Genomic DNA, 288,358 nt, shown 5'->3' with positions numbered 1-288,358 from the left:
AAGTATTTTGGTTTTTTTGTTTTTTTTAGTACATGCCCCTAGCGGGAACCGAACCCAGGACTCTCTGGTCTGCAGGCCGATGCTCAGTCGTTGAGCCAAACTGGTCAGGGCTAAGTAAGTTTTGATACAGAATTCCATTTTAAATATACATGTACAAAAGATCAAAATTGTCAAATTTCACTTAATAATATATCATACAGCTGAGTCAGTGTGGCTCAGTGGCAGGGCATAGACCCATGCACCAAGAGGTCACTGGTTCGATTCCCGGTCAGGGCACATGCCCAGGTTGTGGGCCCAATCCCCAGTGGGGGACGTACAGGAGGAGGCCAATCAATGTTCTCGCTCATGTTTCTAGCTCTCTCTCTCCCTCTCCCTTCCTCTCTCTCTAAAATCAATAAAGAAAAAAATTTTTTTTTATTTTTTTAAATAATATATCATACAATTATAAGAGCAACACAATTCAATATTTGCCCTTTGCATGTCTCTGCTTTAAGAACCAAGTTAATTATACTTTTGATTTACACAAATTAAATATACAAACAATATCTCTTCTTTAGTGCTTTCAAATAAGTTACAGCTAGCAATTTCAATATTCTTAAAAAATACCTTAAAATTGAATTCTGTCTATACCCTATTTTCCCCTTCTATTCTCTTTCCACAGGTTGGCATAGAAATGAGGTATGGAGAGTGTTGCATCCTAAACTTTGAAAAAAGGTAATAATCCAATTTTAGAAGGTAAACTTATTAGAATTTTGTCAGGTAATGAAAGAATTATACCCAGAAGGAAGAGAACTGAATTATTAACTATATATGAAAAATATGACCTTCCCCTTTACTTATTTTATTAAATTTTTATTGATTTTGAGAGAGAGAAGAAGGGGGAAGAGGAAAGGAGGGAGGGACAGGCAGAAGGGAGAGCGATAGAGGAAGAGGGAGAAAGGAGAATGGAGAAGAGGAAGGGAGGGAGAGAGAGGGTGAAAGAAACATCAATTTGTTGTTCCACTTATTTATGCATTTACTGGTTGATTCTTGTATGTATTCTGACCAAGGATCAAACTCACAACCTTGGCATATAGGATTGATGCTCTAATCAACTGAGTTACAGGGTCAGGGTGATCTTCCCCTTGATTTAAATTAACATACAGCATTGTCTTTGTAAGCCCAGTACACTATTTAACTGGTTAGACTTGATGGAAAGGTTTATCACCAAAATAAAATTCATAGAATTTTTGTTCACATTTTTTTGTTGTTGTTGTTAATCCTCACCCGAGGACATTTTTCCATTGATTTTTTTTTTTTTAGAGAGGCAGGGAGGGAGCGAGGGAGGAAGAGAAAGAAAGAAAAACTCTAATGTGAGAGAGACACATGGATTGGCTGCCTTGCACAGGACCCCAACCAGGGCTCAGGATCAAACCTGCAACCCAGGTATGTGCCCTTGACCAGAACCCAAACCAAGACCCCTTGGGTCCAAGGGCCAAGGCTCTAACCACTGAGCAAAACAGGACAGGGCTTGTTCATATTTTTAAATTATATTTTTGGCTCTGTGGTAAGAGTGGTAAATACTAACACACGACTTTTAGAAACTGAACTATTCCTGGCAATTTAAATATCTCATGTTTAACAAAATGAAATGAACAGTCTTAAGAAACCTGATCGTGCTATATTCAAATCATTATTTTTCTCAGGCAGTGTTTTCCAACTCACGCACATATACAAATTGACAGTACTTAGCTAATTTCACCTACTACTTGCTCAAAGCAAGGGGTCACATCTTTTTTTTTTTTTTTATCCTCACCTGAGGACATTTTTCCATTTTTTGTTCAGATAGAGTGGGAGGGAGAGAGAGGAAGAGAGAGAAACATCGATGTGAAAGGGACACATCGAGTGGCTGCCACCCGCACAACCAACCAGGGCCGGGGACAAACTACAACCGAGGTATGTGCCCTTAGCGGGAACCGAACCGAGGTCTCTCTGGACCGCAGGCTGAAGCTCTAACAGCTAAGCCAAACTGGCCAGGGCAAGGGGGTCACATCTAAATTCTCTTCATTCATAGCACAGAACTTTGCACTTAGTGGCTCAAATATGTACTAGATAAGACAGTTTTCATGCTTATATTTTATTATTGTTTCATCTACCATTAATAAACTTTTCATTTGTGGTCAGTCTGATCCAGCTATAAAAACAATTTTAAGTACGCTAAACAGATTAAAATATAATATTTTTTAACCCAATACTATTCCTATCTAACTAAAATATATGAAACTACAGCCCTGGCCAATGTGGCTTAGTTGGTAGGAGCATCACAGGATTGCAGGTTTGATTCCAGTCAACATATCCAGGTTCCAGTCAGGGCACCTAGAGAAGGCAACTAATCAATGTTTCTTTCTCTCCCACTCCTGTCCTCTAAAATCAATAAAAAATAAAATATAAAAAAATCCTCAGGAGAGGATTAAATATATAAAATACAAAACTATAATATTCTGCAGGGATACTTGTACCTTCTCCACCAAAATTGATTATAAGTTGGCACAAATCATGTTTTTATTTTGTTTTGAAAATGTACTGAAGCATAGCATCACAACTTGTAATTTGCATTTTGTTACTGTACCCTATTTAATCTCAATAGAAATTGTAACAAATTACATATTTAAGCCCTCAGAAGTATTCGTTTAAATTATACGTTAAAAAAATGTCTCTAGAAAGTCGGGTTCAATTTTCAATATGTTATCACTTAATCTAACTTATAAACTAGACTAAGACTGTAGCATTATTTATCTAAAGTCGTATAGTTTACCCAACCTACAAGACTCTCATTGTATTATTAAACAGATAACACAGTCAAAATACATGCAAATGATTTTTAGGCCTTTATATAACTGCTTTATGGGACAGGAAATATTTTCTAAGCAAGTTATTTTTCAAAAACTGTAATATATTTTTTAATTTATGTATAATATGCAACTAAGTAAGGGGAAGTTCAAGAATTGGAAGTTAATATAAATGTTTTTTAGTAAGTCAAATACTTTCTTAAAAATTTCTAAATTGGAATAATTGGCTAATCAAATACAGCCAAGTTTCATACTGTTTATCAAATCTTAAAGACAATTTTCTTGGTAAGCCGTATGTAATCAAACATAATTTATAATAAATGGCTACAAAATTTTAAAGGGGAAGAGAGTAACTAATATTGTGTTCATGTGATTCTTTTATTATCTATCCTAAACAATTTTCTCATATTAGAAAAGGTGCATTAACAATTATATGAAATAAAAAAGAATTTCTCTGACCCCCCCATCAATCCTTTATTTTCAAGGCAACCAAGAGTTATACTCTAAAGGATCCAGCTTTTACAATTAAGGTCTTTACCTAAAAGAAAAAGCACAGTTCAAATGAACAGAGTACTACAGTTCCCTTATTATTAGTCTCTAAATCTCCACTTCTTTCCTGTGTTTTTTTTTGTTTTGTTTTTTTCAATCCTCACCACTGGACATTTTTTTTCTATTTATCTTCAGATGGAGTCGGAGGGAGAGAGGGAGAAAGAAACATCAATGTGAGACGGACACATAGTCTAGTTGCCTCCTGCACAACCCTGACCAGGGCCGGTGAGGAACTGCAACCGAGGTATATGCCCTTGACCAAAATTGAACTCGAGACTCATTGGTTTGCAGGCCAACGCTCTAACCATGGAGCCACACCAGCCAGAGCTCAAACTCATTTTAATAGCAATAATATGTTCTATGCTCTTCACACTTTCAATTTCAAGTCAGGCCTATAACATAAAATTTTTTTAAATTGGACAGAAAGTTTATATTCTCTAAATTCTAATTTAAGGGGAAGTCTTTCAGATTGAAAAACAAAAGACACAAAGACAAAGGGGACAGGATTTTTAAAAACTGGTCGAGGATGATGAGCAGATACTATTTCACAAGACTGATCACTTAGCAGGTGTCACAGCATACTCAATTTTTTTTTTTTTAATGCTCACTGGAGGATATGTTGTTGTTATTTTTTAAATTTATTTTAGAGAGAGAGAGAGTGGGGAGAGAAACATCGATGTAAGAGAAAAACATCAGTTGGTAGCTTCCAGTACACGCCTGGACCAGGGATCAAACTTGAAACCTAGGTATGTGCCCTGACTGGAATTGAACCTGCCACCTTTTTGGTGTACTGGATGATGCTCCAACTGGCTGAGGCACCTGACCAGGGTGTCACAGCATATTCTTAATCTTTCCCCCAAGGTACCACAATATTAAATTACTATAACTAAGCGAATGTTGGTCTCTAGTAACTTCAACATTTAAGTCAAAACAGATCTCTGAGTCTCCCAAATCTAATTAAACCAATCTCTGCTGCCCACTATGGCCCAGCTTCCTCTACCTTACCTGCCCCACTGGTCATTCTCACTCTCCCACAGGGGAAAAAAAAAAAAAAACTCTGCCTTTTAGAAAATTAGAGAAATTGTTTGGGTCAAAGTAACAAAATACATTTAAGGTAAAACTATTGTCTTTAGTTTGTTTCATTTCAAATCCTTCCTGTTTGAAAAAGACAGATTTCAAAAGTACTGATTTTGGGGCCATGGCCAGATAGCTCAGTTAGAGGGTAGTCCCAATACACCAAGGCTGTGGGTTTCATCCCCACTCAGAGCGAGCGCATACAAGAATCAACCAATGAATGCACAAATAAGTGGAACAACAAATCGTTTTTCTTTCTATCTCTCTCTCAAATCAAGAAATAAAAAATTTTAATAAAAATATAAAATATTTGTTAAAGTACCGGCTTTGTATTAATCACTAAACATAAAAGATAAAGTAAATCAGTTAAATGTTTCAACTGTCCCAAACCACAAATGGCAGCCTAAAGATACAGTATCTTCAATATTCATCCAGTTCTTTTCATTTCCACTCAAGTAGTAAGAGTAGAGACTCTAAGTCCCTTAGCACAACAGCGGTGTGCCTCAGAATCAAGGCAATATGTTGCCTTTATGTAGTGACATATGGCCCAAGTATGAACTGAGGAGAACAACCTGAACTGCTAAATAGGTCAAGGTCTAATTTGACAAATAGTTGGGTAAAATACATAACATACATCCTCCACCTCTATTCTAGCTTGGTCCCAACAGTGATTAAGATAAGTTCCAAATAAACAGTCAAGCCCTGGCCGGTTTGGCTCAGCAGTTGGAGCATCAGCCTGTAGGCCAGAGAGTCCCGGGTTCGGTTCCCGCTAGGGGTACATACCAAAAAATAAAAATAAAATAAAAAAATAAGCAGCCAAGGCAAAGCTACATAATCAGCATGCTAATGTTAAGGTTGTTTTTTTTTCCACCAAACCACTCTTAATTATACCAAGCCAACCAAGAGAAGTGGACTGTATTTCCTAAAGTCGGTCACATTAAGTGCTCTGGCTGTTCTAAAAACCTCCCCTGGTTTAAAACTTCTACTCCAAATATATATCCCTATTCAACTCTAGGTGCTTAAAGGTACTAGGCAAGATATACTTTTTAAGCAGTTGGATCCAAAGCCAGTAAGGGCATTTAAAATGACTTATTTAGGCTTATACAGAAAGGGTTACCCATGACACAAAGTTTTCATCAAATTATGTGGGGAGAGGCAATTTTTTAACATTTTAGCAAAATTCTAGTAGTTTGTCTGGAAGTAACTTCCAAGTTAAACATACCACATTAGAAGTCTCAACTTCAGACACTAGGAAATTAGGACAGCTGCAAACCCAGAAATTTTACATGAACATTTCTTTTAGCAGCAACAATATAGTCACATATAGCAAGTTACTTTGTATCCTGTAACAGTTAAGAGACAAAAATAACTCTAAAGAGGTATTTTAAATATGGAGAATTTCAAAGTTCCTAGAACAAATGCCCTTAAGTCTAAATATTGCCATCTCCAAACTCAAATGTAAACCTGCCATGGAAACATTTTAAGCCTTTAAATTAACCACCAATAATGCAATTCTAACCTACCATGTCATCACCCTTAGTGAACTGCCAGACTGAGAACAGCATCTTAAGAAAGATAACTCCTTTTACCTAGCAAAATTAAGTTAACTTCGAAAGTTACCAAAATAAATCTTTCTAACATTCAAATGGGAAATAACATGCAAAGAAGTATACCGTTCAATAGATGGGAAACTGTATCTCAGCAATCTGAAATTTACATTTGCCCCTTACTCATATATCTTCAGTGTTCATGTATCAAATATTGAAAACAAAAGTTTAATAAAGAAGTTCATTTGACAACTGTTGCTATTTTAAGTTGCAAGGGGGCTTTCAATGCCTTGCATTAAAAAAATACTTACGTGCCCTGCCATACCAGCTACAGCAACCTACCTCTGTAATTTGTACCTTATTTTATGGTATTCCATGACAGAACATCCAAAAAATTAAAATAGTATGATCTGAAGCTTCTTTGCAAGCATGTTTACAAGAAGAGTTATCTCATAAAAACCATCCACTTTTATGTGACTCTAAAACTCCATGCCTAGAAGCCAATGACTGGTTTACAAGCAAGATAATGACTAGTTCAATGGAAAAGGTATTATGACAATAAACTAAGACTGGCTCACCATGTTATCATCTGCTTGCCTAATATGTATGTTTAGCTACTGTAGTCAGCAATGTCCAAATATAAAATTGAAACATTTAATGGCTGGTTCTGTTCTAGATTTCAAGCTTGTCTTGCCTGGTTTTATTTATTTTTTATATATTGTTAATCCTCACCTGAGGATCTTTTTCCATTGATTGATTTTTAGAGAGAGTGGAAGGGAGAGAGAGAGAAGCACAGATGTGAGGGAGACACATCAACTGGTTGCCTCCCACATGATCCGAAGTGGGGGAGCTGGGAATGGAACCTGCAACCCAGGTACAAGCCTGAGTGAGACCCTTTTGTCCACAGGCCGAGGCTCCAACCGCTGAGCCAAACCAGCCAGGGCTTTAACAATAAAAGCATAATCTTTAAAGAGATTAAACATTATATTCCATAAATAAAAGCTCCCAAAAATGTATGAATGCACTCATAAATATACCAAGAAATGCCTTGTTGATTTAAAAGTAAAGGACTTTATGTGGTTGGTTACATTTCAATTACTGTTAAGTGGCATGGAGGCATAAGGTAACAAATAAAGCTATAAAAATTATTTTTTATAAAAAGGCCAGTCATTTTGTTTACTTAAATTCTGTTTAATCATGACCTATCAAAACCTTATCATGGCTCACTGTATAAAATTAGCACTGTGCTTGCAAACATAAGCAAAATCTAGACTTATCAAACAGGCTTGCCCATCTTCTGAAAAATTAAACGAGAATGCAGGATTAGACTGTTTTAGTTGGGAACAAACAAAACCCACCGATCCCGTTCAGAAGTTTTCAACAAAAATTTGAGCAAAGGTGGAATCTCTTAAAATTTTAAAGCGCCCAGCAGTTAAAACTTTGGGGGAGAGGAACCTGAAATGCTTTGAATAGTACTTCCACCACTTCAGAAGCTACAGATAACAAGCAAATACCTTAAAAAAAAAATTTTTTTTTTTTTTTTTTTAAGAATTCAGCCGATTTTCAAACTGTCAGAAGGTACACACACATAAGCACAAGCACAGACTGGTTTACCAGCTTACTTTCCCAGCCCTGTACCAGAGAGACATCAAAGTTGACAACAGAATTAACCATTAAGACTTCCCGGTAAACTGGCTGATAATCTGAAAAACTTCACTGCTGCTAACAGAAGCTCTTTATAATTAGAAGCAGCGAACTGACAGGTGGAAAAATAAATTCTAACCAGGGCAGCAAGAGGTTGTGAAAACACGGTTCAAGGACTGAACATGCTATGACTACTTTGTAACAGGTCCAAGGTAATTTACACACACACACCCTTCGCAGCAATTATTCAAACAGAAATAAGACTAGGCAACAACAGGCTCCGCTGAGAAACGTACCATTTTAAAACAGCCTTCTCCCTCCCGAAGGGAAAACAGCCATTCTCATCCCAAATCCTTCCGCGACTTCTCCTAGCGTCGCGAAGGGACGCGGGCAGCAGCCACCGTAACGAGAAGCCGGCAACAGCCCCGCCGCGCGGCCGCCACGCCTTCCTCGGGCCGCGGCAGAGGACGCGCCGCGGCGGATCACATTTCTCCTCCCCAACAATCACACGCACTCACGTCCCCAGAGTTGACACGCTCCAAGCCCGCCGCTCGGCGACGCTGGCGACTGGGCCACAAAGCCAGGGACGCAGCCATCGGCCGGGGCGCTCGAGTTGCGCGCGCGCGCGCGTGTTTGTGTTTGTTCCCCTTAACGAAAGGCAAGAGGTATCCGTAGTGACGGCCTAGGGCAGCGGTGGGGGGAGAGGCACCGTGAGACCAAACAAAACTTCGGTTGCTGGGAAGGGCCGTTGCGCAACCTTGGCAAGGGGAGGCTCGGCCCCAGCGCGGCTTCCCGGAGGCTGCGCCACCGCGCGCAGGAACCACGCGCGGCCCCCACGTCCGGCGGCCTCCAGTCTGGGGCGGCCCCCGCCTCGAGGGAGACGCCTGGACCCGCGGGGGGCGGGCGGAAACGCGCAGCACGAGAGCGCAGGAGATGCATATGGGGGTTGCAGAACGCTGACGGGTACGCGCCCCGCTTCGGGGTGTCGGGCCCAGCGGGGTCCCCGCGGAGGGGCCCCTGGCCCCGCGAACGATCTAGTCGCCCCCACCCCACGCCCTGCTCCCTTACCTTCCTAGAGGCCTGCGCTCTCCCCTCTTCGGGCGGCCGCAGCCCTGAGCATGTCCGGGGTGGGGTGCGGGGCCGTGCCGGGGACAGGGAGCCAGGCGCTTCAGCAGGCGGCACCACCCAGCCCGGGCTCAGCCCCTCTCCGCGGCCGCTGCCATCTTGTCCTGGCGGCTGAGAGGAAACGGCGAAACACCCTCCCTCGACCGCTGCTGCTGCTCTGGCTGCTGAGCGCCGGGCCCGTCTCCCTCATCTTCTTCCCGGGGGTTTGGGTTGGGGACGGCTTGGCGGGGTTTGGCTGGGGCGAGGGGTGCTGAGGCCGGCCGGTCGGCCTCCGACTGCTGGGGCCTACGGCAGGCGCGGGGTGCGGGGCCCACGGCGGGTGGGGCCCATTCTGGACGCCCCTGCCGAGAGGAGGGGGAGGAAGGCAGCCGCGAGAGGCGAAGTCGGCGGGGCCGCCGCTCGGTCTCCTCAGGTCGCCGCGCTGCCGGCAGTCGTCACCGAGGCAGCTGCGGCCGGCCGCCCCAGTCTCGCGCCCCTCCTCCGCGCTCGCCGGCCTCCGCAGCGCCACCACCCGCCCGGCCGCGCTGCGCGCTGAGCCCGGGCGGCCCTGCCGGCTCCGGCCGCGGCGCCTCCGCGAAGCCCCTCCCCGGGCCCGCCCGCTCGCTCGCTCGCAGCCGCGCCCTTGTACCTCCGAGCCCGCCTGGCGGCCCGCGTGGACCCGATCCGGGCTCCGTCACGGCAGCCCCTCTGCCCTTCTGAACCTCAATTCCCTAGGCCCACTCCGCCAAAAATATGTATTTTAAAAAAGCTCCTAACCCCCAAAGAAAGGATGAAAATGCGGAAGCAGGATTTTAACAGGCCTTTCGAGATCCTGGGATCATAGTTTCCCCCTCCACCTCTTCAGGGTTTGTTTTTTGAAGTCGTTTTGTTTGTTTGTTTTTGTTTGTTTGTTTAAGGTCCAAAAATAAGGAAAGGGGAAATGCTTGGTAAAGTGAACACTCCCAATCTAACATAGGCCCTTCCCGCTTCCCTATCCCAAAAAGTCAAGAAAATTGTAAAATCAGGTTAAAGAACGGGGGAAGGGCCCTCTTGGAAATTTCCCAAGAACATCCCTAAATTCTAAACGCCAGTAATGTGGAGTTCACCCGCCTCTGCATGGATATTTCCCCACCAAGTTGTCAATTCCACTCCCAGAGATTAGTTACCTCCCTCCCGGAGACTGGGGAATCGACAGAATGGCCCATCTCAAACAACGCAGTTATAGAACTATAGAATTTTAGAGTTGAAGGAACCTTAGTGGTCTTTGCTCCAAACTCTTAAACTAGGACAGGGGTTCGAAGAAGTTTAGGTGAACTGCCCAAGGTTATACAGCAGAGCCCTGGTCTGCACTCCCTCTTTCCTTTTCCATAGGCAACAACTGACCTAAATACCTATCATCCCGAAGGATTTTTTATTTTTAATAGTTTCCTTCTGTTCTGAATTAATGATTAACTTTGGGGGGATGGAACACCTTTCTCTGAACGTTGAAAATGCCCTTTGTTCCCTACATAATCTTCATTAGGAGGATTGAATATATACCACATACCTATTTATCCTACACATCCCCCACCCCCACCCCCATTTTCCGTTGCAGAACTGGGCAGGGCAAAGGGAGTGGCAAATTGCTGCATATTTAATACTACTGTTTTATTCTCTGCTGCTTTGCAATCCGGGAGACGAGTGTTTTGGAGGATGCCTTTAAAAGAGAAAAGTATGCCCTGAGGCAGTTGCAAATAAGATTTTCAAATGACAGTTGTTTTCTTCAAGTTAGGGAGGATAACCAGTTGAAAAGTCTTCCAAAATAGAAAAGCAATGAGTGTCTCTCAGAGCCACAGCTGCATATTAGCCATTCCTTTTCACTTAGTATTATTTACTTTTGATTTTTTAAAAAGCAATAGTTAAAAGAACCAAAAAAGGATAAAAACATTCCTCAAAGGACAAAGTTACAGTAATAGAAAATAAGTTAAACAGGAAAAACATTCCACTAGAACTTTAAATTTTCAGAAATTTTACAAAACATTTCTCTAGTTCAGCTCTAATGGAAGGCTTCCTTTCTGCTGTTTTGTGGCATTGCTACATCTATGAAGAAGTTGAAAATGAAGATTTTTTTTCCCCTTTCTGTCCCTGACATTAGTACTTGTAAATTCCAGGAAGGGATTCTGTCATCATTTTTTAAACCATTGTATTGCCAATGTCTGATACAGTGACTGATTTATAGTTGTCTTCAGTAGATGTTGCTAAATAAGTAAATGAACACTATTAATTCAAGTCGTCCTCTGTAGCTATTGTCTCCTAACTTAATCTCTTTATCTCCAGGCACTTTCCTCTTTAATCCATTCTGAACAACAACCTCCAGAAAATGTTTTAAAGCTCCCGATTTACCCTTTTATAAAGTTTGTAAAAAAAAAAAAGAGAGAGAGAAGAAGAAATGTTAGTGCTCTCTCCGAGGAGCACACCAGCTCCTTTTCCATGCTTTCTCTTCCCCCCAGGCATTACCTTCACATGTCTGCCTCCTAAGTTCCCAAGGGCTTCCTCCTTCCTTCCTTCCTTCCTTCCTTCCTTCCTTCTAGGGCCTTTCCTTTGCCTCTGTAATTCACTAAGTAAACTTTCTCTTATAGTTTGAAAAAAAATGGAAAAGTTTTCATAATGTTAAATTCTCTTTTAAAATGCAAGATGAAAAAAAATAATAAAATGCAAGATGAGCCCGGCTAGTATGGCTCAGTGGATTGAGTGTCCTCCCATGGACTGAGAAGTCCCGGTTTGATTCCCAGTCAGGGCACATGCCCAGGTTCCAGGCTCTATCCCCAGTGGTGAGGGAGGGGGCGATGCAGGAGGCAGACAATGTTTCTTTCTCACATTGATGTTTCTATCTCTCCCTCTTTCTCTAAAAATTATATATATATATATATATATATAATGAAAGATGAGCCCTAGTAGGTTTGGCTCAGTGGTTACAGCGTAGGCAGGTTCAATTCCCAGTCAAGGGCACATACCTGGGTTGCAGGTTCTATCCCAGGCCCTGGTCGAGGTCCTGCAGTTGTGCCAGATGTAACCAATGGATGGGTCTCTCTCACATTGAAGTTTCTCTCCGCCTCCCTCCCTTCCACTCTAAAGGTCAATGGAATATCTGGGACTCCAGTAACCTGGCTCACACTGTTTGCCTTGCCCTGGTAATTCCCTGAGGTCCTGCTCCACCCAACTTTGTGGCCCACCCAAGCTATGTCCAATGGCTTTTCCATAGGATTGGCTTGTCTTGGCTCTTGCTTCAGATTTTCCTAAATTCTCCCAAACAAGCAACATCTGGCCTCAGTGAGCCCCATACCTCTAGCTAACTGGCCCCAGGACTGGCAATAGTAGCAACCAGCCTTGGTTCACAGCTTGGCTTTGCTGGGGCACCTCCAAGACCAGTGCAAGAAGAAGCCATCTGTAGATTGCTTTGTAGCTTATGCCTGGTGGGCCCAGGTAGATCACAAGCAGAGGCTGACCTTGCCCCAGAGCCAGCACACCCAGTGGACACCTTCAGACCATGTCAAAGCATCACCACCCAACCACCTCCATAAGGGACACACCCAAAGAGTAGATTTAGTGGGTACTAGGGCCCTGCTGAAGTAAGTCTTGCTCTCTGTGGTGGGCCCTGCACAGCTGATCCTCCAAGGTAGTCAGAGGTCAGTGGTCAGTGGGCACAGTCAGTCCTTGCAGCTGAGCAGCCTGAGTAAATCCCTCCCGTTGATGTGCCAACAGCAATTAAGACTCAATTACAACAAAAGAGTGGACAGTCCACACGAGGGATGTACCTAGAGAGCCCAGCTGGGGTGACCAGGGAGGCTGTACCACTGGACCCTATAGGACACCTACTACAACAGGCCACCCTAGGAAGCCTAGGAGACATAGCAACTCTACCTAATACATAGAAACAATCACAGGGAAACAGCCAAAATGAGGAGACAAAGAAACATGTCCCAAATAAAAGAACAAAACTCCAGGAAAAGAACTAAACAAAATGGAAACAAGCAATCTAACAGATGCAGAGTTCAAAACACTAGTTAGAAGGATGCTCAATGAATTTAGTGAGAATTTCAAGGAACTTAGTGATATAATGTCAAGGAACTTAGTGATGACCTCAAGAGCATAAAAAAGGACCACTCAGAAACAAAGGATGCACTAACTGAAATAATGTTCAGCCCTGGCCAGTTTGGCTCAGCGTTTGGAGCATCGGCCTGGGGTCCAGAGAGACCCGGGTTCAGTTCCCGCTAAGGGCATGTACCTCGGTTGCAGTTTGTCACCGGCCCTGGTTGGGTCGTGTGGGTGGCAACCACTTGATGTGTCTCTCCCACGTTGATGTTTCCCTTTCTCTCTCGTCCTCGTTCTCTATTTGAGGATGGATGCAGAAATGTCCTCGGGTGAGGATAGAAAATAATAATAATAATTTATAGGGTATCAATAGTAGAGTAGGTGAAGCCAAGAAGCACACCATTGATTTGGAATATAATGAAGCAAAAAACACCCAATCAGAACAAAGAATACAAAAAAAATAAAATAAAAATGAGGGTAGTGTAAGGAGTCTCTGGGACAACTTCAGGTATACCAACATTCACATCGTTGGGGTGCCAGAAGAAAAGAGAGAGCAAGAAATTAAAAACCTATTTGAAAAAATAATGACAGAAAAATTCCCTGACTTGGTGAAGGAAATAGACATAAAAGTCCAGGAAGCACAGAGATTCCCAAACAAGATGAACCCAAAGAGGTCCACACCAAGATACATCATCATCAAAATGACAAAGGTTAAAGACAAAGAGAGAATCTTAAAAGCAGCAAAAGAAAAGCTTTTAGTTACTTACAAAGGAGTGTCCATAAGGCTGTCAGCTGATTTCTCCAAAGAAGCTTTGCAAGCCAGAAAGAAGTGGCAAGAGATATCAAAGTGATGAAAAGCAACGACCTACAACCAAGATTATTCTATCCTGCAAAGCTGTCATTTAGAATCGATGGACATATCAAGAGTTTCCCAGACAAGAAAAAGCTAAAGGAGTATTATATAAAATGCTGCTGGGTCTTCTTGGAGAAGAACAACAAAAATATGAACAATAAAGTGGCAATAAATACTTTAAATCTACAAACAAAATGAGCAAGCAGAACAGAAATAGACTCATAGATACAGAGAACTTTTTGTTGGTTGCCAGGTGGGAGGGGGCTGGGGGGCTGGGTGAAAAAGATGAAGGAATTAAGAAGTACAAATTGGTTGTTTAGACTGAGGAACCACAAAGGGAAGGGGGGAGGGAGGGCAGGAAGAGATATACCAAAGAACTTATATGCATATATGCATAACCAATGGACATACACTATAGTGTGGGGAAGATAGGAGGTGGGCCAGAGTGGGGAGGAGGGGGTCAATGGGGGGAAAAAACAGGAGTTCTGTAATACATTCAACAACAAAGATAAGTTTAAAAAGGAAAATAATATAAATCAATTGAAAAATATCCTCCCGTGAGGATTAACAAAAATAAATAAGCAATTGCAAGATGACTGAAACACCAATCAAAAAGAATATATGCACCTCTATGTTCATAGCAGTGCTATTTGCACTGGCTAAGATCTGGAAAGAGAGTCCATCAGTAGATGAGTAGATAAAAAAGCTGTGGTACATTTACACAATGGAATACTATGCAACTGCAAGAAAGAAAGATCTCTTACCCTTTGAGAGGATGTGGAGGGACCTGGAGAGTTGTTGTTTTTTTTTAATCCTCACCCATATTTTTCCCTATTTTGTTCAGATAGACTGGGAAGGAGAGAGAGAGAGAGAAACATCAACGTGAAAGGGACAGACACATCAAGTGGCTGCCACCCGCACAACCCAACCAGGGCCGGGGACAAACTGCAAGCGAGGTATTATGCCCTTAGCGGGAACTGAACCCGGGTCTCTCTGGACCACAGGCCGACGCTCTAACCGCTGAGGCAAACTGGCCAGGGCGGGACCTGGAGAGCATTATGCTAAGTGAAATAAGCCAGTCAGAGAAAGACAAGTATCACATGATCTCACTTATTTGTGGAATAGAATGAAAAATATATATCCAGAGACATGAAAGTAGGGAACAGACTCATATCCCTCAGAGGGAAAGGGGTATCGGGGCAGGAAGAGATAAACTAACGAACATATGTGCATACATGCCTAACCAATGAACACAGACAACAGTGCAAGAAGAGGGGAGGGGTGGGAGTGGGGGACAGGGTCTTAATGAGAGGAAAAAGGAGGGACATCTAATACTTTCAACAGTGAAGATAATTTTTAAAAAAATAAAAATAATAAAATGAAAGATGAAAAAAACATGTAGAAAAAGCACAGACCACAGAGAGTAGAAATTCTGAGAAACAGTTTTTAGTCAGAGTGAGGATAAGTCAAAGCAGATGAGGATAGAGGGAAAAGCAAAGGTCACTTTGGGATTTAGGAATTTATTCTACTAGCAAAGGAAGCTACTGATTTAGGAGGGACACAATATGATCAAAGAAGTCATTGGCTTTGGGTGTGAGAACCATCTATTATTCACTTTTTTGTATTTTTAATTTTTTTTTTCCTTTCAGTAACTTCCAATCTAATTCAGAGTAAAAGCTAAAAGCCTTACAATGAACTTGGATGGTCTATGAGACCCTAGACAGAACTGGTCCAAAAGAAACTCACCTACTCTTTGTCTCCTTCCTACACACTTTCCCTTAGTATTTCTTTGATCTCAGGTACCTGGATCATTCTGCCTGGAACATGCCTAAGTATCTATCTGTCTTCTTCTCAGGTCCTTCCTCAAATGTTACCTTCTCAGTGAAGACTTCCTCAGTAACAGCCACTTACACATACACATAAACTCTTATTTTTATCTCTATTTTTATCCCTAGGGCTTACACCATCTAAGGTACTGTGGTATAGATTTTCTGTACCCAGAAGATAAGCTCCCAGAGGGCAGAATTTATTGCCTGTTTTGTTGACTGCTCTATTCCCAGAGCCTAGAGTATTTCCTGGCATACAAAGGAACTCAATAAATATTTGTAAGATGAAAGAATGGATTTTCTATGTAAGCAGCATGAAACCCTTTATAAACTCAGACTGCAAACAACAGCAATTGCACCCAGAAGTGAAATCCAGGACCTCTCTCTCTCTAGGTCTTTCCCCAACCCCCACACCTCAAAATTACTGTGTCCAAAGCCAGTTCTCACATTTACCTTGTGTTCACCACTGCCATTGTTCCTTACTGTACCACATATAGGTGTCAATGTAGAGAAATGGCCCTCCACAGCTTTAGCAGATGATACTTATGCTTCTTCAAAGAAGAATATTGGAATTTTGTCACAGAGCCTCAGTCTGACCTCAGGCTCCCCTTCCTCAAGGAAGTTGGAAGTTTGTTGTTGTCCTCCAGTCTCTAGGTATCCTTTCCTGCCATTGGGGGATGGTGGGGAGGACTTCCTAACTACAGTCTCCAGCAGGAGAGGTTCAGCAGGGGGCTTCTGGTTCCTTCATCCCAGGAGGTACTGCCCTCCTTATGCAAATAATTTACTTTCTCCCTAGAGATCAGCTTTGTGTACCTGGGCCTCAGGGAGGGGAAGCTGGAATGGAAAAAAAAACATTCAGGAGTGTCTCACTCTTACCTACATTTGCATAACTGAAAGACCCACTCAGGTAACTCTTTGTAGCCCAAAGAGCTGTTTCTCTTCTCTAAAAAAAAAAAATTGTTCTCTTTAAATTCATACAGCTAAAAATAATCTCATCTTAATATGGAAATTCATAAATCTTATTCTAAGAGTTTTGTATTACAGTCAGCAGCAAGCAAAATTCTCATACAGTAAAATTCATCCTTGGAAATTATCCAAATTGCCCATGAAGTATAGTGTACACTGTTTTGTGTGTATAACCTTATACAATAATATGTACATATAAATGATCTGCTAGTCAGTAGTCATAGACTACTCTATTTCACCTCTTAGAGCACTTCAGAAATTTTATGAAAAGTATAACTTGCTGGCTTTTCCAGATTCATCATCTTAAGATGGAATCTAGTAATCACTACTCTCTTTGTTAGAGTATTTTTTATTAAATTTATTGCGATGACATTAATAGAGTCATGTAAGTTTCAAGTGTACCTTTCTATGATACATGATCTATATATTACTGCATTATGTGTCCACCACCTTCAGTTAAATCTTTAATTTCTTTCTCTGGGATGATGAAGATGCTGTTGAGGTAAGTAACATCCAAACCTGTAAGATAGATAGATAGATAGATAGATAGATAGATAGATAGATAGATAGATAGATGTATACATATATATATTTGGTATGAATTTTTTATGAGTTTATTTGAGCCAAACTAATAACAACTGCTGAGAAGCAAAAATCTCAAGGGACTGAGAAAATGCTCCAGAGAAGGGCAGTTTTACTACTTATTTTATACATCAGAATCAAAGAAGACTTAAGGAGGTTACATGAAATCCATTGATGATAGATTAGGGAGGCAGCAGAAAAGCAAAGGGAGGTGGATCTCTAGGATTGGATAAAAACTAAAAGGAATAGACACATACTTCTTTTACATCAGTGGGTTTAGGATAGTTAACAGTTAACAATTAACACAATAACAATAACAATGAAGGGTTCTTTGGTCTCTTGCTCTGGTGGGAGATAGTGCCTTGAGGGGTCTGGAAAAAAGAAAGTACCCTGACACTCCAAAGGTAGGTTATAGTAGATGCAAAAAACAATAAGCAGGCCCTGGCCAGTTTGGCTCAGTGCTTAGAGCATCGGGCTGCGGACCAGAGTCCCAGGTTCAGTTCCCATTGCGGCGGTTCTCAACCTGTGGGTTCCTGTGGGTCGTGACTCCTTTGGGGGGTCGAATAAACCTTTCACAGGGGTCGCCTAAGACCATCAGAAAACACATATTTCCTTCCCTGGCCAGTTTGGCTCAACGGTTGAGTGTCGGCCTGCGGACCAGAGTCCCGGGTTCGGTTCCCGCTAGGGGCACATACCACAAAAAAAAAAATTAGAAAACACATATTTCTGATGGCAATTCATAACAGCAGCAAAATTACAGTTATGAAGTAGCAACATTTTATGGTTGGGGATCACCACAACATGAGGAACTGTATTAAAGGGTCACGGCATTAGGAAGGTTGAGAACCACTGCTAAGGGCATGTACCTTGGTTGCGGTTTGTCCCCAGCCCTGGTTGGGGTCGTGTGGGTGGCAGCTACTAGATGTGTCTCTCTCACATCAATGTTTCTCTCTCTCTCTCTCTTCTTCCCTCTCTCCCTCCCGCTCTATCTGAAGATAAATGCAAAAAAAAAAAAAAAAATGTCCCCGAGGATAAAAAAAAAACAATAGGCAGGCTTAGTTAAAGTAAAGATTAACCTTTGTCAAAGAAGATACTGGCCTAGGCCAGTACTACACACCATAACTCACTTTTAGTTAAGAAGTTTTCATTTCAGCCCTGGCCAGTTTGGCTCAGAGGTTGAGTGTCAGCCTATGGACCAGAGAATCCCAGATTTGGTTCCCACTACGGGCAAGTACCACAAAAAAAAAAAAGAGAGAAGTTTTCATTCCAGATCATTCTATGTGGGTAGGTCTCTGCGTTTGTAAGGCCGCCATGCAGGCCTCCCCTGAGCTTGTCAGTTTTAGTAAGTGGCCCCTTTTTTGTCCATAACACTAACATACCCCACTCATCTGACACTCAAATAATGTCACCATGATTGGAGAATCCTTAAAATTTTTGGCACATTATTTTCATAGGTTTTGTCAAAATACAAGACTCTCAGTTTTTTTGCCCATGGGCATCAGCTCAGGGAGTGAAAAGGCCTGCCAGCTCCCACAATGTTTAGGTTGTTCTCTCTCCAGAGCTTCTGGAGTTTAATTCTCAGAAGTTAAATGTACTTACAATGCAATATAACAAACTAGCATAGTTTTTATAATAGAAAAAAATAAACTTGAGGAAATGCAAAACAGGCAAATAAAATAAATCATTCACCTTATTTTTTTTTTATCCTCACCCAAGGACATTTTTGATATTTTGTTCAGATAAAGTGGGAGGGAGAGAGAGAGAGAGAGAAACATCGACGTGAAAGGGACACATCGAGTGGTCGCCACCCACACGACCCAACCAGGGCCGGGGAGAAACTGCAACTGAGGTATGTGCCCTTAGCGGGAACCAAACCCAGGTCTCTCCAGACCGCAGGCCGACGCTCTACCCACTGAGCCAAACTGGCCAGGGCTCATTCATCTTATTTTTATCTTGACATTTCCCTGCTCACACACCTTCAAACTGCTTCACCTACTAAAAATGTCTATATTTCTTAGTTTGGCTATAAAGGCATATTACAGTTGGACTCCATAAAACCTTTTAAACCATTTTTCCTATATACCCTATTAACCCAATAAAGTGTGCTCTTCCATTTCCCAATGATAACTTTTATCTCTCCGTGCCCATACCATTTCTTTCATCAATACTGTCCTCCCTCGTTGAAATCTCACCTATCCTTCAAAGTCCAAAAAGCTTTGATTTAACATATCATCCCTAAGTGATAATCATGCACCCCACAAATATAGTTTAGGCCCTACTATATGCCAGACACTGCTGTAAATGTTTTTATTTAATAACTCAAGGATAACTATTACAACCCTCATTTTAGAGGTGAGGGAATTGAAATACAGAGAGATTAAGAAACTTGTCGAAGGTAACACAATAAATGATGAAACTGGATTTGTAACCAAACTGTGTGGGCTTAAGCATCTACCCCCAAATCAAAGATTTTTACTAAATACATTCTTGAAAGTGTTTTTATAAAACATGTAGTCATATGCCCTGGCCGGTTTGGCTCAGCGGTTAGAGCGTCGGCCCTCGGACCAGAGAGTCCCAGGTTCAGTTCCCACTAAGGGCACATACCTCGGTTGCAGTTTGTCCCCACCTAGGTTGGGGTCATGTGGGTGGCAAGCATTTGATGTGTCTTTCTCTCATTGATGTTTCTCTCTCTTTCATTCTTTGTCTATGACCATACAGGTCTACTTCTCTTACCTCAGTCATGCTATCTGATTCATTAAAATGACTGTATTCCCAAAATAGGAACTCCCTGATTTATCACCAAATCCCTTCTTTCCTTTCTTTATACCTGAACTTGGGAAACAGCCCAGCCACTCCATATTCAATACTGACTGCCTGCCTCCAGATAGTAAATTACCCATCTCTCCTTTCTGAGCTCATGTGTCACAGTAGAGTGTATGAGGAAGTATGCAAGAATCCAGCAGGAGAAGCTGTGCTCACCTAACAAAAATGAGGAGCTTAGTCATGCATAAGCATATAACACTACAACAAAAACCCTGCTTGTCAAGATAGATTCCTCTGGGTTAATGAAATTTTAGGCATTAAGGAAAAATTCTCAGTCCTCCTATCACATCACAGCCTGCTCTGCATAGGTATCATTCCTGCTCTTCCAGAGGACAGAAAATTGGGACCTGTTCCCAGGGCCCAAATGTGAATAAGGCAGGGGAACAACGGAATGATAGCTGTTTTTAAGACTTTCAAAATAGGCAAAAGAGTGGGTCTAGGTGGTTGTGAGATTTGGATTGATTACTCTCCTTTGGACAAAAAAGGGGCTCTATAATACACTTTTTTAAATTTATTGATTTTAGAGAGAGAGGAAGGGAGAAAGAGAAACATCAATTTGTTGTTCCACTTATTTATGGATTATCGATTTGTTGTTCCACTTATTAATGGAATCATTGGTTGATTCTTGTACGTGCACTGACTGGGGATCAAACTCACAACTTTGACATATCAAGCAGATGTCCTAACCAACTGAGCTCTTCCACCAGGGCAAGGGGCTTTATAATAAATCTAACCAAAGTAAGCTCACAGGATGATCTGATGATAAATTTCTAACTGGGCAGATAATGATGGGTATTCACCTTTCAGACCTGTAATTGCCCTAGTAAAAGGTTATCTTTGTCTCAAGCAAGCTCTGTCCATTGTTTCTGTGCATCTAGATTAACACACCTTTAAAATGCCACCCTCAAAAAAGATGAAGGAATTAAGAAGTACAAATTGGTTGTTAGACTGATGAACCTCAAAGGGAAGGAGGGAGGGAGGGCAGGATGAGATAAACCAAAGAACTATGCATATGTGCATAACCAATGGACACTGACAATAGTGGGGGAAGGCAGGAGGGGGGCAGGATTGGGAAGGAGGGGGTCAATAAGGGGAAAAAGAGTGGACATCTGTAATACATTCAACAATAAAGATGAGTTTAGCCCTGGCCAGTTTGGCTCAGCGGTTGAGCGTCGGTCTCCGGACCAGAGAGACCCTTTGTTTGGTTCCTGCTAAGGGCACGTACCTCAGTTGCAGTTTGTCCCCGGCCCTGGTTGAGTCATGCAGGTGGCAACCATTCGATGTGTCCCTTTCACGTCAACGTTTCTCTCTCTCCCTCTCTCTCTCTCTCTCTCTCTCTCTCTCTCTCCTTCCCACTCTATCTGAACAAAAAATGAAAAAATGTCCTTGGGTGAGTGAGGATAAAACAAAAACAAAAAATATAAACAAGATGAGTTTAAATAAATAAATAAATAAAATGCCACCCTCAAGAGAACACATCATCTTGTTAACTGTCCTGTAATGCACTCATAGAGATTTCCCTGTCTTGCTTTTTTCCCTTAATTCCAAATGAATAAAAGAAGCTGCAAAATGTCATTACGGTAAGCATTTTTCTTAGTCCGTTGAGACCTCCCTTCCAGAAGTATTCTCTGTTTGGCTCAAATGAACTCTAATAAACTCTTCTAAACATTTTCTACAGGTTTGGACATTCTTTTTTTGTTTGCTTGTTTTTGTTTTTGGTGGTACGTGCCCCTAGCTGGAACCAAACCTGGGACTCTCTGGTCCGCAGGCCGCCACTCAACCACTGAGCCAAACTGGCCGGGGCTGGACATTCTTATAGCAACATTTCTTTCTTCCTCAGTGCTTTATTCCTACCTACTTATATTACATTCCCCCTGCACACTTAGTCTTCCTCCTCTGTTCAATGACACTTCCTTAGAACTGCTTCAGATTATGCTCTGGCTGCCAAAAGTGCCCTACCCTGTGACGCTCCTATTCCCACCTAGCATCCAGAGATTCTTCACATCAAAATTGCTTCTTTCATTGATCAAAATACCCCCAAAAAATCCCCATTCCCCAAGTAAATTCAAGTTTAATCTTCGAAAAATATGTCATTTAAAATACAATTTTCTTTCAAGATAGCCTAAGTAGCCAATAGCCCTAAGTCTTTGTTGGAATTAGAAAAGGCACTTCTCATGATACTTTGCTTCCATCTGTCAGAAAACTGTCTTAACCCTGGCCAGGTTGAGCGTCGGCCTACAGACCAGAGAGTCCCAGGTTGGGTTCCCGCTAGGGGCACGTACCACAAAAAGAAAGAAAGAAGGAAAGAAAGAAGGAAGGAAGGAAGGAAGGAAGGAAGGAAGGAAGGAAGGAAGGAAGGAAGGAAGGAAGGAAAGAAAGAAAGAAAGAAAGAAAGAAAGAAAGAAAGAAAGAAAGAAAGAAAGAAAGAAAGAAGTCTGTCTTAATATATCACTTTTGTTAAAGCAACGCACTTTTCTGAAAAGTGTCATAATAAACATACAAATCAGTGATTTCTGCAGCGTGACTCACACATGGTCCAAGCAACAACCCTGTTGATACAGCTTTCTCTTCTTTGTCCTTTGATCCTCCCGGGAAGTGCTGGAAGGAGACTGGACAAGGAGGAATAAGCAGAGTGCTCAGTTACTGTGTGATTTGGGGCATATATTACCTCTCCCTAAGTCTCTTTCCTCATCTTTGAACTTGATATAATAATGCCTACCTTGCAAAGAAGCTGAGAATTAAATGAGATAGTTTATGCAACCCGATATATGGTAGGCTCAATGTAAAGGTTAGGTGGATCTAAATGTTTAAGAATGTCTAGTTAGTAAAATTTCAGGCTAATTTGAGAAGATATTTAGGGTCACATTGTTCATTCTGTATCCCCTTTGAGATCAGCCACAGAGAACAGGGAGACAAGGGGAAGTTTTGAGCTACAAAAGGAAACATTTGAGTTTCCTCAAGATTTCCCTTCTCTGTTTCCCTTCCTCTTCTCTTTTTCTACTCAAAGGAGAAATTAGTCACTATCATGCTTAAACCTCTCTTCTTGCTTTTTACTACATTCAGTTTTATGTCTAGACCATCCTTTTTCGTTGTTATTCTACTTTAAAAGGGACAATGTTCCCTGAGAGAATTGTCTTGCCCTAAATGCAAAATTCCAGTCTATCCTGGCAGTATACCCCAAAAAGAAAATGTAGAATCTCAACTATCTGGATTCCTCTCAGCTAACAATCAAATATAAAATGAAATTTCTGCTCAGACCTAGTTCACATTTTTCTTATACCCAACGAATCCCTAAAATGCCTAAATGGACTTCGATAAATACAAGTATAGTTATTTATGTCACCTGCTCACTACCCATATGTCTAAATTACTAGGCAACACAATGATCATGTATGTTAATAGATATGCATGAGATTGATGCTGTGGTGCGTTATTTCTTTTATTTATTTATTTTTCCTTTATTGATTTGAGAGAGAGAAAGGAAGGGAGAGGGAGAGAGAGAGAGAAACATCGATGAGAAAGAACATCAACTGGCCGCCTCTTGCATGCTCCCCACTGGGGATTTGACCCTGTTGTTTCTTTTTTTTAATAATTCTCACCCAAGGATGTTTTTCCATTTATATTCAGATAGAGTGTGTGTGTGTGTGTGTGGGGGGGTATCAGTGTGAGAGAGACACATTGATTGGTTGCCTCCTGCATGACCTGGGCTGGGCGGGGGATGAACCGCAACCAAAGTGCATGCCCTTGACCCGAATCTAACTGAGACTCTTTGGTTCATGGGTCGACGCTCCAACTGCTGAGCCAAACTGGCCAGGGCACATTGTTGTTTCTTAAAACACTAACCCCAGTGAAAGTCTTTTCAGTCTTCATAGTTTGTTTTTTGTATAGCAGACGCACCTGCTCATGCTTGGAAATAAATAATGGAGGTAACTTATTCCTAAAATTGTTATTGGGATTAACACAGCGATACATTTTTATTTTCTAGTAGGGAAAAACATATTTGCAGAAAGAAGAATGAAAACATGGAGGGGAGTAGGTCATTAAAGGGTCTATGAGATTAGGGGAGAAGCAATCAAATTTGAAAGCAAAAAACAGAAATAATATATTCCCCTATGTAGAGTACAATTAGTTCACATTGCAGTAAAATTAAATAAAATATGCAACAAATTCTAAACAAGCATTCTGTTTAAATCAGCATACTAGAATTGCAGTATAAAGGTCATCTGTGGTCTGCAGTCAGACTACAGAATTTCATTTAAAATGAAGAAGGCATTTCATTCATTCTCTGCATGACAAGCAGTAAACTTTCAAAACTGCATAAAGAAAATCTACTTTGTTTATATACAGTTTATTTTATTTAAAATTTAGATTATAGCCTTGACCAGGTGGCTCAGTTGGTAGGAGTATCAGCCCATAGACCAAAAGGTTGCAGGTTCGATCCCTGGTTAGGGTACATACAAGATGTTCCTCTCTTACATCAATGCCCCCCCCCTTTCTGTCTCTCCAAAATCAATTAAAAAAATATCTTTGGGTGAGGATTAACATATATATATTTTATAATGAAGTAAAATAATGGTATGTTAATGTAGTTCTTATGTAATTGATATGATAGGAAATCATATATCATACATGAGCCATTTAGATTTAGAAAAAAATTCATTTGCTTGACAACTATATACTAAGTTCTGAGGCTGAAGATATACTTAATCAAATACCTGAAAAACAGAACTAAATTTGTTTTTTTGTTTTTTTGTTTTTTAATCCTCACCCGAGGACACTTTTTTGTTCAGGTAGAGTGGGAGGGAGAGAGAGGAAGAGAGAGAGAGGGAAACATCGATGTGAAAGGGACACATCGAGTGGCTGCCACCCGCACAACTGACCAGAGCCGGGGACAAACTGCAACCGAGGTACATACCCTTAGCGGGAACCGAACCCGGGTCTCTCGGGACCGCAGGCGGACGCTCTAACCGCTGAGCCAAACCGGCCAGGGCAGAACTAAATTTGTTTAATAAAATTTACGAAAGGGTAAACACACTCATGACTGTCCCTGTGTTTATAAATTTGTTATTTTTTGCTCCAAAAACATTTAAAATAAAAGTTAAAAACTGCATGGTTTTATACTCATAATAACAATGTACTTCTATTACTGGGGGAAAAAAAAACAAAAAACAAAAAGAAAAGAGACATGGACACTATAATATCATTGGAAGAATCTACAGTACATATTTATGAATATATTATCTTGTATATCTGTAGTATTATCGTCAGCCAATTTAGAGTTTCCTGTAATACCTTGTGCCCAGGAGTTTTATGAGTTTGGATCACAAATTAGAGAACATGCAGGCATTTGAAATCTTTCTGGTCAGAGCTGGTATTAACTGGAGCATCAGTTCATCTTTCACTTACACTACTGTTCCTTAAGAGTCTCTATAACTTGTTTCCTCATTTGTAAAATAAATAAAATAGAATGATACATACCTCATAAATTTGTTTCAAGGATTAATGAGTTAATTCTAAAGTACTTGGACCAGTTCCTGGCAGAGAAAATGAATTAACAAATGTTGGTTATCATCATCATCATCATCATCACCATCAATCTTGTTTTTTCTGTTCTTGCTCTCTATAGTCCATTCTCCACACACTATCCAGAAGGATTGTGTAACATATAAACCAATTTACGCATCCCTCCATTCAACAAATATTAGTTGATTACTGTGTTAGTTTTTTAAATATGTCCACAAATTCTTGGACACTTCTCCCTTCGAGAAGTGGACCCTAGTTTCCCTCCTTTGAGTGTGGGCTGGACTTAGGGACTTATTTTTACAAATAGAATGAAGCAGAAATAACCATGTGTAACTTTAGACACTAGGTCATAAAAAGGTACTGTGGCTTCTGCCTTGATCGATCTCTCTCTCTCTCTGTCTCTCTGTCTCTCTCTCTGTCTCTGTCTCTCTCTCTGTCTCTCTCTCCTTTTATTACTTTCCAACTGCTAGGTTGACAGCAGCCCAACGGAGAAACAGAGAAACGAAGGAACTGAGGCCCCTGGCCAGCAGCCATATGGAAAAGCTTGAAAGCAGACCTTCCAGCTTTAGTTAAGGTTTCAGATGATGGAAGCCATGGTCCACACTGACCGCAACACCTTCAAGATCCTGATCCACAACCACCAGCTTAGTCCCTCCTGAATTCCTAATCCATTAAAACTGTGAGATAATAAATGCTTGTTGTTTTAAGCCACTAAGTTTTGGGTAATATGTTCTATGGATAACTAATTAAACCACCCAGTATGTGCTAGACAGTGTCCTAGGCTGTATAATGATGTACAGAACAGACAAAATCATGTCTTCATGTGATATTTACATTCTAGAGAGGCTGACAGAATATAAACGAGTAAAAAAAAATTTTTTAATTCAGGGAGCAATGAATACTTTGAAGAAAAAATAAATCAAAAGAAAGATACAAAGCGTCCTTGGGGACTGGAGAGGAGAGACGTTGAGGGTGCGGTGAAGCATCGTTAGGTAGACTGCACAAGGAGATGGCTTTAAGCAGAGACCTGAATGATGTGAAGGAGGGAGCCACATTATTATGTGGAGGGTCAGTGATTTTGTTTTTGTTTTGCCCAGACTGCTCAAGTAAGAACTGTGAAGACCTAAAGGCAGAAAAGAGCTGACATAATCCAGGAATAGCCAGAAGGCCAGTGTAGCCAGGGAGGAGGAATCAGGGAGATAGGTGTGAGGTAAGGCCAGTGAGTAGCCAGGGAAACCAAGTAGCTTCTCTTCCTGAACCCACCCAAAGCTAACCATTGAAATGGGAGTAAGCCCTGGCTGGTTTGGTTCAGCGGTTAGAGCGTCAGCCTGTGGTCCAGAGAGACCCGGTTTCAGTTCCCACTAAGGGCACGTACCTTGGTTGCAGTTTGTCCCCGGCTATACTTGGTTGTGTGTGTGGCAGCCTCTCAATGTGTCGCTTTCACGTCGATGTTTCCCTCTCTCTCTCTATTCCTCTCTCTCCCTCCCACTCTATCTGAACAAAAAATGGAAAATGTCCTCAGGTGAGGATAAAAAAAAAGAAAAGAAATGGGAGTAAAACCGTGCTTCTTCCCATAGGCCACAAAGGCCACAAACCTGCCTCTCTAACCTCATCCCCTACCAGTTACCCCTCAATTACTGCATTCTGGTCACACTGGCCTTTGGCTAGCATTTAACAGTCTCCAAAAATATCTTGTTCATTTGCTTACTTATTTATTTGGTCTCTTCTTATTAGAGTGTAGCAGTAGACATAAAACCTTGTTGAATGAAAGAAAGGAGTGTCTTCCTTTAAGACCAGCAACAAAATTTCAGCCTGGCATGCTCTACAACAAGGGCTTCCAGTAAGTAACCTTGACACAGAAGAGCAAATCAACTCCTACTTGAAGGTGGGCAAGTTGAGAGCCATAGATAATTGGAACTCAAGCACTCTGAGTAGACACCCACAGGCTTATGGGAATCAATCCAAAAGTTATGTATTTTTGGCTCTAAGCAGATACATTTTCCCCCCTTAGTAAAAAATAAAGATAGAAATTCACGTATCTATCAGTTTATGATCACAGAATTCTTTTTTCTTTTTCTTTTTCTGTATTGATTTTTAGAGACAGAGAAAGGGAGAGGGAGAGAGAGTTGGAAACATCTATGAGAGGGAACATCAATTGGCCACCTCCTGCAGGCCCCCTACCGGGGATTTGGCCCACAACCTGGTCATGTGCCCTGACCAGGAATCCAACCAGCAACCTCTAGGTGCATGGGTCGATGCTCAACCACTGAGCCACAGAGGCTGGGCAATCACAGAATTCTTTTTCTAAAAAGAATATATTATTATTTATTATTTTTATTATTATTATTATCCTCAGTCAAGGATATGTTTCCATTTATTTTCAGACAGAGTGGGAGAAAGAGAGAGAAACATCGACATGAGAGAGACACATCAACTAACTGGTTGCCTCTTGTACAACCCCGACCAGGGCCGTGGACGAACTATAACCAAGGTACATGCCCTTGATGGGAATTGAACCCCCAACTCTTTGGTCCTCCAGCTGACGCTCTAACAGCTAAGCCAAACTGGCTAGGGCTATTTATTAAATAACCGCAGAATATATTAAAAGATATTAAAAATGTTCAGATTGAGCAAAATTCAAACCTGTTATTTACTTCCTATGTGACCTTGGACAAGCTACTTAATCTCATTAAGCCTCAATTTCTTCATCTGTAACTAAGGAGATATTAATGCTTACCTCATAGAATTGTAAAAATTCAACTGGATGCCAGGAAGTAAGAAAGTGCTAAAAACAAACAAACCATCTCTATACTGATGAGAGTATGTCAAAGGGACACAGGAGCCAACTCTAAGAGATTCCGATGGCCAAATCTGGAACATTTTGAGCAACAAAATAAATAAAATAGTATTGGACTATAACCACAAGTATAAAATAAACATCCATAAGTCTATACTGAATTAAGTAAATATTGAGTAAGTAAATTAATGGGAGAGAAGAGACAAGTCTCCCATGCAGAAGAATGTCAAATAATGTAGATACGCTGTTGTGAAGGGGGCAGACTGAACTCCCCACTCCTTAAGTGTGGTTGCACATAGTGACTTCCTCCCAAAGAGGGCAGTATCAAAAGGTAGGAGGTTAAGGGGAGAGTAACTTTACAGTAGAGAAACATAACAAAACATTATCTCAGCCAAGTGAACAAGGTCAATATCAACAGTGATAAATCATGTACTACTATGTACCTTTGATATGAGAAAATGGCGCTTTACATCTGTGGTTTTCCTCCACAAAATCCATAACACCAGCTTAATCATGAGAAAAATATAAGACAAATCCCAACAAAATAATTGACCTGTACTCCTCAAAACTTTCAAGGTCAGAATAAAAAAAGAGAAAAATAAACTTTCAAGGTCATTAAAAACAAGGAAAATCTAAGAAACTATGACAGCCAAGAACAGCCTAAGAAGACATGACAAGTGCACCTGGTATCCTGTAACAGAAAAAGACATTCCGGTAAAAACTAAGGCAATCTGAATAAACTATGGACTTAGTTTAATAATAATATATTAATACTGGTTCATTAATTGTGACAAGTGTAGTATATTAATGTAAAATATTATTAATAAGTGAAGTTTGGTGTAGAATATATGAGAACTTTCCATATTGTGTTCTTAATTTTTTGTAAATCTAAAACAGTTCTAAAAAATAAAGTCTATTTTTATTTTATATATATATATATATAATATATATATATATATATATATATATATATATATATATGTTGTTGTTTTTTATCCTCACCCGAGGACATGTTTTGCATTTATCTTCAGAGAGAGAAGGAGGGAGAGACGGGGGAAGAGAGAGAGAGAAGCATCGATGTGAGAGAGACACATTGACTGGCTGCCACCCACACGACCCCAACCGGGGCCAGGGACAAAATGCAACCAAGGTACATGCCCTTAGAGGGAACCGAACCCGGGACTCTCTGGTCTGAAGGGCGATGCTCTAACTGCTGAGCCAAACTGGCCAGGGCTATTTTTAAATATATATATGTAGGAACATATATGTAGGAAATTTATATAAAGTCTTTGCATGGTGCCAACTATTCATCATAGATACTCCAGTTCCTCTAATCTTAACAATATCATCGATAGTAAGATGATCATGATTATGTCATGGGCCAGTAAGAAAGAAAAACTGCTGCCAATTAAACTATGATACAATGCCTTAAGAACAGTCCTGTGAGCCTGGCCAGTGTGGCTCACTGGACTGAGCATTGTCTCATGGACTGAAAGGTCCCAGTTCAATTCCCGGTCAGGGCACATGCCTGGGTCGTGGGCTTGATCCCTGGTAGGGGGCGTGCAGGAAGCAACCAATCAATGTTTCACTCTCACATTGATGTTTCTATCTCTCTCTCCCTTCCTCTCTGTCTAAAAAATCGATAAAAACATATTGAAAAAAAAGGAAAAAAAAGAATAGTCCTTTGAGATCTACAAATTGGTCATAGCCAGCTTCTCATTGCTCTGAAATATATTGTATCGATTTTGAGTAACTGGGCAAGTTCTCCTGCTCTCACTTGCAATGTTTGGCTTACAATAGGCAATCCTCTTGTACACATCTTAGTAATAAATTCAAACACAACTTCACTATTTATGGGTATCTTACTTTCTCCCTCTCATAAAGATTTTTTTTTTTTTTTTTTTTTTGTATTTATCTTCAGATAGAGCGGGAGGGAAAGAGGGAGGAAGAGAAAGAGAGAAGCATCAATGTGAGAGAGACACATTGACTGGTTGCCACCCACATGACCCTAACCGGGGCCAGGGACAAAATGCAACCAAGGTACATGCCCTTTGCGGGAAATGAACCCAGGACTCTCTGGTCCACAGGCCGACGCTCTAACTGCTAAGCCAAACCGGCCAGGGCTCTCATAAAGAATTTGATCATCTTTTTACAACAACAAAAATATGGAATTACAGTTATTCCCTGAATGACAAATATTCACTTCACTAAATATCAAATGTATGCCCTGCCATTCTCTGTGCCATTGTGTATCCATAAATTTTTGTTTCAGTTAAAAATATTAGTGCTATCTTTTCCCCAAACATTTTTAACAGCAACTACTCAACACTTATAGCACTAACAATTAATTAAAATGAACTTTGCTACTACATTCTGATAGAATTGGAAAATACCTTTTCCTAGGTCCAGGAGTTTCAGGCTCCAAACTCTTAACAGTTAAACCCTTAGAGAAATGCACAAGGATTGGTCCAAGGTAAGAGGCTCTCTGAACATTAATTACTGCCCTGGCTGGTTTGGCTCAGCGGTTAGAGCATCAGCCACAGACCAAAGAATTGCGGGTTCGATTCCGATCGAGGGCATGTACCTTGGTTATTCTTCAGTCCCCGGCCCTGGTTGGGGTCATGTGGGAGGTAATCAGTTGATGTGACCCTCTCACATCAATGTCTCTCTCTCTCTCTCTGTTACCCTCCCTCCCTCTCTATCTGAAGATAAATGGAAAAATATCCTTGGGTGAGGATTTAAGAAAATAAAAATGAAATTTAAAAAAATCTGCAATTACCACAGCAAAATAAAAATAAAATGAACTTTGCCCCTGTCTGGTGTGGCTCAGTTGGTTGGGCCTCATCCTGTGTACTTGAAAGGTTGCCAGTTCAATTCTGGTTGGGGCACATGCTCCGGTTTCAGGCTCAATCCCTGGTAGGGGGCATGTTTTGTTCTCACACCAATGTCTCTCTCTCTCTCTCTCTCTCTCTCTCTCTCCCCTTTTCCCTTTCTCTCTCTAAAAAAAATCATTAAAAAAATGAACTTTGCAATATTATCATAAGAACTTTGTACAGTGATGTGTTTACTAGACATATAGTGGTGAACACATAGTAAAGTCTATAAATGTAGAACCACTATACTGTACATCTGAAACTAATATAATATTGTATGTCAATTATACTTCAATATAAAAACAAACAAGTTGAACAATTATGACCAAGATCACAAAGACAACTAAGCAAAGAAAACCAGGTCACAAATGCTGCCTTGCAGATAGTTGACTCTAAAATATCATGGATTATTAAACAGAAGCATCATCCTGATTTCAGAAATGTTAAAATGTGAAAAATAAAATGGATGTGTTAGAGAGTTTGGATAAGTAACTGTAGAGTAAATATATAATGGAATGCATTGCAAGATTAAAAAGAATAAGATATATCTACTTTTATTTACAGAGAAAAATATCTAAGACTTTAACAAGGTTAAGTTATATATGATCTATTTCTATAAAATAAAAATAATACATTAATGTGTGTATATATATCATTGTTCATAGTAACTACTACTGAGAAATGGAATTATAATACATTTTAACTTTGTTTTGTTTGAATTTATGAAAATATACATGTTTTACTCACATAATTTATAAAATATATAAACAATCAGGAAAAAGACCTAATGGTAAATCTTTGAGTAAAGTTAATAATCATCCATTGGCAAAATTCTTCATTTAAAAAATGATTTTAACCCGGCCGTGTGGATCAATGGATTGCACATCATCCCATGGACTGAGAGGTCCTGTTTCAATTTCTAGTTGGCACATGCCCAAGTTGTGGGCTTGATCCCCAATAAGGGGCATGCAGGAGGCAGACAATTGATGTTTCTCTCTCACATCAATGTTTCTATCTCTCTCACCCTTCCTCTCTCTCTCTAAAAATAAATAAAAACACTAAAAAATATATATATATACTTATTAATGAACCTTAACTCAAGGATAGAAGAGAAAAATACCATCACTTTTTCACCTAAGGGGAATAAGTTAATCAATGGCTAAAAAAAAGGAAATGTGCTTAGTAGAACCAGGTGTGTCCACTTTAAATCAGTCTTTCTCTGTTGGTCACAAATGTTTAAAGAATGAACTGATTTTGCCCTGGCCAGTTTGGCTCAGCGGTTAGAGCGTCGGCCTGCAGTCTGGAGAGACCCGGGTTCGGTTCCCGCTAAGGGCACGTACTTTGGTTGCAGTTTGTCCCCGGCCCTGGTTGGTCGTGCGGGTGGCAGCCGCTCGATGTGTCCCTTCATGTCCCTTCATGTCGATGTTTCTGTCTGTCTCTCCCTTCCTCTCTCTCCCTCCCACTCTATCTGTACAAAAAAATGGAAAAATATCCTCGGGTGAGGATTAAAAAAAAAAAAAAAAAGAATGAACTGATTTTCATACTGTTTTTCTAAAATCTTCCATTACCTTAATTATGCACACTCAGACCACAGACAACCTGTTCAATGACATTGTTGAACAGTACTTAGCTGGAGTTGACATAATTTCAAAATTATGTGAGCACCAATCTAAGCAAATTAGGAAGTGTTGCTTTTCCTGTATTTGCAAAACAAATCCAACATTTAAAAAAATACAGCCTAACACTGTTTCAACTCTTGAAATGAGGAAACAGATGACAAGTTTAAGGAAATCCTAGACTAGATATTTATAAGTTCCAAAGATACCACAGTTGTTGTGTTCCTCTTTAAAACAAACCTTTTCTAAAGAATTATGACTGCCCTGGCCGGTTTGGCTCAGCAGTTAGAGCGTCAGCCTGCAGTCCAGAGAGACCCAGGTTCGGTTCCCACTAAAGGCGAGTACCTTGGTTGCAGTTTGTCCCTGGCCCTGGTTGGTCGTGTGAGTGGCAACCATTTGATATGTCCCTTTCACGTCGATGTTTCTCTCTCTCTCTCCCTCTTACTGTATCTGAACAAAATATCGAAAAATGTCCTCGGGTGAGGATTTAAAAAAAAGAATTACAACTTATAGATGTGAGTGCATGAGTATATATAGGAAATTGTATTAAAATCCTACAAATCAGGGAACAGTCCAGAAAATCTCCTGGTGATCATATTTCTTGCAAGTAGATAAACATCTTTCTAAGTGTTAGTGTTCTTTAAAGAGTTCTGCAAAATGGCATCATAGAAAGATGGCACCATTGAATACGTGACATTTTTTGCTTCCTTTTTTGTCAAAACAAAAAAATATTTTGAAAAGCAAAGGAAATTAATTTATAAACACTAAGTGTATTTTTTTATCTTGAGTCACAAGATCAAAAATAAACTAACTCCTTGGTATTATTTAATTTGCTACAACAAAACTTTGCTTTAAGGTTTTGCAGATCACGACTGTTGTAATGCCAACAAAAGTATCTTATCAAATGTAGGAGAATAGTTCTATTTGCTGCTGAAATACTGGGTTATATTACAGCTTTGTGTCTGTCTCTGGGAATTGTGTTACAAAAGACCCAACTCTGCTTATGTTTCTCTTTGTTTCTATGTTTTCAAGTTCTTAATGTAACATGCTGTTCAGGATGGCATTCAGAAAAAAGATAAACTACTGAAAATGACAAAGTATCCAGCAGAAAAAAAGTTTGCTCACATAGTGGACAAATACTAAAATATTGTTTTATTTCATAGGATCAACACTGTAAAAATTTTAATATGTCCCTACTGATAATAATTCACTGTATTGTAAAGAAAAAATATATATATATATTTATTTTCATCCTCACCCGAGGACTTTTTTCCATTTTTTGTTCAGATAGAGTGGGAGGGAGAGAGAGGAAGAGAGAGAGAAAGAGAAACATCGACATGAAAGGGACACATCGAGTGGCTGCCACCCACACGACCAACCAGGGCCGGGGACAAACTGCAACCGAGGTACGCGCCCTTAGCGGGAACTGAACCCAGGTCTCTCTGGACCGCAGGCCGACGCTCTAACCACTGAGCCAAACCGGCCAGTGCAAAAAAAATATTTTAAATAAAAAACTTCAACTGGTAATCCTCTCCTGAGAGTTACACAATCACTTCTTTCCCTTATACTATGTCCATTCATAATAAGAATTCAAAACGTAGCTCTGGCCAGTCTGGCTCAGCAGTTAGAGCATGGCCAGTGAACCGTAGGGTCCTGGGTTTAATTCCCAGTCAAGGGCACATGCCTGGGTTGCAGGTTCAATCCCCAGCCCTGGTCAAGGTCAAGCTAGAGGCAACCAGTCAATGTGTCTCTCTCACATCAATGTTTCTCTCTCTCTCTCTCTCTCTCTATCTCTCTCTCTCTCCATCCCTCCCTCCAGTTCTATCTAAAAGCAAATGAAAAAAAAATATCCTCAGGTAAGGATCAACAACAAAAGAAAATAATTGAAAACTTAATATAGAAAGAGTCCAACCCACTTTATTTATTTATTTATTTATTTATTTATTTATTTATTTATTTATTTATTTATTTTTATCCTCACCCAAGGACATGTTTGCATTCATCTGCAGATAGAGCGGGAAGGAGAGAGAGAGAGAAACATCGACATGAGAGAGACACATCAACTGGTTGCCACCGACACAACCCCAACCAGGGCTGGGTGCAAACTGCAACCGAGGTACATGCCCTTAGCGGGAACCGAACCTGGGACTCTCTGGTCCATGGGCCAATGCTCTAACGGCTGAGCCAAACCGGCCAGGGCCCAACCCACTTTTAATATGAACTTTTAAACATTAGGGACTCATACATAAAGGTTAGCTTCCTTTATAGGACTACACAGCTTCTACAAATCATTAAGAAAAAGACCAACTTGATTTTAAAAAAAGAAAAAAAAAGACAAAGGTATCCTACAGATAAGCACATACATTTGTGAAATAATGTATATAAGTATATTCTTTGCACCATGCTTTATAATACCAAAAAGATGGCAACAACCTAAATGTTCATCAATAGGAACCCAGTAAGATAAATTATGGCATATCCATATAATGGAAAATTGTGCAGCCATTAAAATAAAAATTAAGCAGATTTCTATGTACTAATATGGAACAATCACCAAACTATACTGTGAAAAAAGCAAGGTCTAAAATGTGGTTAACACGCTCCCATTAGTGTAGAAGATAAAGATTTACAAATGCATGTATATATGCAAATACATAGAATATCTCTGAAAGAATAAACAAGAAACTAATATCTGTGCTGTCTCCAAGAAATGATCTGGGTAAGTAGGGAGCAAAAGAAAAAAGAAGACTTACTTTTCACTGTATATTCTCTTCCATCTTTTGAAGCAATTGCTAAGAAGGACATACTTTTGATTTCTCAAAAGATTGGTGGCATTGATTTAAGGAATGCAGAAGAGACTGTCAGCTGTAATCCCCACTTCCATGAGAATCCCACTGAATTATGATGATGGGTTATGGCAGTAGCTGATGGCTTGGAGAGAACAAGTTTTCAAGAAACTGATCAGTTTCCATTTCACATTTGTGGAGCTCTCCTTCATTTCTCAGTATTTCATTTCCTACCCTCTATCTCACCCGCAAGAAATGCTTTCCCACTCAAGCTGGTGTGGCTCAATTGGTTGGGCATGGTTGTGAACACAGAGAGGTCACTGGTTGGATTCCAATCAGAGCATGTGCTAGGGTTTGGGCTCAATCTCCAGTAGGGGGCATGCGAGAGGCGACCTATTTATGTTTCTCTCTCATTGATGTTTCTGTCTCTCCCTCTCTCTCTAAAATCAATAAAAACATAATTTAAGCCCTGGCCGGTTTGGCTCAGCGGTTGGAGCATCGATCTGCGAACCAGAGAGTCCCGGATTCGGTTCCCGCTAAGGGTAGGTACCTTGGTTGCAGTTAGTCTTCAGCCCCCTTTGGAGTCATGTGGGTGGCGACCAGTCGATGTGTCTCTCTCACGTGGATGTTTCTCTCTCTCTCTCTTCCTCCCTCTCTTCCTCCTGCTCTGTCTGAAGGTAAATGCAAAAAAATGTCCTCGGGTGAAAAATGTCCTCAGGTGAGGATAAAAAAAACCAAAAACATAATTTAAAAATACATTCCTTTAATCTGTAGTGTGAAAGAGGGGTTCCCAAATTTTTTAATTGTAAAAACCCATTTTAAATCAATATATTTTGCAGGATAAATTTAATATTCAATATACATTTATACTGAGTTTATATAGTTATCTACATTTATGTTTACTTTTATCAAGTCAGTCAAAGGGAGTGATGAAGCCATTTTGATGAATGTGAAAAATAGAAATCAGACGTTATGTATAATCATTTATCTTATATCTGCCTCCAATTCATTTTTTTAAATTTATTTTTTATTTTTTAATCCTCACCCGAGGACATTTTTCAATTTTTTGTTCAGATAGAGTGGGAGGGAGGGGGGGAGAGAGAGAGGGAGAGAGAGAAACATCAACGTGAAATGGACACATCGAGTGGCTGCCACCCGCATGACAAACCAGGACCAGGGACAAACTGCAACCGAGGAACGTGTCCTTAGTGGAAACCGAACCCAGGTCTCTCTGGACCACAGGCCGACGTCTAACCACTGAGCCAAACCGGCCAGGCTCCAATTCATTTTTACACTTTGTTTTGGTTGTATAGTATCACAGTACCCATCACAAGGAATAATAGGGTTTTTGTTTTTGTTTTGGTTTTTTATTTTAGAGAGAGAGGAAGGAAGAGAGAGAGAAACATCAATTGGTTGCCTCCGTATGCACCATGACCAGGGATCAAACCACAACCTGAACATGTGCCCTGACCAGGAATCAAACCTTCAACCCTTTGGTGCACTGGACAACGCTCCAACCAACTGAGCCACACTGGCCAGGGCTAGGGTTTTTGTTTTGTATTTTTAACAGTGTACCTTGGAACTTCAAGTTACTCTTTAATTAAACTTATTCAAAGATGCAAGATCTGTGATAAGAAGTTTGTTTCAAAAGTGTATCACTAATAACATCTAACAATTGTTTTATATTATAAATGAGAAACACTCAAAACTTACAATAATCATGGAATCTGTAAGATATTATCATGAGAGCACGGACAACTATGCTTTACATTACAAATTAATTTTTATCCAAATCAAATTAAAAACCAGAACTAGAGTCAGAGAGAATGAAGTAAGACATTTGAATCATAGAGTAGTATGTAGGCTTATAAGACACATATCTTTTGGCAAAGAAAAATTGCAAATTTAGCAAAATAATATTAATGTCTTATTACTTGACAGAAAAAACTTGACTCAGATGGAATTCTATTTTGTTTTTGTTAATTCTCACCCGAGGATATTTTTTCACTGATTTTTTTAGATAGAGTGGAAGGGAGGGAGGGATAGAGAGAGAGAAACATCGATGTAAGAGAGACACATCGATTTGTTGTCTCCTGCACACCCGACTAGGGCCAGGGATTGAACCTGCAACCCAGGTACATGCCCTTGACCTGGAATTGAACCCATGACCCCTGATCCTCTGGCCAACACTCTAACCATTGAACAAAACCAGCCAGGGTTGGAATTCTATTTTCTTAATTGTGTTTGAGATAATACATATTGTGTCACCCATAGAGGTGCACTACTCAGAGATTCTTTCAAAAGAGAACTTGCTGAAGAGTGTATTCAGCTGATAGTTCTTCAGCTGTAGGACCTTCACTATCTCTCAAAGCCTCCAAACCTAGGGCATAGTCTCCCGAGCCAATGACTGAGCAATTTCTGCCCAACACAGAACTTCTCTATTGGCAATCTTTGCATTGCAGCTCTCCATTGGAAGGGCCAAGACTTTCTCAGAGCTGCCCCATTACCCAAAGCTCTTCCTTTTCAATCCTCAGTTCTTTTTTCTTTTTTTTATCTTCATCCAAGGACATTTTTTGTTCAGATGGAGTGGGAGGGAGAGAGAGAGAGAGAGAGAGAAGCATCGATGTGAAAGGGACACATCGAGTGGTTGCCTCCCGCATGACCCAACCAGGGCCGGGGACAAACTGGAACTGAGGTACATGCACTTAGTGGGAACCGAACCCAGGTCTCTCCGGACCGCAGGCCAATGCTTTAACCGCTGAGCCAAACTGGCCAGGGTAATCCCCAGTTCTTCCCTTGCTTCTCTTACAGGTGTCAGACTTTCATCACAGACTGACTTCTCCTGTTCTCTCCCCTTTAACTTTCACAGGCCTTATTCCTAATAAATCTCTTGTACTTCTAACTGTCTTGATGTCTGCTTCCCAGGGGACAGGAACTGACATAGGTATATTAAAAATATAATCACTGTCTTTTTAAAAAATATGTTTTTCATTGATTTTTTTAGAGAGAGTGGAAGGGAGAGAGAGATAGAAACATCGATGTGAGAGAGAAACATCAATCAGCTGCCTCCTACATGCACCTTACTGGGGATCGAGCCCTCAACCCAGGCATGTGCCCTGACTGGGAATCCAACTGGGACCTCTCAGTCCATGGGAGGGTGCTCAATCCACTGAGCCACACTGACCAGGCAATATAATCACTACCTTTATAATACATTTTAATTCATCAATATCAAACACAATATTTTTTATTATTATTATTTTAGAAAGAGAGGAAGGGAGAGGGAGAGGCAGAGAGAAAAACATCAACGTGAGAGAGAAACATCGATTAGCTGCCTCCCACATGTACCCCAACCAAGAATCAAACCCACAACCTGGGTATATGCCCTGACCAGGAATTAAACCCTTGACCTTTTGTTCTACGGGATAACGTTCCAACTGAGCCACATTGGCCAGGGCTCAAACATGTAATCTACACTCATCTCTTTTTTTATTTTCTTGTTTGGCCTTTGCAAATAATATAACTTATATATCCTCAGTGATATGTTGGATTCCTTTTTGCCTCTCAATTCATTAAAAGGATGCTACCTGTAAGTATTTGTAATTTGAAGAATCATTTCCCAAACAGTCCATTCCATCTTAGCATTACTCTGTAGTTCTTTTCTTGGCAAAAGATACCTAAAATAGCCCTGGCCGGTTTGGCTCAGTGGTTGGAGCATCGGCCTGCGGACCAGAGAGTCCTGGGTTCAGTTCCCTCTAGGAGCACGTACAAAGAAAAAAAAAAAGATACCTAAAACACTATACCATTTTTTATCATGAAAGTGATATGGTCAAGATATCCAATTAGCAAAAATCTTCTTACCATTTGAGACAACAGTCCAATTTGTTGAAACAAGTGCTCACTGTAAAGCCAAAGTGTTTATTACTGTTTTTTTAATGCTGGAGAAATTTGCAAAGATGGCTTTTTTGTTTGTTGATTTGAATTCTACATTCTTTTTTTTTAAATCCTCACCCGAGGATATTTTTGTATTTATCTTCAGGTAGAGCGGGAGGGAGAGAGTGGGGAAGAGAGAGAGAAACATTAATGTGAGAGAGACACATCGACTGGCTGCCACCCACATGATCCCAACCAGGGCCGGGGACAAACTGCAACTGAGGTACGTGCCCATAGTGGGAACCAAACTCTGGTCTCTCCGGTCCGCGGGCGGATGCTCTAACCGCTGAGCCAAACTGGCCAGGGCGCGAATTCTACATTCTTAACTGTCAAATATTTAAGATTCAAATCAAAAACAGAATGTGAGCCCGCCGGTGAGGCTCAGTGGTTGAGCATCAACCCATGCACCATCACGTTGCTTATTCGATTCCCGGTCAGGGCACATGCCCAGGTTGTGGGCCAAATCCCCAGTGGGGGGCATGCAGGAGGTGGCCAGTCGATGTTCTCTCTCATCGATGTTTCTGTCTCTCTCCCTCTCCCTTCCTCTCTCTATAAAGTCAATAAAGAAAAAAAAACAGAATGTGAAAATCAGCAGTAATTAAATCAATTTAGTAAACATTTTATCAGGACTGCTTACCAAGCCTCTACTTAAAATAGAAATTTCCAGCTACTTAAAATGCACATTTTCAGACATCGAGGCATCCCTTGAGATCCATCACCCTGCCATGTTCATTCTCACTAAAGTACACATCTCCCGGGAAGTAGCCTCATAGAACTCTAAAAAACAAAAAAGGGCCCTGACCAGTTTGGCTCAGCAATTACAGCATTGGCCTTCAGACCCAAGAGTCTCGGGTTTGATTTCTGGTCAAGGGCACCATTTGATGTCTCACATTTATGTTTCTCTCTCTCCCTTCCTCTCCCTCCCTTCCAGTCTATCTAAAAATCAATGGAAAAATATCCTGGGGCAAGGACTAACCATAAATAAATAAATAAATAAATAAACAAACAAACAAACAAATAAATAATAAATAAATAAATAAAGTAAAAGCACAAGAAAGGAAAAGTTACATCCTCATTTTAGTGGTACCCTAACAAAAACTCAGAGATAAATTTTATTTGAGTTTGTTTTCCTGACTGTTGAAAATAAGCTGATTGCAACAGCGGTGTCAGATTGCTTCTCTCTGTGTCAACTTCAAGTTCAAATTTAGGAAGTCATTCTGCCATCAGAACATTTTGTGCAAATTAACAATAGATTTCTAAGCTGAAAATACATTTTGACAGATCTAAATTTTGCCTCGGTTGTTCTTTTCCCCATCTCATTATAGGTGCTCTGTAAAAGTGATAGTTACTCCCATCATTCACTGGGGATAAAATAACTTACCAGAGTCAACATTTGGAAGAGAATTTTCCAAGAAAGAGTACTCTTGGTTTTCAATGTTTTGAATACTCCTAGCAATAGACAATCTTTCCAGCAAAATACTGGAGGGAAGCAATTATTGATTCCCTATTACAATTATTTTATTAAATTAGGTAACTTATGTAGCGAGACATTAAAGGAACAGGATAAGGGACAGTTTTGAAGAGCAGAAGGTGTGAAGTATGCAGCAGTATTCCAGAGAGAAAGAGTCACAAGAGTGAGTAGTACCCATGGTGGTAGAAAAGCCTGGGAGTGTGAGATGGTTCTGGAAGCTGCATCAACTCACTGGGAAACGTAAATAGGGCAAAGTACATTTTTTTAAAAGCTGGAGCTTTTTTACAGAGGGTGTAGCAATATGCTCTCTCTGTTTCTCAACTTGTGTGGGCCTGATCCCAGGAGTCAAGTTTGAGGACATGTTATTTTCTCACTTTGTATGTGCTTTGGTGATGAAGAAGGCAACAACACCAAATGGTATCCCAGGGGGACTGAAAGAATTAATGCACCTCCCTAGATTACTTAGTTTCCTAATATTAAAAGGCTAAAGTCAGCCTACATGATTCTAAGAGGTCCCTTTCAGCTTTTGGGTTCCTATGTCTCTTTTTGAAATTATAATATATTATGGTCATAGTGTGTTTTGCCTACTGACATTAAACAGAACTTTCTAACAATATCTTCATTGATTTTGAACATCTGAATTCTGATGTGGAGCCTGGTATCAGTGGATCAATTATTCTTTCTTCAGGTGTATAACGCATTCATGAAGATAAATGAAGAAAGACAAATCCATGCTGAGAAGTCATTAGTAGCTAGTAAATTAGTTTGTTCTTCAGATCTGAAAGAACTGCAATTAAGTACTTACCATTTAATTAGATTTTCTCTAATTAAATTATGTGTTATTTATAAAGAAATTAAGCATTTGAAACAAATACAAATATTTTGTATATATATTCAAAATAGTTTTATATGAATGCCTCCTAAAAAAATCCGCAAATAAAAAGTTATTTGTTCAAAGTTGCTTCTATTTTATAAAAGGCCCTACATTATTAACATTACTCATTCTTCTTCTTTTTTTTAATCCTCACCTGAAGATATTCTTCCATTTATCTTCAGATAGAGTGGGAGGTGGGGGCGGGGGATGTTGATGTGAGAGAGACACATCGATTGATTGCTTCCTGCATGACCCTGACCAGGGCCGGGGACCGAACTGCAACTCAGGTCCCCTTGACTGAACTGAACCCGCAACTCTTTGGTCTGCAGGCTGACTCTCTAACCACTGAGCGAAACCGGCCAGGGCTCATTAACCATTCTTCAGAGCCTAGTGTAGGTTTTATTTCCCAATATATCCTCACCAAGGTCCTGGTTGGTATGGCTCAGGTTGGGTGTGGTCCTATGCTCCAAAAGTTTGCCATTTTGATTCCAGGTCAAGGTACATGCCTGGATTTTAGACTCCATTTCAAGTAGGGGGTGTGTAGGAGGCAGCCGATCAATGTTTCACTCACATCAGAATTTCTGTCTCTCTCTCCTTGTCCCTTCCTCTCTCTCTAAATATCCACAAAATATATATTTTTTTATCCTCACCTGAGGACATTTTTCCATTTTAGTTCAGATAAAGTGGGAGGGAGAGAGAGGAAGAGAGGAAGAGAGAAACATCAACGCAAAAGGGGCGCATGGAGTGGCTGCCTCCCACACCACCCCAACCAGGGCCAAGGACGAATAGCAACCAAGGTTTGTGCCCTTGACCAGAATCAAACCCTCAACTCCTTGGTTTGCAGGCCAATGCTCTTAACTGCTGAATCAAACCGGCCAGGGCAATAAAATATCTTTTTTTTTTTTTTTTTAATTCCCACTATGAGCCTCAATCCCAAAGATTTCCCCCTACTCTGAACTCATTCTGAACAGAGATGTTATCTCTCAGTTTAGCACCTAATTATCCTCATGCAAATTGGTTTAGGATTTCAAACTCTTGGATACCAGAACCATTTTACTTGCTCCTCAAAATTTAATACAATGTTAGACACAATTTCATAGGATTTACTTTTTGTCAGAGACACTGTGCTAAGCATTATATAAAACGATTCTCACAATCATTTTCTAATAAATTTAACTATCCTCTCTTTTAGCAATAAGGAAACTGAGGCACACAGAATTGAAGTCACAACACAACGATCAAATAGTAAGGTCAGAGCTTCTAACAAGGCGGTCAGATGCCAGAGTCCATTTTCTTAACTACAATACTGTAAAAATAAATATAAATACTGGTGGCTTGGAAAAATAAATAAATAAACGGTGCTTTGTTCTATTCTGAATGACAAGTTTACCCAAACTAGAAACCTTTATCTTTCAATAATGAATACAAGTAAAATATTCTCTAAATCAATGTATCTATTACATAAAATTTTATTGGAGAGAACATATAAAACTACGCCTAAGTCTTTTGAAAACTTGTATTTATTCATATTAGTAGAGGTTAAAAGTCAAATCCCAGACTCTCCAGAGTATGTTTTTATGAGAAAGCAGTACTAAGTGAGAGAGAAATAACTCTTATGCTCAAATACCGTAAAACAAAATGCCTAAGCCAACCTTTGTTTCCAGAGTGTTAGTGAAAACTTAAATCAGGTGAAATTGCAATTCCATGTATGTAGTTATACTGTGGTTATTGGTAAGAAAAAGTGAAAGAAAAAAAGCATGACCCAGGATTGCATATTTTCAGAAGTTTGTTTCTGCAACACATTTTGGTCATGTTCTATTTTTATACGAGCCTCGGGGAATCAGGACCGGGAAATATGTCTCTAAGGACGCATATCAGAGTAAGTTGCTCTAAAGTCAACAAGTACTTATTGAGTGTTTTGTGAACCCAGCGCTGTACTAGGCACTTTGGGCTTTACAAAAAGCCTAAAACCTAATTTTACATAAAACAAAACAAAACAAAACAAAACAAACACCCCCCCCCCCGAAACTTATGGTTCCCAAAATCCAAGTTCCCTTTTCATTAGGTGCCTCCCAAGTTGTAAAGTTTCCCTAAACATATAAATTTGTTGCTGTAGTTACTAATGTTGAATGTTATGTAACTTTATGGGACAGTCACTACAGGCCAGTGTAAAAATGGGGCCAGAAATGAGGTCCTGTGATAGCTTGGAGTGTTGTGATTTTAACTAGTGTGGAGAGTCACCTAAAATGTAAATATATACAGCATATGACTTTAAAACACTTCAGAGAACAAATTGCACTAAATATGTTACTTGAGAACCTTAAGTGACCCTTACTACTTACTATCTTTGAGTCCTCAACTTTCAGAAAAAAAAAAATTGCACAGCCTTGTGGTTTGATAGAACACATTGTTGTATGGTTTTAAAATTCCCTCTTCTTTTCTTCCTGTTTTTCTTTTTTTACATTTATAATGTATACTCAGTAAAACTGAGGGCAACTTAAATTCTAGTCTACCATTTATGCAAAATTCACAGGAAAACCCTTCTCTCAAACAGTTATTAATCTTGAGGATTCATCAGGAGTAATGGGAAATTGAGGCTTTTATTGAAACTTAGTATTTGTAACATAACCCCTCCCAACAGTGTATTCATTCATTTTTGTTTTTGTTTTTGTTGTTGTTAAATATTTACCGATTTCTTTATGTCTTTGGTTATGTGGACACAATACAGTAGGTCTTCACATTAATTACGTCATTTTGTTCAACTTTGTAATAATGTTCATAAGATGCCATAGGAACTTAACTCTTGTTTATATCTATTTAGCCTATGGTAAAACTGGTTTCGTATGCATCATTTTGCTTAAAGTCTCAGAAAGTATTGACAATGTTAAGTGAGGACATACTGTACTAAGAAAGTTCTGTTCAGTCAAATACTTAAAATTCCCAAACACTTATGAAGGAAAGGTTAGAGAAAGCATACAAAAGAAAAACAAATTGGTAGCTAAGCTGAGCTATGGTAAGGCTGACTGACTCCAAACAGACTCCACAGACAGAATTAATATTACAACATTATAGTTCTACAGTGGGAGTACAGAAATCAGTAAATATTTAACAAAGAAACAAAAAAAATAAATGAATACATGACTAGGAAGGGCTTTATGTTACAAATACTAAGGTTTAATAAAAGCCTGAACTTCCCATAACTCCTTTAAAGTCTTTTAAAACCAACAGTCTGGGTTTGCAGAAGTATTGTTTATGACTTGCAGTTCTTTAAAGTTCAGTTATTTCAAGTTAGGTCCTTTTTCTTCAGGGGTATAGCTGACTTTTTTCCCCCCATAAATTTCAAATAACACAAAAGTTTATTTTATTATTATTTTTTTATCCTCACTCGAGGACTTTTTTTTTTTTTTTTTTCATTTATATTAAGATAGAGCAGGAGAGAGGAAAAGAGAGAGAAACATCGACGACCCCAATCGGGGTCAGGGACAAACTGCAACCGAGGTACGTGCCCTTTGCGGGAACCAAACCCAGGACTCTCTGATTTGTAGGCCGGTGCTCTAACTGCTGAGCCAAACCGGCCAGGGCAAATAACACAGAAGTTTAAAGAGCAACATCTTAAGGTCCCTCTCCACTCCTACTCCAGTTCGTAATTCCCTCCTCAAAATTAACCACAGTTAACAGTTTAATGTGTATCTTTGCAGTTCCTTCTCTAAACATATGCACACAAACTTTTTTTACTTGTTTTTTCTTCACATTATTTTAGTTTTAAATAATTTGAAACTGGGAGGAAACTTGGGAGTACAGTACAAATAATACCCCCCCTCAATCCCTTTAGAGTAAGATGCTAACATAACACCCTATCACCGGCTCCCCATACTCAAGTGTATTTTTCTATTAACAAGAACCATCTAAATAACCACAACTCAACATCAAGTTAAGGAAATTAGCATTAATACATTACCACCATCTAATCCTTAGACCCAATTAGAATTTCATCAGTCGTCCTCATAATGGTCTTTATTGCCAAAAGATCCATTTCAGTCTCATGCTTTCATTTAGTTGTATGTCTCAGTAGTTTCCTTTAGCTTGAAACAGTTTCTAAATCTTTCTTGGATTATCGTAATTATTACACTTTTGAAAATTACAAGACAGTTATTTTGTATTTTTCTGTTTCCTCATGAATAGCTTCAGATTGTGCATCTTTGACTAAATATGACTGAAGTAATGCTGTGTTCTTTTTTTTTTGTTGTTGTTATGTGCCCCTAGCCACTAGGGCCCAGCAGGAACTGAACCCGGGACTCTCTGGTCTGTAGGCCAACGCTCCAACCACTGAACCAAACCAGCCAGGGCTGCTGTGTTCTTCTTATTGCAACCTATCAGGTGGCACATAATTTTGATCTTCCCATAAATTATATTCACTTTGGTCACTTGACAAAGGTGGTGTCTACTAAACTTTTCCACTGTGAAGTTACTCTTTTCACCTTTTTTTTTTTTTAAATCCTCACCTGAGGACATTTTTCTATTTTTTGTTCAGCTAAGTAGGAGGGAGAGAGGGTAAGAGAGAGAGAGAGAGAGAAACATCCACATGAAAGGGACACATTGAGTGGCTGCCACCTGCACAACCAGCCAGGGCTCTTTTCACCTTTGTAATAAGCATTTTGTAGGTGTTTACTGAAACTATGTACATTTCCCACTCCTTTTGTTATTGTTGTAATTAGCTAGTTATTAATATTAATAATAGGAAGAAAGCAAAGGGGAGGCCAGATATTATAAGCATGGTCATCTAGGCAACTTCTCCAGGAAACTCCAACTCCATACCTCCCAGGGCACCATCAGTCCATTCTCTGCAGATCTCTGGAAACAGGAATCAAACAAAGGAAGAAATGGGCTCATGCACAGTGAAGTCAAGGTGCTTGCCTGTCAGTCTAACATGAGAAAAAGATAACTGGCTAGGGGGCAGAGCCATTCCAAACACAGGAAATACTGAAGGCTTAATTAGTTAAGTTCCTAGTTACAACCCAGAGACAAAGAGCTCTCATTCTGTTGCTTGCTGGCTCTTGTATTCCTGCTCCTCCCTCACTCAGTGACCTGAACACACCATGCTCCCTCCATAGCTGTGTGGCCCTAACAACCGCATGGCCCATGGTCATGTGGACCCCACACACAATTGACTGCAGCTGGGAACATGCGTTAAGCTAGCCAGATGCTGGACTGGACTGCACTTTAATGTAGAGTGAAGACTCTGGGCAGTGGCTTTCATTCTAGCTCTGCTGGAGATAAGATTGGACCTCTTCCATGGTGAGACAGACAGAGAATGGGACCTTGGAAACCCAGGGGTTTAATTCCATGCAAATAAATATCACTCGTTTTCCCATGAGAGTCTCAGAAAATTTCTTTTCTTGTGACACCACAAAAATTCCACTTCCACCAGCAATAGGTGGGGACATAGAGGGCACCCCACTGATAATACTTTGTCATATTCTCAATTTATTCATTTATTTATAGCAATGTGAACTCATGGTTTCCATTTTATTCAGTGGTTTATAGCCTGTTGCTATTATTATTTTCCTCAGATGCTTAATTTTCCCCAGTTGGCCAGTGGGAGCCAAAGCACGATGGCTTCCATGTCTTTTGACACGTCTCCGTGATTCTTTTAACACTTCCTTTCTTTATAACATAACATAGTGCAGGCTCATCTTTCACTTCCTAACTATCCCTGCAACCATTTCCTTGAGTAACTCTGGTACTTTTTGGGTAGAGAATGGTGAAGGGAACCAAAGTTTTGCCACCCTGAAGCTGCCTTTGGGGGATATTGATTTTAAGCTATTTACTAAGAAACAAGATTCAGAAAGAACCTATTGACCACCAACTCCCCCATCCTCTTCCTGCTCAAGAGATTCAGACAGAAAAATTTACTGTAGGAAGGAAATCTAAAAGATGTTTGCTGTATCTTAATCTGAATTAAGTATGGTAAACAGCAGGGCTTCAGGCTGGGTCTATTAGCTACACACCCACTGTGTCCCATTGTTTCCTAGTACATTCCCCTCTTACTCAACTACCTGTAAACAGTCCATTCTCACATCTGAAATCTAAGACCCTGTTTTCCCCCTTTGTAAAAAATGTCTTATCTACCCAGTGTTGTCTCACTGTCTGTGAAATTTTCATGCTTATGTATGAATTTCCCATGTGCATATATTAAAATTTGATTTTTTCTTGTTAAATTGTCTCTGTTAATTTGATTATTAGTCCAGTTAGAACTTAAAAAGTGGGAGAAAAAGTATTAATATTTTATTAGTCCTCACAATGATATTTAGAAGCCAATATCTGGGCACTAAGTATACTCATTACTTGTGGGTATTGCTGCTCCTATGTACTTTCAGTAGACAGAGCTAAGGAATATACAGATGTATATACATATATTTACATACTTAGACCTACATACATTTACACTTATATGTATTTATATATTTATTGAAATCCATGACTTCATACTGATATTCCAGAGGTTTCATGTTCACTTTCTCCCTTTCCATATTAGAATTCCCTTTCTGAAAATGAGAAACTTGGCTCACATTATCATTACTATATTTACTTATTTAATAAATCTCCCTTTGGTTACTCTTCCATCACTGCTGCTATTCCTTTTCCTGTGCAACCCTCTACACCTGTTTTACTTTGAAACCCTATGTTGGGTCACCCACACACACAGATGTCCTCGTCACTCTACTTAGTCTCTGACCCCCAGGCAGATGTTCTCTTCCTTATTTTACTCTTTTCTTTCTTTTTTTAAAAATTGATTTTAGAGAGAGAGGAAGGAAGAGGGAGAAACAGAAACATTGATGAGAGAAAAACATCGATTGGCTGCCTCCTGCACACCCCCTGCTGGGGATCAAGCCTGAAATCTAGGCATGTACTCTGATCGGGAATTGAACCAGTGACCTCATGGTGCATGGGACGATGCTCAACCACTGAGCCACACCGGCCAGGCATTTTACTCTTTTCTATTTGTTGTATTTGTTCTTTCTTTCTCTCCCTCTCTTTTTATACAGGATGGGGCAAAAGTAGGTTTCCAGTTGTTCATGGAAAATACAATGATTAATATATAATAATACAAGAATGCACTGTTTTGCATACTCACAACTGTAAACCTACTTTTGCCCACCTTGTGTCATTCCATTTTATTTTCTATCACAGCATATCAATTATACTCTTCAAAGGAAAAAAAAATTAGTAATCGCTCTAATTTACAATATACATTTTTTTTTTTTAATCCTCACCCGAGGACATTTTTTTACTCAGATAGAGCGGGAAGAAGAGAGAGGAAGAGAGAGAAACATCGATGTGAAAGGGACACATCGAGTGGCCGCCACCCACGCGACCCAACCAGGGCCGGGGACAAACTGCAGCCAAGGTACATGCCCTTAGCGGGAACCGAACCCGGGTCTCTCTGGGCCGCAGGCGGACGCTCTAACCACTGAGCCAAACCGGCCAGGGCTACAATATACATTTTTAACTAATATAAGCCCACTTTCAAATTATACTGTTCTATTTTGTGTTTAGTACAGATACCTTATAACAGAGTATTCCTTCCTGTCCCTTGTGACATTTCTGTCATTCATTTGTCCATATGCTAATACCACTTTTATTTTACCTTCATTTATTCCTTCTCCAGTGTTTTATGTAGATCTTCATTTCTGGCCTATATCATTTTCATTTTTCCTGAAAAAGTTCTTTGAACATCTCTGGTAGTGTAGGTCTGCTTACAGTGAATTCCCTTAGTTTTTGTTTGAGAAAATTTTTAGCCCTGGCCAGGTAGCTCAGTTGGTTAGAGTGTCATTCCCATACGGCAAGGTTGTGGGTTCAGTTCCTGGTCAGGCACATCCAAAAATCAACCAATGACTGAATAAATAGGTGGTACAACAAATCTCTCTCTCTCTCTCCTTTCCTCTCTCTTTATAAATCAATAAAAAAATAAATTTAAAAAAATTTTAGAAGAAACATCTATAACAAAAATAAATTAACTTAAAAAATAAATTAAAAAGTTTTTAATGTTTAAATCTTTATTTCTCCATCACTTTTGTAACTTCTTTTATGCATTTCAAATTAAGGATGGAACATAAGGAAGATTACATGGAGGCAGGAAAAAAGTGAGGCTGGGATTGGATTATAGCAGAGTTGACAGGATTATGTTTGGTGTTAAGGGTGCTTACATTTTATGTCAAAGGTGTCATCCTACATGCACAAAAACAATGGGCATTACTTGAATAAGGGAATGATAAACCTTTCACTGAAAAGTTATGTAACTGGCCCTGGCCAGTTTGGCTCAGCGGTTGGAGCATCGACCTACGGACCAAAGAGTCCCAGGTTTGGTTTCCACTAGGAGCACGTACCAAAAAAAAAAAAAAAGTTATGTGACTGGGGCGTGACTTCATCTTCATCACTATTGAAGGATAATTTCACTAGAAATTATCACTACATTATTTACTATATAGGTTCATAATTGTTATTTTAATTTCAACACTTGAAATATTTCAATCCACTCTATTCGTTTTTGCATTGTTTCTGATGAAAAGTCCACTGTATCTCTATAGGTGAAGTAATCTTTCCTCCTTCTGGCTTCTTTCAAGATTTTCTAACTTTGGTTTTCTGCAGCTTGAATATGAAATGCCTAGGCATAGTTTTTGCCCCTTTTATTTGGCTCCAATACCCTGCAGTAGGCCTCCTCTCCACAGACACTTTAAAGATGTCAATTTGAGCTCTGATACCTTGTGCTAGACCACTACTAAATATAGAAGCCCTCCTTACTCATTCTGGTCCTGCCTCCCCACACTGGACTGCCTGCCCTGCATGGACAACCTCTTCGGTCCACTTGGGCTCCAATATCTCACTTCAGCCTGTTCCTCTGCACCTTCGTTGAGCTCTGATGTCCTACACCAGGCCACCTCCATAAGTGGATGCTCTCCTGGCCCAATTGGTTCATGCCACCCTGCACCAAGCCTTCTCTGTGGAGATGCCTTCTTCACCAGACTTGGGCTACAGTACTCCCCAGCAGGCCACACTTCCATGTGAATTTCCTGTTCCTCTTCTGGCAGGAACATCACAGAAGTGATGCTGGGTTCTTCCTACCTCATCCTGTCCAGTGGCACATGATTTCAATTTGTTCATTTCTAATAATGTTAACTTGATTGCTTGATTAAAGTGGTATCTGCTTGGCTTCTCCACTATAAATATTCTTATTTTTCAAATAATTAATAAGTATTTTGTGGATACTATGTAAATGTTTTATTCTTCATGAAACATTCAATTTGTTCAATGATTTATATCAGTATAAACTTATGGCTTTGCATTATATTCAGTGGGTTGTAATCTGTTACTTGCATTGTTTATTTTGATGCTCATATTCCTCCAAACTTGATCCAATGTGAACATCTCAAGTTGGCTTTAACATCCTTTTATGGTTCCAGCATTCTTTGACTAATTCCTTATTTTCTGAACCAATAAGATATCCCAAGGTCATCTTGTCCTTTCCCTGTGCCAGACCTAGAAATAGCCATTTTTTAAAGAAGTCCTGATTCTTTTTAGTGGAGAACGGTATTTAAAAATCAGCATAGTCCTGGCCGGTTTGGCTCAGTGGTTAGAGGGTCGGCCTGTGGACTGGAGAGTCCCGGGTTTGGTTCTCGCTAAGGGCACGTGCCTTGGTTGCGGTTTGTCCCCGGCCTGGATGGGGTCCTGTGGGTGGCGGCCACTGGATGTGTCTCTCTCACATCAATGTTTCTCTCTATCTCTTCTCCCTCCCGCTCTATCTAAAGATAAATGCAAAAAAAAAAAAAAAAAAAATCACCCTTGGTCCTGGCTGGTTTGGCTTAGCAGTTAGAGCATCAGCCTGCAGACCAAAGGGTGTAGATTCAATTCTCAGTCAAGGGCACGTACCTGGGTTACAGTTTCAATCCCTGGCCCTCGGAGTCATGGGGGAAGCAACCAGTTGATGTGTCTCTCTCACATCAACATCTCTCTCTTTCTCTCTCTCCCCCATCTCTTTCACGCTGTCTAAAAATTAATGGAAAAATATCCTTGGGTGAGGATGAACCAAAAAAAAATTTTTTTAATTAGCATCTGGTCACACTAGGCATAAACATTGCTACTGGGTAGCACTGCTGCTTCTAGGATCTCTCAATGGACAGAGCTGGGCAATATATGTATGAATGTATATGTGTGTATGTATGTACAAACATTTACATTTCTCTCTCATAGATACATATATATTTCATTGAGATATAATACATATAACATAAAATTCACTATTTTAAGTGCACAATTCAGTGGCTTTTAGTATCTTCTTTATGTTGTCCAACTATTACTAGTACCTAATCTAATTTCAGAACATATAGACATATACATGTATGTGGATATATATTTCATTATAATATTTTTTCTACATGTATAACATATATATAACTAAATATAATTATATATACGTGTGTGTGTGTGTGTGTGTGTGTGTGTGTGTGTATACATACTGAACTCATTAAAAACGATGAGTTTAGCCCTGGCTGGTTAGGCTCAGCAGTTAGAGCAATGGCCCTCTGACTGAAGGGTCTCCAGTTTGATTCCCTGTCAAGGGCATGTACCTGGGATGCAGATTTGATCCTCTGTCCTGGTTGGGGTCATGCAGTAGGCAACCAATCAATGTGTCTCTCTCACATCAATGTTTCTCTCTCTCTCTCTCACCCTCCCTCCTTCCCTCCCTTCCAATCTATTAAAAAACCAATGGAAAAATATCCTTGGATGAGGTTTAACCAAAAATAAATAAATAAATAAATAATAAATTAAATAAATAAAAACCATGAGTTCACATTGATACTTCTAACTCTAATCCAATAATATAGGATTTATTCTAGTTTTCTTCCTTTCTATATTTGTACCTCCCTTTCCAACAGCAACAAATCATTCTCTCATTATCTTTATTATCATTACTTTATGAACCCCTTGTATGTAACCTATGCCCCGTGTCTGCCACCAGCCTCTCCCCTATAAGTTCTTACCCCACCTGGCCGGTGTGGCTCAATGGTTGAGCATCAACCCATGCACCAAGAGGTTGCTGGTTCAACTCCTGGTCAGGGCCAAATCTCCGGTGGAGGGCATGCAGGTGGCGACCAATAGATGTTCTATCTCATCAATGTTTCTATCTCTCTCTCCCTCTCCTTCCTCTCTCTAAAAATTAATAAAGAAAAAATTTTTGACTTCCAGTCAAGATGGCGGCGTAGGTAAACGCGGTATCGTGTCCTCCCACAACCACATCAAAGTTACAACTAAACTACAGAACAACCATGATTCAAAGCTGCCTGAAATCAAGCTGAATAGAAGTCCTACAACTACGGAATTAAAGCAGGAACCACATCCAGTCTGGTAGGAGGGGCGGAGGCGAGACTGGCTGGGCCCACACCCACGTGTGGCGGATAAAAATCAGGACACCCCGGCTGGGAAGGTCCTCCCTGAGGACTGAGGAGTCTCTGTCCCACACCAAACACCCTGCTCAGGGTTCCAGTGCCAGGAAGAAAATCCCCATAACTTCTGGCTGGAAAAACCAGCAGGAACTGAGGCTCAGGGAGGCTGAAGTGGCTGGAGCCCCAGGCAGCTCCTTAAAGGGCCCGCACTCGGACTTATCGGACTCTCTCCCTCTAAGCTTGGAGGGGAGGCAGCTCGAGGGGCACCAGAGACATACAGGGAAGCACTGAGCTGTCTGGCACTGGAGTGAGGGCTGGAGAGGGGGCTTTCTCCAGGACAGACGTGCTGTCAGAGGCCTTTGTTCCTTTGGTGAGCCCTTCCCTGGGGCGGCATATCTGGGACTCCAGCAACCTGGCTCACACTGGTAGCCCCGCCCTGGTGATTCCCTGAGGCCCCGCCCCACCCAACTTTCAGGCCCACCCAAGCTGTTGCCACTTGCTTAACCATAGGAATGGCCTGTTTTGGATCCTGCTTCAGGTTTTCCTAAATTCCTTCAAACAAGCAGCATCTGGTCTCAGCTAGCCCCATACCTCTCGTTAAGTAATTAATACAAGGAAACAAACACAGGGAGGCATCCAAAATGAGGAGACAATGAAACAGGTCCCAAATGAAAGAACAGAACAAAACCCCAAGAAAAGAACTAAGCGAAATGGAGATAAGCAACCTAACAGATGCTGAGTTCAAAACACTGCTTATAAGAATGCTCAATGAACTTAGTGAGAACCTCAGTGAACTTAGTAAGGGCCTCAAGAGCATAAAAAAGGACCAGTCAGAAATGAAGGATGCACAGTCATAAATGAAGGAGGCATTACCTGAAATAAAGAATAATTTACACAGATTCAATAGTAGAGTACGTAAATCCAAGAAGCAAACCATTGATTTGGAATATAAGGAAACAAAAACACCCTATCAGAACAGCAAAAAAAAAAAAAAAAAAAAAGAATCCAAAAAAATGAGGAGAGTGTAAGGAGCCTCTGGGACAATTTCAAGTGTGCCAACATTCCCATCTTGGGGGTGCCAGAAGGAGAAGAGAGAGAACAAGAAATTGAAAACCTGTTTGAAACAATAATGGCAGAAAACTTCCCTAACTTGGTGAAGGAAACAGACATACAAGTCCAGGAAGCACAGAGAGTCCCAAACAAGATGAACCCCAAGAGGCCCACACCAAGACACATCATCATCGAAATGCAAAAGGTTCAAGACAAAGAGAGAATCTTAAAAGCAGCAAGAGAAAGGCAGCTAGTTACCTACAAGGGAGTTCCCATAAGGCTGTCAGTTGATTTCTCAAAAGAAACTTTGCAGGCCAGAAGGGAGCGGCAAGAAATATTCAGAGTGATGAAAAGCGAGAATCTACAACCAAGATTACTCTATCCTGCAAAGCTGTCATTTAGAATCGATGGCCATAGAAAGAGTTTCCCAGACAAGGAAAAGCTAAAGGAATTCATCACATGAAACCATTATTATATGAAATGATGAAGGGTCTTTTTGAAGAAAAAGATAAAATATATGAACAAACAAAACGGCAATGAATAAATATCTATCGACAATGGAATCTACAAACAAAATGAACAGGCAGAACAGAAACATTCTCATAGATACAGAGAACATTTTGTTGGTTGCCAGATGGGAGGGGGGTTGGGGGAATGGGTGAAAATGGTGAAGGGATTAAGAAGTACAAATTTATTGCTAGACTGACAAACCTCAAAGGGAAAGGGGTTGGGGGTGGGAAGAAATAAACCAAAAAACTTATATGCATAACCAATGGACACAGACAGTAGTGTGGGAAAAGGCGGGAGGGGGTGGGAGTGGGAGGAGAGGGTCAATGGGGGAAAAATGACGAACATCTGTAATACATTCAACAATAAAGATTTTAAAAAAAGAAAAGAAAAAATTTTTTTAAAGAAGTTCTTGCCCTACTCAGTCTTTGACTCCCCAACGAGGCCAACCCCAAAGCAGACATCTCCTTCACCCTCGGGCTTCAGCAGCCACCTTGGTTAGACCCTGCTCTGGCAGCCATGGCTTCCCCAACTCAGCCAGGCATAGGTGTCACCTTGCTCAGCCCTACCTAACAGCTTCAGGAAGAGGAGGGAAAGAAGAGAAGGGAGGAGGAAGAACAATGATCGGGGATTTAACCACTGAGCTTTTGGGGTAGTTTGTTAAGTAACATTATTGTTGCTTCATATACTGAAATCCTGGCTTTTACTGCTCCTGCTCTTGTGTTACCTCGAGGCATAACCAACCCAGTCTGAACCAGGTAATCTGTTTTTTAACTTCAGACCTGCCTCTTTTCACCCTTAAAGAGAAGGGGAATTAGATAGTTAATCACCAAGGCCAGTTAATTCTACTCTCAAATATCTTTGAACAGCTAACTTAGGCCATGGCAGTGGTGGCCGGGTCAAATTAAATCCTTGCTTATCCCTTGGTGCATTAAAAGGGCTAGAGTCAGACCAAAAACTAGAACATCTGAATAAGAGAGTAAGGATATAAGAGGAAAAGATGAGTCTTTTAGTTATAAAATTATTTTAAAAATCAGTTTTCAGTATAAGTAACAAAAAGATTACATCAGAGTCCATACCTAGCATCAAGCAAGTCCTAACTCAGGCTAAAATTTAAGTGTGACATAGAGGTCAAATAGGCTATAAAGACGAGCTGAGGCTGTAGCCTAGCTAAAAACATTAATGGGTAGAGTTTCTTTAAAATGGAATCAGGAAATTATTTTGTAAATGACTCTAGTTTCATGTGTTCGATTTTATTCTTTGTTCTCTTTTTTCTTAAGAAAAAAAAATCTAACCTCTGGCGTTATAAATTGGGACAACCCTTTCACAGTTTGGCAAAATACATTGAGAGTTCTTTAAATGTTTATACCCTTTGACCCAGTAATTCTGCTCGCTCTTGGCAATATATCCTAGGAGAAAAAAAAATTGTAAGTGTATGAGACTGCAGCCCTAGTTATGAATGCTAGGTTAACAAACAGTGTAAATGAGCAACAGCAGCAAAAGGCACAAGTAAATATGGATTATTTGCAACCACTAAAAATTGTAAATATGGAAACTATGTAGCAACTTGGAAAATAGCTTATGAGATAATGTTACTTGAAGTAACCAAGATACATATGTATACATACACCATGATTCAACAATTTTATTATTATTATTATTTTAAATCTTTTTTTTACTCTTACTCGAGGATATTTTTCTTTTCTTTTCTTTTCTTTTTTATCCTCACCCGAGGATATTTTTCCATTTTTTGTACAGATAGAATGGGAGGGAGAGAGAGGAATGGAGAGAGAGGGAGAAACATCGACGTGAAGGGACACATCAAGTGGCTGCCACCCGCACGACCAACCATGGCCGGGGACAAACTGCAACCGAAGTATGTGCCCTTAGCGGGAACTGAACCTGGGTCTCTCTGGACCGCAGGCTGACGCTCTAACCGCTGAGCCAAACTGGCCAGGGCTCGAGGATATTTTTCCATTGATTTTTTTTTTTTTTTTAGCGTGGAAGGGAGGGAGGAAGAGAGAGAGATATCAATGTGAAAGAGACACATTGATTGGTTTCCTCCTGAACCACCCCGACCTGAGCCGGGATTGAACCTGTAACCCAAGCACATGCCCTAGACTGGGAATTGAACCCGTGACCCGTTGGTCAGTGGGCCACTGCTCTACCCATTGAGTCACACCTGTCAGGGCTGATTCAACTATTTTAAATTATATTTTCAAAATGAGACAAAGGGAAAACACATGGAAAAATAAAAATAATATGGTTAGATAGTAAGATTATGAGGCTTTTATTTTTTAATTTTGCTTTATTTTTGCACTATTTTGCTTGTGGTGTACATAAAAAGATGGAGTAGTGGGGAAACCAACTTTATTTTAGCTGAATTAAAAGGATAGGATGGTTAAATTGGGAGTCAGAGTGCCCTCAGTGGATGATTAAAGGAACAAGGTGCTAGAAGGCTTTGGTACCAGAGTTAAGAACATCAGCGGTGCCTTGCCCCCGACAGAGAATTAATGAGAATGCTGCCATCAGCCCAGAGCTCATATTCCAGAGTTCACCCGGGGGGCAAGAAAAGGGGGTTAAGGATCTGGGGTCACCCAGATGTCAGGATGGCAGATTAGCTTTGAGATGGAGTCATTTATGGTCTGCATACGCACTGGGGAATGAGACATTTACATAGTATCCACAAAATACTTGGGTATTCTAATGTCTTCAGACCTCCTGACTGAAGAGAAAGACAGAATTGTCTTCCCTGTCAAGGCAGTCTTTGTGGTCTAGAAAAGACTAAAGTTTCAGTGACTTACTGATTTTTGCTCCTTTAATTCGTCATACTCTTCCAATTTTTTTTTATAATCAATTGGATTCAACAAGAACTTCAGAAGAAAACAGCACGAGGACTAATGACTGGGACTTTCACAGGCCACACTCTAAACAAGGATTAATGTCTGACGCTCATGCTTGTTGTATCTGCCCTTGGCTTTATTTTTTCCCCCAGGCGGAGTAGGTGTGGCAGTAAACTCCCTATTAAACTCTAAACTGACCAGCTGGACTTGTCTGCCTCATTCTTTGGCCTCTCAGCTCCTTTGGCATTGGGAGGCTGCTTTGCTTAAATGGTCCTTTCACAAAATACTCATCAAACTTTAATTTATTCAATAAATTTGACTACTCTGGATACCTCTATAAATGGAATTATATAGTATTTGTCCTTTTTGTGACTGGAGTATTTCATTTATGATGTCCTTGAGATTAATCCATGTTGTAACATGTGTAAAAATTTCTTCCTTTTTAAGTGTGAATAATATTGTAAGTAAATACCACATTTTTTCATTTTTTATCAATTCATCCACTGATGGACACTAAAGTTGTTTCCACCTTTGGCTATCGTGAATATAAGTATATAAATATCTCTTCAAGATGTTGCTTTCAATTCTTTTGTGTATATAACAGGAAGTGGAATTGCTGGATCATATCATTCTACTTTTATTTTTATTTTTATTTTTTTTTGTACAGACAGAGTGGGAGGGAGAGAGAGGAAGAGAGAGAGAGGGAAACATCGATGTGAAAGGGCCACATCGAGTGGCTGCCACCCGCACGACCAACCAGGGCCGGGGACAAACTGCAACCGAGGTACATGCCCTTAGCGGGAACCGAACCCTGGTCTCTCCGGACCGCAGGCCGACGCTCTAACCGCTGAGCCAAACCGGCCAGGGCCATTCTACTTTTATATCTTGAGGAACTATCATACTGTTTTTAATAGCAGCTGCAGCATTTTACATTCCCGCCAGCAATCCACAAGAGTTGCAATTTCTCTTCATCCTTGCCAGGATTTACTTATTTTTATTTTATTTTTTTAATACCCATCTCAGTAAGTGTGAGGTGCTAACTCATTGGGGAATTAATTTGCATTTTCCTATTAATTAGTTATATTAGACATTTGTTCATGTGATTGTTAGGTATTTGTATATGTTCTTTGGAGAAATGTCTTTTCAAGTCCTTTGCCCATTTTTAAATTGAGTTATTTCATTTTCTTTTAATATATTTCTATTGATTTTTTTTAGAGAGAGAGGAAGGGAGAGAGAGATAGAAACATTGATGAGAGAGAAACATCGACCAACTGCCTCCTGCATGCCCCACACTGGGGATCAAGCCCCAAACCGGCATGTACTCTGACAGGGAATTGAACCAGGACCTCTCAGTCCATGAGATGATGCTCAATCCATTGATCCACACTGGCCAGGAGATTTATTTGGTTTTCTTATTTTTGTTGAGTTGTAGGAGGTCTATATAACTGGATATACTGTTGATTGTGTCCTTTGATGCATAGAAGGTTTTAGTTTGAACATAGTCCAAGTTATTTTTTATTTTTGTTGCCTGTGCTTTTGTTTCATATATAATAAATCTGCCAAATTCAATGTCATGAAGCTTTCCACCTGTTTTCTTCTAAAAGGTTAATAGTTTTAGCACCTCATTCAGGTCTTTGATCCATTTTGAGTTGATTTTTGTGTATGGTATGAGCCAGAGATTCAACTTCACTCTTTGCACGTGGATATCCAGTTTTCCAAACTTCATTTGTTGAAAAATTTGTCCTTTCCTCATTTAATGATGTTGGCACCCTTGTTGAAAATCATTTGACCATATATGATAGGGTTTATTTCTGGGCTCTCTATTCTATTCCATTGGTCTATATGTCTGTCTTTATGCCAGTATCACACTGTTGTGATTACTGTAGTTTTGTAATAAGTTTGGAAATCAGGAAGTGTGAGACCTCCAACTTTGCTGTTCTTTTTTGAGATTGTTTTAGCTATTTGGGATCCCTCAAATTTCTATATAAATTTTAGGGTGTTTTTTTCTATTTCTGCAAAAAATAGAGATAGAGATTGCATTAAATCTGTAGATCAATTTGGTAATATTGACATCTTAACAATATTACATCTTATAATCTATGAATACAGGATTTTTTTTTTCTTTATTGAATTGAGAGAGAGAGGAAGGGAGAGGGAGAGAGAGATAGAAACACTGATGAGAGAGAACATCGATTGGCTGCCTCCTGCATGCCCTCCACTGGGGATTTGGCCCACAACCTGGGCATGAGCCCTGACCAGGAATCAAACCAGCAGCCTCTTGGTGCATGGGTCAATGCTTAACCACTGAGCCACACTGGCCGGGCACCAGTACCACATTTTGTATACTTGATTATTTTCATGTTTTCTCATTATAAATAATACTGCCATCAACAAATATTTTTACATATATTTTAACATTTCCTTAGGATAAATTACTGAGTCAAGAGCCTGAAAATATTATTGCCAAACTACCCCTCAGCAATGTAGTACCAATGTACAGTTTTCACTATGAATATCAGCATGCTATTCTTCCTCCCCACCCCAGTCTACTGAGTGCTGTAGAGTGCTTACAGAACACCAGGTACCTTACATGGCCTGCCTCTACTATACTAACACTCTCTTTTATCCTCTCAAAATTTTTGTCAAGTGAAATGGTGATAATTGGCATCCCTTATTTAAATTTGCACTTAATTAAATGGTGAGGTAGAGCTTTCCATTTCAGACTTCAAACGAGTTTTCATTCATTCATTCATTCATTCATTCATTTTAAATTTTTTTTAATCCTTACCTGAGGATATTTTTCTATTTACCTTCAGATAGAGTAGGAGGAAGAGAGAGATAGGGAGAAAGAGAGAAATATCAAAGTGAGAGGGACACATTGACAGGTTGCCTCCTGCACAACCCTGACCAAGACCGGGGACGAATTCCCTGACCAAGACCGGGGACGAATTGCCACCGAGATACGTGCCCTTGGCCAGAATCCAACCTGTGACTGACTCATTGGTCTGCAGGCCAACGCTCTAACCACTGAGCCAAACCGGCCAGGGCCATACATACATTTATTTAACATTTACTAAATGCCATCACTGCATTTGGTTCTAATGTGATACAAACATGAAATAAGGTCAGACCTTGCTCTGGGGTACATGGCAAGGAACCCTAAAATGAGTGGCAAAGCAAGGCATCTTCTAAGAATGCACATGTTTGGGGTGGGAATGCAGGAGTTGGGAGAGATCAGTAGATAAACACCTGAGTACCATACAGAAGATGTCTTAAGCCAGTGCTGCTCCAGCTTCTATCTCTGAGATAGAGGAAAGTGAATGCAGAGCTCAGATGGTCTGAGGGTAGGAAAGAGATGGAGAAAGGAAGGGGAAAGGACAGGCCTGTAAGAACATCAAGGAACTAGGAATCTCTCTAAGTCACAAGCTTTATCCCAAACATTCGTGAATATTTTAAATTCTATTCAACAAACCTCCATATTTGTTATAAAATTAAGTTTTTTAAATCACTTCCCACTCAGAAAATTGAGTGTCCTAGGATATTCTCCGGGTTTACCTTGCTGCTTCTCCACCACGCCGCTGCATATTTCAAGGGATGTGACTTTTAATAGGCCAGCCAACTCCAGTTGAAGCAGCATGAGGCTAATATTATGCCAACAGAGCTGAAATGTCCTCTAAGGAGCTACTGAAAAATACCTCCCCCTCCACTTTTAAGTTTTCATACTTAATGATTGGAACAAGGGCTCACTTGGAGAGGAAAGAGAAACAGAGTGTACCAGAATGGGTGGGATATGGAAGGAAAGGACACTGTTGAGGGGTGACAGAGCCTTCCAGGAGCCCCGTCAGAATTCCAGGGAGAGGGGCCTGGAAGAAGGCCAATCAGGTGCTCTCCCTGTCAGAGCTCCTGTGCCTTGCCCTCCCCCTCTTCTCTCCAGCCTTGTTACCTTTGCCTTTCTCTCCCCTGAGCTCCAGGGGCCCTTCTTCGGCCTCTGTAACTTGTTTCCTGAGCCTCACAGCCCAGCTGGCTCACTTATACTACCTCTGTAACTTTCTAAATAAATTTTCTCTTATAATTTAAAAAAAAAAAAAAACAAATCAAATAAAACAGCTGCTGCCCCCTTGAAGCCCGGAAGGAAACTGGAAGCAGAGTCTACCCTGAGGTGGACACTTCTACCCCCAAGCAGGTCACTCTGTGAGAAGACCTGAATAGCTGCCTCAGCCTGTGACCGTGGAAATAAGGCAGGAGGGGGACAGGGGCAGGGGTCTTTAGAGAGGGGCTGAGGAAAGGCAAACACCACCAGCAAGGCCGCTGAGCAAGAGTCCATGGAAGCAGAAGTTAGGGAATTTCCAGGGGATGCAGGTAAGGGTGGCTGAGGTTTTAGCAGTGTCATCATTGGGCCTGACCAGAGACTCCAAATTTTCCGATTTATTCAGAGTGAAAGAACGTAGTGAGCAGTGTGGGGTAAGGCCAAGAGCGGAACTATTCAAATCTGACACTTATGGCTGTGTGACCTGAGACCTGTGACATAACCTTAATGAATCTGTTTCTTCATTTGTAAAATGGTGATAGATGGTATAAAATAATTATTATATTGAAGAAAATATTTCTGGGAAGGTTTGAGTTTCCCTACTTTGATATAATAACATTTTCTTTACAGTTGTGGTTCTCAAAGCAGGTGGAACTCCTCTGGGGGCATTTTGGGAGCACCTTTAGATGTCCTAATGATGAGAAGCACCACTGAAATTGTTTTTTAATCCTCACCCAAGGATATTTTTTCATTTATCTTCAGATAGAGTAGGAAGGAGGGAGAGAGAGATGGAGAAGGGGAGAGAGAGAGAGAGAGAAAGAGAAACACCGATAAGAGAGAGACACATAGACTGACTGCCTCCTGCATGATCCTGACCAGGGCTGGGGATGAACCACAACTGAGGTACATACCCTTGACCGGAATCAAACCCGCAACTCATTGGTCCACGGGCCAATTCTCCAACCACTGAGCCAAACTGGCCAGGGCAGCACTACTGAGATTTAATGGACAGTTATCAAGGATGCTGTGTACTCCAAAGAATTATCCTGAGTCCCTCACAACTTTTGATGTCTCTCCAAACATATCAATGAAATACCTATTTATAATTGCCTGAGTCTCTTACCCACCCTCATTTTTCTTATAAATACAAATTCTAATATACATTGAATTTTCTGAAACCCACCTTTTAGATATAATGAGGGAAGGTTGTGTTTTGTTTTGTTTGGGACTTTACAAAGAATTTTTCGCCATTTCAGAAAAAAATCACCGACAGCAACAGTTCTGATGACAGTCAAGTCATCAGTTGCGCACAATTGTAGCACTCTGCATATTTAGCTAGTACATGTATGATTCTGGGCATGGGCACAAATATCCAACTGCTTTATAATCTCATACTGTACTTATGCCTACATTCATCAAGCATTGATATATCAAAATACATATTTTATCATAAAATGCTTTCCCTTCATTTCTCTTTTATAATTAAGTTAGGGCCTTCACAGTTTTTTTTTTTTTTTTAAACAATTGTTTTTATTTATTTATTTATTTTTTTATCCTCACCCGAGGATATTTTTTCAATTTTTTTACAGATAGAGTGGGAGGGAGAGAGAGGACGGGAGATAGAGAGAGAAACATCGACGTGAAGGGACACATCGAGTGGCTGCCACCCGCACGACCAACCAGGGCCGGGGACAAACTGCAACCGAAGTACGTGCCCTTAGCGGGAACCGAACCCGGGTCTCTCCGGACCGCAGGCTGACGCTCTAACCGCTGAGCCAAACTGGCCAGGGCCCTTCACAGTTTTTTAATTATATGTGTGAATGGGTTATTGTAGCAATGAATTTTATTTCAGGATAATAAAGAAGATGTTATAAAACATTTGTATTGGTGAAAGAGGGATAGCACTATTTTTTTTTTTTTGCATTTATCTTCAGATAGAGCGGGAGGAAGAGAGAGAAACATCGACGTGTGAGAGACACATTGACTGGCTGCCACCCACACAACCCCAACCAAGGCCGGAGACAAACTGCAACCGAGGTACGTGCCCTTAGTGGGAACCGAACATGGGACTCTCTGGTCTGTGGGCCGACACTCTAATCGCTGAGCCAAACCGGCCAGGATGAGGATAGCACTATTAAAACTACTGCCTTCAAAGAAAAACTGCCTTCCTGATAACACAGTGGTAATGATATTTGAGGTGCAAATGAATGGTCCTCTGTTTTATGTAGTCATGCCTGCAGTTGCTGTGTATACATGCTGAGTACCTATAAGGCTCAAGGGTATCCCTATGTGGTATGTATCAGGGCAAATCACAGTGTTCTCCCTTCCTTCTGCCAGTCAATGTTGTGGTTTTTAAAATTTTTTTCTTGATTGATTTGAGACAGAGAAAGAAAGAGGGAGCGAGAAACATCAATTTGTTGTTCCACGTATTTATGCATTCATTGGTTGCTTGTTTTATGTGCCCTGACTGGGGATCGAACCTACAACCTTGGCATATTGGAACACTTTAACCAGCTGGGCTACCTGGCCAGGGCACCAGTCAATGTTTTGAGCTTGAGTAATCAGATTTAAATGACCTCTCAGGAATAAGGTTTCCCCAGTCTGGATGGGAAACTAAAGCTGAAGATAAGGTGAGGCAAAGAGAGAAACTCCTTAGAGCTCCAGAAGCCAGGCAAAAATAATGATAATGCCAGGTAACATTATTGAGGCTTGTTATGTGCTACGGTTTTACCTAACATTTTAAATTTTATCATGTTTTGCCCTAGCCAGTTTGGCTCAGAGGTTAGAGCATTGGCCTGTGGACCAGAGAGACCTGGGTTTGGTTCCCGCTAAGGGCATGTACCTCGGTTGCAGTTTGTCCCTGGCCCCAGTTGGGGTTGTGTGGGTGGCAATCAGTCATTGTGGTTCTATCATGTTGATGTTTCTCTCTCTCTTCCTCCCTCTCTCCCTCCCACTCTATCTGAAGATAAATGCAAAAATGTCCTCGTGTGAGGATAAAAAAGAAATAAATAAATATTATCATTTTTTTGTTTACAGCGACCTTTTGAAACAGGTAGTATTATTATTCCTATTTACTATTCAAAGAGACTAAAACTCAAAGAGCGTGAGTAATACACTCAAGTAGTAAGTGGTAGAGACTCAGGTCCCACAGCCCAAGCTCCTAATCACTACATGAGATGGGAGAGCACAATCTTACTTGGCAAATAGGAAAAACTCTACCCAGAACTAGGGAAAAGCAGTGAAGAGAGAGAAGCAAAACAAGCACTAAACTAGCATTCAGGAAACCCTAGTCTCAGGCTTGTTTTTTTGCCACTAATTTGACCCCTGAATATGGGGAGGAATATCACACGATGATTTAAAAGCATCAGCTCTGGAAAGTACACTGTCTGGGTTCAAAGCCCAGCTCTGTCATTTGCTGTGTAACCTTAGACAAGTTATTAGCCATTCTGTTCCTTACTTTTCTCATTTGTGACATAGGGATCATAGAAGAGTGCCAAGCATATTTACTGTAAGCATTCAATGACTATTACCTACAATGTTAAGGCTGGCTAACAGGAGGCTCTATGACACATAGATCAATGGAACAGGATAGAGATCCAAGAAATAGACCCACACAAATATAGGCAACAGATCATTGACAAAGAAGCAAAAGCAATTCAATAAGAAAGAATCATTTTTTTCAACAAATTGTGCAGAGACAACTGGGTGTTCATATGCAAAATAGTGACTATAGACACAGACCTTAAACTTTTCACAAAAATTGACTCAAAATAAATCACAGAAAAGTCTAAAATGCAAAACTATAAAACTTCTAGAAGAAAGCATTCCTATTTCTAGGTGGCCTTGGTTTGGCAATGAGTTTTTAGATACAACATTGACAGCACGATCCATGAAATATATAAATAAAATTCTATTTTATTAAAATTAAAATTTTCTGCTCTGCAAAAGACAACTGTTAAAGAATGAAATAACAACCCACCCACAAATTTGGAGGAAATATTTGCAAAATCATATCTGATAAAGAATTTGTGTCCAAAACCCACAAAGAATTCTTAAAACTTAAAATTTTAATTATTTTATTTATTTATTTTAAAATTTTTTTATCCTCACCTGAGGACATTTTTTCCAGTTTTTTGTTCAGATAGAGTGGGAGAGAGAGAGAGAGAGAAACATCGATGTGAAAGAAACACATCGAGTGGCTGCCACCCACATGACCCAACCAGGGCCAGGGACAAACTGCAACCGAGGCATGTGCCCTTAGCGGGAACTGAACCCGGGTCTCACTGGACCACAGGCCGATGCTCTAACCACTGGGCTAAACTGACCAGGGCTTAAAACTTAATTCAAAAAAACCCAATTTAAAAATGGGCAAAAGAGTTGAGTAGATACTTTACCAAAAAAGATATACATTTGGAAAACAAGCACATGAAAAGATGCTCAATATCGTTAGTCATTAAAGAAATGCAAGTTAAAACCACAATGAGAAACAGCTATACCCAAATTAGAATGGCTAAAAAAAGCAAACAAAAACATGTGACAAATTGGTACCTTAAACATTGCTGGTGGGAATGCAAAATGGCACAGCCACTTTAGAAGACATTTTGGCAGTTGTTAGTAATGGAGAGGTTATGACCAGCATCACTGCACCCTTTAGTTCTCTTAAGAGTGGTCTTTTGAGGCCAATAATCTTATGAGGCCATTATCCCCAGAATGTGATATTATTTTTTACTTACTATTTGGTAGTTTTAGTGGCATGTTACTCCCCACTATGATAGCTCTTGTCTCTAGGCCAAGGATACTAAATCAGGGTTTATTGGGGAGTATTCAGAAAAGTAAGCATGTAGGGGAGTAAAAGAGGCAGAATTAGGCAGAGGGAAAAGTTAAACTATGAGGCAATCACAATAATTCAAGGGATGCTCTATAGTTGGAATGATTCTTTCAAGTTATCCCAAATTGGAAGAAGAGGACTGTCGGTACTTGGATTGACCCCTGCATCCATTGGATGAGGAATGGCTGACTCTGGAAAGACTTTGGGTGAGGTATCTCTTCAGTCAAGGGGCATTTCTGGACAGGAGCTCAGCAAAGGCTGTCATCTGCCAATAACCTTACCAGTTGAGAAAATGAGTGTTTTCTAAAGGAGGGATATCTGAGCAGTCCACCTCCAAACCCAGCGGCTTAAATAAGTTAGAGGTTTGTTCTCTCTCTCTCTCTCTCTCTCTCTCTCTCTCTCTCTCTCTCTCTCTCTCTCTCTCTCTCTCCAGCCCCAAACAAGGTGGATCCAGCAGAAAGCACAGAAAGCAGAACGGTGGCCACCGGGAGCTGGGAGAAGGAGAGATAGGGAGGTACTGTTTAATGGGTATAGAATTTCAGTTTTGTAAGATGAAGAGTTCTGGAAACAAATGGTGGTGATGGTTGCATAACAATACAAATGTACTTAATACCACTGAACTGGTTCATTTAAAAATAGTTAAGATGGTAAATTCTATGGTATGTGTATTTTACCACAATAAAATAACTGGGCAGGAGAAGGTGGCTGTCAAGGTAGTTCAGCTTCTGACAATCATGAACCCTAATTCCTTCCATTTTATGCCTCCACTATCTTCTTTATTTTTTTTAATCATCACCCATATTTTTCCATTGATTTTCAGATAGAGTGGGAGAGAGGGAGGGAGGGAAGGAGGGGGAGGGAGGGGGAGAGAGAGAGAGAGAGAGAGAGAGAGAGAGAGAGAGAGAGAGAAACATCGATGTGAGAGAGACACATTGACTGGCTGCCTCCTGCAGGACCCCAACCAGGGCCGGGAATGGAACTGCAACCGAGGTATGTGCCCTTGACCAAAATCGAACCCATGACTCTTTGGTCTGAGGGCCGATGTTCTAACTGCTGAGCCAAAATGGCCAGGGCATGACTCCACTATCTTCTAGGTAATTCTTTCAAACTTTGATGTAACTGCAAATCACCTGGGTATCTTGTTAAACTATAGACTCCAATTCAGCAGTCTGGGGTGGGACCTATTTTAAGTACATAGTTCTTTTGGATAAGAGCTAATGCTGATGCAAGATGCTAGGGCATTGTTTTTGTCTGAATGGTCCAAGTTGCATCACTAAATCTGATTTCCAGTTCAAGAGAAGGGGGAAAGAGAGGAAGTGAAGAACAAGCAACTTCCTTTTAAGCAAGTGATTTAGAAGCTGCATGAATCAACTCTATTCCCATTCCATTGGTAAGAATTTAGTCAATTGGCCACACCAAACTATAAATTTATTATTGTGAAAGACGAGGAAACAGATTTTGGAGGATAACTGACAGTCTTCCATGGATCTTATTCTAGGTCTCAGTTTCTTCACCTGTGGAATCAGGGCCTTAATGTCTCTAATATTTTGGAGTTTTGTGACACCAAATGTCCTCAACTGTATAAACCTGAATTCTGTGTTTACTTATTATCGCTTTCTCATAATGTGCAAAACTGAAAAAATCAAGATAGCTGAATTGCAGTATAGGAGAAAAAGGAGAGATTTAGGAGTTTGGAGAGAAGACTCCAATGGCTGCAAAGCTGACTGTAACCAGCCAAAGCTGCCTGAAAAAAGAGTTAGAGGGAAGAGAAGGTATGTGGTATCCAGAGATGAACTTGAGGAGAGAACAGAACTAGTTAATGGGGATATTTATTAAATTTTACTGTGTTTTACGATATAATCCTCCAATCCATTTGCTCTACAAAATCTTCCCTCTATTGCCTTATAGAATCGATTTTCTTCTTGTGATATAAAATAAAGTACTGACTCCTAGCCTAAGGCTAGCACAAGGCAGGAACAATGGCTGTCACTGGTTATACAATACAGTAGACACACACACACACACACACACACACACACACACACAGAAAACAGGTAGGCTCCACTGCATCCAGAAGACTGACTGGAGTATGTTCTGCTGTGATGACCTAATTGAGGGCCTGAGCTTCTTCATCCATGACCTAAGAAACAGTCGAATAATAATTTTTAAGTTTCCTTCCAATTTTACACTTCTATGACTCAAAATCAGATGTTCAACAGAACTTAAGTAAAACTGAGTCAACTATAATTGATCAGTTTGGTGGTACCAGGAAAGCAGAAATAAGCAGTGAATAATTGAGGAAATATAATTTAATCCAAACAAAACAAAACACTGAACTAAGTAAGATATATGGAGAATTAAAGATATAGTACCTTTCTTGGCTTGGAAAACTATGTGTGTGTGTGTATATATATATATATTTGCATCAATTCTTCACTTTGTGCATTGAGTTACAATTTTGCTTTTTTATTTATTTATTTATTTAATTATTTTTTCTTTTTTCTTTTTTTTTTTTATCCTCACCCTAGGACATTTTTCCATTTTTTGTTCAGGTAGAGTGGGAGGGAGAGAGAGGAACAGAGAGAGAGAGAGAAAAAAACATCGATGTGAAAGGAACACATCGAGTGGCTGCCACCCGCACAACCGACCAGGGCCGGGGACAAACTGCAACCGAGGTACGCGCCCTTAGCGGGAACCGAACCCGGGTCTCTCAGGACCGCAGGCCGACGCTCTAACCGCTGAACCAAACCGGCCAGGGCACAATTTTGCTTTTAAAAGACAAACATCATTCATTCTTTAGTATGTTTTTGCTCTGACTTTACAAGAGGAAGTACCTTACGATAAGATTATTGTATATATGAAATAAATAACAAATGCACATAGTCTAAAATGTTTAAAGTACAAGAGGCTACACAGCCCTGGCTGGGTAGCTCAGTTGGTTAGAGCATCATGCCAATACACTAGAGTTGTGGGTTCGATCTCTGGTCAGGGCACATATAAGAAACAACCAATGAATGCATAAATAAGTGGAACAACAACAAATTGATGTTTCTCTCTCTCTTTCCCTTCCTCTCTCTCTAAAAACCAATAAGTAAAAATGTTTTTTAAAATGAGGTTAGACAGTGACATATCTCCCTCTGTTTATCTCACCCCCAGCTCCTCAGTTCCCTGGAGGCAAGCACCTGCTTCTTAGGTATCCTTGAAGAGATATTCTCTGGATGTACAGGGTGAGGCAAAAGTAGGTTTACAGTTGTGAATATGTGAAACACAGAGTTTATTCTTGTATTATTATAATAATTATTATTATTATATCCTCACCCAAGGACATTTTTTCCATTTTTTGTTCAGATAGAGTGGGAGGGAGAGAGAGGAAGAGAGAGAGAGAGAGAGAGAGGGAAAGAGAGAGAGAGAGAAAGAGAGAGAGAGAGAAACATCGATGTGAAGGGAACACATCGAGTGGTTGCCACCCACACGACCCAACCAGGGCCGGGGACAAACTGCAACCGAGGTACATGCCCTTAGTGGGAACTGAACCCGGGTCTCTCCAGACCGCAGGTTGAAGCTCTAACCACTGAGCAACCGGCCAGGGCATGTTATTATTTTTTAATTATTGTATTATTTTCCATACGAACAACTGTAAACCTACTTTTGCCCTAACCTGTATGTTGAATAGGATATTATAATGAGATACCTTCTGTCTTAGTTTCAGCTGCAGCCTCAAAGTTTGGGAGAGAATAGTATATAACTCAGACACTCATATTCCAAAGAAAGGGGCTATCTTCCAAACAGGACTTACAAAGGCAAAAGTAAAAATTGGCTTTGCCATTCTATTGAGACACATTCAGTACTGAGATGAACACAATGCTTATAAAAATTGTTATTAAACAACCACTTCAGGAGAGTTGATCCATTTTAATAACTGGCTATTTGAAAGTGTTACTTTTTATATAACTGACTCTACCAGTGAGATTGCTGAATAAATGAATATACTCACAGACAGTCTGTGTTCATTTACACACCAACATTCACGCTCACTCCTTGTAATGGCCATCTCAGCCAGAGGGTCACAGACTCTTACAAGTGTCATCTCTTCATTAAAAACCAAACAAAACTGACTTTGCAAAATTTAGCCAATCTTGACGGTATTAAAGGCTTGAAGTTGAACTGGCCCGAGAGGGGGATTTTCTTTGGAGAAGATTGTATTATTCCTGTGTTTTTCTCATGCCCATGGAGATCAAGAGGATGGTGTTTTCTCTTAACTTAAACCAGTGGTTCTCAACCTTCCTAATGCCTCGACCCTTTAATACAGTTTCTCATGTTGTGGTGATCCCCAACCATAAAATTATTTTCGTTGCTACTTCATAACTATAATTTTGCTACTGTTATGTCTTAGGTGACCCCTGTGAAAGGGCCGTTCGACCTGCAGGTTGAGAACCACTGCTAAACCAAGAAGCCTTCAAAGAGTCCACTTCTACGGCTGGGCTGGAAAGCATCCCTCAGGGTATGGGAGACATGGTACAATGGTGTCTGACGCACACCTGGGGAATCTAAGGTGTGATGCTATGGCTTTAGGACTGAAGAGGCAGAGAATGGAGAGGCCAAGCTTCCCTGGGAGTGAGCTGCATTAAGGTGAAGGTTAAGTGGACTCATGGGCAAAAACCATGCTGAAGTTGGTTTAAAAGTGACATTGCCCAATTGGTCTTCCCAGAAGGGTAAGAGACCACCAAAAGAATGTGTATGTGTATGTAACCATCAGACACACCCAAGGGCTGAGGATCAGAGATGGCAGTGGTCTGCCAGAGAAGAGCATCAGCCATATCACAGGAATTACAATCAGAGGTTCCTAGTTGGGGGATCTCTGAGAAAATGGTAGAAGAAATGTTCAGCTGGTGTGGCTCACTGGTTGAGCATCGACCCATGCACCAAAAGGTCGCTGGTTCAATTCCCAGTCAGGACACATGCACAGGTTGTGGGCCTGATCCCTAGTGGGGGACATGCAGCAGGTGGCCAATTGATGTTCTCTCTCATCGATGTTTCTATCTCTGTCTCCCTCTCACTCCTCTCTCTCTAAAATCAATAAGGGAAAAAAATTTTTTTTAAACATAGAAGAGGTCCAGAATCAGAACCAGAATCTGCTATTCCTAGAAGGCCCTCGTTAAAATTACATGTTGTCAGTCAGGGATGACATTTCCTGTCCTTTGCTTCTCCCTCTTCTTTCAACCCTGATGGAGCCAGAGGAGCTTCAAGAACAGAGGGAAGCTTTATAAGACCAAGGCTGAGAAGCTGAGAAGCCTCCAGCTGCTCCTTTACTCATGCTTACTGAGGAGCTGAGCTGGAGGAAGAATAAGCTCTAATTTACACAGTGGTTTCGGAATTTCAATTATTTCACTGACTGGCTAATTTAATTACAGAAGTGAAACTATTATTGAAAATAAATGTGCTCTGGGGACTTTTAATTTTCTAAAAGTGACCAAGAAAGTTACAATCTTCCACCAGATTTCCTTCGAGGTTTAAAGGGATAGTGAAGGGAAAGAATAAAGTTGCTTTTTATTTATACCTTATTTTGAGTGAGTCCCATTTAATAGCATTGTTACAAAAGCATGTATGTGCATACCATACATTCTGTTCTACACTTTCCTTTTTTATCATAATATAGCTGGGTGGCTGTTCCGTATTAGCATATATAAATTTACCGCGTTCTTTTAAACAGCTGTGTAGTAGACCATTAAAGGGATGTACAATGATTTATTTTAATTTTTCCCTTATAGGGTATTGTCAATATATTAGTAAGTCTTAATCTGTAAAGAAAAATGTAGAAAGAAATTTGAACAAACACTTTAATGTTTCTACTGTACTTAAATGCACACTTTCTAAGTATCTGTTTTATGTAAGAGTTATTTCTATTTCAGAGAAACTTTTTTAAAAAAAACAACAACAACACACACACACTCATTGCTAAGCTTCAGAGTAATCCACATCACACTTAATTATCCACTGGATGGTTGTTATTGTTGAAAGCTGAACCTGAAAGCATTCAATATTATGCAGAGCAATTATAATTGAATTTATTCTGGAACTTGACTGAGACACATAAAAACATTTCCTATTATAATAATTTAATACCTAGATGAGTAGAAGTAAATCAGTTATTAAAAAAATACTTTTTGTAAAAAAACAACACTTTTTGTCTATTTAACAGTTTTGTGCTTATTCTGTATTAAGTACTGTTCTAACTTCATTACTAGTGTGAACTCATTTAATCCTCAAAACAACCCTAGGAAGTATTGTCATTATTCCCAGTGTACAGATGGAGAAACTGAGGCCTAGTGAAGCTAAGTAAGTTGACCAAGTTCACATAGCTAGAAAGTGACAGAGCAAGGATTCGAATGCAGGAAGTTTGATTCTAGACTTCATGATCATAGTCACTACACCATGTTATCCCCCTGCAGACTGACTATAAGTCTATCACATCAATGCAAAGATAAAGACTTATGGAGTGCTTTCTTAAAGTAGAGCAAGTTGTCAATAATCTTCAACACCATCATCATCATCAACAAAATTTGATGATGAATTCTGAAATTTGATATGCATACTACACAGAAGACCATTCTGGCATTGTGGATAAAAAAGATATAACATGGCCACGGTCTTTGAAGATATTTAATCTAATTTCCCTGTTGAGCCAAAGGAAACTGCCAGAGGCAGTATTGTATGGAGTTACCAGGTTAGTTTCAAGGAAAAAAAATATGAAACCTGATCATCATACGCAAATGAAGAAAAATAAGAGAAAACCAGGATGCAAATTCATTCAGCTTGGGACTGGAGGAGAGCTAATATGGGAGATAGTTCAAAGCAGACTAATGAAGAGCTTTTGAATCCTTACCTTGGTGAGAGTTTAAGTAATGGCCACAGATTGTTACCGGTGACCTTCAGTGTGGGTGTGGTGAGAAGAGTCAAAGAGTTAAAGAGTTAAACCAATGGGGAAAGGGTTGTGTTTGCCCATCTACTATATGGGAAATCAAGACTCCAACATACTACTTCTGAACTCTTTAATAGTACACACTAGAAATTTATAGACATGATTGGCTAATCTTGATAAGCATTCAACTGGGAGATCTAAGGCAAGAAGGGAAAACTCAGATACCTACAGAGACCAGGCTGGTGACTGCAAATGAGTGTAGCAGGTCAGGGTAGACAAGAGTGTTTACTCCCTTTGACGCTATTCGACAGCCCCTCAGGTGCAGCAGTTTAGGATTTTATTGTTTAACTATTTCATGCCAACAGTCATTGTGTATGCAGTAAGCAGCTACTCTAGGGAAAGCAATACTTGGCTGAAAAGTCAAATAGCTTAAAGAGAAGTTAAATAAACATTCCAGTTTTATTCTTTTAAGATTCTAAGGAGAAGTCGAGACCATGAGGGTTGATGGGTCTCCAGTAAAGGATATGTTTATGACAAAGGCAGTGACAGCTGGATTGCAGGTTCAACCCAGTACTTTGTTTTCTTAGCGTGTATACAGGCTTCACACTTATTTTCAGAGACAGAAAGGAAGGGGGGAAGCTAAAGAAACTGGGTCAGACCACAACCAGTCTTAGGTAGGATGGGTGGGGGAGGAATCCCAGGAAATAGGGCAGGTGGTGACAGCTGTCAGTAGAGGAATGAGTGCTGAATCCCTAGGGAGCCTGAAAGCAAGAAAGAGACTCTGATGGAGGTGGCCTAGAAGTGGGAATAGAGCTTGCAGTTCTTAACAGCCTTGATGTGGGGTTCTGGGATAGTGCCCAAAGAAAACATTTTTAAACCAACCACACTGGAGAAACTATGAAATTCTGCCTGATTGAATAAAATTCATTAAATAAAATTAACTGGCGTAAATGTTTAGGTCATTTGGTTTGATTTGCCCAAGTTCACTCTCCAAAGGCTACCACCATTTAGCATGAAATTATATTCCACTTGTCTTTGGGGGTTTACTTACAGACAAGTAAGAAATTGTACTAGAATAGCTCAACCAGCCCTGGCCGGTTTGTCCCAGTGGTTAGAGCATCGGCCTGAGTTCCAGAAAGACCCGGGTTCGGTTCCTGATAAAGGCACGTACCTCGGTTGCAGTTTGTCCCCGGTCCTGGTTGGTTGTACGGGTGGCAGCTGCTCAATGTGTCCCTTTCACGTCGATGTTTCTCTCTCCCTCTCTCTCTCTCTCTTTCCCACTCTATCTGAACAAAAAATGGAAAAATGTCCTTGGGTGAGAATAAAAATAAAAAAAAATAGCTCAACCATTATCTTGGCTTATTTATTTATTTAATTAATTTATTTGTTTATGTCTATAATCTTGTCTATTTAAAAGGCTGTTTATCCTAAATTGATTTTCTTCATCTCCCCAAAATTTTGCCTGCATCTTATCATGCCCAAAATAACCTTCTAAAAATAAAGTAATGAAAAGTCTTACAGAGGATCAGAAGGTGATGAAATTTGTTAGCTTTACAAATAAGGAGTCTTCAGGCCTTTAATCTAAAAAGTTTAGACTTTCACATTTAATACTTTATTCCTATTCCACTGGGTTTTGTTTGTTTCAAAAATTTTACACATAAATTTTAGGAAAATAATGGTATATGATCACCATAGCTGTCTTGTTGCACTTGCCACAACTTGGAAAAATAACATGTTTATTATTTTAGAGGGCAGCCAAGAAAGAGCTTCAGACAGTGAATGAGGTCAGAAACATAGTTCTTTATTTTGAATTTGTATTAATTTAATCTATCATGCATCTAAGTAAATTCAAATGATAGAGACTTAAAGCAGACTAAAAACTCCTGGAAGGAAAAAAGATATTTGCAGGTTTCCTCAGTGAAAAAAATAACTGGGCCTCTAACTAATGGTTAATTACATGTAAGTAGATTTGCCTAATAAATCTGCTGCTTCAGAGTTACCCAGAAGGTTTTTATTTTATTTTTTTATCAACTCTCTGTTAGGTTACTTCAAGACACAGTGTGGCTTATTAAGCAATACTGTTCTCTCAAAAAAGAAGTCAGATATATTGTAATGGGCTGCCAAATTACATAATATACGTGAATTTGCCTTTTAAAAATATTCCTGTTGAAAGGGTCCAGATATTATTACCAAAAGCCCCTCTAACTGTAATTAAAAATAATACTTTAAGATAGCTGTTGAAATAAGTAATTTAGTAACTGCCTTTTGAAAATAAATTTAAACAATACCTTTTTAGTTGCTTAGCAAAATATTACAAATAAATTATACTCAAAATAAGTATGTGTTAAAATGTAGATATTCCTTAAAGATCCCCCCCCCCTTGGATAAATTTACCCTCTCTAACAAAAAAATTCCAGAATGTGGCAGGTGGATGGTGCATGAAGACTTATAGCCTAAGCAAAGCAAACTTAGGAACAGATTTTAAAAAATAGATTAAGTGTTTTCTAAGCTACTGCTTGCCTACACTAGCCAGCTGAAGGCTTTAAATAATTTAATCCCTACAACAACTGCCAGCTCCAACTGGAAGCCTTAAACAAGGACTGGAATCACTGAGGACTCCAACAGGTGCAGTCTAATAGTGCTTCCCTAAATCTGCTGATGATCTATGTTTGCACATGTGTAGGACACTATATTCTTAAATCATCAGGACACCAATTAAATTAATCCAAATGCCTCTTGTTTTGCCCCATCTTCCACACTCACATTGCCTGAAACATTTCTCTTTTTTTTTCCCCCAGAGAAATACTTAGTACAATGTGTGGCAGGCATATGAGTTTGTTTTCACTGTTACTTTTCTAAGCAAGATCTTTGTTATTACAGGTTAAGTTTTGGAAAGCAAATGTATAAGTTACTTTCTTCCTATTGTTATTGTTCTTTCTATCTAACTATTTTCTACATTAGCACTTGCTGAGTACCATTAGTGTTGCTTAGATTTTTTTCCTTTTATACATTTATAAGATATATCAGAATGTACTTATTGCTTATGTATTCAAATATATTTACAAAGAAAATTCACACATATCTTTTATATAATCAAGCTGAGAACTTCTGCTATCAAGTTAAAATGAAAAACCAAAAAAGAAAACAACACTATCATGCCCTCAATAATCAATATATTATGATATTACAATAAGATCTTTGCCAGACATGCAAAAAAGGAAATTTAAAAATCAAGAGCAGCCTGGCCGGTGTGACTCAGGAGTTGAGCACTGACCTGTGCACCAGGAGATATCAGGTTCAATTCCCGGTCAGGGCACATGCCTGAGTTGTAGGCCTGATCCCCATTGGGGGCGCGTTCAGGAGGTGCCCAATCAATGTTCTCTCTCATCGATATCTCTCTCTCCCTCCCCTTTCCTCTCTCTCTCAAATCAATAGAGCAAAATTATTTTTTAAAAATATGAAAAGAATAATTCAAAAGTATATATGTACCCTTATAATAGCCAAGATATGAAAACAACCTAAGTGCCCACTGATGGATAAGTGGAAAAAGGAGATGTGATATATTGATATTGATAAATAAATAAATAAATGGAATACTACTCAGCCATAAAAAAGAAGGAAATCTTGGCATTTGCAACAACTGGATGGACCTTTCTCTGACTAAGTAAAATAAATCAGAGAAAGACAAATATCTTATATGTGGAATCAAAATAACAACAAAAAAAGAACAAACTCACAGATACAGGGAATAGACTGGTGGTTACCAGAGGGGAAGAGGATTGGGGGGAGGGCAAAAGAGGTGAAAGGGATCAATTGTATGGTGATGAATAATAACCAGACTTACAGTGGTGAACAGTAGGTAAAGTATATAAATATTATATTAAAATATTGTACACCTGAAATACATAATGTAATTTACCACAATAATAAAAGACCAATTTGTAAAAAAAAAAGAAAATGTGGTATCTACATATGGTGGAATAATATGCAACTTTTAAAAAGAAGGGAATCACCCAGCTGGTGTGGCTCAGTGGACTGAGCATCATCCCACTGACTGAGAGGTCCCAGTTCAATTCCCGGTCAGGGCACATGCCTGGGTTGCAGGCTCCATCCCCAGTAGGGGGTGTGCTGGAGGCAGCCAATCAATGTTTCTCTCTCACACTGATGTTTGTATCTCTCTCCCCCTTCCTCTCTCTCTAAAAAATAAAAAAAAAAACTTTTATTTCCCTCATTTTACTAAGGCTCTATCAGCAACAAAAGTAAAAATAAACAAATGGGACTACATCAAACTAAAAAGCTTCTTCACAGCAAAGAAGACCACCAGCAAAATGAAAAGGCAATCTATAGAATGGAAGAAAATATTTGCAAATCATATATTTGATAAAGGGTTAATATCCAAAATATATGAAGAACTCACATAACGCAACACCAAAAAAATGAACAATCTGATTAAAATAATGGGAGAGGATTTGAACAAACATTATTCCAAAGAAGACATACAGATATACAATAAGTACATAAAAAGGTGCTCAACATCATAAATCATTAGGGAAATACAAATCAAAACCACAAGATATATCACCTCACACCTACTAGAACGGCTATTACAAAAAAGACAAGAAATAACAAGTGTTGGTGAGGATGTGGAGAAAAGGAAACTCTGTGCACTGCTGATAGGAAAGTATATTGGTACAGCCACTATGGAAAACAATATGAAGGTTCCTAAAAAATTAAAAATATTAACTACCATATGATCCAGCAATCCAACAATTCCACTTCTGGGTATTTATTCAAAGGAAATGAAACACTAAAAAAGACATCGATAACCTTATATTTATTGCAGCATTATTTACAATAGCCAAGACACAGGAACAACCCTAAATGTCCATCAGTGGATGAATGGTCAAAGATGTTACACACACACACACTGGAATATTATTCAGCCTTAAAAAGGAAATCCTGCCATTTGTGACAACATAAGTGGGCCTCAAGTATGCTAAATCAGTCACAGAGATACAAATATCACATGATTTCATTTTTTTAATGAAACCTAAGACAAAACACAATAAAATGAAAAGCAATCTCATAGAACAGATTATTGGTAGTTGCCAGAGGTTGGGGTTGGGGCTGAGTAAAATGGGTGAAGGTGGTCGAAAGGTATAAACTTGCAGTTATAAAATTTTAAAAATATCCCTGGCCAGTGTGGCTCAGTTGGTTGGGCATTGTCCCATGCACTGAAAGGTGGCCAGTTCAAATCCTAGTCAGGGCACATACCCAGGCTGTGGGCTTGATCCCTGGTAGGGGGCATCTATGTTTCTCTCTCTCTCTCCCTCTTTTCCTTCCTCTCTCTCTAAAAATCAATAAGCTATTCTTTAAAAAGTAAATAAATAGCCCTGGACGGTTAGGCTCAGCGGTTAGAGCGTTGGCCTGCAGTCCACAGAGACCGGGGTTCGGTTCCCACTAAGGGCATGCACCTCGGTTGCAGTTTGTCCCCAGCCCTGGTTGGGTCGTGCAGGTGGCAACCACTCAATGTGTCCCTTTCACATCGATGTTTCTCTCTCTCTCTCTCTCTTTCTCTCTCTCTCTCTCTCTCTCTCTCTCTCTCCTTCCCATTCTATCTGAACAAAAAATGGAAAAATGTCCTCAGGTAGGACAAAAAAAAATTTTTTTTTTCTTTATTGATATTTTAGAGAGAAGAAGGGAGAGGAAGAGAGAGATAGGAATGTTGATGAGCAAGAGCATTGATTGGCTGCCTCCTGCAAGCCCCCTACTGGGGATTTGGCCCACAACCTGACCGGGAATTGAACCAGTGGACTGTTGGTGCATGGGTGGATGCTCAACCACTAACCCACACCAGCCAGGCTATTTTATTCTTTTTTCAGGCCTCCTTTGGATGAACAAGAGACATTTATCAAGCAGTTGGCTGGGGCTACCGGTGTGTGCTATGATTAAGGAAGCTAGCAAAGATAAATGAACCACACTGGGATGAAAACTAGGACCTCACTGACAAAGAGTTCCAACTAAGCAGCACAGAGATAATAAATACATACTTCTTGGAACTTTGCTTTCTCTGTTTTTCACAAGTGTTTTCTGTAGTCACTGAAGTACGGAGACACTTTATTCTTTCTAAACTTCCAGCAGAACTCTTTGTGCCAGGGATAGTACATTCCATCCCTCTGTGTACTATTACCAGTAAGGAACCAACTGACCATCACAGAGTCTAAGTATTTGTTGCCTCATAAAAGGAATTTAAAAGAGTCTTTGGCCCTGGCCAGTTTGGCTCAGCGGTTAGAGCGTCAGCCCGCGGACCAAAGAGTCTCGGGTTCAGTTCCCGCTAAGGGCATGTACCTCGGTTGCAGTTTGTCCCCAGCGGTTGGGGTCATGTGGGTGGCAGCCACTCAATGTGTCTCTCTCACATTGATGTTTCTCTGTCTCTCTTCCTTCCTCTCTCCTTCCCGCTCTATCTGAAAATAAATGCAGAAATGTCTTAGGGTGAGGATTAAAAAAAAAAAAAAGAGTCTTTGGATGAAAATCACCACACAGAGTATAGTAGTAGTATTATACTGTGCAGAATATTATTATGCCAAAGATTATGAGGCATAAATACTGTACTGAGAATCTTCTGTGGGCTAAATTCATGTCCTGAAAACAGACATGACATTTTAGATAATGTAAATTTATGGAGATTGTAGATTTTTCCCCTAGAAAATGAATACATCTTTTATACAATTTCCGGGATAAAGGATAACTATGAAACTGTGGAAACAAAGTTCTAAATATTCATTACTTTTCTGCAACATCAAGTTGTTTTCGGAGTTGGTAAAATCTGTTTTTAAAAATTATTTCTATTTCAAATTAATCATTTGCTGAACAAGCTCACATAAAAGGAAAGGGAACATGTACACCAAAAAAGTTGTGGGTTCAATTCCCAGTTAGAGCACATATCGAGGTTGCAGATTTGATCCCTGGTCAGGGAGGCAACTGATGAATGTTTCTCTCTCTCCCTCTCCCTTCTTCTCTCTCTAAAATTAATGGACATATCCTCAGGTGAGGATTAAAAAAATGTAAGGTAACAAAAAAAGGAAGGGAAGAAGACATAAATGGGTAATTTATCAAATTGTGGTTGTGTTACACTTTAGGTTGCAAAGAACAGAAGTTTATTCAGTCTTAAGAAAAAAAGGGTTAACTGTAAGGACATGTATACTTTTAAATTGTTGAGCCAGTTCATAACTGAGATGATTCTAGGAGTGGTTACATCAGTGTCCACTTAATGAATCTCTCTCCCTTTCTTTCTCTCTTTTAGTGTCTCTCTTCTTTCAGCTTCAACTTTCAAGGTACATGTGATTAGATTGTTTAATTAATGAATGTGGAGTCTATTAGATAGACTCTGATTCTAGTACCCATCCCTCACAAAAGCATTTGGCTTTTTTTTTTTTTTCAAATCCTCACCCCAGGATATTTTTCCATTTATCTTCAGATAGAGTGGGAGGGAGGGAAGAAGAGAGAAAGACCTTGATGTGAGAGAGAGACATCAACTGGTTGCCTCCCCTATGACCTTGAGGAGAGCCAGGGATGCACCACAACCAAGGTATGTGCCCTTAACCAGAATTGAACCCGAAACTCATTGGTCCATGGGCCCATGCTCTAACCACGGATCCAAACTGGCCAGGGCAGCATTTATTTTCTTAGGCAAGAAGAAGACGCAGTATAAAGTCTATGTCACACTAATTAGTATAGGCTCCACATTTTTAAAAACAAAAATAGCCCCCTACAGAAATAAAAATTATATATACCAATTTTTACTACAATGGAAAAAAATGTATGCATGTTTTTCAAAGTGGTGAGATTATAATTGGCTTTTTTCTTTTAGTTTTCATCAATATTGTTCTACTGCTTTGACTAATTTAAGAAAGTTTAAAAAATATTTACAACAATGAATATAATTTAATAATGCCCAGTTTTTTTAATTGATCAGCTCTAGATTTTTACTTTTAAAATCTTTTTCAACTCAAAACAGTAGAGTCAGATTAAATTTAAGAAATGTGTAAAAGAAGTATTTAACTAATATTGTAATTGAAGATAAGTTAATAGTCATTTCAAGAAGTTTCACCTGGCTTGTGTGGCTCAGTGGTTGAGCGTCAACCCATGCACCAAGAGGTCACCGGTTCAGTTCCTGGTTGGGGCACATTCCTAGGTTGTGGGCCAAATTCCCAGTGTGGGGCATGCTGGAGGTGGCCAATTGATGTTCTCTCTCATTGATATTTCTATCTCTCTCTCCCTCTCCCTTCCTCTCTCTCTAAAATAAAAAATAAAATAAAAAATTTTGAAAAGAAGTTTCATCGTGTACATGGAAAATTCATAAGTTGGAAGTGTTATATATATTAAAAAAAATAAAATCGCAGATATATTTGTGTCTTCACACAAGCTTTTAAAATATTTGCCCATCCCTCTACATAGCTGTAGTCTTGCTAGCCTATTAACCTTTTTGTAAATAGGTCAAAATATACAAAGCAGACTGAAACATTAGGAAAATATAGCTGTGAGGGTCAGGAGGCCGCGTATGCTTTACGTATATATAGCAAAGGGGTATATTATACCAACTATAGTATACACTAATTCTTTTATAACCGATGTTAACTGACATGAATTTAAAATTAGAAATAACTATAGAAAACTTCAAAGAATTTTAAAAAAATCCAATCAATTGGTTAACAGAGCTTTTGCTTTATTATCAGTGATGCCTAGTTTTTCAGATTCCAAACAAAAGATTAACACAGTATTAGCTTTCATAGCCAGAAGATGCATTTCTAAGTGTTTGGAGTGATAAATCAGGTGGAATATATATTTATCAGAGTACCTAATTATAATAGTTACTCAGCAATTTAACAATTGCCATTTATGTTTCTAATAAAATTACTGTGTAAGCTATAAAAAGTTAGTTTCTTAATCATATGGTAAGTATGCTTGGACTTTAGAATTCTAATGAATATTTCTGACGAATTATAATAAGGAAATAACATCTTAACCAAATTTGTTTAATCAGGTGGAAATTGTATTTGTCTGCCACCTGGGGGATTCATGAAAACATTGCAAGTAGCAAAATGCATAGTAATAAAATATTACAATATAGGTGTTAATAGTATTATATTTGTCTTATGAGTGATGTTGGCTGAAACATACATACATATATATACACACACATATATACATATACATGTGTGTATGTGTGTGTTAGATATACATATACATGTATGTATATACACATGTATATGTATACACACACACACGTGTGTGTGTACATATACACACACACATACATACGCCAATGAGGTAGTGACAAAATCAAAAATTTGTATTCTGAATGTCAAGTGACAAAAATGTTTCCAAAAGAAGGGAGTGATCAGTTTCATCATTGCTGGTACATCAAATAAGATGAAGAGAACTGAAGACTGACCATTGCATTTGGTAATTGGAAGGTCATAGGTGAGCAGAACAAGAGCTGTTTCTGGATGTTTTATAGGTTTTACTGCTATTATGTGCATATCTTTTCATTTATGACATTTTTCTAATCCATTACTGTAGGAGTATAGGAAACTAATTTTTATAAGGTGATCTTTTATTTGGCCATCTTACTGGATTTTCATTATTTCTCAAAGTTTGTCAATTAATTTACTTGTATTTTCTAGGTAGAAAATCATATTGTTCGAAACCATTGACAGATTTATCTTAGTTTCCAACATTTATATTTCATTTGGCATTAGTTGGGATCTCCAGTGCAGTGTAGCAGTAGAATTGAAAGTGGGTATTACTGTAATGTAAAATGATTTGCTGTATATTTCTGAGAAATGTTTAACAGATGGAGAAGTTTCCTTTTATTCCTAGAGATTTTCCTTTTTTTTTTTTTTTTTAAGTTTATTGATTTTAGAAAGAGAAAGAGCTTGATTTGTTGTTCCACTTAGTCATGCATTCATTGAGATTTTCCTTTTCTTAAATCATAAATGTGTGTGGAATTGTTATCAAATACTTTTTAATAAATATCAGATGATAAGTTTTCTTTTTTAAAATTGTTAATATGACAACATATTTGTTCAAAGAGTTCCTAACATTAATCTATTCTTATGGATAAATCTAACTATCCTGTGTTTTATATTTTCTTTTCAAGCTCTGTGCAGTTTTCAATTTGATGATTTTTATTTTGGATTCTTCCAATTTTGTTCATAAGTAAAATTGGTCTTAGCATTAGTTATAAAGTACTAGCCTTGTACAATTTTGGTATTAGAACTATTTTCAGCTCTAAAATGATGTTGGGAATTAATAAAAGGAATGAAGTAAATAAATTTTCTAAAAAATTAAATAACTGCTATAATACAGGATAAATTCCCAAGCTGTAGTGATGATTTACACATTTCAAGTGACAGCTAAAACAGAATTTTGATTGTTTTTTAATTCACTCAAAAGTACCCATTGGAGCCCTGGCCGGTTAGGCTCAGCAGTTAGAGCGTCGGCCTGCGGTCCAGAGAGACCTGGGTTCAATTCCCGCTAAGGGCATGTACCTCGGTTGCAGTTCATCTCCGACCCTGGTTGGGTTGTGCGGGTGGCAACCACTCGATGTGTCCCTTTCACATTGATGTTTCTCTCTCTCTCTCTCTCTCTCTCTCTCTCTCTCTCTCTCTCCCCCTCCCTCCCACTCTATCTGAACAAAAAATGAAAAAATGTCCTTGGGTGAGGTTAAAAAAAAAAAAGTACCCGTCGGATTCAATCAACTTGGAAAGTGAGTATTAGTACAGTTAATATCCATGAGAACTTGGCACTGTGTCTGACCTGGAGCTGTGGTACATAGCCTCTAAAATGACCCTTAATGACCTCCACCTCCTTGCTTTCCCAGCTTTGTGTAATTCTAATCTCTTGAGTGGATTTATTGGCCAGCTTCTGATGAATCAAATATGATCCAAGTAATGGTATATTACTTCTGAAGTTAGGTTATAAAAGACAGTTGTTTCTGTTCTGGATATTCTCTCTCTCTTTCTTGGACTGCTTACTCTGGGGAAGGCTACCTGCCATATTGTCAGGCAGCCCTGCCCGGAGGTTCATGTGAAAAGAAACTTAAAGAAGACTCTGGTCAACCATCAGCCAAAAAAAAGAGGGCCTCCATCTCTAACAGTACTGAGGAGTAGAGGCCCACATGAGTGAGCTTGAAAGCAAATCTTTTTCTAGTTAGGTTTTCAGATGAGACTTCAGACTCAGCCAACAGCTTAGCTACAATCTCATGACAGAATTTAAGCCAGAGGCACCCAAGCTGAGCCCAGATTCCTTCACTTTCAAATTCTTCTGCAAAAAACAAACAAAAACTATATATGTTAATACATACATATAAACAAACATGCCAAAATGTTAATCACTGAATCAAGGTGGTGGTTATACAGGTATTCATTGTATTCTTCTTTGAACTTTTAATTCTTTGAAGTTTTCATTAAAAATTTTGAGAAAAAATGGCATTTGAGTCAAACTTTGAAGAACAGAATGTGAATACTGTTCTCAAAGAATGTTGTTCTTTAATTGGTTCATCATAGGCAAACTCAGAAAACAGAAAAATTACTTGACACAATCTAGGTACTATATATAAATATATTCTGTACATTCTATTTAATGTATACTATTTTTTATTCTGCTTTTTCACCTAACAATATCATGGATGTCTTTCTGTTTTTACTGGCTGCATGACATTCCATTGTAGAGATGCCTTGTGATTATATTTAACTAGTACTGTTGTTGGATGGTACAATAAACATCTGTTCATATAAATCTTTTGCTCATGTGTCTGATTGCTTGAATGGGTAAGAATGCAGGCTAAGCAAAGGGCAGAGGTAGAAATATGGGCAGAGACGAGAGACAGAAAAAAATAAGGGTGTATGGGTGGAAAAAGTTTAATAGTTTACTTTGTCTGGGGTGTGGGCCACTATAGGCAAGGAGACTGTAAGGAGACATGATGATCCTTGAATGGAAAAGAGTTTGAGAAGACTTGCTCTCACTTACTCTTGGACCACGGCAGGTACTGTTCTGAGCATTTTTTTTTCTGTATAACTTACCAAAATTGCAGGTACTATTGTTATACCTGTCTATAGGCAAGGAAACAGGCACAGAGAACTTAAGTTGCCCTGGCTACCCATCTGGTGAGAGATGAAGCCTGTGTTCGAAAGAATGCGGTCTGGCCAGAGCCCGAACGCTGTATTATCCCCATTTTGCAGACAAGGAATCATGGTGAGATGCTGAGCTTAAATCCCGGGACTTACAGATTTCAAAGCCTTAGACACAATAGTAGATGGTGACTGTGTAAGTTAATATGGGCTTGATCTGTCCCTCTCATCTACAAGAAGCGTAAAAACCACTGATTGAGACCATAGAAAACCTCGATAGATTCCTTATCTCCAAAATATAAAAGGTAATTAACATTTAGTATTGCTCCTTAAGATGGCCAGTGTGCATGAACTTAACTGATTTGGCGGTCAGGATTCAATCCTGAAAAACCGGGATCCACAGCACGATAATTAAATTCCAAATGCCGCACGAGCTTTCAAGCAAAACTTTCCCGCCTCCTAGCCGGTTGCAGCCAGTTCAGCAACAGTCGCTCGAGCCCAGGGCTGTGACGTCATCCCAGGCAATGAACCTACCCCTGTTATCTCTGCTTTTGGGCGGCCGAGTAACCGGCGAGTTGCGTTCCTAGCCCCGCCCACTGCCCCGGAAGTTAATACAGAAGCCACACCTCTTTCCTCGACCGGCAGGGGCGCAGCCATTTTAATTCATATCTGAGTGGGCGGTGGCGTTTCGTGTAGGCTGTCTGGCCCTGTTGGGCTGGGGGTGACTTGATTGGTTTGGGGGTGGTTTTAGTTTAATTTTTCTTTTCTAGCTTCATACCTCGGGCCGGTTTGCGTGTTCTAATTATCTGAGGCCATGTCAGGAGACGCAGCCGCGGAGCAGGTGAGGAAGGAGAGTGGTGAGGCCTCGTGGCGACCTCTTTCCACGTCTCTGTTCGTCCTGGTTCTCCAGCCATGTTCGCTTGAGGAAGGGATTGGGGGTCTGGTGAACCCAGAGGACGGGATACAGAAAAATGGTGGGAATGGGGAGCAAGATCTGACTGAGATTTAAAATTGTTTTTGGGTTCTCTGTTTTAGGCGTTAATATGAACTCATTTGACTTACACAAATAGCCGGGAAGCTGCTTCGTGCAGTTTAGATTCCTGGGACTACTTCGGTTGGATGCCTTCCTTTGATACCATTTTGATGTTAGAGTGGTCCATAGGAATTGATTGTTTAAACATGTACTCGCTGTTTCGAAAAACTTGGCAGTAGTCCCCCCGCCCCTTTTCCGATATATACTGTACCCAGAAATAGGTAATAGCTTGAGACATAAATTGAGATTAAACTGATCTGGGGAAATAGACTCTTGCCAGAGCTAATGAAGGAAACAGTCTGGGAGTAGAGCATGGTTTTGCAGGGTGAGAGTTAGGAATTTTGTGGCTTTCTCCCGCTTCCTTCTTTATCTCTTGTATTAACATTTTATTTTCGTTTTACAGCGAGACAGGTATTGCAGAATTTGATAAATAGGAAATGAGAAGTCTGTTTCTGCCCCTGTAAATAGAAACATCTGTTTTTAGAGAACCCAGAAATTGACCCAAGACAATATGCTCAAAAACATCTAATACATTTAATACTAGATATAAGTGACGTTTAAATATTTCAAAACTCACAATTTTAGATAAATCATTTGTTTCTTTTGCTCTTTATTCAGAATTTTGTGGTATAGTGTTTGACTTTTAGTTTGAAAGATGAAACTGGTATTTTATGATAGATGTTACTCAGTTTTTCGATTTAAGTTTTGGTGTGATTAGGTAAATAGTTTTTAAAATGGAAGCTAGCTAGCCTGTAGTCTCAATTTCCTGAAATTTCCCATTGCCATAGCAACGAAATACACTTATGATTTCGTTTTTCAAGTCCCCAGTTTATAATGTGGAGGTAGTCTGGGTGACTATATTTCATTATGTCGGGAAAATTTGGCTAACTGAATTTTGTGTTTGCTGGACGACTGATTTCAGCCCTGAAATCTTTTCATTGTTTATATTTTATATGACGCCCAAGAATGCAGTTTTTAAATTAGTATATCAAATCTTTTATGCATATTTACCCTTTTTCTGGGCTCATTTTTTTTGTTATCTGAAAGTCAAGGAGGAGTAATGTACAGAAGTTTTATTGAAAGTTTCTAGAATTCATTTTTAATTTTAAAATTTATCTAAAATTGTTGCTGTGACTGCGAATATTTCCGAACTGTGGTGTTTTAAATGGGAGAGATGTTGGTGAAAATTTACAGAAAAAAAATCTCATCCAGAAGTTTTATTGTGCAAAGTTTAGAACAGAAAAAATTAAAACTGCATTGAACACATCTACAGTACAATTATTCAGTTAAAATCATTTTGATAAACATTTTGCAATATTTGCTTTATCTCCCCATACATACGTATTTGAGAAAGTAAATCGACATATATTTCAGCATTCTCATAATTCAACATCAGCCCCACATAATTCAACATTAATGCCCTTACATAACCATTATACCATTTTCCTACCTAAAAAACTGCTGTATCATTTCTAAATTCCAGTCCATATTCGAACTGTGATTCATAGGTTTTTTGTTTTTTGTTAATCCTCACTGGAGGATATCTCCATTGATTTTTAGAGAGAGTGGAGGGGAAGAGGGTCAGAGAAAGAGAAACGATAATGAGAGAGACACATGGATTGGTTGCATCCCATGTGCTCCCCCACGGGCTGGGGATGGAACCTGCAACCCAGGTACATGCCTTTGGGAACCTAATCCTTGACCCTTCTGTACTCAGTTTGCAAGCCAATGCTCCAACCACTGAGCAACACCCACCAGGGCTTTTTTTTTTTTTTTAATCAGAAACTAATCTGGTTTCATATTACCTAATTTGGTTATGTCTGTTGAATAGTCCCCCAATTTTTATCCCCTAGGATATTGTCTATTTGAAGAATCCAGGACAGTTTTCTTTTAGAACTCTCATATTCTGGGTTTATTTTGTTTTTGTGTATGCAGTGTCATTTGTCCTTTCATCTTTTGCAGTCCCTCAAACCTAAACTCAGAGCTTTGATAACATTTAGGTTATTTTTGGGTAGAATACTTTATAACATTACGTTAAAAGGCAGTTCATGCTAGGTTGTTCCACTTTAGTAATGTTTAAGTTTGGTCACTTTGTTAGGGTGATACTGCTGTATATTGTAAAATATTATTTTCCCTTTTGCAGTTAGTGATCTGTGGGTTGTTATCTGTATTCCTTAATAACCTACCTAGTTATTTATCAGATTGATAATTTATTTATTTATTTATTTATCCTCACCCTAGGACATTTTTCCATTTTTTCTTCAGATAGAGTGGGAGGGAGGGAGGGAAGGAGGGAGAGAGAGAGTGAGAGAGCGAAAGAAACATCGACATGAAAGGGACACATCGAGTGGCTGCCACCCACATGACCATCCAGGGTTGGGGACAAACTGCAACCAAGGTACATGCCCTTAGCGGAAACCGAACCCGGGTCTCTGGACCATAGGCTGATGCTCCAACTGTTAACCAAACTGGCCAGGGCTCAAATTGATAATTTTTTTTTTAATCCTCACCCGAGGATATTTTTCCATTTTTTGTACACATAGAGTGGGAGGGAGGGAGAGAGAGAGAGAGAGAGAGAGAGAGAGAGAGAGAGAGAGAAAGAGAAACATCAACGTGAAGGGACACATTGAGTGGCTGCCACCCGCACGACCAACCAGGGCCAGGGACAAACTGCAGCCGAAGTACATGCCCTTAGGGGGAACCGAACCCGGGTCTCTCCAGACCGCAGGCCAATGCTCTAACCGCTGAGCCAAACTGGCCAGGGCTCAAATTGATAATTTTTTAAAATAATTTTTTCTTTATTGATTTTAGAGAGAAAGGAAGGGAGAGGGAGAGAGAGATAGAAACATGGATGAGAGAGAACATCGATTGGCTGCTTCCTGCCTGCCCCCCCACTGGGGATTGGGCCCACAACCTGGGTATATGCCCTGACCTGGAATTGAACTGGCAACCTCTTGGTGCATGGGTCGATGCTCTATCACTGAGCCACACCAGCCAGGCCAATTGATAGTTTTTGAATAAATCAATTATTAGATTAGAAGTGGTAAGTAGTGGTTTTTTAAAAAATTCTAATATTCTGTCTACTGACTGGCTCATATTTTTCTGTAAAGAAGTTTTCTCTCTTTTCCATTTTCCTTTTCAAAGATTATTGAGTATTACTGTGGATTCATGCGTTTCTCTTTATTTAATGTGTTAAACCCAGTTACAGCCATTTTCTTTTGGATGCTCGCCTGTCCCAACTTCCATGGTGCCTCCTGTATCTTTTTTCCTATCAATCTAAAAAAACATCTTGCCCTGGCCGGTTCGGCTCAGTGTGCGGGCCAGAGAGACCCCGGTTCAGTTCCCGCTAAGGGCATGTACTTCGGTTGCAGTTTGTCCCCGGCCCTGGTTGGGTCATGCAGGTGGCAACCACTCCATGTGTCCCTTTCACGGCGATGTTTCTCTCTCTTCCTCTCTCTCCCTCCTAATCTATCTGAACAAAAAACGAAAAAATGTCCTCGGGTGAGGATTAAAAAAACAAACAAAAACCTATGTCATATATAAAAAAAAAATCTTTGACATCTGATTACCAATGAAGCGTCATCTTCATATAATGTTTTCTTTAACATTTTAATGATGCATTTCAAACATTCAAAAATGGAAAGAATAGTATAATGTATAATGTTCCTATCATAGAGCTTCAACTTACGGCAAATCTTGTTTTCTCCATACTTTGACTTGTTCTTCCCACCCCATTACATGAAAGCAAATCCCAAATACTGTATATTTAACTGAAATGATGATTACAAGATACCTTAAAGAGTGACATGATTAAAATTATAAATTAATTAGCTTGCTTTATTATGAATGACAGCAGTCAGTGAAAATTTAGAAGAAAAGAGGAATGCCTGAAATGGGCAAGAAAAAGAGACTAAAAGTGAAGGATAGTAAGAAAAAAATAACAACTACTCTGAATCATGGATTTGCTTTGGAAAGATGCCAAGGGATGGGAAAGACAGAATCCCGCAAGATATGAAGTGTAGGTTTCTTTTAGCCTTTTATCATTAAAGCTTAAAAATGTTTGTTTAATAAACCCAATAATATTTTTAATTTGTTATTTAAAAATATGAATGGTCATTTCTTTCTTGGCAGTGAACCTCTGGATTTGTGCCCTTTGTTTTATTTTATTTTTTTATCTTTATTGTTGAATGTATTATAGATGTTCCTCATTTTCCCCCCATTGACCCCCTTCTTCCCACTCCCGCCCCCTTCCCCCCCGCCTTTTCCCACACATTAGTTATGCATGTAAGTTCTTTGGTTTATTACCTTCCACCCCCCAACCCCTTTCCCTTTAAGGTTTGTCAGATTAGCAACGAATTTGTACTTCTTAATCCCTTCACCTTTTTCACCCATTCCCCCAATCCCCCTCCCATCTGGCAACCAATAAAATGTTCTCTTTATCTATGAGAATGTTTCTGTTCTGCCTGTTCATTTTGTTTGTAGATTCCGTTGTCGATAGATATGTATTCATTGCTATTTTGTTTGTTCATATATTTTATCTTTTTTCTTCAAAAAGTCCCTTCAACATTTTATATAGCAATGGTTTGGTGGTGATGAACTCCTTTAGCTTTTCCTTGTCTGGGAAACTCTTCTCTATGGCCATCGATTCTAAATGACAGCTTTGCAGGATAGAGTAATCTTGATTGTAGGTTCTTGCTTTTCATCACTCTGAATATTTCTTGCCACTCCCTTCTGGCCTGCAAAGTTTCTTTTGAGAAATCAGCTGACAGCCTTATGGGAACTCCCTTGTAGGTAACTAGCTGCCTTTCTCTTGCTGCTTTTAAGATTCTCTCTTTGTCTTGAACCTTTTGCATTTCGATGATGATGTGTCTTGGTGTGGGTCTCTTGGGGTTCATCTTGTTTGGGACTCTCTGTGCTTTCTGGACTTGTATGTCTGTTTCCTTCACCAAGTTAAGAAAGTTTTCTGCCATTATTGTTTCAAATAGGTTTTCAATTTTTTGTTCTCTCTTCTTCTGGCACCCCCAAGATGCGAATGTTGGCATGCTTGAAGTTGTCCCAGAGGCTCCTTACACTACCCTCAATTTTTTGGATTCTTTTTGCTGTTCTGATTGGGTGTTTTTAGCTTCTTTATATTCCAAATTGATGGTTTGCTTCTTGGCTTTACCTACTCTACTATTGAATCTGTGTAAATTATTCTTTATTTCAGTTAGTGCCTCTTTCATTTCTGACTGGTCCTTGTTTATGCTCACTAAGTTCGCTGAGGTTCTCACTAAGTTCATTGAGCATCCTTATAAGCAGTATTTTGAACTCAGCACCTGTTAGGTTGCTTATCTCCATTTTGCTTAGTTCTTTTCCTTGGGTTTTGTTCTGTTCTTTCATTTGGGACCTGTTTCTTTGTCTCCTCATTTTGGCTGCCACCCTGTGTTTGTTTCTGTGTATTACTTAACGAGAAGTATGGGGCTAGCTAAGACCAGATGCTGCTTGTTTGAAGGAGTTTAGGAAAACCTGAAGCAAGATCCAAGACAAGCCAATCCTATAGTTAAGCAAGTGGCAACAGCTTGGGTGGGCCTGAAAGTTGGGTGGGGTGGGGCCTCAGGGAATCACCAGGGCGGGGCAACCAGTGTGAGCCAGGTTGCTGGAGTCCCAGATATGGAGGCTATCTGGGAGGGGCTCACCAAAGGAACAAAGGCCTCTGACAGCACATTTGTCCGGAGAAAGCGTCCTGTCCAGCCCTCTCTCCAATGCCAAACAGCTCAATTCTTCCCTGTATGTCTCTGGTGCCCCTTAAGCTGCCTCCCCTCCAAGCTTAGAGGGAGTGAGTACGATAAGTCTGCACGGGTCCTTTAAGAGGAGCTGCCTGGGGCTCCAGCCACGTCAGCCTCCCTGAGCCTCAGTTCCCGCTGTTTATTCCAGCCAGAAGTTATGGGGACTTCTCTTCCTGGCACTGGAACCCTGAGTGGGGTGCCTGTTGTGGGATGGGGACCCTCAGTCCTCAGGGAGGACCTTCCCAGGTGAGGTATCCTCCTGATTTGTATCCGCCACACGTGGGTGTGTGACCAGCCTGTCTTACCTCCGCCCCTCCTACCAGTCTCGATTTGGCAGCTTTTTAATTTTTTTTATCCTCACCCGAGGACATTTTTTTCCATTTTTTGTTCAGATAGAGTGGGAGGGGGGGAGAGAGAGAGAGAGAAACATTGACGTGAAAGGGACACATCGAGCAGCTGCCACCTGCATGACCAACCAGGGCGGGGGACAAACTGCAACCGAGGTACGCGCCCTTAGTGGGAACCGAACCCGTGTCTCTGGACTGCAGGCCAACGCTCTAACTGCTGAGCCAAACCGGCCAGGATGATGTGGCAGCTTCTTTAATTCCGTAGTTGTAGGACTTCCATTCAGCTTGATTTCAGGCAGTTTTGAATGATGGTTGTTCTGTAGTTTAGTTGTAACTTTGATGTCGTTGTGGGAGGACGCGATATGGCATTTACCTACGCTGCCATCTTGACTAGAAAGAAGTCCTGGATTTGTGCCCTTTAAAAGAGAGAAATGATTGTGGAGTGTACATGATCAAAATCACTACTAAGGTTTATTGTAATTTTTTTATTCTTGTAAGAAAGTTACATTTTGCATTTCTAGTTATTTATATTACCTTGCAGTGTTTGTGGGTATTCTGGAGCTTCATGTTTACTGTTTTGCCAGTTTAATGGTGACAGAACTATGTGCATATAGGTTCCCCAGTACCCACAACTAAAATACATCTGGTTCCTTTGTGGAATTATATAAGGCTATATTCTTAACTACTCAATTCAACTTTAAATAAATTTTTTTTTTATCCTCACACGAGGACATTTTTGCACTTATCTTCAGATAGAGTGGGAGGAGGAGGGGGGGGGGAGAGAGAGAGAGAGAGAGAAAGAGAAACATCGATGTGAGAGAGACACATCGACTGGGGCCAGGGACGACATACTGCAACTGAGGTACGTACCCTTAGCTACAACCAAACCTGGGCATCTGGTCCGCAGGCCATCGCCCTGACTGCTGAGCCAAACCGGCCAGGGCTCAGTTCAACTTTTGATCTCATTCTTTCTTAGCTCCGTTTTACCTTGTGCACTACTCCCTACAACATTTAGTAAACTATTGTTAAGAGTTCCTCCACTGAGTCTGAGCTTGGGTTGAAGGTGCTGCCTTATTTTTTTATTGTTGCATCTTAAAAACCCAGGAAATACTCTTTCGTACATAAAGGTGTTCAGTAAATGAGTGGATGAATTTGGACCAAAGCTATATGTGATACATTACAAATTCTCAAATAATTTAATCTTTTTAAAAAACAAGTGCATAAATAATAAGTACAAAATAAAATACTTGGGGTATAAGAGTAAATGGTTTCTAAACTTTTGCTGGATAAGAGGGAGAGAAATTGGTTGGGCCATGTCAATTCATATGAACCTTTAAGTCCCTAAAATGTTTCTACATTCTTATCTTTTGGAAATAAGAAAGACTTCACTTTTATTTTTTTTATCCTCACCCGAGGACATTTTTCCATTTTTTGTTTAGGTAGAGTGGGAGGGAGAGAGAGAGAGAAATATTGATGTGAAAGGGACACATCAAGTGGCTGCCACCCGCACGATCCAACCAGGGCCGGGGACAAACTGCAATCGAGGTACATGCCCTTAGCGGGAACCAAACCCTGGCCTCTCTGGACCGCAGGCCAACGCTCTAACCGCTGAGTGAAGCCGGCCAGGGCAAGACTTCACTTTTTAAACAGTCAGTAGCCTATTCTAAAATTAGGAAAGGCTCAAATATAAACAAAATGATCCTCACTTTGGAAAAATATTACAACTTGAAGCACAGAGGAGTTGCCACTTCATCAGTGTTCTGCTTTTGGTGAAAAATAAGTTTGTGAAGATATAGAAAATATGAAAAATATGTGTTCTCTTATATATTTATTAATGAGGAAAGAAAGATGTAACACTCAGCCCTGGTCAGTGTGGCTCAGTGGATAGAATGTCGGCCCTTGATTCCCTGGCAAGGGCAAATACTGGAGTTGCAGAATGGATCCTTGGCCCTGGTCAGGGCAAGTGTGGGAGGCAACCAAGCCGTGTGTGTGTGTGTGTGTGTGTGTGTGTGTGTGTGTGTGTGTGTCTCTCTCTTCCCCCTTCCTCTCTCCCTCCCTCCCACTCTAAAAATCAATGGAAAAAGAAGACCTCAGGTGAGGATTAACCCCCTCCCAAGAAAAACTTTTTTTTTTTTTTAAGAAAGATGAAACATCCATAATGTTGAAACCTCAAGTCTGGTTTATCTTATTAGTATTTACTAGCAGCTAAGCAGTAGTAGAAGTGCCAGTTTTAAAGCTAAAGTGGGTATGTGTGGGTGTTAGGAAGAGGGGGGAGGGAAAGGGCCAAGAGTGTATGTTAGATGATGCTTTCTTTGAGCCCAATTATTTTATGTTTTTGACAACAAAAATCTTTCTGTAATAGTATTTCCTACTTTCCCTCTTCCTATTTTTAAGTAATATTTAGTATAACAGTTATGGGCAGGCAAATTTAGTTTTTTTTTTTTTTTTTAATCCTCACCCGAGGACATTTCTCCATTTTTTGTACAGATAGAATGGGAGGGAGAGAGAGGAAGGGAGAGAGAGTGAGAAACATCGACGTGAAGGGACACATCGAGTGGCTGCCACCCGCACGACCAACCAGGGCCGGGGACAAATTGCAACCGAAGTACGTGCCCTTAGCGGGAACCGAACCCGGGTCTCTCCGGACCGCAGGCCGACGCTCTAACCGCTGAGCCAAACTGGCCAGGGCATGGGCAGGCAAATTTGATCTGATCTTTGTTGTTAATATTTATTGAGAAAACTACTATACAGAATATTTGGCATTGACTGTTTATAAGAAAGATTGTTCTGTGGTTACAGAAAGATTGGTTTTCTTTAGAGATGCAGCAGAAAGGGACTGTTCAGAGAGATTTCATCCTTTCAGCATTAGGATTACAGGAGTTTCAGGAAATACAAGAGTTAACATCCTGGATAGACCTTCTGGGATAACAAAATCTGTATTCAGATGTTTGTACCTATTAAGTGGATAATTGCCAGAAACAGTTCATAGGTTTAAGCTCTTCTGCCATTGTCTCTAATTCTCTTTTTTCTCTTTAGACGAGACCTAACTGAATTTGAGTCGTTTGTTTTGTGGGACAGTTGGTAATGATGTGGAATTGATCTAAAAAGAGATTTGAGCCCTAGCCGGTTTGGCTCAGCGGTTAGAGCGTTGGCCTGTGGTCCGGAGAGACCCGGGTTCGGTTCCCGCTGGGGGCACGTGGCTTGGTTGCAGTTTGTCCCCTGGTTGGGTCGTGTGGGTGGCAGCCGCTCGATGTGTCGCTCTCGCGTCGATGTTTCTCTCTCTCTCTCTCCCTCTCACTCTATCTGAACAAAATATCGAAAAGTGTCCTCGGGTGAGGATAAAAAAAAAAAGAGAGAGATTTGAGTTAGGCAAATATTGTTAGCTTAATGGATATTTTTTAATAAGCAGTAAATACTGAATAAAGCCAGAAGGGCAGAACTATGTCCTAGTTGATATTTTTCTAATGTTTCACTTAGTTTATCTAGTGGATTAATATTTTGGCTACTCTTGGTTTAAAGAAGCCACATTTTTTAAATTCTAAAAGATTAAGATTTTTATTTGTACTTTGTAGCTATTTGTTTCCTAGGGGATGACTAAGCAATTTAATAAGCAAATATGAAAAGTATTATTTGGGCCCTGGCCGGTTTGGCTCAGCAGTTAGAGTGTCAGCCTGTGGTCCAGAGAGACCCGGGTTCGGTTCCAGCTAAAGGCGCGTACCTTGGTTGCAGTTTGTCCCCGGCCCTGGTTGGGTCCTGTGGGTGGCAGCCACTCGATGTGTCCCTTTCACGTCTATGTTTCTCTCTCTCTCTGTTCCTCTCTCCCTCCCACTCTACCTGAACAAAAAATGGAAAAATGTCCTCGGGAGAAGATAAAAAACAAAAAGTATTATTTGGACCAATAACCTTCAGCCTATTTTTTTCTTTTTAAAGTTTTTGGATTGTTTGCATGTTTAATAGATTTTTAATTTTGGGGAGGGTTGAGGGATTGTATACAGGATACAAACTCAGATTCATAACTGAAAGTTATATAGTAGAGTTCTGTAGTACTGGTAAAGGAACACAGGACTAAGCTGGCTTATAAATTTGCTCAGTTAGAACTGTATTTGCACATGGTCTTGCGGAGTGCTACCTTAGTCTACTTTTAATTTTTAAAAAGGTTTCCCTATCAAGGGAGATTTCAAATGTATAGTATAGTATATGCAGTTTTCTTAATGCTTTAATAACAACAACAAAAAGAATGACTTAGGCCTGATAGCACTTTATTTTTAAGCAAACAACGTTTGGGAAATAGGTGATTTTTATGTAAGTGAAAGCTTGCACGCCACTTAGGGATTGAAGAAGATATCTGGACCTTAATAGTTGATTTTGAATACATGCTTTTTTCCTTCTTGAATATATTTCTTGATAAAATAAGTAGAGAAAAAAATTGCAGATTATTTGAGGATGGTTAGGCTTTTAAGATAGTATTTTACTCATTTTCCTCCTCCTATTTAGTCAGTCATTAAACTCAACCATGAAAAAGACTCATAAAACCAGGTTTGAGACTCATCCTTTGCTTGTTCTGTTGGTCATGGTCAGGAGCTTATATAGGTTTAAATCCTTTCCACCACCACCCCTTATACTTTTGACATTTGTTACTTGGGTAAAATTTGAACTCACCTGTATTTTAACTTAATTTTGTTATGACCTGTAGCATAACACCCTCCTCAGTTACCACAAAAATAGCTCTTTAGAAAAAGAGGGCTGTCTTTTTTCTATATGGTTTAGTTTTGTTTTTGTTTTTTGGATTTTTTTTTTTAAGAGAGAGAGAAACATTGGTCAGTGGCCTCTTGCATGCCTCACACTGGGGATTGAGCCTGAAACCTGGGCGTGTGCCCTGATTGGGAATCAAAACCTGGATCTCTCAGTCCATGGAACAATGCTCAGTCCACGGAGCCACACCAGTTGGGCAGGACTACCTTTTTTTCTGTCCATGTTTTACTTCCCTAAGTGGGATCGGGAAGAATAAATTAGATTATTCTTTCAATCATAAATATAATATTTTCTACTTCTCTCCCTAAATTAATAACTTCCCAATATAAGTTAAGCTGCCATATAGATAGAAAGTGGTTTGCAGTTTCAGTAAAGCTTGACTCATAGTTTTCCAGGGGCTACATGACATATCTATGATTATATGAAAAGGCTATTAAAAATGTTTTTCGCATTTCCAACTATATAACTAGTTTTGTAGTCATATCTCCAAAACAATATATTGTAATAGATTGAAAGCAGAAACAGATGTCTTTAATTCAGCCAGACAATAATCACAAGAAAAATGTAAAATAATAATTGAGTTGATTTTAAAATGAATTAATTTTTTAATTTTTTAAAAACTCTGTTTTTATTGGTGTTTTTAGAGAGAGAGAGAGGGTGGGAGAGAGGTAAAACATCCATATAAGAGAGAAACATTTATTAGCTAGCTACCTCCTGCACGCCCCCTACTGGGGATTGAGCCCACAACCTGGGCATGTGCCCTGACCGGGAATCAAACAGTCCATGGGACAGTGCTCAATCCACTGAGCCACCCGGCTGGGCTAATTTTAATTTTTAATATAATAATTTTGATAGAAATAACCCATATTTTTAAAAAATCTCTTTGTCTCAGTATTTAAGAGTGCAAAGTCATTCTTTTTTTTTTTTTTTTCGTTTTTTTTTTTTTTCCTCACCCGAGGACATTTTTCGATATTTTGTTCAGATAGAGTGAGAGGGAGAGAGAGAGAGAAACATCGACGTGAAAGCGACACATCGAGTGGTTGCCACCCACACGACCCAACCAGGGCCGGGGACAAACTGCAACCAAGGTACGTGCCCTTAGCGGGAACCGAACCCGGGTCTCTCCGGACCGCAGGCCAACGCTCTAACCGCTGAGCCAAACCGGCCAGGGCAGCAAAGTCATTCTTTACAAAAAGTTTGAGAATTGTTGAAATATTGCATGGTGCCTATGAGGGTCTTAAGTTAAATTTCTGTGAGTTAGCTTCACATAACAAACAAGGTATCTCTGTATACCCCATACAGATGTATTGATTGTATGGTTTTTAGAATTGTACAAATCAAAGAAGTTCCCAAAGTCCTACTAATATCATTGATAATGTGCATGCCTTGGAAACTAGTCCAGTAAGGCAAAAGCTAGATTTTGATAGAGTTTCTTGTAGTAATAACTTTTGGGACATGTAGGTATAGGGCAATTGCTCTTTTGCTATAGTAAGCAGAATTCTGACCTCATTCCATTATAAATAGGCACTGGAAACTTGCCTTAAGATTTCTTAAAGTGACCTATTCTTCTAATCTATCACCCAATTCAGGAAATAATAAATAATACAACTCCATTCCTTTTTTTAAAAAAAAATTGATTGTAGAGAGAGAAAGGAAGAGAGGTGCCCTGGCCAGTTTGGCTCAGCAGTTAAGAGCGTCAGCCTGCCTGCCAGAGAGTCCTGGGTTTGGTTCTTGCTAAGGGCACGTACCTCGTTTGCAACTTGTCCCCGTCCCCGGTTGGGGTCCTGTGGGTGGCAACCACTCGATGTATCTCTCTCACATCGATGTTTCTCTCTCTCATCCTCCCTCTCTCCCTCCTACTCTCTCTGAAGATAAAATGCAAAAATGACCTCAGTTGAGGATAATAAAAAAAAGGAGGGAGGAAGGGAGAGAAACATTGATTTGTTGTTCCACTAATTTATGCATTTACTGGTTGATTCTTTCATGTGTCCTGACCAGAGATCGAACCTGCAACATTTGGGGTATTGGGACAACACTCTGACCAACTGAGCTACCCGGCCAGAGCACAACTCCATTCCTTAAGCAGGCAGAGTCTCCTTGTGGATACCAGCAAACTGTTCAGTTTTCAATTTTACTTTGTCCTATAGCAATAGGGTATCCAGGCCAGAAAAAAAAGATGTTGTGCTGTGAGCTACCTGGCTGGTTCATAGCTGTGAGGATGAATGACTTTTTATTGTGAGAATTAAATGTGTCCATAACTACCAGAATATACTTTTAGTCATTTTGTCTACCTTCCCTTGTTAAGTAATGTGCTTGATTGAGAATTATCTATATAAATTACTTTATGAACATTTAACTACATCTTTGGCCAGAGGAAAACATTTAGGGATGTAACAGATTTTGAAAAGAGCTGAGCCATGGTTCTGTTAGCAGTTTCATATAATTTAATTATATTTCTCATTATGAAGTGGGGTTATTAATTACTTAACAAGGAGTGATGATTAATGCCTGTTATAGATGTTCAATAAATGTTTTTTACATCAGATCTCCAACATCATCTGCATGGGTCCTTATATCCACGGTAACCCCTTCCCCAAGTGTCTGTGGATAGAATTTGAGGGGTTTAATGAACTTGGATGGAGAAAATAAAACTATTTTCATTAATCTCTTGATTCAAATTGAGCCTTTTCTTTAATCATGAATACAGGCAAGAAACCACACTAGTGTTAACAATAGCTGTGACTGGGACATAGATATTCAATATCGTGTTGCGCTCATCACTACTCTCACCACTGGATCTTGTTATTTAATGTGTTAAGTATTACTGTATAAAACTTTGTTTTAAAAATATATTAATAAAATTGGTTTCCTTTGAAATCCTTCATAGTTTGTGTATTTAAGAACATTATTCTCGCCCTGGCCAGTTTGGGTCAGCGGTTAGAGCATTGGCCTGCGGACCAGAGAGACCTGGGTTCAGTTCCCACCTGTGGGCACGTACCTCGGGTGTCCCTGGCCCTGGTTGGGGTTGTGTGGGTGGCAGCCACTCGATGTGTCTCTCTCACATCGATGTTTCTCTCTCTCTCTCCCTCCTGCTCTATCTGAAGATGCAAAAATGTCCTCAGGTGAGAATTAAAAAAACAAAACATTATTCTCAGAAAGGGTCCATAGACTTCACTTAGAACTTCACTGGAAGGTTCTGTGGCACTAAGAAAGGTTAGGAAACCCTGGACACCCTGGTTTTCTTTTTTTTTTTTTTTTATCATCACTTACTCCTCTATGCCTTCTTCTGCCTTCACCTATTCCACTCCCCCTACACTTACCACATGGTTGTCCCTGTCCATGAGTTTTCTCTTTTTCTTCTTTACTTAACCCCCCCGCTACCCCCAACACTCCCCACCACCACCACCAGAGCTTTCTGCCTACTCTCTAGCTATGAGTCTGCCTCTATTTTGCTTAGTAGTTCAGTTTGTTCATTAAATTCCACATGTGAGTGAAATCATATGGTACTTATCTTTGTCTGACTGGCTTATTCACTTAGCATAATGTTCTCCAACTCCATCTATGCTGTCACAAAGGACAAAATTTTTTTCCGTTTTACTACAGAGTAATATTCCATTGTGTAAATATACCACAACTTTTTTATCCACTCATCTACTGATGGACAGTTGGGCTGCTTCCTAATCTTGGCTATTGTAAATAACACTGCAATGAACATAGGCATACATACATTCTTTCAAATTAGTGTTTCAGGTTTCTTTGGATAAATTTCCAGGAGTGGAATAGCTGGATCATAAGTCAGCTTCATTTTTATTTATTTATTTTTTAACTTCATACTGTGTAGACCATGGTTTTCAACTAAGGCTGCATATTAGAACAACCTGGAGAGTTTTTTTTTGTTTTTTTTTATTTTTTTTTCTTCTTTTTTTTTATCCTCACCAGAGGACATTTTTCCATTTTTTGTTCAGGTAGAGTGGGAGGGAGAGAGAGGAACAGAGAGAGGGAAACATCGATGTGAAGGGACACATCGAGTGGCTGCCACCCGCACAACCGACCAGGGCCGGGGACAAACTGCATCCGAGGTACATGCCCTTAGCGGGAACCGAACCCGGGTCCCTCAGGACCGCAGGCCGACGCTCTAACCGCTGAGCCAAACCGGCCAGGGCTTTTGTTTTTTTTTAAATAGTGATGTTCCACTCTCATGCTTAGGGATTCTGATTGCATTGATCAATGGTGGGGCTTACACATAGTTTTAAATCCCCTTTCTCCCAGGTGATTCCCATCTGCTGCCAGGGTTGAGAATCACTAGTGTAATGGCTTACTTTATTTTGATAAGACATTTACACTTGTTGTGATTATGCAGGTCAGATATTAGATTCTACCTTCTGAATTTTCTGTTGTTTTTTTTTTTTACAGATTTTGTTATACATTATTTAGGTTGGTAGTTTAATTTTCAGCAAGTGGGTCCTGAATGATTTACTCTCCCATCAGGCTGTTTTGAAACACTAATTGTTAACATTGACTAAAACAATTCAAGTATAGATTAGCTGTTTTTTAGTTCCTGATTTAAACATCTTTTATCCGATTAACTTACTATTTTTTTATCCTTACCCGAGGATATTTTTCCATTTTTTTCTTCAGATAGAGTGGGAGGGAGAGAGAAGACAGAGAGAGAGAGAAACATAGATGTAAAAGGGACACATCGAGTGGCTGCCACCCGCACGACCAACCAGGGCCAGGGACAAACTGCAACCGAGGTACGCGCCCTTAGCAGGAACCAAACCCAGGTCTCTCTGGACTGCAGGCCGACGCTCCAACCACTGAGCCAAACCGGCCAGGGCCCAGTTAACTTATTATTAAAATTTATAGTTGATATCCTACAAATTAAGATCCTAGTTTATGTAAAAATATTTTTAGACTTTGTATTTTCAAGAAGTGAAGTCTTTTGAAAGAAGTCTATTTTGTTGTATACAATTGCCTCTTCAACAGTATCTATCACATACTAGGCATTGAGCAAATATTCCTCAGGTGAATAGTAAAAATTGAAACACCAGAAGTGTATGCAGTGTAAAGTTGAGTGAATATATTTATGTGTCTGTGTGTCTGTGTATCTCTCCAACCTACCCCCACTTTTTTTTTTATTCCTCCCCTGAGGATATTTTTCTACTTACTATCAGATAGAGTGGGAGGGAGGGAGAGAGAGAGACAAACATTGATGTGATAGAGCCACATCAACTAGTTGCCTCTCACATGACCTGCCCTGGGTGGGGGACAAACTGCAACCGAGGTACATGCTCTTGACCAGAATCGAACCTGCGAGTCATTAGTCCACAGGCCGATGCTCTAACCACCGAGCAAAACTGGTCATGGCCTCCCACTTTTTTTAAAACCCAATATTATGGAGATTGTTTTATGTTACTAACTATAGACTTTGTTCTTTTTAGTGACTATAAATTGTATATTTAGCCAAATTTTTATATATTATTATTTAAATTATTTCTAGTCTTATATAACAATAAATAGCCTAATTGCTGACTGTTCTTTAGTATACATGAGCAGTAAGGATACATTGCTAGAAGTGGGATTCAGGTTCAGACATTCATATTAAATTTTGATCAATATTACTACTTGCCCCTGTCAGCAATGTGAGAATGTCTATTCCTATATACCCTTGCCAATGCATTAATTATAAAACATGTTTTTTTTTTAATTCAATTTTTCTTTATTGATTTTAGAGAGAAAGGGAGAGGGGAGAGAGAGACATCAGTGAGAGAGAACAATGGGCCGCCTCTAGCATGCCCATTATGGGGGATCGGGCCCACAACCTGGGCATGTGCCCTGACAGGAACCAAACTGGCGACCTCTTGGTGTATGGGTTGGCGCTCAACCACTGAGCCACACCAGCCAGCAATTATAAAACACTTTTGATCTCTGTTTACATTTCTATTTCTTTTGAGTATTTACAGTTCATTGTTATTTTTTCTAGTAACTGCTTGGCATTTTTTTTTTTAAGTTGTTGATGTTTTATTGGCTGGATTTAAGTTTGTCTTTTTATTATGATTATGATTTATCAAAATATGTTTTTATTGATTTCAGAGAGAGGAAGGGAGAGGGAGACAGAGATAGAAACATTGATGTGGTCCAGCTGGTGTTGCTCAGTGGTTGAGCGTTGACCCATGCACCAAGAATTTGCCAGTTCGATTCTGGTCAGTACACATGCCCAGGTCGTGGGCCTAATCCCCAGTGGGGGCCATGCAGGAGGCAGCCAGTCGTTCTCTCTCATAGATGTTTCTATCTCTCTCTCTCTCCCTTCCTCCTCCTCTAAAATCAATAAAGGAAAAAAAGAAAAAGAAACATTGATGTGAGAGACAAACATTGATCACTGCCTCCTGCACGCCCCTACTGAGAATCAGGCCCACAACCTGGGTATGCACCCTGACTGGGAATTGAATCTGGGATCCGCTGGTGTATATGTTGATGCTCAACCCCTGAGCCACACTGGTTGAGCTAATTATGTTTTTTTTACACAAATTTAAACTTGAAAACTTAAGTTCTGTGTTTTCAAAGGTTTCTGAAGAGCCTTTGCCATGTAGAGATATATTTCACTGTGTTTTCCTCTTGTTCTTATGTTTTTGTTTTTCATGTGTAAGTCTTTGAGCTACCCAAGTTTTACTTTGTTAGAAAGCATAAAATAGGAATTCAACTTTATTTTGACAAAGATAACTTTGTAGTTATTCTGACAGATAACTTTATTCTAACATCATACTTTGAATAATCCACCGTTCTGATTTGAAATAATGCTTTTATTATTTGCTAATTTTCCATAATAATTCTCTTTCCGAACCAACCTGATTCAATGATTGGTTTGCAACCATTATCAAACTGTTTTACTGTGCCATTTTATGTTTTAATGTGTGAGCGGGGCCAGTAGTCCTTCATTAAACTTTTCCAGTTTTACTATCTTTAGCAAGCTACTTATAAAACTCTTGTATATTAGTAAAATGTAATTTTGATACAAAATTGCATTAGTTTTTTTAAATGATTTTTTAAATAAATGTATATTCTTTAGTGGTAAAAACTAATTTATTTTGAAGAGTATATTTTTCCCACAAAACTTCTTTTCCTAAATAGATGACTTAATTTTGTTTTTTTATCAGCTCGTGTTTTGACAGACTTGTTCTATGAGGTTTTTTTTTTTTGGTCTTTAGAGTGAGCGAGCGAGAGAAACATCAGTATGAGACATCGATCAGCTGCCTCCTACATGCACCCTATCGGGGATCTAGCTCACAATCCAGGCATGGGCCTTGACTGGAATCAAACTGGCAACTTTTAGTGCATGAAACGATGCCCAACCAACTGAGCCACACTGCCAGGGAGGCAGAATTCATTGTTCTATGACATATTAATTGCCACTAAAAGAAAAGGAGAAAAAGAAAAGTGTTAGAGACAATGCTTTCCTCTCTGTCCCCTATTACTAATGTCTAGGATCACCTAGATTTCCAGAGGTCTTGAAAAAAAGGCAAAATGAAACTTCCTATAAATTAACATTTATCTGGCTTATTGTGTATCACTTTCTTTTTGTGGTACATAGTACTATTCTGAACAATTTGAGAACTAATACTTGTATTCATGCACCAGTTGCTAGCTACTGTTAAGATAATGTTTCTATAGCCTGGCTGGTGTGGCTCAGTGGTTGAGCATTGACCCATGCACCAAGAGGTCTCCGGTTCGATTCCTCGTCAGGGCACATGCTCAGGTTGTTGGCCTAATTCCCAGTGGGGGGCATGCAGGAGGTGGCCAGTCCATGTTGTCTCTCATCGATATTTATCTCTTTCTCCCTCTTCTTTCCTCTCTGTAAAAATCAATAAAGGAAACAAAAATTTTTTTTAACTATATTTCTATAATAAAAATAAAACTACTTTATAAAGGGTTTAGAAAACTCTGAAGGATAGAAAGGGGGTGGGAATCAACTATACTTTCATCATCCATCTCCCACATGACCACTAGACATTTTAGTATTATCTTTTAAAACTTAATTGCAGATTTATTTTATACCTTTCATTATGCTATATATAACATTTGTGAGTCGTGTTTTAAAACCTTTACATCAAAATAAAATTTCATGTCATTTCATGCTTTTTCTTTGTGGCTCAGGATGAATTTACTGTATCAGTATTTCTCAACATTGGTCCCAGGTACCTTGGGGGTTCCTAAGACTTTCTGAGGCTCTGTGAATTTAAACTGTTTTATAATAAATTTAAGGCATTTTTTTTGCCCTTTTAACCTCTTATGAGTGTACAGTGGAGTTTTTACATGATGTGATATAGCAGATTGAATGCAGAAGGTGGTATGAAAGTCCAGCTACATTTTTAAAAGTCCAACATTAAGCAAATATGTAGATATATAAAACAATATTCTCACTGAATTTTAATGGTTATTTTTTTTATTAAAATGTTATTCATGTTAATATATAAATAGTTTTATTATTTGAACATGAATGGTTAACATTTTTCTCAGTTTTAATTTCTAATATGGTAAATTTTGAAATAGACCATATAAATAAGCTTTTTGGCACACTCAGTAATCTTTTGGAATATATATAAAAAATAAAAAGGATCCTGAGATCACAAAATTTGAGAACCATTATTCTATAGTAATTAATATAAAAGATGGGTTTGTTTAAATTTTAATGTCTTTTAAAAGTATGTGATTACTTGATTTTGTTTTTATGCAGTTCACTTAACATAGATTAAAGAAAATGCAGACCTCTTGTAAGAGGTCATTTTTATGCCTTGTATTGTGATGTTGTATACTGGGCTGATATATTGGGCTTGAATTAAATTAGGCATGAGACTTTTAAAACAGTAACTTCAGTTTGTTATTTTTCTCCCCCTAGGCAGCTGAGTATGTCCCAGAGAAGGTGAAGAAAGCTGAAAAGAAATTAGAAGAGAATCCATATGACCTTGACGCTTGGAGCATTCTCATTCGAGAGGCACAGGTTTAGTGATATAGGATTACATTTCCTTCTCTATGGGTCCAGTCACACTACTTGGTTCTGCAGTAAATATTTTCATAATCCTAACATTGTAAATGCTATTTATTGGTTTTCAATTTTAGAATCAACCTATAGACAAAGCACGGAAGACTTATGAACGCCTTGTTGCCCAGTTCCCCAGTTCTGGCAGATTCTGGAAACTGTACATTGAAGCAGAGGTTAATATTTTATTTTATTTTTCTTTATAGCATCTGATGGGAATTGCAGCATACACTATAGTGGTAAAAACAAGTTAGGGACATAGATAGCACAACTTGGACAAGGAGGATTTAAATGTCTCTTGCCTTTATTTTGTAAAATAGGTACTATGAAGGAGTGATTAAAATGAATTTTTGAAATTTGGGTCTTTACAAGCTGATGATTGTTGCATTTTGCAATTGCAACAACATTAAAACAGTTTCAATGGTATTGGAGTGCTTTAGCCTTTTATTTACTTGTCATGTGTCAATTTATTGCCTCCTGTGTCATTTATTTAGAACTCATTTTTCTTTTTATTCCTGCTTACAAAAATATGAACTACTGGTATTATAAGAAAATACAGAAATGTTAATTTAGTTTCATAGGGTATTTTGAATGTCTCTGGTGAAATGAAACATTTAGATGAAAATTATTTCAGATTTTAATTTCATGAAAATACATGGTTTGTCAATAAATTAAGCACTTCAGTAATTTAAAGAAAAATTTTTTCTGTAGGAAGTTTACATTATACAGGAATAAGCTAATGTGACTTAAACCTATGTAATCATAATTTACACCATGATACTTTTTTAAAATTGCTTTCTGTCTTGGTATTTGAAGTCGGGTATGTTTATCTTAAAGAGTAAGAGCCCCATTCTTAATAATGCTTAGAAAGGAATGTTCATTTTTGAAGACTGGAATTAGCAATCAAGATGATAATAAAGCATTAATGTGTTGATAACAATTGACACAAAGTAATCATTTTTCAGATTATAAATTAATGGAATGAAAGGGGTGAGATGGGAATAATTGATAATAACCACATTAAGCTGAATATGATACCCATTTCCTTTTATAATTTATGAAGTATTATTTTGAATATTAATTTTGTAATATAAATTCTCAACATAATCAAGTACACTGCAGCCTCATTATATTTCTCACAATAGCTGAAATTTGATTGTGGGTCTGTTTTGGACCTATTCATAGGACTTTAGTCATCGGCGATACTGAACAGACTTCAGCACAACACAGAATTTTTACCTGTGATGTGTGTCTCAGAGTAGACTCAGCCAACATCAGCTTTAAATGGAGGCTACAGTGTACTCATTGTATTTGTGATATAGTTTGTATTGTATTACTTTGGGAGGGGGAGAATTACTGGACAATAGCAGGAACATTGTGTGAGTGCTACATTTTTTGTATGTGGTTGTATATGTGGTATGTGTGTTTGTATGTTTGTTGTGTGAGAGAGATTGTACCTTATGTGGAGTCTGATTGTGGTTTTGGCCCAGGACCTTATCCTTAAGATTTTATCACCTATCCTTTGGGACCATTTCTTTTCTTACTATACTTAATCATCAGAGTAGACTGGCACAAAATTCACCAGGTGAGTGAATAGGTCTGTCTAAAGTACGCTGAAGCCAGTGCTGCTTTGTAACTCATTAAAGCAAGGAACCTGAATCACCTGTACTTGGTCTGCATTCCAGCTTGACTTTACAAACACAGTTTATATGCAACCTCATCAGAAATGAACGTCATTGGTATATAATAGTTTTTGTATAATGAAGTAGTACTGTCTGAGTTTTAGAAATTTCTTTCAGTTTCTCAAATATTGGTCATTATTCATGTGTTTTATTATAGCTTAAGTTAAACTGACATTGGCACTTAGGTATCTCCATTCTATAAGTATAAACACAGTGAATCTGTTTTTCCCATTTCCTAACTAAAAATATGAAGTGCATTCTAAAAAAGACCAGATGTTATTTCAAGGGTCTGAAAATTTAAGTATTAGACTCATTTCATATAATATTTCAGAGCTGCTAGCGGTTGCCTGATTTACTTAGTTGGTAATGTTTGTAGTTATTTTACACACATACACACAAATATGAATGCGTGTATATATAATATATATGTGTATATATATATATTATATATAGAAAACATTTTGAGAAAAAGCAGTAAAGAATATATTGTCTATTTTGTAAAGTTTATATTTCTGGTTTAAGAGTTAAGATGTTAAATTGAATCTTGATTTTAGAAAATCATATCATGAGCTGTGTTTCTCTTTTCTGAATTGATCTTTATTTTATACTTTTCACATTTTGTCCTTTGTTTAGCCTGTGAGAGCCAAAATTTTTCTTTGCCCATATCACCCAATGTGGCCCTTAATATTTCTGGTGAAGACACATAACCTATTCATAATATTATTAAAATATAAAGTAATAATAAGAATGTTTTTAACTTGAAGGTAGTATTAACAGTGTTTACATTACATCTTGTATGCACTCTGAAGAAAATAAAATTTTGTTGATACATTTGTTGTAACTCAGTACTTCATGGTGGGAAAATTGTAATGTTTGATTTATTTATGTTCCGTTAAACCAACTTATATGAGTCCAAATACATTTAGTTCTTTGTTAATTTAAAATACATACATCTTTCATAACAGGAGATGATTTGATTCCCCAGAAAAGTTTCTTGTAAATCCTACTTAAGATCAAAGTGGCAAAAAAGGGGGTCTTCTGCTTCTAAATTTGAAATATTGGTTGCAACACTGGCCAGTGTGGCTCAGCTGTTAGAGCATCAGCCTGTGGACCGAAGGTTTGTGGGTTTGGTTCCTGGTCAAGGGCATGTACCTGGGTTGCAGGTTTGATCCCCAGCACTGGTCAGGGTCATGTGGGAGGCAACCAATTGATGTATCTCTCTCACATTGATCTCTCTCTCTCTCTCTCTCTCGCCCCCCCTTTTTCTCTCCCCTCCCCTCTTTCCTTCTCTATCTAAAAATCAATGGAAAAATATTCTCAGGTGAGGATTAACAACAACAAAAAGAAATATCAATTGTAAATGGGCGTATATCATAAATCTCAGTAAAGTAGTTAACACTAGTCTGATATTTTTAATATTTGTAAGTATATCACCTTTTTTTTCATATCAATGAGCATTTAGCAAATACCTGGCTACTTGTATAAAATTTGGCCTTTAATATGTCATCCTTAATTCATTACCTACTTTTTTTTTTTTTTGCTGAAGAATAGAAAGTGTTGGGGGTAATTTTGTCCCAGTGAAAGGGCATTTAGGACCAACATCTTTGTATTTATGATACTATATAATTTCAAAATTAAGCCATATTACTTTGGTGTTGTATATATTATACAGTCATGTGCCACATAATGACATTTCGGTCAACGATGGACTGCACGTACAATGGTAATACCATACAGCCTAGGTGTGCAGTAGGCCATACCATCTAGGTTTGTGTAAGTGTGCTCTGTAATGTTCGCACAATGACAAAATTGCATAAGTGTATTTCTCAGAAACTTTGCCTGTTAAGCAGCTCATGACTGTATTGCAATCACATTTTGCCTCAGGTATGTGAAAGATAATTGCTTTACTCTTGAATTCCAAAACTGGTACTTTATATGATTTAACTCTCATAAGAACAATTATATGACTATTCTTAAGGTGCTATAGTTAATCAAATGTAGAGTCTAATTGTAATTGTTACATGAAAATACTTTTGCTTTTGCTGCTGGTTAGTTTTAAACATTTTAATACATCTATAGCTATTTAGTTGATAAATGAATATCTTAATTCTGCCTGCAGTGTAGTTTATTTTCCCTGTTTCACTTATTTATGTATTCATTGGTTGATTCTTGTATGTGCTGTCACCAGGGAGCAAACTTGCAACCTTGGTGTATCAGGATGACACTCTAATCAATTGAGCTACCTGGCCAGGACCAGACTATCGTGATAAATGAATTTCCGTGAAATAGGATTCTTTATCTATATGCAGTTGTCCCTCGCCACTTCTCACTTCGACTGTCATGGCTTCATTCTATCGTGGTTTTTTTCAAGTATGGTATAGTACATTTAGTATAGTATTTGAAAAAACTGCGATAGAATGAAGACGCAAAAGTCAAAGCGCAAAGTGGCAAAGGACGACTGTAGTATATTATTTAGTTTAAGAAATGTAACTTTTTAAACACTAGAGTTAAGTGTAGTATCCCATCAGGGTCTCAATGTTCTTTAAAGAACCACTTTTTAGAGTCATCAGAAGGGTCACTATCACAAAATTGAGAAAATTTATAGTTTTGTCTTATTATTTTGGTGTTAATCCTCACTCAAGGATACTGTTTTCATTGATTTTTTTTTTAATCCTCACCTGAGGGTACTTTTTTCTCATTTATTTTCGGATAGAGTTGGGATGAGGGGGGAGAGACATTGATGTGAGAAAGACACATCAACTAGTTGCTTCCTGCACGACCCCGACCAGGGCCAGGGCCCAAACCGCAACCGAGGTTCGTGCCCTTGACCAGAATCAAATCCATGACTCTGGTCCACAGGCCAACACTCCAACTACTGAGCCAAACTGGCCAGGATTTTTTTCCTTTTTTTAATTAAGAGAAAGAGGGGGGAAGTGAGGGGAGATAGACACATCCCACATAATCCCAGCCAGGGATGGAGCCTACAAGCTAGGTATGTACCCTTGACTGGGAATTGAACCCATGATCCTTCAGTATATAGGCTGCCGTTCTAACCATTTAGCCACACTGGCCAGGGCTCCATATTTTTCAAGTCTGTCCGTCCCCCCAACCTCCCGTGACTACAGCTTTTCATGTAGCTACGTAGTTAATGTGACAGCATGTAAGGTACAATGGCTTGTTAGAAGTAATTTGAATTGGGCCATATTCATAAGAAATTTCCCTGTGAAAGGATTATGTTTTTTATTGGTAGCTGAAGGAGAAATGAAGGTAATGCTACTGGTAATAGCAACAATGTATATTGCTGTCTGTGAAAGCTGTAATTGTTTAATAAAAGTACATAGAGAATTGATTGCTTTTTCTTTTAAAAAATTTAAAAACATGAATTCTTATGCAAATAATGAGTTGTAAAAGTATATATTTTCAGTTTTTTTAAAAATAACCTTTCTACTTGGGAAAAATGATTTAATGATAACTTTCTTAGAAAGTGGAAGTGAACTCAGGATGGAACGTGAGTGGCCTAAATTGAAATAAACTCCACTGTTTTTATTTTCTTGCCTCTAAGTAGCAGTTTAAACTGTATTATGTTTTGTATATATTTAGCAATGTGATTTTTTAAATGCAGATAAAATAATTGCTTTATCATATAGATTATATTTTTTCTATTCTTCAGCTTGCAATCTATTTTTAAAAATTGTATTCTTTTTTCTATAGATCTGCTCTTTTCCTGTTTGTAATAAATGTTGGTCCATGTCTGTGTGATTATTCAGATTGTACTCTAAAACACAATATGCTCTTTAGTTTCTTAAATGCATGTATAATGTAGTGTGGGGATATAAAAGGAAACAGGAATTAGACCTGAGTGATTAAATATCTGAAAGTGCTTTGAATAACAACATACTGTTTTATTTTATTTTATTTTTTAACAACATACTATTTTAAAAACAAAGGAAATATTTTCATGTTTACTACTGTAGATAAACTTCTATTTTTGGTTTTGTTATGTCGTATATTCATTTTTTTCCTACTACTGTAGCATAGATGTTTAGGTGTCGTCACTTCTAACATGGTCTATACATTTTTTTCCCTTGGGAGCCTTTTTTTTTTTTTTTTAATCATTCTTTGTTCTTTGTCTTGTAGATAGTTTATTATTTAGTGTGAAATGTAGTCATTTATTTTTAAGCAAAACTTGCACCAGTCAACCTAATTGCCTTTATATTTATGTTTCTCAACTTTTTATAGAGCAAAATTATATTCTTTGCAATCACTGATAAACAATGAAAAAAATTATCTTTTTCCCTCATCAAAGACTCTTAAATTTTTAACCCAGCTTCTTTCTATTCTATTATTGTGTGTAATAAGAGTATGGTATATTCTGAAAATGTGGAAAAGGCATCTCTAACCAGATTTTAATAAAAAGTATATACATTCTATTTGTGAAACAAAAAGGACTGTGATCATGCAATTTGCAGTTCTCCTGTGGGTAGTGTTTTAGCATAAATTTCTTGAGCATTTATGGAATAGCATAACATTTAATATACAGTACCTAATCATTTAAATAATTAATGGACATTGTAATCAATAAGATTTTAGGGGATTATTTTGGTGTATGACCCCCTATTCCTATATCAAGAGGTATTAAAGATATACTCCAACGTGGCATCCATGAATAAACACAACACATTTAAGTCCTTCATAATATTAGATTAAGGAACTTCCCTATTTACATATAGACCTAATCCTAACCAAAAAAAAAGTTTTAGGATGCTCTGCATTTTGGTTCTAACTTGAGATAAGGGAACCAGGTGGCAGTCAATTGACTTTTTCTTAAAAAACACACAAAAAGCTCTTTTAAAATCAAAGGCTCAGCTATTTTTTAATGGGTTCATTGTGGGGATTTTTGTTTAGTGTATGCTTTCAGCTCGCTAACAGCTATTTCTTTTGAATGAGCCTGGTTCAAGGCACTTCCAAGAAATGAAGATGTCTAAATAATACTAATGATATCTATTAAAAACTACTTCTGAATGTGAACAAGACTGCATTTATTTGCTTATATATTACTTTTTAAAATTTAATTTTTATTACTAAACAGTTTTACTCTTAACAAGTTCAGAGCAGAAAACATAGTATAATGGTGTAATTTTTTCTTCCACATACAGTTCATAGTAATATCAACAAAATTATGAGGGTTTGCTTTGAATACAACTTGTTGAGAAACTAAACAGCTTTTTTAAGGCTCAGGAAAGTATAACCTGGGGTAAGTTTTATGATTTTTTATATGCCAGGAGACTCTCAATGAAATTTTTCTATTTGGAAATACTGGGTAATAGTTACAAAAACAAAGAATGTTATGTCAAAGACAATATCGAAATGTAATAAGGTCCAGAGATAAAGGTCCCAAAGCTATTTTTAATCTTTCTAATACTTTTATTTATGTGACAAAACATGTTTAATTTCAACCTTTTTTTAAAGCAAGATTTTTAGCTCTGGTATGTACAGATAACGTTATTGTAAGTTTTTGTCTAAAGATTCCTATATGGGAAATGACCTTTTTTTCTTTTTCCTATTTTATTGAGATATAATTGATATATAACACTATAAGTTTAAGGCATACAACATAATTTGACATATGTATATATGGCAAAATGATTACTGCAGTGTTAACATCTATCACCTCACAAGGAAAATTCTTTTTTTTTTTTTAATACTCACCCAAGGATATTTTTCCATTGATTTTTAGATAGAGTAGAAGGGAGGGGGAGAGAGAGAAAGACACATTTGATTGGCTGCCTCCCCTGGGGCCCCAACCTGTGACTGGTTGGTCTGAGGGCCAACGCTCTAACCCCTGAGTAAAACAGGCCAGGGCTGTAAATTATCTTTTGTGGTGACATTTTCTATAACTATTCATACTGAAATTGGAGAAGAAAAGTGTTGACCATTTCATGATGATGGTTTTCTTGAAAATGTTTCTACTTAACCATGAATATGCAAGTATTACATATTTAAAGCCAAAGTGGACATTGAATTTAAAGCTGGAAAATAACATGAACTAGTTTAGTCCTCTTATTTTATAAGTAAAATAAATCAAGAGGTTGTTGTCCTTTAAACCTATAGTTTACAAACTATACTACTTTAGGGTCATCTGGGAAGCATGTACAAGCTTTACAATTAGCATACCATTATTGCTCATTCAGTTTCCAAAGAATGGACACATGGAATATCTTATCAGGTGTACTTGGTAGCCAGTTTTGGGAATTGAGGCTTTAGAAGGCAGCAATTGAAACTTATTGCTGTGAGTATATTTCATACCTTGCAGAATACTACTTAAACTTGTCTGGACAAAAATTGATTAAAGTCTCCTAGCTAATTTCTTTTGACTATAGCCATGCTGTGATTTATCAGTCAGTATATAATCAAGAATTAATCTTAGAGTCATGTATTATGTGTCTGGGAATATTCTTGATAGTGTTAACTATTTCTGAGATCTGCAGTCAGGTGTAGGGTTATGTTAATGAACTTTGACAGTTTTTTTTTTTTTCATCCTCACCCGAGGACTTTTTTTCCTTTTTTTTTAATTGTTCAGATAGAGTGGGAGGGAGAGAGAGAGGAAAAAAAACATCGACATGAATGGGAGACATCGAGTGGCTGCCACTGCACGACCAACCAGGGCCGGGGACTAACTACAACTGAGGTACGCACCCTTAGTGGAACCAAACCCTGGTCTCTGGACCGCAGGCCGAAGCTCTAATTGCTGAGCCAAACCGGCCAGGGCTAACTTTGACAGTTCTTTTGCTTGCTGATTTTATTTCTGGGTTTGACACCTTACTTTTTGGCTCCATAAACAGTACAGGGTGGGGCAAAAGCAGGTTCACAGTTGTTAGAATGGAAAATAATATAATAATAATACAAGAATAAACTGTCACATCCTCAAAACCGTAAACCTAAATTTTGCTCCACCCTATATAATAAATAATAATAATATATAATAACCTAAGTGACAAACTGACTTTTAAGGAAGTTTTGGGTGTTAAGAGAGGGCCACTTTGGCTGAAGAATGTGGCTTAAAAGAATGACTAGCTTTTTTGATAGCTAACTTGTACTATCCTACTCTTGAAATGGTTTTTAAACATGATTTCAGATTATTAGCTAACATCCATTCATTTAATTAATACTTGAGTTTGTTTTTTTTAACATTTTTTATTGAGAAAGAGAAACAATCAGCTGCCTCCCGCATGCCTCTCCTCCCCCCCCCCCCCGCCCCGGGATTGAGTTGGGGACCACTCAGTCCATGGGATGAGGTTCAATCCACTGAACTACACAGATGGGGCAGTACTTGAATATTTACAAGTACTTCCCATTCTTTTGGGAGGTAGGGGATGAAGTGTTCTCACAAAGAGCCAGTCATTTCAAGCTATTTCTGTAGTCAAGTCTTGATCCATTTCTGAAATTTTCACTACACAGGAATGTAAGTGTTTATCAACCATTTTAATGTGTCCCCTTATTAAAAATTATTTTCCTTAGTGGCTTTTGATAGTTTTAAAATCAAACATAGCTTTATTTAAATATGTGTGTGTGTATGTATGTATATATATACATATATATAACATGTTAAAAATTATAACTTTAGTTAATGTCTATCTTTGAGAGAGTTGGTTCTTCCCAGCTGTGATTAAGAATTTCTGAGTCGGCCTGCAGTCCAGAGAGACCCAGGCTCGGTTCCCACTGAGGGCACGTACCTCGGTTGCAGTTTTTCCCCAGTCCTGGTTGGGTTGTGCGGGAGGCAGCCACTCGATGTGTCCCCTTCATGTCGATGTTTCTTTCTCTCTCCCTCCCACTCTATCTGAACAAAAATGGAAAAATGTCCTTGGGTGAGGATTTAAAAAAAAAAAAATTTCTGCACCAATGATATTTATAGAAGTACTCAAGTAAATGTATTTGGAGATTGCCAGCAATAATTTTGATTACTGTTTTTATGCACTTAATTCCCTCATCCACCTTTTTGAAATTATTAGTTTTAACTACTGTGTAATAAGTTAATTTCAAGATTTTGTGGTTCTCAGGATGTTAGTGAGAAAATGCTTAAAATAGTATTTAGATTACCACTACTTAGACTGAAGATTCAAATTGTATGTCAGTCACTGGGGATCACATAATTTAATCTGCTTTGTCATAGGTTGACTAGCAAGTCAGCATTGCCTTTATAGGTTATAAACTAACATTTTTATTATTTAAGCAATTTCTGTACATTTAAAAATTTTTATTTTGAAAATATTGTAAACTTAAGGAAAAGTTGCAAGAACAATACAGAGAACTCCTGTATACACTTCACCCTCACTGACCAGTTTTTAACATTTGGCAATTACTTTATTCTGTTTTTTTCTAAACCATAAGAGATTGGGTTGCCTACATTATGACCTTTTAACACTTCAGTATATTTCCTAATAACAAAGATATTATTATACATAAATAAGCACTTGTGATATTCAGGAAACAACATTAATAGAATTTTAATCTGCACTCCATGTTCAATTTTTATTATTGTAATAATTTCTTTTATAGCAGTTTTCTTTTAGTCTCTAATCTAGGGCCATTACATGTAGTTGTCATCCTCATTATTACTCTTCTTTGTTGATTTAAGCCTTAATTTAAGTTTGGTATTTTCTTGTTGATTTTAGCCTTAATTTAAGTTTGGTATTTTTTCATTAGATTCAAGTTATACATTTTAGCTGAAAAGCTACAAATGGTTGTGTCCTCCTCTGTATCTCATCTTGAGGTACGTGATTATTTACTCTTTATTGGTGATATCATTGCTGACCATTTTCTCCATTGTGTAATTACCTTTTTTTTGGTAATAACATAGTGGGGAGATAAGTTGAGACTCTGTAAAAATCATTTCTCATTCAGTAACTGCCTCACTCCATTTTTAACCTGTCAACAATTTTTTGTCGGAATCATTTATATTTTTCTGATAAATTAGTGTTTTTCTCTTTATTATTGAGTGTAAATATTGTTCTATTAATAACTCAAACTTCAAGCTTATTATATTTGAAAACTTGGAAATATTGGCTTCTCTCTCCTTGGCCCCCCTCCCCCACTTCTTTTAAATAACTTATTAGTAAGTGTAGTTAGAAAGCATGATTTACAGGATTTGAGTGAGTTATGATTATACCATGTTTTCAAAATATAAAATCATATACCGTATCAGTAATACCTTTAACTTTTGTCATAAATTGTATGGGGAAGATAAAAAATGATGCCCTACTCAAGGTTATATAGAAACTTAACTAGTGTTATATCTTTATAAGAACCACTGCAGGCTCTAAGAAATAAATATCTTTGTTGATTTACTTAGTTGACCAAATGGCATATTTCTTAAAATAAGAATGTGTTTTTTAAAAATCATGTGATCTGCCCTGGCCGGTTTGGCTCAGCGGTTAGAGCATCGGCCTGTGGTCCAGAAAGACCCGGGTTCGGTTCCCGCTAAGGGCACGTACCTCGGTTGCAGTTTGTCCCCGGCCCTGGTCGGTTGTGCGGGTGGCAGCCACTCGATGTGTTCCTTTCACGTCCATGTTTCTCTCTCTCTCTCTCTGTTCCTCTCTCTCCCTCCCACTCTACCTGAACAAAAAATGGAAAAATGTCCTCGGGTGAGGATTAAAAAAAAAAAAAAAAAAAATCATGTGATCTTTGGCTTTAAACCAGATTAGAAAGTGAGTAAAAAGGGTCTAGATAATTATTTTACTGTGTTTGCAAATGCTATATATTTTAAATACTTAAAAAATAATTTTTTTGCCCTGGCCGGTTTGGCTCAGCGGTTAGAGCGTTGGCCTGCGGTCCTGAGAGACCCGGGTTCGGTTCCCGCTAAGGGCATGTACCTCGGTTGCAGTTTGTCCCCGGCTCTGGTCAGTCGTGCGGGTGGCAGCCACTTGATGTGTCCCTTCACGTCGATGTTTCTCTCTCTCTCTGTTCCTCTCTCCCCCTCCTACTCTACCTGAACAAAAAATGGAAAAATGTCCTCGGGTGAGGATAATAAAAAAAAATAATAATAATAATTTTTTTGTTTGAGGCATAAATTATAAAGTTAACACTTGAAAGAAAATAATTTCTCTATTAGCATTTAAAGACTGGTTAAACCATAAAAGTGGTCTTTTCCAAAAAGCAAGTTGTTAGATGGTAAGTTTGAATTTCCAAAGTTTACAGAATAGTTGTCAGATTTACATTCAAAGAACACACTGTAAGTCAAAAGAACTTATTTATGTAAGCATCTGATTTAATTTTTTTTTTTATCCTCACCTGAGGACATTCTTTGCATTTATCTTCAGATAGAATGGGAGGGAGAGAAGGGGAAGAGAGAGAGAAACATCTCAGTAAAAGAGACACATCCAGTGGTTGCCACCCACACGACCCCGACCCCAACCCCAACTGGGGCCGGGGACAAACTGCAAATAAGGTGTGTGCCCTTAGCAGGAACCCAACCTGGGACTCTGGTCTGCAGGCTGTCGCTCTAACCGCTGAGCCAAACCGGCCAAGGCTGATTTAATTTTTATATACTTAGTGGGGTGATTATTTCCCATGTGTCTCAGCTGCCATTATCTGTGTTATTAAAACAGTGGCTTGAGCCCTGGCCGGTTTGGATCAGCGGTTAGAGCGTCGGCCTGCGGTCCCGAGAGACCCGGGTTCGGTTCCCGCTAAGGGCACGTATCTCGGTTGCAGTTTGTCCCCGGCCCTGGTTGGTCGTGCGGGTGGCAGCCACTCGATGTGTCCCTTCACGTCGATGTTTCTCTCTCTCTTCCTCTCTCTCCCTCCCTATCTGAACAACAACAAAAAATGTCCTCGGGTGAGGATAAAAAAATAAAAAATAAAACAAAATAAAACAGTGGCTTGATCATTTTTTGTAGTGTAGAAAGATGTTTAAAGAATTTTTTTTTTTTTAATGCAAGAAATTTGTAGGTTACTCTATAAAGGATAGTATGGAGGACAAGGAATGACAGTTTGGAATGTGGTAACCTAGGATTTTCTACTCTTGGCTCTTCCCTTGAATTACGGTGACTTGGGAAACCATTTAATCTCGCTTTTCTTCCCATCCCAATTTTTTCTTATGAAAATTTTAAAACAAAAATTGAAAGTAGTATGAATATTATTGTAGATACTTGTGCACCTTCCATCTTGACCCATTGTTATGTTTTGCTGTGCATGCGTTCTTTCTCTGTTTATATAAAGAATGTTGTCTTTCATAACCACAGTATCATTATCACACTGAAAAGGAATAGGGGTGTTCTAATATAATTTAATATCCAGCTCATGTTTACCTTTTTCTTTTCTTTTTATCCTCACCTGAGGACACTTTTCGATATTGTTTGTTCAGATAGAGTAGGAGGGAGAGGGAGAGAGAGAAACATTGACGTGAAAGGGAGACATCAAGCGGTTGCCACCCACATGACCCAACCAGGGCCGGTGACAAACTGGAACCGAGGTATGTGCCCTTAGCGGAAACCGAACCCGGGTCTCTCCGGACCACAGGCTGACGCTCTAACCCTTGAGCCAAATCAGCCAGGGCTCATGTTTACCTTTTTCTAACTGTCCCAGATTGTTTATAAAATTCCTTATTTCTGTGATCCATGAAACCATTTTAATTTTATGTTCTTATAACGGTCCTTTTTCTGCTGTGCCTTCTGTGTATCAGTTTGCCACACAGATTTTATACTATTTTTTACTCCTATCCCCTTTCCATCTGGCTAAGTAAACTAATGTGAATTCAAGTGTTGTTTTCAATTATGTGTAAATTGTGACATAAATGGAAAAGGTTGATTAACTCTTCCAGACAAGATTTTTCTTTAGACTGCTGTAATACTGAAGAATGGGGTTGGAATTTTTTATATTTTTACTAAGAGGCAACTTATTCTAAATTTAAATGTCTTTACAATATGTTAAAATTTGTGTAGCTCTTACTCAAAATATGCATGGAACTATACTGGAGTTCTTAAAAACAAGCGGGTGTTTTTCAGTTACGTTTTAGGCGTAGATCTACAGAACTACTGAATTTTATGGAAAACAGTATTCTAGGTGAACATTATATAAGGAAAAATATATGAGGGAGACATTTGTTATTGTGAAATATATTATAGAATAGATTTTTAGAAATAAAAAGATAAAGCCTATATTTTACAGATCCACTGTTGATTTTTAGTTTTATCTTGTTGGCAGCAATTTTTTTTTCTTTATTCTGATTACTTACTTCAACAGTAAGAACTAAAATTTAGTAAATCTTTAATATATTTTGGGCATTGTATTTAGTGCTTTATATGAAATATGTGGTTACCACATTTAACCTTTCGAATTAGGTATTTATTATCCCTCATTTTCTTACGATTTTCGGCTTTTGTGAGATTTAGAAGACTTAAATAGTTCTCCTGAAGTCAACAAAATTAAAGGTTAAGCTACTGGGAAGTGGGAAAGGTGGAGGTTTATACTCTGGTATTCCAATTTCTGGGTCTAGGCGCCTAGTCACTAATCACTACACCAACTAACCTATGAACCTAAAATACGGCACATTGTAGAAGTAGTGATATAGTGAGTTCATAACTGAGTCCTTTTTTTCTTTGCTCAAGAATTTCTCTCATTCTCATTTAGCTATTAGGATTTGGGGTACATTTGTAAAAACAGATTCAGCAATTCACAGCCACATAAAATTTCTACAAATCTTTTAGAAGATGACATGGTATAATAACTTCTATGCAACCTCATCTCATGGTATGTATAAAATTCTTAGCTCTAAAATTCTACTTTGTTATTCTGTGTATTTTTCCCCTTCACAGTTTGAAAATTTGTTAGTCATATTTACTTAGGTCTAATTTCAAATAGCAGGAATTCTGAACACAAAATAGGCAAGTTTTAGTAATTCTGGACTTTTAAGAAGAACGTGTTCTTTACAACTCCAACTGCTTATTTACATTCAGTTTTAATATGAGAACAATAAATTTTACTTTCTGTTTCTGGTTTAGTAATTAGGAGTTTTATTAGAATGGAATCTTCTTAAAGCCAGAATTCAGGATTTAGTTAAAGTATGTTAGCTTTGAATATCTGCTTATTAAACAGATTTCTTTATACTCTCCTATCCACTGAAGTGTAGAAGTCTTGGAAAAGAAGTCTCATAGAATAAACTATATTGTGATTATTTGGTTTTGGAGGGGAGATCTTTAAAATATTTGAAATTATAGCCCTGACTCTTGTGGCTTAGTTGGTAGGCTCATCCTGTACACCAAAAGGTGGAGGTTCGCCCTGGCCAGTTTGGCTCAGCGGTTGAGCGTCGGCCTGTGGACCAGAGAGTTCCAGGTTCAGTTCCTGCTAGGTATACATACCACAAGAAAGAAAGAAAGGTGGCGGTTCCATTCCCAGTCAGGATACATACATATCTAGGTTGTGGGTTTGATATCGGCTCCAGCAAGGGCATGTGCGGGAGGCAACCGACGGGTGTTTCTCTTTCTGTCCTTTCCCCTCTCTCTAAAACTCAGTGAAAATGTCTTTGGGTGAGGATTTTTTTTTAATGTGAAATTATGAAACAAAACTTCATGAAATGAAATATTGAAGTCAGGGGCACATTATCTATTTTTTTAAAGTTTTGAAGGAGGATCTTAACTCCTATAATTCGTTAATGGGAAAATCACATTTATTAAAACTGGACCAACATTTCCAGTTATTTGTATGTTGTGCTTTAGCAGACTTAGACATTCAAGGAACATTTTTTGAGCACATCTATTTGTCATTGAAAACTGAACTATGTTCATGCAGCCTCCTGATACTGCTCAGTATATTCTAAATAAACTATTATATGTCCAAACTTGAATTATTTACCTATAAAACAGTTTTGCAATTCTAAGTTTCTCACAATTGAAGAACTAGAAATTTAGTGTATTCAGTGATGCTTATTCTAAGATACTTTTTGAATAGGAAGAAAAGTATAAGTTGTAGTTGAACTTTTAGGAGATTCTCTGCAAATTAAAATATGCAGAATTTTGTTAGCAAACTCTTTGACAAGTGCTTTTATATGTGGAGTCCTTAAAAGTACCCTGAAATAGTGGATGGTTAATAAAATGACTTGAACAGAAGCCTACTGATACACAGAGTGGGGCAAAAGTAGGTTTACAGTTTATATTGAAAATAATACAATCATAAATAATACAAGAATAAACTTTCACATACAATGGTAAACCTACTTTTGCTCTACCCTGTATTTCCCTGGGTTATATTCAGATAAAACTGCCCAAAGTGGTATACTGTTTTTCAGTGGTACAATTGATGAATTTATAGATTCTCAAATTCATCTGGTAAATTTCAGGCCCCCACACCGTCTCTATATTTTCATAGGTTTTAATGTGGCTATATGCTATATGTACATAAACATGCCTTGTTTTAGGTTCTTGCTTTGACTTTATATATCAGAGGAAGATGGGGAATTAATTTTCAAATACATACTGAGTAAATGCATGCTAGACACTTAGATGCTAGGGACACCTCAGTGAACAAATTTACAGTTTGGGATATGAGACAATTACAATATCAGGTGGTAGGTTTTATGGTAGAGAAAATATTTGCTGAGTCTTCAAAAAAGGGGAAAAAAAACTTGCTTCATTTGAGGTGTTAACTTGATAGTTCTTAAATTTATTTATTTATTTTTATTGATTAGAGAAACAACCTGTTGTTCCACTTACTTATGCATTCATTGGTTGATTCTTTTTACTTTTTTTTTTTAATATGTTTTTATTGGTTTTTTAAAAGAGAAAGGAAGGGAGAGAGACATCCATCGGCAGCCTCCTGCATGCCCCCTAGTGGGGATTCAACCTCCAACCCAGGCATGTGCCCTGACCTGGAATCGAACTGGGACCTTAGTCCATGGGACAACGCTCAATCAATTGAGCCACACGAGCCAGACTCATTGGTTGATTCTTGTATGTGTCCTGACAGGATGTAATCTGAAACCTTGGCATATCAGGATGATGCTCCAACCAAGTGAACTACACTGCCAAGGCCACAACTTGATATTTTTTAAAGTTTTGTTTTAATCCTCACCGAGGATATGTTTCCATTTATTTTAGAGGGAGAGAGAGAAATATTGATCAGTTACCTCCTGAACACACCCCAACTGGGGATTGCACCCGCAACCTAGGTATGTGCCGTGACCAGGAATCAAACCCACAACCTTTTGGTGTACAGGACAACACTCCAACAACTTGATAGTTTTTTGCATTTTTTTAAAATACATTTTTATCCTGGCCGATGTGGCTCAGTGGTTGAGCATTGACCCATGCACCAAGAGGTCGCTGGTTCAATTCTCGGTCAGGGCACATGTCCAGGTTTTGGACCAAATCCCTAGTGGGGGGCATGCAGGAGGTGACCAGTCGATGTTCTCTCTCATCGATGTTTCTATTTCTCCCTCTCCTTCCGCTCTGAAATCAACAAAGCAAAAAAAAAATTTTTTTTTTATTTTTAAAATTTTTACTGTTTTTTTAGAGAGAAGGGGAAAGGCAGTGATAAAAACATCTATTGGCTGCCTCCTGCACCCCCTGTACTGGGGCTCGGGTCCCACAGTCTGGGCACGTGCCCTGACTAGGAAACGACCTTTTGGTACATGGGTTAATGCTCAATCCACTGGGCCACACCGGCCAGGCACAACTTCATAATTTTTAAGATGAATTTTGCTTCTAGTTCACACAGTATTTTAGACAGATGAGTTGTCACTGTGTGTGCAATTTTTCTTAATTACGGAAAGACACAAGCTCCATAGTTAATCTGGAATTGCAGCTAAGCTGTTAGGAAAAGAACTAGAAAATATGCATAAACATGAGAAGTTTCATAATAGCTAAAATAATGTGAATGTTATTTTGCTCTAGGAACACCTTAAGATATTTATAATTCTGGGCTGTTTTAACTCAATGCCTACATGACTTCAGCAGTTAATTGAGTGGAAGTTTTCTTGTCAAAGAAAAAGTGCATGTCGGTTAGAAATTCTTTTTTAGGTTTCATTAATTTTTATTTTGTATTTGAATCTTAAGGAATAGAATTAAGAAGCTATGAAACCTTTTGTTCCCTTTTATAGTTTTCATATAATTTGAGGAAAATGTGTCATTAATTGACCAGAGTATTCATTTTGGGGGAGACAAAAAAGCCTTTTCTAAGGCAGAAAATTAGTTATTTTTTATAGGTAGATAAAACTTGAGCAGTTCCCTCAATTTGATTCCTAGAAAAATTTTCGCCATGAGTAAAATGTTTGTACTAAATGTCAGTCCTAGGATACCACATTGCCATTTGTCTATCCAGTAACAAAGTTTTCCGATTGATTCGTGGACAGAAAACATGATCCTCATTTGTTATGTGAATTGTATTAATGAATAAAAAAAGGAAACTTTTATCTCCTTTGTGAAATGCATATGTTAATATGCAAGTGTGCATTAAAAGGGACACTTACTAAAAGGGCATGGAATTGATAACCAAGATTTTAAAATGCCACTTATACTTTCATTGATATTAGTATCAAAGATAGAAACTTAGTTTTGAACAAAACCCTGAAACTAATGTCCTGGCATCTTATGCATATTATTAGAATATTTTCTTAATATCAGACTGGCTAAAGTTAAGAAAAGTGAAAGCATAAGAATTGGTTTTCAAACATCTATTTAACAAAAAAATTTATAAAGCGCCCTGGCCCGTTTGGCTCAGCAGTTGGAGCGTCGGCCCATGGACCAAAGGCTCATGGGTTCAATTTTGGTCAAGGGTACGTACCTCGGTTGCAGTTCAGTCCCTGGCCCTGGTTGGAGCCCTGCGAGAGGCAACCAATCAGTGTCTCTCTCTTACATCAACATTTCTTTCTCTCTCTCTCTCCCCCTTCCACTCTGTCTGAAGATAAATGGAAAAGTATCCTCGGGTGAGGATTAAAAAAAAAAAAGCCCCCAAATCTGTTAGGGAGGCAATATGTTATATAAATAATGATGGAAGTATTAATAAGAATTGTATTAATGTGATAGCAATTTATTGCATGTTTTAGAAGGAATGATATTACATGGTATACTTTGTTTTTATAGCAGTAAGAGTAATTGAGGATTGTAATGGAAATTTGATCACTAAATTAGTGAGTTCTGGTTCCTGATTGGGTTTGGCTACTTTCTGGAATCTTCCAAAACCTTGGAATAAGCAGGGTTCTGTGTTTTTAATTTGGATATAGTAAAAAAGAAAAAAAGTCATGCATTTAAAATCAATTTATATCTCTGTTTAACATTTTTATATGTGATAGTTATTAGCCATAAATTCAGATATGTTGTGTAAATAACTTGTAATAGAAAAAGTGTAAGGAGTAAATTCAGATACTGACTTAAATATATATGAAATTTTGTGCTTGATATCTTTGGCAGATATTTCACATAGTAGTCTCTTCTTTAGTCACACTGGCTTTCTTAAACATTCTAGACACATTCTCACCTCAAGGCTTTTTTTTTTTTTAATCCTCATCGGAGGACATTTTTGCATTTATTTTCAGATAGAACGGGAGGAAGAGAGAGAGAGAAACATAGTGTGAGAGAGACACATCGACTGGTCACCACCCACATGACTGCAACCAGGGCCCGGACAAACTGCAACCGACGTACAGGCCCTTAGCGGGAACCAAACCCGGGACTCTCCAGTCCACGGGCTGACACTCCATCCACTGAGCCAAACCGGTCAGGGCTCAAGGTTTTTCTTTACATTAGCTATTTTATCTGCTCTAAAGAAATTTGTCCAGGTAGCTGCCTGACAAAATTCTTTGGTTTCTTCCAATTTTTGCTAAAATGTTGTCTTAGTGAGATCTGCTAGGACCATCCTATTTAAAATTGCTACCTCTACTTCCAACATCTAAAAACTTACCTCTTTTTTCACCTATAGTACTTGATATAATAAGCAGTTTACTGTGCTTATGGTTTGTCTTCTGTACATTGATATGTTTTAGGGACCTAGAACAATGCGTGGTATAATAGTGGCACTAAATATTTGTTGTACGGAAAATTCATAGTGGAAAATAAAGTTGAATTTATCATATGTTACAGCTTGAATGTTAATTTCTAAGATTTAGAGTATGATATCAATTTGTAACAAAATGTATCATTTTTCATAAAATTATAATACTTGGCTATAAAGTTACATTAAAAAGAAAGATTGAGCCCTGGCCTGTTTGGCTCAGCGGTTAGAGCGTCCGCCTGCGGTCCGGAGAGACCCGGGTTTGGTTCCCGCTAAGGGCATGTACCTTGGTTGCAGTTTGTCCCCGGCCCTGGTTGGTCGTGCGGGTGGCAGCCACTCGATGTGTCCCTTTCACATCGATGTTTCCCTCTCTCTCTCTTCCTCTCTCTCCCTCCCACTCTGTCTGTACAAAAATGGAAAAATGTCCTCGGGTGAGGATAAAAAAAAAAAAAAAAAAAAAAAAAAAAAAAAGAAAGATTGAAAGTTTTACCTTTTTTAAAAAAGATTTATCTTTAGTTTTTCCCAAAACTATAAAAATTGTCTAATATCCTCCGATATTTGAGTGTTTTAGAATAAGCTTTATTTATATTTAAAATTATTGTGATGTAAGACACAAGAGAAAGGCTTTAAAGAATTACCCAATATAAAAGGCATTGCTAATTTATGCAGTGTTTGGAAGTACCATAAAAAAAAATGTTTGCTTGTGATTCCAAAATACTCTCAGATAAAACTGAAAAACCTGATACAGAAGATAAAATACCTGATTGGTTACAATAAACTTTTAGCCAAATTAGTAAAATTTCTGAGACATTTGTATGTGTATATTTGAGATAGAAACTTGTTTTCATAGGTTGTTTTGTAAAGCATAAACATTCTAACTCTTCCCCACCTCTTTTCACCGCTTTGACTAATGTGTATGTGTACAATGCCAACATCTGATTGATGAGTGGGTATTCATTAAGACATCTAGATATTAAAATGTATATAAATTCCTATTTTAACTTAATCCACAAACTTTATATAGATTTATTTTTTAAAAACATGTAAAAGATTGATTACTCTAGCTTTTGTCTTTTAAAAAATGCAGTAGAATTCTGTTAAATATTATTTCTCATTTTCCTTTTTTCCTTGTGGCTTTCACCCAAACTTTCTTTATATAGTTATAGCAAACATTAAAGGTAAACTCAAATTGCTGGATTCATAAAGTTTTTCGGAGAACTGAATTACACTTATTTGGGAATGCTATAAAACATTACAGGAAATATATTTGATTAATTGGGTTCTATAACATTTTTAACCTTTGAAAATTTAGGGTTTCAATGACCACTGGATTTTAAAGTTTATAGTTGCCTTTTTAAAAAAATTTTTGTAAGTTTCTTTGAGCCAAACTGATGACATTGCTGGAAAGCAAGATCACAAATGCCCCTTTAGTCGCTTAAACTTAGTTGCTAGTTTTTCAAAGGTAGTTGTTAATACAATATATTTAAGAAGATTCAGTTAAAATGGTGACCTCAGTTATTCAGATCAGCTCTTACTGAAAACAAGGCAGGGTACTGGACACAATTAAGCATCTTTAAAGCATTGAGCTAACTGCATTGTAAAGAATTACCAAGCCAAAACCTTTTTGGAAATCAAACAAACAAAAAAGGAACATTGAGAGAGCCTTTGCCAAAGCCCAAGGCCTGCCCAACAGGACCTCCTCTCCTTCTAAAGCTGTGTGTAGGCAATACTCAGGATGACAGTGATCAGAAATAAATGACAGCTACCTTTCTAACCTTAGTAGGAGACTGAGGAAAGTTGCTGTGATCCTGAGCAGAGTGGAATGGGGAAATCCTGAGATGTTAACAACAATAAGTTGGCCCTTGAATTTGTGGTCCAAATAAACATCACTTGGGTGGTGCAAAATGAATTTGAACCATGGATGTGAGGTGGACTCAACCTGAATTATGCTCCTAGGTACCTAATAAGCTTACTCAACCCCTTTATTGATGAATGCATCTTCATCCTAAGGCAAAAAAGAATTTCCACGTATTTTCCCAATGAAAAGTAGTTCAACTGTTAGCAAATGAAGAAATCACCTATAGTAGAAACATATCTGCAGACACTTCAAAAACTAGAATTAAGGTTGAAATAAGTTAATAACCAATTAGAGGTGAAGAGAGAATTGGAGAATTGAAGAAATTTAGATTGGAGCTTAAAGAGACAATGAGATAGAAAATAAGAATTTAAGGATTAAGAAAATGTGTAATTGAATTACAGAAGTAGAAGAGAGATACTAGGCAGAAACACAATTTGAAGAGAAATATTAAGAATTTTCTGGAATGGTTAAAGAATTCAGAGATTCAGGATGCTCAATGAATTCCAAACAAGAAGAATTACCCACCTAGACATTAGAATGAAACTATAGAAAACTAAAGACCAAAAAAAAAATCACAGAAGCACCTGGATACAAAAAGAAAAATGACCTTCAAAGGACTGGCACTTGACAACTCACCAATAGCCACAATGGAAGCCAGAAGACGGGAATTTTCTCTTGAATTTGGAGAAAGAAAGTTGTCCCAAGTTCTATATGCAGGGGAAAAAATCTGCAGTGAAAAAGATGACAGTAAAATAACATTGTCAGATACACATGTATTTTTGGACATTTCTGATTATATATAACTTCCTCAAACTAATAGATTTTATATATTTATATATATATACACACACACATATGTATATATATTTTAAAGATTATTTTTATTCATTTAGTAACTTTCCACCAAGTTAACTCTTTTCTTTAAAGATAGAATGGAAGGAAAGGAAGGCAAGAGAAAGAGAGAAAAACAACAATGTGAGAGAGACATGATTGGTTGCCTCCTGCATGATCCCACTCAGGGCCAGGGATTGAACCTGCAACCTAGGTATGTGTCCTTGAATGGGAATCGAACCTGAAACCCTTTGGTCCATTGAATGCTTTAACCACTGAGCCAAACCAACCAGGGCCATCAAGTTAACTCTTAGTATTTATTTTATAATAAGCTGTCTCTCACAAAGTCCGTCCTAATAAAAGTTCTCATAAAATGAAAGTACTTTTATTAGAATTTGTAATAATATTTTTTAGCTTCATTTTTAAGAATGAAATGATTATGAAGTTTATGTTTATGTATATATATAAATTTGGTAAATCTAATTCGGTTGGTTTAGTGCCAGAAATTTATAGTTTGCGGCTTCCAACAATTTGTTATATGTTGACTTTGAGTCACATTTTTACCCATGTATTTCATCAATCTCATTATAAAATGTTACAAATACTCTAAAACATTTAAATCTTGAATGACAACAGTATCTTGTTTCACAGTTAATTTCCATTTTTAGGATTGAAAATTATGATCAAATGAGTTAAATTTTTATGAAAGCATGTACTGTATTGTTGATTTGTGTTAAGGTTGATTTCTCTTAAAAATGTTTAAATTCTACTAGGTGTTTAGAGAAACTGAAAAAATAACTCCCTGCCTTAAATTAAAAAAATAATTAAATAGCCCTACCCGGTTGCTAAGTGGTTAGAGCATTGGCCTGTGGACCAGAGAGTCCAGGGTTTGGTTCCCACTAAGGGCCTGTTCCTCAGTTGCAGTTTGTTCCTAGCTCCGGTTCAGGTCGTTTGGGTGGCAACCACTTGATGTGTCTCTCACATTGATGTTTCTCTTTCTCTCTCCCTCCCGCTCTATCTGAAGATAAATGCAAAAAAAAAAAAAAGTTAAATAATTTAACAATATTATACATCTAATTTCTGTGTGCATAATGCATACCCTATTTCTTCAGTACATTTGGAGTATTTAGAAAGTTAGTTTTGAGAACTGATGGTAAGATACAGAAATATGTTTAAATATAAGAGAAGCCACAAAGGATATAGATCATCTAAAGAGAATATATGTGTGTATGTATGTATGTGTGTGTATATATATATATATATATATTTCAGAAATCCAAGATACAAAAGGGACCTACAGTGAAGTCTTTCATCTACCTGTCTTTAAGCCAACCAAATGTTCAGCTTATTTTTTTCTCTCCTTTTACATGAATAATTATATAATCTTATGTTCTGTTTGTCACCTTGGTTTTTTTGCTTAACGAAGTAAATTTTAGAAGTTTTTCTGCTTTTTTAAACAAATACTTACTATTCTATATTTTGTTTAACTTGTCTCCTACTGAAGGACATTCAAATTCTTCCAACCTGTTTTATTGTAAATATTACATAGATATTCAAATATCTATGTATGTATCTTTTCCATTTGTTTGACTATATTAAATTTGTAGATGAGGAATTGCTGAATCAAAGAGGATGTGGGATTTAAAAAACATATTTTTATATCCCAATTGCCTTCCACAGAGATTATAACAATTTAAAATCACATTGATAGCCCTGGCCGGTTTGGCTCAGCTGTTAGAGCTTCGGCCTGTGGTCCCGAGAGACCTGGGTTCGGTTCCTGCTAAGGGCATATACCTTGGTTGCAGCTTGTCCCCGGCCCTGGTTGGGTCGTGTGGATGGCAGCCATTCGATGTGTCCCTTTCACATCGATGTTTCTCTCTCTTTTACTCTCTTTCCCTCCCACTCTATCTGAACAAAAAAATGGAAAAATGTCCTCGGGTAAGGATATTAATTAATTAATTAATTAAAAAATGAAATCACATTGATAATCCTTGAAAGAGCCAACATCATATCCTCATTACATAATATATTATTGCACTTTAATTTTTGCCAGTGTTCATAGATAAAGAATTATAATCTATGTGGTTTTTATTTGCATTTCTTTTATAAATGAGATTGAGTATTTCATATGTTTAAAGACCCTTTAGATTTATTTTTCTGAGAACTGATGTCCTTTGCTCCATTTTTCTGTTTTGTTTTTGTTTGTTTATGTATTTTATTGTTTTTAGAGAGAGAAAGGAAGAGAGGGAGAGAGAGAAACATCAGTCAATCGAGAGCCTCCCACATTTCCCCTACCAGGGACCAAGCTGCAATCCCGGCATGTGCCCTGATGGGGAATCTAACCAGTGACCCTTTGGTGTTCTGGACGACACCCAACCTACTGAGCCACACCAGCCAGGGCTTGTTCCTTTATTTATTTATTTATTTTTTATTTAAAGGAACACTCTATATTAGGAGAGTTAAGGGAATCTTTTAACTTTAGCATGATTACTAGGAGTTCAGGTAATTTTGGCATAACTAAATAGTATGCTATCTTTATTGCTTATGTTGTTTTTCTCATCACCAGATTGGCTGGAACGATAAATTTGCTCTGAGAAAAGATCAGTATTTTTCTTTGTTGTTTTGGTGGTTTTAACTTGCTTTAAATATTTTTCTTTCAAATGTGTGTTTTGTACTTAGAATTTTATTTAGTTGATCAAAACCCATTTCTCATTTTTTAATTTTTAGTTTTAAATATGTTTTTATTGTTTGTTAGAGAGGGAGGGAGAGAAAGATGGAAACATCTATGTGAGAGAGAAACAACAATCTACTGCCTCCGGCATGCCCCCTACAAGGGATCAAGCCTGAACCCTGACCAGGAATCAAACCTGGACCTCTCAGTCCATGTGGCAGTGCTCAATCCACTGAACCACACCTGCCGGGCAGCATTAAATATTTTTAAAACTAGTTTTCCCAATGGTGAGGTAATGAAATAGTTCATAAAATTCCTTTTTTTTGTTTTGCTTTGTAATTTTATTGATTTTTTTTTTTAGAGAGAGAGCAATTATTGATTTCTTGTTCCACTTATTTATGCATTGATTAGTTGTTTCTTGTATGTGCCCTGACTGGAGATCGAACCCACAACCTTGGCGTATTGGGACAGGATGACATTCTAACCAACTGAGCTACCTGCCCAGGGCCCATAAAATCTAGTTTTCCTATGCATGCCTTCCTATCCAACAGTGTATCTCAGCTGTTGCAATTGAAAGTTCAACTTTGAGATTATTTTAATATTGTGTTTGCATATTGTGGGACGATGAGTGGAAGGGAGTAGAACAAGGGTCTTGCTCCTATTTTTCAGGTTTAAGTAGAGATTAGGAAAGGGCTGTCAGGAGCTCAGGTTCTTTGGGAAACTGAGTATTCTGAATATGTTCTTTTCCTATTAATATCCTTTTTATATGTTACAACTTTTGATAATCTGACAGCTCTACTAACTTGTTACATAAAGCCTAGACAACATTAGACCTGCATATTAAAATCCACCAGAAAGAATGACCACATATTTATTAGATTATAGGGGCCTTCCTCTAGACTTCACTTACAGAATAAAGTATCATCATCTTGACCCAGAGCTTGTTCAGATTATTTTCCCCTTCAACTTTATTTACATTTCAGTGATAGCACAAAGATAGTCTCTTTTTTATGGCAGGAATTCCATAATCTGGAATTCTGATCTATATTTCATTCTTGTCTACTAAAACCTTAATGGGTATTCCATATAGGATTGTTACTTTTGGTGATGTCACTTTGGGAAATATCAAAAACCTATTTGGAGGGGATAAAATGTAAAATACAAACCAAACATTTCAAATTATACAAATCAAATTCTAGAGAAAATAGTGCAAGCTTTTGTTAAGTCTTTAAATGTGACCCTATTTGGAGAAATGCACTCAGTAACCTGTGGAGGAAGGGAAAACTTTTTAAAATAAGTTACCTGTTAGATTACATTATAAACATTCTGGAGATAATGCTTAAAATTTCCAAATAGGGCTTAATCCGTTAAAATAGAGACAGATTTTGCCCTGGCCGGTTTGGCTCACCAGTTAGAGCGTCCACCTGCGGTCCGGAGAGACCCGGGTTCGGTTCCTGCTGAGGGCGTGTACCTTGGTTGCAGTTTGTCCCCGGCCCTGGTTGGTCGTGCGGGTGGCAGCCACTCGATGTGTCCCTTTCACATCGATGTTTCCCTCTCTCTCTCTCCCTCCCACACTGTCTGTACAAAAAATGGAAAAGTGTCCTCGGATGAGGATTAAAAAAAACAAAATAGAGACAGATTTTAACTTTGGAATGTGTCTGTCATAGAGGAAGGTGATTTATTTCTCAGTGTTGATTGTGCTGGAATTTAATGTTTTTAACCTAAATTTTTTTTTTTTAATCCTCACCCAAGGATATTTTTCCATTTATGTTTAGAGAGAGTGGGAGGGAGAGAGAGAGAAATATTGACATGAGAAAGACACATCGACTGGCTGCTTCCTGAACAACCCCGACCAGGGCCGGGGTTCAAACCACAACCAAGGTACGTGCTGTGCTCTTGACTGGATTCGAATCCAAGACTCTTTGGTCTCAGGCTGATGCTCCAACCTCTGAACCAAACCATCCAGGGCCTTAATTTTTTTTAATAAGGATAATTTGGCACCCGAATATATTTTTTCCATTGGCTGATTTTTAGATAGAGTGGTAGGGAGGGGGAGGGGTGAGAGAGAGAGAGAGAGAGAGAGAGAGAGAAACATCAATGTGAGAGAGATACATCAATTGGTTGCCTTCTGCACGACCCAGACTGGGACCAGGGATCAAACCTGCAACCCTTCTTTCCACAGGCTGATGCTCTAACTGCTGAGCCAAACTGGTCAGGGCCACATTTTCATTTTTTTATTTTCAGTAATAGTTGAGATAGAATAATAATTCCACAATTTAGTTTTGAATGAATATTCAATCAGTGATAGATTTTTATCCACATTTATGTAGCCACTATTTATTGAATATCTATTATATGTTGGGCACTATTCTAGGTGCTGGAAAACTGATAAAAGTCAGTACCTTTGTGGGATTTTTATTTTCTGAAAGTGTTTTTTGAGCCATATCTTAGGCAGAAAAAGGACTGGGTCCTGGGATATGCTGTCTAAATTAACTAGCAGGAGGGCTAGATGGAGAAAAGACAAATGTCCTGTGGGATTTTTTTATAAAGATTATCTTGTTTTCAAATGAGCCAGTGGAGTAATACCTAGATGGAGTACTGAAAATATACAATTATTGCATAGTAGGCTTTCATAAGCAGTTGTCACTGAAGTAAAATATGTGGATAAATGAAAATTTTGGAATTAAATGGTGTAATTTTAAAAGGCAAGTCTAATGTTGCATCAAAAGACTGGAAGTTGAAAAGGAGGGACATGAGGAAGGAAAAACAACTTGTGATTGTTTAAAAAGGAAAATAAAACTTTTGTATTTTTCTTATTTAAAAGAGTAATATAATTGACCTGTCTGGTTTAGCTCATTGGTTAGAGCATCGGCCCGTGGTCCAGAGATTCCCTGGTTCGGTTCCTGCTAAGGGCACATACCTCAGTTGCAGTTTTTCCCGGCCACGGTTGGGGTATTGTGGGTGGCAACCACTTGATGTGTCTCTCTAACATTGATGTTTTTCTCTCTCTCTTCCTCCCTCTCTCCCTCCCACTCTAAAGATAAATGAAAAAAAAAAAAAATGTCCTCGGGTAAGAATAAAAAAAAAGAGTAATACAGTATGTTTATTGCAGGGAAATTTGAAAAGTATAAGCGTGATAGGGAATAATCCTTATCTCCACTACTTTTTATCACTGTTAGCTTTTTTAGGTGTAGGTATCTGTAAAATCAAAACTTAAGCCTGTTGTAACATGTTTTTTACATTCGTTATTAATTTACTGTACAAATATTGACTTTAAAATATTCACTTTAAATATGCTAATACAGTAGTCCATTCTAGATATATGCTATTTAACCAGTTCTTTATTGTTGTACAATCATATTGTTTCCATTTTTTGCTTTATAAAAAACTAATATAAATACAATTTTACTTACATGTCAGACATTTATGATCTTTTTTTTTTTTTTTTTAATCCTCACCCGAGGATGTTTTTCCATTTTTTGTACAGATAGAGTGGGAGGGAGAAAGAGGAAGAGAGAGAAAGAGAGAGAAACATCAATATGAAAGGGACACATCAAGGGGCTGCCTCCCGCACGACCAACCAGGGCCGGGGACAAACCGCAACTGAGGCACATGCTCCTAGCGGGACCCGAACCCGGGTCTCTCTGGACTGCAGGCCGATGCTCTAACCGCTGAGCCAAACTGGCCAGGGCTATGATCATTTCTTTAGACTGACCATTTAGAATTGGTATTTCACTATCAAAGGTTGGTGGCATGATCTTTCAAATTGAGTTAAGTAATCATGTTTTTTAATTGCTTCCAATTTTTAGTAAAGTGGCCAATGTATAGTTTATCCAAGAGTAGAGAGGGAAAGATTAAACAATTTTATAATTTTGTTGAAAATGATGATTTGGAGATTATTTGATTAACTTTTTTTTTTTATCCTCTTCCGAGGACATTTTTTTTTTTCATTTATCTTTAGAGCAGGAGGGAGAGATGGAGGAAGAGAGGAAGAGAAACATCGACATGAGAGAGACACATCTAGTACTTGCCATCGACATGACCCCAACCAGGGCCAGGGACAAACTGCAAGTGAGGTACATACCCTTAGTGGGAACCGAATCCAGGACTCTCTGGTCCTCAGGCTGACGCTTCAACCACTGAGCCAAACCATCCAGGGCTATTTGAGAAACATTTTAAAGGAATGTGGAATTAAGTCATTTCAATTAAAAAAAAAGAAATAGCTTGGCCAATGTGGCTCAGTCGATTGAGCATCTTCCCATGGACTGACAGGTCCTGGTTTGATTCCAGTCAGGGCACATGCCCAGGTTGCAGGCTCAATCCCCAGTGCAGGGTGTGCAGGAGGCAGCCGATCAATGTTTCTTTCTCGTATCAATGTTTCTATCTCTCCCTCCCTTTTCCTCTCTAAAAAATCAATAGAAACATTTTTAAAAAAGGAGAATAAACTATACATACAAGATTGAGAAAGCTAGAATTGGCTCATAATACAAATGCTGATTCTATTGGAGATGGTGATAAAACATATCAAAGGTAGAGTTGCATACTGTAATTATACTTTCTCATCTAAAATTAAGAGTTTGAATAGTAGCATTGACAAAAACGTAATAGTTTAATCTGAGGAATACACTATATGGTTTATGGAAGGAGGAAATGTATTTTGTCCACATTCATAAATCTGTTAATAGGGAAATACTGGAAGAGTAGGCAACTTGCTCAGAAAGTAGAGAAATGTAATCCAGTTTTTGAAAAGCGATTTTAAGAAAGGCTAGCTGAAACATTACCCATGATACTAGGTATCTAGTACATAGTATAAATACTCACTGTCTAGTATAAATGTTATACTTATTTAGCAGTATAAAAGTGTATCATCCATCAGGTCTCTCTTTCTTATAATATTCTCCTTTGATTTTTTTTTTTAAGACATGATTTTTTTCGCCCTGGCCGATTTGGCTCAGTGATTAGAGTGTCAGCCTGCAGTCCAGAGAGACCCGGGTTCGGTTCCTGCTAAGGGCGCATATCTCGGTTGCAGTTTGTCCCCGGCCCTGGTTGGGTTGTGTGGGTGGCAGCCACTCGATGCATCCCTTTCACGTCGATGTTTCCCTCTCTTTCTCTCTTTCTCTCTCTCCCTCCTACTCTATCTGAACAAAAAATGGAAAAATGTCCTCGGGTGAGGATAAAAAAAAAACAAACATGATTTTTTCCTTTATCTCAAGCACTCACTGGGGTTCTTCTGTTTCTTTTTTCTGACTGGTAATGTATATTTTTGATAAAATTAAACCGGTGACTCAAATACACATCTTTAATCCCACTCACTGTCTTATTTGAAAACCAATACCTTGTCTCCTAACTTTAAAAAAATGTGAGTTGTTTATGGTCATCACATTAAATTCAATAAAAAGTAAACTTCGCCATGGCAGGTGTGGCTCCGTTGGTTGAGCATTGTCCAGTACACCAAAAGGTCACTGATTCAGTTCATGGTCAGGGCACATGCCCAGATTTTGGTCTCGATCCCTGGTTAGGGGTGTATGCGGGAGGCAGCAGATCAGTGTTTCTCACATCAGTGTTCCTCTCTCTCTTCCCCTTTGTCTCTTTCTCCCTCTTTCTCTTAAATCAATAGAGAAACATATATTTTAAAAAGTAAACTTTCCCTGCTCAGGTAGCTCAGTTGATTGGAGAGTTGTCGCTAGTACTCCAAGGTTATTGGTTTGGTCCCTGGTCAGGGCACATATGAGAATCAACCAAGGAATGGGTGAATAGGTGGAACAACAAATCGATCTTTCTGTCTCTCTCGCCCCCCTCCCCCTTAAGAAAAATCAATATGTGAAATAAAGCACTGCATTAAAAATAAAAAGTAAAGTTTACTGTACAGCAATTAACATAACATTCTATTATTTTTCCCTCAGTATTACTGTTTTTCTCTCCCTGTCCTCCTTCACCAAAACCCCAGGCCACTATTACCCCAGGTAAGGATGACAGCAACAGCTTCTTAGCTATTTCTCTGTTAGTGTCTTCTTGATTTATTGAATGACACTGAAAACCACCTCTCTATCTTCTTCCCCACCTTCACTCTCCCTCACCACCACCCTACTGATGAGCCATAGCTTCTGTACTTCCATTATTGGGTGACATCCAATTTTCTTGTGTATCAGGTTCAAACTCTGCTTAGTTTTTTATTTAGGCCCTCTATAATGGACCGCCACCACAATTACCAAACCTACTCTCCTAATACATATTTTTTTCTTATATGAATGTCCTCACTATTGCACAGAAAACTTCAGAAACTCATGTTATTTCATTGACTTACACAAACCTGTTCTCTCATTAATGACCAGGATTTCATCTGCTTAGTGAAACTTTCTTTGGTAACTAATTTGTATGGAACTTATTTTCCTCTGAATTTTATAGGCTGTGGAGCATATATAAAATTAAATTTAAGAATTTAGTCGTCTGTTATTCCCAATAATTTCATGTTTCCAACTTGGTTATAAGATCTTAAGTAAAATTCATGTCCATGGTCCCATAACCACCTGGTAAATATGAAGCACACACTGGGCAAATAATTTCTTAGTTGGTTCAGAAAAGTGCAAGATTAATACCTAATTTGGTTAGTACAAAATGAATGTAAACTCAATGTAGAACTATTTTAATTTTAATTATAATGTAAATACATAACAGTGGTTTATATTTTCTACTCATTTAACAAATCTGTTGTTTCTGTCACACATTTTAGGTGCCTCAGAGAACAAAATTTATGGGACAGCAACATGTTTTAGTCCGTTTGTTAAGTCTAAATCTGTGTATATGTAAGCATACATTTGTCACTACATTAAATAGGCAAATTATAAATTCCAGAAGTAATACAATATATTGTAAGGAAAATAGGAAGTACAGATAAAGATTTAACTACCTAGTTTTCTTATTAGCTGACTGCCTCCCTAAAATATACCTCCATGAGTTATAAAACATAGTTTAATTTACCACTGTATATCCACTGCTGGTAAGAGCCTGCCACATCGGCACATAATTATTTGTTGAATAAAATGAATTTGTTTGCATACACTCCTTTCCTGATATCTTTATAATTGGGACTGGGTGGTGGAAAGGAGAATGTTCTTTCTGTAGCTACTGCAGCAACTTGAAAATCTATTAGTAGATCTTAAAGTGCCATTCTTCAATATTTCCCCAATTCCTTAAAATTATTTACATCTTTAATATTCCAAGACTTTTATTTTTCATGGTATAAGGGATTCGAGAGCAGCAGAAAAGAGTAGTGAAAAAGGCTAAATGAATGGAAGATAGGGTTTGTGTTTAGGGTGCCATTTGCTTTCAGGTTTCAGGGTTGGGGCTAAGCTTTTTAGAATTAAGAAGACAAATAGGATCAGGCAGCTTCTACATCTCAAACTCAATTTAAATTGTCCTAAATTCCACAAAAGTGCATATGCTATACTTTAGAGTAGAAAATATGTAGGGAACAAATTAGGAATGTGGGTTTGCAATTAATTCACTTATCACATTTGTTATAAGCAACTGCTATGTAAACTCACTTGAGATGAGGCCTAGCCCAGTAGTGTCTTAAAACAAGCATTGGCTTGTCCCAATTGGTTATTAAATGAAAACCTAAACAAAGTATATACAGACTTTCTTTTTCCTTTAAATTGTTTGATTTACTTACTTTCCTCTATAGAGTTATGCCAGTTGTTTTCATTTGTCAAATATGTTTTTGAATTATTTAAAATTGTACAGTTATTTTAATGATTAGTATAATTGACAATTATAAAAATAACATTAAAAAAAATTCTGATAGTATGGAATTTATTTACTTCCCCAAGGTGTAAGAAAAAAATTGATTTTGAGGTAATTAGCCAAAATGCTGTTTACAGCCCTGGATGGTTTGACTCAGCGGTTAGAGTATAGGCCTGTGGTCCCGAGAGACCTGGGCTCGGTTCCTGCTAAGGGCATGTACCTTGGTTGCAGTTTGTCCCCGGCCCTGGTTGGGTCGTGTGGGTGGCAACCACTCAATGTGTCCCTTTCACGTTGACTTTCCTCTCTCTCTCTCTCTCTCCCCTGCCCACTCTATCTGAACAAAAAATGGGAAAATGTCCTCAGGTGAGGATAAAAAAAAAATGCTGTTTACATGTAGCGGTTTCTCTGTTAAGAAGAATGTTAGTTTTATAGGTATTTATACCATTTTATAAAATGTTCAATAAAATATGAAAAATACTCCTAATATTACTTAGGGAAAACGAATTTACTTTTGAACAGTTAAATATTGTAGCTTCTTTAGATCTCTGTATAAAAATTTTCCATGTAGCTCATGCACTAAGAGGTCGCCGGTTTGATTCTTGGTCAGGGCACATGCCCAGGTTGTGGGCCCAATCCCCAGTGGGGGCAGGCAGGAGTCAACCAATCAATGTTCTCACTCACCGATGTTTCTCTCTCTCTCTCTCCCTCGCTCTCTAAAAATCAATAAAGAAAAAAAATTTTTCTTAATGTTCCAGGTAAAGGGCATAGGTATCTCAACTGTTAAAAATGGATGCTACCACAGTTAGTCAATGGATTATTAGACATTTCTTCTGATAAGGTTTATATTTTGCAAAATTAATCTGCTGTAAGTGATCATTAGTTTCAATAATTACCCAGAAGATAGTTTGTTTTGTTTTATTTTTGTTTTTTTAATTTTTCTTTATTGATTTTAGAGAGAGGAAGGGAGAGGGGGAGAGAGATAGAAACATCGATGAGAGAGAACATCAACTGGCCATCTCCTACATTCCCCCCATTGGGGATCGGGCACATACCCGGGTGATGTGCCCTAACCGGGAATCGAACCGGTGACCTCTTTTTTTGTGTGTGTGGTACGTGCCCCTAGCGGGAACCGAACCCAGGACTCTCTGGTCCACAGGCCGATGCTCAACCGCTGAGCCAGACTGGCCAGGGCTTAACCTCTTGGTGTATGGGTCGATGCTCAACCACTGAGCCACGCCAGCTGGGAGAGGATAGTTTTTTGTTTTTGTTTTTGTTTATCCTCTCCCAAGGACATTTTTGCATTTATCTTGAGGGAGAGAGGGAGGAAGAGAGAGAGAGAGACATCAATGTGAGCGAGAGACATTGAGCGGTTGCCACCCACATGACCCCAACTGGGGCGGGGACAAACTGCAACTGAGGTACGTGCTCTTATTGGAAACCGAATCCAGAACTCTCTGGTCTGTGGGCCAACGCTCTAACCGTTGAGCCAAACTGGCCAGGGCTAGTTTTAGTTTTAAAAGATAATTAATGTTCAGTTATACTTGAGAAATAATTGTAGAAGTTAACAAAGGACTAGAATTAGGAAGTGTTTAAGGTATCAGGAATAGGGAGCATTTGGGATCTTGCTCCCTGGCATATGTTGTCAGTTTGACTCAAAGTCTTATAAAAATTCTTAAAAAAGTAAAAAATGGCTCTGGCTGGTTTTGCTTAGCGGTTAGAGCGTCGGCCCGTGGTCCAGAGAGACCTGGGTTTGGTTTCCGCTAAGGGCGCGTGCCTTGGTTGTGGTTTGTCCCTGGCCCTGGTTGGGGTTGTGCGGGAGGCAGCCATTCGATATGTCCCTTACACGTCGATGTTGCTCTCTCTTTCTCTCTCTTCCTCTCTCCCTCCCACTCTATCTGAACAACAATGGAAAAATGTCTTCAAGTGAGGATAAAAAAAAATTTTTTTAAGTATCAGGAATATATCCATGTTTATTCAATGTGGTACTTGTTTTACTCTTCCCCATATAGCCACTCATTTGATTTAATCAAATTCAAAGCTTAGTCTTTATAATCTAGTTATCTTCCTTCTCAGTAAAATAAAAATAATTGGGGAGTTGACAATTTGAAGTTTTTTATTCTTTTTCCTTCGCATCAACTTTTCATATCTTGGTAAAATTAAAATGACTCATCAAAAAAAACAGAAGTGTATGACAATTTTTTTCTATATTTTATTTTATTTTATTTCAACCATTGTTTATCCCCCCATACACTCTTCCACCTTCATCTACCCCCCCACCTCTCCCTGTAATAACCAGACTGTTGTCCGTGTCCATGAATTCTTTCTCTTTTTTTTTTTTGCTCAATCCCTTCACCTCCCCAACATCCCCCCACCAGAGCTGTCTGCCTGCTCTTTATCTATGAGTTTATCTCTATTTTGTTTATTAGTTCAGTTCATTAAATTCCACATATGAGTGAAATAATATGGTACTTGTCCTTCTCTGACTGGCTTATATTTCACTTAACATAATGTTCTCCTGGTCCATCTGTGCTGTTGCAAAATGTTAAATTATCTTTTTAAGACTGAGTAAGTAGTATTCCATTGTTAACTATACCATAGCTGTTTTATCCACTCATCTACTGATGGATACTTGGACTGCTTCCTAATCTTGGCTATTGTAAACAACACTGCAATGAACATAGGGTTACATATATTCTTTCGAATTAGTGTTTCAGGTTTCTTCGGATAAATTCCCAGAAGTAGAATTGCTGGGTTATAGGCAGTTCCATTAAAAATGTTTTTAGGTAAATTCATACTGTTTTCCACAGTGACTGCAACCAGTTTGCATTTCCACCAACAGTTCACGAGGGTTCCCTTTTCTCCACATCCTTGCCAACACTTGTTTGTTGATTTATTGATGATAGCCATTCTGACAGGTGTGAAGTGATATCTCATTGTGATTTTCATTTGCATTTCTCTGATGATTAGTGACTGCTGAGCATCTTTTCATCTATCTGTCGGCCATCTGTATGTCTTCTAGAGAAGTGTCTATTCAGTGTTTGCCCTTTTTTTTTTTTATCCTTACCTGAGGACATTTTTGCATTTATCTTCAGATAGAGCGGGAGGGAGAGAGAAGGAAAGAGAGAGAGAGAGAGACATTGATGTGAGAGAGACACATGGACTGGTTGCCACCCACACAACCCCAACCGGGGCCAGGGACAAATTGCAACTGAAGTACGTGCCCTTATTGGGAACCAAACCGGGGACTCTCTGGTCCGAAGGCCAGTGGTCTAACTGCTGAGCCAAACTGGCCAGGGCTGTTTGCCCATTTTTCAATTGTTTTTTGGTTTTTTTTTGGTGTTGAGTTTTGTAGATTCTTCATAAATTTTGGATATTAATCCCTTATCAGATGTTTTGGCCAATATGTTCCCCCATTCAATGGGTTGTCTTTTCATTTTTGTTCATGGTTTCCTTTGCTATACAAAAAAATGTCTAGTTTGATAACAAATTTTTATGACTAGAAGTAGATATATCAGAAGGATGAGTATTAAAAATTATCCTCAATTTTTCCTTGTAATGATTTTTTAAATTACAAAAATAATGTTAACTACTTTATAAAAAATTTGAAAAAACAATTATTCTATTACCCTAACATATATATTGTTCATATTTTATATATTTCCAACCATTTTTAAAAATCTTTGCATTAGTATAACTTGTGATTATTCCTGTTACAAAACAATTCTACACTTAACAATTACCTCAGATGATTGCACATTGAAGTTTGAGAAATGAAAACAAAAATAATTTTTAAGAGCCCTTGTCATTTATAATTACATAACATTACTTTTAATAGATGGATATAAGTAAGTCTTAGTATGCTTTGCAAATTATGTGTATGTATATAAGGGCTTTAAATGGAGGCATTTTTAATTGGTTAATGATAAACTCGAGAATCTCTGTCAAAACAAAATTTCAAAGCAGTATCAAGAATTTTTTATTTTTAAAATTTAAACCAAGCTTTGGTTTTCAAGTAGAGCCCTGTAAAAATGTACATAACTATGCTAAATATATTTTAAGAATATTTAACTTATAGCTAAGATGTTTTCACATAAATATTAGTAAATAATACCTAGAATAATAATTTTTTAGAGAAGAAATATGGTGCATTAGTAGAATGACTAAAGAAAGGGTGTTCACATGTTCTTGTACTAGTTTCACCAATAATGAAATTTTAATGTGACCTGAAGTATAACCTTTTGTTTTTCTGTAATGGGGCCAATTATAATAGCAACATTCGTCTTTTTGGTTACTTGGTTTACATAGCTCTGTTTAGAGAAGATGTATTGAAAAGTTTATACTCCTTTGGTTCATAATTTTATGAATATGTATGATTTATGAACACCTGGGACGTCCCATTTTATAAGTAGGGGCAATCATGCTGGGAGAGAGTCAGTAGTTAATACAAGGTGATCAAATTCATTTTATCACACTGCTTCTCCAAAGCAGGTTCATACTTTAAGAAATTGAATGATGTTTAGAAATAATGAGATTGTCCTAACTGGTGTGGCCTAGTTGGTTGAGTGTTGTCTTGTGCACCAAAATGTCACTGATTCAATGCCCAGGTTGTAGGTTTGATCCCAGCAATCAATCAATGTTTCTCTTTCACATCAGTGTGTTTATCTCTCTCCCTTTCTCTCTCTCTAAAATCAATTTTTAAAAAAACCAACATTAAAAATAATGTGAGTCCTGGCAAGTTTCACTCAGCAGTTAGAGCATTTGCCCACAGATCGAAGGGTCTTGGGTTCTATTCCCGGTCAAGGGCATGTGCCTGGGTTGCAGGTTTGATCCCTGGCCCTGGCTGGGGTCATGCAGGAGGCAGCCAATCGATGTTTCTCTCTTTCTCTCCCTCCCTCTTTCCCTCCCTCCCACTCTCCCTAAAATTCAATGGAAAAATATCCTCGAGTGGGGAATAACAAAAAAGAAAAAAAGAGTAATGTGATTATAGCTCCTATGATAATGCTCCCAGTGTAGGCTGTTATAAAAGGGCTGTCAAAGAATATTTATTGCTTGAATTAATGAATGACAATCAGTGGCCATGTATTCAGCGCCAAAGACTCTTCCTATAATTAGCCAGAATTGTCTTTTTCTACATATATGTGTTGAACCAAATACCAATTAAAGCAAATAATTGATGAGGTCAAGATATAGGGCCAATTTGTGTAGGAAAGAAATGTAAAATATCTTTGGTTTATATTTATTACACATATAAGGATGTAATTTTTACTGAAATGCATAAATGAAATCATATATATGACATACAGCCTCTCTTTTGTCTCTGTTTCTCCCTCCATCAATAAAACTCTGCTCATCAACTACATAAACAACTTTGTGTGTATTCCATATTTTCTCCATGCTCATAAAACTATATACCAACATACACGTATACAAATAAGGTTTATTTATTTAGTATTATTTTAATCCTCATCCAAGGATATGTTTCCATTGATTTTAGCGGGAACTGAACCCGGGTCTCTCCGGACCGCAGGCGGACGCTCTAACCGCTGAGCCAAACCAGCCAGGGCTGTTTCCATTGATTTTAGAGAGAGAGGAATGGAGAGGGAGAGAGAGAGAGAAACATCTATCAGTTGCCTCCCACACAAGTCCCAATTGGGGATTGAGCCCACAACTCTTTGGTGCATGGAACAAAGCTCCCAACCAAATGAGCCACACAAGATTATATTCTACACATTTTTATTGTCTTTTATAAAATAAAATCTGTGAAAATTCTCCCATAGTACCTGTTAGCAGTCCTAATTCATTTCATATGTGTATAAAATATTCTGTGAGGTGAATGCAGCATAATTTACTAAACCATTTTTCTATTAGTGAACATTTTCTTTAACTGGTTTTATTTTTTCCATTTTTGTACGTTTGCATGTGTTGCCATATTATTCTGGGACTCACCTATTCATATTCTTTGCCAATTTCCCACTGAGTAGTTTTGGTTTACCTGGCCTATTGTAAGAACTGTATATAACCTGTCATTGCCTTTGGAAGCCGGTGACTTGAACTCATCTTACTTCAGTGCTACTCTAAACCTAATTACCTCTACTGAGCCAAGGAGCTGGACGCAAGGAAACCTCAGGTTTTATGTCTGTCTCAAAGAAGAAGGCTGGTGGAGAGCTTAAGGCAAGGTGTAAGAAACTGACCCATAGAAATACCTGGAACCCCTCAACTTCCTTTCTACTCCAGAGGAATGTGGACATCAGGCAGGCTGAATCCTCCCTACTCTTGAGCAAAGACTTATTTCTAGCTCTTTGTCAGAGGATTATCAACAGCCTATTTGCTGTCTACACCTGCTACATATGTAGCTGTTATGGTAGGGAAGGGATCAATTACTACTCTTAAGACTGCCAACACAGCATTAGTGAATAGACAGAAAAAAATAATTGCACAGTTAATGATTCAGAAACTTTTGGGATAGGCCCCCAATGAAATAGAGCTACTGCAGGAGAGAGACAATAACTTGAACAAAGTAATATAAAAGCAGTCAGATTGAAAGGGCACTATTAAAAAAATACTCTGGAGCCAGAAATCACTGCTTTTTTTTTTTTTTTTTTTTTTTTTTTAATCCTCACCCGAGGACATTTTTCCCATTTTTTGTACAGATAGAGTGGGAGGGAGAGAGAGGAAGAGAGAGAGAAACATCGATGTGAAAGGGACACATCGAGTGGCCGCCACCCGCACGACCAACCAGGGCCGGGGACAAACTGCAACCGAAGTACGCGCCCTTAGCGGGAACCGAACCCGGGTCTCTCCGGACCGCAGGCCGACGCTCTAACCGCTGAGCCAAACCGGCCAGGGCGAAATCACTGCTTTTGAAGCAACTACAGCAATAGGTCAAAAGGAGTAGGATTGGGACATAGAGACTTAAATTAGTGGCCTAGAGAATCTAATGGAACAAATACTTTTAGTTTCATTTATTGTTTTAAATCCTCACCTAAGGATATTGTTCCATTTTATCTTCAGATGGGGTGAGAGAGAGAGAAATATGGATGTGAGAGAGACACATCAATTGGTTGCCTCCCACAGGATCCCAACCGGGGCTGGGGACCGAACTGCAACCAAGGCATGTGCCCTTGACCTGAACAGAACCCATGACTCTTTGGTTCGCAGCCATTCTAACTGCAAAGCCAAACTGGCCAGGGTTGGAACAAATATTATGTATTTATTTATTTATTTATTTATTTATTTTTATCCTCTCCCGAGGACATTTTTTTCCAATTTTTGTTCAGATAGAGTGGGAGGGAGAGAGAGGAAGAGAAAGAGATAGAGAAACATCGACCTGAAAGGGACACATCGAGTGGCTGCCACCCGCACGACCAACCAGGGCCAGGGACAAACTGCAACCGAGGTACGTGCCCTTAGCGGGAACCGAACCTAGTCTCTCTGGACCACAGGCCGATGCACTAACCGCTGAGCCAAACCAGCCAGGGCAAATATTTTTAAATGTAGAGCAAAAAATCAAAAGGAAGATAAAAATAATAGATTTTGAGGGTACAATAAGAAGACTTAATGTTTATAATAGGAGTTGTAAAAGGAGAAAAGGGAACCAGATGGAAGAGAGGCAATTTTAAAAAGAAGAAAATTCTTAAGCTGAAAAAGAGAATGTCATTAGAGTTCTCATCTGCAGCATCTTAAACCAGAAAATGGGGGAAATTTATTTATGCTGATGAGAGAAAAGGACCACAAGCCAAGATTTCTCTAACCAGTCATATTATTCACTTAAGGTGAAACAAAGACTTGCTAGTGTATCAAAATTGAGCAACTATATCTTATCTACCATCTGATGAAAATACTTGGAAAAGCAAAGCAAATCTAATTATATTTAACCTGTTCTTTGCACATGTTATTCTTTCTGTCAGGAATAACTCCTTCCTTTCTTTACCAGTATAACACCTCATCCTTAACATCTTAACTTTTTCCAGGAAATCTTTTGCAACTCCCCAAGTCTGAGCTTTATGTTCCTCCTAAATATTCTTAGCACCCTGTACTTCCCCCATCTTGGAACTTATTGTCCCCATAAAACTGTAAGCTCTGTGAGAATATAGGCTGGCTATGCATGTTTTGTTTACTGGTAGCCCCAGTGCCTGGAATATAGTAGTTTGCCTGGGTGACTAAAATTTATGTGTAGTCAAAATAGCAAAAATTTTTTCTGTCCTACTATGCTTTGTATATCTGTATTTATCTTGTTGACTATTTTACAAAATTTTAAATTCACAAAATTTCAACATGAATGAGTGCAAGGAAATCTTTTCATATAGGATGAATTTACATAAGGCATATTTATTTACAATGTGCATATCCATATTGGGTTCAAACTTCTATTTATTTTAGAAAGGTAGAATTAACAGGAAAGTATAAAGATGAATTTGCAAGATTAGTTTAAAAAATGTGAGGTAGTGTTTAAAGCATGATGTTAATCTGATATTTTTCTGTTTCTCTTCAGATTAAAGCTAAAAATTATGACAAGGTTGAAAAGGTGAGTTCTGCTGAAGTTTAACTTAGGACATACCAATAGATAAGGCAAATATATAAAATGTTAACAATTATTAAATCTAAGTAGTGATTATATTCAACTATTTTGTGTGCTTGAAAATGTTCATAATAATTTTGGGAAAGGAACATGATTATACTCTACTGACTAAAATAATGAGAATGATTTTGATTATCTAAAAATAGAAACTAGGAAGGGGTTGTTTGCCATTTGTAAGACGATAAATTTGTGAAAGGAGCTGAGTTTGTGTTTTAATGTTCCATTTTACCCACATACCTGAGAAATTTCACTGTTGGTTCTGATAATATTTTCTTGTATTTATAGCTATTTCAGAGATGCCTTATGAAGGTTTTGCACATTGATTTATGGAAGTGTTATCTTTCATATGTCCGAGAAACCAAGGGCAAACTACCAAGTTACAAGTAAGTTAAATCAGGATCTAAAGAGTACAAGTGATTCCCAGGCACACAATCAATCCCACAGTAACTCAAACCTCTCAACTCCAGGGAAAGGGACAGGCTTGTTGTCAAACTTAATAAAGACCATCTTACTATTTGTCATGGCACTACTCTTGGAACGTTACGATGCAGTGTGCTACTTAAGTATTCCAAGGCATCTTTGACAATTACATTATTGTGTAGTTGATCTCCCTGCTCTGACTCTCACCCATCCATCTAACTTTGCTGAATCTAAGTAATGGACCTTGCGAAATGCTATTTTTATATATATCATACAGGCAGTTTGTTTGTTTTTATTATTTTTTCTTTATGGATTTTAGAGAGACAGAAAGAGAGAGAGAGATAGAAACATTGATGATAGAGAACATCAATTGGCCACCTCCCGCATGCCTCCCACTGGGGATCAGGCCCACAACCTGGGCATGTGCCCTGACCAGGAATTGAACCAACAACCTCTTGGTGCATGGGTCGACGCTGAACCACTGAGCCATACCGGCTGGGTCACATAGGCATGTTTTGTTTATAACTAGAATTCTGTCTTTTTTTCCTCATTATCCTTTATTGTGTTATATTGAAGAGGAAGTCCTTTTTCTTTCTCTAAATTTTACTTCAGGGCTAATAGATCTTCAGCTGTAACGTACTTCCTTACAACAGATAATTCCACATTTTACTCTGCTACATATAAGATTAGGCAATTTCAAGGATATAAAAATAAGTAAGCCCTGGCCGGTCTGGCTTAGCAGTGGAGTATCGGTCCGGGGACTGATGAGTTGCAAGTTCGATTCCCATCAAGGGCACGTACCTCGGTTGCGGGAGGCAACCCGTCGACATGTCTCTCAGGTCGATGTTTCTCTCTCTCCTTCCCACTATATCTGAACAAAATGGAAAAAATATCCTCAGGTGAGGATTGAAAAAAAGAGCCATGGCCAGTTTGCTCAGTGGTTAGAGCGTTGGCCAGCGGTCCGAAGAGACCCGGGTTCGGTTCTGGCTAAGGGCATGTACCTCGGTTGCAGTTTGTCCCTGGCCTTGATTGGGTTGTGTGGGTGGCAACCACTCGATGTGTCCCTTTCAGGTCGATGTTTCTCTCTCTCTCTCTCCCTCCCACTCTATCTGAATAAAATATTGAAAAATGTCCTCGGGTGAGGATAAAAAAATAAATAAATAAAACCTGGGCCTGATCATTGATAAGCTCACAAGCATTACGTAAAAGAAACAAATTAATGACATTGGCAAGTTTAACAATAGGACTACTTTTGTACTTTTAAAGATGTCTTTACATTTTTTTAATATATACAAAAGGTTCTAATAATACTATCACAAGTTATGATTGTGTTTTAGTTGTAGATATATGTTAATAAATACAGTTTTTGCCCTGGCCAGTGTGGCTCAGTTGATTGGAGCATTGTCTTTTGCATCAAAAGGTTATGGGTTTGCCCTGGCCGGTTTGACTCTGGTTAGAGCATGGGCCGGTAGACCAGAGAGTCCCCCGTTCGGTTCCTGCTAAGGGCATGTACCTTGGTTGCAGTTTGCCCCCGGCCCCAGTTGGAGTCATGCGGGAGGCAACCACTCCATGTGTTTCTCTCACATCGATGTTTCTCTCTCTCTTCCCCCCTCTTTCCCTCCCGCTCTATCTGAAGCTAAATGCAAAAATGTCCTCAGGTGAGGATAAAAAAAAAAAGATTATGTGTTTCATCACCAGTCGAGGTGCAGGAGGCAGTCGATCAGTGTTTCTCTCTCACATCAATGTTTCTCTCTTCTCTCTAAAATCAGTTTTTATAAAACCATGTCTTCACATTTATTTCAGAGAAAAAATGGCTCAAGCATATGACTTTGCACTGGATAAAATTGGGATGGAAATTATGTCTTATCAGGTAGAGTTAAAAAATTTTGAATATATATACTTTATAAATTTGAAAATATCAAGAGAGATACTAACATTTTATTTTATTTCTTAGATTTGGGTGGATTACATCAATTTCTTAAAAGGCGTGTAAGTATTTTAATAGTTTTTTTCAGTGTGCACAGTTGATTTAGCTATAATTTAATTGATGGCATTTCTTATACAACACCAGGGAAGCTGTTGGATCTTATGCAGAAAATCAGAGAATAACAGCTGTCCGAAGGGTTTATCAACGAGGTTGTGTTAATCCAATGATCAACATTGAACAACTCTGGAGAGACTATAACAAGTATGAAGAGGTAAATTAGGCCAGAGTAGTTATTATAACCAAGCCATTTTAATTTTAATGCATTATGGATTTGTGGATTCTAACCTTTCTGATATTAAGTACCTGGATATCAGTTCTGTACATGTCTGTTTTTATGTTGATTATAATGAAAGAACCACTTCTAATGTTTTAGCAAAGTTTTGAGAGTCTCATATTATTGTTGAGTTATTTTTTAGAGATTACTCTGGAAAAATTGAAGTTCTAACAAAACTAATTTTTATACAATGCTAAACTGTACCCAACACAGTCATACCCACAAATTGCCATTCATCCCTAATGAAATGGTACCTTTTTAGAATTGTTTTTTCAATAGTAACGATCAGTTGCAGTGCACTTCTTTCACCTAATTATAGATATGATTGTTGGCTTGCATTTGTGAGATATGGAGCTGCAGTCCAAGATTTTTGGCTCATTGTCATATACTTTAACCATCTGAGCTAAGAAGTAAACATATTATACCAAATAAGCTTCACCATTAAAAGAAAGTTCCTCATATGTCCTCTGTGATTTGGAAGAACTATGTAGAGTATTAAAACCATTCTCTCATAGATAACCATTCTCTCATAGATATGAGCAGTGGCTCTCAAACTTTTTGGTCTCGGGAGTTTAAAAATTGTTGCAGACCACAAAAAACTTTTCGTATATCAAATTTAGCATATTGAAGTTAAAATAGAGAAATTTTAAGATACTTTTTAATCATTTAAATTGTACAATAATAAACTCCTTACATTTTAACATAAGTAGCATTAAAACAAACTGTAATTTCCAAAACAAGAAAATAATTCAGTGAGAAAAGTGGCATTGTTTTATATTTTTGCAAATTTCTTTAATATCTAGCTGTTAATAGAAACAGCTAGATTTTTCTTACCTGCTTCTAAATTCAGTCTTTTATGATATTGAATGTCATGTAGCCTCTGAAAAACTCCACTGTATATTTGTAAAAGAGGCAAATAAATATATGAAAATTGTTTTGATCTCATGGACCCCACTGAAAGCATCTTGGGAATTAAGGGTCCTTGATCTACTCTTTCAGAACTGTTAGACATGAATAATAATGTTTATGTCTATTTGTTACCTCCGCATTTTTTTTCTTTTTTTTCTGCATTTATTTTTTAAGTTATGCAGACTTAGTTAGAAAAGGGCTTTTAGAGCTAAGCCACGGCTATTCACCCAGATTAATTTGTACATCATTCTTTATTATTAAAATTTTATATGAAACAGAATTTGGATCCTTTCCAAATCATTCCCCAACTTTAGAAATTCCTGATATATGGATATTTATTGCCAGTTCATAAAAGACTTAAGCACATATTCCTTGATCTCTGAAGCATATAATATGATTGATCTTTTATTTTACTAACCAAAAAAAATATTTTAAAATAAAAAATTCAAAGTGATTTAGTAAATGAACAAATTAACTGTATTGTGCTAATAGTAAAATATAGTTAATTTAAAACTAATATGTCTTTTCCTTTGTAGGGTATCAATATTCATTTAGCTAAAAAAATGATTGAGGATCGGAGTAGAGACTACATGAATGCTAGGCGTGTAGCAAAGGTATGAAATTCTGTCAGACCTCTTATTTTAATGATTGTTATGAGTATGTTGTTTTCCTGTCTGGGATTACTCAATATTTTCCATCATTAGCAGTCTTAATGACAATTAATTATATTATCGGAACAGATGATATATTTGAAATGAAATACCTTTTTACAGTAAAATAGAATAAATTGAGTTTGAAAGAAATTTTTCAAATATAGAAACTGGTCGTAGAGACAAGGTTCCAACTAGACTTGATGAAGTTCTTATCTTTCTCCAGTTTGCTCCTATGTACTGAATGCTATACTACTATGTTGATAACAGCTCTGAGAGACAGATTTTTTTCTTATGAACGTATCTTTTCATTAGATGACACTGTGAGAAGCTAGGGAAAATAGCCTAGTAATACAAACTATTGAAATTTAAAAAGACAGATAGTTTCTCCACAGATGGCAGTAATGATGCCACCAGATCATCAGACATGTTGATCTGTCCTGAAGAGTGGCCTTCTAGATTACCTGTAGAGAGGGCCCAGGGGTATTCTTTTCACCCAGTCCTGATTACCTGTTCTGGGGTAGGTAACTCGCTATAATCTTTCTCCCTGCTTTTAAATAGTTTTTAAATTATATTAAATGGTATTTGGAAGAAACAGATATTTTAGCAAAGTATTTCAAATTGATCAACATCCTACATATCTGAGTTGTTCCGATGCTCACCACAGAATGCTTAATGTCTAGGAATATGAGACAGTAATGAAAGGTTTGGACCGCAATGCTCCCTCAGTGCCTCCTCAGAATACTCCTCAAGAAGCTCAGCAAGTAGATATGTGGAAGAAATACATACAGTGGGAAAAGAGCAACCCTCTTCGTACAGAAGATCAGACCCTTATAACAAAAAGAGGTAATAAGATTAACCCCCTGGGATTCTAGTTGCATGTGTGTTAGGCCATTTGATATTATCCTATAGGTTACTGAGGTTGTTTTTGTTTTTTGTTTTTTTTTTTTCATTTTTTTTTTTTGTTCAGATAGAATGGGAGGGAGGGAGGGAGGGAGGGAGAGAGAGAGAAACATCGACGTGAAAGGGACACTTCGAGTGGTTGCCACCCGCACAACCCAACCAGGGCCGGGGACAAACTGCAACCGAGGTACGTGCCCTTAGCGGGAACTGAACCGGGTCTCTCTGGACCGCAGGCCAATGCTCTAACCGCTGAGCCAAACTGGCCAGGGCCCGAGGTTGTTTTTTAACCTTAGTCTTTTTTCTCTTATATTCTTCAGATTCAGTAATTTTTATAGATCTATCTCCTTGTTCACTGAGGTTTGTTTTATCATATCCAGTCTACTGTTAAACCCATCTAGTGAATTCTTCATTTCAGATATTTTACTTCTCAGTTTTACAGATTTTCATTGTAGAAAGTTTTGTATTTTTTTATAGTTGCAATTCCATGCCCATTACCATCTTTTTTCTTATATTATTGAACATATTTTTAACAGTAGTTATAAAATTCTCATCTGCTAATTCCAACCTCTGGGCCATCATGGGATTTGTTACCTTTTCTCTTGACTATGGGTCACATTTTCTTTTGGACATTGTTTAGATGTACAAATGAAACACTGTATAGCTGGATTTTTTTGTTATCTTTCTCTGAAGAATGTTGATTTTTATTTTAGGAGGGAGTGAAATTACTGACAGATCACCTAGACCTTGTGGTGGCTTGGTTTTACACTGTTAAGATGAGTCTGCTTTAGTTTTGCTCTTAATCTCAGGGTAAATCTCTTAGTCCTGGAACATAGTCTTTACTCCTAAGACATAATGGAAAGTACAAGCTGTTTGCCTAGTTCCTCTAACTTGATGGGACTCAAATTTCAAACTTGGTCTCCATTACAGTGGCAGCTGCTGAGATACCTGTTCAGCTCTTTCAGCCTTCCAGCTTTGCTTTCTGCTTGGGCTCTTTGTATTCTTTCCTGTGTGTGTATATTTCGGGAGTCAGCTAAAGATTTGAGGGCATGTATGCCCAGATTTTCAGTCTACCATCTGTGGCTCTCTTTGGGGGAATTTCCCCCTTAATTTTCAGTTGCTCTCACAGCCCAGAACTCAGTGTCACTTATCTCAAGCCAGTAAGACTTTTCAGCATTTGACTTGAGTCCTAGCTATCCCAGAACTAGACACTGAAGGGAAAAGCCATATTAAATACGGATCTCACCCAGTGTGGCTCTGATTTTTTAAGGACTCAGTCTTTTCTCATTTCTGTTCTTTTGGTCATTCCTTTAAATAGTTGCTTTGTATTTTTCAGTTTATGAATTTTAGTTTCAGGAGAGTTAATCTGATACGAACTATTCTGCCGCTGCCAGAGTTAGAATTTGGAACTTTCAAAAATTCCTTAGTCTTGCCTTGCTGTCTCACCTATAGGCTTTTAAATACTGGGTTTTTGTTTTGTTTTGTTTTGCCTACACCATTTTTGTATCTACTCCTGACATTCTTGCATTCCACTTACTGTCTCATCTGACCAGCTTCTATCCCTTCTTCAGGTTTCGCTTTAGATGTCAGTTCCTTAGTGAAGCCTTTCTTGAGTCCTTAAACTATGTTAAGTCCTGCTGCTGTAAGTTTCAAGAGTACCCTGTACTTTCCTCATCACAGTACTTACTACTTTTTATGATTGCTCTCTTAATGTTGATTTTTTTCAATATACTGCAGACTTCTTGAGTATAGGAAGTCTTATTCACTGGTGTATTCATGGTATCTTTTACATTCCTAGCATATAGTTGATGCTCAATAAATATTAACTTAATAAATGATGGATGGATGGATGGAGCTTGGTGCCAGAAATCTTAAGTGTCAGAAATCACTTAAGCTTATTTTTAATTATCATTCATTATTGAGTGCCCTGTCTTAGCTTAATAATTTAATTGCGATGCTTATATTGATAGTTTTATAAATAATATTTATTTTAATTGAATATTATGACTGTCTTCCCTTAGTTATGTTTGCTTATGAACAGTGCCTGCTTGTGCTGGGCCATCACCCTGATATTTGGTATGAAGCCGCCCAGTATCTTGAGCAGTCAAGTAAACTGCTAGCAGAGAAGGGGGTGAGTATTCTTTTTGGTCCCTTTTGGTCTTTTCATGGTTTTGGTATAGCAATAAGTTGCTAAAACTATAACACTGAATTTTGGTAATAAAGAATAAGTTTCAAATACTTTAATTTATATCAATGTAAATCAATGTAAATCTTAGTGACACTCTTATGTGATTAGACTTCCTTTGTCAGAATTAAATATAGTGGCTGTTTTTTAATGTATTACAGTGATGAATCATTTAGAGTACTTAGTGATTATTCTGTTAAAATAATGGAATAAGTCTTTGGAATATATATATATTTTTGTTTATTTGATTGTTGTTGTTTTTTTGTTAATCCTCACTGGAAGATATTTTTATCTTTGATTTTTCAGAGCAAGTGTGAAAGGGAGGGAGGGAGGGAGGGAGGGAGGAACATTGATGTGAGAGACACATCAATTGGTCATCTCCTGCATGCAGGATCGAACCTGAAACCCAGGTATGTGCCCTTGACTGAGAATCAGACCCATGCCCTTTGGTGTGCAGGCTGACACTCTAACCACTGAGCCCACAGTCAAAGCTGGGAAATTTTTAAAATCTGGAAATGCATATGTTGAATAAGTATTTGGAATACTTTAATTAATTAATTAATTAACTTGTTAATATACATCCAAGGATATTTTTCCATTGATTTTTATAAAGAGTGGAAGGGAGGGAGGGAGAGAGAGAGAAACATTGATGTGAGAGAGACACATTGATTGGTCGCCTCCCGCATGACCCTGACTGGTACGTGCCCTTGACCAGGAATTGAACCTACAACCCTCCGGTCCAGGGGCTGACGCTCTAACCGCTGAGCCAAACTTTCCAGGACTTCGGAATATTTTTAAAATCCAGAAATGCATGTGTCCATATGTATATACATAATGAGTGTGTATTTTATATATTTTTTGCTATATTAAAATTTTTGAGAGTGAGCTTTTTTTTCCTCTTAGGATATGAATAATGCCAAATTATTTAGTGATGAAGCTGCTAATATATATGAAAGAGCCATAAGCACTTTATTAAAGAAGAATATGCTTCTCTATTTTGCATATGCAGATTATGAAGAGGTGAGTAAAAATATATTTAGAATTTTCTTATAATTGGATTTTGCTGCAGGACTGAATTATTTTTCTGGCTGCCTCTTTGCTTAGAATATTGCTTTTGATAGACAAAGATGATGCAAAATGAACATTTATTAGTTCTCAGCTCATTATATATTTATGCTCAAAGCAGGTGCCATTGTTGGGTGCAGCCTCTGGATTCCTCAGAGCACAAATTCTGCTTGTTTAGAGTATATATTTATATCCACTTCTTCTCTACCACCTTAGAGTCGCATGAAGTATGAGAAAGTTCACAGTATATATAACAGACTTTTGGCAATTGAGGATATTGACCCCACCTTGGTGAGTAACATTACAAATCTCTTTCCCACCTTTGCAGTCAGTCTGCTTTAATAAACAAACAAAATTTATGTACACACAATAAACTTCACTGTTTTTATTGTTTAGTTCTATGAATCTTGGCTAATAACATTGAATCATGGGGCCACCATTACAACTAAGATATAAAACGCTTCAGTCACTCCCAAAAATTCCCTTACGTGACCCCGATGTAGTCTACCTTTCCTTTTTCCACAATTACTGATTTGTTCTCTACCCAGTTTTCTTTCTTTCTTTTTTTTAAGCATAGAAGACAGTACTTTTTTTTTATTATTGATTTTAGAGAGAGAAGAAGGGTGAGGGAGAGACAGATAGAAACACCAATGAGAGAGAACATCGACTCACCACCTCCTGCATGCCCCACACTTTGGATTGGGCTCACAACCTGGGCATGTGCCCTGACCGGGAATTGAACCGGCAGCCTCTTGGTGCGTGGGGGGGTTGTGCTCAACCGCTGAGCCACACCGGCCAGACCCAGTTTTCTGTTTTTTTATGCAGCAATTTGAAACAGCTACAGTGGGGCTTTCTTTATTTAACACCTTTATTGTGACCATGATTTAAAACCATTTATACCACATAATTGTAGTATAATAAATATTTCTTTTTAAATAAATGGAGGCAGGAGAAATCAGCATCCTGAAAAGAGATTGGACCGAAACTCACTTTGTCCTGAAGACTGCTTTGTAATAATGGTTTTCAAAGCCCTGAGTTTCTGTAAAAGTACAAGGGAACTCTTTCAATGGGAAGGGGACAGGCCAGTGTGTGGGGCTCTAGACCCTCTGCCTCAAGTCAGTTATAGCTATACAATACATTTTTGTTTGTTTACATTGGCATTCCACTACTCTAATTGCTGGCTTTTAATAATTATTTTTAAATTTAGCAAACTGCTTTGTGCTTGATTCCTGTGTATAATGACAAATTAGATAAATTTTCTTTTCTCAAGGAACTCATATTTCACTGCTTTATTCATCCATTTGTCAAAACTGGGGAAATCGGAACCCTACTCATCATCCAGAGACATTTTTTCATTGAACAAATATCGCATATTCATCATGTATTGGGCACTCTGTAGGTGCTGAGTATAAAATGGCTCATAAATAGTTTATTAATAAAGTTACATTATTGGTCTTTGGAAAATAGTAATGGGCTTTTATAGCAATAAATTAAGAAAATGTGAAGGCTTTTCAGCCTGAGCCCAGCATAATGGCTCCCACAAAGAAGGATGGCGAGAAGAAGCAGGGCCGTTCTGCCATCAACGAGGTAGTGACCAGAGATACACCATCAACATTCACAAGCACATCCTTGGAGTGGGTTTCAAGAAGCATGCCCCTGAGGCACTCAGAAAGATCTGGAAATTTGCCATGAAGGAGATGGTAACTCCAGATGTACGCACTGACACCAGGCTCAACAAAGCTGTCTAGGCCCAAGTAATAAGGAATGTCTTATATGGTATCTGGGTGTGTTTGTCCAGAATACGTAACGAGGATCAAGATTCACCAAACAAGCTCTATACATTGGTCACCTATTTACCTGTCACCACTTTTAATGTGGATGAGAACTAACTGCTCATTGTTGAAAAAAGTTATAAAATCCCTCCCCCATCCAAATGTGAAGTTAAACATATATTGTTAAGCATGCTTATATTAGATCAAAACTTGAGTTTTCTAGGTATTGGTATTCATTAATGGAGTGTTTTCTAGTTCACTTTTATTTCTTCCTTAAAACTTAATTTGCATGATCTGGAATTGCATAGTGGTAAAGAGTGCACAACCTTATAAACATACTAAAAACCCCTTGAATTAATTATACAGTTTAAAGAGTGAGTTTTTTGGTATGTGAATTATATCTCAATTTTTAAAAAGTAATTTGCCTGCATCTTGAATACCAGAACAGATTTGCTTGTGTTTTTAAATAGTTCAGTATCTATATAATCTTACTTTCTGATTTTTTGGGTATTCAAGATTTCTTTCTTATACAGAAAACATAATAGTATCTAAAACGTAAGGCAGTTTTGAATTCTACACTGATTTCATTCTGCCTTATTTATAGAAAACAAATATTTGGTTTGTATAGGTATATATCCAGTATATGAAATTTGCAAGAAGAGCAGAGGGTATCAAATCTGGTAGAATGATATTTAAAAAAGCAAGAGAAGATACCAGAACCCGCCATCATGTCTATGTTACTGCAGCACTCATGGAGTATTACTGTAGTAAGGTAAGTACTGAAATAAAATATGACAATAAAATAATTTCCTTCATCTGAGATACATTAATTTAAATGGTAGTCCGAGTTTCTGTCATTAATTGCTTTAATTGCTCATGTCATAAAGGAAGTCTAAGCACATCTATGTACAATTAATTACATGGAATATCAATATAAACACCCACTGCCTGCTAATTTCTGCCTTGTTAAACTCCATATTTCTGAATCTAAACCCTCTTGAGTGGTTTTTAGCTCAGCAATTTTTACTTAATATGATTTTAATTTCCACTTAAATTCTTAATGTACCTTGTCATGTTTAGGTATTGTAGTTTTAATATCCTTTTGAGTATCTTGTCTGACATTTCATGGAAATCATTACTTTCCTCTCTTCTAGGACAAATCTGTTGCCTTCAAGATTTTTGAGCTGGGGCTAAAGAAATATGGAGACATTCCAGAATATGTTCTGGCCTATATTGACTATCTTTCTCACCTCAATGGTAAGTGAAACTATAATGATTACTTAATATTAAGCCATTAATGTCATTCTCTGAAATTATGTTGCTGGATTTTTTTTCTTCTCAAATGTATTAAAAATTTATCATACCAGAATCAGGCACTTCCTAGACACTCAAAAAATAAATATTTGTGGCCTGTCAACCAGTAATTTATATTTATTGAGAAATGGTAGATGCCTTTTGACTCTGTAGAATGGTCTTTAATGCATCATCAGTAAAGTCCCATCAATAGTAGGACAAAGCTGCAGATTTAGAGTTGAAGACACAGAAATGCTCATCTCTGATGACTGAGCAAATCATCTCTTGTGTTCTGCTTCAGGGAAGGTGTTAGGGATGATAGGACAGGACAGGCAAAAAAAAAACTCTAGCCACCAAAACACAAAGATGCCCAAGTAGTAAAATAAAATGCTTTGAGGCTACTGGGGGAACTGATTTAAAAACCAAAACATGTTTATTTAGCATCTTTATTTTTATTTTCCTATTTCTGTTATAATAATAATGGCCATCCTTTATTGAACTCCTACCTTATACCAGGCACTGAGCTAGGGAATTCATATATACCTGTATATCATTTAGTCCAGTTACCCACAGCCCAGGATATGTAATTTTTTTACTAAAAATGACCTCATAAAAGTTGATTTAAGAAAGAAATATAGCCCTGGCCGGTTTGGCTCAGCGGTTAGAGCGTCCGCCTGCGGTCCAGAGAGGCCCGGGTTCGGTTCCCGCTAAGGGCATGTGCCTCGGTTGCAGTTTGTCCCCGGCCCTGGTTGGTCGTGCGGGTGGCAGCCACTCGATGTTTCCCTCTCTCTCTCTTCCTCTTTCTCCCTCCCACTCTGTCTGTACAAAAAATGGAAAAATGTCCTCGGATGAGGATTAAAAAAAAAAAAAAAAAAAAAAAAAAAGAAAGAAATATATAGTTGTGTGCCATGGAAATAATTATAGAATTAGATATCACAGGTATATATCAATGATTTTAATGATAGTTTCAGAAAATATATAGCATTCTGTGTACCTAAACAGTAGAAAAGAATACAACTTAAATATGATTTTGTATTTCAGCTTAGTGATTCTACACTCTGGAAAAGGACTTAACTCCAAAAAGTGAGACAGTGGAGCATTTAATTAATTTTTTTTTCTTGTATGAAAGTGATGTTCCTCACCAATTTTAAATTATTTTGCTTGATTTTTTTTTTTTTTTAGAATAGTTACTAGTATGTATAATATTTACTATTCTAAAATTGAGGCTGATATTTGATGTCAGTATTTTTGTCTTCCAATCATTGTTTTAGATAGCCCATCATTCATTCCTTTACCCATTTATTCATCATTTATTCAGTATTTTCTGGTTATTAGGGCCTGGGAACAGAAAGGTGAATAAGACTCCATTCTTCCCCTCAGAGCATACTCATGGGGGAATCAGATGTGTAAACATAATCGCATCATCATGTGGTCCTTAATTCCAGCATGAGTTCTGTGTTCCAGTGTATAAACTTGTTAGGCTTATCACTTGCTGAATGGTCATAGTAAGACTACCTTTCATAGGAAAGTTGAGAGGATTATATGAGGTTCTGCATGTGTTTGACTTAGATATGGAATGTGGTAAGCATACTATATATAAATATTAGCAACTTAAGATGTGGTGGCAATTATGAAAAAAATGTGCTAAATTCTATAATAGAGCCCTGAATGAAGTACTGTGGAAGCATAGAGAGGAGAGTATATTTTAAGTTCTAGAGCTGTGCTGTGCAGTTATGTAGCCATTAAACTACTGAGTGTTGAGCACTTGAAATGTGAGTAGGCCAAAATGAAATGTGGTGCAAAAAAATACCAGATTTCAAAGAGTTAATATGAAAAAAAAAAGGAAAACCATTTTTCTTTAAAACAGTGTCTTTAAATTTTTTTCTTTTATTGATTTTAGAGAGAGAGGAAGGGAAAGGGAGAGAGACACATCAATGAGAAAGAGCATTAAGGGGTGTAGGTACCTCCTGCATGCCCCCCACTGGGGTTTTGGCCCACAACCTAGGTGTGTGCCCTGACTGGGGATTGAACCAGTGACCTCTTGGTGCATGGGTTGACACTCAACCACTGAGCCACACAAGCCAGGCAAATATCTTAATTTTTTATATTGATTGCATGTTGAAATTATAATAATTTAGATATATTAGGTTAAATAAAATATCATTTCACCTATTTTTACTCTTATATGTTGCTAGCAGAAAATTTAAATTACATATTTGACTTACATCATAGTTCTGTTGGGCAGTGCTATCTAGAGGGTGTCATAGAGAAGGGAACATGAGATGGGTCTTGAAGGATGAGCACTAGTTAGCCAGGGAAAGATATTGGAAAATGCATTATTCCAGGCAGAGAACAATGTAACAAGCAGTGGAAAGTTATTTGGAATGATAGAAAGTGTGCCTAGAGCAATGCATGGAGCACAGCAAAAAGAATAAAATGCAAGATTTATTTACCACGTTCTGAAGTACAATAGAGCCCTGGCCAGTTTGGCTCAGCGGTTAAAGCATCGGCCTACTGTCCAGAGACTTGGGTTCGGTTCCCGCTAGGGGCATGTACCTAAATAAATATATCTATATCTATATCTATATCTAAATCTATATCTATATCTGTATATAAAGTACAATAGAGTTTGTGCTGCCCTAGTGGGTGCACCACTGGCACCACTATTGCTGCTGCACCCTGGGACCAGTGAGGAGTGTGGGCAGCCCTGAACCACCCCAGATCTCATGCTTCCCGGAAAGTTCGTCTCTTTGCACTGTGCCGAGCCACTCTGGGAACCCCACCTCACTGAGGGTTTCCCAGCCCCAGCTGGTGTGGCAGGCCCAAAGCCCAGGATGGGGCTCCCCTTACGAGGGCTGGTGGCAGCCAGAACTGATACAGCCCCCCTAGTCTGGGGCCAGGATGATAGCTGAGGAAGGTGGGAGTATCTGGAGCCATGACTTGTTGCCTCTGAAAGTGGCAATGAGGGTTTGGCTCTCCAGTGCCCATGAGACCAGCCAGAATGCCAAGTGTGTGGTCAGCATACAGGGCGGCACCACCTTCATTATCAGTCCCAAACAGAGCAAGTGTGGCCCCAAAAGCTTAACCTTAACTACTCCTACTGGTCACACTGGCTGAGGACCCCCAGTTTGCATCTCAGCAAATCAGCACATCGGAGAAGAGATACTGCTCCACACCTTTGAAGGCCACAGTGTGTGCATCTTTGCCTATGGGCAGACCAGGGCTGGGAAATCCTGCCCTGTGATGGGGCGACAGGAGCCAGGGCAGCTGGGCATTTGTGACCAGCTCTGCGAGGACCAGTTCTCTAGTGTTAGTAAGAACTAGAGCACTCAACTCTCCTATTATGTGGAGGTAAGCTATGTGAAGATCTACTGTGAGCAAGTACAAGACGTCTGCAGGACCTCCTACACAGACATTGCTGACCTCATGGACTGTGGAAATAAGGTGAGGACTTTAGCTGCCACCAACATGAATGAGACCAGCAGCCGTTCCCCATGTCGTCTTCATCATTGTCTTCACATGGCACTGCCATGACCAGCTCCCTGGGCTGGACTCAGAGAAAGTTAAACTCAGTTTGGTGGACCTTGCTGGGAGTGAGCAGGATGACTTCTCAGAGGCCCAGGGCATGTGCCTGAAGGAAGGTTCCAACATCAGTAAGTCCCTGACTGCTCTAGGGAAGGTGATATCTGCCCTGTGGATATGCAATCAAAGAAGCGGAAGTCGAATTTTATCTTTTACAGTAACTCTGTGCTCACCTGGCTGCTTAAGGATAATTGGGTGGGAACTCAAGCACACAATGATTGCAGCCCTGAGCCTCGCAGACATCGATTGTGCAGAGACTCTCAGCACCCTCAGGTATGCTGACCACACCAACTAGATCCACTGCAATGCCATCCTCAGTGAGGATCCTGATGCCTGGCCGATCCAAGAGCTGTAGGAGGCGGCGGCTTGGCTACAGGAACTGCTGATAGCTCAGGGTCTCTCAGCCTCTGCTCTGAGAGGCCTGAAGGTGGAGGAGGGGTGTCCTAGAGGTGCTCCCCTTCCCCAGCTTCACCCTCCCACCACAACAGAGAACTGGAGCTATCATTCTCCCCCAACGCTGAGCCCCATATTGGGCCTGAGGAGGCCGTGGAGAGCCTGCAGGAAACAGAGAAGATCATAGTTTAGCTGAATGAGACCTGGGAGGAGAAACTATACAAGACAGATGCCCTGAGGATGGAGAGAGAAGCCTTGCTGGCGGGGATGGGGGTGGGTGTCTGGGAGGATGGGGAAACTTGAAGAAGACTCCCCACCTGGTGAACCTGAATGATGTCAGAATGTCTGTTCTACCACATCAAAGATGGCATCACCAGGATAGGCCAGGTAGATAAGGACTTTACGCTGACGGGAAGTTCATCCAGGAGCAACATTCTCTGTTCCAGAGCATCCCTTCGCCAGTGGAGAAGTGGTGGTCACCCTGGAGCCTTGTGAAGGAGCTGAGACCTTTGTCAATGGGAAACTTGTGACTGAGCCACTAGTGAAGTCAGGGAATCGGATTGTGATGGGCAAGAACCACATTTTTCACTTCAGTCACTCGGAGCAGGCAGTTTAGGTCCCCCCTAAACCTAGGGCCACCCTCTGAGCCTGTGGACTGGAACTTTGCCCAGAGGAGCTGCTGGAGCAGCAAGGCATGGGCATCAAGCTGGAGAAGGAGAGGTGGCAGGATCTGGAGAATCAGTACTGGAAAGAAAAGGAAGAGGCTGTTTGCTGGAGCAGCAGCAACTATGTGCATTCTGACAGTGGGGACGGCTCTGACAGAGGGGACAATTCTGACAAGTTCTCCTGTGAAGAGAGCTGGAGGCTCATCTCCTTTTTGTGGGAGCAGCTGCCATTTACCACAGTCCAGACATCATCAAGCGCAGGGCTCCACACAGGGTGTGTCAGATCCCCCACTATCTGCAGGCTGCAGGGCAAAGGCCCCTGCTGGGCTACCATGGCTGATCCGAAGATGCAGGTCGTGAAGATCTGCTATGAGGTGGCCCTGGCTGCCCTCAAGATGCAGGAGTTGTGTCGTGCCTATGGCAAGCCAGAGGGACCTGGGGTGTCTGGAAGGCCAGGGCCTGGATGTCTGGGACACAGTGGGCAAGGAGGAAGGCAGTGGGGGTAGGGGTGGTGGTGGTGAAGAGGGACAAGCTGACCGGGATTCTGCAGGAGGTGAAGCTGCAGAACAGCAGCAAGGACCGAGAGCTGCAGGCCCTGAGGGGCCACATGTTCCACATGGAGAGGGTCATCCCCCTGATGCAGGATCAGGAGGATGAGCATGAAACTGATGAGCCCTGGCCGGTTTGGCTCAGTGGTTAGAGTGTCGGCCTGTGGTCCAGAGAGACCTGGTTCGGTTCCCGCTAAGGGCATGTGCCACGGTTGCAGTTTGCCCCGGCCCTGGTTGGTCGTGCGGGTGGCAGCCACCCAGTGTCCCTTTCACATCAATGTTTCTCTCTCTCTCTCTGTCTCTGTCTCTGTCTCTCCCTCCCACTCTATCTGAACAAAAAATGGAATAATGTCCTCAGGTGACGATAAAAAAAGAAGAAGCTGATGAGACCATCAGGGCCACACCCCCAGGGTCAGAGGTAGTATGGAAGGAAGCCCTCAGTAACCATGTGCCCTCAGCCTGGCCTACCTCACCAGCCCTGTCAAGCTGGGAGTGGTGTCACAGCAGATGGAGGAGGACCCTGCCTTTCATTGTGCCCGCCTTTGCTGGCTCAAGCAGGAGCAGTTACAGCTACAGAGACTGCAGGGCTCTGGGGGTTGGGGTGGGGGGCTGCGCTGGCCCCCAGCCTGCTTTGTGCCCCTTCACGCCTGTAAGCTGCTCTTCCCCTTCGAGAGCAGCTCCCAGCTCCAGGAGTCCTGGCCAGGGGTGAGGGCAGGGACACCCCAGCTCCCCTCCAACCTCCTGAGGAGGTCACTCCCCCACTGGCCACCCCTGCCTTGAGGCCCCCAAGTCCCCAAAGGTCCCACAGTCCTTGCAGGAACTCCCTGGATGGAGGGGCTGATCCTGGAGAGGGGTGTCCATGCAGCCTGAACCCCAGCACTTCCAGCCTAAAAAGCACAGCTATGATCCCCAGCAGCCTCATCCATAGCCAGCCCAATAGCCCCCAGTACCCCACAAACCCCCATGCACTACTCCCCTACAAATGAGACGCCCTCCTCAGCCTCTGACCTCAGTGAGAGTGGGGCAGCCATGTGAGTCCTGCATTCTAGGCAGAGAGGGCTGATGGGGCCCCTTGCTGGGAGGAGAGAAAATGCCTGAGACACTGCTTCCCCAGAAGCCCTGGGGCAGGGAGGCCCTAGAGCTGAGAGAGAAGGTTCCAGTAGGTGCTAGATGACATGGGGGTGATGGACCGAAGGCTGAAGTAAGGAAGAGGACATGGAGTTGCCAGGAGCAAATCAAAGAAAGAGCAATGGGAAGCTGCCTCCAGTTGCCCCTTGCAGAGGGGAGTCCACAAATGCTGCTATGGGTGGTTTGGGGATTGGGGTGCTATGTAGCCAATGTTTGACTTTCTTTTCAAGTGGGGATGAAGGGGAGAGAACCTAGAGTGAGGCAACTTCTCCCTGGCCCTTGTCTGTCTGTGGTGGTTTCTGTTTCCAAGGAGGTATGGCAAGATCACATGTTATTCTCCTCCCTCCCAGGCCTCCTGCTGTATATGGGGATCTGTCTAGTTTCTTCATAGGACCCTTCAGTAAAGGACAGCAAACAGAAAATATACGTGTATGAATATGGTGCCATCTTTGGTTCAATACATAATGCATTCAATACTTATTTTTTAAACAGCTTTATTGAGGTATAATTTATATACCATAAATGCACCCATGTTAAATATACAATTCAATTATTAATAATTATTGAATTGGATTCCTAAATTTTAATAGATCCCTTAGAACTTAGCAGAACGTATCATTTTCCCACTTCATGCTACAGAGGACGTCCCGAGACTCTTAACTTTCAATCCACCTCTGGTGACCATTTTTAATTCATTTTCTATTTGCATATTTATCTACCAGTCTAGATATTGTACCTATACAGGAATTTAAACTTAAGTATAGAGTAGTCTTGGTACTGCAAAATAAGAAACTCAACTATATCTAAATTTGAGTTTGCCATTCTTCCCATTCACCGTACTTAAAATATCAATGGTCTGATATTTCTAATGTCAGTAGATACATAATTGTAATTATTTTCAAAAGGCAAATGGGATGCCGGGCTCAGATATCACTCTTATCACTAGTTTGACATTACAACTGCAGTATACTAAGGAGGGCTGAACTACAGGTAAAAAGCCCTGGCTTCTAGTTGAAGCTGTTACTCAGTAACAGTGAGCCAGGTCTCACTGCATTTTTGTGAAGTTCGGGTTCCTTCATCTATAAAAATTGGTTGTGATAATAGTTACCTTTCTGTATAGGATTTTTGTGAATATTAAATGAGATAATGCATGTGCAAATACACTGCTGAATTGTAAAACTGAAGTTTTTTAATATTTAAAAACTCTTTTATCTTAGAGGACAATAATACCCGAGTTTTGTTTGAACGAGTTTTAACATCTGGAAGCCTTCCTCCTGAAAAGTCTGGGTAAGCCGTTGTGAAAACTTGTTGGTCAGGTTCTTTGTATCTTCAGTACTTGAATTGTGATCTATGGAATGAACATTTGCTTATTGCGTATAAGTTTCAGGAGAAATCTACCTTTTCTCTTGAAGCTTAATTTACAAATGCCTACTTGCAATATTTTCATACCAGTTTAAGATAATTAAAATTGTTTTTCGTTTTTTTTTTTAAATATAATTTTTAGTTTTTGCATACTGATTAGACTTGTTTTGAGAAATGCCTTAGAAGTTTATTATTGACTATTTTACTATTTCTTTATAGTTTATTATATCCCAGGAAGTTGATATGAACAAATTAGGGAAGTGTTCTGAAATTTTTGCCTCCCTTACTTGAGAGCAAAGATTCCTACAGACTGAAAGATATAATGTGTCAAACATTATATCTCTGATTTATGGTTTTGCCTGTTAGTTTTACCAAATAGAGGAACAATGTGAAATAGTGATACAGTGGAAATAGTAAGGTCTTGGAGTTTTGGGTTCAAATTCCAGCTTAGCTAGGTACGACTTGGGCTGATCTCATAACCTTACCCATCCTTACTTTCTCATCGAATAACAATAACACCTACCAGGGTAGGATTTTTGTGATAGTCCTATACATGGTATATAATAGGCACTCGGCATATTACTTTAGTACAGTGGTGCTTAGTGACACTTAGTAGGGCCTCAGATAATTAATTTTGGCTATTAGAATAGTGAGGCATAAATTGATCCCCAGTGATGCATATTAATAGGAAAAAATAGAGAGCTTTTATATTTTTATTCACACATTGAATGAAGAATGTATTCTACATTGTAATTCATGCCACTCAACAAAATGGTGAAGCCACATTATTCAGGAGAAATTGGAAATCTATCTAGATTCATTTTTTAGCTCTTTCACCTAGAGTTTACCTTTCCCAGGGTAAATATCTCTCTTATTGACCACAAAGGATAGGAAGGTATCCTCACAAAAGAGCTTATATACAGAAGTATTCAGGGTGAATATTATGATATCTATAATTTACTTCTAAATACTTAAAAACAAGGTAAAGCAAGTATGGCAAAATATTGACAGTGATTAAATCTAAGTAATGATATATTGTACTATTCTATTTTTCTATACTTTCAAAATCTTTATAATAAAAAAGAGACTTATAATTTTTAAAAGGGAGAGGGGGAAATTTAAGGCTTTTTTGTAAATGGACTCCCTGCCCCAAACTCAGAATAATTTATTTATTATATTTACTTTCTCACAGAGAAATCTGGGCCCGGTTTCTAGCCTTTGAGAGTAATATTGGTGATCTCGCTAGTATACTCAAAGTGGAAAAAAGACGGTTCACAGCTTTCAAGGAAGAGTATGAAGGCAAAGAAACTGCTTTACTAGTAGATAGATACAAGTTCATGGATTTATATCCTTGCTCTGCAAGTGAACTAAAAGCACTTGGTTATAAGGTATGTACTTAGGGTCAAGATGTGTGTGGTGTCCTTACTTTTCCAGTGTTTTAGAATACCTCGTGGTAAACTTCACTCTAAATTCTGAAGTAGAAATTAATCTAGTTTTAGAATAGGTTTCAGAAAATAAAAAATTTCAGGGAATTTTCCTGGGTTTATGAAACATTGAGTATCAAAAGTATTGTCCTCGCTAGGTGGCTCAGTTGGTTGGAGCATCATCCTGTACACCAAAAGGTTGTGGGTTTGATTCCCAGTCTGGGCACATACCTAGGTTGTAGGTTCGATCTCTGCTTGGGGCGCATTGGGAAGGCAACTGATGGATGTTTCTCTCGCACATTGTCTCTCTCTCTCTTTCTCTCAAATCAGTAAACATATTCTCAGGTGAAGATTTTTAAAAAGTACTGAACAAAATGAGATTTAACAAATGCTTTCGATCTTTCCCTGAAGTTGGCAATGCCTTATGTTTGGTGGGCAGATAGATGGAGGTGTTGGGAGGGCAGGAAAAGAAAAGAAAATCTGAATGAATGGCATCTTAGGTATTACATTTTTTTCTAATAGTTCTTAAAACTGATGAATGTATTTTGATAGATCTTAAACCAAATATAGTTCCTGTTACATATTTGTAGGTATAATGAAGAAATACTGCAATTTGTTAAATGAGTACATTTTCATATCTTTCAAACAGCGCTCCTTCAGGGGCGCCCTCGAGGAGATTAGCTCACCTGGGAATGGAACTCCTCTGTGTAGACCACGGAGCCATGGGAAAACAAATCTGGCTACCAGAGTCTGTTCGGACCAGGAGGGAAAATTAATGTTTACACAGCCCCTTAAATAGCCTTTGCTGAGAAGACCATTGTTCTACTATTTTCTGTTTTTTCTCCCATGTTAGCAAAGACCAAGATGGAAATTCAAAGGGAAGAGTCCTAGATTGTCCCTTTAATCTACTGGGCAGTAGGGTATTCCTAGCCATCATTCTCTACTTTCTCACTGCCCTCTTTTGGCCTGGGTCTCACTGGTCTGCTGTCCAAATCAGATTAAAATAGCTGAGGAAAATTACCCATAATTGAACTGCACACCTTTTTATTAATGGAAGCTCCAGTTCAGTCAGCCCCAGATCCCTATTCCGAAATAAGGGGTTACTGCCCAGGGCTGAGCAGCTTCTGCTTCTAGTTTAATTATTTCTCAAGGAAAAGCCAAGGACATTTTAAACTGCCTGTTTTAGAAAAGGCTGTTTCAACTTTGTCATGATGAAAATGGAAGGTAAGGAAGTTAACAAAAATAAAGAGCTATTTTCAAATAGAACTATGTCTTGAATTTTCCATCTTACATTTCTCTTTCTACTCTTGTTTTTTAGAAGGATTAATGATTTTCTGTGTGTGTAACATGTGAGAGAGAGAAGGTGAGAATAGAGTAACTCCCAGTGGGCCTACTGATTTATATGCGCTACCAACTGCATGTGAGCACATTTTGAGAAAGCAAAGTGCTCTTCTATCCCTTGGTGGTGGCAGAGGGGTCTTTGGGTTCCAGGAAGGCAGATTGCCACAGGTTGCCTATAGCAGAGGAACCTCTCTGGGGTTGGGTCTTTGCTAATAGGTGGCAGTACTGCTCCTTCGGAGAGTTGTTCTCAGCCCTGGTGGGGCACTGCCAGTGTATGAAAATGAAGACTGTGGGTGGGTTTGAGGTCAGAGAAGCCTGTGCTCAGTCCTCTCTCCACTTCTTGGCCGTATCAGCTGGGAAAGACCAGAGCCTCTGAGCTTCAGTCCCGTCTGTAAAAGGGAGATGTTACTATCTACTTCCCAGAGGAGGAATAAATAGCTAAAATTATCTGACAAATAGTGGCTGCTCAATTAGTGTTCCTTCCTGTAATTGTATGTTGGGAATGATTTTTTATTTTATTAGCAAAAAATTAACTACAGCAAGCAATGATAAACTCTTTTTGCTTTCATGAAGCAGGACCTCACTTAATCTAGCTTCTTCACGCAGACAGACAGATACTGTTCAATTCCAGTGGAAGGGAGGTGTCAGAAGAGTGTCTAAAGTTCCAGATTTTCCTCCAGATTACCCCACCATATTTGTTGCCCAGTCTTACGTATTCACCCACAAAAGTTTGTGTCTATCTGACACATGTCCTAAATGATCTTAACTGGGGTTCGGTAAGGTTATAAAACAAATCTTTAGAGCCTTTTAGCTTTCCTTATTGAGTATTTAACAGCCTTTACCATCATCAACTTCTTGCTCATTCCACTCCATTCTATCTTTTCTGGGGTTTTTTTGGTTTTTGTTTTTACCCAGTTATTCAGTGTATCCTCAAGATTTTAGAATTGCACAATTATACTCTATAAGTCCCTTTTTCAGGTTTAGGATTCTTCTGTTCTGCATTTTCAGGATGTCTCCCGTGCTAAGCTAGCAGCTATAATTCCAGACCCAGTTGTAGCTCCTTCTATAGTGCCTGTTCTGAAAGATGAAGTGGATAGAAAACCAGAATACCCTAAACCAGATACTCAGCAGATGATTCCATTTCAGCCACGACATTTAGCACGTAAGCCATAACTTTAGATCCAGTACTGATTTAAATCCAGAGGTGTGGGGGTGGGCAAGTAATGTGACCTTTCCATTGTAGGCTCATTATTAGACTAGGGTCACTATAACAAGTGACTTGACTGAACTGTGTTAAGCATGTCTTTAAAAAATAAAAAAAAATCAACTCAATGACCCAGATTCCAGTAACCCATTTTGGCAGTGATACTTAGTTTTCAGAAATGCTGCTACATACAGATTCTGTACAACTGGAAACTTAACTGCAGTGACATTATTTGGTATTATTTATACTTACTAATGGGCAGTAGTCCCTCTAGAACCTATCTGAACCCAATGATGAAATATGTTGTTCAATAACTGACTTTAAATAGGATTGCTGAACAAATGACTTGTGAGGCTTACAAATGGTCTTTGACAAAAATGGACCCTGGGTTGTCTTATGCAAAGTCACTTGTTCACTCTTCTGCCTTCCAGTGGCCATGGGGTGGAGACAGCCCTCACTTTCACCCTCTTGAGTCTGTCACACATGTAAAACACGGAACACAACTTAAAATGTCCAGAACGAATCAACATAAACATAGAACATCTTTATGTATAAATTACTTATTTTAGCTCTTAAATGTACAAAATTCTTCTCTCCCATCTGATTCCCACTTTTCTTTCTCTCATAGCTCCAGGTTTACACCCTGTCCCTGGCGGAGTATTCCCGGTACCACCTGCAGCTGTCGTTTTAATGAAACTTCTCCCTCCTCCTATCTGTTTCCAGGTTAGTTCACAATTTTCATGATAGATACTTGCTGTCTGAGTTACAGTAACTGCTTTTTCTCTTGTATCATGGGAAATATAAAGTAGTGCTTTTTTAACTTGTCAGAGTATTAGGGATTAAAATTTATTTGTATCAATGTCACTAATCACCAGAGAAATGCAAATTAAAAGCACAGAGATATCACCATACATCTGTCAGAATGGTTATCATCAATAAATCAACAAACAAGTGATGGCGAGGATGTGGAGAAAAGGGAACCCTTGTATACTGTTGGTGGGAATGCAGACTGGTGCAGCCACTGTGGAAAACAGTATGGAGGTTTCTCAAAAAATTAAAAATGGAACTGCCATTTGACCCAGCAATCCCACTTCTGGATATTTATCTAATTCAAAAAGATAATGATGCACTGCAACATTATTTACAATAGCCAAGATATGGAAGTGTCCATTAGTAGACAATTGGATAAAGGTATACATTTTTACAATGGAATATCAGCTATAAAAAAAGAATGAAATCTTACCATTTGCGACAACATGGATGGATCTAGAGGGTGTAAGTGAAATAAGTCAGACAGAGAAAGATAAATAAGATATGATTTCACTTATATGTAGAATCTAAAAAACAAAGGAACAAACAAAATAAAACAAACTCATAGATACAGAGAACAAACTGATGATTGCCAAATGGGAGGGGAGTTGGGAGACTGGATGAAAAGGGTGAGGAATTAGGATTAAGAAGTACAAATTGGCAGTTACAAAATAGTCATGAGGATATAAACTACAGTATAGGAAATGTCATTAAAATTTATTTATTTTCTTTATTGATTTTAGAGAGAGAGGAAGGGAGAGGGAGAGAGAAACATCAATGAGAGAGAACATCAATTGGCCACCTCCTGCATGGCCCCCACTGGGGATTTGGCCCACAACTTGGGCATGTGCCCCAACCAGGAATCGAACCAGCAACCTCTTGGTGCATGAGTCAACACTCAACCACTGAGCCACACCAGCCAGGCATCAATAATATTTTAACTATGGCCTTGGCCAGGTAGCTCAGTTGGGTAGAGCATCAACCCTATATGCCAAGGTTGTGGGTTCAATACCTGGTCAGGCTACATACAAGAAGCAACCAATGGCCTGGCCAGTGTGGCTCAGTGGATTGAGCATCATCCCATGAACTGAGAGGTCCTGGTTCCATTCCTGTTCCGGGCACATGCCTGGTTACGGGCTTGATCCCCAGTAGGGGGCATGCAGGAGGCAGCTGATTGACGTTTCTCTCTCACATTGATGTTTCTCTCTCTCCCTTCCAATCTTTAAAAAGAAGACAATAAAAAAAATTTAAGGAAAAAAAAAGCAACCAATGAATGCATAAGTGAGTGGAACAAATTGATGTTTTTCTCCCTCTCTCTAAAATCAATCAAAATCTGAGAATTAAATATATATTTTAACTATTTATGGTTCTTGTGGGTACCAGACTTATTGGGGGGATCACCTCATAAATTATATAAATGTCTAAGCACTATGCTCTACACCTGAAACTCATATAATATTGAATATCAACTGTAATTGAAAACATTTTTAATAAAAATTTTAAAAATAAAATAAAATTTATTTATATTAAAATAGGGTCCTTTTGTACAAGTGGATGAACTGATGGAAATTTTCCGAAGATGCAAGATACCCAATAGTAAGTGATGAAACCTTCTCCTCTTAGAGTGTAATTCATATTATTGTCTCTATGCAGGAGAGATTGTTATTCTTGGCCACTGAAGTCTCCAAAACCAGCTAGCCATCTTATAGAAATACAAAGAAACCTAGGCATGATCCAAACCTTCCTTGGCACAGAGATGTCTTTGTATTCTAATTTCATTATGTAAAATGTCATAAAAGCTTATCTTTTCTATTCATGTGAACACTCACTATTAGACTTGGCTTATGAAAACAATTTTATTAACAGCAGTTTTTCTTTTTCTTTATTTAGTGTCAGTAGTGCTATCCCTTGCTTTGCGAATAGTAGGCTATGATATTAACTATAAAGCATCCAAAGCCGTACATAATACTCTTTCATAGCAGTGTAATTTTCAACAACTTCCAAAAGTCCTTTTTGTTTTGTTTCGATAGCTGTTGAGGAAGCTGTGAGGATCATTACTGGCGGAGCACCAGAGCTAGCTGTGGAAGGCAACGGCCCAGTGGAAAGTAATGCAGTACTTACCAAGGCCGTCAAAAGGCCCAATGAGGATTCAGATGAAGATGAGGAAAAGGGAGCTGTGGTCCCTCCTGTTCATGACATTTATAGAGCGCGACAGCAGAAGCGAATTCGGTGAAACAGGCTCAAAACCTGCCCCTGAAAGAAAACTTTTATCCAGGATTCCCTTTTTGCCTCTTAAAGTCATATGTTTAAAAGAGACAATGCTTTGTTACAAGGTTCTTGGAAACAAAGTTGTATTGTCATTGGTGCCTCTATCATATGGTTCTTGAGAAAGAAAACCAACCAACCTGTGTGAATTTTAGAATATGGAACAGACTTATGCTCTGAGCAAAATTAGGTTTTCAAAAATGTGAGAACAGTGCAAAATGGCAGAACCACATTTTGTTCCCTCTTCAAGGGTTTCTTGTATGTGCCACTTGAAGACTTGTGAGTTTTCAATAGTTTTATTTTAAAAACTGGATGGCTTATGATTGTAAAGCATTTTATCACATTTTTCTGAAAACAGTTGTTCTCAGTTTGCTTATGTCCTGCCTTATTGTTTGTTTTTATTTATGGCAGAATGTATGGAATCTGTTTTGTAGTTTAAAATTTTAAAACAATCCTTTAAAAAATAAAAGGAATTCAAAAACATCCTACCTCCTTCTGCTGCTTTTATTGAGAATTTATTTAAAATAGCGACTTATTGTATGTTATTCAGCCAATACTGTCAACAATGCAAGGAAGAGTCATATTTACTGTGTGTACACTCAACTACATGTACTCCCTGATCTTTTTTCTTACTAACTGGAAACATGAGGAATCCATTTTTAAGAAGCAAATTACCACTGAGGCCAGGTGGCTCAGTTAGTTAGAGCGTTGTGCTGATACACCAAGGTTGTAGGTTTGATCCCCAGTCAGGGCACATACAAGAATCAACCAATGGGTGGGTGAATGAGTGGAACAACGAATCTTTCTTTCTCTCCCTCTCTCTAAAAATCAATAAAAATATATATTTTTTTAATTTTTAAAAGAGGCAAATTAATAAACATTTTAGAAATCCTAAATATGAATGCACTAACCTGAGGCAGATTGAGATTTTTTTTTTCCAATCCTCATCTGAGGACATTTTTCTACTTATCTTCAGATGGAGTGGGAGGGAGAGAGAGGGAGAGAAACATAGATGTGAGAGAGACATAATCAACTGGTTCCCTCCCGCACTACTCCGACCAGGGCCAGGGACAAACTGCAACCAAGGTACATGCCCTTAACCCAAATCAAAACCTCCACTCATTGGTCCATGGGCCAATGCTCCTAACTACTGAACCAAACCGGCCAGGGCCAGATTGAGATATTTTAATCATTTCTCTTAAAAGCGCTATGTAGGAATTCCTTTAACTACCTCTGTCTTGTTCTAACATAGATATATTTCAGATGGTGCTCAGTGCTCAAGAATATTGTTTTCATGAGCTAAACATAGATAGCACTAAAGGAAACTATAGCCAATTAGCCAAATTTAATTACAGTGAGCATAAACTTGTCATGCAAATCAAGTCCAAAGCAGTAGGTTTTGCTTTTTGTTACCTAAATTAACTCTTGACTCATTTCTAGAAAATCTATACAGAAAACTAGTTGACCCTAAGGGCTGTGATTCAGAATAAAAGCAAAAATCAGAAAGGAAAAAACTAGGACAATATTATGGTTGGTAAAGAAACTATCTTACATATTGTGTATACAACTCAGAATTTGAATATGTGATTAAATATTAATCCTATACTTTAAAGTCAGCTTCAAATATTTATATAAAACTCTTATAATGGAAAAAAGGTTATCAAGTCATTTTTTATATAAACTTATATGTAGCAAGGTTATAGTTACATAAATTGATCATAAGCATGTGTCTCCTGTTTCTTCTCATTAAAGCTAAAATTTCCTCAAAACAAAGTCAGCAGGCTTTCATTCAGATTTTGTTATCCTCTTAAGTTAATTTTTAGGTTGTGTCTGGTTTTTCATATCATGGTTTTCAACAAAACAATCTGAAAAGCACAAGTAGTACCATATAGCATAAGTTTTTAAATAGAATGTACAGGTAGGAAATCTCCTGAGGTGCTATCTTTGAGTAGTGTTTTGAAGAAAATAATGGTTTCAAATACCTATAATTGTCTGTAATGGTGTTACCATAAATGACAAAACAAAGCAACATGAATGTGCATTGCAATAAAGGGAAACAGACACACAACCTCTATGTACCTGGTGAAAAGTGCCACTGAGTACCATTAAGACCATTATGTGTATTGTAATTGCTCCTACTGCATTTATTTCTAAGATATTGCCACCTAGAAGTTATCTGACCTTTAGCTCTGGACAGTTTGGCTCAGCAGTTAGAGCGTCAGCCTGCAGACCTGAGAGGCCCAGGTTTGGTTCGGCACGTACCTCGCTTGCAGTTCATCCACATACCTTGGCTGGGATCGTGTGGGTGGCAACCAGCTGATGTGCCTCTCTCATGGTGATGTTTCTCTCTCTCTTCCTCCCTCTTTCCCTCCTGCTCTATCTGAAGATAAATGCAAAAGTGTCTTCGGGTGAGGATTAATAAAAAAAAGAAAAAAAATTATCTGACCTTTAAACATAAAAAGGATTATTTCTTGTTAGAAGAAAATATTTTCTAATGTTCTAACTGCTATAAATGTATATGAATTTTTAGTGTTTTTTAAAACATGTTTTTATTGATTTTAGAGACACAGGAGAAGGGAGAGGGAGAGAGAGAGAACCATCGATCACCTGCCTCCTGCACACCCTCTACTGGGAATCGAGCCCGAAATCTGGGCATGTGCCCTGACTGGGAATAGCACCAGCAACCTCTTGGTGCACAGGATGATGTTCAACCAACTGAGCCAGACTGGCCAGGGCAAATTTTTAGTTTTTAATGATTCTGTCTGAATATTTGACAATTCCTTTTGTGAACACAACTGAACAAATAGCATGGTGTCAGAAATCTGAAATTTTGGGAATCTAAAGTGCAGACCCTCACGGCACAGCCAGTCCTACATGTCCAAAGACTCTCAGATATCTGTATTGCTGGACCCAGAGAAATCTCCAAAAAATATCCATATTTTTCCTTTTTATAAAAACAATGACAATATCCCCACAATTCTAGAACTGCATAAAATGTAAGGACTGTAAGTCCTTCCGAAACAAACAGTCAAACTCTGGCCTATAGCAGTAAATTTCAAGTAAGAGGTTATATCTATGTTACCACATTTAGTGAAGTAAAAGATTATAACTACCTCATAAATGAAATACTGAACAAGCAAACTGTACCACTGGAAAAGAATGAAAAAATACACCACTCTGTTAGCATATTGACCTTGGTCAATAATTATGAATTTATTTGGTAATTTTATAACCTTCCATCAACCTCTACTTAATATGTAAAACTAAGAGTTCATTTACATAGTAGTAGTATAATTACCATGTTCCTAAATTTTGGCTTTTTACATTTCAATTCCCAAAACAAACTTAAGTTGGTAGTTCTTCAAGTTCTACTTTAAGCATGAGGAAGACAGGTAAAAGCAGAGGCAACATGAATGAGAAAGACAAAAAAAAAGTGTTACTTCAATTTTAAGATTGCTTTTAAGTCAGAAGTTGCACTGAAAGGTTAGTTCAGATAAGACAAACTTAAAAATGGTGAAACCTAACTATTGCTACTAACTCCAGACGCATCTGATTTCAAAACTAATACAGTGATACCTCGGTTCTCGAACATAATTCGTTCCAGGAGGACGGTCGAGAACCAAATTGTTCGAGAACCGAAGCAATGAAACCCAATAGGAAATAATGGAAACTGGATTAATTCGTTCCAAGCCCCAGAAAATGCCTATTTACTGGCCTAATTTGTATATAATATGTAGAAAAACATAAGTCTCAACAAGAAATAAAAGTGTACAGTATGTCTAAGGGTTAAATTCAGTGTAAAGCGTGACTCTCTCCACAAAGCGTGACTCTCTCTCTGCACTCACACTGGTGACGCAAGCAAGGCGCGCTGGGCCGAATGAACGCCATTCGGCTCAACTCGGCTCATCTCGGAAGTTCGAGTTCCAAATATTTGTTCGGATTCCAAGACAAAAGTTTCTCGAATCTCCTGGTCGAATACCGATTTGGTCGAAAGTCAAGGCGTTCGAGAACCGAGGTATCACTGTAAGTGACATTCCATCAAACGGGGCCTATAGGTTAGCTCTGGTTCTTAGGTTCAGAAGGCAGTATAGTCAGGTATGACCGAAACCCATTGTAGAGGCAATTTTAAGCAAATTCTGCCTGTTAAGGTTTCTGACATTTATTTTCTAGGACTCAAGTCATTTCTGAAAGGAGCAGTGAACATTTGATAGGTTAATAGAACTTACTGGGTTCAAAGGTTTTTCCCTTCTCTATCCCATCAAGTTGCTTTGAATACTATGAATAAATGGCTAACAATTCGAAACAGTTATATACACAATTGCCAAACATACTATAGTTCTTTATTTAGATTATTATTTTTTAATCCTCACCCGTGGACATTTTTCGATATTTTTTTGTTCAGATAGAGTGGGATGTGGCCTTAGCGGGAACTGAACCCATGTCTCTCTGGACCACAGGCCAACACTCTAACTACTGAGCCAAACCGGCCAGGGCTAGATTATATTTTCAATGAGACAGTGTCTTTAAATGAGTGTCACAGCCCATCATCCACTATCATTCAGTCATCCATTCACTTGTCCATTCATGCTTTCATTTAGTTCAAACAGTAATACAGAAGTAGAGATGGGGAGAAATCATTGGAGTGAAAGTGGATGTTGGGAGATAAGATAAGATTGAAGCTCTGTACAGAAGAGATAATGAAGAAAATAAGTCTTGGCACAGGATAGGAGGAAAACTTCCCCAATAGGCCTATTAAATGGGCTTGACTGAAGTTGGGCACTAACAGTGGACTGTATAATAATAACAGATGTGCAACTACAGGTAGAGGGTTATATACTCTTCTTTGTTGTTAATAAAGCAATTTATAGTCCTTTTCTATTTACAAAACATTCTAATACCCATTATCAAATTTAATGCTCACAGGGAGTATGAGTTGGTAGTGTTGCCATTTTACAGATGAAAATACTGAGGCCCTAGGGAGACTGGCCAATATCATGAAACCAGTAAGAAGGCAATAGAGGAAAGACTCAAACCCAGATGTTCCTCTAAATCAGAAGCTTTATGCACAATCCTACTGCAGTCTACTTAAGTTACTCAAGTCAGATGTATCACAGAATGTCAGCACTGAAAAGGAGCTCAAAGGTCAAGTCTAGTCCTTTTACTTCATAGGTGTTGGGAATTGGTCCTGATTTGCCCCAGTTAATACATACAGTAATGGAATCAGAATTCTGTTTTCTTGATAGTTCCCCGTATTTCCACTCTACCACCCTGCCTCAAAATTAAAAGAAATACAAATGTTGTACATATAAATCAGAGCATCCCAAAAGGTCACTGGAAATCAAACACAAACACCTATTCCCTTTGAAATTCACCAAGGACATTGGTGGCAGTGAAATGAAAACAGGCACTATCACAAAAACAGAACTGCTAAAAACAATCCCTTTAGAATCGTCAGACAATGTGTGCACCTTATAGGCCTATTATTTCAAACTTATTAACAACTTTTCTTCACAGAGAAAAAAGTTCTTATACACCTACTGTATTCAGTGTGGTTCTAACCTGAAATATATGTATAGTTGGGTTACATAATCACATTTCACAGCGTGCTTTAGAAGTGATGAGATTAATTTTTAAAAACCACACCACATAGACTGATAGTCCATCCACCCATCCACACAAACAAGTACTGACAAAGTACTAGTTACTGCTCTAGACATTCACTCATTCATTCATGAGACTATCAAATAAATCTGAGACTTGTTGATATTGACGTAACCCTCAAGGCTCTCAGTTCTATCCACATGTAGTTAAATACTATGCAAAATAAATAGCATTTTCACAAAATACAGTTTCCACAAACCCATTAGGCAGGAAATCATGTAAAACCAAATCTGTATATAGTATGTAGAACCAATTTAATTCTGAAGGATAACTTGTGCCATAGGATAGTCTGTCTTGGAAGGAGAGCTAGAGAGCTTTAGGGAGGATTTCAAAGTAGATGCTTAATAAACATTTCCTGAGTTACTAAATGAACTAAGTGAATTTTCCTGGCCCTTAGTGATAATCCTATGAGATTCCAGGAAGAAAATTAGCTCACTTATCATCAAAGAGCAACAACAAAACGATTCAATATGAATACTGTGATGCCTCCTTCACTCTTGGCTTTTACCACTTAACTCCATCAGTGGAAAAGGGGGGTTGGAGGGAGGATGGGGATCATGAGAGTCTGTGAAGCTCCCTGTTATACAATATGCATTAAGATTTCAAACAAACTTAACTTTGTCAATTTAGGAACTCATGGGGGTGCAGAGGTAGGGGCAGGATCTTCTAAGAGTTAACTCTTACAAAAGAAGGCAAAAAGAATTTTGGAAATTTAGGAAGACTAACTATAGGACGTGTATTTGGGGTAAAGCTCCTCTCCTTCATCCTTGGAGCGGGAGGGAAAAGTGACCCAAACACTCTGAGGCTGAGGCAGGCAAAGGAGTGCTGCCCCTGGGTGCGCAGGCTTGGAGCTAATAGCACACAGCCCACAGCACAGCAGCCACGGAGCAACCTTAACCACAGAATCAATCCCAGAAGTAGCCTCACTCCCTCACTGAGTATACTTGAAAAGATGCAATTATGTTCTTTAAAAGTTCTACTTACTGAACTTTTATCCCCTTCCAATAAAACCAGAGATTTGTCCTCGAGTCTGAACTTGAATAATAGGACTTCTGGCCACATAACACAGCACATCAATGTTTCTCTCTCTCTTCCTCTCTCTGCCTTCCACTCTATCTGAACAAAAAATGGGAAAATGTCCTCGGGTGAGGATTAAAAAATAATAATAATAAAATAAATAAATAAATAAATAAATAAATGATAGCCTTGCTGGGTAAAGTAGCCTAGGTCCCTGCTTTTCATCACTTTGAATATTTCACGCCATTCCCTTCTGTGTTGAAATGTTTCTGTTGAGGAATCAGTGGACATTCTTACGAGATCTCCTTTGTAGGTAATTGTCTTTCTCTTGTAGCTTTTAAGATTCTGCATCTTTAACCTCTGCCATTTTATTTATGATGTGTCTTGACGTGGGCCTCTTTGGGACCATTTTGTTTGGGCCTCTCTGCGCTTCCTGAACTTGCATGTCTTTCTCTTTCACCAGGTTAGAAAAGTTTTTGGTCATTATTTCTTCAAATAGGCTCTTGGTCCCTTGCTCTCTCTTCTCCTTCCGGAACCCCTATGATGCTGATGTTGTTACATTTCATATTGTCCCAAAGATCCCTTAAACTATCCTTATTTTATTTTTCTTTATTGATTTTTAGAGAGGAAGGAAGAGGGAGATAGAAAAATCAACAAGAGAGAATACTGATGGGCACCTCCTGCATGCCCCCCTTTGGGGATTTGGGTGTGTGCTCTGACCGGGAATCGAACTGGCGACCTCTTGGTGCATGGGTTGATGCTCAAGCACTGGGCCACACTGACTGAGCTAAACTGTCCTCATTTTTTTAAATTTGGTTATTTTTGCAGCTCTGATTGGGTACTTTTTTCTACTTTTCTTCCAGATCACTGATTTGGTCCCCTGCTTCATCCAATCTACTGATTATTCCTTCCACTGTATTTCTTCATTTCAGATATTGCATTCTTAATTTCTGACTGGTCCTTTCTTATGGTTTCTGTGTAATTTTTCATGCTGCTGAGCTTCCTTATAACTATTACTTTGAACTCTATTTCTGATAAATTGCTTGTCTCCATTTCATTTAGCTCTTTTTCTGGAGATTTCACTTGTGGGGCCTTGTTTGTCTCCCCACTTCGGCCACCTCTTTCATTTGTTTCTGTTTATTAGATAGATCTACTGTTTATTAGATTAGACTATCCATCTTCATGCAGTGGCCTTATGTAGTAGGTGTCCTGTGGGGTCCAGTCTCTTTGATCACCTGAGCTGGGAGCTCTAGGATTGTTCCTTGTGTGGGTTATGTGGGCCCTCCTGTTATAACTGAATCTTGAGTGCTATTGGCCTATTCATGTATGGGGTTGACCCTCAAGCTGGCTGACTGTGAAGCTCAACCCCAACCACAGCATGTGAGCAGCTGTGCAGTTGCTCCACCTGAATCGGAATTTGCCACAGCAGAATTTGGTGCCTGCTGAGATCTCCCTTTGGATATGCTGCTTGTGAAGCTTATTGGATCCTGCTCTGATGTTGTCTGAAGCTGGCTACTGGGTATGTTTGTGCTGGGACTCTTGGGAGGGATTCAGGTGCAGGCCAATGTAAGATACGGCCTGTGACTGGCCCTCAGCAACCTTTTCGGAGCTATAGGCAATCCAGTTTGTGGCTACTTCTACCAGGCTTGGGTATGTGTAGGAAGGATGAAGCTGCGCACCAATGCCAACTTTTACCAGCACCAGGCCTGGAGGCAGGTCAGCAAAAGTACAAAGGTATCCTGAGATCCACCTCCACCTGCCTCAGCTTGCCGGCTGCCTGTTAGGCTCAGAAACTGAAAGACCCTCTGGCTATACTTCTCAGCAGGGCATAAGCTCCACAGGGTGAGGTGAGAGAGAGTCCAAAGGATAGGGCTATTGATTCCTCAGGCTGATGCCATATGGAGGGGAGTGCTTCACTCAAAAAGGATATGGGAGAAGGACTCTGTACAGGCATCCTGGAGGCTGTTCCTCAGCTCCCTCCTCAGAGCCACAAACCACAGACTCTCCTCACATGACTCTAGTGCACTCTGCCTTCTCTCCACTGGAGTCCAGGGCGAGTGGCTGTGAACAAACTTTTGTATGTTGGCCCTTTAAGAGGGTGCCTGTGTCTCTTGCAGACTTCCATTTCTCCCTGGCAGACAGAAAACTAGCTGCTTTTCAGAGCCTCTTACTGGCTCTGGTGCTCTGGGCTGGGGAGCCCAGCTTGGGGCTCAGACCCCATGCTTCTCAGGGGGAACCCCCTGCAGCTGAGATATCTCTACAGCACCTCAGCTGCCAACCATGGGAGTGGGGCCTGTCCTTTCCATATCTCTGCCCTTCCTACAGACTCAAAGTGGCTTCTTCTATAAATCCTTGGTTATAAGACTTTTCCTCAGCTAGTCTTCAGTTGTTTATCTAGGATGATTGTTCTATATTTTAGCTGTAGTTCCAGTTTGGTCCTGGGAAGAGGTGAATGTAGCTTCCACCCACTCTGCTGCTATCTTGGATCTCAGTCCTTATTGCCTTTAATAAAGAAATTCCTTGCATTATTTCACCCCTTGCTGTACTGGCAGTTGGAGACCAGTCCAATAACTTCACGGCTTGTCTTCTAACACAATGTTTCTGTCTGGAATACACATGCACACATTTTATTTTTTTAATAGAGCATGTCATCTATGAGACCCAAACACCTCTTTCAGTGACAAGAAATTCTGGTCATTGAAGTTCCTCAAAAAATACTGCTTAATACCCAGAAATTTTTCTATGACTTCCTGATCAAAGAAATAATGAGTTTATACTATTTTACCTGAAAACACTTAAATCTAATTCTGGAATTCTAATCAAATCTATACATCTATGTATTGTATCACAGTGAATTTTTCAGAAAAAACTCCAAACATCATTTATCTCCTTTTATATTACATATATATATATATATATATATATATGCGTGTGTATACACACACACACATATTTCCTCCTTAACTTTGGGGGGGGGGTTAATTCTCACCTGAGGATCTTTTTCCATTGATTTTCTTAGAGAGAGTATAAAGGAGGGAGGAAGAGAAGGAGAGAGAAACATCGATGTGAGAGAGACTCATTTATTGGCTATCTCCCTCACGACCCTGACCAAGGCAGGGGATTAAACCTGCAACCCAGGTACATGCCCTTGACTGAATTGAACCTGAGACCCTTCAATCCATGGGCCAATGCTCTAACCACTGACCCAAACCGTCCAGGGCTCTCATCTTTCAAAGCTTAGAAGTCAAAGAACTTATTCTCTATACGCCCCATAAATCATAACTGCAATCATCCAAGCTCAGGAGTAATTTTGTATAAAACAATAAGCTTTTTAAAATCAAGTAACTCTCCTCTAGAACAAAAGGGCTCTGGGGCTCTGGCTGAGTCAGGGGAAAAGCAATAAATAGGGGCAGTTGTTGGGAGGCAGTAAGACTATATATAGCCCTTCTAACACAAAATACCTGGAGGGTGGAGGGGTGCAAGGCTGTGCCAGAGGGGCAAGAGTCTAAACAAGGTCATGGCTAATTCTCTTCCACTCTTGGGTGTCTGAAAGAAAAATTACCCAGATAACAGAAGGACAGGCAGCTACAGTCATGATAGACTAGAGATGGAAATACACATCAGTCAACCATTCAAAAGCTGAATGCTACAAATGAAACTCAAGATAACAAAAGCTTCTTTGATTTGTAAACTTGCACTCATAAATACAAACTCTCAAAATGAAATTCAGTGAATTTTCAACAAGTCTTTTCAACAGTGATACACAATAAATATTCTTCCCTTAGAATCAATCCTACTAAATAGAAACATACTAAAGAACCATTTTCCAAAGCAACATTATAGTTGAGAACAGGTATTCTGAGTGGAGTAGATAATACTGCTGGTGTAGGGTGCACATGTGTTAGGATCTAACAAGGATCTTACTGAGGATTGCATCATAGTAGGGACTGAAGACCATCTTGTTATAGTTGACCAGGCGAACAAATTTAATAGCAACTTCTTCCAGCTCTTTGTGGACTGGACCCAATCCCCCAGGTACTGTGGGCAATGGCTTCTGATGACCTGAGGCAAGGTAGGTTTCTAAGAAGGTAAGGATTCGGGAATCTGTAATAGAAAAGAAAGCAGGTGGTTGTTTCTTGTTCAGGGTGACAAACTTCTGATTATGCTTCAGTTTTTTGCTTACTCATCACCTTTTCAGGAAAGTCTTTCCTGACCACTCCCTAGATCAGGTACCCATAGCACTTTGCACTTCTGAATAGTCATTGCCTTTGTAATGTTTCCTCTCCCCCTCTAGATGGTTAGTTTCATGAAGGTAGGAACCATGACTATTGTATTCATCATTTTCTCCCCAGCAACCAGCACAGTGCCTGGCATGAAACTTGGCCCCTGTAAAAGCTCAAAATACATTTGGAAATCAAGAACAAATGTATGAATAAAGGGAGACCAGAGTTTTAACAGGTTCTGCTCTTAGAAGAGCAAGACACACTGTGACCAACATCAGCCATTGTTGAAGATCACATAAAAAATGGGATGAGCCCTGGCAAGTTTGGCTCAGTAGTTAGAATGTTGACCCGCAGACTGAAGAGGGCATGTACCTTGGTTGTGAATTTGATCCCCGGACCCGTTCGGGGTCATTTGGGAGGCAGCCAATCGATGTTCTCTCTCTTTCTCCCTCCCTCCCACTCTATCTAAAAGTCAATGGAAAAATCTCCTTGGATGAGGATTTAAAAAAATAGGATGAAAAATAAAACAGGAATTACAAGTTCAAAAAAGAAAAGAGAAAAAAGAAGATTCCAGCCCAGCTGGTGTGGCTCACTGGTTGAACGTCGACCCATGCTCCAAGAGGTCACCAGTTTGATTCCCAGTCATGGCACATGTCCAGGTTGTGGACCCGATCCCCAGGTGGTGGCCAATCAATGTTCTCTTTGATCGATGTTTCTCTCTCTCTCTCTCTTTCCCTCTCCCTTCCTTTCTTTCTAAAAACAATAAAGAAAAAAATATTTTTAAAAAAAGATGATTCCAGCATCACTGGCTTATCATCTGTCTTTCCCCACTAACCCCATATAAAGAAGCATGAACTTCCTACTTTTTTTTTTTTTAATCCTCACCTGAGGACATTTTTCGATATTTTGTCCAGATAGAGTGGGAGGGAGAGAGGGAGAGAGAGAGAAACATCGAAGTGAAAGGGACACATTGAGTGGTCACCACCCGCACGACCAACCAGGGCTGGGGACAAACTGCAACTGAGGTACGTGCCCTTAGCAGGAACTGAACCTGGGTCTCTCTGGACCACAGGCCAATGCTCTAACCACTGAGCCAAACCAGCCAGGGCTGAACTTCCTACTTTAATGCCTACAATGGAAGGCCGCGGAGTTGGGGGCATTTATAAAGTTGTCCTACTGTGAGGAATAATTTAGGTTGATGTTTTAGCCCATTCCCTTCTACAATATTTCTGCACTCTCCTGTGTATCCTCATCAGCCAAAAACTGTGTACACAAGCCACATTTCTTTTTTTTTATCCTCACCTGAGGACATTTTTGCATTTATCTTCAGACAGAGTAGGAAGGAGAGAGGGAGGAAGAGAGAGAGAACATCAGTGTGAGAGGGACACACTGACTAGTTGTCACCCACACAACCCCATGGGGCCGGGTACAAACTGCAACCGAGGTACACGCCCCTAGCAGAAACCGAACCCGGGACTCTCTGGTCGGCGGGTTGACGCTCTAACCCCTGAGCCAAACGGGCCAGGGCCACAAGCCCCATTTCTTATGGATTTTCTGACAACAGCAATAGGGACAGCTTTATTGACTGGGCTTTCTCACACTACCTGCCCACGCCCTGCCCCGAGGAACTCTTCTCAGGTACAAATGACTTAAACCCTTCAGAATCCTGTAACACTGACAGAAAATGCGAACTGGATCACCCTAGTTCCAATGTTAGTTTGATTTTCTAAGGTTTTCTAAGGTTCCCAGAGCTCGAAGCCTCACCCAGAAATGGAGATCCTCATGTCATTCCTACCTGAGGGGCAGTTTTTATCTCCACGTCTATAACTGGCTGTTTACTAAACAGCCAGGATGGCAGGACAAGGAGCAGCTCTATTTACAGGCACTTTCCTGAATCTCTGTCAAGGTCAATAATATTAATTTTGATGATCTGACGACCCAGCAATATCTTCAAGAGGATGCTCCAGAGTGATGCACAGGAAAAATTGTGACCGATGCAGGGCTGGTATAAAATAATTTTTTAAAACCACTGACCGCCCTGGCCAGTTTGGCTCAGCGGTTAGAGCGTCAGCCTGCGGTCCGGAGAGACCCTGGTTCGGTTCCCGCTAAGGGCACGTACTTCGGTTGCAGTTTGTCCCCGGCCCAGGTTGGTCGTGCGGATGGCAGCCACTCGATGTGTCCCTTTCACATCGATGTTTCTCACTCTCTCTCCCTTCCTCTCTCTCCCTCCCATTCTATCTGTACAAAAAATGGAAAAATATCCTCGGGTGAGGATAAAAAAAATAAAAAAAAAATAAAACCACTGACCCACATAACCCTTTTTGCATAAAATATGGAAAAAAAGTTTAAAATATTCTTTTACTAAGAATAATTTTTAAAAAGTTATAGTATTAGAAGTAGGCCTACCTTCCAGCCTTCTACTTCAACCTAAAATCTAATAACCACAAATCATTCAGCTTTTTTTTTTTTGGTGGTACATGCCCCTAGAGGGAACTGAACCTGGGACTCTCTGGTCTGCAGGCCAACGCTCAACCACTGAGCCAAACTGGCCAGGGCAGTCATTCCGCTTTCGCTGGAGCAGGCTTTTCAATCAAGGCCTGTAATTTCAAAGTCAGGGCCTTCAGAATGAAGATGGCTGCCTGGTCACTTGCCCAAACCTTTGAGTCACCCTAAGCGTACTGTGGTGATCCCTGCTTTCTGCCTTCCCCCAAACATACCCATGATCCTGCGGATGGGGTCATCAGGACTGGCCACGGCCTGGATCTGGCCCTTCAGCGCGGTCTCCTTGTCCGTGGTAAAGGGGCTGAACCCACACAGGGAAAGGCAGCTGCTCACCTCCAGGCAGACTTTCTCCCCAATGGCAGTCAGGGCATCCTTCAGATGGAAGGAGCTTGAACAGAAAAGGGAAAGGAGAAGCCAAGGAAGAGAGAACCTATAAACAAAGTACACATCTGCACATGTCCTTACAAGTCACGATAACCAATTCATGGACTGATGTGTTCAAAGGGAACATTTTTTACTCCATTCCCTGTGGGGTTAGGGTGTTGGAAGATGGACAATTTGTAACCTTGTGTTAATGCATTCTCACTAGCTGGCCAGCCCAGGTGCACTGAGTGTTTCATTTGCATGTGAATAAGATAAGGTTTACATGGGTGGACTAATGGGTCCTAGGACTCAAGAACGTCTGTGTTTGTCATTTTTTAGTGTCCAGGTCTCTTTCTGCCATAAAAAGCAAGAGACAAAGCTAGGCTGTATGGTTTGCAGAGACACCATCTCAAGGAAATATTTTACATAAATCCACTTGTAACCTGGGGGAACCAATCTGCAAATAAATGGGACTGCATCCAAAGATCTGGAGCATTTGCTCCCTTGCAACGCTCCCCCCCACTTCAAGCAACGTGTGCTTGTAGTTTCATTGCATTGCGCCAATCCCAGCAGGCCGAGAGACAGCAATTCCCTGCCCCTAACCTCTCAGGCTGTATACACCTGACTCAGGGACTGTCTCTGTCCTGTCTCTGTTCCCTCCCCTCAACCCCAGAAAGAACAGTGGGAAGGGAGGAACTCAGATTACATCAGGATCAACAACCCAAAACCCAACTTCTTGCTAGCATCTGTGTGGTGAAAAGCCTGGAACTGACTTAAGAATATCTTGACTATCTCTGGAACAATACACAAGAAACCAAAAATCTGGTAGCTGTGGGAAAGAAATGGGAGAAACTTTACCCTTTTTCCCTTTTGATTTTCAAAATACGTGAGTATATTAACTACTTTAAAAGAATAATGAAATTGAAATCTCAAAGTTAAGAAAATTAACATTGCCCTGGCTGATGTGGCTCAGTTGGTTGAGCATTGTCCCAGGCACCAAGAAGTCGCTGGTTTAATTCCCAGTCAGGGCACATATAGGTTGTGGGTTCAGTAGGCAACTGAATGATGTTTCTCTCTCACATCGATGTTTCTCCCCTTCTCTAAGATAAATAAAAATGTATTTAAGAAAAAAAGAAAAGAAGCCCTGACCAGTTTGGCTCAGCGGTTAGAGCATCGGCCTGCAGTCCAGAGAGACCCAGGTTCGGTTCCCGCTAAGGGCACGTACCTCGGTTGCAGTTTGTACCCCGCCCTGCTTGGTTGTGCGGGTGGCAGCCACTCGATGTGTCCCTTTCACGTTGATGTTTCTCTCCCTCTCTCTCTTTCTCTCTCTCCCTCCCACTCTATCTGAAGAAAAAAATGGAAAAATGTCCTCGGGTGAGGATAAAAAAAAGAAAAGAAAATTATGATCTGGATTTTCTGGGGTCCCCAGGCTCTCCTTGAGTGTCTATTGGGAGCCCTCCTGCTGGTGGGTACTCAGTGAGAAAGCAATTAATTGCCTTTGTTCTGGGTCTAGATTCTTTGAACAGCAGAATCAGTGGGAGCAAATGAGCAAGCCCTGGGACGCGCTGCTGGCACCAGCTCTGACTGCCAGGGTGAACAAGGCAGTGCAGGGCTGGACTCCTGAGGAAGCGTTGAACAGGGCCCCTCTCATCAGTAACTGTGACAGAGCAGTTCTACTGGAGGTAGACCTAGGTGACAGCTCAGGCTAGGCCTCAGCTCAGCAAACACCCGCCTGGCCTAAGTCAAGACTATTGAACCTCTAGTAACAATATGTGAACACGCCCTTCACCGCACCAAACGCATGCTTCCTGCAAACTCAGCAGTAAAATTCCTCCATTTTGTAAGGATGGGACTGTTTGGGGACATCCCCCTTAAAGAATCCTCTAACCCTGGCTGGTTTTGCTCAGTGGTTAGAGCGTCAGTCCGCGGACCAATAGATTTGGGCTCGATTCAAGTCAAGGGCGTGTACCTCGGTTGCAGTTCGTCCCCGGCCCTGGTTGGGTCATGCAGGAAGCAGCCGGTCGATGTGGCTCTATCACATCAATGTTTCTGTCTGTCTCTCCTTCCCTCCCACTCTATCTGATAATAAATAGAAGAATACTCTCGGGTAAGGAATAAAAAAGAAGAATCCTCTAAATTGGACCTTGTCAGGCCTTGTTTACTTAGAATCATTCAAAAATATTCAATATGCTGTAAACTACATAAATCACCTATTCTGATTTCACTGCAAGAGCAGTTACAGCAGCTGCCCTCAAAAATACGAATAAGTGCTGGCTGAAAAATACTTCATTTATACTCAGCACAAAATGTCTACGAGGAATAAGCAAAGGGCAGAAAACTTTAATTGCAACATGCAACTCTGAGGAATATGACTAGTTTCTTATATGGACTTTCCCTAGGGCTTACTGTCCAAACTGTTAGTTGGTTGTGAAAGCAATTCAGTGGGTAGCAAACAGTAGTTTTTAATGGAATATACCAGGGTATATTAAGCATAGTTAGGGTAAGTTTCACTTTGTGGAATTTTTATTTCAGCTACTTACGTGTCTAAGTGTGTACTAAGTCAAAATAGAAAATGAATTTCTTACTATGAGTTCTGGTCAAAAACATTTGAGCCCTGGCCGGTTTGGCTCAGCGGTTAGAGTGTCGGCCTGCGGTCCAGAGAGACCCGGGTTTAGTTCCCGCTAAGGGCATGTACCTCGGTTGCAGTTTGTCCCTGGCCCTGGTTGGGTCGTGCGGGTGGCAGCCACTCGATATGTCCCTTTCACTTTGATGTTTCTCTCTCTTCCTCTCTTCTCTCCCTCCCACTTTATCTGAACAAAAAAATGGAAAAATGTCCTCAGGTGAGGGAAAAAAAGAAAATATTTGAAAGTCACTATCCTAGAGCCTTGCGAACCCTAGAGTTGATTCTAATTTTGACCGTATGCCTGAATAAATTCTGCTGGGTAAAGAAAGTTGGAGAGCAAGGCTTCCTCTCAGTTCCTAAAGAGTGGCCCCAGATTCTGCCTTCCACTCAGAGACCCCAGTGCCAGTCTCCTCTCTGCCCATGCGATGCCTCCCTTCCATCCATTGAAGGTCCTCCAAGCCACTTACGGCAGATGCATATCTGTTAGCAGGATCTTCACCATCATCTTGAGTTTCTCAGCAAAGCTGGCCTGGCTGGAAATTCCTGAGGCTGCCATGCTGTATGTGACCAGCAGTACGGCTCCCAGGACGGTCAGTTGCTCCAACTGGAGCTGGAGCTCTTGGAAGCGAGGTTGATCCATCAAAACTGTCTGTAATGAAAACATTAGAAACCATCCTTGAGTTAGTATAGATTCGGGCCGGCCAGCAGAGGGCGGTGGGACCACGGCCTCCCACATCCCTCTAAAGTCTCCCTCAGATTTTTTAGTCATTTCAGAGCCATAAAGGTATCGTGTGTAAATTCTCCTTCCATCTCAGAGCACCTTCTTTAAAAAGGCTGCAGTAGAGCACACAGTAAGAACACGAGACAGACTAGGTGTGATCCAGACTCTTGTCATTTAATAGCAGCATAAACTCACGCAAGTTTTTCAACTCAGCCCTACACAGAACAAGGATTGCTACCTCACAGAGCTGTTTTAAAGACAAAGAGACCATGCATATAAAGTGGCTGGCAGAGGCAATACTCAAAAAATAAAAGTTATATCATTAGATGGGAAAGGGTAATGAGATACAGATTGAGGGTAACCAACTCACCCCAATTTGTCCAGGACTGTCACAGTTTTAAAACTGAAATTCCTAACTGAACCACCACCACCCCATTGTAAGAGTGAAATGCTCCCTCCCTCTGACTCCCTGTGTTCCTGGCAGTGTTGTTCCCATGGCCTTCAGGCTAGTAGCTCCTGCTTTGTCTTGCATACAGACATGCTAATCATTAGGAATTCTACTTGTGGCCTGAGTTTTACAAAATCAGCCCCTCCCACATTCCATTCCCTTGATTCTGTACTTTCTGAAGATGGATTTGAGAGTTAGACCTCATATTTTCTTTTTGCATTTATCTTCAGATAGAGTGCCAGGGAGAGAGAGAGAGAGAGAGAGAGAGAGAGAGAGAGAGAGAGAGAGAAACATCGACATGAGAGAGACACATTGAGTGGCTGCCACCCACACGACCCCAACCTGGGCCAGGGACAAACTGCAACCGAGGTACATGCCCTTAGTGGAAACCGAACCCAGGACTCTCTGGTACACAGGCCAGTGCTCCAACCGGTGAACCAAACAGTCAGGGCTAGATCTCCTATTTTCTTAGCTGGTGCCTTCTTGATCAATAAACCTTCCCTTACTCTGGACTCCAATGTTTTCATTAGGCACAAGGACTTTGGACGGGTAACGCCCTCCCCCCAACACACATACAACACACCACACACACACACACACACCCCAATCCTGGGCAAACCACACAGCTAGTCACCCAATCCAGCACCAGAATGAAGAGGGGAGAAAGTCCTTGAGGGCAGAGACCACACTGATTCACCCTCAGTACCTAGCAGAAAGGAGGCTCTCAAGAATTAGTAAGTGAGCCCAGCCAGTGTGGCTCAGTTGGTTGAGTGTCATTCCCATGCACCTAGAGGTCACTGGTTTGACTCCCCGTCAGGGCACATGCCTGGGTTTTGGCCTTGACCCCCAGTAGGGGGCGTATAAGAGGCAGCCAACTGATGTTTCTATCTCTCCCTTCCCCTCTCTCTAAAATCAATAAAAACATATTTAAAAAAAACAATTGTTAAGTGAATAAAGAAAGAGAAAAATAAACAGTAAATTTAAAAAGTGGGAATTATAGATAATAACCCAAAGCCTCCTGGAAAGCAGTCAGTGGTGCATTTCCATGACTGTACCCTGGGTCCTACCAGGGCAAAGTCCCCTGTGTGGAATGAGGAAAGGAGCAGTAGAAAGACCGAGGAGATATGACTTCTGACCTGAGTTTTTACAGGTTAATCAAATAAACTTTAAGGACTGGTCTTGCTATAAGAAACTGACATACCAAATCAAGACAGTAACAATTTGGGGTCTTAGTCCAGAATTCTTCTCAAGAAATAAAAACTATCCTTGAAGATTGACACTCCACTGTTAAACACAGATGCTTCAACCGACTTCCCATCCACCTCTTTCATGAATTCATTTTGCTAAACAGCAGCATCCTTGCTTTAATGCCTCCCAGTAGTATGTAGTCCATGAATTCAGGATGCAAAAGATTTCCAAGGACCAATTCTGAGAATAGATATCTGTCCCCAGTGAAAACACCTTTCTCCTCACAGCTATTTTTGAGACTGAGAACTGTGCTCCAGGAGAGAACATGCCACTATTCAGAAAGAAACTGCTCCCTACTCCCTTCCTCCTAATTCAACACCTTCCTCTGGCACAAAACAAGGAACTCAGAGGCAAGCGGTGAAACCTTAGGCTTAAAATGTCATGAAAACAACAATAAGGAACTCAGAGATAAAGATATTTAGAGAAGTAGCAGCATCTGGGCTAGAGATCAGAAGCCTGAATGCCCTCCAAAAAGAGGGGGCAGTCTACACACCAAACCAGCTATTTGCAGACAAAATAGGGAAATCCCTTGTTAATCATCTCCTCAAAGGACTACTGCAGTTGGAAGTACTTACTGTGAAAAACATAAAAAAAAAAAAATATTGCTCTGAATAGAAGGAGAAGTTTCTTTAGATAAAAGTGAAAGGCAACATCATTGCTACTGTTTTTAAGCAAGATAAGTAATAGCAGGATAGTAGTTCAGCAGCACAAGCTGATGGGATTGTAAAATGAGCAGCTACTTTGGAAAACAGTTCCTCAAAATTAGTTAATGTTAAGCCCTGGCCGGTTTTGCTCAGTGATTAGAACGAAAGGTTGAGCGTTTGATTCCTGGTCAAGCACACATACCTGGGTTGCGGGTTCAATCCCCAGCCCCAGTCGGGGTTGTGCAGGATACAACCAATTGGTATCTCTCTCACATCAACGTTTCTTTCTCTTTCCCTCCCTCCCTCCTAGGAATCAATGAAAAAATATACTCAGGGGAGGATTAAACAAATAAAACAAAAAATGTTAAAGTTAAGGGTCACTACATGACCCAACAGCTTATCCGAGGTACATACCCAAGAGAACTGAAAACATATGTTCACACAAAAACTTGTACACAAATATTCACATCTGCACAATCAATAATAGCCAAAAAATGGAAACAATCCAAATGTCCATCAACTGATAAATGAATAAACAAAATGTGGTATAGCCAAATAGCCTTGAAAAGAAATGCTGAGGAACACTGAAGACATTATGCTGAGTGAAATAAGCTAAACACAAAAGAACAAATACTGTGTAATTTCACTCATATGAGGTATCTACAGTACTCAAAATCAGACACAAAGTAGAATGTTGGTTGCCAGGGACGGGAGGAAAAAAGAATGAGTTACTGTTTAAAGGGTACAGAACCCTGGATGGGTAGTTCAGTTGATTAGAACATCATCCTGTATGCCAAGGTTGTGGGTTTGATTCCTGGTCAGTGTACAGGGTACATACAAGAGGCAACCAATGTATGCATAAATAAGTGGAACAACAAATCCATGTTTCGCTTTTTTTCTTTCCCCCTTCCTCTCTTTAAAGTTAATGAAATTTTTTAAAAAATTAAATCAATTAAAAAATAATAATAAAATAAAAAATAAAGGGTATAGCCTGGCCGGTGTGGCTCAGTGGTTGAGCATCAACCCATATACCAAGAGGTTGCCAGTTTGATTCCTAGTCAGGGCACATGCCCAGGTTGTGGGCCCAATTTCTAGTGTGGGGCATGCAGGAGGTGGCCAATCGATATTTCTCTCTCATGGATGTTTCTATCTCTCTCCTTCTCCCTTCCTCTCTCTAAAATTAATTAAGAAAAAAATTATTAAAAATAAATAAATTAGCCCTGGCCAGTTTGGCTCAGCGGTTAAAGCGTCAGCCTGCGGTCTGGGGAGACCCGGGTTCGGTTCCCGCTAAGGGCACGTACTTCGGTTGCAGTTTGTCCCCGGCCCTGGTTGGTTGTGCGGGTGGCAGCCACTCGATGTGTCCCTTCACGTCGATGTTTCTCTCTCTCTCTCTCTCTTCCTCTCTCTCCCTCCCACTCTATCCGTACAAAAAAAAAAAAAATGGAAAAATATCCTCGGGTGAGGATAAAAAAAAAATTAATAAAAAAAATAAATAAATAAATTAGCCTTGGCCGGTTTGGTTCAGCAGTTGGAGTGTCAGCCTGTGGACCAGAGAGTCCCAGGTTCGGTTCCTGCTAGGGGCACTTACCAAAAAATTAATTAATTAAATTAATAAACAAATAAAGGGTATAGAGTTTCCAGTTATGAAAATGAAAAAGTTCTGAAGATGGATGGTGGTCATGGCTGCATAACAATGTGAATGTACTTAATGCATCTGAACTCTACACTTAAAAATGATAAATTCTGTAATGTCTATTCTACCACAATAAGAAAAATACAACTGAAAAAAAAGAGGAATGGCATACTGACACATGCTACTGTATGGATGAACATTATCCTTAGTGAAAGAAGACAGACACAAAGGCTGATACTGTATGATTCCATTTATAAGAAATGTCCAGCCCTGGCCGGTTTGGCTCAGCAGTAGAGCATCAGCCCACAGACCAATGGGTCCTGGGTTTGATTCCGGCCAGGGGCACATGTCTCAGTTGCGGTTTGTCCCCAGCCCTGGTCAGGGTTGTGCAGAAGGCAACCAGTTGATATGCCCTCTCACATCGATGTTTCTCTCTTTCTCCCTCTCTCTGTACCTGAAGATAAATAGTAAAAAAAGAAGAAAAGAAATGTCCAGAACAGGCAAATCCAGAGATAGAAAGTAGATCAGTGGTTATCAGGGGCTGGGGCAGGGTGGGGGTGGAGGGTAGTGGTGGGGAGGGCGGGAGGCAGGGGGAGTAGTGACTGCTAATGGATACAGGGTTTCTTTTTGGAGTAATGAAAATGTTCTGAAATGAAATAGTGGTAATAGTCACATGATTGTGAATATACAATAAACTACTGAATTGGACAATTTAAAGGGGGAAATTTTGTCGTATATGAATTACAACATAACAAAACTATCATTTATAAAAGTTCAGCAGCACAGAAATAAAGGAGCAGTTAGACTGTTCTGGAGCACTCACCTCAGGGAAAGGTCTCTGGAGGTGGTCCCATTTCAGAAGCTTCAAGTACGCATAATTCTGGACAGCAACAGGATTTGGCATGGGGCCGTCCCCAGAGCCAGTGGCCCCACCCCCAGCGGGCAGGGCATTTTTATACTTCTGATTCATAAGGTCATCTGCGGCTTCTTCCAACCACTGGGTGACAAAGTCCAGGGAATCTGTGGAAAACAAGGCTGTGAACATTACTTTGACAATCAGGAGGGATGCTTCTCGGAACTACTTTAGGGAAGACCATCCTGGAAGTGGGGTAGAGTACAGAGCACGGACTTCGGAATGTCCTAGAACTCAGTCCAAATCACAGTATTGTAATTACTGGCGGAATGATCTTAGACAAGTCATAAACTGTCTGAACATCAGATTCTTAAGATAAAGAAATGTACATAATGTCATAGTCGACTGTGAGGATTAAACAAGATCATGACCTATAAAGCACCTAGCCAGGCCTTGCTCCCTACAGATGTTCAACAAACCTTTGCTCTCTTCTCTCTCACCCTGGTTTTCCCTTGTAGTTCTTAGTCTTGTATCAGTCTGGTTTACTCTCAGCCTTGTGGGAGGTGAGCTCTGTCACATCTGACATGTACCATGCAGCATTTGGAGCACTGTCAGGGGGACCTCAGTTAGCTTTATTTATTTATTTATTTTTTAATCCTCACCCGAAGACACTTTTGCATTCATCTTCAGATAGAGCGGGAGGGAGAAAGGGAGGAAAAGAGAGAGAGAAACACTGATATAAGAGAGACACACTGACTGGTTGCCACCCACACAACCCCAACTGGGGCCGGGGACAAACTGTAACCGAGGTACGTGCCCTTAGCAGGAACCGAACCCAGGTCTCTCTGGACCGCAGGCCGATGCTCTAACCGCTGAGCCAAACTGGCCAGGGCCTCTGTTAGCTTTAAAAAAAAATTTTTTTTTTTTAATTTATTGATTTTAGAGAGAGAGGAAGGGTGAGAGAGGGAGAGAGGAAGAGGGAAAAGAGGGAGATGGGGAGCGGTGAGAATGGGAGGGGAGAGAGAGAGAAACATCAATTTGTTGTTCCACTTATTTATGCATTGATTGGTTGACTCTTGTATGGGACCTGACTAGGGATCGAACCTGCAACCTTGGCTCATCAGGAGGATGCTCTAACCAACTGAGCTTCCTGGTCAGGGCCCTCAGTTGTGTTTCATCCACCATCACACACTTTCTACTACTCTAAGCTGAGTAATATACCAGGAATTCTGAAGGACAAAAGAAAAAGAAAATGAGGTTTCTGTCCACATTTTCTGAGCAAAAAATTTCCCTGTCAGGTCTCGGAATGTGTTGCAGCTCTGCCAGTGGAATCCACCTTAAAACCAGTGGGCAGCCACGGCCATGGCTGGAGTCCACTCTTCGTTGCTGCAACACTCTGCTTCTGTCAACACAGTGATCACAGGGAGCTTTTGGTTCTGAGCTTCGCTCTACCTTCAGCCTCTGCCAACAGCATTCATCGCAGCCCAGCAACTTTGGGAAACCTTGGCTTTTACGCTGTGAGTACCAAGAACCAGACTCTGAGCAGCTCAGGGACTGTAGTAACGCTTCTGCTCTAGCAGTGTGTTCTTTGCTGGGCCCCAGCTGCTGGTCCTGGCTCTCACACAAAGACTCTCCAGCCTGTCAGACTGCAACGCTGGATGTCTCCTGAAGGACAGTACAATACTGGTTGCGGAAGTGAGCTGTGTGATCAATTCTAGTCAAAGCACCATCTTGAACTTCTCTATCTAGGGCTGAGTGAACAACTGCTCAGGGCTGAATGAACTATTCTGGTCAGGCAACACAATCTATGCTGAAACTATCACTTTCACTCTGTGACCAGCCAAGTTAGAGGTTAAACAGGACTAGTCATAAACTGAATCTGAAGATTGCAATTTACCCAGAACAACAGCTGCTGATGCAGGAATCCAAAAAGCACCCTGGAAATGCAACATAGTTTTGGATTCTAGTCATCTGTTTTCCTGCAGTTGTCTGAGAAGTTCATAAAAATAAGACATTTTCTGGGTCTGAATAAGATAAGAAACAAGCAATTCTGTGAAATTTCTTGATGTACCTCACAAGGAAGAGGAAAGTAAATTCAACTGTCACAAGAAGTTTGTCATGTTTTTAAAATCGAGGCCAAGCAGCCCAGCCGGTGTGGCTCAGTGGTTGAGCATCAACCCACGCACTAAGAGATTGTCAGTTCAATTCCGGTCAGGGCACATGCCCAGGTTGTGGGCCCGATCTCCAGTGGGGAGCATGCAGGAGGCAACCAATTGATGTCCTCTCTCATTGATGTTTCTATCTATCTCTCCCTCTCCCTTCCTCTCTCTATAAAACCAATAAGAAAAATATATACATAAAAAAAAAATCAAGGCCAAGCATACTATTTATCTCAATCTTCATTAAGAACCTATTTAAGATGTCTTCAATCTTACATTTCTTTTTTTTTTTTTTATCCTCACCCGAGGACATTTTTCCATTTTTTGTTCAGGTAGAGTGGGAGGGAGAGAGAGGAACAGATATATAGAGAGAAACATCGATGTGAAAGGAACACATCAAGTGGCTGCCACCCACACAACCGACCAGGGCCGGGGACAAACTGCAACCGAGGTACGCGCCCTTAGCGGGAACCGAACCCGGGTCTCTCAGGACCGCAGGCCGACGCTCTAACTGCTGAATCAAACCGGTCAGGGCATTTCTTTTTTTTTTTAATCCTCACCAGAGGATATTTTTCCACTGATTTGTTTTAGATAGAGTGGGAGAAAGGGAGGGAGAGAGAGAAAGAGAGACAAAGAAAGAAACATCGATGTGAGAGAGACACATCGACTGGATGCCTTCCACACAACCCTGACTGGGGCTGGGGATCAAACCCGAAACCAAGGCACATGCCCTTGACTGGGAATCAAACCTGAGACTCTATGGTCCACAGGCCAATGCACTAACTGCTGAGCCATACCAGCCAGGGTGCTTTTTTTTTTAATCCTCAGTCAAGGATATGTTTTTTAATTTATTTTAGAGAGAGGAAGGTGGGGGAGAGAGAGAGAGAGAGAGATATCAATCAGTTGCCTCCCATACAGCCTGACTATGTGCTCTAACCAGGACTTAAACATACCACCTTTTGGTGCACAGGACGACACTTCAACCAACTGAGTCACACCAGCCAGGGCTCAATTTCTAGTCTAATATCCTATTTATATTTCTCTTGCTTGTCAATTCAATTTTATTTTCAAGTACTAATGTCTTTTGCTTTTCTGTCTTCAAATGAGACTATTCTCCAAACTAAACTTTAGTTTTGTTTTGAAAACAATAGTGTTATGCAACAAGCTACAGCAACTAAAATGAAAAAACACAGACAACAGAAGAATATCCCAAAACATTAAACATACTTGGCTGCTTTTCCAAAAGCTCTTGAAACTTCTTCCTTTCGTATTCAACTGACTGCTGCATGAGATGCGGCCTAATGCTACTGACAGCAAAGTTCGCCATGTCCACTTTCATTAAGTCCAACACAGAAAAAATTGCCCTAAAAGAAAAGAGACAAGAGGATTTAGAAATGGACACTTATAAACATTTTAACAAAAAAGAGGTGATCTAAGACAGCGTTTTCATCTCAGAAAGAGTGGCAAGAAAAGTTAGAAAAATCATGAGAAAGTAGATTAAGGAAAACAAATTTAGAAAATACAAAAGCTTAAATACTAGTTTGAAAAGACTGCAAATTTTTAAGCTGCTTTCTGTCTCCACCCCTCCACCCCTTCCCCCAAGCAAACACAGCTCCCCCCCACTGCCTGTCTAGACCAGAATGCATTCTTTGGCTTTGGGTCAGCCGTCATGCAGCCACAGAGGAAGGAAGGAGCCCAAGACCTGAGGTTAAGGGTAGAGAGCTCACCACCCGGTAGCTACTCTCACATAGGTTAATTCACTTTCCTAGGAAAGAAAGAAAATTAACTCTCCTTTCCCCTCTCCTCTTACCCCAGAGGTCTCTCTTAGTTTCAGGGCATGCTTTACATTCTAGTTCTGGAGGCATAACTGCTGTTTCATTCTCCAAATGTACCCAATAAGCAAACTTGACATAGTCATCCCATTTTAAGAACCTATCTTTAGGAAATAACCTAAAATACAGATAAAGGTTTTGTGCACAAATATGTTCATTGCAAGGTTAAAAGTAAATAATTATACATAATCAAATTGTCCATTTTAACAAAAAAAAGTTAATTATATGCAAATGAATATTTTGCAGCCATTGAAAATGCTTACAGAGAATTTTTTTTTAAATCTTCACCCAAGGATATTTTTCCATTTATCTTCAGATAGAGGGGGAGGGGGAGAGAAAGAGAGACAGAGAAACATCAATGTGAGAGAGACACATCCATTGATTGCCTTCCGCACAACCCCAACCAGGGCCAGGGAATGAACCGCAACTGAGGTACATGCCCTTGACTGGAATCAAACCCATGACTCTTTGGTCCTCGGACTGACACTCAAACCACTGAGACAAAATGGCCAGGGCAAAACTGCTCAGTATCTTGAATGTGGTGGCAGATACACAAATTTACACAGGTGATAAAATCATATAAAATTAATACACACACAAATATACATACAAGTAAAACAGGAAAGCTAAGTGAGATCAGTAGATTGTATCAAAGTCAACATTCTGTTTGTGATACCCTACATTTTCCAAAATGTTACCATTGAGGGAAACTGGATAAAGTGTACTATGTTATTTCTCTCAACTCCATGTGAATATAATTATGTCAATGAAGCTTTCAATTAAAAAATAAGTACAATAATTAGGGTATAATGTTAACAGGAAAAGTCAGGCCTGTAATGCCCACCAGGAGGTCTCCTTAGGTTCAATTAAACATTCAGACTCACAAGACTACCATAAGCCACAGGTGTGGCATCATCTATTCACAGCTTACCAACAGGGCAGCACCAAGCTTCCCTTTTCTTTTCTTTTTTTTATCCTCACCGGAGGACATTTTTCCATTTTTTGTACAGACAGAGTGGGAGGGAGAGAGAGGAAGAGAGAGAGAGGGAAACATCGATGTGAAAGGGACACATCGAGTGGCTGCCACCCGCACGACCAACCAGGGCCGGGGACAAACTGCAACCGAGGTACATGCCCTTAGCGGGAACTGAACCCAGGTCTCTCCGGACCGCAGGCGGACGCTCTAACCACTGAGCAAAACCGGCCAGGGCCAAGCTTCCCTTTTCAAGAGTTACAGCTATTAGCCACAAGCATACAACTCAGACATGTGGAAGCCACCTGACTCAAAAGCCTCAGGTGCTAATATATTTTGTAACAACTCTACAGCATGGCTTTTAGGGTCTACATCAGAGGCACGTCCACTTATAAAAGATACTCTACAAACAGAAGTCCAAAGTATGGTGTCCCATCCAGCATTTATAGTTCATTATTATTCTTTTCAGTCCAGATGCAATTTACCAATCAGATGCCACTTTCCCCATGAACAATGTTGCCTAGTACCATTTTATTGTTTGTTTGTTTGTTTGTTTGTTTTTGGTACATGCCCCTAGCGGGAACCAAACCCGGGACTCTAGTCCACAGGCCGATGCTCCAACCACTGGGCCAAATCGGCCAGGGCGCCTAGTAGCATTTTGATGCATAAGACCTTTATCTGTTTACAGGAACACAGAGCTAATCAGTTAACCAAAAGTCAAATTCTCAGGCAGCATCATGTCAATTCTTTGCCCATATTGGCATAAAAATTAAATAAATTTAGCCCTGACCGGTTTGGTTCAGTGGTTAGAGCGTTGGCCTGCAGTCCAGAGAGACCCGGGTTTGGTTCCCACTAAGGGCAAGTACCTCGGTTATAGTTTGTCTCTGGCCCTGGTTGGGTCATGCAGGAGGCAGCCACTCGATGTGTCCCTTTCACGTCGATGTTTCTCTCTCTCTCTCTTTTTCTCTCTTCCTCTCTCTCCCTCCCACTCTATCTGAACAAAAAATGGGAAAATGTCCTCGGGAGAGGATTTAAAAAAAAAAAAAAAAAAAATATATATATATATATATATATATATATATATATATATATATAAATTTAATCATAGTTATATATATTTAAATATAAACATACAAAAGACCAAAGAAAGTTAATATAAACTATATGTTAGTTCACAGGATTATATTAAATTAAATTTATTGAATGTCTTCTTTGTATTTTGATTATGTAGGAGAATGTCCACATTCTTAGGAGATACTTGCCGAAATATTTAAGGGTAAAATATCACAGTATCTGCCATTACCCCTCACAAGGTTCAGGAGAAAAAAACATACACACATGCATACATACATACATGTATATAAAAAGAAAGCAAATTGGGAGCCCTAGCTGGGTGACTCAGTTGGCATGAGCATCATCCTGTATACCATAAAGGTTGTAGGTTTGATTCTTGATCAGGGCACATGCCTAGGTTTTGGGTTCAATCCCTGGTCAGGGTGGGTACAGGAGGCAACCGATCAATGTTTCTCTCTTACATAGATGTTTCTCTCTTCCCCCCATCCTCTCTCTCTAAAATCAATAAAAACATATCCTTGGGTGAGGATTAAAAAAATTAAAATACAAAGAAAGCAAATGGACAAAACATTTTGTGGATCTACATAAAAGATATATGAGTGTTAATTACACCGTTTTTGTGACTTTTGTGTAGGTTTGGAATTTTAAAAAAGAAAACATTAAGGTTAAAAAACTAAAAATACATATATCAACATAACTGTGCTAGTGTGGTGGTAAAATTGTGGATGAAATTTTTTCTTTCTACCTTTCTATATTTTATAAAATGTTTGCTTTTCAAATAAAAAAAAATGCATGCATATCTATACTTGAGGAAGTCTAAATCTGAAAATAGGCTCTATGTTTTAGGTGCACTTAAGGTGATTAACACAATTCCCATACCTGAAAAGGGGCACTATTTCCTTAATGTCCTTTAGTTTCTTAACTTCCTCATCTCGAGCAGGTGCACACAGTGTCCCCATCATGCCAATAATGAATTCCGCCAGCTTGGAAATGTCAAGGGCCCCATTCTCTGCCTCCTGTTTTATCAGATCCAGATCCAAGACTTCTGTAATCTGGTTTCTCAGTCTAGTGTGACCAGGCAGCAAGAAAGATAAGAGAGTCTGCAAAAGAGCACAGCCAGGCTTAATATAAATTTCTTGGTCAGACATCATTTTTTATTACATATAAAGGAATTAACATCTGCCCAAATGAGAACTTACCAACTGCTACTATAATGTTGCACATATTTTAACCCCTTATTCAACAAATCTACAGAAAAATATGTTTGCAAGTCATCTAGACTAGCTGTTTAAATTTCCATTTAAGCTCTAGGTAGCAATCAATTGGATACATCATGAATAAAAGTGAGAAAAGTAAAACATTAATTAACACGAGCCTGTGAACCAACCACAGATGCCAATTTCCAGGGATATATCTCTTCTTTGTTTCTTTATTGATTTTTTTTAAGAGAGAGAGGAAGGGAGAGGGAGAGAGAGATAAAAACATCAATGAGAGAGAACATCAATTGGCTGCCTCCTGCACGCCCCCCACTGGGGATTGGGCCCACAACCTGAGCATGTGCCCTGACTGGGAATCGAACCAGCGACCTCTTGGTGTATGGATCAATGCTCAACCACTGAGCCACACCAGCCAGGCAATATATCTCTTCTATGATACTAAAGGTATTGCAAAAGCAGACCTACCTTCCACTTACTGCCTTCTCTATCCCACAGGCTGAAATAGTTTTTGGCCCCTATTAAAATTGAACATGTCCATACCTATTAAAAATTTTATAAATCACCTATATTTCATAAAATAAATTGTTTTCTTTAAATAATTGTCTTTTAAAATATTAAATATTTCTCTGTCTATAAAGGAATGCCTTCAGGTTATCATAGCTTGTTTTAAATTTTAAAAAGGGCTTTAAGCCAAAAAACTCTTAATCCACATTTTGGCAAGTAATTTAACTTGATCCTTCGATTTCTTTAGTCTTCTGGCACAGTAACATGGAGAAGTTGAATATTCCTAACACATCAGAAAAGCAGCACAATTTGCTCTTCACCTTACCTCTTTGATCTCCCCGACAAGTTTAATGGCATGGTCATATGTTGGGGGGTCTTCACTTAGCTGGACACTCAAGCAATCCCAAAAAGCTTTATGTACAATCTCCTTTACTTTCTTCTCCAAACTGAAGGTAAATGAGGGGGGGGGGGGGGGAAACAAAGGCAAAAATAAATAAAATATTTGAGCCTCAAATCACTTTCTTTCTTTATTTTTTATCCTCACCCGAGGACATTTTTCCATTTTTTGTTCAGATAGAGTGGGAGGGAGAGAGAGGAAGAGAGAGAGAGAGAAACATCGATGCGAAATGGGCACATCCAGTGGCTGCCACGTGCACGACCCAACCAGGGCTAGGGACAAACCGCAACCGAGGTACGCGCTCCTACTGGAAATGAACCCGGATCTCTCTGGACCGCAGGCCAACGCTCTAACTGCTGAGCCAAACCAGCGAGGGCTATTTGTTTTTTTAAATTATTTTTCCTTTATTGATTTTAGAGAGAGAGGAAGTGCGAGGGAGAGATAGAAACATCGATGAGAGAGAACATCAATTGGCAGCCTCCTGCATGCCCCCTACTGGGGATTGGGCCCACAACCTGGGCATGTGTCCTGACCAGGAATCAAACCGGCAACCTCTTGGTTCATGGGTCAACGCTCAACCACTGAGCCACATCGGTGGGACTAGGGCTATTTTTTAAACAGCTTTTTTGAACTATGATTTACATACTGTAAAATTCACCCATTTTAAGCATACCATTCAAAGAACGTTAGTAAATTCATCAAGTTGTGCAACCATTACCACAATCCAACTTCAAAACATTTTCGTTACATCAGTAAGACTCCTCATGCCCAAGCTGTGGGCCAGGTTCCAAACATGTCATTCCCAGAGTATAAGCTGTCACGCTTGGCCACCTTGCCCCTACACTCAACCCAGCTGAATATGACATATCTCCAGAAACCTGGAAGGCACAAATTGAGTGGGTAGCCATAAGATCCTGGCCTAAAAGGGAGTACAATGACCCCAGCCACTAAGGGCCCATCAAAGATCTTACTTTAAAACTCACTGAGCCCTGGCCGGTTTGGCTCAGCGGTTAGAGCGTCGGCCTGCGGTCCTGAGAGACCCGGGTTCGGTTCCCGCTAAGGGCACATACCTCGGTTGCAGTTTGTCCCCGGCCCTGGTTGGGTCGTGTGGGTGGCAGCCACTCGACGTGTCCCTTTTACGTCGATGTTTCTCTCTCTCTCTCTCCCTCCCACACTCTATCTGAACAAAAAATAGAAAAAATGTCCTCGGGTGAAGATAAAAAAAACAACAACAAAAAAAACTCACTGAACCTACAAAAGATCAGCAAATGTCTATCCCAATTTCAGACCTACTCCCAAGACCTCAGTTCTTAGGAGGTATGATTGAATTGGGCCTCTATTCTTCTGGTATTACATTTTTAAAAACAATTTTTTTTCTTTTATTGATTTTAGAGAGAGAGAAAGGGAGAAGCAGAGAGAGATAGAAACATCGATGAGAGAGGACATTGATTGGCCACCTCCTGCATGCCCCCCACTGGGGATTGGGCCCACAACCTGGGCATGTGCCCTAACAGGGAATCAAACCGGTGACCTCTTGGTGCATGGGTCGACGCTCAGCCACTGAGCCACACTGGCAGGCTGGTATTACATTTTTAAAACTGATAGAGATAGGAAAGAAAAACTTATCCAAGAAGGAAAATTGGATCTAACATTTGACATCTCACCTTAAGTGTGGCAATGATGACTACATATATTATTGTTTATTGTTTAAATTTATTTTAGAGAGAGAAAAGGGAGAAAGAGAGAGAGAAAGAGATAGAAACATAGATGAGAGGGAACATTGACTGGCTGCCTCCTGCATGCCCCTACTGAGGTCAGGCCCACAACCTGAACATGTGCCCTGACCGGGAATCGAACTGGCAACCTCTTAGTGCATGGTTTGATGCTCAACCACTGAGCCACACCGGCCGGGCTATTGTTTATTGTTTAAATTAATCATTAATAAAAAACAAAGATCCCTTGTGCCCATTAGCAGTCACTGCCCAGTTCTACCCTCAACCCCAGGCAATCATTAATCTACTTTTTGTCTCTATAGATTTTCCTTTTCTGGATGTTTCATGTAAATGGGATTGTACAGTATGTAGACTATATATCTGGATTCTTTTACTAGGCAAAATGCTTTCAAACAACATCATCCATGTAACATGCATCAGTGCTTTGATCCTTTTTATTTTTAAATATGTTTTTATTGATTTTTTTGAGAGAGAGGAAGAAAGAGAGAGGTAGAGCCCTGGCCAGTTTGGCTCAGCAGTTAGAGCGTCAGCCCACGGACCAGAGAGACCAGGGTTTGGTTCCCGCTAACGGCACATACCTAGGCTGCAGTCTGTCCCCAGCCGTGGTTGGGGTTGTATGGGTGGCAGCCAGTCGATGTCTCTCTCTCACATCAATGTTTCTCTCTCTTCCTCCGTCTCTCCCTCCTGCTCTAGCTGAAGATAAAAGCAGAAATGTCCTCGGGTGAGGATTAAAAAAAAATTTTTTTTTAACTAATAAAAAATAAAAGAAAGAGAGAGATAGAAATATCGATGTGAGAAAGAAATATTGATCGGCTGCCTCCTGCATGCCCCCTGCCAGGGATTGAGCCCACAACCCAGGCATATGCCCTGAGTGGGAATTGAACCAGGACTTCTCAGTTCATAGGATGGCGCTCAATCCACTGAGCCACACCATCCAGACTGCTTTGATCCTTTTTATGATTGAAAAATATTCCATTACATGAACATGCCACATTGTATTTCTTTATTTGTGTGTTGATGGACATTTGGGTTATTTCTCATTTTGAGCTATTATAAAATCACTTTCAGAAACAAATTCACTCGGCCTGTGTGGTTCCGTGGTTTAGCGTCGACCCATGCACCAAGAGGTCACCGGTTCAATTCGGGGTCAGGGCACATGCCCGGATTGTGGGCCAAATCCCCAGTGGGGGGCATGCAGGAGGCAGCCAGTCGATGTTCTCTCTCATAGATGTTTCTATCTCTCTCTCTCTCCCTTCCTTGCTCTCTAAAATGAATAAAGAAAAAAAAATTTAAATAAGTAAATAAAATATTTTAAAAAAAAAACAAAAACCACAAATTCTATGAGTTTAAGGTAAGAAATTTTTTTCTAATTTGAATAAAGGAAAGATTTACCAAACATACTTAAACTAATCACATACCTTATTATTTTTAGTGATTTATTTCAATGAGTACTTTATTGGAAAGAAGAATTTTCAAATAATTTGACAGATGACATTAGTCCAATTAACAGTATATAACAATGCCATATGATAAAAAGAATACTGGAAAGTTTAGAGCTGTTGTTCGGCCCATGTGGCTCAGTGGTTGAGCACTGACCCATGCACCAAGAGGTTGCCGGTTTGATTCCTGGTCAGGACACATGTCCAGGTTGTGGGCCTGATCCCCAGTGGGGGGCATGCAGGAGGTGGCCAATCGATGTTCTCGCTCATCGATGTTTCTATCTCTCTCTCCCTCTTCCTCTCTCTCTAAAATCAATAAAGGAAAAAAAACTTTTAAAAATTTAGAGCTGTTCATTTTTAGTGTTCCAATACAATCAAGTTTCCTAAGATATTTATGATTAAATAGTTTAATATAACAATTAAACATGTATATAGGTTGAATTTTATTTCCTAAAAAATATCCTACTCCCATGTGACATATGAGACAACCACTTAGATGAGGTACCAAACTATATCATCTTATATATAACACCTCATTAAAACTAGCAATTACACCACGAAAGCAAAATAAGTAATTCTTCATTATTAATGTGAAAAAGTACTATTTTTACAGAACACATAAGAAATGTCTATTGTAGGAGACACTAGAGCTTGCCAACCCAGTGCCATTCATTCCCCATCCTTTTCTCCATGGCACTTTCACAATTATAATAGGCAATGATTTTTCTTTCTTATGACAATACATTTTAAAAGGCTCACCTCGCAATCAATAGAGTATTAGATTCAATACGCTATCTGCTAGGTGCTAGGAATACAGAGAGTAATGCATAATCCTTGTCTATGTAGAGTTTACAACCTGGTAAGGAATCATAAGTAAACCAACAACCACAGTACAATAAGATAGTTACGAGATGAATGAAACAACGCAGTGAAAACACAATATGAGGCTAAATCCTATGGAGAAGGGAGAAGCTACAGTGAAAGATTCCCACAGGAGATTTCCAGATCTTTTGTTTACATTTTAAAGGATCAATCTACTTTCAAACTCCAGTAATTCTTGGTATGGGAATAATTTTTAGCAACAACATGCAAAAGGAGAGGTGTATTTGAATATAATGACACTGAGTGAAGAAAACATTTCCCAAACTGAGGAATGACAGTATTCTACTAAACAAGTAACTCAGTAACCACCTTACCTGTCTTCCGGCAATTCGACAGGTTTAATCTGGAAGTCTCCATTCACTACAATTTCATGAGCTAGAACCATGTTAGTGACTCCTTTTGCTGCCTCTAGAAGCTCTTCTACTGTCACAAAACGAGGAGGACTGGCTGTAAGAAAAACCCAGCATAAGACATTTGCTTCTCTAGATTAGAATTTCTATTAAAGTAAGGAGAAGGAAGTGGTTTTGGTATCAACTAACAATATTGGTTATGCCTCTATGAAAATATTATGGCAATTTCAAACAATAAACCTGTATTATTTTTTCTTTTAATTAGAGTCCTAAAAGCAGAACTCATTTACAATACTCAAAACACGTGGGTTTTGTTTTTCTTTTTTAACTAAGACTAGTCAATGGAAAATGACTACAGTAAACTGAGACTTAGAAAAACTTTTACAGACCATCAATTTCTCAATAAGCTGAGGGTTTATTTTCCAATCCCGTTGCCTCCTATCCCTCCTAAATGACAAACAGGAGATGCCTGATACTATGCCATGAATCTCCCCAAATTAAAACAACAGCGAGTACTTTAGGTGCCAGGCACTATTTAAACAACGCTAAAACCACTACCCTGGACAGATACCAAGAGACAATGTGAGTTTTAAAGCTGACCAATGGCCTGGCCGGTGTGGCTCAGTGATTGAGTGTTGATCCATGCACCAGGAGGTCATCAGTTTGATTCCCAGTCAGGGCACATGCCCAGGTTGTGGGCCCGATCCCCAGTGAGGGGCATGCAGGAGGCAGCCAATCGATGTTCTCTCTCATCAATGTTTCTTTCTCTCTCTCCCTCTCCTTTTCTCTGTGTCTCTAAAATCAATAAAGAAAATAATTTTAAATAAATAAATAAATAAATAAATAAATAAATAAAGCCGACCAATGAAGAAATCAGAGTGTGTGTGACTCAAGAATTTTGTAGAATGGAGGCTCACTGTATCAAAACTTTGAGTCATCTCAGATTTTTCCCTTTCCACTCCCCTGTTATCCAAGTCTTGTAGATTTTACTGTGCATCAACTGCTGCTATAACCACATAACTGGTCTCCACACCTCTCTCTCCTTTGATAAAGCTTGAGATTTCTCTTCCAGAAAGACAATTCTCATACCAATCTCCCCAGGTGTTCTAAGCCAAGGAACACTGGGTAATTCCTATTGTTTTTTTCTTTCTTAAATTCTTACCCAAGGATATGTTTCCATTTATCTTCAGATAGAGTGGAAGGGAGGGAGAGAGAGACAGAGAGAGAAACATCAACGTGAGAGAGACACATAGATTGATTGCCTCCCAAATGACCTCAACCAGGGACAGGACTGAACCACAACCAAGGTATACACTCTTGACCAGGAATCACACCCGGGACCCTAGGTCCGCAGGCTGATGCTCTAACCATTGAGCAAAACCATCCAGGGATCTTTTTTTTTTTAAGTCTATGATAGAGATATGCATATTTGGTATACCAATAAAGCTGTTTTTAAAGTCTATGAGCCCTGGCTGCTTTGGCACAGCAGTTAGATTGTAGGCCCACGTACTGAAGGATGGTAGGTTTGATTCGCAGACAAGGGCATGTACCTAGGTTGCAGGTTCGATCTTTGGCCCCAGTCAGGGTTGTACAGGAGGCAACCAATCCATATGTCTCTCTCACATTGATGTTTCTCACTCTCACTTCCTCTTTCTCTAAAAATCAATAAAAACATTTTTAAAAAATAAAATAAAGTCCACTATAGCAGTTCTTTAGCCTGTAATGGGGGTGAGGGAAGGTGCTTATGAAAATAGATTTTTGGGCCCTCCTCTCAGAGTTTCTGATGTAGTAGGTCTTGGGTGGGGTCAGAGAATCTGCATTTCTCACAAGTCTCCAGCTGATACGGACAGTCACAGAAATCATACTTTGAAAAGCACTGGCCTAGAAGATAACAATATTAATTTTATGTCATATGATAGGACCTGGACTTAAAATGAGATAAATAATGTCACTGATAACTTGGCTGGTTTGCTCAGTGGTTAGAGCATCGGCCCGCAGACCACAGAGTCTCAGGTTCGATTCTGGTCAAGGGCATGTACCTTGGTTGTGGTTCATCCTGGGCCTGGTTGGGGTTGTCCAGGACACAACCAATGGATGTGTCTCTCTCACACTGATGCTTCTTCCCCCCCCCCCCCGCCCCGTCCCTCCCACTCTATCTGAAGATAAATGAAAAAATATCCTCAGGTAAGGATTAAAAAAATAAATAAAATCATAATAATCATAATAATCATAATGTCACTGGTTTGCACAGGGTTACAAAGACCTTAAGTTAGTGAAAAGTAATTTCCCTTCCTCTTTTATGTTCTTCTTTGCTCATTCAAAAAGGGAACTAAATGCCCTGGCCAGTATGGTTCAGTGGTTAGAGTGTCGGCCCGCAAACCAATGAGTCACGGGTCCAATTCTGGTAAAGGGTGCATACCTCGGTTGTGGTTCATCCCCGGCCCTGGTTAGGGTCCTGCACGAGGCAACCAGTCAATATGTCCCTCTCTCTTCCTCTCTCCCCGTCCCATTCTATCCAAAGATAAACAGAAAAACATCCTCGGATGAGGATTTAAAAAAAGGAACTAAATCTAAGAACTGGTTATATCCTATCAGGTCAGATAAGGGGAAGCTGGAAAAATGTATCAAAATTCTAAGCATTTCCAGAAAATATCAACAAAATAAATAAAAATTTGCTTTATAAATATTGAAAAAAATATAATAAATATCCAAAATCAAAGCCCAGATAGAAATGCTCAATATTATTATTATTATTTTTTTCTTTTTTTTTATCCTCACCCAAGGACATTTTTCCATTCTTTTGTTCAGATAGAGTGGGAGGGAGAGAGAGGAAGAGAGAGAGAGAGAGAAACATCAATGTGAAAGGGACACATTGAGTGGCTGCCACCCGCACGACCAACCAGGGCCGGGGACAAACTGCAGCCGAGGTATCTGCCCTTAGCAGGAACCGAACCCGGGTCTCTCTGGACTGCAGGTCGACTCTCTAACCGCTGAGCCAAACCGGCCAGGGCAATGCTCAATATTATTAAAATGTCAATTCCTGCCAAATTGATCTACTGATAAAATTCAATCCCAGTCAAAATCCCAGCAAGGCTTTTTTTTAAATTGCATCATCCCATACACTAAAAAGTTGCAGGTTTGATTCCCAGACAGGGCACACACCCAGGTTGCAGGTTTGATCCCCAGTCAGGGTGCATGCAGGAGGCAACCAATCGATGTTTCACTCTCACATTGATGTTTCTCTCTCTTTCTCTCCCCTCCTTCCTTCCTCTTTCTCTGAAATCAAATTTTGTTTTTTTGGTACGTGCCCCTAGCGGGAACCGAACCCGGGACTCTCTGGTCCGCAGGCCAATGCTCCAACTGCTGAGCCAAACTGGCCAGGGCTCAAATCAATTGTTTTTTTTAAAAAAAGCAACAACAACCCTGGGCAGCTTTGCTCAGTGGTTAGAGCGTCAGCCATCGGACTGAAGGGTCATAGTTTTATTCCTGGTCAAGGGCATGTACCTGAGCTGCAGGTTGGATCCCTGGCCTGGTCAGGGTTGTGTGGGAGGCAACCAATCACTGTGTCAATGTTTCTCTCTCTTTCTCCCTCCCTCCTTTCCACTCTATCTAAAACTCAATGGAAAAATATCCTCAGGTGAGGATTAACAGAAAGAACCAAAAAACAAACAACAATAACAAATGACTCTCAACCCTTATCTCACATGATAAATAAAAACTAACTCAGAATGGACCACAGACTTAAATATAAACTATAAAACTTCTAGAAAAAAACATAGGAAAAAGTCCTTAGATAGGATACAAAAAGCTCAAAATATCTGAGGAAAAAAACTGACTAATTGAACTTCATCAAAATTCAAAACTTGCCCTGGCATGGTAGCTCAGTTGGTTAGAAGTATCATCCTGATAAGCCGAGGTTGTGGGTTTGATCCCTGATCAGGGCACATACAAGAATAAACCAATTAATGCATAAATACATGAAACTATAAATCAATGTTTCTCTCTTTCTCTCTCTTTAAAATCAATAAAAAAAATTTTAAATTCAAAATTTTGTTCTATTAAGAAAATTAAAAAGCATGCCACAGAAAGGAGAAAATATTTGCAAAAAATCTATCTGCTAAAGGACTTATATCCAGAATATAAAAAGAATTCTTACAACTTAGTATTAAAAGACAATCAAGAAATGGACAAAAGATTTGAACAAACATTTCTCCAGAATATATATACAAATTACCACTAGGTGCATGAAAAGATGCTCAACATCATTAGTCATCAGTGTGAGATAATAGAAAATATATATGTGGGTCCCTGCCCCCAGTTCCTGGCACAAAACTCCTAAAGCCCTTGTAAATCCCTAAGTGATAAGAGCACTAGGCACACCTTTTGTTCTATTGAAGTAACTCTGAGTGGGCTCCAGGATGGGGGCTGGTCATCTGAAAGACCAAGACGACATAAACTTGGAATTTCAGCCCCATCTCTCATCCTTCAGAAATGGAGTTAATAATTGATCATAGCCTCTATAAAATGCCACAGTATGGGGTTCAGAGAGCTTCCAGGATGACCAACACATCCATACTGGGAGGGTGATACACCTTAACTCCATGGGGACAGAAGCTCCTGAGCTTAGGATCCTGCAAGCCCTCACTCTATGTAACCCTTCATTGTGTTGTTCATCTGCATCCTTCATCATATCCTTTAATAAACTAGTAAACATAAGTATTTTCCTGAGTTCTGTGAGATGCTTAAGCAAATTAATAGAATCCATGGAGGGATTGCTGGAACCCCTAATCTACAGCTGGTTGGTCAGAAGCACAGATTTTAACCTGGGCTTGCAACTGAGATCTAAAGGGGTGGGAGAAGTCTTTTGGTTCTGAGGCCTTAACATGCAAGATCTGATGCTATCTCCAGGTAAACAGTGTCAGAATTTAGTTGCACTGTGGGACACCCAACAGGTATCACAGAGAATTGGTTGGCTGTGGAATAAAAACCACATATTTGATGACCAGAACTTAAGTGTTCTGTGTGAGTAGTAATGGAGACACACAGAAGAAAAACACAGGAAGAGGGACTGGGTTTTCCTCCACACAGGTTAAAAACTATAGTTTTTTCTTTTATAATCAGGGAAATGCAAGTTAAAACCACACTGAGATACCACTACACACCTACTAGAACGGCCAGAATTAAAGAGCTTGATTACACCAAGATCTGGCACAGATGTGGAGCACCTGGAACTCTCACATATAAGTGGTGGAATTGCAAATGGTACAGATACTTTGGAAAACAGTCTCTTGATTTCTTATAAACCATACACATACCACATGATACAGCAACCCCACTCTTATGTCTTTACTCAAAACGAAACACATATAGTCATGTAAAGATTTGTACTCAATTGTAAACAGTACTTTTATTTATAACGATCAAAATCTAGAACTATCCAAATGTGTATCAACTGAAGAATGGGTAAACAAATTGTAGCATAACCACACAGTGGATTACTACTCAGCAATATAAAATGAACAAACTACTGATACCTTCAAAAACATGGTTGAATCTTAAAAACATTACCCCAAGTGAAAGAGTCAAATAGAAAAGACTATGTATAGTGTGGTTCCATTTATATGAAATTATAAAATGGGCAAAATTAACATTGGCTGGTGAGGCTCACTTGGTTGGAGCATTGTTCTGCACACCAAGAGGTGGCACATACCTGGGTTGCAGGTTTGGTCCATGGTCGGGGCATGTATGGGAGGCAAATAATCAATGTTTCTCTCCCTCTCCCTCTCCCTCTCTCTCTCTAAAATCAATTTTGAAAAACACATCCTCAGGTGAAGAAGAAAAAAATTTTGGCAAAATAAAAAAGGCAAAATTACAGTGACAGAAAGCAGATCAAGAGTTGCCCAGGGATGGTGGAGGAGGAGGAAGGTGCATGCCAAGGGGCATAGAAAATTTTGGGAGGGGATAGAAATATTCTAGCAGCTCACGATTGTGGTGGAAGTGACACAACTGTAAATGTACTGGTCAAGTCATCAATCTACACACTTAAAATTGGTGAATTTTATTATATATAAATTATACCTCAATAAAGTTAATTAAAAATTTGAAGGTACTCAGTAGGGATTTACTAAATAAATATTAAATTATTAAATAAATTATTAAATTTATTCAAGCTAATATTTTCTGTTACCTTTTATTAGAAAACGGAACTTCCACTGTGGTATATTAATATCAAGCATTAGCAGTTACTGAACTCTGAGTTCTTTTTTTTTAAATCCTCACCTGAGGATATTTTTCCATTTATCTTCAGACAGAGTGGGAGGGAGGAAATGAGAGAAAGAGAGAGAGAGAAACATCAATGTGAGCAAGACACATTGACTGGTTGCATCCCGCATGACCCCAACCAGGGCCAGGGACCGAACCACAACCAAGGTATGTTCCCTTGATCAGAAGCAAACCCGTGACTCTTTGGTCAGAGGGCCAACACTCTAACCACTGAGCCAAACTGACCAGGGCTAAACTCTGAGTTCTTAATCTCTTAAAAAGAAATTCAGAGACTGTCACCAGGGCTTTTAACTTTTGTTTTAACCTTGGTTTTGCAAAAATCTCCAAATGTCTGATCATCTTAAATTTATAAAAATAACAGAAACACATCAGTAATAAAACGGGGTCCAGCCTGGCTGCTGTGGCGCAGTGGTTAAGCGTCAACCCATACACCAAGAGGTCACTGGTTTGATTCCTGATCAGGGCACATGCCCAGGGTGTGGGCCAAATCCTCAGTGGGAGGCATGCAGAAGGCGGTCAACAGATGTTTTCTCTCATCAGTGTTTCTCTCTCTCTCCCAAATCAATAAAGAAAAAAAACAAAAAAACAACAACAGGGTCCACCAATCCTTGCTATAATAATACAATGTTAACTTTCCTCTTGGCAACTGACACGCCATCTATCCTGGGAAGACCAAAGTAATGCTGGTGGCATGCATCAGCACAGAATCAACTCCAACAAGTACCACCCAGGTTACTTTGGCAGCATTACCACTTAAAGAGAAACCAGAGCTTCTGCCCAATTGTCAACCTTGATAAACTGTGGACCTTGGTCAGTGAGCAGACACAGGTAAATGCTGCCAAAAACAAGGCTGGAGCTGCTCTTATCATTCATGTAGTGTGATCAGGCTACTACAAAGTTCTGGGGGAAGGGAAAGCTCCCATAGCAGCCTGTCATCTAAGGATGGTGGGAGGGCTTGTATCCAGGTAGCTTGAAGCCACATGGATAAAATTTCATTAAATGCACCCTGGCTGGTTTGGCTCAGCGGTTAGAGTGTTCACCTGCGGTCCAGAGAGACCCGGATTCGTTCCCGCTAAGAGCATCTCAGTTACAGTTTGTCCCTGGCCCTAGTTGGGTCGTGCGGGAGGCAGCCACTCGATGTGTCCCTTTCACGTCGTCGATGTTTCTCTCTCTCTCTCTCTCTCTCTCTTCCTCTCTCTCCCTCCCACTCTATCTGAACAAAATATGAAAAAATGTCCCCTCGGGTAAGGATAGGAAAAAAAAAAAGTTCATTAAATGCGCTTTTTTTTTTTTTATCCTCACCCGAGGACATTTTTCCATTTTTTGTTCAGGTAGAGTGGGGTGGGGAGAGAGAGGAACAGAGAGAGAGAGAAACATCGATGTGAAAGGGACACATCGAGTGGCTGCCACCCGCACAACCGACCAGGGCCGGGGACAAACTGCAACCGAGGTACATGCCCTTAGCGGGAACCGAACCCGGGTCTCTCAGGACCGCAGGCCGACGCTCTAACCGCTGAGCCAAACCGGCCAGGGCCATTAAATGCTCTTTAGGGCTTTTCAAAAAAAAAAACTCTGTTGACTAATCAATTACCTGGAAAAACTGATAGTTTTAAAAGATGTACTCCTCAAACACAAAACTGTTCTTCCAAATATGAGGAATTACTGCTCATCTACACTTCAAAGAGATAATATCAGCACTGACATTCTTAGACTATGATCTCTCCTCTTAAAATTTTCATTTTTGGACTCATTTCAAAAACACTTAAGTATTCTTAATAAAAGACATGAGTCTGGGCAACTGCTGGGAATTTGTGCAGAAATTGCTACCTTTTCACCTAGGTGGCTGGCTCTCTGCCAGGGATCTGAAGTGACTTTACCACACATATTCAGCAATCTGAATCCCATCAACCTGTGGGAACTCAGCCCCCAGGCGATGAACCTAGGGTGTGGCAAAGGCACTCCCATTCAAAACCCCCTTTTTTAACTAACTGCACAAGCACAGTCCTGGCTGGAACCTGCCTCAGACTTTCAAAGACTCTTTTATTTAAAGCTGCAATATGCACTCCACCCTCCTACTTTTCAGAGCACTTCAGAGAAATTGGAATATCACCAAGGCTGCAAGAAGACAGGAACATTCTGGACATTATTCTAAAATTTTAATTTCTCATGAAATTGAAAACCCACAAGTGACTAGGCTGTCAGCTGAGAAACTGCTGCTATTCTTTGTTTTTTTAGAGAGAGAAAGAAAGAGAAAGGGAGAGATAGAAACATGGACCGGCTGTCTGCTACACATCCCCTACTGGGGATCAAGCCTGCAACTCAGGCATGTGCCCTGAATAGGAACCAAACTGAGGACTGCTCGATCCATGGGACAACACTCAATCCACTGAGCAACACCAGATGGGCAAACTGTTGCTATTCTTAAATGCTAATTATTGACAATGTTATATCATTAGAACCTACCTCAGGGCCACATGTACAAGGAAGCCTAATAAAAATATCATCTGAAAATAATACTAATATTGCTTCTAACCAAAGTCAAATTTGCTTACAATGAGGTCTTTGCACTCTTTGGGTGCTAGGAGAGCCCATCTTTACTTTTTTCTGTAAAGCTTCATCAGAACCTTCCACAGCATCTTCAAGGCCTTGTTCAGAATCATTTGATTTTGATTTTCCTGCTTCATTTGTATTGGACTTGTCAAGGTTTTCAGACATTCTCAATTAAGTTTATGCACTTTCCTAAAAAAGAAAAAAAAAGAAAAAGAAATGAACCAAGGAAAGAAAAGAAAAAGAACCAAAATGTTCTAGCTCTGTCAGTAACTAGAAGTGTGACTTGAGGCAAATCATTTAATCCCTTTGGATTTCAGCTTTCTCATCTGTAAAATAAATAAACTTGGTAAGATCTCATCCAGCTATAATATTCTACTTCCATGATTAAACAGATACCTGTAAAATGACACTTATTATTTATCAAATTTATGGACCTGTATCAAGAGTAACCGGTTTGAATATTTTTGTCCCACTCCTGAGTACCATGTCATGAGAACACAGGGCTTTAAATTGTTAGAAGATAACACTATAAATTGTCTCTTCCATTTTAATTCAGAGAGTGATTCAATTCTTCACTTTCATTCCTGAGTGTTGGTAGGAAAACTTTGGAAATAATGCTTTTAATCAGGCTTCCATGTGAACACACTGCACTGAGGAGTTGGTTCCCTGATCACATTATGTGAATAAGATACCTGGAATGACAGATAGAAGGTAGAATCTTATGACAAATTTAAGAAGAATGTGTGGGGCAAATACTTTTATTAACTCCTTGCCAGTCAGCAGAACAAGATGATGAGTAAAGCAGGAAGTTGCAAATAACCATGATATATGTGGTTGGGTGCGGTTTTAATTTTTAGTTGCTGATTAGAATAGAAATAACATGTCGGTCTAAGCCAGTTAATAAAGGCTGGAATAGTAACCTCTTATTTACTGTATAAGTCTTTGTCGAGTTCTTTTCCCCCTCTAGTTTTAGAGTTCTCTATTCCTAAGGTGTTTCCAATTAAGGAAGAAAAAAGATGTGATGTTCCTGCATTTACATTACTGAAAATAATTAGTATTTGTATTATTAGCAATTGAAGATCACAAAACATTTTCATAAACACTAATTAGACTTTATTAGACACCTGGAAGATAATCCAGAGATCAAAAGAAATGTCGGCTGCTTTCGGGAAGTTTGGCAGACTCTTTTCTGCACATTTGAAAAGAATCATTTGATATAACTATCTGAAATTTTAGATACCTCCGTTAAATAGAATGAAGTTGTCAGAATTTACATTTTCAGGCCGGTATTACTAATATGAAGATTGCTTTATTTTATTTTATTAAAAAAAATTTTTTTTTCTTTATTGATTTTAGAGAAAGAGGAAGGGAGAGGGGGAGAGAGAGAGAAACACCAATGAGAGAGAACATAGATTGGCTGCCTCCTGCATGCCTCCTACTGGGCATGTGCCCCTATTGGGAATCGAACCGGTGACCTCTTGGTGCATGGGTCGATGCTCAACCACTGAGCCACATCAGCTGGGCTATTTTATTTTTAAAATTTTTTTCTTGAAAGGCAGACTGCCACGTGCAGCAACTCATTTGGATGTGTCTGGAGGCTTCACAGTATGACTACCCTATATTCTCCTATAAATGGACCTTGAGAGCTTGTTTGGAGGTTCTAGCAGGGAAACGCAGCTATTCCTATACCCTTAACCCAAGAACAGTCCTCTCTTCTAGCAGGGAAGGTTTTCTTCTTAGACCAAGTACCACGCAGCTTGGAGAGAAACGCACAGGTAGCAGTGAGGGAGGGAGGAAGGGAACACCCACCTGGCCAGCCAGATCAGCTGAATCAACCCTGGCGATCAATAGGGTGCCCAATTGTCCTCACATTCTGAAGATTGCTTTAAAGCAGTTACCCTTTACCTTCTAACATCTCACTCCAGAACCCATCTCCTTTCTGTCCTAAATCCTACTTGGCTCTGGAAATGCTCCAAGATCCAAAAGACAACATTACCAGCATATCCTATGTGAAAGGACAAAAAAAAAAAAAAAAAAAAAAGCCACTTCTAATTTTATCCTCTTCACATGCTGGGAATGAGCTCAGAAAAGATGAAGTAATTCATTCTATACAGTGAGGAGGAAAGGCAGGATTTCCAGGTCTCTAATACTCAACTAAGTAAACTAGCCCATCCTTTTAAGATTCAGCTCAAGTCCAAACTCCTCCCCAGGACACTTCACCAACCTCACCAGTAATTGCACCTTTCTCTGAACTCCTGTAGGGCTGATTACTAAACATCTGGCAGTCATCATTGCCTTAAATCCAATTCAAAAGATGCTTATTTAAATAGTAATAAAGAGATGAAAAGGCATGGTCAGAGACATACATTCTTAAAAGGAAACACAATGAAACTTATGCCTTAAAGGCTTTATTAAATCACTAAGAAAGTGATTTAATAAAGCAGAGGGAGAAACTAATTCCGCCTAGAAGGAGGTTGGAATAACCTTCCCAGAAAAGAGGTCATTGGATATGGTCTTTCTGAAAAGAGTACAGTTTCTTTTTTTTTTTTATCCTCACCCGAGGACATTTTTTGTTCAGGTAGTGTGGGAGGAAGAGAGAGAGAGAGAGAGACATCGATGTGAAAGGGACACATCGAGTGGCTGCCACCCGCACGACCAACCAGGGCCGGGGACAAACTGCAACCAAGGTACATGCCCTTAGCGGGAACCGAACCCGGGTCTCTCGGGACCACAGGCTGATGCTCTAACCGCTGAGCCAAACCGGCCAGGGCAAGAGTACAGTTTCATACAATTAAAAAAACAAATATGTGGAGAGGATGAAAGGGGGGGGGGGTTCACTCAAAAAAACAAAGTGGAGGCACAGGAAAATGATTGGTACAAAGGCAGGTGATGAAGGTGAAAAGATGAGTTGGGGCCAGATTGTAAAATTGCTAGTTTTTATTTTTTTTAAAAGTCTACCTAGATTTTTAAGTTCTTAAGAGCCAGGACCAACCATATCTCCCACATATGCGCATACATATAAGTATATCCCCCAAACAGACGCCCACTAAGTATCCGTTGATAGCTGTGTCATCTCTGTGATGTCAGTGTGTATGGGAGGGATGGGCGTTGTCTCTGACATACATGGGTCCCAATTCTGACACTTTACTAGCTGTGTTTCCTTCAGTTTCCTCATCTGTAAAATGTAGCTAACCTATATCTCTTGGGTTTGGGGGAAGTTTCAACGACAGAACGTGCATAACAACAGATGGCATGCAACCGGCTTCCCATGAACGGTTATTATAGTTACGGAGCTATAGGATGCATTTAGTTACTTACAGTGTGCTCATTCATTCATTCAACAATCACCAACTCCTGCTATGCCTAAACGGGGAACCGGGTGTAGGAGGATCCTCGCACTTGCGGTGAAGGTGAAGAGCGTCTACCTGAGCTTCACGCCGAGCCCAAGCTGGACACAAGAGACTCCCCAGCAGAAAGGGTCTTTCAGCAAAATAAAGGGGTTCTGTCCCCCGACGCCGGGAACCACTTCCTCTGGCACCCGGCGCCACTCACTCCCTGCGTCCAGATTGCGTTGATGTAAACAACTGTTTGGGTCGGCGAGGGTGTGGCCTAGCCCGGACCAAGCGATGGAAGCGGGACGCGGGATGCGAGGTGGGGACGGCCTCGAGGGGAGGGACAAAGGCCGCGCTAAACCCGCCCGCTGCCCCTGACTCCTCCTCTTCTCGACCAGACATCACCTGGGCCCGACCCGGCGGGAGAAGGCGAAGAATGGCCTGATTTCGACCTCAAGCTTCCAGCCTCCGCGCTCGCTTCCCTCACCTGCCGCGGAGTCGGCGTTCTCCCTGCTGTCGCTGGGGCGGCGAATCGAGCTGGGCCGGCGCCGCGCCGGAGGCGGGGAGCGATGCGCGGCGGGCAGGGAGGTTCAGTCTCTGCCCCTCAGAGGCCGCATCCCACGCCGCGCTGCGGGCTGTCCTCCCCGCCGGGCTCGGATGGGTAGCGGCCAGTGCAGTCGCTCTTCAGCGTCGGGAAGGGGGAGGCCCCTCTTAAACCAAGAGGCGTATGCCCCATGTAGGACGGCGCCATGTTTCTGTACGGAAAGGCGGGAGGCGTGGCTCCGAGCCAGATAGCGCCACGTTTCTGTACGGATGGTGGGGGCGTGGCTCCGAGCCAGATAGCGCCATGTTTCTGTACGGATGGAGGGGGCGTGGCTCCGAGTCAGATAGCGCCATGTTTCTGTACGGATGAAGGGGGCGTGGCTCCGAGCCAGATAGCGCCAAGTTTCTGTACGGATGGTGGGGGCGTGGCTCCGAGCCAGATAGCGCCATGTTTCTGTACGGATGGAGGGGGCGTGGCTCCGAGCCAGATAGCGCCATATTTCTGTACGGATGGAGGGGGCGTGGCTCCGAGTAGGGCGGTACCACGTTTCCCAAGGGAAGGGCAGGGCCCGGCGAGGGTTCGCCACCGGGGTGCGACGGCAGGAGCTGGCGGCAGGGAGGACCGCGAAGTAGAGGCGGTGCGGCGGCAGGCAAGTGAAGGAGAAGGTCAGGTTGCTGAGCCGCAACCGCATTCAAAGCCTTCCCCGCCAAGGTTTTCAAATGTAAATATTACTTCATGTGGTGTATGTAGTTGCACGTAGTTTTCCCCTCGTAGTTTACCTGTTAAAAAAGTCTTGCCCACCCCCTGGATCGCCAGGCCTCCCTTGACTGGCACAGGCTGGGTTTGGTTTGGGGGTCATCTCTTAGACGTAAGTGGCCGCTACACTTTGTCGATAGAAGAGCGAGACTTGAGCCCTAAAAAAGACGAAAAGCAAGGAGGCAACGGTTCCCACGAGGGTTCAGCTCAACCCTGGGAGCGTAAGGTGAGTTCTAGAAAGGGACGCCGTCATGTTAGCACGGGCCGTGACTATCCATCCGGGCTGTCCCGAGGAAACCAGGCCTTCCTCAGCCTGTAGCAGTAAGATAGCGAACACGAACAGAAACAGTTTCTGTGTCTAATCTTAACAAGTAAAAGGTACGTGACTCTTCACTGTTCACTTGTAAACATGCGTTAAGACTGAGCATAAATCATGTATGACTGAGCATAAATCATGTATGCCTTAAACAAAGTGAAGGTAATAACTGTCTTCTACGGTAGCTTATAAACTTGTTATATTTAAATAACTAGAACAAAACAAGACGGAGTGGAATTGGTCTTTCAAACACTACTTCTAAATAGATCACATGTGGGCAGGTATCCCTAAACTGGTGAGGGCTGAGAGTGCACTACTACCCCCTCAAGCCATTCATTAACTAGCACAGTTTTTTTCCTAAACACACACACACACATACACACACTTTAGGAGGAAAAAAACCCTAAAGATATTTAACTAAGTGGAACTAAGACTCACAAAGAAAACATTCAGTTCTCACTTCTGAGTCCAGACGGATGTACCCTGACTATACCTTAGAATTTTCTGGGGGCAGTTTAAAACTACCATCTGCAACTCTGGGGGAAGATGCCAGGCAAGGATCTTCACGCTTCCCAGGTGATTCTAAGATGCAGCCAGACTAGAATCACCTCCGTAGCAAGATCTACCCCCTACCTCCAGGCCCCTAGTGAGAGTGACCTACCTTCCTTGGATTAAACCACTTTCCTATGTGGAGAGGACACTGACTACCAAAACCACTGATTTGACTTGGAATGCCTTGTAACCTTTTGATATATTTTGAATTGTTTCCTTTTAAGTATTAAAAACTTACTGACACACATTTCCGTTTTGGCTACAAGGACTGGAAACTCAAATTATCTCAAGGTAAAGGGAGTTCACTGCAAGGCTAAATAGTGTTTGGGAGGAGAAAGCTGGCAACTGCTCCAGAGATTTACTACTCTGTCATTTCCAGTCACACAAGAGCTCTCATCACATCCCTGCTTCTTGCTGCTGTCTACTTCACTCTCCTCTCTACACTACAGACTGGTTTCTCTCTTTTCTTTGTTGTTGTTCTCCCATAGTTTAGATTTTTCCATACAGAATTTGGTTGGTCAAGTTGATTTTTGTACACAGTCAGTCTCATTCACCACCAGGGGTGGGGAACGTTCGGCCCGTGGGCTGTATAAGGCCCATGAAATCAATACCAGCTAATATCATATGCCTCTACAAATTAGCCCGACCAAATATAGCAGGCTAATTTTTAAGTTGATAATTTTGTATGGCCCACAAATGATGTTATAAATATCCCAATGGCCCTTGGCTGGAAAAAGGTTCCCCTCCCCTGGCAGGTAGGCTGTCCTAGGATCAGTGCTTAGCCCTGTCTCCACTACATTGGTGGTGAGGCTCACAGACACCTATGAATCAGGTATATAAGTGGGGATGGGTCCCCAAGAGGGCATCATGGATGAGTGAATGATGACACACAGCAAACAACAGTTGACGTTCTGGTGATCCAGGAGGATTGCCCAAGGCACTCAGGGTAGCACTGACAATGCTTGCAGTAAACATGATCTATTTTTTCGAAAACTTGATCCTCTTCTTGTTTATGAAGCTTGAGGTAAACTGTGGTTTTACTATATTTTCCATGGAATTATCATTAGAATACTGTTTCTTCTAGGACCATGACTATAACTAGGCATTTAGTTCTTCATTGCCCTGAAGGAGAGGTGTTAGTTTTGACTGGCAAATAACCATGCTATTTGATTATGTGCAAAATAAAGGTTGCAGATCAGATAGTACACACACAGTTGCTCTGCCAACTATAGTCTCACCCCTTTCAGTAGTTTATGAATGCTTCCTCACACTTAAATCATGAACTATCTTCTTTCACTTCATTGTAAAGAGAGCTGCTTCCCTCTTGCCTGTGCAAACAACAAAAAACTGACATGAAGTTATTCCCTGTTTTATTAGAATTGGTATCATAGATATATTATAGCTATGAGTCCTTAAATTTCTCCCATGTAAAGACTATCAGTTATATCTTAGAAAATAAAAAATGTATTGACATCCTAGCGTATTGGTGAATCACTAGTTTTCTCTACTTTTCATTAAAAGTCTAAGTTTAAATAGATGAAATTCAGTCTCATTTTAATCTTTTGGTTTTATTATTGTAAGGTTGAACAGTTTCAAACTTTACTGTATTGTATTGCTGTGTATTTACCAAATATATCTTCACAGTGCAGTAGTTCCAAGATAACCAGTAATGTGAATAAAAAGTTGTTGAATACTTTAGTTCTAATGGCCAAGAAATATAGATATGAACAAGTGACCAGGTTGAGAGAGGGAGGGAGGGGAAGAAGAGAAGAACCTATAGATTAAAAGAGACTTTAAGAAGCACATTAACTGCCCTGGCCAGTTTTCTCAGTGGTTAGAGCATCAGCCTGCGGTCCAGAGAGACCCAGGTTCGGTTCCCGCTAAGGGCACGTACCTCGGCTGCAATTTGTCCCCTGCCCTGGTTGGGTCATGCGTGCAGGAGGCAGCCACTTGATGTGTCCCTTTCACGTCGATGTTTCTCTTTCTTCCTCTCTCTCCCTCCCACTCTATCTGAACAAAAAATGAAAAAATGTCCTCGGGTGAGGATAAAAAAAATGTTTAAAAAAAAAAGAAGTGCATTAACCAATTTCAATAATGGACCTTATTTGGATCCCTATTTCAATAAACTGTCAAAATCATTTAAGATCAGAAAATTTCTGATGATATTAAGGAATTGTGGGTCTGTGTGTGTGATGATATTGTGGTTATGTTTTTAATGTCCTTATCGTTTAGATGAACATACTGAAATGTATAGATGAAATGATACGATGTCTGAAATGTGCTGAGGTGAGACCAAGGAATGGGTTGGGGTATAGATAAAACAAGATCGACCATGAGTGAACAATTGTAGAAACTGTATAAGTGTGTGGGGAGTTCAGATTTGTGTTCTGCCCCCCATCTCATCTTTTTTTTTTTTTTTTGGTTAATCCTCACCCAAGGATATTTTTTTCCATTGAAATTTTTTTTTTTTTTTTTTTTTTTAGAGAAAGTGAAAGGGAAGGAGGGAGGGAGGGGAAAGGGAAGAGAGAGAGAGAGACATTAATGTGCGAGACACATCGATTGGTTGCCTCCCACACATGCCCTGACCGGGCTGGGGATTGAACCCACAACCCATGACTGGCAGTCAAACCCTTGCCCCTTCAGAGCGCAGGCTGATGCTCTAACCACTGAGCACACTGGCCAGGGCTCTCTTCATTTTTATATACCTTTGAAATTTTTCACAATAAGTTTTAACAGATGTTGAAGTTTTCAAAAGCCTTAGGAAAGTTCAATTTCTGACTTTTCTACAGTTTATGGTAATTAGCAAATTCACTTTATCAAATCTTGTATCTTTAAGCAATACCTCTTAAGGTACAAACCACACTCCTATTAACTTGTGGTTATGAACATTCTTACTGTTTAATACTTTCTTATGTAAACACTACAATGTTATATCATTTAAATTCCTATGATGTTCTATAAAGTACACAATTATAAATCAGCTCACCTACGAGAGGTCAGCAGTACACCATCTAATAACTTCGTTGAAGACGCAAAAGGTTATAGAAAAGAAGTTTTATTAAGTACAATTTCATATTTAGAACATTCAAAATTACCAGTGTGATTGGTCTTTAGGATACATAACTCTTAAAATACACAAGTTATATACAGACATTAGAAACTCAGTCTCCAAAATACTCAATAAAGATGTGTGGGTGACACTTATAGAACTGACCTAGCAATTTTTTCTTCTCTTTGGCAGACAGTTTTGGATCCTTATCAATAGTTTTTAATAAATTCAGTAGCTCATCCTTGGTTGTCTTCTGTGTATGTTCAGAATACTCACTTTGATCAATTCTCTGGCAAAAAGTATATCCTTAAATATTAAAAGAAGTGCAGTTAATGAATCTGTTCTTCAAATTCAACATAAAAATCAAGTAATATTTTTATATTTTTATTCTCCATTTTGTAAAATGCACTGAAGATGCTAAGCACTGACTTTCTAACCCTGGTCAAGCTGCATTTGAGCATAAGGAGGCTCTTTGCTAAGACTGAGGAGATTGTTTAAAGTTTAGTTGAAATTAAGTACAACTACTTACAGCAGAATACTTTCAAATAAATAGTAGGATCTTTGGAAGATCATGAAAATAATATTTTTCATATTACCTGTGTCTGTGTTCGGATCTCTTCCCTTCTGAATGGCCATGAGCTTAACACTGACAATTTTATGTAGAGTTCCAGGAATCTTAAATAAAAAGAAGGGACATTGGACATCATTCAAATGCATTTTAATCTAGTGATCTATTACATAAGCTCAAATTAACTTACTTTCAGAGTTTTACCTTAAAAACATCTTTCTGATGATCCATTAAAAAGAGTACCAGAAGATCAGTTTTGCCTTTAGATAAATTTTTATTGTCAACAATAGCTTTTGAGAATATCCTTTTCACAACCATTCGATTGTCACTCTATAAAAATAAAACAAAACATACCTCATGGCGTATATTTAAAAGTTCAATATAAAAGGCAATGTTAAATATTTATAGCTATTATCCATTTCAGCATACTTGATGCTGATGATGGAATAACGTGACACATGGGTCCTCTAAGTATTAAGGATATTGAATACAATGAACAGTTAGACAAAAGTCTTACTTCTTTCTGTAATTTAAATTCAGAAGGATGTGCTGCAACAGCCATGAAATACAGTAGTCTTCTAAATTCTTCTCTATTTTGGGAATCCAGAAGCTTTAGAAAGAGCTGAGTAGCTTCTAGTGCTATTTCAGTCTTCCCATTCACTTTATCAAAAAGAAAAAAAGTGCTTTTAATTTTGACCAAATGTTATTATATTAAAGGGAACAACATTCAAGTTAAAGCTTAAGCTAAGTAGTAAACTTATTCAAAACAATTTCAAAAGCAAAACAAAACAGCCCTGACCAGTTTGGCTCAGCGGCTGGAGCTTCGGCCCGTGGACCCAAGAGTCGCAGGTTTGCGGGTTCAATTCCAGTCAAGGGCACATACCTCAGTTGCAGTTCGGTCCCGGCTCTGATCCGGGTCCTGTGGGAGGCAACCAGTTGATGTGTCTCTCTTACATCAATGTTTCTCTCTCTCTTTCTTTCTCTCTCTCCCTCCTTCCCTCCCTCCCATTCTTGCTGAAGATAAATGGAAAAATATCCTCAGGTGAGGATTTAAAAAAAAAGCAAAACAAAAAGATAAGGAATTACATACAATAAATGACCAATATCATCAAGGAAGTCAATTATTACATTGGCAACTAATACCTTAAGTCCTTGTCATACAATAATTTTAGGATGTTAAATCTAACTCTTGGCTTTGTACATAAATTCCCAGCCTGTTTTTTATCAATTCAATACATTCCAAGGGCACACTACATGTATAGTACTGATGTATCCAACTCTATCTGAGAAAGGTAGAAAGGATTCTTTGAACCCCCGATTAGTTTTCAACAAACCATGTGAAAAGTCTGGTTCATTGGTAGAGGGACAAAGCAGAGTATCTGAAGAGACTGAAGGTAATGGTGGTGGTATTGGTGTTGCTTTCTAAAGAAGAGAACTGCTGCTCTGTGCTTAGTAAGCTTTCAGCAAATGAGAGCAACATCCCCCTGTGGCCACCAGAAGTTAGAGCTAACTTCAGAGCTTATTCAAGCCTCTTTCCAAATGAACCCTAGAAGGTTTGGAATAAACATGCAATCCAGATCCACTCCCAGCTTGAAGTTGTGCCCTTCTGATTAATTTTGAGGACAATTCTTGTTTCATCCAAAAGACAAATTCTACTATCCAGTGAGATCTTACTTACCTAAGAGTTCTGCAATTCCATTATGAACATCACATAAGTGATTTAACAGAGGTTCCCTACTACTGTAATATTTGCCGATGGCATTAAACAGAAGTTCTTTCACTAAGTCTAGTCTATCTGGTTGCTCAGGAAAGTTTCTGCTTATGTCTACCACCATCTGGTCTGGAAGGTATTCCAAGCAGTCAGTTGCTGCAGAGAGCCACTCATCTTCCCTATGGGGAGGGGGGAGAACTATTTTAAAAAGTGAAGCATAACAAATATACACACAGTACTAGCTATTTCAAGTTTGCATCAGGATAAATTTCTACAAACTTACATAAAGATATGTGTAATTTTTTAATGTATAGCTAGGTCATGTATCACAGATAAAAATTTTGGCTTATTATGTGTCTTTCTTTTTAAAAAAGTGAAAATGGAAACTATCAAGTACAATAAAGAGCTGAAAAGGACATCGAAATTCAAACTCTATTCTTTTTGTTGTTGTTGTGAATCCTCACCTGAGGATACTTTTCCATTGATTTTTAAATAGAGTGGAAGGGAGAGAGAGAAAGCAGCATCCATGTGAGAGAAACACATCAATTGGTTGCCTCCAGCACAACCCTGATCAGGGTCAGGGATTGAACCTGCAACCCAGGTACTTGCCCTTGTCTAGGAATCAAACCCATGACCCTTTGGTCTGCGGGCTGACACTCTAAACATTGAGCCAAACCTGCCAGGGCTCAAACTCCATTCTTTACATTGACAGTAAAGACATGCAAACCCTGTTACTTGCTCAACATCCCAGGCAGGATTAGATCCCAGATCTAATTGCTAGACCACTATTTTTCTGATACACTGTTCCTTGCTTCAGAGATCTATATATGTTCTATCTATCATCTCTCACTTTGGCTAGGAGAGAATAGAGGAAGATAAGGTAGGGTTTCAGAATAATTAAATATTAATTACTATTTCTAATAAAATACCAGCTAACTTCAGAAAAATGCGGCATTTCAAGATATAACTTTAAATATTGAATTTGTTAATATATATAGTTTTTAAAAACTAGTCATTTACTCTGCTGCTATAGACTCAGAACAACTAATCTACCACCCAGGTGCAGTATCGTGACAGGTCACTTCACCTCTCTGGGCATCCGTTTCATCAAGTTTATAATAAGATACAGCTAGATGATGTTTAAGGTTACTTCTAGCACAATTTATGATTTAAGGTAATAATGTTTTCATATGTTATTGAGATTATAGAAATGTAACTTAAATTCCTGTAGAATAATAATCTTCCTATTATACATGCAGAGTTCAATAACTAGTAAATTGGGATTAACTTTTTCACATAAGGTTTTTAGCTAGCTTTTCACATTCAACTGTTTGCTTATTAATAGTTCACTGGAATGTAGTGCTGGTGAAGTACTAAACATGTAAGTTGTATTTCTTTCTAACATTTCCATCTCTCTAACTGTGCTGGAACACTGTCTGCTAAGGCAAAATCATTAAAAATTAAATAAGCTAAAATTACAAGATTTTAACCCTTACTAATTTTATATAAGAGAGGAACTTCAAAGTTATAAGGAATATAGTACTATTCCTTAAGGAAAAACAAATCACAATTCCCTTAGCACTTTAAGTTAATTTAAGCCTTTAAACCTTAAGATTTATAGTCAGGACAATGGTAGTCAGAGGTGAGAACAAGAGTTACTTTCATTATATTTCTTTAATAAAACTAGTTAATTTAAGAATACATATTTAACAGGTATTCTAGAGGTATATAAAAGCATTTGTAGCCCTGGCTGGTTTGGCTCAGCAGTTAAAGCGTCGGCCCATGGACCAGAGAGTCCCAGGTTCGGTTCTCACTTGGGGCACGTACCAAAAGAAAAATAAATAAATTTAAACATAAATAAATAAACAAACAAACAAACAAACAAAGCATATGTGGAGCCCTGGCCGAGGAGGTCAATAAACCAAGGTTGCGATATTGTTCCCCAGTCAGGGCGCATACAAGAATCAACCAATGAATGCATAAATGAATGGAACATCAAATCAATCTGTCTCTCTTTCTCTCCCTTTCTCTCTCTCCCTTCTTCTCTAAAATCAATAAATTTAAAAAAAAAAGTAAGCATATGTGGTCAAAGAATTCTAAGAATTTGCCAAATCTGTTCTTTTCCAGGTTTCTTTGAAGACTAGGCAACCCTAAGAGACTAGACAGACCTACATTTTATCCAAGAAAATGGAGCATAGCCCTGGCCAGTTTGGCTTAGCAGTTAGAGCTTCGGCCTGTGGTCCCGAGAGACCCGGGTTCGGTTCCCGCTAGGGGCACGTACCTCCGTTGTAGTTTGTCCCCGGCCCTGGGTGGTCGTGCGGGTGGCAGCCACTTGATGTTTCTCTTTCACGTCGATGTTTCTCTCTCTCTCTCTCTCTCTGTTCCTCTCTCTCCCTCCCACTCTACTTGAACAAAAAATGGAAAAATGTCCTTGGGTGAGGATAAAAAAAGAAAGAAAGAAAAGAAAATGGAGCATAATCATTTCATCACTTGATATACAAATAAGTTATATGTGAAACAAAAATGAATATGAAAAAGAATAAATTATAAATCTGTTTCTAATTTTAAGCACAGTGATTGTGTGCTTTACTTTCCCCAATACTGATAATATCAACTGATAGTGCATATGTGATTCAATAGACAGAAAAATTTAAAAGATTATCTTAAAACTATTAGCTATACTCATCCTACAAGCACACTGAAATTATTATATGTATTTCCACATACTGAGAGTCACCATAAGCCTTGAGAATCCCTCGATCCAGATAGTTACTATTGTTGACCAAGTCAGGCTGCCTCTTGGGTTGAGGAACTTTAGGTACAATCTCTTGCTGTTTGAGTAAGGAGTCAAGAAGTGGAAGGTCTACAAGTTGTAGTAGACGTGCAATTGTTTCTTCTTGCCATACTCCATTAATAACTACACAGGAAAAACAACAGGGTGAAAAATAACAATAGTTACTAAATGCTCACCATGATATTTGTCTAAGCAGGTCTATGCCAATAAATTTGTGGCAAAAAAAAAAAGGGAGAGAGAGAGAAATAGTCAACCTTATGAAGTAGTTTCTTAAAACAATTCAAGATTTGTTTAAAGTGTAGGAGAACAGACTTTGGACAACAGGAATTCTTTTCATTCTTGTACTATAAAAAGCAATATGGCAGAGATAAGAAATCAAGTCATATAACATGTTAATAAGGACTTTGGAAGAAAGAATGATTCATTCAGTCTGAAAACTGGTTTGAAACTCTTGGCTGCGGATTATTCCACAGAGGGTTTCCACAGCCAGGATGGGGGAGGGAAGGTGGAAATCAGTCATTAAACCATATTCCACTGCTACAGACAAGGAAGAACATAAGAATTCTGTTATTATTTTAATATAACCTTCAAATTTTTATTTAACCTGATAAAATCTTAGGGAAAGAAATATCTCAGAGCATATTTTAAATAAAGATCTGCATGCAAAACATTTCAGATTTGAACCACTGCCGGGTGATAGGACAAAAGTCAGTGTTCAAGAATTGCAACACTGATCTATTTGTTAAAGATAATAGACCTCTGTTAAAACTTAATATAAACAGTTTTAATACACAGTGCACTCTTTCTTTGTGCTTAGAATATTTAAATTCTAAAAAAGGTTAAGATTGAAACATTTTTAAATAACTTTATTTGAAGTTAGTCTTCTGTTTCTTACTTATATATATCATCTTTAGCTTACCTTGTGGAGACAAGGTTGCAGAGATATTTACATGAGGGGAGTTAGCGGGCTTTAAACTCAGATTTTCCCACAGATCCTCTAAACTTGCCGATTTGATATCAGATGACTTAAATAATGCATCTGTATACCTAAAATGAATTTATTTAATAAATTAATGTTCATTAGTAAGACCACAGAAATATTTTAGTAGTGAACCAAGAGTTTCTAGACAGTTTATGTGTTTCAGAGCAAAAACACAACAAATGCAAATTCTAAGACTAGAATAAAATACAAAACATCCCACCTTTTTTTTGTCAAACCTAAATATACATACTCTAAATTCTCCTTTGAACATTTAGACTTAAATAATTCAATGACTAAATGTTAGTCTGAATTTTTAAAAAACTTACACTTAATGTTTTTATCTGTTATCTCTCTTTCTGGGGCATTCTTTGGTAGACTGTGCTAATCATTTCCCAAATACAATCCTTTATCCACAATTCTGAAACCCAAAAAGCTTAGGAAAAAAATCTATTTATTCAGAACTCATATAATGGCAAATCCTGTCCTGAGACTTTTATGTATCCCAATTAGTATGAATATTGTGTTTATTTTTATTTTATTTTATTTGAATTAATGTATTTTTTTTTTATTACAGATGTCCCTCCTTTTTCCCCCATTGACACCTTACTCCCCACTCCCCCTTACCCTCCTTCCCTCTGAGGTTTGTCATTCTGTTCCCTACTTCCATGTCTCTGGATCTGTTTTGTTCATCAGCTTATTTTGTTCATTATATTCCACAAATAAGTGAGATCATGTGATACTTCTCTTTCTCTGATTAGCTTATTTCGTTTAGCATAATACTCTCCAGGTCCCTCCATGTCATCTCAAAGGGTAAGAGATCTTTCTTTCTTACAGCTGCATAGTATTCCATTGTGTAAATGTACCACAACTTTTTTTTTTTATCCTCACCTGAAGACATTTTTTTTTTTTTGCATGTATCTTCAGACAGAGTGGGAAGGAGAGAGGGAGGAAGAGGGAGAAAGAAACATCGATGTGAGAGAGACATCAACTGGTTGCCACCCACACAACCCCAACCGGGGCCGGGGATAGACTGCAACTGAGGTATGTGCCCTTAGCAGGAACTGAACCTGGGTCTCTCTGATCGGCGGGCCAACGCTCTAACCACTGAGTCAAACTGGCCAGGGCATATCACAACTTTTTTATCTACTCATCTACTGATGGACACTTGGGCTGTTTCCAGATCTTAGCTATTGTAAATAGAGTTGCTATATGAATATTGTGTTTACTGCAAAAATATCAATAGATTGATTACCAGATGCTGTCCTAGATCCCTCTAGAAGTGTCAAATAATAAATATGTAGAAAATACCTTTCTAAAATCTCCAAAGTTGCCAATTCCTAAATGTGTCAAGTACCAGGGGTTTCAGATAAATTGTGTGGGCTTGCATCTGGAAAGTGTTGAATATGCCCTTCCTTATCTTCATATTTCCTTCCTACATATATAGTGGTAAATTTTATTATGTTTCGTTGTTGTTGCTCTTAATCCTCAACCAAGGATATTTTTCCATTGATTTTTAGAGAGTGCAAAAGAGAGGGGGAGGAGAAGAGGGAGGGAGGAAGTTAGAGTTAGAGAGAGAGAGAGAAACATTGATGTGCGAAAGACATATCGATTGGTTGTCTCCTGCATGTTCCTCAACTGGAAATCGAACCCATGATCCTTTGGTTCGAGGGCTGACACTCTAACCACTGAGCCAAATCAGCCAGAATAATTTTATCATGTTTTAAATATAGAGTTTTACAATATTTTAAAGTCAATACACTAAAACTCTGACTTGAGTCAGCTCTGAATTAAATTATAGGAGCTTCACTGTACTCTCCACAGTTTAGCTGAGAGGAATAAAAGGGAAAAGTTTTGTTTTTAATAACAAATAACTCAGTTCATTATGCACTCATCACCTACATTCATTTTAATCACTGGGTTTTATAATTCTGTCACACAGACTCCCTTTAAATGACTCCCTTATCTTCACCACAACCGACTGTTTCACCCTCATCTGTAGACTGCACTATTGCAATAGATTCTGAACTAGCTGACCATACAGCTGCCAGGATGACCTTTCCAAAAATGCAATCTCCTCATGCTTAAAATCTTTCTGTGGCCTCCCAAAAGTGTATGATCAAGCAAAAACTCCTCGATATGTCATATGAAACCTATGCATCCTGGCTCCCACATGCCTTTCATACTTCACATCTGCCATTTTTTGTGGAGTCTTCACCTCCTCTGTTCTCATACCACTTTGTGTATAAACTCTAACATTTTTTACACTATAATTGTAACTTGACGCAAAAAAAAAACAACAGTTTGTTGATTATTCGTATCTTATATTTAGTAGAAACAGCCCTGGCCGGTTTGGCTCAGCGGTTAGAGCGTCGGCCTGCGGTCCTGAGAAGCCCGGGTTCGGTTCCCGCTAAGGGCACGTACCCTGGTTGCAGTTTGTCCCCGGCCCTGGTCGGTCGTGCGGGTGGCAGCCACTCGATGTGTCCCTTCACATCGATGTTTCTCTCTCTCTCTCTTCCTCTCTCTCCCTCTCTCTCCCTCCCGCTCTACCTGAACAAAAAACAAAAAAATGTCCTCGGGTGAGGATTAAAAAAAAAAAAAAAAAAAAAAAGAATTCTAGGAGATACTAAATAAACAAAAGTTCACTCTACTTTATCAAATTTATCCACAGACCCAGATTTTGGCCTAATTTACTAATTCAAAAGGAACATAAAACCAGTCAGCATCTCATTAAAAAGTAGACAAAATCCGGCCAATATCCCCATGATAATTTTACATTATATACTAACTTGGCCCTGGCAGGTTTGGCTCAGAAGTCAGAGCATCGACCCACAGATTGAAGGGTTGCGGGTTTGACCTGGTCAAGGACACACACCTGGGTTGCAAGTTCCATCCCCAGCCCTGGTCGGGGTCGTGCAGGAGGCAACCAATAGATGTGTCTCTCTCACATCGATGTCTCTCTCCCTCCCTCCCTTTCACTCTAAAAATCAGTGGAAAAATTTCCTAGGGTGAGGATTAACCAAAAAATATAAATAAATAAATACTAACCTGGAAGGTGAATGTAGTTTATTCTCTTTGCCAAATTGAGTATCTTGGTTAGGTATTGTTGTGAATCTATAAAGGCTGCAACTACTATCTTCAAATGTAGGTTTTTTGTCTTTTCTAAAGACTTTGGTTGGAACTGCTTCAAATACTTTGTAGTCCATAAGTGCTTGACACACTCTTACCACTTTAGCTCGAGGAATATCTACATCACCAAAATATTTATTCTGAATTAGGTGAGAAAAAATGACATCTACAGCTTCTGAACCAATAAAGCAGTCATTGTGTCTTTTTAAATGGTGCCTTCGTTTTTTCACCTCCACTTGTGTTTGAAGGGTGTTTATAATGCTGCTCCATACATATGTGGCTCCAAACGGTCTCTGGGCCACACTGAAACCTGGAATGGGAAACAAACAAACAAAAAATCACAGAGTAACCTTATTCATTTGTGATAAGGTCTACTCCTCAATCCTTAAGCAAAAAGTAGCAGTTTCCAAAGTTATTAATAAGGAACAATTATGAGGTCAGCTTGTTATTGAAATATTACATTATTAATAACAATTCATTTAAAAATTTAGTGCATACTATATGCTAAACACTGTCCTATATGCTAAGATACAACAGTGAGCAAAATAAAGTCCCTGTTCTCATGGACTTATACTTTATGGAAAGATACAGACAATACGAATGTTAGATTAATGCTAAAAGGAAAACTAAAGCTAGGTAAGGAAGAGAATGCTATTTTATTTATTTTTTTAAGTGCTTTCTCTTTTTTCTTTTTCTTTATTGATTTGAGAGAGAGAGGAAGAGAGAAATAGAAACATTGATATGGGAGAACATCGATTAGCCACCTCCTACATGCCCCCCACTGGGGATCAGGCCCACAACCCGGGCATTTGCCCTGACCAGGAATCGAACCGGCGACCTCTTGGTGTATGGGTTGATGCTCAACTACTGGGCCACACTGGCTGGGTGAGAATACTATTTTAGATGGACATCAGGAAACACCTCTCTGACAATGTTATATTTGAGCAGAAGCCTGAGTTTCTGGGCACCATTTAAAAACTAGGAAGCGCCCTGGCCAGTTTGGCTCAGCAGTTGAGCATCAGTCTGCAGACCAGAGAGTCCGGGTTTGGTTCCTGCTAGGGGTACGCACCACCAAAATAAATAGATAAATAAACAAACAAACAAACAAAAACCAGGAAGCAAGCTGTGAAGATATCTGGGGAAGAGCAGAGAGAACATAAGAGCAAAGGCCTTGGGAAGAGGAAGGAGCCAGCACAGCTTGAGTTGGCAGCCAAGGGAGAGAACAGTAGGAAGTGAAATCAGAGAAGAGTGGATTTCAGGGTGTGCAGATGAAGTAGGACCATGTGGCAGTTACCAGTTATGTGCAAGAAACTCTATAAAGTGCCTTGCATAAATGGTCTAATCTTCGTAACAACCCTACCAGGGAGATATCTTTCTTTTTGAAAGATGGAAGACAGATTCACAGAGGTTGTTAATTCCAGACATTATAAGAGGTGGTACTAGGATTTGGCTTGTGTTTTATATAATTTTAAATAATTTATCAATCAGATAGATAGATATACAGTTATAGGCACACACACCATTGTTGAAATAAACTCATATTTTTAAAGCTTCCTATTATGCAGGCTTATGAGTTAAGTACTTTGTAAACAGGCTAAGCTAACAATTTGGTTCCTGCCCTTTAGGAGCCTATTGCAGCCTATTTGCAGCCTATTGCAAAGATAAGAAAAGCACAGAAATAAAGCAAGGTTTTAGCTTAACAGAAAAGAAAGAAAATATGTTTTCAAAGATTTCTTTTTTTTTTTTTAAAGGTTTTATTTATTTATTTATTTTTGTCCTCACCCGAGGACATTTTTCCATTTTTTGTTCAGGTAGAGTGGGAGGGAGAGAGAGAGAGAAACATCGATGTGAAAGGAATACATCGAGTGGCTGCCACCCGCACAACCGGCCAGGGCCGGGGACAAACTGCAACCGAGGTATGCGCCCTTAGCGGGAACCGAACCCGGGTCTCTCAGGACCGCAGGCTGACGCTCTAACCGCTGAACCAAACCGGCCAGGGCTGTTTTCAAAGATTTCTTATCACATTTTCCCTCATTGTAATAAATTGATATTTGGAAAAACTACAAAGAAAGGGAGAGACCACTGAAAGGAAAGGAAATGGACTTTAGATTTGGTAAGCTATGGAACTGTCTAGCTAATCATCAGCTTGATGGCTGGCTTGCTCTTTGCTTTCTCTCTTTTTAAATTTTTATCCTCACCTGCAGACATTTTTGCATTTATCTTCAGATAGAGCAGGAGGGAGAGAGGGTGGAAGAGAGAGAGAAACATCGATGTGAGAGAGATACATCGAGTGGTTGCCACCCATACGACCCCAACCGGAGCCGGGGACAAACTGCAACCGAGGTACGTGCCCTTAGCGGGAACCAAACCTTGCTCTCTCTGGACCACGGGCCGACGCTCTAACTGCTGAGTTTTAGCATTAACCTTCACTGAATAATTGGAGTAAGAGGAAGAACTTTAAGTGAGCCAATGAGATCAGAAAAAACAAAATACACAACTTTAAGATTTGTGAACCCTTAACCAAGCTATTTAAAAACACTTAGTAGTTACTACTCCTAAAATAAGGCAGAATATCATAAATTGTATAAAGTATACTATCCATAGTACACAGGGGTAAGACAGGGAAGGAAAATAAGCCAATATTGTAGAGATCGGATTGCCTTTTAAGTACCAGTGAAACAGACTTCTAGGTTAGTGATAATATTAATGATAAACACATAAGTCAGCTGAGCTACAAGTAGGTTAGCATACAAACCCTAAAAGATAAGGCTGAGTCACTTATTCATTTGAGATCAATAAGACAACTGAAGTGGGTGAGAGGGAGGGAATACACAGCCTCAATGACATGGAAAAGGCTCATCTGCACATGGGAATTAAGAAGTAAAGAATAAATTTCCCTATATTAACTTGCTGCTTAAATATGGGAAATCAGGAAGTTTTGCAGGTTGGATAACACAGTATAAAAGATTAAAGAACAGGTTAGAGCAGGATAGTAGGCACCTGTGAGCCACACAATGTTTCCAGAGTCTTCCAGGCATGATACAGTTCAGCCCTTTCAGGTCCAGCCCTCCCCGGCACCCCCATTCTCACTGACCATTAATTCCCAACCATTGCACCCTGGGATATTTCCCCTCAAGCATCACCACCCACAGACCCAAACTAGCTCATGTTCATACAGATACTTTAATGCATAATATACCCTGGACCTAACAAGTAAATGTGCCAAAACCCACACCAGGATAACCTGTTTTTTTAATGCCGACTTCACTAGTTGAACACAGATCCCCCACATGCTGGTTTAAAACTTCTTATTTATCACCAGCTGTAATGAATATTGGTGTTGCAGACCATGTCCAGTAAGATGAATTATTGTGATTTCTAAACAGGATTCAAGAGATCAGAAGTATACAATGAATGCTTTATAAGCCTACCAACCAGAAGTAAAGCTTCAGCTTGTCCTCAAACCTCACTTGAATATGAGCTGGGACATTCTTTAAAATTTATCATTGTCTACATCTTTTTTTTTTTTTAATTTTTTTCTTTATTGATTTTGAGAGAGAGAGGAGGGAGAAGGAGAGAGAGATAGAAACATTGATGAGAGAACATCAACTGACCGCCTCCTGCCTGCCCCCCACTAGGGATCTGGCCCACAACCTGGGCATGTGCCCTCACCAGGAATCGAACTGCCAACCTCTTGATGCATGGGTTGATGCTCAACCACTCAACCACACCAGCCGAGTAAACTGTCTACATCTTGATGCTTCCTTATTTATCTTTGGCCAAGTGTGTTCTACAATCATCATCACCAAAGAATCATAATCTGAAGACCAGCTGTGATCACCCTGGATAAGAGATTTACCTCTAGGCTGGTTTCTTCATTTAGTGCTACAAGAGTTGAACGCTATGTTTAATGCTGGCCTCAGGTCTAAACTGCTGATTATAGGATTTTAGAGACTGAAATTATACCTCTCCATTTAGATATGGATATTGAACACCAAATATAATATATATATATAGTAAGAAATAAAGCATACAAAAATTTGACCTGTCATATAAAAGATGGTGGCCTAACAAGAGGCTCAGAAATTGTTTTAAATCAGATCTGTAACATACTACACATGTTTTGAAGCACTACATAAATCTAGGCTAGTTAACATTCATTTTTCAAGCAGCCTCATCTTTATTTGCTTGAAAATAATAGCTATTTTTCAAAAGCAAAGACCTGACCTTTTGTGTATTTGAAGTCTACCAAAAAGAGTTATCAATAATAAAAGTTAAACTTTTAATATTGAACTCTGATATATATATTTGTAATACAATAAACATCTTTACTTCTAAAAAGTGCACACTAAATAATCAAGCTATTACTATAATAATTCCCTAAAAATCAAGTCATAAGGCAGACGTCAGAAAATTACACTTACTCAAGAGTTGCAAGGGGATAATCAGCATTAACCATGATCTGTGCAGTCAGCATGAACTATAGTCCTGTGTGGAAAAACTTACATAATCATTTTGAGTAATGAGATTATATTAACTCCTTAGAAGATCAATATACTTATTATAAAATTGGATCCTATGGCCCGGGCCAGGTAGCTCAGTTGGTTCGAGTGTTCTGATATGCAAAGGTTGCAGGTTTGGTTCCTGGTCAGGTCACATATAAGAAGTGACCAGTGAATACAGGGTTTGGGGGAGGAGGTGGGGGGTGGGGGATGACTAGATAAAAGAAAGTGAAGGGATTAGCTAAAGAACATATATGCATAGCTCATGGACAAAAACAATAGTGTGGTGAGGGCGAAGGGAGGTAGAGGAGGGGGCTGGGTGGATGTGGGCAAAGGGGAGGAAAAAGGGGGACATCTGCAGTAGTGTCAGCAATAAAAATTTTAAATTAAAAAAAAAAAATAGAACCCCTGGCTGGTGTGGTTCAATTGGTTGGAGTTTTGCCCAGTATACCAAAAGGTGTCAGGTTTCCCCTGGCTTGTTTGGCTCAGCAGTTGGAACATGGGTCCGAGGACCAGAGAGTCACAGGTTCGATTCTGGTCAAGGGCACATACCTCGGTTGCAGTTTAGTCCCTGGCCCTGGTCAGGGTTGTGTGGGAGGCAGCCAATCAATGTGTGTCTCTCGTGTCAGTGTTTCTCTCTCTCCCACTCTGAAAATAAATGAAAAAATATCCTTGAGTGAGGATTAAAAAAAAAAAGTGGTGGGTTTGATTCCTGGTCAGGGTGCATGTGGGGGAGGGGGGCAGTGTGGCCAATCAAAATGAATGCATAAATAAGTGGAAAAACAAATTGATGTTTTTCTATCAATGTTTCTCTCTCCCCCTTCCTCTCTCTCTTTAAAATCAATTGATCAATCAACAAAATTGGATCCCAGTGTAAATAAACATACACACAGAATTACTAAAATATGCTGAAAATGAACATGTAAGAATTTTATTTTCCTTTTCAGGCATTCAACTGCCCCTGCCCCACCCCTCCAATTCAGATAGCTCATTTTGTGTTTGCACAAAATTTCAAATTTCCTTACAGTTTATAGAAATTCAAATTATTTAAATGCCTTATGGAGTGCTTTACATAATACAGTTGGTTATTCAATACCTGTTAGTTGTGAATTATTACCAACTACTAAAACATTTTAAAGGGTTAACACAGTATTCACAGTGGGTGATCTTACTCCAACATTTTAGTGTTACAAGCTGAGGAGGAGGAATGCTACTAGCACCTAGTGGGTTGAGGGACCAAGGATGCTGCTAAACATCCAATAATGCACAGGGCCAGCCCCCCACCCACCCACCCAAATGTCAATAGTGCCAAAGTTCAGAAACTTTTGGTTGATCAAATACTGTTTAGACATGGAAACTTGTGTTAATGCAGTAGGCACAGTGCTAGGTTCTTTGAATACAAAGCATAAAACAAAAGCATGGGTTTTAGAGTCCCAGAGACCTGGGTTCCATTCTTGGCTCCATTATTTACTAATAATGCAATCTTGGGCAAACTGCCCAACTTTTTTGTTTCAAAGCAGAGCTAAGTCCACTTTTCTCAGTTACTGTGAGGATCACATGAGACAATATATGTAAAGTGGCTAACACAGTACCCATCAATTAACAGAAAACAAAGGGGGAAACTGTCACAATCTAGAACCTAACACGTCTTGGATTCAATGTAATGTAATATCCTAGATGGGATTCTGGACTAGAAAAAAGACATTAGGCAAAAAAAACAAGGAAATCTGAGTATCATAAGGGTTTAGTTAATAATAATGTATCAATATTGGTTCATTAATTGTGACAAATGTACTATACTAATGTCAGATGTAAATAATAAGGGAAACTGAGTGAAGGGCACATGGGAACTCTTTGTACTGACTTCATGACTTTTTTGTAAATCAAATCTACTCTAAAATTTTAAAGATTTATTTGAAAAGTAAAAAGAGCCCTACCTGGTTTTACTCAGTGGTTAGAGCATCGTACCAAAGGGTCACAGGTTTGATTTCGGTCAAGGGCATGTGCCTGGGTTGTAGGTTCAATACCTAGCCCCAGTAGGGGTTGTCTAGGAGGTAACCAATCGATGTTTCTCTCTCTTTCTCTCCCTCTCTTCCTTCCACTCTCTCTAAAAATCAATGGAAAAACATCCTCGGGTAAGATTAACAAACAACAGAATCCTGTAATTAAAACATTCACACACACACACACACACACACACACACAGAGTAAACAGAAAGTGAGGGTATCTTTCTTCCTCTTCCTTTCTCTGAATTAAGAGGACAGTCTCTACCCTCAAAGAGTTTGCCCTTCACCTATTCATACCACCTGGATGATGATGTCAAGCTCTGAACAGCATTCAATCAAATAAAGGCCTCTAGCATATGTGAAGACAAGATATGATACATGTTAGAGGATTTAACTCTTCATCAGAAAATAACAAATATAGCCCTGGCCGGTTTGGCTCAGTGGTCAGAGCATCAGCCCGCAGACCAGAGAGTCCTGGGTTCGGTTCCTGCTAAGGGCACGTACCTCGATTGCAGTTTGTCCCCGGCCACATGGGGTTGTGTGGATGGCAGCCAGTCGATGCATCTCTCTCACAATTGATGTTTCTCTCTCTCTCTTCCTCCCTCTCTCCTTCCCACTCTATCTGAAGATAAATGCAAAAATGTACTCAGATGAGGATAAAAAAAATAAAAAGAAAATAACAAATATAATAATCCTAAATTATTTAATATTTAAGAGAATTTTTTTCAAAAGAGGTTTTAAAACATTACTTACAGAATAGTCAAGACAAAGGAAAAAGACAATATTTATTGGATTCTAACCAAAACCTGACAATAGATAAAGGTAGAGAACTGTGTTTGGGGTGTTAAAACTAGACAGCTGTGACTGAATGGGAAAAAATTCCTGTACACCCATTCCAATATTGCAACACTTTTACTGTATATTGGGCTTGGTAGTCCAAAGTTTGTTTTTCTCTTAAATGGTATTAGAGTTGTCATGTTGAAGACTGAGATTGCCTCTGAAAAGAAGGCTGCAGGCAGATTAAGTATGTAAAATAAATCTCTACTGAAAAGGACAATTTTAAAATATGTTAAGAGAACTATCAACAAAAGTAGGCATTGGCCACTGCTTTAATTCATACAGATTAATGAGAGTGCATATGGGAAGTACTTTGAGCTCCCTGGAAAAGTGATACCAGGTGAATTCAAAGAATTAAGTTACAGTATAAAGGGATAACAGGATAACATACCACTTTGTCTGTCTATATTAAAAGGCAAATATCTTCAAAGTACGCTGAAAGTTAACATACAGATTTTATTTCTACATAAAGAGGCCCCTGGTCATTACAGCCCCTTTAAGGTATGGAAGAGTTACAGTCTGTAGAGAAACAAAAGTACAATGCTGCTTGCCAGAGCACACAGAAAGGGAATGGCAAGGAACCAGGAACGGAGGCTCCTATTACTGTGCTCACTGAGGCTGTGACAAGGAAGCTAAAAGGTGGAAGAGGGATTAACAAATGCTAACGGGTAAGGTTCTGACAGCAGCAAGCAAAACATGAGAAAAGGGAGTGGGCCCTTTTCTGCCTACTGCACCTGGTGTGTAGAGAACAGTGGTCTTTTTCTTGGGTTCAAATGTGCTAAGCAGAATTTCAACTCTTCTTTCTGAGAGTCATCAACTTAATTTTAACACATACTCCCGTACACCATCTAAGAACCTGTTCACTAATGCCCATAGCTTAGAATTGGTATTTCAGTTGTTGGAGAAGACAGGATGCCATATTTTTAATCATGTAAAATCTGGGAACTTCTTTTACTCAGAAAGCGCACCTAAAGATTTCTTGTGACTATTTCCAATATCATTTGATTTTAAATTCTCAAATGATTAAGTATTTTCCTTCTCTTCACAATATAAAACAAGGAGAAATTCTGAATGTAGGTATCATGTGCTTCTTTGAATCCTTTAAATTGGATTGGAATAAGGTCAATGTTACTTTATTTATTAAAAAAAATTTTTTTATTGATTTTAGAGAGAGAGAAAGGGAGAGGGAGAGAGAGAGAGAAACACCAATGAGAGAGAACATCAATTGGCCGCCTCTGGCATGCCCCCCACTAGGGATCGGGCCCACAGTCTGGGCATGTTCCCTGACCAGGAACCGAACACTTCTTGGTGCATGGGTCGAGGCTCAACCACTGAGCCACACCGGCTGGGCATAGGTCAATGTTATGATAGTTCTTAGAAAAGTCCAGATGAAAGGTAGTTCTTTATCACAATTTATCACTAGCTTTTGAAGATTAAAAAGAGCATTACCAATTAAGTCAAATACAAGACGGGCCACTGAGATGCATGCATTTGACCTAAGTCAATTCACTGACCACTGTCACCTGGTTAGCATTTTACAAATGAAAGGCTTTTTGTCAGATAGGAAACCAATTCCTGTAACACCCCACACTGCAGCTTCAGAAAGGGGGAAAAACTGCAACTTATCTAAAAGGGGAAAAAATCCAAGTATTAATCTGTATATCTTAACTATATTTACTGAGTTATAGATAAGCTAAAATCAGCATTTTATAACTGATCACCCGATTCCGTTCATTTGGACATTTAAAGAAACCAAAATACTAAGCAAACTTGTCCCCGAAAATATGATTTGGTGGTAGAATTCACCAACGTCTCTCTTAATGGCATGTAACCATTAAAAAAAAAAGTCAAAAACTTCTATTCATTGAAATCATGCTGATCGAGAAAGTGTATCCCGCGCGAGAACTGTAGCCTCAGCTCACCAGCCCTCCCGGTGACCGCAAGCCTTCGGAGACAGGGTCCTCGGGACCTACCAGGAGGCTTCTGCGCCGGGCTGTAGAGAGCCGAGAGGTTCAGCGCCGCTGCCGTCTCCCGCACCGTGGCCATGGCTGTAGCTCCGGGCACGACACCTCCTCAGACCGCTGCGCCGCGAAGTGGAAGCCCGTGGCCTCCTGTTAACTGGTCCGGGATGGGGCGGGGTTCCCGCCAGCCCCGCCCACGACCAAGGACTGCCCCTCCCCGCCCGGCCGGGCCGCCTCCGCCGCGCGCTGCGCACCGCCGGTCACGTGCCTGCCGGGGCAGCGAGGTACCAGCTGCTCTGACCGCGAGGAAAAGGTGCGGACCCCGCCCTCAAGGACAACGCGGGCCATTACCAAAGCGAATGATGGCCAGGTAGTAAGTCTGTCAGGGTGTCCCGCCCGGCGAGTTCACGCCGGCCCCCACGCGGCTAGCATCCCATCGGCGCGCAGCACCGCCCCCGCGCAGGCAACGGAAAGTGCCCAGCAGGCTCCGACCAGCTGAGTGCAAACCACGTTCCGTCGTTGATTCGTTCGGGACTCTGCGCTGTGCCTCAGCGTCCTCACCTGTGACGCGGCGGTAGTATTAGTTCTCGTCTCCCCGTGTTTTTATTAATATTACACGAACTAATTAATATTCAGCATTTTAGTGGTTGGGTCTGGAACTTAAGTGCTTAAAATTATGTCGTGGTGATAAGTGCATTTAGTTTTTTTTACACATTCCTTCCTTGTAAAGAGCAAACATCTTTATCTGACCCAGGAGAGCAGCGTCTAGAGGTCACAATCAGGAGGGCATCTGGCTGGCTTTAGGGCTGCCTCCAAAGTAACTCAGGGTCAGATGGTAGGGACCGAGTTTGCTATGGAAAGGGAGTGAAGGCGAGGGAAAAGGAGAGGGAGGACTGTAATGGGAAGTTGAAACCAGGGAATCCAGGGTACCATTGAAAGGATGAGTGATCTAAGAGAACAGTAATTCAATTACCAGATATTTGCCCTTTTTTTTTTAATTTGGGGATTTTGCAATTATTTTAAACCTTTGGTACGCGTTAGAAATATCTTCTTGGAAGGAGGATGTCTGTATGAATAAGTTATACATTAGAATGGTATTTAAACGGGAGTTCTTTACTAAGCTAACTGGAAGAAGCTCTATATGTGGTTGTTTCAGAGAATACATACAAAGAAGCAGTGACCATAGGTAGGGGCCTGCGTTCAGTGAGGTATTGCTCTTCCTAAGATTTAGTAGATTGCTAGTGGCTTAGCCCTTTTTTTAATGTGCTCTCTCCCCCTGGTGGTTGTAAAACCTGGCCTCACTTCCGTTAAAGGAATTTCCTTTGTAATTTTTCTGTTGGTTATTGCTCAGAGATAAGATACAATTTAGGACCCCTTTCCAGTACACAATAGGCCTGTTATCTTGATTCTGTCCCATGTTACATAACTGCATGAACACAAATGTCCATCCTCATTATTTGGGAGGAAAAAAGCTCGTCCTATTTCTGAAAACAAATCTTGACAAAAACCAATATTGGGTCTTTTGAAAAGGTTAGTTACTTCAGTGACCATTTTGATAATTTATATCAACTCTCAAATAATTGTTACCAGCTTGTGCTATATTTGTCTATCTCACCTGAAATGCTGTATTTCCTCTTCTCTGCCTAACCACATTCTATATACCCCAGAGGCCTAACTCAAATCCCACCTTCTTCACTGGACATATATTTCCAAATTATCCTAATATATTTCTTCTTGACCATTGATGGCATTTATCAAGTGCCTTACTATTTAGCTTCCTACCTCATTGTATACTACCTAATTATTTCAACATACACATCTTGATTATCTAACAGGATTAAAGAATTGTCCAGGACAGGAAACATATTTTAACCTTTCAGATTTCTTTCAGTATCTAGTATTGGGCACAGAGTAGATGTCTTGATTGTCCTCATCAAAATACAGAGCTTTAAAAAAATGCCAGCTTCATACTTTTAAAAGTTGAATGGTTAGGAACTGCTATTAGAAGAAACTCATTAAAAATTCCTCTCATCTCACCCTGGCCAGTTTAGCTCAGCGGTTAGAGCGTCGGGCCTGTGGACCGGAGAGCCCCGGGTTCAGTTTCCGCTAAGGGCACATACCTCGGTTGCAGTCTGTCCCCGGCCCTGGTTGGGGTCACGTTGGTGGTGACCACTCGATGTGTCTCTCTCACATTGATGTTTCTCTTCCTCCCTCTCTCCCTCTCACTCTATCTGAAGATAAATTCAAATATATCCTCGGGTGAGGATAAAAAAATAAATAAAATTAAAAAAAAATTCTTCTCATCTCTAGTAAGTATCACTATCAGACAATTTATGACATAAAAGAAAACTTCTCCCTTTCCTTTCTGATCAGTCCAGTGTATTGCTGCACAGCCTGCAGCCCCCCAACCCATTAGTTTTTGTTTTTGTTTTTTCTGTACTATAAAACTACCAGTAGCATGAACCCAGGTGGTCATTTTTGCAGGGTTTTTTTTCCACTTAGAGGCTTTAAAATTGCTTTTATTGGTTATCTCAAATAAGTGTGGCAAGTCAGTATTATGTTTAGTATATGGGAAAACTTGATTTAAATTTGTCTAAGCCAGTCAAGAGGTAGGAAACAGAACAGAAAGTTTGTTTCACTAATCTGTTCTGGTGCAATCCTAAATTTAAAAATTATAAACAAACAAACAAAAAACAACCAATACTTCTGGTTTCTCTAGCAATGTAAACCAATGAGGAGTAAAATTTTTTCGGAGTTTAAAAAAATGTTATTTAATCTGCCATCTTTTCACTATTAAAACATTGAAAATATAATTTTTAAATTTCCACTTCAATTTTTGGCTAATCACATTTCCGACTCATATCTTAACCAAGGTTCACCCTACCAAAATTTGTTGTAGTAGACTATTTGTGTTGAGGAAATTTATCCCTCTCATATTCATTCTCACTTTTTTTTTCTTTATTGATTTTGGAGAGAGAGGAAGGGAGAAGAAGAGAGAGAGAGAAACATCGATGAAAGAAAACATTGACTGGCCACCTTGTGTATGCCCCCTACTGGGGATCTGGCCCACAATCTGGGCATGTGCCCTGGCTGGGAATAGAACCGGCCACCTCTTGGTGCATGGGCTGACGCTCAACCACCGAGCCACACCAGCCAGGCTTCATTCTCACTTTTGAGGGGCCCAAGTGGTGGGAGAAAACAAGAAAGGAAAGCACTGAGAAGAGAAGGGATTTAAAACTCATTTTCTGGAAAGGATCTGATACATGATTGATAAATTTTGTGTGAACCGGTTAGTAGGTTACCTTTGCCAGGGTTCTTTCCTTGTTGTTGTTGTTGTTATTCCTCACCCGAGGATATTTTTCCATTGATTTTTTAGATAGAATGGAAGGGAGAGAGAGACAGAGAGAGAAACATCGATGTGATAAAGACACATCAATTGGTTGCCTCCCGCATGACCCGAACTGGGCCAGGGATCGAACCTGCAACCCAGGCACATGCCTTGACCATGAATTGAACTAGGACCCTTTGATTGCAGGCCAGAACTCTAATGGCTGAGCCAAACCCACCAGGGTGGGTTCTTTTCATTATAATCTTTTTTTAAAATGTATTACTGATTTTTTAGAGAGAGGGGAAGGGAGAGACAGATAGAAACATTGATGTGAGAGAGGAACATAGATCAGCTGCCTCCTGCACACCCCCTACTGGGGATTGAGCCCACAATCTGGGCATGTGCCCTGACCGGGAATTGAACTGGGACCTCTCAGTCCATGGGACTGACGCTCAATCCACTGAGCCACACCAGCCAGGCCATTTTAATCTTAATTTTAAATACAGTACAATAAGATTGTCCTCCATTAAATAAATTTTGAGCAATGGTACATTACATGATGAACGTATCTGGGGAACAAAGAAAGCCTTGATATGAGATAGCTTTGACGCTGACCTTTTAAAATGGTTGGATATTATAAAGAAAAAAGTTTATAATTTATATATATATGTGTGTGTATACATATATACATATATATACACATACAAACACACACACACACACACACACACACACACACATATATATATATATATATATATATATATACTTTTTAATCCTCACCCAAGGATATTTTTCCATTTATCTTCAGATAGCATGGGAGGGAGGGAGGGAGGGAGAGGGAGAGAGAGAGAGAGAGGGAGAGAAACAATGTGAGAGAGACACATCGATTGGTTGCCTTCCTCATGACCCCAACAAGGGCTGGGGACCAAACCACAACCGAGGTATGTGCCCTTGACTAGAGTCGAACCCGAGACTCTTTGGTCCATGGGCCAATACTCTAACTGCTGAGCCAAACAGGCCAGGGCTCTTTCTGTATTTTTTAAATTTTTGTTTATTTAGGCTATTTCAGAGTCCTAAAATATTAAATATACACAATGGTGAAAATATTTTCTGTCCTTTAAAAAGATATTTTCTTAGAATAATGTATACATTATTTGGTATACATTAATGTCAGTTCAAATGAGTATATTTCAGCAGGTTTGAATCCATCTGCTCATAGTTTAGAAGGAAAAATTTAGATGTTCATGTCCTTATAATGGCCTTTTTAGAGGCTGCCAATGACCCTGGGTCTATGGGGACTTCAAATATACTCTAAAAATTACATTCTAAAAAAATTTTTAACTGATAATGACTTCTACCAGTGGCTTATTTATTTATTTACTTATTTATTTAAATCCTCACCTGAGGATATTTTTCCATTTATCATCAGACAGAGTGGGAGGGGGAGAGAGAGGAAGAGAGAGAAACATCAGTGTGAGAGAAACACATCGACTGGTTGCCTCCCGCGTGATTCCAACCAGGGCCAGGGACAACCTGCACCCAAGGAACATGCCCTTGACTGGAATTGAACCCGAGACTCTTTGGTCCACGGGCATACACTCTAACCACTGAGCCAAACCGGCCGGGGCGCATTATATGCTTTTTTTTTTCTTTATTGATTTTTAGAGAGAGAGGAAGGGAGAGGGAAAGAGAGATAGAAACATCAACAAGAGAGAACATAGATTGGCTGCCTCCTGCATGTCCCCCATGGGGGATCAGGCCCACAACCTGGGCATGTGCCCTGACTGGGAATCAAACTGGCGACCTCTTGTGCATGGGTCGACGCTCAACCACTGAGCCACACCAGCTGAGCCATTATACGCTTTTTTTTTTTTATCCTCACCTGAGGACATTTTTGCATTTATCTTCAGATAGAGTGGGAGGGAGGGGTGGGGGAGAGAGAGAGAGAAACATTGATGTGAGAGAGACACACTGAGTGGTTGCCACCCATACGACCCCAACCAGGGCCGGGGACAAACTGCAACCGAGGTACATGTCCTTTGCAGGAACCGAACCCAGGACTGTCCGGTCCTCAGGTCAACGCTCTAACCGCTGAGCCAAACTGGCCAGGGCCATTATACGCTTTTTAAAAATACAAATTTCTGTCCCCCACCCCACTTTTTGATGTCATACTTCTGGGGTGGTGTACCTGAGAATCTCCATCATTTTTTAAAATTATAGTAAAATACACAAATCTTCATCATTTTTAACATGTACCACTGATAATTATAATACAGAATGTCAGAGAACCACATTTTGAGAAATACACCTCATAATGTTTCTTTTTACCTGGTAGGACTTTTTTCATAGAATGTAAGTTCCAAGACAGCAAGAACTTTTGTGTTTTTACTGTTGTATCTTCAGCCCTTAGTTCATAATAGGCTGGTTCATAGTAGGCTCTGAACAATTTTTGTGAATGTCTGAAAAACTAAAATGTTTCAGATGCAGTATCAAGCAAAAAATACATTCCAAATATACAGTTTTTTGTATTCATAGTATACTTGATATAATGGCATACTCCAAAAAGTTTTTAGAAAGTGTAACACTTTTATTTTATTTTTAAATATGTTCTTATTGATTTTTTTAGAGAGAGGGAGGGAGAGAGAGGTAAAAACAATGATGTGAGAGAGAAACATTCCCTGACCGGGAATCAAACCAGGACCTCTCAGTCCATGGGACAACGCTCAATCCACTGAGCAACACTGGCCAGGTGGGCTCGTTTCTACTTTATTTATTCTTTTTTTTTCTTTATTGTCTTTAGAGGGAGAGGAAAGGAGAGGGAGGGAGAGATAGAAACGTCTATGAGAGAGAACATCGATTGGCTGCCTCCTGCATGCCCTCTACTGGGGATCAGGCCCACAACCTGGGCATGTGACCTGACCGGGAATCGAACTGGCGACCTCCTGGTGCATGGGTTGATGCTCAACCACTGAGCCACACCAGCCGGGCCACAGTTCTACTTTAGCATCTATGTACAGCCATTCAGTTTGCCTGCAAAGCTCTTTTTTCTAAATAAACACGACTTACTCTCTCATGTTCTTTTTTTTTTTACTTAAAAACATTTTTTTTCAATTATAGTTCACATTTAATACCATTTTATATTAGTCTTAGGTGTACAGCATAGTGATTAGACAATTCTATACTTTAGAATGTATCCCCCGCCCAATATTTTCAGTACTCACCTGGCACCATACATAGTTATTACAGTATTGCCCTCTCATATTCTTTAAGTTTGGTTCAAATAGCACTTCCTCAGTGAGGTCTTTCCTAACCATCCTATTTAAATACTGCAATCATAACCTCATCTTCCACAGCTAACCCTCAGCACTCCAGTTTCTCTTTATTTTGGTCTTTTTCTTATTTCCAAATTTCTTACCCCTTTCTAACACATATACTGCCTTTTAAAATATATCTATTGTATATTGTCTGTTTCCGACCCCTCCCCAATGTAATCTCCATGTGGGCAAGATTCACTGACATATCCCAAGCATCTAGAACAGTGACTGGTTGTGATATTATGATTTATGGTGTTGTCAGTGGAAATGGGATCCTTTCATTGAGTCACAAGGAAAGCATTCTGGAGACCCACATATGGAGGAAAAGGTGTAGAGGTAAGATTTATTATAGAAGCAAAATCAAAGGACTGTCCCAGGTTTGGCTTTATCCCACTATGAAAGAAGTCCAGCTTTGTCCAGAAGAAAGGCCAGCTTTGCCCAGAAGAAAGGCCAGTGTCCGTAAATTTTGTGCCACTGGTTCAGTCCAGTTCAGTTCATCTGACTAGCTTAGTCTGTGTTCTCGGCTGTACTCTGGCTGCACTCTGGCTGGCACTGTGCCCAGGCCCAAGCTTGGAGCCTGCGTGGTCTGCCATGGGCCCCAGAGAGCTTCTAGGCCTACATGGCTGCTATGGAGAAAGAATGAACGGGGTGAGTACATATTACTGGGGGCGGGGGGTGGGGGGACTTTGTTAGTCTGATTACATTATCTCAGGCGTGGGAAGGACCAGGCGCCCTTTCAAACTAACCAATCAACTTCCCAATTATTTGCAGGCTGGCATTGTGTCCTTTCCTGAAGCAATCCATTTCCTAGATCTTCCAGGGTTCTTGTCCCTTATGCAATCTGATCCTTTTCCCAGGCTAGTCTCTGCCCCTTATGGTTGCCATGTTAGCTTACCTCCCTCCCTGTGCCATCTTGACTTCTACTGGGCATGTGCCCAGCAGAGGAATTTCCCATTTACTGTTTATTCCTTCCCTCCATAGTCTGAGCAAGTGCATGGATTGTGCCCTGTGGAGATTGTAAAACTGGTCCTTTCTCCCCCAAATGGGAGGGAGGTGTGTTAATCCTGTTGGTGGGGCAATGCTTCCATCCCCTGGGGTGTCTGAACCTGTAATTTCCTAGGAAAGCAGGCTTATGCTTCCTAGTTGATTATGCTTAATAGTGTCTGATTCCTTTTGCTCCCTGCCTTTATTAAGATCTAGCTACCTATGCTAATAATATGAAATATAGATTTGGTCTCCATTCCCATGTTAAACAAACAAACAAAAAATTTTCATGGCCAAAGCTTCTCTAAAAGAAAGGTTTTGTGTTTTTTTTTTTGAGCCATACTCTAGCCAGAAAAAGACCAAGTCCTGGGGCATGAAATCTTTAAACTACCAGAAGCAGGACTAGGTGGAGAAGGAGACATGTACATTGTCCTGGAGTTGGTGGGATTTTTAAAATATGTAAAGTGGGAGAAGAAAGACGTAAGGTGTTTTGAAAGAATTTATGTTGGCTATAGGTGGAGAGGGAGAAGATTAAGTGGACTTAGTTCTGGGATAGGTGCAGAGCTCATAGGAAGGGATAAGTGTTTGTTCCTTTGGATTGGTTGTGGGCAACAGGCCAGACAGTTCATGTGTAAGTAAGAAGCAGAGTTACCTGCTGGTGTGTGGTGCCTGGCTATTCTCTTTTAAATAATCGTGGAAATAGCTACCTGGAATTTAATTCAAGTTTTCAGCGTACACTCAAGAATGTAAGCATCTTTTGTGGTTTTGCTTGCCTTGCAGCTGTTAACTGTTTAAGCTCTCCTGCCCTTCCACGCTCTGGCATACTGTGATTAATTTAGGACATCTCAGAATTTTCTCCTTGTCACTGTATCTGGCACACAGCTTCTAAAACCCTTGGAATTTCTTAAGCAGTAAGAGGAACAAAGGCGTCTTTTTTGTGTTAATGAGGTGAGTTTTGAAAAGCCCCTAAGAATAGGGGTTGGTTGTTAGGGGAGTCAACCAAAAGATTAGATATTTGGAACTTTCCGTTCCTCCTCCTCTGTGACTGTGGAGGGAAGAAGGGCTGGCCCTTGAATCTGTCCCCAGTGGTAAATAATTTAATCAGTCTTGTCTGTGTAATGAAACCTACATGAAAACCCAAAAGGATGGGGTTCAGAGAGCTTTCAGGTTGGTGAAAACATGCAGATTCAGGGAGAGTGGTGAGCCTGGAGAGAATGGAAGCCCTCTGCCTCTTCCTACCATTCTTGCCCTACGCATCTCTTCCATCTGGCTGTTCCTGAATTATATACTTTTGTAATAAACCAGTAATCTTGTAAGTAAAATGTTTCTCTGAGTTCTGTGACTTGCTCTAGCAAGTTAATGGAACCCAAGAAAATGGTGATGGGAACCTCTGATTTGAAGTCAAGTTGGACAAAAGTTGTAGCTAAGTGACTACTTGCAATTGACATTTGAAGTGGAGGGCAGTCTGATGAGAATGAGCCTTCACATTGTGGAAATTATGCTATTTCTGGTTAGATAGTGTCAAAATTAGTTGCATTATAGGACACACAGCTGGTGTTGGAGAATTGCTTGCTTGGTGACGTGTGAAAAACCCACACATAACAGAAATTGTGTGCAAATCTTACTGACAGTGTAGTCACTCAGTGAATATTTGATGAATTAAGGAATGAAAAGTAGACAGTTTCTGTTGGTGGTGAGAACATGCACCAGCTGTTGGTTCAGTGGAGTCAGACTGGACCTTGGTTCAGCAACCTCAGTACTTGAGTTCTAGCTAGGAAAGAATTCAGAGCCAAGACTCAAATTATGAGAGGAAGTTTATTTAGAAAGTCACAGGGGTAAAAGAAGTGAGTGGTAGAAAAAATGGGCTCAGGAAACAAGTTACAGAGGCAAAAGAAGGGCCCTTGGAGCTCAGGAGAGAGAAAGGTAAGGGTAACCTGCCTGGGTGGAAGAGTACGGGGAGGGCAAAGGCATGGGCATACTCCCGGGAAGGAGAGCAAGCTGGGTCCATCCCAAAGGCTTTTAAGGGTGGGGATTATAGGTGAGGTCCCAGAGGAGGATCTCAATAGAATATTCATCAGCTTTCCAAGTGTGTCCTTTCAGGGTCATGGTCTCCACTGATTGGTTCCAGGGCAGGGGGTCATTAGTTAATGCAGGTGGTCCTGATGTCAACTGTGGTGTTGGCTTGTCTGGTTTTGCTGCTTTTCTGGGCCTAGAACTGAAACACAACTGAGGCCTATGTGTATTTGATACAGGGGAGAACTTCATTGTCCTGGGGGCTTAATGCTTACAGGCTATTCTCTGTCCCCTTGTTTTTTCCCCCTCTGAGGGGTTCTAACCCTCATGACTAGCAACATTTCAGGGGGAGAAAGGTCAGGGAAGGGCCCAGTGATATGAAAGGTCAGGGGGAACTATACTGCATGATCAGCAATACACTAGGGGAGGAAAGGTTACCCTGGAGGCGAGGTCCTTGTTTTCTTTTTCTTTATTAATTTTAGAGAGAGAGGAAGAGAGAGGGAGAAAGAGAGAGAAACATTGATGAGAGAGAACATCGATTAGCCTCCCACTGGGGATTTGACCCACAACCTGGGCATGTGCCCTGACTGAGAATTGAACCGGGAACCTCTTGGTGCATGGATTGATGCTCAACCACTGAGCCACACCGACCAGGTGAGGTCCTCGTTTTCCCAGTTTTGCTTGTTGCTAGGCACCTGGAGATTTCTGCCCTGGTGACTTTCTATACCTGGCCTATTGTCCTTGCTCTGCTCATGTCTGTCTAACTGCCTACCACAGCATGATTTCCCATGTTAATTTTAGTTTTCTTTTGAGATCTGCAGAGCCCAAACACATTTCTAAGGATATGGAGTGGTGGGTTGTAGTGTGCTGCTTATGGGTTGAGCTCCAAAGACTGTAACCTCCCAAGTCTCTCTAACCCTTTTATATATCTTAATTGCTCTCCCAAGCTGTCTGATACAACCATTAAGACTCGGGGAGTTAGGTAACCAGCCTTTATGTGTGCGTCCCCGGACAAGTCAATTATTTAATTACAGTTGTGTTGGAATTCCCTATGGGACCTGTTTGTCTTGAGAGGTACCCTCAGATACCTCCACATAGATTCAAGCTGGAAGGAATAAATGCCCCTTATCTTTGGAGCCCAATGAGTTCAGACTTTCCTTATTTAGCAAAAGGTTTTGGTCAGATGGTCAGTAAGCAATTACAATTAAAGCCAAAATTAAAAACCAGCCACTCCATTTTTTCCCCGTGTCTCTGAGTTATCTCAACCCTTATCCTCCTTATCCTTAGCCTGGTTTATCTCAATCCTTAACCTTTAGTGCCACTTGAGGATTTTTTGTTTTGTTTTTAAGAACAGCTCAAATAAAGTCTATGACTCTTACCTTAAAACAGGGAGGTCTGGAATTCCAAGAAAAATCCATCCAGGTTTACCCTGAGCAAAGCAAGGAGCTAGTGGGGTACAATGGGCCTAGTTCCTGGTACCAGGTCCAGGTCTGCATGGTGGTCCTGGTAGGCTTCTTTGGAGTCCTCCTCTTCACTGAGCCAAGTAAATGGATGTAAGAAACATCCAAACCTGTACATAATTTTTATAAGTTTATTTGAGCCAAACTGATGACAATCGCTAGGAAGCAAAATTTCAATGAATTGAGAAAATGTTCTGAAGAACGGCAATTTTGCAGCTCTTCTATACATTAGAATTAAAGGAGCAGACATAAAGAGGGTCACATGAAATCCACTAGTAGTAGATTAAGGGGGTGGAAGAGCCCTGGCCGGTTCGGCTCAGCGGTTAGAGCATTGGCCTGCGGACCAAAGAATCACGGGTTTAATTATGGTCAAGGGCACATATGGTTGCATGTCAGTCCCTGGCCCTGGTTGGGGTATGCGGGAGGCAACCAGTTGATGCATCTCTCTCACATCGATGTTGCTCTCTCTTTCTCTCTCTGTCTCTTCCCATTCCTCCCACTCTATCTGAAGATAAATAGAAAAATATCCTCAGGTGAGGATTAAAAAAAGGGGGGGGGGAGTGGAAGAAAGCAAAACAGTACAATCTTTGGGATTGGATAAAAAGTAAAATGGGACCTCCAAACTCGTTTTATGAAGCCAGCATAATTCTAATTCCAAAACCAGAAAAAGACACTACAAAGAAAGAAAACTACAGGCCAATATCCCTGATGAACATAGATGCCAAAATCCTGAACAAAACACTAGTAAATCGGATCCAGCAATACACCAAAAAAATTATTCACCATGACCAAGTGGGATTCATCCCAGGGATGCAAGGCTCGTACAATATTTGCAAATCAATGAACGTTATACACCACATAAATAAAATGAAGAATAAAAACCACATGATCATATCAATAGATGCCGAAAAAGCTTCGACAAAATCCAGCATCCATTTTTTATTAAAATGCTCAGCAATGTGGGAATAGAGGGATCATATCTCGACATAATAAAGGCCATATATGAAAGACCTACAGCCAACATCATACTCAATGGGCAAAAACTAAAAGCATTTCCCTGAAGAACAGGAACAAAACAGGGATGCCCATTTTCGCCACTCTTATTTAACATAGTACTGGAAGTCTTAGCCACAGCAATCAGACAGGAACTAAAAATAAAAGGGATCCAAATTGGAAAGGAGGAAATGAAACTGTCATTGTTTGCAGATGACATGATACTATACGTAGAAAACCCGAAAGACTCCATCAAAAACTTACTAGACTTAATAAATGAATTTGGCAAAATAGCAGGATACAAAATTAACATCAAGAAATCGATGGCATTCTTATACACCAATGATGAACTCACAGAAAGAGAAACTAAGAAAACAATCCCATTTACCATTGCGGCAAAAAAAATTAAGATACCTAGGAATAAACTTAACCAAAGAAATAAAGGACCTATTTGTAGAAAACTACAGGTCATTAAAAAAGAAATAGAGGAAGATATAAAAAAGTGGAAGCACATACCCTGTTCATCGATTGGAAGAATTAACATCATTAAAATGTCCATACTACCCAAAGCAATCTATAGATTCAATGCAATTCCCATCAAAATACCAAGGACATACTTCACAGAATTAGAACAAATACTTCAAAAGTTCATATGGAACCAAAAAAGACCTCGAATAGCCACAGCAATCTTAAAAAAGAAGAACAAAGTTGGAAGGATCACATTACCAGATTTCAGGTTATACTACAAAGCCACTGTAATCAAAACAGCCTGGTACTAGCACAAGAACAGGCATATAGACCAGTGGAACAGAACAGAGAACCCAGAAATGGACCCAAGGCAATATGCTCAATTAATATTTGACAAAGGTGGCAAGAGCATACAGTGGAGTAAAGGCAGCCTCTTTAATAAAATGGGCAGAGGAACTAAATAGACACCTCTCCAAACAGGACATACAAATGACATACATATGAAGAAATGTTCATCGTCACTAATCATCAGAGAGATGCAAATTAAAACAACGAGGTATCACCTCACACCTGTCAGAATGGCCGCTATCAACAAATCATCAAACAACAAGTGTTGACGAGGGTGTGGAGAAAAGGGGACTCTAGTACACTGCTGGTGGGAATGCAGCCACTATGGAAAACAATATGGTGTTACCTCAAAAAATTAAAAATTGAACTTCCATTTGACCCAGTGATCCCACTTCTAGGAATATACCCTAAGAAGCCTGAAACACCAATCAGAAAGAATATATGTACCCCCATGTTTGTAGCAGCACTATTTACAATAGCTAAGATCTGGAAACAGCCCAAATGTCCATCAGTTGACAAATGGATAAAAAAGCAGTGGTACATATACACAGTGGAGTACTATGCAGCTGTAAGAAAGAAAGATCTCTTATCCTTTGAGACGACATGGAGGGACCTGGAAAGTATTATCCTAAGCGAAATAAGCCAAACAGAGAAAGACAAGTATCATATGATCTCACTTATTTGTGGAATATAATGAACATAACAGTCTGAGGAATGGAGTAGTCCCAGAGACATGGAAGTGGGGTACAGACTGACAATCCCCAGAAGAGGGGGTGGGGGGGAGAGATAAACCACAGAACTTATATGCATGTATGCATGAACAATGGACATGCAACAAAGCTGGGGACAGGGCAGGGAGGGAGAGGGGGAGAATCAGTGGGGGGAAAAGGAGAAACATCTGTAACAAAAATAAATTAATTTAAAAAAAAAGTAAAATGGTATGATACATACTTCTTTTACATTGATGGGTACAGGACAGTTAATAGTTAACGTTTACAGCACATAGAGATAGTATTCAGAGAAAAGGTAACAATGAGGAGTTCTGTGATCGGTTTTCTAGTACAGTGAATATGCCCTTGAGGATCTGGAAAAGGAGATTACTCCGACATTTCAAAGTGATGGTGTCTTAGATGCAAAAGGACAATAGACAGGCTCAGTTAAAGTAAAGACTGACCTTTGTCAAGGAAGCTACAGGCCTAGGATGTGACAACCCACCATGACTCGCTTTTAGTTAGGATTTTTTGTTTGTTTTTATCCTCACCTGAGGACATTTTTCCTTTTTTTTTTTTTTTTTGTTCAGATAGAGTAGGAGGGAGAGAGAGAAAGAGAGAAAGAGAAACATCAACGTGAAAGGGACACATGGAGTGGCTGCCTCCTGCACGACCCAACCAGGGCCAGGGGAAAACTACAACCAAGGAACGCACCCTTAGCAGGAACTGAACCCTGGTCTCTCTGGACCGCAGGCTGACGCTCTAACCGCTGAGCCATAACGGCCAGGGCTAGTTAGGACTTTTTATGTTGATACCTATGTGGTTGCTTTTGGTCTGTGAGTTTGTAAGGCCCACCACATAGGCCTCCCCTGAGCTTGTTAGGTTTAGTATGTGGTCCCATTTTCATCCACAATAAGGTAAGTAATAGAAAAGATCTTGGCAGAATGCAACTATCAACCCCTAATTCAGAGGAATAAATAGGTCAGAAAGAATAGTCACAAGACTTTAGGGAAGCCATCTAAATGAACACCATGCCCACATTTAAATGGTCTTTGAAAGCCATAGGAATTTAAAGGCCTCAGGACAAGCACATCCACACCAAACGTAAGCCAGCAGGTGATGTGGTATTTTCCTTCCTAGGAGGGAGTTGCATTAGGAAAGAGAGTGAACAAGATCACACCACATATATAAAATTAAAAGCTAAAGGCCGGCCGGTGTGGCTCAGTGGATTGAGTGTCAGTCCCATGGACTGAAAGGTCCAGGTTCAATTCCCAGTCAGGGCACATGCCCGGGTTGTGGGCTCAGTCCCCATTGGGGGGATGTGCAGGAGGCGGCCAATCGATGTTCTCTCTCATCAATGTTTCTATATCTCTTCTTCCTCTCTCTCTAAAAAACTCAGTAAAAACATATATATTTTTTTTAATTAAAAGCTAAAAAACTGAGGCTGGTACAGTGATTTCACCAGACACAAAAAAGCAACTCTCAGGATGCTGGATTATCAAACTAGTCATCCAAATTTACACTGGTTTAAAGATTGGAGAGAAGTGCTCAACAACACAATGATATATAATGTGGAGATCAAAGGAGGATCCCTTTCTCCTGTTTTTATGCAAGTATTGAGAAGAGCCTATGGGATAATTCTGCCATGTCAATAATGGAACCTTGCAACAAAGAGGAAATGGAGTAGGCACTTAGACATGAGCAGAGCAAGGACGATAAGCCAGGTACAGAAGGTCACCAGGGCAGAAATCCCCAGGTGCCTAGCAACAAGCAAAACTGGGAAAACAAGGACCTCACCTGGCTCAGTGGTTGAGCATCAATCCATGCACCAAGAGGTTCCCGGTTCAATTCTCAGTCAGGGCACATGCCCAGGTTGTGGGTCAAATCCCCAGTGGGAGTCTAATCGATGTTCTCTCTCATCAATGTTTCTCTCTCTTTCTCCCTCTCTCTTCCTCTCTCTCTAAAATTAATAAAGAAAAAGAAGAAAAAGAAAACAAGGACCTCGCCTCCAGGGTAACCTTTCCTCCCCTAGTGTATTGCTGATCATGCAGTATAGTCCCCCCTGACCTTTCATATCACTGGGCCCTTCCCTGACCTTTCTCCCCCTGAAATGTTGCTAGTCATGAGGGTTAGACCCCCCTCAGAGGGGGAAAAAACAAGGGGACAGAGAATAGCCTGTAAGCATTAAGCCCCCAGGACAATGAAGTTCTCCCCTGTATCAAATACACATAGGCCTCAGTTGTGTTTCAGTTCTAGGCCCAGAAAAGCAGCAAAACCAGACAAGCCAACACCACAGTTGACATCAGGACCACCTGCATTAACTAATGACCCCCTGCCCTGGAACCAATCAGTGGAGACCATGACCCTGAAAGGACACACTTGGAAAGCTGATGAATATTCTATTGAGATCCTCCTCTGGGACCTCACCTATAATCCCCACCCTTAAAAGCCTTTGGGATGGACCCAGCTTGCTCTCCTTCCCGGGAGTATGCCCATGCCTTTGCCCTCCCCGTACTCTTCCACCCAGGCAGGTTACCCTTACCTTTCTCTCTCCTGAGCTCCAAGGGCCCTTCTTTTGCCTCTGTAACTTGTTTCCTGAGCCCATTTTTTCTACCACTCACTTCTTTTACCCCTGTGACTTTCTAAATAAACTTCCTCTCATAATTTGAGTCTTGGCTCTGAATTCTTTCCTAGCTAGAACTCAAGTACTGAGGTTGCTGAACCAAGGTCCAGTCTGACTCTACTGTTCTAACACCTGGTGCCATTCTCAGAGCTGCAAGCAATGCCGCCAAGGCTGACGAGCCCGCAGTACCCAGCCCCCAGTAAGAGATGTACAGTTCGCAGAGAGCCTTTATTTGCAAGTACTTACAGAATTGAGAAGATTTAGCTAGAAGTGATATTGACTCAATAGGGCCAAAATGAGCTCTTTTGACACCTAAGTTATTTTTTTGCACGCACGATAGAAAAAGAGCTGGCTCTAAAATCAGACTGAATGAATGAGAGGATTACCTCAATGGGCAAATAGAAGCTCTGAAATGGAGCACAGAGAGACTTCTCTGCAGGAAGTTAGTAAGAAAATTTTAGAGACTATCTCTGAACTAAAGAAGGTTTTTGAAGCTTCTATGTGCCAACACTGTGTTTTTCCTTTCCTCTTCTCCAACTGCCCCCCTAGACTCTTTACTTCATTGCCTGGACTTATTTTTTTTCCTTATTCACTTTCTCTCTCTTATAGACACCCTCCACAGACGTTCCCTACTGACCTAGGGGACCCTCAGAATAGAAAACTAGACCAGGATAGACTAGAAAAAAAAAAGAAATTCTGGCAGCTTCCTTTAGAGAAAAGCCCATCTCAGGACAAGGAGAACTAGCCATAATCTACACTCCTTGTACTAGGCTTGTAGAAAATAAAATAGGATTTAGAAAGAAAAAGAAACAGTAACAAGCATAAGGCTTCTCTGAGGTCAATGAGAGGGCATTTCCCCATATCTTTATTAATACTTTAGGAGAAATTGAAATGACCATATAAAGGGAAATTACTAAGGCCCTTGTAGGTACTGGGCAACTTGATCTGTTCTTAACCCTATCCAATTAAGTTGCCTTGTCCATCAGACTAAGCTTCTGTACAAATGGTAGGGACATCTAATCAACCAGTGTTTGCTTTTAAGTCAGAATCAATTCCCTTCCAGCTAGGGAATGTTATAGAGCAACATATTTTTCCTAGTCTAATCTGCCCAATTCACTTGATAGGGCAAGACTTTCTTGAATCCAATGATGCTTATGTATCCTTTTCCCAGAAGAGTGAAATGTATTTAGAACTAACTGAACCAATTGGGAAAATAAGGATTTTAAAGGAACCTCCAGAAGAGGAAACTAATTTTGAGACTGACTGAATATTTGTTACAGGATGTTCCAATTCAACTTTGGGGCTTTTTCCAGAACAGATAGATATTGGCAAGACTAAGTCAGCCACTCCTATTGACAATACTTTGCCTCTACTAAACATTCACCAGTATCATTTCAGATCTGATGCACTAGCTGGAAGTAAGCCCATTCTACAAGATTTGTAAAAGGTGCTTATAATTTCATATATGAGCCCCTGTAATTCTCCTGTTCTTCTAGTAAAGAAACCCAATGGGGCCCTGGCCAGTTTGGCTCAGCAGATGGAGCATTGGCCTGTGGACCAGAGAGTCCCGGGTTCAGTTCCCACTAGGGGCACGTACCAAAAAAAAAAAAAAAAAAAGAAACCCAATGGGAAATGATGGAGATTTGTAGAGGATCTCATAGCTACAAATAAAGACATCCTGTGGTTCCAAATCCACATACTCTATTATCAGCCATTCCTATGGACTAACAATATTTTTCAGTGATAAATTTATGTAGTGCCTTTTTCAGCATTTCTGTAAAATAAATAAATAAACAAACAGGATATACCTCTTTGCTTTCACCTGGGAAGACTGTGAGTTTACTTGGACAGTAATGCCTTTAAGATATGCAGTGAGTCCTACCTTTTTCCCTCAGATACTAAAAGCTGATTTCTCAGAGATTCCACTGTAATCCAACATGAGAATGATTTACCTTTATGTTCAAGGACATACTCCAAAGAGGATACAGTTTACCTATTACCACAGCTAGCCATAAAGGGACATAGGGTCGCCCTGGCCAGTTTGGCTCAGCAGTTAGAGTGTCAGCCTGTGGACCAGTGAGTCATAGGTTCAATTCCAGTTAAGGGCATGTACCTCAGTTGTGGTTCATCCCCTGCCCTGGTTGGGTCACAGGGAGGCAACCAGTTGATGTGTCTTTCTCACATCGATGTTTCTCTCTCTCCTTTTCTCCCACTCTATCTGATGATAAATAGAAAAATATCCTTGGGTGAGGATTAAAAAAAAGGAGGGACTTAGGGTCTTCAAGGACAAGCTTCTGTTTCATTTTACCCCAAGTAGAATACCTTAGTCACCTAATATCTAAAGATGGGATGCTAATTAATTCAGAAAGACTTAGAGGAAGTTTATCCTTTCCTCTTCCAAAAACAAACTAAAAACAGCTTAGAGGGTTCCTGGGTCTGACTAGATACTCTCACAATTGAGTTCCAAATTTTTCATTAAAGGCCCAGTCTTATTAAAATCCTATCAACTAGATCCAGTTCAATGGAACCCTGAAGGGAAACAAGCTGAAGAAACTCAGAGGAAATATTATCTAAAGCTCCCATTCTGGGATACCTTAATTATAAGCTTTGCTTTAGGCCTGGCCATTGTGGCTCAGTAGTTGAGCGTCGACCAAGAGGCCACTGATTCAATTCCCAGTCAGGGCACATGCCCAGGTTGTGGGCCTGATCCCCAGTGGGGGGCATGCAGGAAGTGACAATCCATGTTCTCTCATTGATGTTTCCATCTCTTCTCCCTTCCTCTGTCTCTCTAATATATCAATAAAAAAATTTTTTTTAAAGAAATGCTTTTAGGAGTTTTAACTCAAAAACATAGAAATCATCATAGACCTATATAGGATATTATAGTCAGCAATTAAACTCAGTAACCATTTCTCCTTGTATGACAGCCATCTCTGCTATAGCCATATTATGCAAGCAAACAGAAGAAATAGTTATAGACTCTACTTTATTTATATTCATCATTCTGTTGAATCTCCTCTGAACTCTTGTCACACTCAAAACTGTCAGTCAACCGGCTTCTTATGAAGTACTCTTGCTTTCTGTGCCTAATATTTTAATTCGATGTAACAGTCTCAACTCAGCAACTTTGCTACCTTCTTTGCAGGGTGAAGACATCCACCGTGGTGCTTTACTTTCTGCCACTTTCTTGTTCCTAGGAATGCTTTACAGGAAACTCCTATTGATAATGCTGACTTAATTTTGTTTATAGATGGATCTTATCTTAAAGATTAGCAGAGACATTACCAAGTTGGATATGCAATAACTTTCATGGTGAACATAATTGAAAATTCTTTTTTATCTGAATAAGATTTGCCCAACAAGCTGAATTAATTGCTCTAACTCAAGCTTGTCAATGGCCAAAGATCCAGTAGCCAATATTTGTATTGATAGTTGCTATGCCTTTGGTGTAGCTTATGACTTTGGAATGTGTGGAAGCAATGAGGCTTCTTAACTTCCTCAGAGCAGCTCATAAAGAATGGAAAATAGGTTGTAGAATCATTAGATGTCACACAGCAACTGACACAATGGGCAATTATCAAAATTCCAGGACATTCTAGAAACACTACCATGGAAGCAAAGGGAAATTTAGCTGAGGCTGCAACTAGACAAACAGCTATAAGCAGCCAAATTATCCAGACCCGAGAATATTCTCCCTATTAAGTCAGTAAGACTCTCATGTAAAGTTCCATTGGAGCCCTGGCCAGTTTGGCTCAGCTGTTAGAGCATCGGCCTGCAGACCACAGAGTCCTGGGTTTAGTTCCTGCTAAGGGCATGTACCTCAGTTGCAGTTTGTCTTCGGCCCTGGTTGGGGTCGTGTGGGTGGCAACCACTCGATGTGTCTCTTTTGCGTTGATGTTTCTCTTTCTCTCTTCCCTACCCTCTCCTTCCTGCTCTATCTGAAGATAAATGCAAAAAAATAAATAAATAAAATAAAGTTCCAGTGGACAGCTGCAGAAGGAAAAAAGAGGTTATTCCCTGGCCGATTTAGCTCAGCAGTTGGCCTGAGGACTGAAGGGTTGTGGATTCAATTCCTGGTCAAAGGTTGTGTGGGAGGCAGCCAATTGATGTGTCTCTCACGTAGATGGTAGATGTTTCTCTCTCTCCCTCTCCCTCTCCCTCTCCCTTTCCCTCTCCCTCTCCCTCTCCCCCTCCCCCTCTCTCCCTTTCACTCTATCTAAAAATCAATGGAGCCTTGGCCGGTTTTGCTCAGCGGTTAGAGCGTTGACCCTCGGACCAAAGAATCTTGGTTCGATTCTGGTCAAAGGCATGTATCTCGGTTGTGGTTCAGTCCTTGGCTCTGGTCGGGGTCCAGCAGGACGTGACCAGTTGATGTGTCTCTCTCACATTGATTTTTTTTTAATTAATTAATTTATTTTTGTTACAGATGTTTCTCCTTTTTCTCCCACTGATTCCCCCCTTCCCCTCCCTCCCCACCCTGTCCCCAGTTTTGTTGTCCATGACCTTTGTTCATGCATACATGCATATAAGTTCTGTGGTTTATCTCTCCCCACCACCCCCTGTTCTGGGGATTGTCAGTCTGTACCCCACTTCCACATCTCTGGGACTACCCCATTCCTCAGACTGTTATATTCCACAAATAAGTGAGATCATATGATACTTGTCTTTCTCTGTTTGGCTTGTTTTGCTTAGGATAATACTTTCCAGGTCCCTCCATGTCGTCTCAAAGGATAAGAGATCTATCTTTCTTACAGCTGCATAGTACTCCATTGTGTATATGTACCACTGCTTTTTTATCCATTTGTCAACTGATGGACATTTGGGTTGTTTCCAGATCTTAGCTATTGTAAATAGTGCTGCTACAAACATGGAGGTACATATATTCTTTCTGATTGGTGTTTCAGGCTTCTTAGGGTATATTCCTAGAAGTGGGATCACTGGGTCAAATGCAAGTTCAATTTATAATTTTCTTTTTTAAATCTTTATTGTTGAATGTATTACAGATGTTCCTCATTTTTCTCCCATTGAACCCCTCCTCCCCACTCCTGCCTCCCTCCCACCTTTTCCCACACTATTGTCTGTGTCCATTGGTTATGCATATAAGTACTTTGGTTTATTTCTTCCCACCCACTCCCAACCCCTTTCCCTTTGAGGTTTGTCAGTCTAGCAATGAATTTGTACTTCTTAATCTCTTCACCTTTTTCACCCATTCCCCCCAACCCCCTCCCATCTGGCAACCAACAAAATGTTCTCTGTATCTATGAGAATGTTTCTGTTCTGCCTGTTCATTTTGTTTGTAGATTTCATTGTTGATAGATATGTATTCATTGCCATTTTGTTTGTTCATATATTTTATCTTTTTCTTCAAAAAGACCCTTCATCATTTCATATAATAACAATTTGGTGGTGATGAACTCCTTTAACTTTTTCTTGTCTGGGAAACTCTTTTTTTTTGAAAGCCACTGACTTTACTGACTTAAAAAACTTTATATGGACAGTGACTATCCTGCCAAAAGAGAAGCCAAATGGCATAAAACAGACCAGAGGTGAGAGTGGGGGTGAGGGTAGGGGCCAGAAATTCACTCAGAAAAGCTGGTTAACAACTGATCTAAAACTGGCAGGGGAAGGAGAAGGGACATGCACGAGCAAGAATTCCAAAAAAGTTGAAATGGTGAGGGGAGAGAACTCCCGCAAAGACCCTGGACGACATCAGAGGTGTGTAGACAGCAATCGTTTCCTTTCTAGAGGACAAGTAGCCTTCACTCAGCTGCAAACTCTGGAGACTCAAGACTGGTGTTAGGGATTGGGGGCTCCCCAGAGAGCATCACAAGAAGGCGTCACACCACTCTTGAAGTCACCCGAAGCAGTCCCGGGACTGCTTGGCATTGGCACCACATATGTCCTTTAGCCATTCCCGGAAGAGGTCTTCATCTTTCTTTAGCACCAGAAACTGGCCAAGGACCACATAGGCCTTGTCAAAGCCCCTTTCCTCCAGCTTCTTTCCCAGGACTTCACCAATCCCAGCCAGGCTCCCCACTGGCTTTTCCCCCATGGACTCTGCCATGAAGTCTCGGTGCTTTTGTGAGGTTGTCATCTTGATATGGATTAATCGGCAGCTCCAGCTCCCGTAACGGCTCCTCCCCTGGGAAACTCTTTATATGGCCATTGATTCTAAATGACAGCTTTGCAGGATAAAGTAATCTTGGTTGTAGGTTCTTGCTTTTCATCACTCTGAATATTTCTTGCCACTCCCTTCTGGCCTGCAAAGTTTCTTTTGAGAAATCAGCTGACAGCCTTATGGGAACTCCCTTGTAGGTAATTAACTGCTTTTCTCTTGCTGCTTTTAAGATTCTCTCTTTGTCTTGAACCTTTTGCATTTTGATGATGATGTGTCTTGGTGTGGGCCTCTTGGGGTTCATCTTGTTTGGGACTCTCTGAGCTTCCTAGACATGTATATCTGTTTCCTTCACCAAGTTAGGAAAGTTTTCTGCCATTATTGTTTCAAACAGGTTTTCAATTTCTTGTTCTCTCTCTTCTCCTTTTGGCACCCCCAAGATGTGAATGTTGGCACACTTGAAGTTGTCCCAGAGGCTCCTTACACATTTACAATGGCATAAAAAGTAAAAAATAATAATTAAACACTAGGAATAAATTTAACCAAGGCCGTAAAAGCCTGTACTCAGAAAATTACAAGACATTGAAGAAAGAAATTGAAGAAAATAGAAATAAATGGAAGCATATCCCATGCTCATAGATAGGAATAATTTACATCATTAAAATGGCTGTACTACCCAAAGCAATTTATAGATTTAACACAATTCCTTTCAAAATACCAATGGCATTTTTTCACAGAACTAGAATAAGTACCAAAAATTTATATGGAACCACAAAAGACCCCCAAATGGCCACAGCAATCTTGAAAAAGAACAAAGTAGGAGGTATCATGCTAGCTGATATTAAACTATATTACAAGGCTATAGTAATCAAAACAGTATGGAACTGGCATAAAAATGGACACATAGATCAATGGAACAGAATAGAGAGCAGAAAATAACCATGCATATATTGTCAGTTATATATGACAGAGGCCCTGGCTGGTTTGGCTCAGTGGTCAAAGCATCAGCTCTCAGACCAAAGAGTCACAGGTTCGATTCTGGTCAAGGGCATATACCTTGGTTGCAGTTTGGTCCCCGGCCCTGGCAGCCAGTTGATATGTCTCTCTCACATTGATGTTTCTCTCCCCCACCCCCTTCCCACTCTGAAAATAAATGAAAAAATATCCTCAGGTGAGGATTTAAAAAATTAAATATATTTATTATTTTAAAATATATATATGACAGAGGAGGCAAGAGGCAAGAACATATAATGGGTAAAGACAGTTTATTCAATAAATGGTGTTGGGAGAATTGGACACATACTTGCAAAAAAATAAAACTGGACCACCTTTTTTTTTTAAATCCTCACCCAAGGATATTTTTCTATTTATCTTCAGATAGAGTGGGAGGGAGAGAAAGGGAGAGAAACATTGATGTGAGAGGGACACATCGACTGGTTGCCTCCCGCATGACCCTGACCAGGGCTGGGGACAAACCACAACCGAGGTACATGCCCTTGACCAGAATCGAACCTGTGACTCTTTGGTCCACGGGCCGATGCTATACTGCTGAGCCAAACCAGCCAGGGCTGGACCACCTTCTTATACCATATACAAGAATAAACTCAAAATTCATTAAAGACTTAAATGTAAGACCTGAAACCATAAAATTCCTGGAAGAAAACATGGGTGGTAAAATCTCTTAAGAATATTTTTTTCTGATATACCTCCTTGTGCAAGGGAAACTAAAGAAAAAATAAACAAACAGGACTACATCAAATTAAAATGTTTTTTGCACAGCAAAGGAAACCATCAACTAAACAAAAAGCCTATTGAATGGGAGAACATATTTGCCAATGATACATTCGATAAGGGTTAATATCCAAAATTTATAAAGAACTCATACAACTGAACACCAAAAAAAAACCCCTAAACAATTCAACTAAAATATGGGCAGAGGACCTGAATAGACACTTCAAAAAGGACATACAGATGGCCAATAGACATATGAAAAGATGCTCAACATCACTAATTATCAGAGAAATGCAATTTGAAACCATAATGAGATATCACTTTACACCTGTCAGAATGGCTATAGTCAGAGAAAAACAAATACCATATGATTTCACTTATATGTGGAATCTAATGAACAAAACAAACAAACAAATGAACATAATAGGAACAGACTCATAGATACAGAGAGCAGACTGAAGGCTGTCAGAGGGTTGGGGTGCTGGGTGTAAAAGGTGAAGGGATTAAGGAAACAAAATACAAAACAAAACTCATAGACACAGACAATAGTATGGTGATTACCAGAGGGAAAGTGGGGTGGGGAGGTAGAAAAGGGTAAAAGGGAGATAAATGGTGATGGAAGGAGACTTGACTGTGGGTGGTGAACACACAATACAATATCCAGATGATATAGACTTATACACTTGAAATTTATATAATTTTTTTAACCAGTCACCCCAATAAATCAATAGAATTTTTTTTTTTTTTTATCCTCACCCGAGGATATTTTTCCATTTTTTGTACAGATAGAGAAGAAGAGAGAGAGAGAGAAACATCGATGTGAAAGGGACACATCGAGTGGCTGCCACCCGCACGACCAACCAGGGCCGGGGACAAACTGCAACCGAGGTACATGCCCTTAGCGGCAACCGAACCCGGGTCTCTTCGGACCGCAGGCTGACGCTCTAACCGCTGAGCCAAACTGGCCAGGGCCAATAGAATTTTTATTTTATTTTATTTTTTTATCCTCACCCGAGGATATTTTTCCATTTTTTGTACAGATAGAGTGGGAGGGAGAGAGGAAGGGAGAGAGAGTGAGAAACATCGACGTGAAGGGACACATCGAGTGGCTGCCACCCGCACGACCAACCAGGGCCGGGGACAAACTGCAAGCGAAATACGTGCCCTTAGCGGGAACCGAACCCGGGTCTCTCCGGACCACAGGCCGACGCTCTAACCGCTGAGCCAAACTGGCCAGGGCCCAATAGAATTTTTAAATGGCCCTCTGTAATGACTGCTGAGGTACAGAAAATTAACTTATGAAATTCTTCATGTCCTCCTGGCCTCTGGAAATTTTTAGATAGTAATTGTAATTTACAGCATTGTGTTCTTACAGCTTAAACCCAGATTAAACCTTAAAGTTACAGTTCCCAATTGCACAACTAGCAGGAATCTCATTAAAAACGAAGGACACTTGAGTGCTTCCAATGGGAAGAAGATGGGCCATATTAAAATAATAATAATAATATCACCAAGAGTAATAGAACCCATCTCATGGTCAGATTGTGAAAACCAAAGAGGTGTATCGTGTACTACAAGTAAATGTAGTACTAGATGCAAAATTCAGAAAAATGAGACAGCAAAACTTGGATCGGGATATCATGTAGGTTATAAATGACCCAGAGTGCTTTCTTCTTAACGAAGGCCCATGAAACCTGACTGCCTCCCATTTACCTGCCTTTCTTTTTTGGGAAAAATTTGGTCTTGACTTTTATCAAAAGTTACAGTCTTGCCACATCCCCAATGGTCCACCATTTCAGCAAGACAAGTGACAACAGTAAGACTTCCTATGAATGAGCCTTCCTGGAACCCTGGGAACACATTATCCAACCAAAATACATCCTTCAGATCGATTTATGTCAACAGAGTGAAGTGTGGACAAACTAGGGGCCACATACAAAATTTGACAAGCTCAGGGGAGGCCTGCATGGCAGGCCTTACAAACTCAGAGACCAAAAGCAACCACATAGGATGATCTGAACATAAATGTTCCTAACTAAAAGCAGGTCATGGCAGTTAGTATCATTGTAGGCCTGTAGGCTTCCTTGACAAAGGTCAGTCTTTACCTTAAGTGAGCCTGTCTAATGTCTTTTTGCATCTAAGACAGCATCACTTTGAAATTTCAGAGTAATCTCCTTTTCCAGATCTTCAAGGGCATACTCACTGCACCAGAACACAGATCACAGAACCCCTCATTGTTACCTTGTTCTCAGAATATTATTTTTATGTGCTGTAAATGTTCATTATTAACTATGCTGTACCAATCAGTGTAAAAGAAGTATATGTCACTTCGTTTTACCTTTTATCAAATCCCACAGATTTCCCCACTTTGCTTTCTCTCACCACCTTAATCTACCACCAGTGAATTTCATGTGACCCTCTTTATGTATCCTCCTTTGATTCTAATATATAAAATAATCCACAAAACTGTCATTCTCTGGAGCATTTTCTCAATTTGCTGATACTTTGCTTCCCAGAAATTGTACTCAGTTGTGGCTCAAATAAACTCATAAAAGTTTTCTATAAGTTTGGATCTTTATTCTATCACTAATATCGACAGGTTGCTTTCTTCGGAAGAGGAGTTGAGCAACAGCTTAGTGTCTTTTTTCAATCTTGTCTCATTCAACACTGTTTAGCAGAATTTTTGTAAGTTTGGAGTATTTGGATCATACTAACTGATGCAGATTTCCCCCTTGTATGCCCCTAGCGGGAACCGAACCTGGGGCTCTCTGGTCCGCAAGCCAGTGCTCCAACCGCTGCGCCACACTAGCCAGGGCTTCCCCCTTGTTTCTAAGCCCCTTTTGATTTTTCAGTTGTAGTTTGGCAGGAGCCAATTATAAATTGGTGCTCAGAAGTCCAAAGAATATATAATTTAACAATTACCTATGGGATGTGTGCAAAAGTTTTTCATCTTTTGCACTTAGAAATAAGCTTCCTAAATTATGTCAGCCAGATTTGGGTGTTGCTAAAATAAATGATCAATGAGGCTTCTATATAGGATTTTGACAAAGGGTAAAATCTTATGCTAACTAAAAATGTACTTGAGAGTCCTTATGGGGAAGGGGAAATTTCCCCTTTTCCCCTCTTAGTTCTTCTGGCTGGTCAAATAATATGGCATAAGACAGATTAACAGGACAAAATCAAGTTTTAATAAATGCTCACTGGGAATTCGCATAAGCATGAAAATTCCAAAGACAGTATGGCAAAATGAGGTATATGTGTCACTCTGGAGTAAGGAGAAGGAGTTAGGGGTCTGGGACTTCAAAAGGAAGTAAGGCAATTCGCAGGGAGATGGAATAAATTACCATTTAAATAATTGTTCGCTGTGCCATCTGGAAACAATGAGAGGACTTTGATAAAAGAGTCTTGCTCGGTTCCTCTCAGTCACATCTAAGTTCATATTAGACTGTAGTTATCGTATGATGATAGCTCCATTCCCGGAGCAGGTCCTCTATCTAAATTATTTTAGGCAGTTAGGGGTAAGGTCATAGATTCTTCTTGAATCTTTTGTTTCTTAAGAATAACTAGCTTAAAATAATTAATATCCCAAAGAGGCATCTTTTGGGGTGGCAAACTCTGCTCCTCTTCATCTTTAAATGGCATTCTCAACTGATCACCACTTAGCAATTCTTTTTTTCCCCCAAAAAAACTTAAAGGGATTACCCAAAATATTAAGACACTGAAACTGAAGATACCCAATTGCCATCACTGCTTGTGAGTGTTAGATTAGATTTTTTTTTCTTGTAATTTCACAAGAACCATTCTTAATAGGATTCAATGTCTAGTACCACAATTTCATTAGGTCTTAATTATGGAATCTAATAATTTATTCAAAAAATATTAATTGATCTTTTTTTATGTGCCAGGTGCCAGAGGTGGATCCATGTTTGGTGATACCTCAAACTTATTACAAATTTGTAGACCCCCTTTTAAAAAAAAAAAGGAAGAGGAGAAGAGGGCAGAGAGGAGAATAATGTACAAAAGTATAAATTCAAAATCAGGTACACACTTCTATTTCCAGGAAGATGGAGTAGAAGTACATTTCCCCATTTGTCCTACTAAGTACAAAAAAAAAAAAATCCTAGATACTATGTATAAAACATACATAAGAAGAATGTGAGGGGTGGAGAAAAGAAGGTAGTCTGGCTAAGGGCCTCAGGACCCAGGAATGACATGATAATGAGTTCTCTCTTTGCCTCATCAATTCCAGAGTTAGAGCTGAAGACGCTGGCAACCTGGATACACCAGTGAGTACAGACAGAGAACCCCAACAAAAGCCTGCTCTCTGTAGGCAGCGGAGTATGAAGACTTCGAGGTAGGAGAACTTGTTTCTAGTCCTGGCTTTGCCGTTAACAAATTGTGACTTGGTAGACACTGTCTCTCCAGCTCTTCATTATCAGCCAATAGCTAAGTCCAGCATTATGATTCCAAGTTGGGAGAGGAAAGGAATTGTGTTTAAAGCAAAGTTTACTTTTCATTGCTTAGAAGAGAAATAATTGCACCCTGGAGAACATCTGAAGTTAAAGAAATGCATTTTAAAAATTATACAATCCAGCCCTGGCCGCTTTGGCTCAGCTGTTAGAGCATTGGCCTGTGGTCCAGAGAGACCCGGGTTCAGTTCCCGCTAAGGGCACGTACCTCAGTTGCAGTTTGTCCCTGGCCCTGGTTGAGTTGTGTGGGTGGCGGCCACTCGATGTGTCCCTTTCACGTCGATGTTTCTCTCTCTCTCCCCCTCCTACTCTATCTGAACAAAAAATGGAAAAATGTCCTCAGGTATAAAAAAAAACCCAAAAAACTACAACCCAGAAGCAATCATTATTAACATTTAAGGCATTTATTATTCTTTTTATAACAATGCATATATTTGATCTATTTGAGATCCTACTGTATGTAAAATTTTGTATTTGTGTATTTTGCTTAATGCTAGAACATACAACAAACCTTTCATAAACATTGTATAGTCTACATACTCTTGTCATATAAATATACCAACATTCACTTAACCATTTCATTATAAAATTCATCGTTTTTAAATTGAAATCATTTAAAAAATCTTTATTCATGGCAACTCTTTTTTATCCTCACCAGAGGACATTTTTGCATTTATCTTCAGGTAGAGTGGGAGGGAGAGAGGGAGAAAGAGAGAGAAACATCAATGTGAGAGAGACACATCGAGTGGTTGCCACCCACACGACCCCAACTGGGGCCGGGGACAAACTGCAACCTATGTATATGCCCTTAGTGGGAACCGAACCCAGGACTCTGGTCAGCGGGCTGATGCTCTAACCACTGAGCGAAACCGGCCAGGGCCATGGCAACTCATATTTTCCTTTTTGTGGCATTTATTATTTTTTAATTTTAATTTTTTATTTATTGATTTCAGAAAGAGAGAGAGAAAGAAAACATCAATTTGTTGTTCCACTTATTTATGCATTCATTGTTTGATTCTTATATGTGCCCTGACCAGGGATCGAACCCACAACCTTGGCAGAGGGGAAGGACACTCTAACAAACTGAGCTACCTGGCCAGGTCCAAGATCTTTGGTGTTTAATTGCTCTAGTCCCATCCCACTCTCCCTAGCCCTGCAGTAGCCTCAAAAACCACAGCAATATCTGTGAAATATAGCAGCTTAGCAGCCACGGGACAGGGCAGAACAGGTGTGGAGCATCTCAGAAAGTCCCATTGCCTGACAATTGTCACTACTTGACCTGCATAGCGACTCTCTGAAAAGCCGTATTCACAGGACTTACCTTTATTTAACCTGATTCAGTCTCTCAATGAGGCCGTGTGAGTTTTATAATAGAGGCATTTTTAGAATTCTCTGGGATCACAGACAAAGGATGGTCATACTTTGTTGGGGGGGGGATATTGAAAGCTTGTCTGTGGGTCTGTTAAAGCTGAGCATTAGAGGATGTTAGTCAGATAGATGAGGAAGTAGAGGACTTCCAGGCAGGTAGAAGAAATATCATAAATAAAAGCATAAAAACATGCTTAAAATGACATACTCGGCAATAAAAAGCTGTGTGGTAATAGAGTCCATAAGGGTAGAGATGGGAGAACTGAAGGGAGGTTAGGTGATAAATATAAGGTGGGCTACATAATGAGGGCTCTTCAGTGAGCAAGAAAAAAATTCTGGTGATAGTGTAGAGATAAGATTGAAGGGTTAAGAATCTAGAGGTGAGGATACCAGTGAAACCATGAAAGAGGCAGGTGATGAGGACCTGGTCTAAAATAGTACTATTGCCCTGGCCGATTTAGCTCAGCAGTTAGAGTGTCGGCCTGCGGTCCAGAGAGACCCGGGTTCGGTTCCCGCTAAGGGCATGTACCTTGGTTGCAGTTTGTCCCCGGCCCTGGTTGGGTCGTGCGGGTGGCAACCACTCGATGTGTCCCTTTCACATCGATGTTTCTTTCTCTCTCTCTCCCTCCCCACTCTATCTGAATAAAAAATAAAAAAATGTCCTCGGGTGAGGATAAAATAAAATTAAAAAATAAAATAAAATAAAATAGTACTATTAATTTTTGCTGAAGGAGAAGTAGAAGGGGGGAAAAAAGGGAAGATTTAACCAATTCCTTCCTTCCTTCTACACATTTTCTTGAGCACCCACTAATGGACAAGTATTGTGCTCAGTGAACATGTAGAACAAATTGGACAATTACTTGTAGTCAGAGAAGAAAAAGGAAGAGTCAAAGATAATTCCTAGTACTTTAGTTTGGGCAACTATGGATAGTGGGGGTATCCATACTTTGATTTTTGTATTTTTTTTATTTATTTATTTATCCTCACCTGAGGACATTTTTGCATGTATTTTCAGATAGAGCAGGAAGGAGAGAGGGAGGAAGAGGGAGAGAGAAACATCAATGTGAGAGAGACACACTGAGTGGTTCCCACCTACCCACATGACCCCAACTGGGGCTGGGGACAAACTGTAACTGAGGTCCCTGCCCTTAGCGGGAACAGAACCTGGGTCTCTCTGGTCCAGGGCCAAAGCTGAGCAAAACCGGCCAGGGCCACACTTTTAAATCAAGGTAAAAAATTAGAGGGACTCTTCCAATAATTCAGTTTATACATCAATATATCAAACTCAAGACCATTTCTAACTGATGATCATAGTGTTTGGTTAAGGGTGGTGGGAACAGACTGAAGATTTTGTTTTCTAAATATATATATTTTTATTAATCCTCACCCAAGGATAATTTCCCATTGATTTTTAGATACAGTGGAAGGGACGGAGGGAGAGAAAAAAAGAAACATTGATGTGAAAGAGATATCTCTGAGCATCTTCTCATATGTTTGTTGGCAATTTGTCTATCTCCTTTGGAGAAATGACTATGCAAGTCATTTGCCCATTTTTAAATCAGGTTACTTTTTTTTTGTTGTGGAGTTCTAGGATTTTTTTAATATATTCTTGATATTAACCCCTCATCAGATATATGATTTGTAATTATTTTCTCCCATTCTGTAGATTGACTTTTCACTTTATTTTTTGCTTTCATTTGCAAAAAAATTTTGTTTGTTAGAGTCTCATTTGTCAAATTTTGCTTTTATTGCCTATACTTTTGCTGTCATATCTAAGATATAGTTGCCAAATCCAATGTCATGAAACTATTCCTATGTTTTCTTCTAAGAGTTTTATAGTTTTAGGTCTTATGTCTAGGTCTTTAATCCATTTAAGTTAGTTTTTGTATATGGTATAAGGTAAGTGTCCAACTTCACTATTTTGTATGTGGATATCAGTTTCCCAGCACTCCAGATAACTGCAGGGCTCCCTATTCCCCCAGCTCCCCATAGGAGGACTTTCCTGGAGGAGCAGAACATCAGCATTTTTCATCCTGCCCCAATCTACTTGTTGGAGGCTAAGTCCTGAGCGAGTACAGTTGAGAGGGATTTCCTTATGTCCCACCTAGTAGAATGGAGGCTCTACCTTGGGTGTGACATGCTGAGACTACTTTGACCCTGATCACTCTTGCCCTGGATCATAAAGAAGTGGTTTCATGCCAGAATAGGCGAGCCAAGAGGATTCCATACAACTCCCCCAACTCCCCACCCCACTGCCCACAAAGAGCACTCAGCACCCTGGCCAGTTTGGCTCATCGGTTGGAGCACTGGCCCTCAGATCAAAGAGTTCCAGGTTCGAGCTGGCCAAGGGCAGGTATCTTGGTTTCGGTTCGTCCCTGGACCCGGTAGGGGCCATGCTGGTGGCAACCAATTGATGTGTCTCTCTCACATCCATGTTTCTCTCTTGCTCTCTCTCTCTCCCTCCCTCCTTTCCTCTCCCCCTCCTGCTCTATCTGAAGATAAATGGAAAAATATCTTCAAGTGAGGATTAAAAAAAAGAGAACTCAATTTCTAGAGTGGATATGTTATTCCTAGAAGCTTACCATCATGACCCATCAAACCTTACAGATTTTGCCTGACAGGGGAAGCAGTTCATAAAAAAGATATTCATCTCTTCCCTAAGCAACTGACTTCATTTGTAACAGAGCATGGAGAAGATCAAGCCTAAGAGCACTCACAAAAACTGCAGGTTGTGGTAAAAAGCAATTTGTAGGAGATTCAAGATAGAAACTAAACTGCAGGTTGGCTGGTTTTCAGAAGAGAACTAGCAATGACACAGCTGGGAGAGGATTGGGAACAAATATCAAACACTGACCTCAGAAACGATCCTTTCAAATGAGCCTTGATTGGATTAATTAGTAGAGCGATTTATGCCCAGTCCATTGTTAAAAACAGTAGAGCAATCAGCCAGAAGTTAGTGAATTTTAACACCTGGATGCGGTCAAAGGAAAGAGGAAAACAGCCCTACTAAGCCTCTTTCATCCCAGAAGGCTGTGGGCATACCCAAAACTGCACTTCTCTGAGGAGTAACACCAGAGGCTCAACACAGTGTGGTAAGTAGGAAGGGGAGATGTCACTGAAATAATTCAGCCAATTACTAAACAAATAAGTAAATGACAAGTCCTAGAAAGGGCTGGGAAATAGAATTATTATAAGCTATAATACATTATCTGAAAACACCCAGTTTCTAACAAAAACTTACAACAAATGCAAAGAAAGAGGAAAGTATGATCCATAACCCAGGGAAAAAAGGCCAGCAATAGAAGTTGTCTAGCCCAACTGGTGTGGCTCAGTGGACTGAGTGTCGTCCCATGGACTGAGAGGTCCTGGTTTGATTCCCAGTCGAGGCAAATGCTAGGGTTGCAGGCTTGATCCCCAGTTGGGGGTGTGCAGGAGGCAGCCGATTGATGTTTCTCTCTCACATCAATGTTTTTCTCTCTCTCCTTCCCTTCCTTTCTCTCTAAAAAGTCAATAAAAACATGTTTAATAAAAAGATATCTTTAAACGAAGTCTGTAAGAGTGATCTGGTATCAAGTATCATAAAAAGACTTCAAAGAAGCTGTTATGGCCCTGGCCGGTTTGGCTCAGCGGTTGGAACATCGGCCTGAAGTACAGAGAGACCCGGGTTCGGTTCCTGCTAAGGGCACGTACCTTGGTTGCAGTTTGTCCCCGGCCCTGGTTAGTCGTGCAGGTGGCAGCCACTCGATGTGTCCCTTCACATCGATGTTTCTCTCTCTCTCTCTCCCTCCCGCTCTATCTGAACAAAAAATGGAAAAATGTCCTCAGGTGAGGATAAAATAAATAAATAAATAAAAATAAAGAAGCTGTTATGAACATGTTCGCAGAACTAAAGGATGCCACAATTAAAGAAGTAAAGGAAGGTATAATGATAATATTGCTTCAATTATTAATAGATATAAATTATTTTTTAAAAGAACTGAATAAAAACTCTGAAGTTGAAAAGTATAATAAATGAAATAATAAACTCATGAGAGGGGCTCAACAGTATATTTCAACTGACAGAAGAAAGCATAAGTAATCTTCAAGATAAATCGAGAGATTATGCAAACTGAAGGACAGGGAGAGAGGAAAAGAGAATGAACAGAAATGAGGAAAGCCTTGGAAGAAATGTGGGACACCCTAGCACAACCTATGTTAATGGGTATACCAACAGGACAAGATAGAAAAGAGCAGAAGAAAATATTTGAAGAAATAATGGAAAAAACTTCTCAAATTTACTGAAAAACAATAATTGAAACTAGTCAAAGACATCACAAAAAATAAAATACTACAGAATGATATCTATTAGGAATATAGATGCAAACATCTTCAACAAAATACTAGCAGACAGAATCTAGCAACCTAAAATAAGAATTTACCACATGGGCCCTGGCTGGTGTGGCTCAGTCGGTTGAAGCCACATACACCAAAAGGTGGTGGGTTCAATTCCTGGTCAGGACACATGCCCAGGTTATGGGTTTGATCCCCAATCAGGGCACATATGGGAGACAACTAATTGATGTCTCTCTCTCTCTCTTTCTCTCTCTCTCTCTATATCCCCCCTCCTCTCTGTAAAAATCAATAAAAATTTTTAAAAATGTACCACATGGATCAAGTAGGATTCATCTGAAAACTGCAAGGTTGGTTTAACATTTGAAAACCAGTTGATGTAATAAATCATACTAATAGAATAAAAACAAAAATAACATGATCATCTCAGATTCAGAAAAAGCATTTGACAAAATCCAATACACTATCATTATAAAACACTCAAGAAACAAAGAATAGAAGGTTCTTCAACCTAATATGGGACATCTACCAAAAAACCCACAGATAACATTGTACTTAATAGTGAAAGACTGAATACTTCCAAATCTTGAGATCAGAAGCAAGACAAAAAAGTCCACTTCTTTTCAAAATTGTACTAGTTGTTCTAGCCAAATCAATTAGGCAACAAAATATAATAAAATGGACAGAAGGAAGAAGTAAAACTATCTCAATCTTGTATATAGAACATCTCAAGGAACGCATTAAGAAAACTATCAGAGCTAATGAGAAAGTTCAACAAGGTTATAGGATACAAGCCCAATATACAAAAATAAATTCAAGTTATTTACTTTTTCTTGATTGAGCTCTGATAGTTTCCGTTTAAGAAATTTGTCCATTTCATCTAAGTTGTCAAATGTATTGACATAAAGTTATTATTGATAGTTCCCTTATCTTTTCAATGTCTATAGGATCCGTAGTGTTGTCTTCATTCTCATTCCTAATATTAGTAACCTCTCTTTTTCCTGTGATTATTCTGATATGAGGTTTTTCAATTTTATTTGTCTTCTCAAAGGACTCCATTTTGGTGTTCTTGATTTACTTTATTTCATTAATTTCTGCTATTTTCTTCTTACTTTGGGATTTCTTTTTCTAATTTCTTTTTTTATATATATGACTTATTTTTTTATTTAAAATAAAAAACTAATTTTTAAATTTATTTTAAAGACGGAGAGGGAGTGTGAGGGAGAACCATGGATGTGAGAGAGCAACATCGATTGGTTGCTTCCTGTACACACTCCAACTGGGGATCAGACCCACAATCTGGGCATGTGCCCTGACTGGGAATCAAACTGGCGACCCTTTGGTGCATGGGATGATGCTCAGCCAACTGAGCCACACTGGTCAGGGCTCTTTTTCTAATTTCTTTATTGATTTTCAGAGAGGAAGGGAGAGGGAGAGAGAGAAACATCCATGAGAGAGAACATCAATTGACCTCCTCCTGCATGCCCCCCACTGGGGATCTGGCTTACAACCTGGGCATATGCCTTGACCAGGAATCAAACCAGTGACCTCTTGGTGCATGGGTCAATGCTCAACCACTGAGCCACACCGGCCAGGCTTCCAGCTATTTTGATATTATTTTATAGTTTAATTTCACTGTGGTCAGAGTACAAACTTCATTTACTATTTGTCTCAGCTGTTCTTTTTTTTTAATTGTTGAATGCCCAGCTGTTCTTTGTACCTTTTTCTTTTCTTTTTTGGTCTGCTTTTGGATTAGTTTTATAATTAAATTTTATCTCCTTTATTGGTTTATTAGGTATGCCTGTCATTGCAGTCTTTGTTTGTGTTATGTAATGTGTCTTTTTTCTCTGGCTGCTTTTAAGATGGTATTTTATCATTGGCTTCAAGTAATTTGATTATGTGCTTTACTATAGTATTGGGGGGGGCGGCGGTTAATCCTCACCTGAGGATATTTTTTTTAGATAGAGTGCAAAGGAGGGAGGGAGAGTTTGAGAAACATCAGTGTGAGAGCCCAAGGCAGGACCGGGGATGGAAACTGCGACCCAGGCACTCACCCTTGACCGGTAATCAAACCCTAGACCCTGTGGTTCAAGGGTCAACTCTCTAACTTCTGAGCCAAACCGACCAGGGTAATGTATGTAGTATTTTTCTCATGCTTCTTATGCTGGGGTTCTTTGAGCTTTTTGGAATTGTGGTTTATAGTTTTCATTAAATTCAGAAAAATTTTAGCTATTTCTTTTTTTTTTTAATCCTCACACGAGGACATTTTTGCATTTATCTTTAGATAGAGCAGGAAGAAGAGAGGGAGGAAGAGAGAGAGAGAGAAACATCGATGTGAGAGACACATCGACTGGTGGTCACCCACAGGACCCCAACTGGGGCTGGGGTCAAACTGCAACCAAGATACGTGCCCTTAGCAGGAACCAAACCCTGGTCTTTCTGGACCATGGGTCAACTCTCTAACCGCCGAGCCAAACTGGCCACGGCTAGCCATTATTTCTTTAAATGTTTTTTCTGTCTGCCTCTCCCTTTCAGGGACTCCAATTATTTCTGTATTATGCTGCTTAAAATTCTAGTGCTCATTGATACACTGTTAATTTTTTAGTCTTTTTCCTGTGTTTTATTTTGGCAACTCCTATTGCAATGTCTTTAAATTCACTAATTTCTTCTAAAATATCTAATCTGTTAATCTTATGCAATGTATTTTTTATCTCAAAAATTAGTTTTCATCTCTAGAAGTTGAATTTATGTCTATTTTATCTTCTGCGTTTCTCCTTGTTATGCTTGTGCTTTGCTCTACCTTCTTGAACTTAGAGTATATTTATAATTGCTGCCTTGTAATCCTTTTGTACTAATTTTCTGTCTTTTCTGGGTCTGTTTCTATGGATTGATTTTTCTTCTTGTATAAGTTGTATTTTCTTGTTTCTTTGTATTCCTAGTAATTGTTTATTTGATGACAATGTGAATTTTACATTATGGGTGTGGAATTTTTTTTCCTTTACATATTTTCGAGCTTTGTTCTGGATGCAATTAAGTAACTAAAAAACAATTTAATCTTTTTCAGGCTTGCTTTTAAGCTTTTTAGATGGGTTCAGAACAACTGTTAGCTGAGGTCCAATTTTGTTGCACTTGTGAGACAGTCTTCTGAAGACTCTGCCGGTGCCCTGTATTAGGAACTCTTTCCTGTCTGACTGGTGGGAACATGAACCCTGCTAGTCCCTATTTGAACTCAGAGGGTTGTTCTACCTCTTTATGGTGGTCCTTTCCTTGGCCTTAGTAGTTTCCTCCCACATGTATGCTGCTCAGTACTTATTAGGAGTCTTGAGGGAAACCCTCTGCAAATCCCCACAACTCAATCTTTGTGCAACACTCTTCTTTCTGATACTCTACTCTGTAAATCCCACTGTCTCGGCCTCCCCAAAATATGAAGTTTATATCCTTAAGTTAGCAAGACCTACAGGCTCTGTTTGAGTTCACTCTTCCTGTATGTAGCCTAGAAATTCTCTCCAGGCAGTAACCTACAACAGTTGTAGGGCTCAACTTATTGGTTTCATTTCTTTCAGGATTACGTCCTGTGCTGCGAATAGTTTAATTTTTTAAAAAACATTCTCATAATTTTGTCCCTTTTAAGACAAAGTTATATCTGGTCCTGGTTATTCCATCATGGCTGAAAGTGGAGGTTACTATTAGTTTTGGCCTTTATCCTAAGAGCAACAGACTGCATTGAAGGGTTTCCAGTGTGTAGTCACCTGATCAGTTGTTTACAATCACTGACTGCTGTGTGGAGAATTGACAGAAGGAAAGCAAGAAGGAAAAGGGGGAGGTAGTAATTCATTGGTTACTATATAGTTGTCCTGGCAACTGATGGTGGTTTGGACCAAGCAAATGACAGTGGAAGATAGAAATGGGGAAAGGTAAAATTTATTTAAGAACTTATAAATTTATATTATTGCCTTTGTGAAGTTCAAAGAACATGATTCAGTGTCAAAACTCTTTGACCTGTATGTGAAGGGAGTTTCATTATGAACCTCTGAAAATCTTATGGCAGAAGAGGTGTGTACATAAATTGCGTTCTTGCCTCTGGATAGACCAGAGATCATTTTAAGCCAATCTGTGATGATTATGTGCAGGGCAAGCTTTTAAGCTTCTCTACGCCATAGTTGACACGTAAGTGGTTATCAAGGGCTAAATGTTTTTGTCCCACCAAATTCATATTTGAAACCCTAACCCTCAATGTGGTGGTGTTTGGAGATGGAGACTTTGAGAGATAACTGGGGTTAAATAAGGTCATGAGTGTGAGAGTAACTGACTGCTGGATCTTGATCTGGGAATTCTAGCCTCCAGATCTGTGAGAAAATAATTTTTTTATTGTTTAAGCCACATAGTCTATTACATTTTGTTATAGTAGCTAATATAATGGTGCTCAAGTATCAGTTATAGTGATGATTTTCATCTTATTTGAATGGCAATGTTTGTTCATGAGCAGTATGGGCATACTTTTAAAAAAGCAAGATTTTGCTTTGCAGTGCTTTGTGAACGGTGCTTTAATGCATAATCTTTTTGATAGTGAATTGTTTGCAAACTCCTGTGATAAAGTTAATGCATTTGCATTAGCATTGACTGTGAAAAACTCTAACTTCCTGACTTCTACTTAAGTCAAATAACATTATCTTATAATAAACTCAATGGAGAACTGGCATTTAAAAGACTTTATACTGATTGGCCCATTTACAGTTTTTAAGTCATTGATAAAGAGTGTATGTAAACAAAGCTAATTTAAAAAATTCATTCTGAAGCCAGGTTCTTTCTGTTAGGCTGTTGCTGGTGTTTTGAATCATTTTGCTTCACTGCTTAAAGACACCTAATATCTGATGATAGCCCATTTGCTTCCACAGATCAAATAGAAATTAAATATAACAATTAAGAGAATAGACTCTGGTCTATGGAGAAGCCCAGTGAGAACTAAGAGTGACATGCACAAGATTGGTACAATAAGAGATACTTTCTTTTAAATACCGAGAGACAATTTGGCATTTTGAACTACTTAGAGGCCACCTTGAAAACACCAAACTGATTCCAAATAAACTCTCATTTATATATTCACCCATCTATCTAATACATTCCTATCGAGTGCCTAGTGTGTGAAACACATGCTGTTGGAGATAGAAGACTAATTGAATACAGACCTTAAGTACTCCATAGTTAACTGTTGCTATCAGACAGGTTTCTAATTAATCTTACACTAGTTTCACAAGATTAAGCACTGATGGGTTTGTGTGTGTGTAAAACAGCTGCTTAATGATTGTGAGTTTTGCAAGTTAGTAAAATATAGTAAATCATGTAAGGCCTTTCATCTCTTACTATTCTGCTGTACCTCTTTTGGTGTTGCCAAACTGAACCACTTTGTATTTCTCCTAACATTTCAGTCTATCAAAAACATTAATAGCTTAAGACTTGCCTAATTTTGAGGAAGAGATACATCCAGATAAGTTTCACATGACATGCCTGAGAATAAAACTAGTTTAGTGACAGAACTGAAGCAGAAACCATTCTCCTGAATCCAGACTAAATATCCAGTTGTTTAAAAGTCCTCCCAAGCTGAGGCTCGGTTTAATCATGACTGCTTCCATAAAGCCTTCCCTGGCTTCCCAAGTAAATGAACTCTTCCCCTAAGAATTCTGCTCACAGTGAATGCATCTCTCAGAAATAGTCACTTGCTTTTATCAGGACTTTTCCTGATAATTACTCTATCTGGAGTCTCAAAACCCAAAAGACAGGAATGTGAAATCCTGGTCCCTGGGCTCTCCATGAGGACAAAATTTAAAGTACAGTGGCCACTACATTTCACTTTTTCATAAAATACCAGCAATTCTTGTATTATACAAACTCTTGGTATTGACATTTCCTCCTGATGTAACAATTACTATTGCTACTAAGGTCATTAATACTCTTATTGCAAAATCCCAGTGAATATTTAACTGTTTTTATCTTATTAATGCTCCCTGTAATTTCCTTTCATATATCCAGTTATTCATCAAATATTTAATGAAACCAGATACCGCACTAGATACTGGGAATACAATAGTGAGCAAAACACACATGGGTCCCATCATCAGGAGCTGCTGGGATGGAGACAGCACCAACCAAGCAGTCACAACAAAGTGTGAATGCTCACAGGGCACATAGTCTGGTCCAGAGGGTTAAAATCTAATCTGGTTAATAGAAGTGATGTGAAAGTGAAATCTGAAGAATTAAGAGATGAAGAATAGTTCAGCTGAGGGAACAGGAAGGACTGGAGGCAAGAAAAAACACACATTTAAGAAACTTAAAGAAGTTCATTAAGCCCTGGCCGGGTTTGTTCAGTGGTTACTGTGGACCAGAGAGTCCTGAGTTTGGTTTCTGCTAAGGGCACGTACCTCAGTTGCAGTTTGTCCCCGGCCCTGGTTGGAATCGTGTGGGTGGCAACCGCTCAATGTCTCTCTCTCACATCGATGTTTCTCTCCCTCTCTTCCTCCCTCTCCCTTCCTCTCTATCTGAAGATAAATGAAAAAATGTCCTCAGGTGAGGATAAAAAAAAAAGTTCAGCCCTGGCCGGTTTGGCTCAGCGGGTTAGAGCGTCCGCCTGCGGTCCGGAGAGACCTGGGTTCGGTTCCCGCTAAGGGCGCGTACCTTGGTTGCAGTTTGTCCCCGGCCCTGTTGGTCGTGCGGGTGGCAGCCACTCGATGTGTCCCTTTCACATCGATGTTTCCCTCTTTCTCTCTTCCTCTCTCTCCCTCCCACTCTGTCTGCACAAAAAATGGAAGAATGTCCTCGAATGAGGGGGAAAAAAAAAAGTTCATTAAGACTGGGCCACATCAAGGAAGAAGGGCAGTAAGATCATGTTGTGAAGGACTCTGTAAACTGTGAGAGTTTGGGTTAAAGGCAATGAAAAGCCATGGCAAGGTTGTAGAAGGAAAGGGCAGGAAAAAACAATTTTGGCTGCAATTTAAGAAAAACATTTTCATTGTTGCCTTATTCTAAATACTCTAAGGAGCTAAATTAAAAGAACATCTATATTTGGTTTGGGTGCAAACAGTAAACTTTCCATGTATCACAGGTAAATTATTGTAAAACTTAAGTTATTTTTGCAAAGTAACTTCTTGACTCCTGATTAACATCACAAAATAGATAAGGTTTAACAATAGACTGATTAATAGGTAATTGTATCTTCCTTCTATTTGAAACCAGTCAGCTCTAAATTATTCATTTTAATTGAAGAACAGATATATACACAACCTAAAATGATCAATAATATAGTTTCTACTCCACTTTGGAATGTGCTTTTTAATTTTCATTTAAACGTGGGTATCTCTAAAGTCTAGGAATTTACTTAAGCAACACTACAGTAAAGGGCAAATCCATAATATGTAATCTTGTGACTCTTCCCATATTGGGAACTGAAAGTGTGTTAGGCTGATGTCAAGACCTAGCAGAGGTTTGTAAATTTTTTACACATTTTTTTTTTTATTCTTTGACTATTTTTTTTTTAGAACAACAATCATGACTAGCTTTATTATTTTTCTGCTAATATAAACATTTCCACATGGAAAAGAAAGAGTAGCAGTATTCCCTTTCACATCTTTCTTGAGAAAAGTCAGGTTAAATAACTTGAGTTTAGAGAGTTTCTCTGAGATACAAAATATTTTTCTAAAACACTAATAAAAAGAACCACAAGCCATTAACAAAGCAGTGTAGTATTAAGTTCTATTGTTTAGGTTTGTATGTGGATAATTTGAATAATGGTTATATTCTAAAATACTTTGTGGAAAATACTAAAGTGAACAGCAATGTCAGCAACCAAATGGAGATATGTTACAGAACTTCAAAATACTTTTTGATAGAGATCATTGATTACATTAAAGCTTTAGTTTTGAACTGTGTAAAATAAATCAAGGAATAAGTGCTTTTACAACCAAAACTAAAACATAGCAAATATGTTGTAAAAAAAATAAGTGTTTTTTACTTGAAATACTTAATATCTGAAGGTGAAGGCAGAATCTTATTTTGAAAATTAAAGGATCAGACAGGACAAACTTCTTTTTACCTTTTTGTATAGCTAATTAAAATATCTTAATAGAGGCTGTTACTTCTAACTTTGCTTTATTCTCAAATAAAAAATTAGAGCCCTGGCCAGTTTGGCTTAGCAGCTGAGCGTCAGCCTGTGGATCAGAGAGGCCTGGGTTTGGTTCCTGCTAGGAGCACATACCACACACACACAAAAATTAGAAAGGCGAGTTAATGGATTCATACATATTTATAGGTAGAAAAGGGCTAAAAGAGTTGTATCTTAACACAGACTCAATTATTTCCTGATAATGTCAGCTGAGGTATTATAAATTCATCAATATTGACTTAATTTGAGAAAATCATGGGTGGGTCCTATACTATCTATACCTAGCTACTTTGTTTAGGACTCTAAAATATGATGTGCATTGTGTGAGAAATCTGTAACATGACGATGCTTTTGTATAATACAATACCTGTTTCCAACTCTTAAAAAATAGACCAAACCCCAAAACATTCTGATTTTGTTGTTTAAAAAATTGTTTTCATTTTAATGATCTGAGTTAGTAACAAACAAATATACAAAATTGTCTTTCACATTTCCATACATTGTATTATGGACCACTTAAAACTCTGGACTACAAATGCAGGTTTCTTTGTATCCTTAATTTCAATTATTGTCATTTATAAATAAAGGTGATTTGGGAAAACATGCATTTGTGAACACAGATGCCAAAAGTTGCACACGTAAATTAATGCACAACCAACAGTGCACATTGCTCATTTGTGCAGTTTATGTGTCGAGTGCAGCTGACAAAAAAGCAGTTATTCTGGGATATTTCACTCTATTTAAAAAGTGTTTTTTGAGAAAACGATGAAAACTACAGTTTAAAATAAAAACTGTATTCTATAAATACAATAAAATTCACAACCTGTACATCTGAAGAAACTTTTGGGACCCAAAGCTGATTCAATAACCCTGCTGCTATATTGGTTTTATGGGTATATCCCCAAAGTCATAGGTTGGAAAATAGCTGCTCTAATGAAAAGAAGTATGTATAGTAAAAGGAAAGTGAGACTTCAAAAAAAGCGAGGAAAGCTTTGAAAATAGTAATAATGTATATCACCTATAATTTTTTTTTTAATTTTAGAAATTTGAAGGTAATATGAACATTTTTTAAGCCATTTTAAATTTTCAGATTTTTCCATCTTAGTAATGTTTTCTAGGCCACTTCTCCAACCACTAATCTGAACTATAAATAAACACCAACATATGATTTTTTATATTAAATTTTTTCCAGATATCTGTAGGGAAAAAAATCTAGTCTTCTTTAAAAACGTTTTCCTGGGTTGTGGCAACATGTGTTTTACCCTCTTGAACGCAATCTACAACCTCAAGTTATTTCTATATTATAAATGTCAAACTCCCTGGCAAGGAATGTGAACACTAACCAACTAGATGTTTATCCAGCTTCATAAAGGATAGACTTATGTATGGTTGTCATAATAACTGTCCCACTTTCCCTGACAGCCTGAGTTTGATGTCTTTGCCTATGTTATATGGATCAAATGAATGAAAAATGGTGCAAAACAATGGGGTCTCCTCCAGGCAATAGTACAGACTTGGCCTCTGACATTATGAAAACACTCGTTTTATTAAAATGAATACAACTGCAAACAGTTTGAGGACAACTGCAGTTGAAAATAAAATGGGTGACTTTCCACAGGAAACATCTGTTTTCCATGGGCCTTATGAAA

The 288,358-nt window shown here is 39.5% G+C and overlaps 5 protein-coding genes and 1 pseudogene across 20 annotated transcripts in view; 2 read left to right on the top strand and 4 right to left on the bottom strand.

Annotated features, from left to right (window-relative positions):
* HIPK3 (homeodomain interacting protein kinase 3) overlaps positions 1 to 9,217 on the bottom strand; it is a 110,106-nt gene extending 100,889 nt beyond the window's left edge. For 2 of the 6 annotated variants that reach the window (XM_036260172.1, XM_036260176.1), the window contains exon 1: positions 8,711 to 9,217. The gene's annotated coding sequence lies outside the window, so the exon portion shown is untranslated. Of the gene's footprint in view, positions 1 to 7,938; positions 8,332 to 8,710 lie in introns of those variants that run through there. The other 4 variants (XM_036260170.1, XM_036260175.1, XM_036260169.1 and 1 more) reach the window with 4 other exon arrangements.
* Positions 9,218 to 86,138: 76,921 nt separating this feature from the next.
* CSTF3 (cleavage stimulation factor subunit 3) lies at positions 86,139 to 174,413 on the top strand. Of its 7 annotated transcripts, XM_036257745.1 has the most exons (23): positions 106,499 to 106,596; positions 113,259 to 113,356; positions 116,806 to 116,872; positions 120,727 to 120,846; positions 137,342 to 137,401; positions 147,673 to 147,705; positions 148,045 to 148,142; positions 149,983 to 150,049; positions 150,134 to 150,168; positions 150,251 to 150,377; positions 151,886 to 151,963; positions 152,683 to 152,845; positions 154,921 to 155,030; positions 155,988 to 156,104; positions 156,366 to 156,440; positions 158,550 to 158,693; positions 159,076 to 159,178; positions 166,748 to 166,817; positions 168,085 to 168,280; positions 170,666 to 170,819; positions 171,490 to 171,584; positions 173,207 to 173,267; positions 173,702 to 174,360. In XM_036257745.1, the coding sequence occupies exons 4-23, from the start codon at positions 120,829 to 120,831 to the stop codon at positions 173,902 to 173,904; spliced, it is 2,007 nt and encodes a 668-aa protein (XP_036113638.1). In that variant the 5' UTR covers positions 106,499 to 106,596; positions 113,259 to 113,356; positions 116,806 to 116,872; positions 120,727 to 120,828; the 3' UTR covers positions 173,905 to 174,360. The 7 variants fall into 7 exon arrangements, with proteins under 7 accessions (XP_036113636.1, XP_036113635.1, XP_036113641.1 ...); XM_036257742.1 differs by lacking the exons at positions 113,259 to 113,356; positions 116,806 to 116,872; positions 120,727 to 120,846 and adding exons at positions 86,150 to 86,330; positions 106,280 to 106,381 and having other exon boundaries at positions 106,501 to 106,596; XM_036257744.1 differs by lacking the exon at positions 113,259 to 113,356 and having other exon boundaries at positions 106,501 to 106,596.
* Positions 162,914 to 165,437, top strand: LOC118627734 (annotated as a pseudogene).
* A 2,809-nt stretch (positions 174,414 to 177,222) lies between the features above and the next one.
* Positions 177,223 to 221,371, bottom strand: TCP11L1 (t-complex 11 like 1). 5 transcript variants are annotated; one of them, XM_036257749.1, is made up of 11 exons: positions 221,084 to 221,138; positions 217,267 to 217,453; positions 208,397 to 208,529; positions 203,957 to 204,077; positions 202,790 to 203,010; positions 199,259 to 199,395; positions 195,843 to 196,039; positions 190,793 to 190,974; positions 187,555 to 187,727; positions 184,539 to 184,718; positions 183,833 to 184,160 (listed from the first exon to the last, which is right to left on the bottom strand). In XM_036257749.1, exons 2-11 carry the CDS (start codon positions 217,427 to 217,429, stop codon positions 184,120 to 184,122), a joined length of 1,548 nt encoding a protein of 515 aa, XP_036113642.1. In that variant the 5' UTR covers positions 217,430 to 217,453; positions 221,084 to 221,138; the 3' UTR covers positions 183,833 to 184,119. The 5 variants fall into 5 exon arrangements, with proteins under 5 accessions (XP_036113646.1, XP_036113642.1, XP_036113644.1 ...); XM_036257751.1 differs by lacking the exon at positions 221,084 to 221,138 and adding an exon at positions 220,583 to 220,815; XM_036257753.1 differs by lacking the exons at positions 183,833 to 184,160; positions 221,084 to 221,138 and adding an exon at positions 177,223 to 177,304 and having other exon boundaries at positions 217,267 to 217,429.
* A 4,432-nt stretch (positions 221,372 to 225,803) lies between these two features.
* On the bottom strand, positions 225,804 to 239,488 carry DEPDC7 (DEP domain containing 7). The gene is made up of 9 exons (XM_036258863.1): positions 239,419 to 239,488; positions 234,914 to 235,304; positions 231,806 to 231,933; positions 230,820 to 231,009; positions 228,060 to 228,271; positions 226,899 to 227,041; positions 226,586 to 226,711; positions 226,410 to 226,488; positions 225,804 to 226,119 (listed from the first exon to the last, which is right to left on the bottom strand). Exons 1-9 carry the CDS (start codon positions 239,444 to 239,446, stop codon positions 225,926 to 225,928), a joined length of 1,491 nt encoding a protein of 496 aa, XP_036114756.1. The 5' UTR covers positions 239,447 to 239,488; the 3' UTR covers positions 225,804 to 225,925.
* Positions 239,489 to 266,399: 26,911 nt separating this feature from the next.
* LOC118627673 (barrier-to-autointegration factor-like) lies at positions 266,400 to 266,680 on the bottom strand. The gene has a single exon (XM_036258112.1). The coding sequence runs from the start codon at positions 266,637 to 266,639 to the stop codon at positions 266,400 to 266,402; it is 240 nt and encodes a 79-aa protein (XP_036114005.1). The 5' UTR covers positions 266,640 to 266,680.
* Between the last annotated feature and the right edge of the window lie 21,678 nt (positions 266,681 to 288,358).

Source organism: Molossus molossus, unplaced genomic scaffold, assembly GCF_014108415.1.
Source record: "Molossus molossus isolate mMolMol1 unplaced genomic scaffold, mMolMol1.p scaffold_m16_p_13, whole genome shotgun sequence".
NCBI classification, from domain to species: domain Eukaryota; kingdom Metazoa; phylum Chordata; class Mammalia; order Chiroptera; family Molossidae; genus Molossus; species Molossus molossus.
Note: the sequence above shows the minus strand (reverse complement) of the source record. Positions and strands in the feature narration are given on the sequence as shown.

Bases quoted from the DNA above. Each gene is read 5' to 3' on its own strand.
- CSTF3 (XM_036257742.1), top strand. From the start codon at position 86,304: ATGTCAGGAGACGCAGCCGCGGAGCAG. The intron at 106,597-137,341 runs GTTAATATTTTA...TTTTTCCCTCAG, and splicing joins AACTGTACATTGAAGCAGAG to TATTACTGTTTTTCTCTCCC. The intron at 148,143-149,982 runs GTAAGTTAAATC...CATTTATTTCAG, and splicing joins GGCAAACTACCAAGTTACAA to AGAAAAAATGGCTCAAGCAT.
- TCP11L1 (XM_036257749.1), bottom strand. From the start codon at position 217,429: ATGTCTGAAAACCTTGACAAGTCCAATACAAATGAAGCAGGAAAATCA. The intron at 187,728-190,792 runs GTAAGTGGCTTG...TTTCTGTTCAAG, and splicing joins CTAACAGATATGCATCTGCC to CTCCTTCCATCTGAAGGATG. The intron at 184,161-184,538 runs GTAAGATCCTTG...TTTTTCTTTCAG, and splicing joins CTACTATGATGCAATCCTCA to ACACCCAAGAGTGGAAGAGA.
- DEPDC7 (XM_036258863.1), bottom strand. From the start codon at position 239,446: ATGCTGATTATCCCCTTGCAACTCTTGA. The intron at 231,010-231,805 runs GTAAGCTAAAGA...TTTCCTGTGTAG, and splicing joins TGCAACCTTGTCTCCACAAG to TTATTAATGGAGTATGGCAA. The intron at 228,272-230,819 runs GTATGTGGAAAT...CCCTCCCCATAG, and splicing joins AAGGCTTATGGTGACTCTCA to GGAAGATGAGTGGCTCTCTG.
- LOC118627673 (XM_036258112.1), bottom strand. From the start codon at position 266,639: ATGACAACCTCACAAAAGCACCGAGACTTCATGGCAGAGTCCATGGGG.